At 37.4% G+C, this 288,358-nt stretch overlaps 1 pseudogene; it reads right to left on the bottom strand.

Moving 5' to 3' along the window:
- Nucleotides 1–80,012: 80,012 nt before the first annotated feature.
- LOC110561397 (glycine cleavage system H protein, mitochondrial-like) lies at nucleotides 80,013–80,528 on the bottom strand (annotated as a pseudogene).
- Nucleotides 80,529–288,358: the final 207,830 nt, after the last annotated feature.

The raw sequence follows: 288,358 nt of genomic DNA, 5'->3' as shown, positions 1-288,358 counted from the left end.
TAAAAGCTTATATCATTGATGTGAATTTGTTGTTTTATTTTGGATGTCATAAAAATGAGCAAAAATATTTTCATACATGAAGTGTAATAGAAAAAACATTTGCTAATATGTTAAACCAACATATAGGGGAAAACCTTTTCTAATGGCATGGCTTTATTTCCAGTTATTGAGTTTTACAGAAGAAAATAGCTTTCATTTTAAGCATTAGGGTGGGAAGCACCATAGATTTATTTATTCAAAAAGAGAGACAAAGTGAGCAAGGCAGAAGAGAGGGGAGCATAGATGAAGATGTCAGCAACACTTCCCATTCTGAGAGACTCATTTTTCTAATATGATAATTGCTATTTATTTTTATAGGCTTGAACATGACATATCACCACTGAAACGGCTTCTAATTCTGCTTTTATTATTAACCTCGCTTTTCAATTCTTTATCGACCTTGGGCAAGACTATTTTCCTCTCCATAGCATCAATAGAAAAGATGATTCAAGTTTGCTTTAAAAGAAATTAATCTCAAAGCTATTCCTACATTTTAAAAGGACCTTGTATGAGAATGTTAATAGCTGTTATTAGACATGCAGTCAGCCCTTCCCTAAGAGGGAAACAAAAGTGAAAGTTTAGTGTCTTTCTATCAGAGAAATGAATAGCATGACTCTGTAGTACTGCTGCAAACAGAATATCTTGGTACTGACAAAGCCCTCAAAGGACTGACATTCCAGCTCACAGTTTTCTTGCGCGGTGAACTTGAGTAAGTTCTATACCAGTCATGCTCGGTTTTTCTGTAAAATGTAAATGCAAAACCATATATCATGTCAGTTCTCTGTTGACAACAGTAGGGTGGTAATATACACTTATGCTTTAAATAAGATATCCCTTCAAAGGTGTGTTAAAACTGTCTTTGCCACACTCTAGTTTGGTGAAACGGGACATTATGATGCCTTTTCGAACTTCTCCCACATTTTAAAGACTCATGTACAGATAGAAAAATGGGAGGAGGCAGGGTAGGAGGAGTCAGGAAGAGAGAGGTGAAGGGATAGAACAGAAAATGAGAAAAAGAAGCATGAAGGAGACAGCCAGTCAGAAACAGAAATCAAAAGATAGCACCTATGGTCTACAAACAGAATGTTCTCAATCAGGATATCAGAGTCAGGGTTATTGTTTCAACACTAATCTTGTACTCATGTTTCCTCTTTTGAACTTCACAGAAAAAAAAAGTGTTTTAATATTTTCCAGAGACAGAGATGGACAGAGGACAAACGGGCATTGATTGAATTTTTGCAATGTCTACAGCAAGAAGTACAGTTACGTTTAATCACCCCAATCTCTTATCAGCTTAGCCTTCTGATTTTCGGTCGTGAACCTTGAAACTCACCATTTCCATAGTTGATATTAACTGCCTGGATTTTCAGTGTTTGTGGAAGTCAAATTTACGAATATAGATGTATTTGGCTTCATTCTCTGTTTAGTAAGTACTGTGAGATTCTGTGTCACAGCCCACAGACATGTAGACCATCTTCTAACTTGCTACAGTGTCCCACACTGTGTGTCTAACAAAGCTTTGCAACTTGTATAACTGCCTTATGAAAGAGAGGCACCTTATGCTCACACAGGTTTTTTTCAAATGGAACCATGTGCAGAAAGTGTAGAGATCGAGTGACACTCTAGGCAATTAAGATCTCAAGAGCCTAAGAAAGATGCAGAAATTTTCAAAAATAATTTTCACTGTGGCAGAAATGCATATTGATTGAAGTTACAATGTCACTCAGAAAGTTTGTAAGTCTTTTTAAGAATGGCATTAAGCAATGACAGATAATTGATGGGGACAGACACTTCAACAGAGGTTGACAGAAGGACTGGGATGCTTCAACAAGAGAAAAATAATCCAGTGAGAGAGGCATAGAGACTTCCTTTTCTGTTCTTCTCCTCTTTGTTTCCTTCAATACTGATATCAATATACTCATTCTTTTAAGTTAAAACACAAAGCACTCTTTAATATTTGTCTTCTAAAATCACAAATCTTAATTAATATGTTTTGTATTTAATCAAAAGCACCTTAACTAAATAAGGTTACATTTTAGAAAATAGCAAATATGGTGCCGCGTGCAGAATAGAGCTGGGGACATGGGGAAATGTGGGGGCGGCTCCCTGTTCTGCACCTACAGAATCCACAATAAGGAGAGCTTAGAGCTTTCTTTGGATGAAAAGCTCAGAAGTTGAAAAATGTCCAACCAATTTCTCATAAGTACAATGAGTGTGAATAGGATTATAAGCAGATACCATTAAAGTTATAGACCTGCAGCCTGTAAATAAAAGCACTGGGTCGGTAGCTCATCTGGAAAAAGGGGTTGGTTAACATCTTAGTAAGTGCCTTATTTAGGACTGAAGCATGGTCTTCATTGCTTCAGTTGTCCATGCTTCGAGCATGGAAATCCTTTGAAATGGAGAATCAAACCTTTTCTGACCAATATCTGAGTTCCATTGAGGAGTAAGAAAACCCCTTTATATATGAACTATGTAAATCTAAATGCTGTGATGTATGGAATCTGCTTCATTTCAATACAGCTGACTTTAGCGGAACACTTAGAATGTGCCTATAACGTTGCTGGGACCAAACATGAAGAAACAGTCTTACATTTAAATAACCTACAATAAAGAGTTGTTCTATGAATTGTGACATTATGGGATGTAAAGAAAGACACATTCCCTCTCTCCATCATTATGAAGAATTGAATTAAATGAGGGCCTTCAGGATGTGCAAAAATATTGATGATCCATCAAAAAATAGTTAAAGCAACATTTTTATAAATGTATAAAACCTATGGATCATATGGATTTTCTAAATACAAGGTCTGGATATTGACCAAGTTAAGAAAAAAAGATGTTGCATGAGAATATTTTCAGATTTTTCATACCTTTGGCATGTTGTTCCCTTATTAGTAAGGGACTGTAAAACGGAAAGTTATTAGTAGGTACTCTTGCATGTTTTTCATGGTTTAAATGTTCACTGCTATATCCAAGAACATTATGAGCCTTTTATAAACCAGAAAGAAGAAAAATATTGTGCAAACATGAGTTGGTTTGGGGCTGTATTTCACTATTACCTCTCATCTTTGTGAGAGACACTTAAAATAAAGTCAGCTTTTGGAATGAAGTATCTGGATTCCAAACCCCAATTTTGTAGTTGCCAGTTCTGTGACCTTGAAAAGGTTTTTCCTTTGGACTTTTATTTTTTAGTGGATTAATATTGTTTCCCAGGATGCCCTATTTTTGATTCCTATGAAATGCCATCTGAGAACAATATGAAATATGGAAATAAAGGCTATTTTATAAAAATCTAAAAATGATTGTACTATACAACATACTGCTATGCTATTTGAAAAAGAATAAATCATGCACTTGTCCATATATGAACCAAAATAGCAGTTATAGAGGAAAAGCATTTTAGCAGAAATTTGAGTGGCAGCTAAGGGCATAATGTCCGGAGTTAGAATGTAATTCTTTCCTCTGTATTTATAGACCACCATGTGGTCTCTTAAACATATAAAACAGATCTCATGTGCCATTTATATATAATTTACTACAGAAGATTTGAGTATCTATTTTATTAGTTACTTTTGCATTACTTTGACCACATTACTGAGCAGAATCAACTTAAGGGAGTAAAGTCCCTCTTTGCCTTCTGATTTGGGTGAGTCACATGCATTATTATGGGGAGGTGGTAGGAATATGCATACGGTGGCTGGAACATGAGGTTGATGCTTGCTCACCCAGTGGCAGACACAAAGAAGATCTCACTAGAGCCAGGGGTGTGTATGACCATCAAAGAACCATTGCGAGGGACCTTCTTCTCACAGCCTGACTACTTACGTCATGCTCAGCAAGCAGTCAGTGGTTACCAACTTTCATAGAACACTATCTTGTTGAAGAGTTGTTTTTGATCTTTGTCCCACCAAACTTAACAGTATTCCTAGCATATAGTAGAATCCACGTATCAATGAGTTCAGCATTCAACCAATTTTTGTCAAGGGGAACAATACTTAGCCCAGTTTTTCTCTGACTAGTAAATTTCCAATTAGCTTTCATTACTCAGCTAGAGTCATACCTGTATCCTCCCAGGAGCCTACCCAGTAGCAGGCCCCAGCCTGACCAAGAGTTGCCCCACTTCCTCAGTTTTCCTTCTTGTTCCTCAGTACTCTCATCTCATACTCCAGATCTCCCCACATCCGATCCCTACTTTTGTTTCTCTACCCATTCTATATTCTGCCCAGTTCCCTCTCTCCATTCACTTCTGCTGTCTATTCTATTTCCGGCATCCTTCCGTAGGCCCTCCTTGTTACTTAGCTTCTTTGGGTCCTTGGATTGTAGTATTGTTATACTGTACTATAGGTCTAACATACACTTACAAGTGAATACATACCGTGTGTGTGTCTTTCTGGGTCTGAGTTATCTCTCTTAGGACTATTTTTTCTAGTTCTATCTATTTGGCTACAAATTTCATGATTTCTTTGTTTTTAATAGTTGAGTAGTATTCCAGTGTGTAAATGCATCACAATTTCTGTATCTATTCTTCAGTTGAGGGACACCTAGGTTGTCTCTAGCTGAGACTCTAAATGAGGGGGGAAGGGAGAATGAAGACTGAAGTGACCACCTCCTTACCAGGCAGAACTAGTAGAAGTAGGGGAACAACAACACACAGACAAAAACTTTGATCTAAAAATTACCCTGCTATAAGAAGTTCAGGGATAAAAAGAAACAGGGATTGATGAAATGTCCAACCAATAATTGGCCCGACCTGAGACCCACCCCCTGGTAGAGAGCCAGCCCCTGACACTATTAATGATGCTCAGCTATCCTTGCAGCCAGAAGCCTAACTTGACTGTCTCCCAGAGGCTTCAGCCATCAGAAGATTGAGACAGATGCTGGGATTTGCACCAAACATCGGGAGGAGCTCCGGGGTCCTATGTAAATGTTTAGGGAAAGATGGAAGGACTTGAGTTTTTAAAGAAATCAAAACTTACTTTATGATGTATGGCATGTAGAGATATCTTTGGTTGACATGACTTTAGGAGATGGTTAGTTTCTAGTGACTTTATGCAGAAGAAGCCAAAGGTGCTTGGTAAATGCCCGACCTTTCATAGAATGCGATCCCTGACACAGTGTTATCTGGTCCTACATATCAGTGGAGCTATTCATAAGGACCTTTAATATGATTGTCTGTCACTTAATATTTGTGCTGTTTTGATCACATTTTTCCTATACATTTACTTTTACATTTAAATATTTGCAGTCCCCAGAAAGAAATATGCATGAATGTGAAAAGTTGCTATCACTTTGGCGTTAGAAAAATTGGAATCAGTTCACACTCAGTGAAGCATCAGTCCCTCCCAGTCCTCAAACTGTGTGTTATTAAATCAAGATCCATTCTCATCTCAGTATATCATTTTTGAAAATTGATATTATGAAAGTTTATAGTTATGATTTGATCCTTTGTACACCATTGCCTGCAACCTGAATACAGAATTCATCAATACTTTATCTTTTCGTTCAGACCCTAAATTAACAGTGACTGATGGAACTCTTTTTGAAATGATCAATTTGTTTTGGAATTTTGAGATGGGGACAGGTGGGTGAATGAGTACTAAGGTTTTTTTTCCTCACTTTTTTATTTTTTATTAATTTCACTTTATTCATTTTGTATCCCCCCATAAGCCCCTCCCTCCTCCCCTAAAGATCCTATCCTCCCTCCCCTTTCTGCATGCATGCTCCTCCCCAAGTCCACTGATAGGAGAGGTTCTCCTCTCCTTTCTGATCTTAGTCTATCAGTTCTCATCAAAAGTGGCTTCATTGTCCTCTTCTGTGGTCTGGTAAGGCTGCTCCCCCCTAAGGGGGAGGTGATCAAAGAGTAGGTCAATCAGATTATGTCAGAGGCAGTCCCTCTTCCCATTACTAGGTAACCCACTTGGACCCTGAACTGTGATGGGCTACATCTGTGAAGGGGTTCTAGGTTATTCATGGAGTACTAAGTTTTTAAGAAGACAAAAATTCTTAGTTTCATTGCATTGAGTAATGGCTAAGCATAATGAAAATGAACCACTATTTCACAAACGCTGGGATGCTTGAAAATTTCATCAGTATGATAGAGAAATTTTTGAGGAGCTATACATATGCACTCAAATTTAGACTTTACATAACATATACATGTATTGAAATATCTGATAAACACTTTGCACATACATGCATTTTTGTATGTGTGCATGATTGTGGAAGACGGTGGTTAATATTAAGTGTCCTCTTCTATTGAGTTCTACCTTGTTATTTGGAGGTACAGTCTCTCCCTGAAATTGTAGCTTAGGAATTTTGCTTGATTGGCTGGCCAGAAAGCCTCAAGATTCTGCCTGCCCCAGCATCCCCAATGCTGGTTGGGATTACAAGTTCCCACTCGTGGCCCACCTTTATTCATGGTTTCTGGGGTTCTGAACTTAAGCTTTCAAGATTACTCATCACAATTTAATTTAATTTAAAATCTATTTTCATTTCAATAAAATGAAAAGAGAGGGCTGGAAAGATGGCTGAGCAGTTGGGAGTACTAAAGTTCAGGTCCAAGTACCAGCATCGGGCAGTTCACAGCCACCTGCAACTCTAGCTTCAGAAGATTCCAGTCTGTACTGCTCTCAATGGCCAACTTTGTATATGTGGCACAAAAACATAAATAACAAAAAATAAAATGATAAGAATGTATTAATATATTGGAAAAACATGTAAACTGGATATTTGAAACTCAATATTCTTAATGTATTCTGATGTTAGTCTCTCCTTTGGCTCTGGATATAGGAAGAGTGTTCTGATCATAGTTTGCTTGGCACATAGACCTCAATTTTCCATCTCATAGCAATACTCTACCTACTCAAGTCTTTGTCTCTTATAAGCCATTGTATCCGGTACCATGATTCTTAGTTAATGAACAGGTACAATTTCTCTGAAGATTCAGTTTACATTTGAACCTTTCTAAAAAATTGGATCAGCTTCAGAGAAACCCAAAGAATTTTCTGAGAACACAGATGCAATGCTACTTCCTGCTTACTTTTCTCTTTGCAAACATTGCCACAATCACTTATCCCTGAATGTATTTCTCAGTAAACCTCTAGTGTGCAAACTCCCACCATAAATCTCCTACCATGGATCTTTTTTTTTTTTTAATTTTTCATCAATTATACTTTATTCATTCTGCATCCCCCCATAAGCCCCTTCCTCCTCCCCTCCCAATCCCACCCTCCCTCCTTCCTCTGCTTGCATGCCACTCCCCAAGTCCACTAATAGGGGAGGTTCTCCTCTCCTTTCTGATCTTAGTCTGTCAGTTCACATCAAAAGTGGCTGCATTGTCCTCTACTATGGCCTGGTAAGGCTGCTCCCCCCCAGAGGGAGGTGATCAAAGAGCAGGCCAATCAGATTATGTCAGAGGCAGTCCCTCTTCACATTACTATGTAACCCAATTGGACTCTGAACTGCCCTGGGCTACATCTGTGCAGGGGTTCTGGGTTATCTCCATGAATAGTCCTTGTTTGGAGTATGAGTCTCTGGGAAGTTTCCTGTGTTCAAATTTTCTTTTTCTGTTGCTCTCCTTGTGGAGACCCTGTCCTCTCCAGCTCTTACTATTTCCCAGTTCTTACATAAAATTCCATTCACTCTGCCCAACAGTTGCCCATCAGGCTCAGCATCTGCTTTGATAGTCTGAAGGGCAGAGGCTTTCAGAGGCCCTCTGTGGTAGGTTCCTAGGTGGTTTCCTGTTTTCTTCTTCTTCTGATGTCCATCCTCTTTGCCTTTCCGGATGGGGTTGGACATTTTAGTTAGGGTCCTCTCTCTTGCTTAGTTTCTTTAGATGCACAGGTTTTAGTGGGTTTGTCCTATGTTGTATGTCTATATGAGTGAGTATGTACCATGTGTGTCTTTTTGCTTCTGGGACAACTCACTCAGGATGATCCTTTCTTATACTCTGCTGCTCAAAGATCCATTTCCAACTCTGTAGATTTCACATTTTCTACCTTTTGGTTGAGTCTTAACATTGCTTAGTTTTGCCCCATTGTCCAGAGTGCTCTGTATAAATTCAATTTTTCTTTCAGGACACTATGAAAATAATAGAAAAACACCTGAAAGTATTATGTAAAACTGGGTTTATCTTTTCATGAAATCTTCTGAGTCAGTTTTTACTAAAGCTGACCATATAAGACATATACTAACAGAAAACACTAACAACTTAAAATATGCTCAAGGTTGCCTATATATGCCTCTTCTGTTAAAAATTCAGTTATGGTTATTTTCTAAGTTAAAAATAAGATTATAAATTCTATTTTACTATCAAAAATTTTGTGACATTATCTATGTTTGTTCACATGACTTATCATGTCTAATGTTCTTTAAGGTTTTTTTGTCCTTAAACGTTTTCACAATTTCTCCCTTTTCTACATGCTTCTACATTTTACCATGTTCACACACTCATCCAAACACCTACCATCCTGTCCCATGAATCATAAAGACCTTTCTCACTTTCAATCTTCTGATTTTTGGAGCACAAACCTGATTTCTGCCTGGCACTTAAGAACAGCTCTCTCATTCTATCAATCATCTCAAAGACATGATGACTAGGCAGGAGCTACTAACTTCTTAACTTTTTATCTTATTTTAAGGTGTCAAAGTGGAATTGATGGACCCCAGGAAGGTGTTGTTCATAAGAAAAAAAAATCCCTGGATATAGGAAATGAAGTATACAATCTAAAGTTGAGGCATTTGCTCTCCATGCAATGAGTAAGGTATATTGATTAAAATGACTTAAATGCAGTACGAAAAAGACTTCTGTGAAAGAAGTATTAGAAATTACACATAAATAGCAACTAATCCTAGAAATTCCATTTTAACACTCTGGTGGAGGCATGGACAAATCCTGTGTATATATAATCTGAATCATCCAAAGCTCTCTCTCTGAAGAGAGTCCTGAGAACATGAAACTACTCAGATTCATGTCCAAGGCATCTTTCTCTACCACTGGCTTATCATCTGTGTCTCCTCCAGAGCAAGGACCTTAGCTGGGAGAGGAGAGTGGGGCATTCTACTTGAAATTAAAAGAAGAAACTCCTTTCATTACCTTAATTTGAAAGAAGATAGTTTTAACATAATTGGGTGAGAATGTCCTAACTGGTTATCATTTCAGACTTTTATCTGGGGGATTTGCCTCACAAGAAAAATGACTGGAGTGCATAGTACATTCTTGTGGATCAATTTGCAGACTGAAGACAAACAGAAGAATGCCATTAAATAAGAACATTGCACATATGAGGATTTTTCAGACAGTGGGGCAATTAGGAAGGTAAAAAATAATTCTCCTTAAATGGGTGTGTACTTTCTTTAGAGTATGACTTTTCCAAGTGTCAATCTGCTTATGTAAGATTTTGATATTTGAATCATGATTTCTATAACCATGAGTCTAATTTATGTGAACTTCTCATTGTTAAACTAATAATGAAATATCTCACAAAAAATCCTCTTACACTATTAGTTGTAGTGTATTTTTGTTTAATTTTTGGTATTAAAGTAAACTCACATTGTAGAAGTTTTGCTGAAAACAGAAAGATGAGACAAGACGTAATCCTGATGCTAATACACAGTCTGTGATGTCCAACAACACAGGGAAAGATACAGCATGTCTTCTAATAAGTTAACTATCTCAACAAAAGCATACTGAGTTCATTAGCACTCTGGAAACATATTAGTGGCTGGAGGTTATAAACAACAACAACAAAAAATAATCTAGCCAATCTTGGCTGTTCTCTATGTTTTTATATGCACTATATTGAATGAGAAGATGAAGTTTACATGATGCATCATATATCATCAATTTTAAAAGTTTTGTAAGTATATTCATTTTATTTTACATTTGATCATAGACTAAATATATTTTTACTTTGTTTTAAAGATCATAGCAGTCACTGTGTGGATTATTGACTGGAAAATTGTTATCAGATTATAAAAATCAAGAGAATTAACAAACTAAAGAAGAAAAAGCCACATGATCATCTTGTTAGATGCTGAAAAAGCATCCGACAAAATCCAACACCCATTCATGTCTTAGCGAGATCAGGGATATAAGGCACATACCTAAGCATAGTGATATATAGTAAATATATAGCAAGCCTACATTAAACAAAATGGAGAGAAACTTAAATCAATCTCTCTGAAATCAGGGACAAGGCAAGGCTGCTCACTGACTCCTATCTCTTTAACATAGTACTTGAAGTCCTTGTTAAAGCAATAAGACAACTAAAGGAGATCAAGAGGCTACAAATCAGAAAGAAAGAAGTCAATGTTCACTATTTGCAGATGATATGATAGTATACCTGAGTGACCCCAAAAATTCTACCACAGGATTTCTGCAGTTGATAAATAACTTCAGCAAAGTAGCTGGAAACAAAATTAAATATATATATATATGTGTATATATATATATATATATATATATATATATATCAGTAGCCCTCCTGTATATGAAAGACAAAAGAGCCAAGAAAGAAATGAGGGAAACTACTTCTTTGATAATAGCCACTAAAAATATAAAGTACCTTGGGGTAAGTCTATTCAAGCAAGTGAAAGACCTGCTTGACAAAAACTTCATGTCTCTGAAGAAAGAAATTGAAGATGATATCAGAAGGTGGAAAGATCTACCATGCTCATTGATTGGTAGGATTAACACAGTGAAAATGGCCATTCTGCCAAAAGCAGTCTACAGATTCAATGCAATTCTAATCAAATTTCCAAAACAGTTCTTTACAGACCTTGAAAGGAAAATTCTCAATTTCATATGGAAAAATGAAATGATTGTTCTAAAACAATCATGTACAACAACAGATTGTCTGTAGGTATCTCCATTCCTGATCTCAAGCTGTACTACAGAGCAATAGTAATAAAAACTGCATAGAACTGGCATAGAAACAGAAGGGAGGATCAATGGAATTGAGTAGAGGACCCAGAAATAAACCCACACACTTATGGATACTTGATTTTTGCCAAAGAAGAAAAACAATGCAATGGGGGGGGGGGGGGAAGACAGCATCTTCAACAAATGGTGCTTGTCTAACTGGATGTCTACATGTAGAAATACGCAAATAGATCCATATTTACCAACCTGCACAAAACTAAAGTCCAAGTGGATCAAAGACCTCAACATAAAACCAGACACACTAAGCCTGTTAGAAGAAAAAGTGGGCAAGAGACTAGAACTCATTGGTACAGGAGACAACTTCCTGAACAGAACAACAACAGCACAGGCTCTGAGCAACAATCAATACATGGGATCTCATGAAACTAAAAAAAAAAAAAAAAAAAAAAACTTCTGTAAAGCAACGGACAGTCAAAACAAACTGACAGCCGACTGACTGGAAAGGATTTTCACCAACCCTTTATCTGACAGAGGGCTAATATCCAGAGTATATAAAGAACTGAAGAAGTTAAACAGCAACAAAACTAGTAACCCAATTAAAAATGGGGTAGAGAGCTAAACAGAATTTTCTGTAGAAGAATATCAAATGGCAGAGAAACACTGACAGAAAGTTTGACGTCTTTAATCATCAGAGAAATGCAAAACAAAACGACCCTGAGGTTTCACCTTACACCCGTCAGAATAGCCAATATAAAAAAATCAAGTGACAATACATGCTGGAGAGGATGTGGAGGAAGGGGAACTCTCCTCCATTGCTGGTAAGAATGTAAACTTGTACAACCACTCTGGAAAGCTATCTGGTGCTTTCTCAAATAATCAGGAATAGAGCTACCTCAAAATCCAGCTGTACCACTCCTAGGTATATATCCAAACTACATTCAAGTAAACAATAAGGATATTTGCTCAACTGTGTTTTTAGGAGCTTTATTCATAGTAGCTCTGGAAACAACCAGATGTCCCTCAACTGAGGAATGGATACAGAAATTGTGGCATATTTACGCAATGGAATACTACTCAGCAATTAAAAACAAGGAAACCATGAAATTTTCAGACAAATGTTGAGATCTAGGAAAGATCATCCTGAGTGAGGTATCCCAGAAGCAGAAAGACACACATGGTATAAACTCACTTATAAATCGATATTAGACATATAATATAGAATAACCATACTAAAATCTAAACACCTAAAGAAGCTAAACAAGAAGGAGGACCCTAGGTAAGATGATTACTCCCCACTCAGGAAGGCAAATGGGTTGGACATCGAAAGAGAGAGAAAACAGGCAACAGGACAGGAGTCCACCACAGATGGCCTCTGAAAGACTCTGCCCAATAGGGTATCCAAACAAATGCTGAGACTCATTGTCAAACATTGGGTGGAGTCCAGGGAATCTTATGCAAGAAGGGGGAAATAGAAAGACCTGGAGGGGACAGGTGCTCCACAAGGAGAGCAACTGAACCAAAAATTCTGGACCCATGGGTCTTTACTGAAACTGATATTCTAACCAAGGACCATGCATGGATATAACTTAGAATCCCTGCACAGATGTAGCCCATGGCAGCTCAGTCTCCAAGTGGGACCCTAGTAAGGGGAACAGGGACTGTCTCTGACATGAACTCAGTGGCTGGCTCTTTGATCACCTGATGGGGGAGCAGTGTTACCAGGCCACAGAGGAAGACAATACAACCAGTCCTGATGAAACCTGATAGGCTAGTTGCAGATGGAAGGGGAGGAGGTCCTTTCCTCTCAGTGGTCTTGGAGAGGGGCAGGGAGGAGATGAGAAAGGCAGAATGGGATTGGGAGGGTTTGAGGGAGGGGGCTACAGCTGGGATACAAAGTGAATAAACTGTAATTAATTTAAAAAAATTAAAAGTTAAAAAAAAAACAGAGAAAGGCATTATCCATGTCATTGATGATTATGACATGAAACAGTGTGCTAACTGGAATATTGGGCCTCATGAGATGACTAGAGTGTATTTTTAGAAGTTACAAGTTTTAAACTCTAAGGATTCATCAAATTCTGAAATACATGTATCTCTGCAGATTAAAAAAAAAAAGACAAGATTGGCAGCGAAGGAAGTGCGGATTTTCTAACGCCTCAGTCCTCTGCTCAACTCTGGGCAGGAGATGTCTGATTCCATCATTGTCACAGTTCTGTCAATTCTGAGCAGATACTGACAGTGATAAGCATCACCTGAGAGTGAGGTGGATGTCTGGTGCCGAAGAGCAAATTGCATAGCCAATGAATGTGAATAATCCTGAGAAAAACCTCTATCGCAATAGGCAATGCAGATATGAGGAGAAGCTCCGTGCCTGAAACTATACTTGTATACCTTATGCAGCGAAGAATAGTAAGCCTGCATCCTAAGTGGCTCATGCTCTGCCTTGTCTTTGAATTACAATACATATATTTGATATACTACTGGGAGTATTTAAGCACACTGTGTTATTACTGATGAGGCAGAGGGGAAGAACTATACTGTGACACAGACTGTTAATCAAAGTTTGTTAGAAGACAAACTTTCCTAGCCAGTTGAAGAAGTAATGAATGCGGAAAGCTCATCTTGACCTTTAGTACTAAGATGACATTATCATTAAAGATAGACTCTGTGCCCCTGGAAGTAAAGGATATTTTCCCACAAGCAGCTTTCCACAACCCATTTCTTGATCTTCAACTTTGTATTATAGTATATTTTATGAACAACTTCAATGTCTATGTTCAGCCTTCCTATGAAATTAGTTTTCCCCCCAAATGTCTGTTATTCCAGTTGTTAAATTATTTCACGTCATGCTTCAAGTCTTATACATTATACAACAATCCAATGGGAACAACATTCTGCATAGCATTAAGTGCCAAATATTCTCTGACACTCCAGTAGCTGAAAGACAGCCAAAAACATATGCACTTGCTAAGGTTCCTTGCTGTCCCGATTGCCAAGTGAGCGCATCTTGAGAAACTGGCTCTCCAGGTGTCAGGACTGTGTTCATGTTGTTATTATTCTCTGTGAGTAAAGTGCACAGTACTGCTACCTGTAAAGGTATCACTGATAGTGAGAATTGCCATTACAATCCGCATGATCACTGTAGCACCAATAACTGAGTCCCTGACATCAAATATTTATATAACTGTGCTAGCTCTTTCAGCAATGCTGATTTTCTAAGTATCTGATATACTGTTTCCTACGACCATTGCTGTCCTCTAAATATTGAAGTCAGATAAGGCATTTCTAAGAACTCAAGAGTAAAAGATCCAGGATACCCAGGAAGATTTTACTCACAGGTCACTGAGCATGCACCAGACAGTATCTTCCTGGATGAGAAAACATCCTGCTACTTTGTCTGTGAAAACCTACTGTTTCATTGTCAACTGAAATAATCTGTCTCCTGCTTTACAACTAATACACATTAGGTAATAAAGCCAGGACTCTGCAGCAGAATGAACAGTAAAGTAGGAGATAGCAAAACCAACAAAACTGCATGATAGCCCAGTTGTTTAAAACACCTATAGTTTTTATCCCATCAGATATCATATATAGCATAAAAATGTTTTCCAAATTTTAGAACTTAATTGCTCAGACACTGAACCCTAGGACTTGACTGTGGTTTCTGCTTTAATAGTTTAAGTAGTTTTGTTGCTCATATCTTCCACCCTCGAGCCCCACTGGGGACTGTAAGTAAAAAGTAAAGATTTCTGGGAAAAGACAGAGGAATACCATTAGTGTCTGAGGAGGGGAAAAATAGAAAAGACAAGAGTTCACCAAGAGAACAATGTCAGTTTTACCAGGTTCAGTAGAACCATATTATTGCTACAGCATAAAGTGATGTGAATTTCTCATTAGAAGGGTAATGCTCAAAGTCCTACAAGTATTTACTTAAAAAAGGGCAGTAGGGTTATGTGCATTCTTAGCATTAAATTAAAATGGTGTCTGGTAGGGTATTAAAAAGTCCCCTACCACTATTGTACCATGAAGGCAATGGGCCATTAGCCTTCATTAGTAAATCAGAGCCTTGGATAACCCTGCTTTCTCTCTGACTATAAAGACTAAGATACAGCCCATGCCACTTAATCTGGACCCAGGTAATAAGCTCATCTTAATTAAGAAGCCCTGCTGGGAACCAATTTAATGCAATATATATAATAGGATTTCAATTCTACTTTGGCATCTTTGCGCTAGATAATAGGGGTGGCTGCAGAAGCTTTATGTCACTAATTTCACGAACTAAATACAATCTCAGAATCTCAGCATGAGTATTTTGAAAGCTTGGAAGAGAAAAAAAATGAAATAACATCAACTATTTTAGAATGGTGTTAAGGGAGCATCTTTTAAACTCCTTTTCATCAGTGTCTCATTTTTAGAAGCTATGTTTAAGTGCACTGATAATAGCATCAATTGATCTCTTCTTTCTTTGTGTAGAGGCTTTGTAGGCAACTCAATATTTCTTGAATTAAAAAAAAATGTTGTTTTATCCTAAATTCCCTTTCTGATATGTGTTATAGAGGAAGATCTGCCTGGCATGCTGAATTTTGTGGAAATATTTAATAAAATTAACAAATTAAGTAGTTTCAGTGTTTTACTTTTTTTGTTGTTTATGACAACAGATTTGTTCAATTTGTCCAAAGCAAAGGAATCAACCTGTCCATCTGTGCAGCTATCCATCTGTCCTGTGTTTATCACCTGTTAATTCATTTATCTAGTTGCTCATTTACTTCACAAAATACATTGCACATTTATGTACTATTATGAGTGTACATTAAGAAGCTAGTAAGTCAGAACGTTGCACACATTACAAAAGACTAGCTCTTCAAATACAGACTAAACTAGCAGTAACTTCATGAATAATACCAGGTTTCTAGAAGAGTTAAAATGAGATTTCACTCAGAACTTAGATGATTCATTTCAATTAATTCTCAGAAAATAGAATGAGCTGCTGTGAGGAGGCAGAAAAATTATTGTATTTCAAAATTTTATTTTTAAAATATTTTTTCTTTTTCTTTATTCTTTTCTCATCCTATATATCTGGGCAGCACTTTCCCCTTCCTTCACTTCTCCCATTCCTCATCCTCCTCTCCTCACCCCTAGATCCTCTGCTCCTTCTTACTTAAGTTAGGTTTAATTCAGAACATCTTTTAATTCAGTATGTCTCCCAAATCGTAGCACTATATCAGCACAATAAAGCATTTCCAACAGATGTTACTGTTTGATTTTTGAGTGATACCATGACCTATATAAATATATATGTCACAGAGACACAGGTATGTATGCTAGTTTTTCCAAACAGATCAGTACGGTAACAATCTTGCAGATTTTTTTTTTCTTTTAAGTAGGAAAAGCTAGAGAGATGGTGGCACTGTATTTTACATTGACACACTCAAAAGTGTGATTACCTAAATGAAAGCATGGTGCATGCACTGAGAAAGCACACAATTCAGGAGTTCATATACTTATGAGTTTTAAGAACAAAAGGAGGCAGACTCTTTCACTATCACTCCATTTCATTTTGTTTTGATAGACATTGCTAAGGAGCTCTCAGCAGTGAACTGTAATAAATTAAAACCTTGATTTCAATCATGTCATGTTTTGGGGACACATGGGAGGTGAGTTAAATGGCTATGCATAATTCAATTAGCTATTTGACAATCATGTATATTTATCTACCTATCTAGTGACATTTAACACACTAATTTCCATTTTCTGATATCTTTAAAGTAAATTGCATACTGTAAAATGAGTAAGTACATTTCATTTTGATTCCTTATGTCAAACTCTTTAATTGTATGTTCCCCCCCCCCGAGGCCATTCAGCAAGCAGTTATTTTAGGAATATAACTTTTGCCTACTAATTTTTGCTAATTCAGATTACCTCTGATAAGTAATGGCTGAGACATTCTTTTCTTTTATTTACTATTTTTACTTTAAAAATATTAACTTTACATATGTAGCCCTCTCCCTTATCTCTTCCTCATCTCACTCTCCCTCTCTCTTCCTCCCTGTTCTTCTCAAGTCCTCAGAAAGAGAGAGCCCTCCCCCCTTACCTTTTACTTGATCACAGCGCTCTCCTTCCTCTCCTTCTAGTTCTAAACACTTGCCCCTTCCCCCAATCACTCTCTTTCATTGTCCACAAGGAAGAGAAGTTGTTAAGTTCCAATTCACCCTGGCACATCAAGTCTTACCAGGACTGAACACATCCTCTTTCACTGAGGCCAGACAAGGCAGCCCAGCTATGAGAAAGAGAGCCAAAAGTAGCCATCAGAGTCAGAGACAGCCCCAAATTCAATTGCTAGAAGACCCACATAAAAAAAAAAAAAACAAAAAAAAATAGGCTGCACATCTGCTACATATATGTAGAAGGCCTAGGTCCACACCATGGACTTCTTTGGTTGATGGATCAGTCTCTGTGAGCCCCCATGAGTCCAGATTAATTTACTCTGAAGGTCTTTTTGCAGTTTCCTTTCCCCTACTACTCCCTTAATCCTTCCTCCAACTCTTCTACAGGACTCCCCAAGCTCTACCCATAGTTTGGTTGAGAGTCTCTGCATCTGTTTTCATCTGCTGCTGTATGAAGCCTCTCAGAATACAGTTATGCTAGGTTCCTGTCTGCAAACATAGCAGAGTATTATAAATAGTGACAGGAGTTGGCTCTCTCCCATGAAGTTGGTGGTTGAGACATTTTCCACGCAACTGGAGAAGCACAATTTATTTTATAAAATTTATTTCAAACTTATGTCTATTTCATAAGGTGTAAAGAACTATGAATAATAGCCGTAGAAGTTTGAACAGTATTTAAAATTTTAGAAACCATTTTATTGTTCGTTTTAATCTGCTGAACTCAATGACTCCTCTTTGAGGATGCATACATCAAGACTTCTCAATTTCAGACTAAGAACTTGAAATTAAGAAAAAGTGACATCTGAGCACAGGGGTCTTTCCTGAAACTGATACTCCAACCCAGGACCATGCATGGAGATAATCTACGACCTCTGCACAGATGTAGGCCATGGCAGTTCAGTATCCAAGTGGGTTCCATTGTAATAAGAACAGGGACTGTTTCTGCTATGAACTGATTGGCCTGCTCATTCATTACCTCCCCCTGAGGGGGGAGCAGCATTACCAGGCCACAGAAGAAGACAATTCAGCCACTCCTGATAAGACCTAATTGACTAGGATCAGAAGGAAGGAAAAGAAAACCTCCCCTATGAGTGGACTTGGGGAGGGGCATGCATGCAGAGGTGGGAGGAATGGAAAGATTGGAATGGGAGGAGGGAGAGAACCACAGGAGGGATACAAAGTGAATAAAGGATAATTAATAAAGAATTAAAAAGAAAGAAAAAAATGACATCAAGTGGCTTGTTCATTTAAAAACAAACAAGTGAAATTTAAACATATTTCTTTGCAAGTTTATATGACTTCAAATGAGAAAAATTCTCCAAAGTCAACTCTATGAACATAGAGTTGTGAAAGTATGAAGCCTGACACTTTGCTATCTGTATCTATAGACCATCTCTAAGATAAATAAAACATGAAAATTGAGATACAAACATTGTTATATCCCAGACTTCCATTTTAAGTATGATGCTTATCATCAACTGTATGCTTTCCTGGAATCATATTTATGATTACTGACATAATCATGACCATTGAGATAATCTTAATTTAGAATATGGTGTATCAAATTGGTTTACTATTCGTTCTAAATGGCAAATTTTGAGATCTCAAATTTTGTATCTGTGCTTGTTCATAGCACAGATACACAACAAGTGATGTAGCTGTTGCCACCCAATACCAGATTTTATACAAGTGATTGTTTTACCCGTAGACTTATTAGTCAACAATTCTTAATCTAAACAACAACACAAAGAATAACTGCTAAAGTATCTGGACTTCTGGTAATGATATCATACCTTGACAGCCAGATTTCTTCATTGACTGTTAAGCATCATTGTTGAAACAAGTGTATATGTGATAAGTAGGCTTTCATTAAAAAATGCAGACTCATTCACGTTAGAAAAGTGTTCTATACAAGGGTCTTTTCGAACAATGCTAAGTTCCAAAAGCTAGTTTTGGAAACAGAAATAATATTTTTCATTAACAAATGTACACTAAATGCATGATTTTGCAGAAGCAAAAAACTCTAAGTGATCAGAGAATAAGAAAGATAGGGAGACTGAACTGCCATGGGCTACTCCTGATGAGACCTAATAGACTAGGATCAGAAGGAAGGAAAAAAAACCTCCCCTATCAGTGGACTTGGGGAGAGGCATGCATGGAGAAGGGGGACGAAGGGAGGGATTGGGAGGGAAGAAGGGAGGGTGCTACAGGGAGGATACAAAGTGAATAAAGTGTGATTAATAATAAAAAAAGAAAGGTAGAGAGGAAAGAAGATTGGAGGAGGCTGAGCATCAACAAATATCATAGTACAGGAAGAGAAACAATGCATTCTGCTCTACAATACAAAAGTGGGATGGCAGCTTAGAAAGTTTACTTACCTATTTTATAAAGAACAGAAGAGAGTAATTATTTTTTATTTTAATTTTATATTAATTATAGTTTATTCTCTTTGTATCCTAGCTGTAGGTCCCTCTCTCATTCCCTCCCAGCCCCACCCTCCCTCTCTCATCTCCTCCCATGCCCCTCCCCCCCAGTCCACTGATAGGGGAGGTGCTCCTCCCTTCCATCTGACTCTAGTCTATCAGGTGTCATCAGGACTGGCTGCATTGTCTTCCTCTGTGGCCTAGTATCATATGTGTTTAAGGTAGAAATATTCAATATTTTTATTTAATCTTTAGACATTTAATATGTACGTGTGTGTGCATGTGTATGTCACTTCATGTGTCAGATTCTCCTCTACAAAACTTATTTTTTATTAGGTGACAATGGGAATTTACGATAATCTAAATTTATATTCCAATTTAAAATATAATCATTCCTAGAATAAAGTAATAGTGTTATCCCTGAATTAGAAGGAGATAAGGGAACATACTGGAGTGTGAATGAGTACTGTCAACATATATGTGTATGCAAAGTTGGTTCAAGATATTTGGGTAGACTTCCTAAGCTCCAGAGGTAGAGGAGGAAAACAGTGATGCATGTCACTCCTATGTAGCAGAGAGACTAGCCAGTGGAAGATGCTAGAAATTGGGGTGAGGACAGTGAGTTGTGATCTTCCTGTATCTAAACACTTTCCTGGTATGGAAAATGCTAGAACAGCACTACATCATTTAAGATTTTGTTTTAGAGAGTTTACTGTGATGCCTCCGTGTCATGGATTGCATTGCAAATGACAGCTTCAATATTTGTCTAAATACATGGAGAGAAGGTGGCTTTCTGCTCTGCAATCATATATGACTACTTTGTGATGTTCTCTTTGTTATAGATGAAGAAAATTGTTCCTCACAGAGTTTAGGTATTTGTTCTAAATTCTCAGGATCAGTTTGAATGGTTCAAACATAAAGCTGAGCTCTATTGTTTTCTTCAGTGTTTTTCTATAAGTGCATGCCCAAAAATTAAAAAGGAAAATTCAAGTAAAAGGACATCAAATTGCCCATAGAAAAATATATACAATATGAGATTATAGACAATTACCTAAACATGTATGACAGTTCATTGAAAATTTAATCTATCAAGACTCAACACTGTTTACATATTTTTATTATATTTCCCACTGTGCCCATGTTCAGTTGCTTCAAAATTGAACAAGTAAAGACAAATTCTCCTTTTTGCTTATCTCTCTCTTTTTTTAATTCCCTCTGTAACACTAAGACAGTGATGTTTTCATGATTTTAATGGTTGGAATAGGCTGTATTGCTCCTTTTCTTACAGGCAGCATGGGACTTCAAATTTTACTATCACATAACTACTTTGGGTAAAGGGGAAATGAGCCTCTATGTTGGCTGATCCAGTCATCAAAACTTCAGTCAGAATGACAGGGAAAGGTAGGGGATAAGAGTGAGTGAAATTTCTAGACAGAATCCACAGGTATTATGTAAGTATATGAGGCTACTTCTTAAGATTGGTTTGAATAAAGGTAATTCCCCTCCCCTGGTTTTACCTCAGAGTCAACTCATATTGCTTTTTGATTCCAGAGATACCAGAGTTTTCATACACTGAAAAGTAATTCAAAGTTTGCTCCTTAAGAAACTTATAGATTATAGAGAATTAAATACAAAGGGAAGCAAGATTGTCCTTAGATATACAGAAATTCTTGTCTGGTCCCAAGCCGTCATTGTATTTTGATCTTCTGCAGGATACATCTTGATTTCTACTATTTCCATAGAAATCTTTGTTTCTCTTAAATGAAATTTTAGCAAGACACATATCAAAAATATTGCTTACTTCTCCTACTGTGAACTTTAGTTACATAGTCTTCTTACAAATGACAAACTGTACTCTAATTTACAGCCGGATAACACTCCTTTGTGGCTATATTTGCCCTATTTTCTCTATATACTCATCTCTTAAAGAGCATTTATATTGATTGCATAACTTAGATATTTTAACATATTGTAATAAATACAAGAATCTGTATGTATATATGTCATTTGATGACTTTAATTCTTTGCATATGTTGGAGTGGTATTCCAGGACCATAATGTAGTTCTGATTCTAGTTTTTTCCTCTAATGCTGCTTTCGATAGAGACTATGCCATATCCAAGTTCTTTATACTACATGCAACGCAGAATTGATGTGTAATATACATCTTATTCTCTCTTTGACACATAAAGGAATATATTGTGAATACTTTTAAATCATCTTTGCATCTCATCTGAAAATACCTGGACATTTGAGTCATGAAAATAAGCGATAGGAATACTCTCATTATGTTTTCCACAGCGAGAGAAAAATGAACCATTCAGATGATGCTAACAAAACAATTCAGAATACTGAATGTCCCAAAGTGACTGTGTCATTGGCAGTTCTTCAAGGATGAGGCCTGAGTGAGCTCCTGTGGTAACTGAGAGCAGGTAAGAGAATCTTAGAGGGAAAGACTTTTCAGCATTTTCCACTGGGACTTCACATAGGTAGAAATATTTTATTTCCTTATGAAACTGAATTACATGTTTGCCTGTTGTTGCATGTTGAGTAGGCATTTAACTTCTGTAAACATAAGCTTATTTGCCAAATGTAACTATAATAACTAATCTTAGTGTTTGTTCGGACTGGCCCAGACAGTTCACTGTAGTAATATGTGGCAGTAAGGTACTCTCTGTAATCCAAGCTTTATCTTCCTCTTTAAATTGAAACGACTTTCATATTTTCTACTTTGAAAACTTCTCAACCAAGTTTTTCTGGGTGGAAAAAAAAAGAAGTCAAATATATTTCAAGCTAATGTGTCAATCAAGAAACATAGTGCCTGTCAAAGAAGAAAGTAATACCTAATAAAATTAGAGAAAATGATTGTCTATGAGTTTTTTTGGTAGCAGGGAGAGTACCAACAGTTGACATAATAGTAGGAGCCAGGAATAGAACCGCATTAGTTAACAAGAATATTCTAGAGAATGCATGCTTGTCACCTCGGTGGGGAAGGTGCAGTAGAGAAGCAGGCCATTCACCAAAATGGACTAAGAAAAGCAGAAATGTGCTTGCAATATTCATTGTCACCTGTTTTTACTGAGCACTTCTTCTGTTACAGAACTTTACAGGCTTGGGGGTGCCTCCTCCATCTTCTAAGTAGAGGGCAGGAAGATAAACTATGACTTATCAGTAGTAGATCAAAAGTTAGTGGAGCATTCACTATAGTGGAGAAGCATCAATTTGTTTGTCATTTTGAAAATAACACAGGTGGAAACTCTTTGTTTTTAATGCCTGTTTCAGTGACTCCACAACTTGGTACAACTAAATATCAGAAATCAGAATGACGTCACCATTGTTCTACTTCTTTCTGTCCTTGGATTCACCTACCTTGAGCTGAAATCTTTCTCATTCCTGAGCCAGAAATGTGAAATGCCATCTCTCTACCTCAATTTTCATGACTCTTAAAGTCCCCTGCACTTTCCATTTTGTTCCCTCTGTCTTGATACATTAGTCTTTATAAGACATTCTCAATCGGCTTTTCTTACTCTCAGGTTTTGTCCTTCTGATGCCTCCATTTTTTTCTGAAGGAATAGCAAGCTTCCTGAATCCTAAATCAGCCAAGCGACTTATCACTGAACCTGTTACATGGCATCCAAAGACCATTTATAATGCAAAAGTGTCTGCCTTGCCAGTAATTGTCTTCCAAAAATTCCATCAGCTTCCTTTATACCTTTGTTTCCTACTCCCGAGTGTGCCATATTTTCTGATTGCTCTGTGACTTTTAGGGTGTCACTTTCTGAACATGTACTCTATCATCCTCTTGATACTCCCTCCCATTAAACAAGCTTGCTTGGAGTAGTACTACTGGCCTCCAATGAGTTTGTTTAATAGCCAATGTTGGTGTGAATTTTTATGTTTCATCCTTTCACACTATACTTTCCTCCCGCCCTCAATCCCAAACCAGGAGATAATCCAGTAACTACCAAGCCATACAGAAAAGCTAAAATATGCTTGGACTTCATCATTAGGTTTGGTCTCTGACTTTAATAATCTACTCTCAAAATTTCAGGGAGGTGAGTGAAGCTCCCTCACTCAGAAAATCCCCAGGCAAAGAAGAGTGGTTTTGTATACTAGCATTTCAAGTTGATGTCTTCTTTTTGTGAAAATTATATTTTGAAACATTCATTTCAACCTATGGCAACAATAATATTTCCATCTTTTATAAAGATATGATTCACTTCTGTAATAATGACCAACATAGATTGCTGTGATAAATATTGATCAGCACTGCAAGCTAATGCCCTATTTACAGGGTATTTCTGTTGTTAGAGAGCAAGTTCATTCTCTGAGGAATGAAACCTTGCTTTTATCTATTTCCATACTACTAATCTCAACACTAGTCTAGGACACCATGTTTTAAGAACACTCTATGAAATTCCTATTCAATACACAGTCTAATAATACTTACATCTCTTGTGAAAATTAATTTCATTTATCACTATTTGAGGAAAGTCCAACTGTGTTGTACTGAAAAAAAAGTCATTTTTTAAAGCTACAATTAAATGAAAACTCCCTGGGAAACAGTTTGAACACAGCAGCTTGTTGTGAAAATCACAGGAGTCCCTTGTTTGGAAGGCACAGACAAAGCCCACTTATGGCTTGCTACTCTCTGTAAAGTATACTGTCCTAATCATTGCCCCCAGTATGTCCACCCATAATAAAAGACAAAATTTCCTATTATAAAGCAAATGATGGGGTGGGTTGAAGAGAGGAAAGGGGGGAGGAAACACATACTATAATTATATTTAATTAAATTTAAATATATCTGATGCTCTGGGAAAAACACCTTAATACCCAGTGAATCATCACTCAACAGGGCTTTTATTATTATTATTATTATTATTTTATTATCATCATTATTATATTTTTACAATTTATTCATTTTAAATCCTGATTGTAGCCCCCTCCCTCAACTCCTCCCAGGCCCACCCTCTCGCCTTCTCCTCCTCTTCCCTCCTATCCCTTTCCCTTAGTCCACTGAAAGGGAAAGACCTCCTTCCCTGCCATCTGCCCCTAGCTTTATCAACTCTCATCAGGACTGTTTGGATCCTGTTCTTCTGTGGCCTGGCAAGGCTGCATTACCAGGGGCAGGTGATTAAAGAGCAGGCAACAGAGTCTGGTCAGAGGCAGCCCCTGCTCCCCTTACTCAGGAACTTACATGGAGACTGATATTAGCCATATAATATAGGATAACCATACTAAAATCTACAGACCTAAAGAAGTTAAACAACAACGAGGACCCCAGGGAGGATGCTTAATCTCATTCAAATATGAGCAGGGTTTTTAAAGTAACAAAATTTTGAAATGAAGAACACCAAATAAATTATTTTTGAAGTACTTCTTCTATACTTTACTTACAGAAGTTACTAAATTAAAATCAACATAGCAATAACTAGAAATGGACTTGGGTGTGAATCACCAGAACACCTGACATCTGGGCATGGTAGTGTGCACCTCTAATTCCGGAGCTTCTACTGGGAGGAGGGAGGCAGTGGAAAGACATTCCTTCCTGGGAGCTCAAGCCGAAATAACACTGAACCACAAGGAGATCCTGTTATAAAGGCTGAAGGCCAACGTGAACCCCGAGGTTATTCCCTGACTTCTATATTTGGACAGTGGCATGCAGGAGGCTGGATTCACTACACACACACACACACACACACACGTACATACACACACACACATATTTCCATACACAGATAAACACGTATGAATACATGCACTAAAAAAATAACATGCAAAGAAGTCAATCTTTGTCACAATGACATATAGAGTTTATCATAAAATGAAAAACAATCATTTGTTAAATATGAACATCTTATTATTTGTCTATACAAACATATACATAAGAACTAATACCTTTATTTTATATAGTGTGCCCTTTATATAATTTATATGTTCAATAATAATTATATCTAGCTTGACTAATTATATCTATATGGTTCTTGGGAATGTATTTTTGTATAACTTTATGCATACCTTGTCATTTATTTACATATAATCTGTTATGCAGGCACACAAATCACCAACATAGAAACATACAAAGGAATATAGGTTTGCTGTAATATTGTGGTAAATATATCTGTAAAGCTGGAAAATACTGTTCAATCCAAGTAGGTGGCACAGAGAGGCCATTGTGTTGGATGAGCAGGACAGCATTGACTGCACAGCGACCAACAGACAGAACTCTGGGCCCTAAGACATGTTTCCCAGTTGAGAGGAAATCCCATGGTGTAGGAAGTAATTAGTCTCTTCTCTGGTCACCCAGCGAAAGCCAGGAAGAGTTCCCAGGTCCGGATTAGGATCAGGCCCTCTTTCCTCAGCCCAGAGCCACAGGCCTACACGCTCTGATCACCATCCCAGACTGAAATGCAAGCCCCACAACAACAGAGCCTGGGTTTTCTAGTTGAGTGAAAACTCCACTGTGAAGGAAGAAATCGGAATTGACCAGCCTCAATCACCCAGACAATCTCTGGAAAAGGTCTCCTGCTTCCACAGGGGCTTACCCACCAGGCCAGAGATCTGCCTGTCCACCAGTCTCACCATCCCAGACAGAAATGTGGGCCCCAAAACACCAAGAACTGAGATTTCCTGTTGGGAGGAAACCACACCACGGTGAAGGAAACATCAGGTCCAACCTCAGGGCACCCAGCCAAAGTTCTTGGGAAAAGCTCCTGGGTACCTGTAGGTGCCCAGTAGCCAGAGCAGAGCCACGTGCTTGCCTGAGTGTTCTACTCACCCTCCCAGACTGAACTGTGTACCCCAAAATACTATATACTGGGTTTCACTGTCAGGAGGAAATTCCACAGTGGGAGAAACATCAGGTCCAACTTCAGGACACCCGCTAATCCCTGTAAAAGTTCCTGGGTTCCCACAGGTTCCAGGCTCTAGCCTCAAGCTGCGTGCCTGAGTGCTGTGCTCACCTGCCACTGATTACCACTTTGGTATTGGGGCAGAGAGCTCTAACCTCAGACCTAAGGAAGCCTGGGATCCACAGGATCAGCCCACAGACACTGCTCCAAAGTACAACCCATCTTCCTAGCTAAACTGACCAAACTGTGGAGCCTTCTGGTTCTTGAAGAGGGCTGCACCCAGCAAACACAGTGTAAGAGCAGCAGCAGCAGCTCACTAAATTCAGAGCAAGAAACCCAATGGCAGGCAACTGTCTCCAGGACTTCTCCTGGTGAGAGGAGAGCCCCCCTCACTACTAATGGCTACAGTTACCACACAGGTCCATACACCTGTGGTAAGTTGGGCAATTCCTGAGAAGCACGGGCCATTGGGTGACCATACCCAAAAGCTCAGGAGGCCTCCTTCAGGCCAGCAGATTCCCCCCACCCCAGGATTGCAGCAGGTACCAGAAACTAAGAGCTAACACCTGAGACAGCCAGAGGGTAGAAGCCAGTGTAAAAGCGCAACCAACAAAAGCCAAAGCAATACGGCATCTCCAGAACCCAGTTATCCAGGAGTAAGTAGTTCTGAACATCCTAACATAAGTGAAATTCAAGAAGATGACCTTATATCTATGCTTATGAGGACGATAGTGGAGAAATCAAATAAAATGCGAGAAAAAATAAAGATAACATCAAGGAGATTATGGCCATCCATACTGAAATACAGGAAGATGAGGCCAGTTCGTGGCCTTCAGAGAGGAAATAATTAACTCACTGAAAGAAATAAAAGAAGCCGAGGAATGTTCAAACAAACAGGTGAAGGAATTGAAGGAAGAGCAGGAAAATACAGTCAGACAGGTGAAGGAAGTCAACAAAACGATTCAAGATCTGAATATAGAATCGGAAAAATTAAAGAAAACACAAACAGGAAATCATAAAGAGGAAGTACTTAGGAAAGAAAACAAGAAATTCAGAGGTAAGTGTAGCAAACAGACTGTAAGAGATGGAAGACAGAATCTCAGATGTGGAAGATACAATAGAAGAAATTAATGTATAAATAAATGTTAGATCTAAAAAAAATTGTAACACAAACTATATGAGAAATCCAAGACAACATGAAAAGACAAAACCTAAGAATAATAGGAATAGAGGAAAAAGAATATTACTGTCTCCAAGGCCCAGAAAATATTTTCAACAAAATCATAGAAGAAAATTTCCCCAATTTAAAGGAGAGGCCTATAAGCATACAAGAAGCCTACAGAATACCTAATAAATTAGACCAGAAAAGAAAATCCTCCTGCCACATAATAATCAAAAGAGTAAGTATACAGAACAAAGAAAAACTATTAAAAGCTGCAAGGGAAAAAGTCTTAGTAACATATAACAGCAAACCCATCAGAATTACACCTGACTTCTCAACAAAGACAATGAAAGCCAAAATGGCCTGGGTGGATATCATGCAGCCCCTAAGAGAACACAGATGGCAGTCCAGGCTACTATACCCAGCAAAAACTCTCAATCATCATAGATGAAGAAAACAAGATATTCAACTACAAAAATCAAATTTAAACAATACCTACCCACAAATCCAGAGTTACAGATGTTACTACCCAATGGAAAGTTCTACTCAGGAAAGCTAACATTCAGGAAAACACAGGAAATAAATAACCTCACTACAACAAAACTAAAAGTAGCAAAGCACACAAATAAAAAACAACAACAACCAACATCAAAATAAAAGGATCTAACAGACACTGATCATTGGTGTCTCTCAATATCAATGGACATAACTTTCCAATAAAATGACACAGACTAGCAAAATGAATGGGTAAACAAGACCTAACAATCTGTTGCATACAAAAAACACACCTGAGTCACAAAGATAGACACTACCCTAGAGTAAAAGGATGGAAGAAGGTCTTCCAAGCAAATGGACCCAAGAAGCAAGCAGGAATGGCCATTCTAATATCTAATAAGATAGACTTTCAACCAAAATTAATCAAAAGAAGTGGAAAAGGTAATTTTATACTCATCAAAGGAAAATTCCACCAAGTAGATATCACAATTCTGAACATCTATGCTCCAAATACAAGAGCACCAACATTTGTAAAAGAAACATTAATAAATCTGAAACCACTCATAGATCCCCACACATTAATAATGGTAGACTTCAACATCCCACTTTCAAAGAAGGACAGGTCAACAAAACAAAAATTAAACAAAGAAACAATGACTCTAACAGATGTCATGAATCAAATGGACTTAACAGACATCTACAGAACCTTCCACCAGAACACAAAAGAATATACCTTCTTCTCAGCACCTCATGGACCCTTCTTCAAAATAGACGATATATGGGGCACAAAGCAAACCTCAACAGATACAAGAACATTGAAATAATCCTTTGTATCCTATCAAACCACTATGGACCTCAGAAATAACAGAAATAGTGAAAAGCCTACAAACTCATGGAAACTGAACAACTTGCTACTCAGCGACAGCTGGGTCAGGGAAGAAATACAAAAATAAATTACAGGCTTCCTATAATTCAATGAATATAAATACACAACATATCCAAACTTATGGGAATCAAGGAAATCAGTGCTAACAGGAAAGTTCATAGCACTAAGTGCCTCCAGAAAGAAGTTTGAGATGTCTCATCTTTCATACAAGCAACTTAACAGCTCACCTGAAAGTACTAGAAAAAAAAATAAGCAGATATACCCAAGAGGAGTAGATGGGTGGAAATAATCAAACTTGGGCCTGAAATCAATAAACTAGAAACAAAGGGAAAAATTCAAAGAATCAATGAAAACAAGAGCTGCTTCATTGAGAAAATCAACAAGATAGACAAACTCTTAGCCAAACTAACTAAAAGGCAGGCATTACCCAAATCAAATAAATCAGAAATGAAAATGGGAACATAATAACAGACACTGAGGAAATACAAACAACTATTAGGTCTTACTTCAAAAGCATATACATCACAAAATTTGAAAATCTAAGTGTAATAAACAATTTTCTGGATGGATTTCACTTACCAAAGCTGAATCAAGACCAGGTAAACAAGTTAAATAGTCCTATATCATCCAAGGAAATAGAAGCTGTCATCAAACATCTCCCATCCAAACGAAGCCCAAGGCCAGATGGTTTCAGTGCAGAATTCTACCATAACTTTAAACAGCTAACACCAATACTCCTCAAACTATTCCACAAAATAGAAACAGAAGAAACATTACCAAACTCATTCTATGAAGCCACAGTCATATTGAAACCAAAACCTCACAAAGACCAACAAAGAGAGATTTTTAGGCTAATCTCCTTTATGAATATTGATGCAAAACTATTCAACAAAGTACTTGAAAAACAAATCCAAGAATGCATCAAAGATACCATCCACTATGACCAAGTAGGCTTCATCCTGGGTATGCAGGAGTGGATCAATATACGGAAATCCATCAATGTTATCCACCATATAAACAAACTGAAAGAAAAAAAAATCACTTGATCATTTCCTTAGATATTGAAAAAAAAAAACATTTGGTAAAATTCAACACTCATTCATGTTTAAAGTTCTGGAGAGATTAGGGATACAAGGCACTTTCCTAAATATAATAATGGCAATATAAAGCAAGCCTATAGCCAACATCAAACTAAATGGAATGAAACTTAAATCAATCCCACTGAAGTCAGGGACAAGGCAAGGCTGTCCACTCTCCCCATATCTCCTCAACATGGTTCTTGAAGTCCTTGCTAGAGTAATAAGACAATTAAAGGATATCAAGGGGATTCAAATCAGAAAGGAAGAAGTCAAAATATTTGCAGATGATATGATAGTATACATGAGTGACCCCAAAAATTCTACCAGGGAACTTCTGCAGCTGATAAACACCTTCAGCAAAGTGGCTGGATAAAATAAATAAATAAACAAACAAACAAACAAACAAATAAACAAATAAATGATCAGTAGCCCTCCTATAGACAAAAACCAATGGGCTGAGAAAGAAATTTGTGTAACAACACCCTTCTCAATAGCCAGAAAGGGCATAAATTACCTTGGTGTAACTCTAACCAAGTAAGACAAAGAGTTCTATGAAAAAAAAAGAAAAAAACTTTAGGTCTCTGAAGAAAAAAATTGAAGAAGATATCAGAAGATGGAAAGATCTCCCCTACTCATGGCTTGGCAGGATTAACATAGTAAAAATGGCCATCTTACCAAAAGCAAGCTATAAATTCAATGCAATTCCCATCAAATTAACAACACAAATCTTTATATACCTTGAAAAAAAAGTTCTAAACTTTATATAGAATAATAAGAAACCAAAAATAGCTAAAACAATCCTCTACAATAAAAGATCTCCTGAAGGTATCTACATCCCTCATCTCAAGATGTGCTATTGATCAACAGTAATAAAAACTTCATGGTAGTGGCATAGAAACAGACTGGTGGATCAATGGAATCGAATTGAGGACCCAGAACAAAACACACACATTTATGGACACCTGATTTGTGACAAAAAGACCAAAAGTTATAATGGAAAAAAAGATAGCATCTTCAACAAATGGTGCTCGACTAACTGGATATATACACTTTGACAAATGCAAATAGATCCATACTTACCACCCTGCACAAAACTAAAATCCAAGTGGATCAAAGACCGCAACACAAAACCAGACACACTAAACCTGTTAGAAGAAAAGGTGGGGAAGAGCCTTGAACTCATTGGTACAGGAGACAACTTCCTGAACAGAATACCAACAGCACAGGCTCTAATATCAACAATCAATATAGAGGAACTCATGAAACTGAAAAGCTTCTGTAAAGCAGAGGACACTGTCATCAGAACAAAATAACAGTGTACAGACTGGCAAAATGACACTGTACTGTGTACAGTGTACAGATCTATACCCAACCTATATCCAGAATATATAAAGAACTAAGCAACTGAACAGTATCAAATCAAGTAGTCCAATTAAAAAATGGAGTACAGAGCTAAACAAAGAATTCTCGATAGAGTAATATCAAATGGCAGAGAAACACTTAAATTAATGTTCAATGTCCTTAGTCATCAGGGAAATGCAAATCTAAAATACCCTGAGATTTCACCTTACACCCTTCAGAATGGCTAAGATGAAAAACTTAAGTGACAACACATGCTGGAGAGGATGTGTAGAAAGGGGAAGCCTCCTCCATTGCTGGTGGGAAAGTTAACTTGTACTACCACTTTGGAAATCAATCTGGCACTTTCTCAGAACACTAGGAATAGTGCTACCTCAAGATCCAGCTATACCACTCCTAGGCATATATTCAAAATATGCTCAAGTACACAACAAGGAGAATTGCTCTACCATAGCAGCTTTATTTGTAATAGCCAGAGTCTGGAAACAACTAAGATGTCCCTCAACTGAGGAATGGATATGGAAATTGTGGTACATTTACACAATGGAATACTACTCAGCAATTAAAGACAAGGAAATCATGGAATTTTCAGGCAAATGGTAGGAACTGGAAAAGATCATCCTGAGTGAGGTATCCCAGAAACAGAAAGACACATATGGTATATATTCACTTATAAGTGAATATTAGACAAATAATATAGGATAAATATACTAACATCTTCACACCTAAAGAAGCTAAGGAAGAAGGAGGACCCTGGGTAAGATGACCAATTCTCATTTAGAAAGGCAGAAGGGATAGACATCGGAAGAAGGAAAAAAAAAAACAGTGAACAGGACAGAAGCCCACTACAGAGGGCCTCTGAAAGACTCTGCCCAAGAGGGTATCAAAACAGATGCTGAGACCCATAGCCAATCTTTTGAGAATTCAGAGAATCATTCTTATGATAGAAGGGTGAGATATAAAGAAATGGAAGGGACAGAAGTTCCACAAGGAGAGCAACAGAACCAAACCAGGGGTGTTTTCTGAGACTGATGCTCAAACCAAGGACTATTCTGGAGGTAACCTAGAACCTGTGCTCAGATGTAGACCATGGCATCTCAGTGTCCAAGTGGGTCCCCTAATAAGAGGAAAAGGGACTATCTCTGACATGAACTCAGACTCTTTGATCATCTCCCCTTGATTTTGGGGTGGGGGCACCCTTACTAGGCCACAGAGGAAGCCAGTGTAATGAGACCTGATAGGGTAGATTCAGATGGAAGTGGAGAAGGACCTCCCTATCAGTGGAGTGGGTGATGGGCTTGGGAGGCAAAGATGGAGGAAAGAGGGAGGGTTTTACACCTGGGATACAAAGTGAATAAATTGTAATAAATAAAATAATAAATTAAAAACCTGGAAAATATTTCAATAGTTATTAGAAGGTGATGATTTTTTTCAGTGTTCTGTTTCTAAGATTCAGCATCATAAAGGTTTTTTTTTTTTTTTTTGATGGAACTTTAGAGATTAGAAACTATCCCCATTTAACAAGCTCAGTCCTGACTTAGAATATTTTTTATTATCATTGTGAAATATCAAATTACACAGAATCCCAGCTAATCTTCCATGACCTGGCTCACAGCATTGTTAGTGAGCAGAGTACACAGATACGGAACATTCATTTTAAAACGTAGATAACATTAATGCATAGTGGCAACTTAGTCTATTCACAGGTTGCCTGAGAAAAGCTTAAGGGCGACTGGATTTTCGGCCACTGGAGGTGAATTCTCAGTAGTAATGACTTGGCATTTGGAGTGGGTTTAGTTAGTTTGCACGTTTCCAAGAAAAATATTTTTTCTATTATTTTTTCATGTTAACAATTAGAACACCAATATCATTTACTGGGTGTCCTGAGAGGTAAAACTATGTCAGAAATCAAGGTTGTGAGGGTGAGGTCGGTTGGTAGAGTGTATGGCTAGCACACGCATAGCTGTAGGCTTCCTTCTCTGAGTCACGCAAATGAGGCATGGTGGCGTGAACCCTCAGAACTCGGGAGGTGAAGGAGGACAATCAGAAGTTCAATGTCACCTCTAGCAGCATACAAAGTTTAAGGAGAGAAAACCCTTTTGAAATTTTGAGTTGAGAGAAGGATGGGAGACACAGGGACACAGAGACACAGAAAAAGAGGCCGACCTACAGTAATACACAGAGAGAGAGAGGCACACAGAGAGGCAGAGAGAGGAAGGACGTTGAAGGGCTTAAACATTCATCACTATTTTGAACAATAAAGTTGGGCAAGACACAGGAAGTAGCTAATGGACATTTTAATGTAATTTATCAATTTTCCTTGGAAGTGAAAATGATTCTTATTATTTATACAGAGAGAAGACAAACCCATACCTAACTGAGCAAAGAGTTATTATTTTATTTGTTATGATTCCAAAACTTGTCTATGATAGTAAGTAAAAACATATTTTCCAGACTTTATTATTTGGAAGCATCCTCTCTGTTTTTTATGTAGTGACAGTTATTAATAAGCACATTTCTTAGCTGAAAATATATGGATGGAGATGTGTATAATTAGAAAGGATTGCATGACCCGTAAATGTTGGAACCCAAGTTTGGTGCCCCTTTTTTACTAAGCAACCCTCCTACAACCCATATTTGATCTCTGAACTTAGTTGTGTAAAGCAGGAATAGTACTAAACTTAATATATTCAAATAAATTTAATATATTCAAGTAATACATTCTTGTTCTTCTCTATGTCCATGAACAGACAATCCAGTGAGATGGATTCACTTTAAGGTCCTGTTAACATTAACTGTTCTTGCAACTTCTTATGAACACATCAAAATGCCGAGGAAGTGTCACTGCCAATATAGGTTGAGAGTTGCTTGATTCTCGCCTCATCTCTTCTTTGTTTTTGTAAAACTTCTGGGTATTGGCTTCCCAAAAAACTAAAATTCAGAGTGAATGCACAATCATGTTTAGATACAACAGAAGGGGGCAGAGCCTTGGGAAGCTTGAAGTAGAATCATTCTCCATGGATGGAAGATAAGAACACTCCATATCCAGTATAAATGTGTATACTTCTGTCTCGCTGGTTGCTTTCTAGCTGACTCAGCCAGCCTGCACACAGGTGAAATAACAAATGTGTATTATGTTCCACAGGACACACTGTGGCTGTATGTTATGCTGCAGTAACTGACAGATGCAAATAATTTTCTCTCCTTTGTGTCATTGACCAAATAATCTTTATTTGCTTTGGTTACTTTAAGTCATTTTCTTTTTTGTTGAGAGCTTGCTTATATTTTCACAATCCCACTCTATGTTTTACTGAAATGTCTTGCCTGTGCATTTTTATCTTTCAGTAAATATGTTCTTGGACATAAGACAAGGCCGCGTCTGTATATATGAGAAGTTACTAGCTACCAAAAGAGTCACATGGAGCTTGTTAGTGACAGTTTCTAAATGACAAAAAGTCTGATGTATTTTCCTTCTTCTGAAGTGCGGTAAATCTGAGGATTCTGTTTACATCACTGCTCTTGCAAGAAACATCATCTGAAGTGAACTGACACAATCTATTCCATTTAAATTGAAACAATACCCTTCCCTTAACATCTTTAGGATGAGACATATCTGGATGAGAGCTAATCTGTCAAGTACTGACCTGACAGGGGATTAGATTCATAAATTAATTTTAAAAATCAAGAAATAAACAGAAAGATTAACCCAATAAAATACAGAAAAAATATTTGAATCTATATTTTTCAAAAGAAGTTTAAATTACCAATTAATATGTATTCAGATTCTTCTGTATCTATAGCCATAGCAATAATGCAAAGTGAAAGTAAACTGAATTTTCTTCTAGCTCTAAGTAGCTACTTTCAAACAAACAAACAAATAAACCATCACAAATGCTTCCAAGGCTGTGAAGGAAATGGAAGCCATACCTTCCTACCTGGCTGATAGGTAAGTTAGTAGAGCCTCTATGGAATTCTATGTAAAGCTTCCTCAGAAAATTGAAAATGGAACTACTTTTGATTGAGATACCTCTTCTCTAATTTATATGAAGAAAATAAAGTCACCATAAAAATATATATATCGGGATATCTATGTTTTGTGTTTCGTTACTTTACCCGTATTTACATCAATCAAGTAACAGAATTGGCCTAGGTACCTATCAACAGAACAACAGATAAAAGAATATTGTATTTATGCATATTGCTGTTTTATTCTTCCATAAATGGGAAAATTGTGTAATTTACAAGAAATTCTATGTACATTTTATTAAATAAATGTGATAGAGACAGCAATTAAAAATTTTATTTAATATGTGGAGACAAACGATGGGATTAGTGGGGAGAGAAGGAAGGAGAGAGTGGTGGAGAAGAAAGGAAAAAGAAAGAGAAAGAAGAGGAGGAGAGCAAAATGAAGAGGAAGAGGCAGAGGAGCAGAGAGGTCCAAAGAGTTCAGAGAGGAGAGGGGAAGAGAGTGTAAGGATGTTAAAATGCTCAAATTGATATATTTATGCATGAATGTCACAGTGGCAAAATATTGGTATACTTAATGAGTTCATAATAAAATAGAAAAAAAAATGTTCTCCTCACTCCTGAGTTTACACTCAAGACCAATCCATTTTCATCAATGTAATGTAAAAGGTAAAAGGTGAAAAGACTTTCAATTCAGAATAAGTGCATACAAAGCATTGAACTATGAGTGAAATACCCACAAAGAGATATTTGAGAATCAGGAAAATAAAAACAGTGGGCTATAAACATAAATTCAAAAACTAAAAGAATAATAATTTAAAAAGAAAAAATATGAATTGATGTACAAAAGAAATATAAAATGCCATTTAAAAATTGAGATTGATGACATGTTAACTAGGATGTTTTTAAAGTTCATTATCAGGATGCAAGCAACACGGTTGGTTTAAGTCTCAGTACCTTGGCAGTTTTTTGAGAGCTAACTTCTACTCATAGCTAAGTACAGCAAAAATATCAAACTACAGTTCTGTCATGTTCCAAAAGGATTTTAAGTTCATTCATGAGGGATTAATTGTCATGGTTTAATTACATTTCCCAGGCTCCACCTGGTTATTGCTATCACATTCAGAATTAAATTTATCATGTGTATTTCAGGTTGCATTGTCATTCATTCTATAACTCTAATTTGAATTGGCTGCCTATCTTTTTTTTTTTTTTAGTGAGAATTACACATAGAAAATTTTATATTGTTTAAATTTTGTTCTGTTTTATAAGTTTGAATTTTGCTTTGTTTGGCACTTCAGTGTCATGCGTGTCAGCATTCTGCTTCCTAGCTTGTTTTATACTTTTCATGTCGGTTGACAGTAATTATTATTCTAGAGATAGCTTTACCAGCTTCTTTGATAACCTGGATGTTCACTGAGCCATTCCACTATGGTTGGTCAACACTCAAAAGACTCTCAGCTTTGGAGGAGCTCTGAGAATTATTTTTAAGTGTCATGCTAGAATACCTTTGGCCAAATTCATAGAATTATTTCCTACACACTCTGTCCCCCTTGCATTCAGAACAGACTCAAAGGACCTCTTGTCTTCAGGCTTATGGGACCAACAGCTTCATCTTTCTCAGTAGTAAGTGTTGAGAATCTGCTGGAGCCTTTTTTTTTTTTTAACTCTGATAAGTCTAGCATGATTCCCAGCAGTTCTTAGATTTCTAGTCAGTGGCTGAGTTTTTGCACTTTTCTTCAGATGAAAAAACTGGGGAGATTTTAAAAGTCATTTCACTCATTTACTGTTTCTTGGGCACTGCAACAGTATGCTGACTATTGTACAATAGCTGACCAATCTTGGTTCTTATAGTTCACTTAGTTTATTTGAATGGTTACATTAAAGACCTGAACCAGTTATCTTGTCATAATAGAAGTGGGAAATTAGGCTGTATTAACTGAGTAACTGTAATTTAAGTGACAGTAATGTGATCGTCACTTCAAGAGCCACTGTTTTTATTTCATAAGAGGTAATAAGATCAAAGAGGTTGATGATTATTATGATAATTGAGAACGCGTAAGTAGATGAGAGCACTAAATCTGCAGTGTACTAAAACTTTCTATGAACTATGAAAGGTGAGTTAATAAGTATTTGTCTTTCAGGTTCTGCTTAGTGAAATCCAGTTCAGTCTCCTTCAAGGAAAAGGGAAAGACAAGCGGTGTATAGATGAAATGAGAATGGCTATTCCTAGGTATAGAACTTGGAAATCAAGGCGAATGTGAGTACCCAGATTATTTCTCCCACTTCCTGCTGCTGATAGCTCCTCCTCCTCCATACTATCTCTTGCACCTCTGATTCCAACATCATTTCTTTCTTTTTCTTCTTCTTCTTGTCTCTTAACCATTCTTTTACACACACACTCACTTAAACATACAGTCACACACACACCCCATGTGGTGTAACCATTTGACCACTTCTAGGAAAGCCTAGAACCAACTCGTGAAATAAAGGTAAGCCCTATGTTGAAAAGAACTCCAAAATGTTTGGCATAGGTGACCATTCAAGACACCAAGAAACATGTATTATTTTTTTCATGTGGCTTAGCGTATTTTCTGAAATCTTCATGTTACTTCACACTCAGTGTGATTTGCTGATAGCTGAAGTTACACTCAGGAAGCACTTGGAAACACAGTAGAGGTGACAGATGGAGTGGTAAAAAAGCTGCCTTTTCCTAAGGAAGAAACATTCCACAGGATAACACTTTTAGTGATTTCTTGGTCAGAATTGAAATACTTAGTAATCCCAGAATCAATCAGATCAATTTTCGGCCTGAGTGGATGATGTATCACTTCCAAGTCATTTTGGAGAGCTCTCATAACCCAATAAGCTCCTTTAGTGGACTGCACCTGTGTGGGCCAAGATAGGTCAGAAGGATCAGAGAATGTATTATGTAAAGTAGGAAGCCACAGGTATTTGACCCTAAAGTTCATGCTTTTCATCAATGTTTTTTTAAATCATTTAAAGGATAAAATCTTTACTTGCCTGTACTAATATCAATGATAATTTATCACAACTTGTTTTTCAGGTGCCTTTCATGAGCAATGATTTGCATTTTTTTCTAGTTGTTTCTGCAGAGATATGCTAATGATCTAGAATGGCACAGCCTGTGTCATGACCTGTTTTAGAGGCCCATTGGGTAATGTGAAGGGATCTGAAAAGGGTCATCTTGTCTGTTAAGTGAAAATTTCAGAAGAAAAGGCATTCTCCTTGAAGTGTAGAGGGGTAGCTCTCTCTTGTCCCCTCAGAGACAAGTTCTGGGGCAGAATTAAGTGACAGTGAAGAGAAAAAAAAATCACATTCATACCAAGGAGAGGAATCATAATGCCGAAGTCAGCTCTTCACTGTTTGGCCGTTCTTTGATGTTAGCCAGAGTTTTCCTGAGTGGGAAAAGCCTAGGGAATAAGCCAGCGGAATAAAGAAATGGCATCAGTTATCGGGTCTGAGGAAAGCAGTGATCAGCACATTCATGTAATTTTTAACATGGTTTCTTTTCCCAGGAGCCGGAGTTTCATCATTAGAGTGCACATAAGCAGCCGAGTTGCAGGTTCCAAAGTAAACAAGAAGGGATGCAAGGGCAGAGCTGACTCACCAAAAGGTTTGTAAACACTCACACAGAGCCAAGTTGTGGAAAGACCTCATGTAGTTTACCAGGCACTTTTTGGTGAAGTTATTTTCTTCGGCTGATGCGGTAAAGCGTGTTCCGGTCACTAACTGACAAAGCCAAAGCACTCCTTCCTCAGCTGCCGTGGGTCGGTGTGGAGGCTGCAGATAACTTAGAGCTGAGTTTTGGAGCAGAGATTAACCTCAGTTGTTCTCAAGTGTGTACAACATGTCTGATGAAAACAATCATCACGTCAGTGGTCTATATGAGAGTGTAGACACCCGTCTAGTATCCTTTAGATTGGCCTGATTGTTAATGTCCAGCCTAGTTACAGACACCCTTTGACCCCAGCTGTAGAATTTTGTGATTACCAACTTATTCACTCTCTCCTGGTGCAATTCTGTTGTCTTCACTGATGTTTCTGCCCAAACATCTTATTAACACTAATGCAGGCAAAGGTCTTTCCTAGAGTCCTTGTTCTTTGAAAAATGACTTTGGTAACTGACTTTTTAAAATCATCAGTCATTTGACCAGGACTGAGAATTTTCTGGATAGCTGAACAATATACAAGTAAATTTTTGCAGATACTGAGAGTTCTGTTAAGTAACTGGGAAGATATGTCAGTTGGTCAAGTGAAGTGTGTATCTGTACCTCCATTGCTTGAGTGTGTGTGTGTCTGTGTGTGTTCATCTATGTCCATGCTCTGTAGGAGGATGGCCAGGAAAGTCATTCTAACACCATGCAAACTGGTGATTCTCATGGATCTATAGTAACCACACTTATGACCTGTTTTTCTGCCTCTGATTACACATTATATTTCATCAACTATACACAGATATACACACAGATGTATAAATTTTGAATCAGTTACAGTTTTCTTTCATCTTATTTCAGGATCTATGACATAGAAGGTTTGAAAAACTTCTTATCAAGTAAATAATTTCTTAAGAGAAGAGCTTTCTTCCAGTAAAATTATTTGCCTAAAGTGAGGGCTAAGAAAAGAGAGCTCACAAATTATCACCAAGTCTGAAAGGTCTTTGAAGCAATGCTTACCTTGAGTCACGTATGATCCTGTATGTAACCCAAGTCAATTCAGTGGTTGATCAATCTGTACTTGGGTGAAATTATTTCTTGGTCTACCATCAGTGCCCCACTTAGAATGAACAGGTATTTGTTCCTGCCTGTCTCCACCTCCCTCCAAATACAACAAATACCTTGCTAATGCTCTAGATGAGAAGCAGCTCTAGATTTCCATCAAAGACCTTTCTTCCTCTTCTTCTTTTTTTTATTTTTCATCAATTACACTTTATTCATTCTGCATCCCCCCATAAGCCCCTCCCTCCTCCCCTCCCAATCCCACCCTCCCTCCTCCCTCTGCATGCATGCCACTCCCCAAGTCCACTGATAGGGGAGGTTCTCCTCTCCTTTCTGATCTTAGTCCATCAGTTCACATCAAAAGTGGCTGCGTTGTCCTCTACTATGGCCTGGTAAGGCTGCTCCCCCTCAGGAGGAGGTGACTAAAGAGCAGGCCAGTCAGTTCATGTCAGAGGTAGTCCCTCTTCACATTACTATGTAACCCAATTGGACTCTGAACTGCCCTGGGCTACATCTGTGCAGGGGTTCTGGGTTATCTCTATGAATAGTCCTTGGTTGGAGTATGAGTCTCTGGGAAGTTCCCTGTGTTCAAATTTTCTTGTTCTGTTGCTCTCCTTGTGGAGACCCTGTCCTCTCCAGCTCTTACTATTTCCCAGTTCTTACATAAAATTCCATTCACTCTGCCCAACAGTTGCCCATCAGGCTTAGCATCTGCTAAGAGAGTGCTATGCATAGGAAAGTTAGACACATAGGGCTGGATGCAGATGGGAGGCTTCAGTGAGCAATAATACTCAAGTATTGGTTATTATTTAACATAAAATGTGGAGGGAAGACGAAATAGGGAAGGGGCAGAAGGGAGGAAGGGAGAGAGGGAAGAACAGAGAAAGGAAGGGAAGAAAGAAAGGAGGAGGAGTGGAAGGGAGAGAGACAAAGACAGAGAGACTGAGGGACAGACAGAGATAGTGACAGAGTCAGGGGGACAGAAAGGCAAAGAGGCAGAGAAGCAGAAAGGCAGAGACAGAGATTGATTTTCAGTGCCTGTGTGTTTGTTCTGGTCTTTCCTTCTTAGAAAGCCACCAGGATTCAATCACAGAAGCTCCACCTTAATGACTTTATCTAATGTTAATTACCTCCCAAAGGCCCCATGTCTAAACACCATAATCAGATTAAGTTTCTATCCTCTTAATTCCCTACATTTGAGACTAAATTTCAACACAGGGAGTTTTAGAGAAGACAAACTACATCTAACCCATAGCCAAGGCCAATATGACCTTCTGCTCTTATACTTTCTAACCCCTTTGCAAGAAATCTAATTGAGGTGACAAATTCTAAATAATGAAAGGAATATAATTTATTTGGATCACGTTTGGAAAGAGCTTCCAATCAATCTTTGAACAAGTCTCCACTCCCTCACCCCAGGCAGTGGCCTCTGTAGAGGGACTAGATTCACAGATGGTATAACTATAACATGGCAGAGCCTGGTTCCCAGGTGACAGTTTTCAGCAGAGACCCATGCTGGCATGCACACATCATTTAGAAGTAGAGAGAAATAGAATCTCTTGTTCCATCCAAATATAGAATTTTCAGGTTGTTAGTAACACAAACTAGCCTCCCTGTTTTATTACAGTGGGGGTTATAAAATGGGTAGAAAAGATCACAGACAAGAAATACCAGGCTGTTCGAAACAAGCTTAAATTTTAGTTTTGTGGGAAGACCTGGTGAGCTTGAAACAGTCTTTCAGAAACTGTGAGAATGAGGCACACTTGCTGAAAAACCAAAAAGTCATGTGATACGGGAATATTTCTATAGAGCAGCTGTGCTACATATAAACGCCATAACATGTAAGAGATGATCAAATCCTGATCTCTACTTTATTGACCCATTGTCTATTCCCAGTCATTTCCACACAGAAGTAGCACTGCTTATATTGAACTTGTCCTTAGTCCCTGCTTTCATCATCCACCTGCCTGTCAAGTTCTCCCAGCCTGCTTCTTAAAGGGGATTTGGTATGCTCTCACACAATGTGATGGCGACAGAGGTCCAAATCCACCCTCCCAAATGCAGAGCAAGTGGTAACTGTCATGGCTTAAAGAAAATCACATTATGTAAAACACTTTACAGCTATTCCTGAATGAATCGTGCAGTTCCAAAACAAGGGTTGTATGCAGAGATCTTACGAGCGAGGAGAAGTGAAGAGTGCCATAAGGAATACCTAACGCAGACACCGTTGTTGATGCTGCAGAATTAAAGTTGTCAAGCTGGAGTCACCACCAGCAGCATAATTTTTCAAGGACTTTAAAAATCCTTTTAACTCCTGTCATGGTTCAAATCATTGGCAGGGTCAGAATTTGACTTTGAGCTTCAGATTTGGAAAATCAAGGAATTCAAAGTGAATGTCGGCCAGCATCCCTCAGCCTCCTGTGACTTTCCCTGAAGACTATAAATGGATCCTACTTTTGAAAGCAAGCCCAGATTTCCTTAAAACATGTTCCAGCCTCTTGAAATTCATCAAGGGTATATTTCAAATGAAGGCTGCGCTTTTCTCGGCTCTCTCCTGGAGCATCCTCTTTGTAAGCATTCCATTTCCCTTGTATGTATGGGTTAGAGCCACTCTTTCTGGGTTCATGTCATGCCCATCATTACACATTTCAACAGACTCCCCAGATGAATTACAGTTTGACATTCTATTGGCCATATGTCAAAAGCAAGCTATTCAGGGTCAATTTCCTTTAAAAGATCTGCCAACTGGTCTACTGGCCTCCTTAAAAAACTGAAATTGCAGGAATCTAAAGAGGGGAAGGAGGTCAGTGTCCTGGGCTGCATGCCTCTAGGGCACTGTTTTTTTATGTCATTTAGAAAATCGGTGAATCTTTCTGAAATTTCTTTCACACCTTCCTTTCTAAATGGACACTAACTAGAGGAACATTTTCTGTCTCATTATATTGGCTGCTTCATCCTTTAGATTCAAAGATATAACCATTAAGACAATTTCTAAATATCACACTTTTTTTTTTCCAGTACTGCAAGTTTCTTTGATTTTACTGAAGTGAGATAATTACTTCCTTATATTGGACACATAGCTCCTCTCTGAATGCTACTGAAGTATCATTGCATCAATATATTTGGCAAAGCAAACATTTTACATGGCATTCTTGTCTTATATTGGGCTTGCCTTCACCCGGGAATGTTCACTGATATTTCATAACAATGGCTCTTCCACCACAACTGGCTCATCACAACTAGATACATTTCTTTTACTAAATATATGTAAAGAATAATTACCACACACGTCAAGATCTGATCTCTGTTGCGTGGTATATTCAGTAGCTATTCCAGTTCTGCTAATAAAAAAAAAAAAATCAGTTCCCATTCAAGTCATTTATCAAAAGGTAGAGTGGAATGATTCTGAAAACAGAATGATTTGCTTCATAGCTAGGAAGGATTTGCCAGGGACACCACACTAGTCAGCATTATTTAGCAACTGTGCTATATACTTTTAAAATGCTGTTGATAACACTTCTTTTGTGCTAACCCCTATGATCATGTATCACATCCTCTTCCCTTCACAATAACCCTAAAGACTTGTTGTTGGTTTATTTTAGACAAGAGCATGGAGCTCCTGGAAGTAAAATCAGTTAGCAAGATCATGTCCAATAAAGAAGTTTGTAGTTTGTTTCCTCAGCTACTTTTCTCCCTGTTTTTAAAATTTATAATCAGACATGTAAATTGCTTTAGTCAGCTCCAGTCCAGGCTTGTGATGACTGAGATTTGTACATGCTGATCCCACCTTCTGCAGTTTTATTTTTTGTACTCTTGACCTTGATTGTTTTATTTTATGCCAATATCCCTTATACTGTCTTCAATGCTAAGTTTGAGTTTCTTTTTTCCATGTTAGTAGCAAGAATAAAGTCTATTGCTGCCAAAAAGCAAGATCTAGAAGGCATAACCTGTTCTGATTATAATGTCCTTAAATGATACTCATTATTAACACTAACATTTTTTTTGCTTATTTCTTACCATATTATTTGAGGCTTAGTTTTTATCTACTATACTTTTTTAACTTTTGAGACTATGCTTATAATATTTCCTTCTTCTCTTTTCTCCTTCCGTGTCCTGAAAACCTTCCATATACCTTCCTACCCTAATTAAAATTTATAGATTCTTAATTCACTAATTGCATGCCTATATATGTGTGTATGTATACATAAATACATACACACATATATTTCAAAATATAACCTGTTCAGTCTATAAAATGTTACTTGCAGGAGGTTCTTTAGAAAGAAGGAGAGAGGTATACAGGTATACAGAATAAGGTGTGAGGAGGATAAAGGAGAATATCAGGATACAAGTGATGTGATAGAGTAAATGAAAAGAGGTGCTCATTAGGGGAGAAGAAGGGGAGGAAATACATTAGAATGAGGAAGGTAGGTAAAACAGCAATAAGGATGTCCAAAAATACCACAAGAAATCATACTGTTGGCTGTTTACATTAAACAATCCTATGGTACATGCAATTTTGTGTAAAATATATAATTTTAATGAATTTTTCTTATTTGAGGTGATGGTGCTCCCATCAAAGTCCATCTAACAAAAAACTCAGCATCATAGATTTTTAAAAGAAAGATGTTGAATGCATGGTTGAAGTCGCCTAAATGCTGAGGGAGAAAAAGCCATAGTGAGAATGAAGATTATTCATTAAGTGACTCGTGAAGTCAACAAAACAAATCTAATCTCTTACTATGCTCTATGACAGACTCTATGGACTGTCCCATGGTCACCCTTTGCAGTTCTTCCATCCCTACTACTCTTTTCTATTTCAGTAATATAGGCACTGTTATTCTTCAAACAAGTTCAGCTGTTCCACTCTCTTCTGACTGATTCTTAGGTTTGGCTATTGCATCTTCTTCTGTTCATTTTTTAAGTTCTCAGTCTCTAGCTTCATGACCACTTTGGTTACATTTTTTTTTATTCCATGGTAGATGGCCTATCACACCATTCTATTAAAATTTATTCAGCACAACTCCATATGCCCCACTCATTAATACGTTTGTACTATATGATTCATTTTTTCTTTACATATAAAAGCTCTATAAGGGCAGGAACTTTGTCAGTTTGCTCTACTGCCTTAAGAATTATGAATTATGTATAGCAGATGTCTGCATTTACATTCAATGAATAAAGGGGACATTATTAAACAAGCATCAGTCAGGGATCCATGTAGGCCATGTAACGATTAAGAGACAATGTTCTGGAAGGTATGGATATATTAATTAAGTCAGTCTGTCATAATGAAATAACAAACTTTGAAGTTTAAGCAAGAGAACAATATCTTCTTATAGTTCCTAGAAGCTGAAAGTACGAGATCAGGTTGCTAGTATGGACAGACTTTCATAAGGACAAACTCTATGCCTTCCAGATGGCTGCTTTCAGAATGTGACCTCACATGGTAGGAAAATACATATAGTCTTCTGATAATACAAATTGATATGTTTAAACAGGTATGAATTCCAGGATAAGATTTCCAGTTATTTCTCTGCATAGCCCCTCTTCTACAACTTCCATCCTTCTCCTAATCCCACCTTTCCTCCTTCATCTCCTCCCTGCCCCTTTCTAAGTCCACTAATTGGGGAGGACCTCCTCCCCTTTCATCTGACCCTGTTTTATCAGGTATCTTCAGGATTGGCTGCAAAGGCCTAACGGGACTGCTCCTCCCTTGGGGGGTGGGGAGGTCAAAGAGCCTGCCATTGAGTTCCTGTCAGAAATAGTTCCTGTTCACCTTACTATAGGAAACCAATTGGTTACTGAGCCACCATGGGCTACATCCAAGCAGAGGTTCTAGGTTATATCCATACATGGTCCTTGGTGGAGTGTCAGTCTCAGAAAAGAGCCCTGTGCCCAGATATATTTGCTCCTTGTGGAGCTCCTATTCTTTCCATGTCATACTAACTTCCCCTTCTTTCATATGATTCCCTGCGCTCTGCCAAAGGTTTGGTTATGAGTCTTAGTATCAGCTTTGATACATTGCTAGGTAGAGTCTTTCAAAGGCCTTCTGCAGTAGGCTCCTGTCCTGTTACTTGTTTTCTCCTATGTCCAATGAACATCCCATTTGTCTTTCTAAGTGAGGATTGATCATCTTACCCAGGGTCCTCTTTCTTGTTTATCTTCTTTAGGTGTATAGATTTCATTATGTTTATCATATCTTATAGGTCTTTATGTGTGAGTATATACCATGTGTGCCTTTCTCCTTCTGGGATACCTTCTGATATCTAGAAAGATCAGAATGATCTTTTCTAGATCCCACCATTTGCCTGCAAATTTCATGATTGCCTCATTTTTGATTGCTGAGTAGTATTCCATTGTGTAAAAATACCACAATTTTTGTATCTATTCTTCCGTTAGTTAATGGACATCTGGGTTGTTTCCAGGTTCTAGTTATTACAAATAAAGCTGCCACAAACATGGTTGAGCAAATGTACTTGTTGTGTACTTGAGCAAATTTAGGAGTGGAATAGCTGGGTCTGGAGCAAGCACTATTTCTATTTGTCTGAGAAAGCACCAGATTGACTTCCAAAGTGGTTTTACCAGTTTTCATTCTCACCAGCAATGGAGGAGGGTTCCCCTTTCTCCACAACCTTGCCACCATGTGTTGTCATTTGAGTTTTTTATTTTAGCCATTTTGATGGGTGTAAGGTGAAATCTCAGGGTAATTTTGATTTGCATCTCCTTGATGGCTATGGCTGTTGAGCATCTCTTTGTTTCTCTGCCATTCTATATTCATCTACAGAAAATTCTCTGTTTAGCTCAGTATCCCATTTTTAATTGGATTACTTGATTTATTGATTTTTAACTTCTTTAGTTGTTTATATATTCTGGATATCAGTCCCCTGTCAGATATAGGGTTCGTGAAGATCCTTTCCCATTCTGTAGGCTGTCATTTTGTTCTGACAACAGTGTCTTTTGCTTTATAGAAGCTTTTCAGTTTCATGAGGTCCCATTTATTGTTTTTTTGTTCTTAGCCAGAATGGAAGAGGTCAAAGCGTCACTATTCGCAGATGATATGATAGTATACATGAACGACCCCTAAAATTCAACCAGAGAACTCCTTCAGCTGATAAACACCTTCAGCAAAGTGGCAGGATACAAAATCATCTCAAAAAAAAAAAAAAATCAGAAGCCCTCCTGTATACCAAAGACAAAAGGGCCAAGAAAGAAATCAGGGAAACAACACCTTTCACAATAGACTCTAATAACATAAAGTATCTTGGGGTCACTCTAACCAAGCAAGTGAAAGATGTGTTTGAAAAATACTTTAAGTCTCTGAAGAAAGAAATTGAAGAAGATATCAGAAAATGGAAAGATCTCCCATTCTCATGGATTGGTAGGATTAACATTGTGAAAATGGCCATCCTGCCAAAAGCAATCTACAGATTCAATGCGATTCCCATCAAAATAGCAACTCAGTTCTTTACAGACCTTGAAAAAAAAAAGATTCTCAGCTTCAAATGGAGAAACAAAAACCCCAGAATCTCCAAATTGTTCCTGTACAACAACAGATCATCTGGAGGTATCTCCATCCCCGATCTCAAGCTGTACTACAAAGCAATAGTAATAAAAACTGAATGGTACTGGCATAGAAACAGAACAGAGGATGAATGGAACCGAATAGAAGACCGAGAAATAAACTCACACACCTATGAATACTTGATTTTTGACAAAGAAACCAAAATCATTCAATGGGAAAATGACAGCATCTTCAACAAATGGTGCTGGTCCAATCAGATGTCTACATGCAGAAAAATGAAAAAAAGATCTATATTTATCACCCTGCACAAAACTAAAGTCCAAGTGGATCAAAGACCTCAACAAAAAACCAGACACACTAAACCTGTAAGAAGAAAAATTGGGGAAGAGCCTAGAACTCATTGGCACAGGAGACAACTTCCTGAACAGAATACCTGCTTTTACTCTTGATATGGTTTTATTCTTTTTTTTTTTAATTTTATTTTTCTTTTTAGTTACATTTTGTTAACTCTGTGTCCCAGCTGTATCCTGCTCCCTCATTCCCTCCCCAACCCCACACTCCCTCCCTGGTATCCTCCCTGCCCCTTTCCAAGTCCACTGATTGGGGAGGACCTCCTCTCCTTTCATTTGACCCTGTTAGATCAGGTATCTTCAGGGCTGGCTGTAGAGTCCTCCTCTGTGGCCTAATAGGACTGCTCCTCAGAAAATGTTACAGACATCTAGGAGGTACTGTTCACAAATGATGATAAATATTTTAATATTTTTATTGCTATCATCATTTTTGGAATGTGTTGCAGTCTTTGAAAAAACACATGTATATAAAGTATTTTAATATTATCCACCTCTGCTTCTTCATTTCAGTACCCCCTGGGACCTGACAAATCTGACTGTGACCCTCATGTAGTTTCTTTATAAGCACACCACCTTTGTCCCCCTCTGTAGAGATTTTGAAGTGCAGAGCTGGAAAGAGTTCAGGTCATACAAGGTATTATCAAGGGAGCAGGCAGAATGAGTGAGGCATAGAGAGTTCTAACTAAAGAATGTTAGACAGCTTCCACATCCAGTATTTAGGGCTAGGGAAGGGGAGACTGAGAAACACAGGCATTTTACTAAGGCAAGTCCATAGAGCATCCACTGTACTTCATCTGTCTGCTCATGTCCTCCCTGGTGAGTTCAACAACCCTGAAAAATTACAATTGGCTCAATTTGACCAACTCAGCAGTGCATGAGTACCAAGGGGATATTTTCCCCTTTTTATTTGACTTGCAGGAAACCAACTTCAATGAGATTTTATAGTCTCTTGAAGCCTGGGGACTTTTCTTCCATACCTTCACTTTATAAAACTCTGATAAAAGTCTGAAACAAAAAAAAAAAAAAAAAAAAAAAAAAAAAAGATAAATTCCAACAAAATTGAGCTTCCTCTTCTGCTGCAGCCAGGTGGAAGGTTCTGGACAGTTTTCCCATCAGATTATTTAATTCTGATTAGTATTTATAACTACAGTCTTATTTTGATAAAACAGCATTGGTCAAGTGCAGAAGTGCCTTGATTGATTCACTCATGAGCGGCACACCGAATCACAAGTCAGGCGAGGTTGTGAGGGATAGACACCTGTGCACACACACACATTTCCCATTTCCATGATCCTTTATGAGTATCACTGTGTTGCATACTGTGATGATTAGTCTTCCGAACTACAATCTGTTGCAAACTTTAGGTAAAATTGTTCACTTTTCCGTGTAATTTTAATTTTATTATCTGAACTCAGACCTACCAAAAGCTACAAGATGAGAGAAAGAAATTTTCCAAAGAAAACAGAATTCCAGACCCTTGGAAAGCACAAAGAACTGAAGGGCTTCGAGTATGCCAAGTGGCCGTTATAACACACTCCACTTTTCAAAAGGGGGGAAAAACAAATTAAGATTTGAGAAGTTTACCGAAGAATCTATTCTTTATGGAGAGTGTTTTTTTTAAATCATATGTTAGCACAATTATTAAGATTTCATGTTAAATGCAAATTCTTATCCCTCAATAAATGTATAATTCATAAGAAGAAAAAGGCATATGAACTTTGTTTTAAATGTTTGCTGGCTGAAGGAAGTACAGTACCATGAGCTGGTCACTCCGGTCTTGCTTGAGAAAAGTGTGTCCCAACCCTATTTCAAAGGGTTCCTGGCTGTACCACCTTTTACAAGGTCACATTAGAAGGATAAAGAAGTATGGGTAGTTCAAAAAGAAACTGTCAAAGTTCTGCAGAGCAATATCTTTGAGATTCTTCTAACTTCATACAAAATCTGGAGATGTCAAAATTAGAAGGATATTTAGAGAATCACATATTTATATTGCACACTATCCTGAATTAGAAAATGATATCTGGGATGACAGGAAACAGTAAGATGCCCCAGGAATGAATGTACTTTTCAGCATCTCAGAACTACTTAATTAGTATTATACTTTGAAATTAAGATAAAAGTACAAATAGCAAGCACAGGCAAAAATCTTCGAAGACCAACAATAAATTCTATTTATTTATAAATAAGGTGTACATCTTTTATCTAAAATTGTTTTATTTTTTTCTGACTACAGAGTACCTTCAACATAAAACGCTATGTTTTATTCTAGTTATAAAAGCACAATAATTTACATACATTCTTCTTATGGTACCATCAAGGAATAGTCCAATTCTAATTTGTTTTATATAATTCTCTTAGCAAAGAAGCATACTTTGACAGCTTATAAATACATTCCCATATCTTATAAAGATAGATAAATTATCTGCCATAAAAAGAAAGCAAAAAGGAAAATCAAAAAACTTTTTTAAAAATCACTACTTAATGCTGTGTACTGTCCCATTTTTTTGCTTTTTAAACTGCACTATGAATTTTAATATATGATTTCCAATGTGCATCAAGCCTGTATATGTCATATGTATATATTGCATTACTATTTCAATGTACTGATGTTACATATCAAAAGAATTCCTTTACATAAAAACAGACAGATCAATAAAAGGAATCATATTGAAGACCCAGAAATAAACCAGTATACCTAAAGACACTTAATTTTTTACAGTGAAGCCCAAACAATACAACAGAAAAAATGAACCATATTCAACAAGTGGTGCTGGTCTAGCTGGATGTCTCCATGCAGAAAAATGCAAAGAAATGCATATTTATCACCTTGCACAAAACTCAAATCCAAGTGGATCAAAGACCTCTACATAAAACTGGATACATTAAATCTAATAGATGAGGAAGTGGATGGAACTAAAAGATATCAAATGCCATCTTGAGGCAGGTAGCCGCGACCCAGTAAGACACATATAGTAAGTACTCACTCATAAGTACTTACTTACTTACATAAGTACTTACATAGTAAGTACTCACTCATATTAGCCATAAAGTAGAGGACAGCCAACTCCCAATCCACAGAGCCTAAGAAGCTAAGTAACAAGACGGGCCCAAGGGAGGATGCTTGAATCTCATTCAGAAAGGGTAATAAAATAGATATCTGAAGTAGATGAAGTGAGGGAACCACGTAGGAGAGGGGATGAGAAGGGATATGGGGGTGGGGATAAGGTATGGGGATGGGGAGGGGGTTGGGAGAGAGACAGGAGATCAGTGCGCCTCTGGGGGTGGCAGAAACTCCCAGGAGTTTAGGATGATGATGCTAGCTGAGATTCCTAGGAGCTGGAGATATGGATCGGGAAGTAGCCACTTCCTGTAGCCTGGCAGGACCTCCAGTGGAGGGAAGGGGACACCAGTCCCCAAAGAAAACATTCAACGCAGCCAGTCAATGACTGTCCCAACTTGAACAGCATGCCATAAGAGAGAACTCGCATTATTAAGATTCTGCTATACTTGCAGAGGGGAGGATAGCCTAACAGTCATATGAATGGCTTCAACTAACAGCTGGTAAAACCAGATACAGAGACCCACAGCCAAACATTAGGCGGAGCTCAGGGAATCTTACGAAAAAGGGAAAAGAGCGATGTAGAGAGCCAGAGAGGTCAAGGACACCACAAGAAAACCTACCATATCAACTAACCTGGACCAATAGGAGCTCACAAAGACTAAAAGACCAAACTGAGAGCATCCATGGAAAAGATATACCCCCCTCCCCACGTAACGAGATGTACAGCTTGGTCCTCATGTGGACCTCTAGCAGCAGAAGCAGGGGCTGTCTCTGACTCTGTTGCCTGTCTCTAAATCCCTTTCCCCTAACTGGACCCTTTTGCCTGGCATCAATAGAAGATGTGCCCAGTCCTACCTGACAGGCCAATGGGGGTTGATGTCCATGGGAGCTCTTCCCTTCTTTGAGGAAAAAGGGAGTGAGACATACGGGGAGAGAAGAGGAGGGGAGAAGAAGGGCCTGTGGGAAGATGAGAGAGGGAAAGTTTCAGTCAAAATGTAAAGTCAATTAATTATTTTAAAAATAATGCCTTTTAGTTTTTCAATGCATACCTTAATAATTACAGCGGAATGTCCACAACTTATAGGGGAAAAGAGAGTGATCAATTGACTCAGACCAAGGAACAGTGTTCCTGTACATCTCCATGTTCTTTTTGAAGTGGATTAGTAAAGTAAAACAAACAGCGCCAAAGTATATTTTATACTCCTGAAGTAATTGTCATCTCAGTGGCTCACACTTTGTAGCTCTTTCTGAATTCTGGCTGACTGGTTCAAGTTAGCTGTTTTGTCTCAAATGCCTCTCCAACGTGACTGATTCAAAGCAGTTTATCTCAGCTTCTGACTGAATTGCTCTGTTTGCCCTGAAACTAATTCTGTTCTAATCTTCGAGCCCCTTCTAATTCTCTGGCTTCAACAGCCTCTGCACAAACTCAGGAACAAGCACAACTTCACTGCACTGAACTGCACCAAACTGATCTGAACTGCCAAGTGCACTATCTCTCATCTGAGTCCTCACTGACTGCCAATAGACTGCCCTCAACTCCCTGAACTGCCTCTCCAAGGGCTCTCTTCAATTGCCTCTCTTCTCTGTGCCGTTCTTGGAAGAGTTGGGGGTATCCTATTCTGTCAAATATTTCTCTGATTTGTCACTTTGTCAGCTACTCAATTAAATAGCATTGCTTGGGATTAAAGGTGTGTATGAAGGGTGTGTTTATTCCGGCCAGAGGTATTAAAGGTGTGTGGTGTGTCTACATATTAGCAGGTTCACCCAGACCTAAAATGTCTTTAGATGTGATCAGAGAAACAAAGTTTTTGGATTAAAATCACTCTACAATACAGCACACAAGTTCAGAGTTTGGCTACACTGAGTTTGGTAAATGATACTAGAGTACCTATCCTTTCCCAGGAACACATCAAAGTTTATTCCAGCCTCAGGCCATTTGTACTATCAGTGACCAAGTTTGGAATGCTTCCTTAAGACCTGTGTAATCTACACTTATCATTCTGCAGAGTCCATACCTTAAATTTACCCTATCAGTTATTTTTTAAAATTTTAATTTTGTTTATATATTTATTTATTACAATTTATTCACTTTGTATCCAACTGAAGCCCGCTTCCTCCTTCCTCCCAGTTCTCCCCAACCTCCTGCTTCTCTCCTTGTGATGTTTCCCTTTTTCCTCTTCCCCTTCTATCTTACCCTAGCTTTTCAGGTCTCATCAAGGCTGGCTGCATCATCTTCTTCTGTGGCCTGGCAAAGCTGCACCCCCCAGGGGTAGGTGATCTGAGAGCCTTCTACCTAGTTCATGTCAGAGACAGCCCCTGTACACCTTACTAGCGAACTCACTTGAAAAATGAGCAGCCAATGGGCTTCCTTTGAACAGGGGATCTAGGTCCTCTCTATGCATGGTCCTTAGTTGGAGTATTAGTCTCTGCAGGCCCCCTAAGCCCAGGTTTTTTGGCTCTGTTGTTTTCCTTGTGGAGTTCTTGTCCCCTCCAGGTCTTTCAATCTCCCTCTTCTTCCTTAAGGATTCCAGCACTGGCCATACCACCCTGAACACCCCAATCCCGTCTTTACAGTTATTTTTAAAATTTATTAATTTATTATCTATTACAGATTATTCATTATGTATCCCAGCAGTAACTCCCTCCCTTGTGTCCTCTCCCAACCCCACCCTTCCTTCCTCTTCTCCTCCCATACTGCTCCCCAAGTTATTTTTACAAAAATATTTTTGTTTCTCATTCTCTAAACCCTGCTGTAACACAAACAATTAAGGATATATTGCATTATTTTAACAAGCTTCATGGCACAAGAACTAAGCAGTTATTATTTTATTCTTAACCTTCTAAGCTAATTTAATTTCCTCCCAATGCACATTTGCAGAGATACGCATTTTGTAGCTTTGTTGTTCTAGCTTCTTCTCCTGATAGCCCTTGGACCTCTCCCATAGCTGAATCTCCTACTTCCTTCTCCAACTCTTCTTCTCCTGCTGGGAGGAAGTCAAGCCCTATTCTTTACCATGCTCTTCATTTGGCTGTAAGCCACTTTATTGGCATATCAGGGGACAACTGAGGAGGAATGTTAACACAAAATTTAGAAGGGAGATTCTTAGAACAAGGGCTGCAATAAGATATGTGGAGGGGGGGAGTACAGAAAGCAGCATTTGAATTACAAAATATCATTATGCTTACAATACCCTCTTCTTGGAGATATTCCCTAAGAAACCATATTTTTTTGGCCAGTTCACCCTGGAAATTTTTCTTTGCTTTACAGAATTAAGCAGAGAAATATTCACAAATACTTTAGAAAACCATATGAGGGCTGGAGAGATAGCTCAGAGGTTAAGAACGCTGCTTGCTCTTCCCCAGTGCCTGCGTTCAATTCCCAGCAACCACATGGTGGCTGACAACCATCTATAATGAGATCTAGTGCCCCCTTTTGTCGTTCGGGTGTACATGCAGGCAGAACATTGTATGAATAATTAAATAAATAAATCTTTAAAAAGAAAAGAAAACCATATGAACTTTGAACGAATGTGTACGTTTCAACAGAAATTTGGCCATGATATAAACGAGTTGATACTGCTTCTGAATCACACCTAACTTACATTTACAAAGAAAACCAAGTACTTGAATATTCTGTTTTAATGTGTCTGAAAACACCTGAAAGTTGTTTTAATTTCACACAAAAATAATAAGATACCGGTTTGGTTTGCATGGCAACTGAACAGTAAAGTGGATCAATCAGACTGATGGATCCCACATGAATCCATGATAGTATAAAAGGAGGCAGAAGAGATGCATTTGCTGTTTATGCTTATAATCTATGTGAAAACAATTCACTGTAAGTGCAGGTGATAGATATATAACACATCAGTGATCAGGCTAGCTCCAGCTCAATTTTTGATTATTCCCTCCAGTTTAATTTAGGTTAGTGTTTTATTATTCTTTTGTTTTTCTCCTTTCTTCTGATGTTGTTTTCACCTGAGGTTGATAAATATATATTATGCATAGAAAAAAATGAGCAACATAAATACCTGGAACACTGCTTTCAAATATTATATTTCTGCTAGGGTAAGAAAAACATAAAAATAGCTTTCTTTCCCCAGTCCTGAAGAAAAAAATGTCATTGACTATTTAAAGCATGACATATCTCAAAACAAGGTAGAGTCGATAGATTAATGGCTGTGTTCAGTATAAATTTTTACTATGCCTGAAAAGTTATGCATAAAGAATTGCCAGATATACACAAGAATGAGAGTTAATTCAACATGATTTTGTAGAAAATAATCTAAAATGATGATATTTGGTTTAGGGAGGAAACATAAAATTTTAGCAAGTCAAATGTCATTGACAGCTGACAACACTATAGAATTAGACATGGATTTCATGGCATGTGTCTGTCACAAGAGAAAGGAATGACTTTCTTTGTCTGAATAATTAATAATTTGCATCTAAATATAAAATTTTTTTCTCAAAATCATGTCCTTTAAAGTCCAAACCTGGCTTTTTGTAACAGGAAAAAAATGATCCAAAGCAAGAAAGTTAAGAGTGGAAGAATTCAGCATAACATTAAGTGTGTTGCATGTGTCAACACATTTAGTGTAGCTATAATTAATAAACAGATTCAGACATTTTTAAAAAAGCATCTATGCAACTTAGAACCAGCTAAAGTCAGTCTTTCGCTGACCTTTCTGTATTCATATCAACTGCTCTAGTAGTATCCAGAAAAATATTAAGCTGATAGTCCAGGGCCTAGTAAAGTACTCTGGAAACAGAAAGAAAATTGATTAACTATATTAGAAAATAAAATCAACACTGTTATTCTACTTAATATATTATAGTCAGTGCCACATACAGCACAAATTTGTGGAATCCAGTTTTAAAAGCCTATGCATGGGAACTCTCGCAGGAATTTAACTTCAGTCTAACTGGTTATTACGCTTGATATGTGAGCTTATCTGCTGTGCAGGGCCTCAGGAATTAGCCATTACTTCTGGATTTGTAGTATAGAGATGCAGTATTTTATTCCTTCCGTGTTAACTCTGCTGTTACATCAAATTGTAAAAAATTCAATGTTTGAAACCACATTATTTTGTCTCTTAGGGATCCAATATTTTATTATTAAAATGAGTCAGTTTCTAATAAATTACAATGCTAAAGTATTATATAAGTTAAATAAACTTTAATAAGTGTATTTATTAATAAAGGATAATAGTTATGTTCTATGGGTTTTAAAAAATCTGATAAATGTTACATGTGACATTATATGTAAAGTTGATCTTAATCTAATAAATAATTATGATCATATAAAGTGAATACGTAGAATTGTGTACAGTGGTGAATCACTGAAATCTCAGCAAGAGTGAGGCTAAGGCAGGAAGGATATTTGAACTTTAAGCCATGCTTAACCGCAAACTGTGTTCTAAAACTAGCCTGAGCTATGAAGTGATACCCAGCAACAAAAAGTTTAAAATAGTCAGGGATGTTGACTCAGGAGGTAATGGTACTTGATGCTATACCTAAGGACCTGAGTTTGATCCTGGGATCAACATGATCATTAAAATTAACTTTGGCAAGTGGTCTTTAGACTTTCATTGTGCCCATAGATGTGTACATGTTTGCATATATACTCATGTGTACATACACATACATACAATAAATGGTTTTACTCCAACCAAGGACACATCATAGAGATAACGTAGAACCCCTGCACAGAGGTAACCCATGGCAGCTCAGTCTCCACATGGGCTCCTTAGTAAAGGGAACAGGGTCTGTCTCTGACAAGAACTCAGTGGCTGGCTCTTTGATCACCTCCCCCTAAGGGGGGGAGCAGCCTTACCAGGCCATAGAGGAATACTATGAAAGATAGTCCTGATGAGACCTGATAGACTAGGGTCAGATGGAAGGGGAGGAGGTCCTCCACTATGAGTAGACTGGAGAAGGGGCAAGGAGAAGATGAGGGAGCAAGGAAGGGTGAAATTGGTAAGGGATAAGGGTGGGGTACAACTGGGATACAAAGTGAATAAATTGTAATAAGTAAAAAATTATATTTAAAAAAGTTAAAAAATAAAATAAGAAATAATAGCCAAAGTGTTCTATAAAAACATTTAATAAGCTTATGTTTAAAAAGGAAGAACTGATGGAAAAGAGACAAAGATGGACTAAGAATGCCCTAAATATACAAAAAAAATTTATGTTCAATATTATGGGAAAATTATGAAATTATTTAACTAAAATCACTAAGGCTAATGTTATAATTGTTTAAAACTCATACATGACAAACACTAGATATATTCTCAGTAAAAAGTGAAGGCTGTTTTCATTAATTAGATAATCTCTACCTTGCAAACTGTTTAAAACAATGTTCATATTATCAAAATGTATTACAAATATTTTCACTAAAAGTGTCTTGATGAACATTTATTAATCATCTGATATGGAAAGATGACTCAGTGGATAAAGGTACTTGATGTCATACCTGAGGGAAAAAAAGTTTGGCCAGAGAAACATTCAGTTTTTGCAAATGTCACCTGTCTTAACTCCCTTTGCTGGTAAAAGAGTTCCCATCATAATTCCTCTTTTCTGTATGCAACCTTTAAAGACAGAAAGGCAAAGCAACTTGAACAAACTCATGGACACTAAGCCCTAACCCTTTACAGCAACACAGTCTGGCTCCATAATTTCTGTTTTAAACTTTACTCAGTTTCCAAATTTCTTTTACTCTATGTACTTTTCTGTATTATGGATATTCTAAATGTCTCATCACAGGGCTTCATCTGCCTTGACACTATTTCATGCTGAGCCACACCATTATATTTCATGGGATTTATTTTTAAGATAGAGTAATATTTAAAAATAAGAACAAACATGAAGAGAGGGAAAGATTTATCTCTCCACCACACTGAGAGATGTGGTTGTCCTCCATATTTTATTTTCTATGTTGCCTCTACAGTAAACCTAGGGTGCTGGAGTCTTTTGACTACTCTCATTTGTTTTGGAAATATATCAAGATTTAAGATAGCTTAAGCATATGAAGTCCTAATTTTAATATTCTGAAGAATCTTCACACTATTCTACATGGTGAATGTACCACTTCACATTCTTACAGTAAAAGATTCAAATACTCTGCCTTCTTTTGAATACTGCTGCAACCTTTCGTTTTGGTACATTTACTAGTAGTAGCCATCTTAAAAGGGATGAAAGAATGACTCGTTGTTTTGAAATTATGGAGGAGAATTTTTCTATTGAGCAACTTAATTATTTTAAGTATTTTAATTATTTAATTTATAGAACAGTCTTCTTATAAAGACATGAAGCCATTATAACCAGCATAAAATTTTAAATTAATGATAGTTAGCATGAATGTAACTTTTCAAGGGCCTCATTTGGGGTTCACTGAAGACCATCAAAAGTAATATTTGTCCACAAAAATATTACAGGCTGCAAATGGTAATGCATTTTTAACAGTTCACATTATAGTTTTATACCTTGTAGTTTTAATTTCTATTTTTTCTTATCAAAAGTATCTTGGTATAAAAATTTCTAGTACATACACAAATAGAAACAATAATTAGTGAATTTAGTCTCATGAATTATTTTCTAATTTTTCTCCTTCTGCCTGTTCCTTTGGCTTTTTTTATAATTTTATTTATTTATTGAATTCAGTTTATTCAATTTGTATCCCTGCTGTAGCCCCTTCCCTTATTTTCCCCATTCCTACTCACCCTCCCTCTTCTTCCCCTATGCACTTTCCCTAGTCCCCTGATAGGGGAGGACCTCCTCCTCTTCTATCTGACCCTAAGCTATCAGGACATCATCTTCCTCGGTAGTCTAGCAAGGTACATTTACTAGTAGTAGCCATCTTAAAAGGGATGAAAGAATGACTCATTGTTTTGAAATTATGGAGGAGAATTTGATCACCTCAAGGGGAGGTGATCAAAGAGCCGGCCACTGAGCTCATGTCGGAGACATCCCCTGTACCACTTACTAGAGAACCCACTTGGAAACTGAGCAGCCTACGGGCTTCCTCTGAACAGGGGCTCTAGATCATCTCCATGCATGGTCCTTGGTTGGAGTATCAGTGCCTGCCTAGATTTTCTGGCTCTATTGTTCTCATTATAGAGTTCCTGTCCCCTCCAGGTCTTTCTATTTCCCTCCTCTTCCATAAGGTTTCCAACACTCTGCCCAGAGTTTGGCTATGAGTCTCATTATCTCCTAAAATACCATGGTGGGTAGAGTCTTTCAGAGGACTCCTGTGGAAGGCTCCTGTCCTGTTCCTTGTCTTCTCCTACTTCCAATATTTGCCCTTCTGAATGAAGATTAAGCTTCTTCCCTAGGATCCTCCTTGTTGTTTAGCTTCTTTAGGACTATAGATATGTTTATCCTATATTATATGGCTAATATCCACTTATTTTTTTTTCAATGCAGTTTATTCAGGAACCTTGAACAATCCTCGGACCCCGGGGAAAGCCAGCCCACAGCTTAAATAGCCTCTGGGTAGCCAACCCAGGCGTGCCACGGGGGCAATGCAGATAGGTCCACATACATGGAAGCAAGCCAGATCCTCGGCCTTAGCCAAATGTGGAGTTGTTCGTGACAGAGAGCACTCACCATCGGGAAGGTGGAAGGCGGAAACCAGCTCCATCTTTAAGGCATAGCATTCCACAGCTCTCTACAGTTCCCCCTTTTTGTTTTAGACGCATCAGGCAAGAGTAGAGGTCTGATCTCTGATATTAGAAATAAATTGGGACTTTGTACAGATGTTCATTTAGGTGTCATCCACCCAAAGAGCATCAGACCCGTCCACTAATATCCACTTATAAGTGAGGATATACCATATGTGTCTTTCCGCTTACCTCACTCAGGATGATCTTTTCTAGTTCCCACTATTTGCCTGCAAATTTCATAATTTTATTGTTTTCAATTGCTGAGTAGCATTCCATTTTGTGAATGTACCACATTCTGTATCCATTCCTCCATTAAGGGACATCTAGACAGTTTCCAGATTCTGGCTATTACAAATAAAGCTGCTACGAACATAGTTGAACAAATGTCCTTGTTGAATGTTGGAGCATCTTTTGGGTATATGCCTAGGAGTGGTATAGCTGTATCTTAAGGTAGCATTATGCCTATTTTTCTGAGAAAGTGCCAGTTTGATTTTCAAAGTGTTTGTACAAAGTTACATTCCCACCAGCAATGCAGTATGGTTCCCCTTTCTCCACATCCTCTCCAACATGCATCATCCCTTGAGTTTTTTTATCTTGCCATACTGATGGGTGTGAGGTGAAATCTCAGGGTTGTTTTGATTTGCATTTCCCTGATGACTACGGACATTGATCATTTCTTTAAATGTTTACCATTTGATATTCCTTTGTTGAGAAGTCCCTGTTTATCTCTGTACCCCATTTTTAAATTGGCTTACTTGGTTTGTTGGTGTTTAACTTTTGGAATATCCAGTTCTGGATATTAGCCCACTGTCAGATGTATTGTTGGTGAAGATCTTTTCCCAGTCTGTAGGTTGTCGCTTTGTTCTGATGATAGTGTCCTTTGCTTTACAGAAGCCTTTCAGTTTCATGAGGTCCCATTTATTAATTGTTGATCTTAGGGCCTTGCTGTTGGTGTTCTATTTAGGAAGTTGTCTCCTGCGCCAATGAAGTCAAGGCTCTTTCCCAGTTTTTCTTCTAACAGATTTACTGTGTCTGGTTTTATGTTGAGGTATTTCCTCTTGCATTTTTAAACAATTGTTTTTAACTACTTAAGACTTTTAAATACAATTATTTTATTATTTATCAACCTTTACAAATTCAATTTCATTTCCTTAATGTTAGTAACCTATGTGTCAAAAAGTACAATTTACCAAAGGTATGTTCAAATTGACATTTTCCTCTTTTTCCTCGAGAGTGCAGGGTGTCTGTATATATATTTGTGTGGCATAAATGTATGTACAGGTGTGAGTACCCATGGTGAACATGCATTTGCAGGTCAGAGTTTGATATAGCTAGCCCTTTATCTTGGTCATTCTCCACTTTATCTCTTGATTCAGGATCTCTTGCACAAGCGGAACCTTCTGGATTAGCATCTTGCTTCAGCTATCCTCTGTCTCACCTCAGAAGCACTGAGGTTACAGGTGTGCTGTTAAGCTCAACTGTAGATTTTACAGACAGTGTAAAATCCGAACTTCAGTCTTTATGTTTGAGCAGCAAGTGTTTTATATGAGCACTGTCCCAAGTCTGTAGCATTTACTTTTCTCTGAAAACCTTAATTCAAATAAAGTTAGCAGTACATTTGACTGTTTTCTTTTTGAAATCATTTATTCTGTTTCCACCAATCCACACTTAATTTTTCTCAATTCATTGATTTGGTATAAAAATAGAAACTTGCCATAAAGAATGTTTCAAACTCTGGACTATCACCCTGCAAATGTTACTACCCATCTTGTTTCTCTGCTTCTTGTGTTTATTAGTAATTGATAGTAAAATATCTAGGGCTGTGTTGATCCATGTGAATGACAATAGATCGCTATATTCTCATAAGAAACCAAATTAATTGCCAATAATCTGAGTAGAAAATGGGTAAATTATGTGAACACTTCTCAATAGGGGAAAAACAAATGAAAAACAAACACAAGATAAAAATTCAAGACATTTAGTCATTGTGAAAACATATATTACCATTACATTGAGATGTGGTCAAAATGGATATCACAAAATAATCAAGTAACTGAATAAACAAAATCTAAAAAAAATGCTGGCAAAGAGAAGGTGATTAAAAAAAATAATGATGTGTAAATGGGTGCTGCCACTATGGAAATTAATGTTAGTTCTTTGAAAGCCTCAAAATAAAGCACCACATGCCTCTATATTAGTGATACTAGTGTAAGGGTTAGCTCCTCCACCTGCTACTACTGCTGCTGCTTATCCTCCTCTTTCTTTCCTTCCTTCCTTCCTTCCTTCCTTCCTTCCTTCCTTCCTTCCTTTCTTTCTTTCTTTCTTTCTTTCTTTCTTCTTTTTTGACAACCTGACACATGACAGAGTATTTAAGAAGAAAGAATCTAATTTAGAAGGAATCTTCTAAATTAAGAAGAAGAGGCTTCTATCAGATTGGCTTGTAGGCAAGTCTATGGATCATTTTTTTAAAAACAATATTTGTTGAGTCTTTGTGAGGTTTAGGTACCCAGGTGACTGTGGCTTCATAGAATGCGTTTGGTAATGTTCCTTCTGTTTCTATTTTGTGGAATAGTTCGAAGAGAATTGGTGTTAGCTCTTCTTTGAAGGTCTGGTAGAATTCTGCGCTGAAGCCATCTGGTCCTGGGCTGTTTTTGGATGGGAGACTTTTGATGACCGCTTCTATTTCTTTGGGGGATATAGGTCTATTTAGTTGATTTATCTGGTCCTGATTCAGCTTTGATAAGTAAAATCGATCAAGAAAATTGTCCATTTCATTTAGATTTTCAAATTTTGTGGCATATAGACTTTTGAAGTAAGTACTAATGATTGTTTGGATTTCCTCAGTGTCTGTAGTTATATCCCCCTTTTCATTTCTGATTTTGTTGATTTGGGTGGTGTCTCTCTGCCTTTTAGTTAGCTTGGCTAAGGGTTTGTTGATCTTGTTGATTTTCTCAAAGAACCAGCTCTTGGTTTCATTGATTCTTTGAATTGTTTTATTTGTTTCCAATTGATTGATTTCAGCCCTGAGTTTGATTATTTCTAGCCGTCTACTCCTTCTTGGTGTGTCTGCTTCTTGTTTTTCTAGGGTTTTTAAGTGAGCCATTAAGGTGCTTGAATGAGCTGTCTCGAATTTCTTCTTGAAGGCACTTAGTGCTATGAACTTTCCTCTTAGCACTGCTTTCATTGTGTCCCACAAGTTTGGGTATGTTGTGTCGTCATTTTCATTGATTTCTAGAAAGACTGAAGAGAGACTGCCTCTGACATAATCTGATTGGCCTGCTCTTTGATCACCTCCCCCTGGGGGGGAGCAGCCTTACCAGGCCATAGTAGAGGACAATGCAGCCACTTTTGATGTGAACTGATAGACTAAGATCAGAAAGGAGAGGAGAACCTCCCCTATCAGTGGACTTGGGGAGTGGCATGCATGCAGAGGGAGGAGGGAGGGTGGGATTGGGAGGGGAGGAGGGAGGGGCTTATGGGGGGATGCAGAATGAATAAAGTGTAATTGATGAAAAATTAAAAAACAAAAACAAAACAAAACAAAACAAAACAAAACAACAATATTTGATGTCAGCAACCCAGAGCAATGAAGGCAATGCCACAATAGTGCAGGTTTCAAGATACATTGGATTTGGTAAGTAAATGAGGAAAGGGGAAATCCTTAGAGGTAGGGGAGAAATGTGAATACAAAGGAAAAGAGAAGAGGGACAAACAAACAAACAAAACAATAAGGTTATCTGAAAAAGCCACAAGGAATCTTTATTAACTATTTATCTAAAAACAGAACCCTATAATGCATATAATTCTGTGTGCATTATGCATATAGACTTTTTTTTTTTTTTACATATAGACTTTTAAAGGAATTTTCTCATTGGGGCTGATGGTGCTTCCTCAACAATGAAAGACCTAACAAAAACCCTACTATCAGAAATGAGAAGTCCTGTTCTGAAATGTTGGGTAGTACTGTCCAAAACATTCTCAAGACATATAGCCTATTGCTGTTTCCCTTGGCTTTTCATTGCAAGAGGAAAGGCAAGTCCACTTTGATGAAGACAACTTGCACTTTTGAAAGCCCTGTGTTAGAACTGACCTGAATATACACTCCCTAAGCATGAGCTTCATGGACTCGAAGGTACCTTGCAATCTTCTAAATGATGGAGGCAACAAGCAGTTCTACCCAATACGATGCCTATGAGCTACAATGACCAATATAGTACAATAATCCTAAGGATACAGTAGTGGCTCTAATACCTTGGAAGTAACTAACAGAAAGGGAGCTGTACCTGGTACTGATCACTTAGCAACTACTCAGTGTAAGTGCAGTCACAGTTTTGGGGAGAAATTGTACAGCCACTGATTAGACCATCATATCCCCTAACAACAAAATATGAAAATTTGACCTGATACCCATAGATAAGCAAAGTCTGCACCTCTCCTCAAGGAAATTCCTGTTTGCACAGACCAGAGACAACTATAGATAGTCACAGCTAACCGAAACACAGAAATTTGGAGTTCAGTACCAATAGGCACATCTACAAAACACTCCTGCACTACAACTCAGAGAACAATGCAGAAAGGAGTGGGGGACAGAAATATTGAAGGAACCAGAGAATAGGAAGTTGAGATACTGTGTCTCCTAGTGTCCTAGTTAAATTTACTATTGCTGCAATGAAACACCATGACCAAGGAGGACAACTTGGAGAGAAAAGTATTTATTTTGTCATATGCTTCCACATCACTATTTCCCACTAAAGGAAGTCAGGGCAGGAACTCAAAACAAGGTAGGAACCTGGAGGCAGTTGCTGATACAGAAGCCATGAATTGGTGCTGCTTACAGGCTTGCTTCTTATAGCCAGCTAAGCCTGCTTTCTTGTAGAACCCAGGCCCATAAGTCCGAAGATGGTGCCACCCACAGTATCTAATAAGAAAATGCCTTACAACCAGATCTTATGGCAGCATTTTCACAGTCGAGGTTTCCTCCTGTCAGAAAACTCTAATTTTTGATTTTCGTTTTCAAGTTTACAGAAAAAAGCAAAACCACAGCCTAGCCAGCACACATAGTAATGTCAGAGGCTAAACACACGAAGTGTCATCAACATGGCTGCCTAAATGTGAGTTGATCTGAATAAACGTCACACCAAACGGACACATAAAAAGCAGGTGAAGAAAAGCCAATGGAGTCTCAGACCTATATAGAGAAAGCTAGATGCGGGAGAGGTGATCTTCCCCACAGAAGAGCACAACAATGGCTTATCCAATCCATAATGATCCACCATGAAAATATACATACGAGTAACACTGTACAGACTGAGCAGGTGATATTGAGGAATATATATGAATATGCATGTATGCATATAGATGAAGTAACAATGAATGAAAAAGAGGCCATTAATTTGAAAGTAGGTGGGAAGGGTAGGTGGGAAGGTTTGGAGTGGGGAAAAAGAAGGGAGAAATGTTGTAATTATGTAATAATAATAATTAAAAAAAAAACAGAAAACAAACAACAAAACCAAGCAAACTGGACTATCCAAAGAGCAAGCCAGAAAGCAGCACATTTTTTTTTTTTCTTCTAAGGTCTCTGTTTCAGTTCCTACCTCCAGATTCCTAATCTTCCTGACTCCATGCCTTGGATTCTCTCAATGATAGAGTGTGATCAGTTCATGTAGGGCAAATAAACACTTTCCTCCCCAAGCATAAAGGAAATAAAATATTTTTGGCAAAAATAAAAAGAAGTGAATGGAATTCAAGATCATCACATAAACAAATAATTAGTCTTTGAAAGATAAATATTCCTCCCTATATTATTAATTTTTATAGTAATGTTTTGGATTAATTCCTTGAGAATGTCATGTATACAGTACATTTTGGTCATCTCCTTTCAACGTTTACTTTTCTTAGACTTTCCAAAAAATAATTTTCTACCAAATTCATGTCCTCCTTTATTTCTCTCATTTTATTCTCCTGTTTTCATATCCCAGTTTGTCATGTAGTCCTCCCCATACACTCATGGTGAACTGGAGCACTGGCTATCCGCCAGGGCACACACCACTAAGGAAAAATTTCTCTCCTCTTCCCTTCAAAATTTAAATACGGGTAATCTACATCAGTTGAGAATGTTACTCTCAGAAAATACTGTTTATTAAACAAGAATCTTTTTATATTTTTAAAATTAAAAGTAGATTTTCCCAACTGCAAATAACTTCTCTGCTGTGATTGGGACCCTACTTTCCATTTCCTATCTATGCTGTTTGACCTGTTTGATTTTGTGCAGGTCTTATGATTTTGGATCCTCAACGCAATTGTCATATCATATCCAGAATATAGCCTCTCACAATGTTTCTTCTCATATTTTAGGTCTTTTATTCTTTCTACCCCTATTCCATAATGTTTCCTGAGATTTGGAGTGAGAAATTATTACATGTGGCCCAGAACACTCAGAGTCAGTTATTTTCAGTTTTAGAGTCTCTAAATTAACCACTGCACACTGCAAAATGAAGATTCTCTTACCAAGGTTGAGTGTATGTCTATGGAATATAAACACAAATATTTAGAAGGAAATCTGATTCCATGACCATATAGCAAACCATCAACTCATTAATAGTTCCCATAACCTCCCGAGCCATGAATGGTTGACCAGGTTTACAGTGCTGCTCATGAATTCTTGCCATAGAGAATGCCTGAAATCCAACCAGCAAGTGGTTGGTTACGTTAATGACAGTCATGTTTTAATGTATATTTAAATATAATTTTAAAGCATATACAGGGCATTGAGAGGTGAGATGCTGTTAAGAGTACTAACTGCTTTTCCTAAGGACCCAGGCTCTATTCCCAGCACCCACACTGTAGCTAAGAAGCATGTATAATTCTAGATTCAGGGGACCTGATGCCCTCCTCTGGACTCTGCGTGCAGTCACTGCAGGTTTACAGTTTACAGTGCACAGACATACAGACAAAACACCCACATAATAAATAAATGAGTGAATAAATAAACTAATAAATAAATATTTTAAAAATTTAAACAGAAGTACGCTACATCAGTGGATAATTTTCCACTCAAAAACCACGGTTTATTCGATGACAATCTTTTTGAATTTTTAAAATTATACTCTTTTCTCATACTCTTTTCTAATACAATCCTGATTACAGTTTCCTATCTTTTCTCCTCCCAATTCCTCTCCACCTTTTCTCTCATCCTGATCCACTCCCTTTTTGACTCTCACTCTAAAAGAACAGGCTTCTAAAATATAAAAACCAAACCAAACCAAAACAAAATAAAATACAATAAGATAAAACAACACCCTCAAAGTTAGACAATAAAATCCGCAAAATAGAAGAGCCCAAAGAGAAGAGATAAGGATCAGAGACCCACTCTTTCACACAGTTGTAAGTCCCATAAAAATACTAAACTGAAATCTATGTACACAGAGTGCCAAGTACAGGGCAGCGTCTGGTCCATTCTCTCTGTTTCAGTTTCTGTGAGTTCATGGGACCTTTGCTTAGTTAATTTAGAGGGCTTTGTTCTTCTGCTGCCCTCTATGTCTTTGGGTCTTAAACTTTTTCTGCCTCCTCTGTTGTGGTAGTCTCTGAATCCTGAGGAATGGGATTTTATAAAGACATCCACTTAGTGTTGTATGTTCCAAGGTCTTTCTTTCTCTCTCTCTTTCTCGTTGTGAGTCTCTGCACTCATTACCATCTGCTGCAGGAGGAAGGTTCTCCAATGATTGCGACTAAGACTTTGTTCTACCAGTACAGCAGAATATTATTAGGAGTCAATTTTAGACCAGTAGTATTTGGTTTTACTCTAGGTCTCTGGGCTGTCTAGTCTCTGGTTCTTGGTCATCTAAGCAACATCATGTGTGGGTTCTGTCCTATGGAATGCGTCTTAATTAGATAATGGGTGGTTGCACAACAAACTTTGTGCCACCATTGTCCTAGCATATTTTGCAGGCTGTGCAGTTTGTAGATTGAAGGTTCTGGGCCTGGGTTGATGTTATGTTTACTTTTGGTAGCGTTCAGAAAACCTTCATTTACCAAAGAAGGTTCTATGTAGGCAACAGTTAGACCTCTCTATGTTCAATGAGTTGTAGGTGTTGTCTTCAGCAATTTGACTTTGCTGTCACTTGTGGAGAACAACCTATTTTCTTGGCAAATGTAAAAATACCCTTTACTCTCCTGTCACCTTGGAGGCTTGTTGCCTCTGTGTGCTAACCTAGTCCTAGCCCTTGAAGCTTCTAGACTCCAGATAATCTTATCTAGGCCTAGAATGTTTCAGCCTGTGATACTTGATGCTGAATAGGTTCACCCTTTCTAGTTCTTTCTGAACTCTTGCTGGCAGGTTCAACTCAGCTGCACTGGCTCAAGCTCCTCTTCCAATGACTGATTCAAAACTGGCTCTTCTTGTCTTCTGAATGAATTATGCTGCTTGGCCTCAAACTAACTCCAGCAATCTGTCTTAATCTGGCTCCTTCTCATTCTTTGGCACATTCTGTCTTAACCTGTGTCTAGCTTATTCTCCAGTCTGTGTCTGTAAGTCTCTCCTGGTAAATTGTCTCTGAAGGCAACAAACTGACCTGCCAAGAACTCAACCCCCACTGTTCTGCCTCTCAATGCACTGACTCAATAGAACTGGCTCAACAGTACTGAGTCTGCATGCCTCTGTCTCCTTGGTACTGAGATTAAATGTGTGTACCACCATACCTGGACCTATGCTTTTCTTTACCTGAAACTTTCTCTGTATCAGTTTGGCCTTGAACTTCAGAGATATGCTTGCCTCTGCCCCCTGGGATTAGAGGTGTATTCCAGCCTGAGTAGTCAGGTTACTGGTTTAAAATCCCTCTGCAGGCAATAGTCTAGTTTGTTTGGCCATATCCATAGTACCTTTTTTGGGCAACAACTAAATTGGATATAACCCAGTTTTGGTACTGGAAGTTTCACTTGGTGAAAATTGTAACATGGAATCTCAAAGAAATTTTGATTCACATTTTTTTCTGATTGATTAGGATACTGAAATTTCTTTAAGTGTTTCTTGGTTATTAGTTATTCTGATTTGCCTACCTTTTTATGTTGCTTTCTCATTTTCTTTTATTTTTTCTGTCTTTCTTTTTTTATTGTTTATTATTATTAGTTACATTTTATTACCTCAGTATCCCAGCTGTATCCCACTCCCTTATTCCCTCACATTCCTACCTTCCCTCTCTCAGCTTCTCCCTGCCCCTTTCCTAGTCTACAGATTGGGGAGGACCTCCTCCCCTTTCGTCTGGCCCTGTCTTATCAGGTATCTTCAGGACTGGCTGAAAAGTCCTTCTCTGTGACCTACCAGGACTGCTCCTCCTTTGGGGGAGTCAAAGAGCCTGCCATTGAATTCCTGTCAGAGGTGGTCCCTGTTCCCTTTACTATGGGAAACATATCAGTTATTGAACTACCACGAGCTTTGTCTGAGTAAAGATTCTAGGTTATATCTATACATGGTCCTTGGTTGGAGAAAAAGTTTCAGAAAAAAACCCTGTGCCCAGATATATTTGGTCCTTGTGGGGCCCCTAACCCAGATGTCCATCAGCAGAGGAATGGATACAGAAATTGTGGTATTTTTTTTAATTTTCTTTTTCTTTTTAGTTACATTTTGTTAACTCTGTGTCCCAGCTGTATCCCGCTCCCTCATTCCCTCCCCAACCCCACACTCCCTCCCTGGTCTCCTCCCTGTCCCTTTCCAAGTCCACTGATAGGGGAGGACCTCCTCCCCTTTCATTTGACCCTGTTTTATCAGGGCTGGCTACAAAGTCCTCCTCTGTGGCCTAACAGTACTGCTCCTCCCATGGGGGGGGGGTGTCAAAGAGCCTGTCCTTGAGATCCTGTTAGAAATAGTCCTTATTCCCCTTACTTTGGAAAACTACTTGGTTACTGAGCTACCACGGGCCACATATGAGCAGAAGTTCTAGGTTATATCCATAGATGGTCCTTGGTTGAGTGTCAGTCTCAGAAAAGATCCTGTGCCTGGATATATTTGGTCCTTGTAGAGCTCCTATCCTTTCCATATCATATTAACTCCCCTTCTTTCATATGATTCCCTGCACTCTGCCGAGGTTTTGGTTATGAGTCTTAGTGTCTGCTTTGAAACACTGCTAGGTAGAGTCTTTCAGATGCCTTTTGTGGTAGACTCCTGTCATATGTTCAATGCACATCCCATTTGTCTTTCTAAATGAGGATTGATCATCTTCGCCCGTGTCTGCTTTCTTTAGATGTGTAGATTTCATTATGTTTATCATATCTTGTAGGTCTGTATAAGCGAGTATATACCATGTTTGTCTTTCTCCTTCTGGGATACTTCACTCAGAATGATCTTTTCTAGATCCCACCACATGCCTGAAAATTTCATGATTTCCTCCTTTTTGATTGCTGAGTAGTATTCCATTGTGTAAAAATACCACAATTTCTGTATCCATTACTCCGTTGATGGACATCTGGGTTGTTTCCAAGTTCTGGCTATTACAAATAAAGCTGCTACAAACATGGTTGAACAAATGTCCTTGTTGTGTACTTGAGCAAATTTTGGGTATATACCTAGGAGTGGTATAGCTGGGTCTTGTGGTAGCACTACTCCTAGTTTTCTGAGAAAGTGCCAGATTGGCTTCCAAATTGGTTGTACCAGTTTACATTCCCACCAGCAATGGAGGAGGGTTCCCCTTTCTCCAAAACCTCTCCAGCATGTGTTATCACTTGAGTTTTTCATCTTGGCCATTCTGATGGGTGTAAGGTGAAATCTCAGGGTTGTTTTGATTTGCATTTCCCTAATGTCTAATGAGGTTGAGCATTTCTTTAAGTGTTTCTCTGCCATTCGATGTTCCTCTTTCGAGAATTCTCTGTTTAGCTCTGTTCCCCATTTTTTACTGGGATTACTTGGTTTGTTGCTTTTCTTCTTCTATAGTTCTTTATATATACTAGATATTAGCCTCTGTCGGATAAAGGGTTGGTGAAGATTCTTTCCCAATCTGTAGGCTGTCGTTTTGTTTTGATGACAGTGTCTTTTGCTTTACAGAAGCTTTTCCGTTTCATGAGGTCCCATTTATTGATTGTTGCTCTTAGAGCCTGTGCTGTTGGTGTTCTGTTCAGGAAGTTGTCCTCTGTGCCAATGAGTTCTAGGCTGTTCCCCACTATTTTTTCCAACTGATTTAGAGTATCTGGTTTTCTGTTGAGGTCCTTGATCGACTTTGACTTTAGTTTTGTGAAGGGTGATAAATATGGATCTATTTTCATTTTTCTGCTTGTAGACATCCAGTTGGTCCACCACCATTTGTTGAAGATGCTGTCTTTTTTCCATTGAATGGATTTGGCTTCTTTGTCAAATATCGAGTATTCATAGGTGTGTGGGTTTATTTTTGGGTCTTCTATGTGGTTCCATTGATCCTCCTTTCTGTTTCTATGCCAATACCATGCATTTTTTATTACAGTTGCCATGTAGTACAGCTTGAGATCGGGGATGGAGATACCTCCAGATGATCTGTTGTTGTACAGGATCATTTTGGAGATTCTGGGTTTTTTGTTTCTCCATACGAAGCTGAGAATCTTTTTTTCAAGGTCTGTAAAGAATTGAGTTGGTATTTTGATGGGAATTGCTTTGAATCTGTAGATTGCTTTTGGCAGGATGGCCATTTTCACAATGTTAATCCTACCAATCCATGAGAATGGGAGATCTTTCCATCTTCTGATATCTTCTTCGATTTCTTTCTTCAGAGACTTAAAGTTTTTCTCAAACAGGTCTTTCATTTGCTTGGTTAGAGTCACACCAAGGTACTTTATGTTATTAGTGGCTGTTGTGAAGGGTGTTGTTTCCCTAATTTCTTTCTCAGCCTTTTTGTCTTTGGTATACAGGAGGTCTTCTGATTTTTTTGAGTTGATTTTGTATCCTGCCAATTTGCTGAAGGTTTTTATCAGCTGAAGGAGTTCTTGGTTGAATTTTTGGGGTCGCTCATGTATACTATCATATCATCTGCAAATAGTGACACTTTGACCTCTTCCTTTCCGATTTGTATCCCCTTGATCTCCTTTAGTTGTCTTATTGCTCTGGCTAAGACTTCAAGTACTATGTTGAAGAGATATGGAGACAATGGGCAGCCTTGTCTTGTCCCTGATTTCAGTGGGATTGATTTAAGTTTCTCTCCATTGAGTTTGATGTTGGCTATAGGCTTGCTGTATATTGCCTTTACTATGTTTAGATATGTGCCTTGTATCCCTGATCTCTCCAAGACTTTAAACATGAATGGGTGTTAGACTTTGTCAAATGCTTTTTCAGCATCTAAGGAGATGATCATGTGGTTTTTCTCCTTCAGTTTGTTTATGTGGTAGATTACATTGATGGATTTTCGTATGTTGAACCACCATTGCATGCCTGGGATGAAGCCTACTTGGTCATGGAGGATTATATCTTTGATGTGTTCTTGGACTCTGTTTGTAAGTATTTTATTGAGTATTTTTGCATCAATGTTCATAAGAGAGATAGGTCTGAAGTTCTCTTTTTTTGTTGGGTCTTTATAAGGCTTAGGTATCAAGGTGACTGTGGCTTCATAGAATGAGTTTGGTAGTGTTCCTTCTGTTTCTATTTTGTGGAATAGTTTGAGGAGAATTAGTGTTAGCACTTCTTTGAAGGTCTTGTAGAATTCTGCGCTGAAGCCATCTGGTCCAGGGCTTTTTTTTGGAGGGGAAATTGTTAATGACTGCTTCAATTTCCTTGGGAGATATAGGGCTATTCAGTCTTTCTACCTGATCTTGACTTAATTTTGGTAGATGGAATCTGTCAAGAAAGTTATCCATTTTAAATTTTGTGGCATATAGGCTTTTGTAGTATGACCTAATAATCGTTTGGATTTCCTCAGTGTCTGTAGTTATGGCCCCATTTTCATTTCTGATTTTACTGATTTGGATAGTTTCTCTCTGCTTTTTAGTTAGTTTGGCTAAGGGTTTGTCTATCTTGTTGATTTTCTCAAAGAACCAGCTTTTTGTTTTATTGATTCTTTGGATAGTTTTATTTGTTTCTAATTGATTGATTTCAGCCCTGAGTTTGATTATTTCCAGCCGTCTGCTCCTCTTGGGTTATCTGCTTCTTTTTTTTCTAGGTTTTTCAGTTGGGCCATTAAGTTGTTTGTATGTGATGTTACGGATTTCTTCTTGCAAGCACTTAGTGGTATAAATTTTCTTCTGAGCAATGCTTTCAATGTGTCCCATAAATTTAGGTATGTTGTGCCTTCATTTCCATTGAATTCTGCAAAGTGTTTAATTTCTTTCTTTATTTCTTCCTTAAACCAGCTGTCGTTGAGTAACAAGTTGTTCAGTTTCCATGTGCCTGTTGGCTTTTTGTTGTTTCTGTTGTTGTTGATGTCCACCTTTAGTCCATGGTGGTCAGATAGTATACAAGGGATTATTTAAATCCTTTTGTATCTGTTGAGGCTTGCTTTGTGACCCACTATATAGTGTATTTTGGAGAAGGTTCCATGCAGTGCTGAAAAGAAGGTGTACTCTTTTGAGTTTGGGTGAAATGATCTGTAGACATCTATTAGGTCCATTTGATTTAGGGATTCTGTGAGTGCTTTTATTTCCCTATTTGATGTCTATCTAGTTGATCTGTCTCTTGGTGAGAGTGGAGTGTTGAAGTCTCCCACTATTAAGGTATTAAGATCAATGTATGATTTAAGCTTTAATAATGTTTCATTTACGAATGTAGGTGCTCTTGTATTTGGGGCATAGATATTCAAGATTGTGATATCCTCTTGGTGGATTTTTCCTTTGATGAGAATATAGTGGCCTTCCTTATCTTTTTTGATTAACTTTGCATGAAAGTCTATTTTATTAGATATTAGAATGGCTACTCCAGCTTGTTTTCTGGAATCATTTGCTTGAAAAACATTTTTTCCAGCCCTTTACTCTGAGGTAGTGTTTGTCTTTGTTGCAAAGGTCTGTTTCTTGGATGCAACAGAATGTTGGATCCTGTTTCCGTAACCATCTGTTAGCCTGTGTCTTTTATTAGTGAGTTGAGTTCATTGATATTGATAGATAATAGTGACCAATGCATATTAGTTCCTTTTGTAATGGAGTCGGTTATCTTACCCTGTTTCATTGTTCATTTTCTTTTCATTTTTGTTGGGATATTATCTATATGCCTGGTTTTCTTGGGTGAATTCATTTTCGTTGGATTGGAGTTTTCCTTCTAGTATCTTCTGTAGGGTTGGTTTGCTGTATAAACATTGACTAAATTTAGTTTTTTCATGGAATATTTTGTTTTCTCCATCTATGTTGATTGAAAGCTTTGCAGGGTATAGTAGTCTGGGTTAACATTTGTGATCTCTTAGAGTCTCCATGATACTTGCCCAGGCCCTTCTGGCTTTCATAGTTTCTGATGAGAAGCCCAGTGTGATTCTGATAGGTCTACCTTCATATGTTACTTGGCCTTTTTCCCTTGCTGCTTTTAATATCTTTTCTTTGTTCTGTAGATTTAGTGTTTTGACTATGATGTGACGTGATGTGTTTCTTTTCTGGTCTAGTCTATTTGGAGTTCTGTAGGCCTCTTGTATATTTATGGACATCTCTTTCTTTTTTTTTTTCAATGCAGTTTATTCAGGAACATTGAACAATCCTCGGACCCCGGGGAAAGCCAGCCCACAGCTTAAATAGCCTCTGGGTAGCCAACCCAGGTGTGCCACGGGGGCAATGCCGATAGGTCCACATACATGGAAGCAAGCCAGATCCTCGGCCTTAGTCAAATGTGGAGTTGTTCGTGACAGAGAGCACTCACCATCGGGAAGGTGGAAGGCGGAAACCAGCTCCATCTTTAAGGCATAGCATTCCGCAGCTCTCTACAGTTCCCCCTTTTTGTTTTAGACGCATCAGGCAAGAGTAGAGGTCTGATCTCTGATATTAGAAATAAATTGGGACTTTGTACAGATGTTCATTTAGGTGTCATCCACCCAAAGAGCATCAGACCCGTCCGATACCTTTTTCTCAGAGGCGGGACCTGGGGCATCAACCCGCATGCAATCAGACATGCTCTTCTCTAGGTCCAAAGCAGCTGACCCTGAGTGCAGTGCTTAGCCTCGCATCCTGAGCATATCATTTTAGCTTTTTATGGTATCCAACCATGCTTGGGGAGAATGTCCTGCTTCAATGGCTGTAAAGGCCTGAATGATCATGGCTGCATCACACTGTTGTGAGACTCTAATCTTGCATATATACCACAGGCAAACCAAGGAGACCAACACCAGAAGGCCTGCTAACACTCCCATGCCCGCCCATTCCTTCAGATGATTCATGGCTGCAGCAATCCATGTTGATAATCCTGTGGCTGGTCCTGCGTCCACTCCGGTAGAATTTACTGTGACAATGGCCACTCTCAGCTGCTCCATCGTAGTATCGAATTCTCCAGTCCAATTACCTAAAATATAGCTCGACAATTGTTTAGACAGATTTGCAGCACAGGAAAAATTCTCATGTTGTATGCTATTGACACAAAGTCCAGCATACTTTCTTTAAGTTGGGAAAATTTTCTTCTATGATTTTCTTTTTTTTTGAATTTTTTTATTTTTATTTTTATTTTTTTTAATTTTTCATCAATTACACTTTATTCATTCTGCATCCCCCCCATAAGCCCCTCCCTCCTCCCCTCCCAATGCCACCCTCCCTCCTCCCTCTGCATGCATGCCACTCTCCAAGTCCACTGATAGGGGAGGTTCTCCTCTCCTTTCTGATCTTAGTCTATCAGTTCACATCAAAAGTGGTTGCATTGTCCTCTACTATGGCCTGGTAAGGCTGCTCCCCCCCAGGGGGAGGTGATCAAAGAGCAGGCCAATCAGATTATGTCAGAGGCAGTCCCTCTTCACATTACTATGTAACCCAATTGGACTCTGAACTGCCCTGGGCTACATCTGTGCAGGGGTTCTGGGTTATCTCTATGAATAGTCCTTGGTTGAAGTTTGAGTCTCTGGGAAGTTCCCTGTGTTCAAATTTTCTTTTTCTGTTGCTCTCCTTGTGGAGACCCTGTCCTCTCCAGCTCTTACTATTTCCCAGTTCTTACATAAAATTCCATTCACTCTGTCCAACAGTTGCCCATCAGGCTCAGCATCTGCTTTGATAGTCTGAAGGGCAGAGGCTTTCAGAGGCCCTCTGCGGTAGGTTCCTAGGTTGTTTCCTGTTTTCTTCTTCTTCTGATGTCCATCCTCTTTACCTTTCCGGATGGGGTTTGGACATTTTAGTTAGGGTCCTCTCTCTTGCTTAGTTTCTTTAGATGCACAGGATTTAGTGGGTTTGTCCTATGTTGTATGTCTATATGAGTGAGTATATACCATGTGTGTCTTTTTGCTTCTGGGACAACTCACTCTGGATGATCCTTTCCAGATCCCACCCTTTACCTGCAAATTTCATGATTTCCTTATTTTTCATTGCTGAGTAATATTCCATTGTGTAGATGTACCACAATTTCTGCATCCATTCTTCAGTTGAGGGGCATCTGGGTTGTTTCCAGCTTCTGGCTATTACAAATAAAGCAGCTACAAACATGGTTGAGCAAATGTCCTTTTTGTGTACTTGAGCCTCTTTTGGATATATGCCCAGGAGTGGTATGGCTGGATCTTGAGGAAGCGCTATTCCTAGTTGTCTGAGAAAGCCGCAGATTGATTTCCAGAGTGGTTGTACAAGTTTACATTCCCACCAGCAGTGGAGAAGGGTTCCCCTTTCTCCACAACCTCTCCAGCATGTGTTGTCACTTGAGTTTTTGATCTTGGCCATTCTCATGGGCGTAAGGTGAAATTTCAGGGTTGTTTTGATTTGCATTTTCCTAATGGCTAGTGAGGTTGAGCATTTCTTTAAGTGCTTCTCTGCCATTCGGTATTCCTCAACCGAGAATTCTCTGTTTAGCTCTGTTCCCCATTTTTTAAGTGGATTACTTGGTTTGCTGCTTTTCAGCTTCTTTAGTTCTTTATATATACCGGATATTAGCCCTCTGTCAGATAAAGGGTTGGTGAAGATTCTTTTCCCAATCTGTATTTGTTTTGATAACGGTGTCCTTTGCTTTGCAGAAGCTTTTCAGTTTACTGAGGTCCCATTTATTGATTGTTGCTCTTAGAGCCTGTGCTGTTGGTGTTCTGTTCAGGAAGTTTTCTCCTGTACCAATGAGTTCTAGGGTATTTCCCACTTTTTTTTTCAAGCCGATTTAATGTGTCTGGTTTTATGTTGAGGTCTTTGATCCACTTGGACTTCAGTTTTGTGCAGGGTGATAAGTAGGGATCTATTTTCATTTTTCTACATGTAGACATCCAGTTGGACCAGCACCATTTGTTGGAGATGCTATCTTTTTTCCATTGAATGGTTTTGGTGTCTTTGTCAAAGATCAGGTGTCCATAAGTGTGTGGGTTTATTTCTGGGTCCTCTGTTCGGTTCCATTGATCCACCATTCTGTTTCTATGCCAGTACCATGCAGTTTTTAAAACTGTTGCTCTATAGTACAACTTAAGATCAGGGATGGAGATACCTCCAGAAGATCTTTTATTGTAGAGGATTGTTTTAGCAATTCTGGGTTTCTTGTTATTCCATATGAAGTTTTCTTGAAAATATTTTCTGGACCTTGGAGCCTGGGGTCTTCTTTTTCATCAATTCCTATTATTCTTAGATTTTGTCTTTTCATAGCATCCTTGATTTCTTGGATATTTTGTGATTGGAACTTTTCTGATTTTACTTTTTCTTTGAGAGAAGTATCAATTTCTGCAAGTGTATCTTCAGCTCCAGAGATTCTCTCTTCCATCTCTTGTATTCTGTTGGTGATGCTTACTTTTGTGGTTCCTGCTCCTTTCTCCAAGTTCTCCAGCTCAAGGGGTTCCTCAGTTTGTGTTTTCTTTATTGATTCTAATTCTGTTTTCATGCCTTGCACCATTTCTTTCATGTGTTTGAATTTTGATTCCTGTCTCTCTACGATGGACTCTATTTCTTTGTTCATTTCCTTTTTATATGCCACTAATTTTTTCTCTACTTGTGCCTCTATTCTTTTGGCTATGTTTGCCTGTGTTTCTTTAAGGATTTTGTCTATTTCTTCTTTCTTTACCTCCAATTGACTGGCCAACTCTTTGAAAGATTTGTTCATTTCCTCCTTATGAGCCTCAAATAATTGAGCATACATGGTTTTAAAGTCATTTTCCTGTGCTTCTTATGAATTGGAGTATCCATTGATTTTGGGGTTTGCTGGTGAAGTCATGATGTCCTGATTTATGTTGGAAGTGTTCTTTTGCCTACCCCTGGCCATTGGCTTATCTGAGACCTTCCCTGTGTGTTTTTGGATTCTGCAGATCAGACTGGTACTGTCTCTCTCTGGAGTCTGGAGAGTTCTTCAGGAAGCTGAGAGAGGTCCCGTGTCCTTAGCATGTCCTGAGGACTAGTTGTACAGGCAGGTCACTTGGCAGAGATCGGGTATCTGGGCTCTCTGCTCTCTGATTTGTCCCTGCTTCTTTGATGTGCTCTGCCAGTTCCGTGCTGCTGTCACTGCCAGGTTATGAGGTCTTGCTGCAGCTTCCCCAAACAAGTCCCCGGGTGACAGGAGACCAAAGTTTTCACCTCCTGAGATGTTCCCTGTTGTTTAGAAAGCCTCTCCATCATTTCCCTGGCTTCAGAAGTCCTTCCACTCACCTACTCAGAAGTTTATCTCTTCCACAGATCAGAAACTGTGTTTGCTAGTCCCCATCTTCAAATTGTGGTATTTTTACACAATGGAATACTACTCAGTAATAAAAAATGAGGAAATCATGGAATTTGCAGGCAAATGGTGGGATCTAGAAAAGATCATTCTGAGTGAAGTATCCCAGAAGGAGAAAGACAAACATGGTATATACTCGCTTATATAGACCTACAAGATATGATAAAAATAATAAAGTCTAGACACCTAAAGAAGATAAACATGAAAGCAGACACGAGGTAAGCTGATCAATCCTCACTTAGAAAGACAAATGAGATGTGCATTGGATGTATGACAGGAGTCTACCACAGAAGACATCTGAAAGATCCTACCAAGCAGCGTTTCAAAACAGATACTAAGACTCATAACCAAACCTTTGGCAGAAGGGGATTTAGTATGTCACTTTCTTTTTTCACCTTTCTTTGTTCTTTAATTTAGTATTTGATGACTCTATGATTGAGGAATTTCATTTCTGCTTAATCTATTTGGTGTTTTTTTTTTTTTGTTGTTGTTATGCCTGTTGTACCTTGATAGGTATCTAAGAGGTATGAATATTTTCTTCTATGAAATTTTTTTCTGTGCCTTTGATCTGAGTTTCTTCTTCTATAGTTATGAGTCAGAAGTTGCTTCTTATTGTAGGGTCTCAGAATTCTTGATTTATTTATTTCTACTTTTTTGTGTTGTTTTACATTAACTTTTTTATTTTAGTAAGTTATCCAAAATCTCTATATCTTCTCAGGATCTCATACTCTCTTTTATGAGAGCCAATCTATTAGTGAAGTTTTCTCTGTTCTTTTTCCTTGACTTCCTGAATTTATTTGGCCTTTTCTTCAGAGATTATATTCTTTATTAAATTTTATTTTCTTATTGGTTTTTATTATTTCATTCAACACCTAGCATTTTTATACTCTTCATTCTGTCTCCAAATACCTTGAGTATAGTTATTTATAATTGTTATTTTCAAAGTATTGTCTTTTTCTTTTTTAACAAAGAGGAGGAATGTTGTATTGGTTTTTCACTGTGTTGCAGAGCCAGCGCTTCACAGTGGGAAAACAGCAGCCAGCATTTCATGAAATTTAGACAGTACAGTCCTTCATCTGACACCTTACAACAGTTTCTTGTGTTCCCAGGCATTTCCAACGAGAAGACACACTAAGTCTTTTGACCAAAATCCAGTGGTGGATATTGGCAAGATACAATATTATGTGAGATTTACCACACTGTCATCCTGACTTATGGAATTCTTACAATCACTAGGTAGGATTTCACCATGTATGTAATTGTTGCTGGCCTGGAACTTGTTATGTGGGCCAGGCTGACCTCGAACTAACACCTGCCTGTTGGATCCTGGGATTAAAGGGTGGTTTGTCCCCAAACCCAGCTTCATAGCCACTTTCACAATATATGATCTCAAGAATTCAAAACACCAGAGCCAAGCCCCTAGTCTAAATAGCTAACATGAGCTTATGAAAAATATGGACTTTTCGTTTTTCTGCAACCATTAGGGAGTGAGGCAGAGTTTTTAGGTAGCACTGTTGAGAACAGTTTCTTTCCATCAGTATTGCTGAAAGGTATTTTAAGTATTCTATCATCTACTAATTTAGGGCAAGCATGCTGGAGCAGATTACTTCCCAGTTATTTTTCTTTCTGGGGGAGGAGTGCCATGTTCACTCCTCAATGAATTTCACATATTTCTCATAGGCTTCCTCATTCATTAATTAATCCAGCTCAGAAGGGTCACTCAACATCATCTTGATCAGCCAACCATCCTCCTAACAGGATTTGTGGATGAGCCCTGGGTTTTCTGCAAGTGCTTCATTGACTTCAGTTACCTTTCCTGCGATAGGAGAGTAGGGGTCACTGGCAGCCTTCACACTCTCCAGAGTGCCAAACTCAGCTTGTTTTTCCAATTTTGTCCCAACTTCAGGCAGACTACAGTAAATTACATCTCCCAAAGTTTCCTGTGCAAAATTTCTGATTCCCACTGTTCCAATACCATTCTCTGTCGTTATCCGTTCATGTTTCTCTGTGAATTACGCACCGACAGCAGGGCAGAACCGGTGAGCAGTGCGCAGACGAATGGCGGTGGTGCTAGGCGTCCAGGGCCTTGGCACGCAGGAGGCCAGGGAGGTGCGCAAACTGCAGGCCATGGCCCCCGTGCTTCTCGACACTAGCAGCGACATGACCAAGGGGATTGCAAGGGTAACAGAACTGTGCCTCCACCCCCAGGCCGAAAGTATTGTCTTATGGGTTATCTAAGTTGTTTTTCTCAGAGAACACTGTCATAATAGTAATATCAATCTTGGCTATTTATGTTTCTGTTTTTGCTTTGGTACTTAGGCATCTTGATTTTTGTAACAAGTAATGATTCTTTAAAAAAAAATCAACTGTTGCTCTCTGCTTTCCGTGGTTGTATCCATCTGTGCTTGTTATTTCCTAACATGTCAGTTCATGCAGCAATGGAACTGTACTTAGAGTTAAGTCTTGGAAAAACTCTGCACTGTTGTGCAGTTGGGGTCTGAGAGGTAGGATCAGGCATAAATTCTGAACCCAAGAGAAAATCAGTAGGGTAACATTTTCAGTGCTGATTTATTTCTGCTCATGGTTTCTGAGGTGTTGTTTAGAGGCTATTTGGATGAATTGCTTAGGGCACTCAGTGAGACATGGTATATCATGTCATGAGCAGGTGGCAGAAGGCTGCAGAACACACATTTAGCTTGAGCCTATAGCCTTCCTTCTCCTCCTTTGCTTCCATTTATTCCCACGCTCACTGAATGGTACATTTAAATTTCTCACTTAGTTAATCATTCAGCAAACAACGTCACAAAAATACCCAGTAATGTGTGTTACAAATTTTCTAGGTGTTCTTAAATCTAATGAAGTTGACAATAAAGATTAAAATCACAGTAATGTTCTGTATGTGATTGTTAGAACCACATAATAATTGGCCACTTGGTATTTATTTACTGAAATTTTGTTGAGTTTTTCTACAGTGTTCATAAATGAAAGTGGCTTATTGATAACTTTTACTGTTAGCATACTACTGTCAATGACTCCATGCCATTTCTTTAATATTTGTTTTATTTATTTCAGTGTAAGGATGTTGAATGCACATAGTTAGTCATCTTTACTTGCAGGCAGAGCAAATAATATTTCTACTATTCACCTGGGCCTACAATTCCATAGCTCTCCTTCTAGAACATGTGACCGCCTAATGAAGAATTATTCATGCTCCTCTAGCAAATATCAACTATCAATCCATTCTCAGAATGGAGAAGAGTCTTGAAATCATCTGCCTTATTTATGTCAGAATTTCATGTAGCTCTTATGTAGGTAACTCCATGCTATGAGTTCAAGGCAGTTATATCCATGGCATATCTAGAAGACATTGTAAAGCATTGCTCCCAAGCCTTCATGCTACTGAAGAAGTCAAATGAGGCAGCCAATTGGAAAACTCTTGGCTGATTCTTCAAAAGTTAAACAAGAATTTGTCATGTGACTATATACTCCGACATTTTAGATAAAACAAAATTATATAGAACCATATGGCCACATAAAGAAACGAGTTTCATAAATGCCTATGTCCTAGATTCATAGCAGCATTATTTCTAAGAGCCGGAAATAGACACAGTGAACAAAACCACCTGCTGTAAGTCCATAGGCAACATGAGGGATACTCACATAGCAAAACACTGGTGAGCAATAGATACAGGGTATATTCCAAAGCATATATTCCAGTAACAAAATTCACCTATTTCACAAAGAATTTAGAAGACATTTCTAGGAATCGGGTTGTCTGAGACTGGTACAGAGAATGAAAAAAGATTACACGGGGAAACTGGATTAATTCAGACAAGTCTAAAATGGACTTACTAAGGTTATACAGATTTATAAATAGACTGTTTTAATAAGTTGCACGCTTACAAACAAATTTCATGGTATGGCATATAACTAAAATGGGTAAACAGCCATCTGAAGTGGAGAAAATTAAAGAGTATGGATGAAACAATTTTAATACTATGTTAGTGCTAAATACCAGGGATTCGTTATACCAGTCTGTCCACTTTTTATTTATTTCAAAGTCTAATAAAATATGACAAAATTTAAATGAGGTCAGTGGCCTTTGCCTCAGAATTATTCAGAAGAAAAAAGAAACCAAAACAAAAACAAAAGAGAGTCAGGGTCTGTGGAGTTTCTTTAAAAGATACAAGGACAGATTTTTTTTTCTGAGTTATTATTTAATTTTTCAAAGTGTCATTTTATAAAAAATAATCAGTTAGCTATTTAGATTGACTGAGGAAGCACGTAACAATTGGCACCACAGTATAACATAAGACAGCTGCATTTGGAATCCCTGAAAAAAATTATATAGGGAATTCAAGCAAATTTTAAAGAAAAAAATTTAATTAAATCTGTATCTCCTGGGGCCCAATAAATATTTACTGTTCAATGTTCATCTGTTCATCTATCTTTTAAAATCACCAAAATGTATCTCATTTCCCTCCTGTCCTCTTCCTTGTCAGTTATTTTACATATTATAAAAAAAAACATGTACAAATAAAAACAATACACAATTCTCATAAATGATATTATTGAAATAGTTATTACAAAAGATGTAGAAACTATCATAGAGGACTTGGGTCTTTGTTCTCCATCTTTCTGTTTGCTTTATTTTTCTGTCTTTAATCTGCTCTTGAGTTATCACACCTTGTTATATCTGCCTACCTTCAGTGATGTGAATAGGCACACTGAGAGGTGTTACTTTCCTTAATAAAGAAGCAGCAGACAATGTGGATGGGTGTGTGCACTTTCTCATCAGGGCACATCATCATGGCTTTCCTGTTGGAAAGCGCTTTCACACTAATGTGCTAAACGGGATGATTAGAAAAGACATGTCTGTCAAGTTGCCACTATGTATAATTCTCATATATATTTGTAGCGGGGACGTTTTAGGTAGTCTGATATAATAGATCCAGACCCCAGTCTCACCACAGTTATTAAGTTCATTTTGGTCAAGGTGTTCAAACTTTCTGAGACTGATTCAACCTATCTGTCAATGCAGATGATAAAGCTGTCTCTGAAGATCGTGGCAGAATTTTAGATAAATTAATATATATCCAATGCCCATAATAATGTAGATATCCAACGAGTGCTTGTATGTAGCCATTTTCTGGGGACCATTTACACCATCTTTAATTGTGTAAAATCTCGACTCTCGTTCTCACAAGTAGCAATAAATAAGCAGCACTGAAAAAGAATGCAGCAGTTGTGGAATTGTATATTAAAGTCAGTGGAAGGCATGGATAACATTCACAGAACCCTCATGCTCTTAGGCTTTCTAATATAAGCAGCATTACAATCTTGAGATGACTGCCAGAATGACCTATATTTGACACAATTCAAAAGGAGGGCACAAGTGTTTAAGTACCTTTTCCAGCATTGTTTTAATGACAAGAATAATATCTCAGAGTAATCACAGGCAGTTTATAATGGTTAAATTATCAAGTTCCTGTGTCAATTTCCTTATTCAAGGCACTTCAGAGTATTGAATGACTTGGTCCAGGTAATGTCATATGACATTTATTATTATCTCCTAAGTTCAGGCTAAGAATAGTGTTTGAATAGCCTAATTTTTTGTTCATACTACTTATGAACAAAGTTTTGTTTTTCACTGGAGTAACCCATTCAACTAGTGATGGGTTTCATAAAGATATTTTCATATAAATATATTATATACTTAGACCAGATTTATCTTTCATGTCCTTTCTTTCTAACCTTGTCTTTTCATTATACAGTTTCACTTATTCATGACACACACATGAGTGACTTATATGCCTGTATAAAAATAGAACCCACAATAAGAGGAAAATACACAGTATTTGTCTGGCTCTAATTTATATTGTGTAACATGATCATCTCTAGTAGCACCCATTTCTAAACAAATAATGCTTTTCATACTTCTTTACAGCTGAATGAAACTGTATGGAGTGTATACACTGTGCTTCTATTAATTTATTGATAGAAACAGAGGCTGATCCATACATTAGTTGTTCTGAGCAGAGCTGCAATAAATAAAGACATACACGTATCTCTGTTTTACATTGCTTCAGTTGTTATTCCTATTTCACAGATAAGGACACTAGAACTCAATGGTATAAAAGTTGCCCAATGAGCCTACAAGCATGGAAAGTTATTTAGAAAAAACAAAAATACAATAGACAAGTTCCTAAAAATAGTAATTTAAAAGCACTAGATCAAAAATACTACATGCAAATAGAGACCCTATAGTGGATTCTTTTTTTTTTTTTTTTTTTTTTTTCATTGTAGAACATTCTTCATACTGTTGAAGAACACACTAATTTCTCCAAGGATTCTTAAAATACTAGAATAAAGAATTTTAACTATCACTATTTAAAAGATTTCCAATAGCAAGATGGCTATAAAACAAACCTGATATTTTTATTTTGTTACTATTGATGCTACTCTTATTGTGTGATGTGGACTGAGATTTCTTTCTTCTTTTTTTTTTTTTTTTTTTTTTTTCCAAATGGTGCTTCTCCGTGTAGCCTTGGCTATTCTGGACTCACTTAGTAGACCAGTCAGGAATCAAACTCATAGTGATCTGTCTGACTTTGGGATTATAGGCAGACACCGCTGCACGTGACTGTGGGCTGAGCATTTGTGTAACGTGCTTTGTAGTGTAATGGCTCAGTTTCAGACAGTGTCTTTAATGACAGACTGACAATCTGTAGTGTGATATTTAGGCTATGGACACACTGAATGGTGAAGAGAATCTCCAAGTACACAAAGATGATATAAGAATCAAAAATTCAGATTTATTTTTTTTTACATTTCACAGTGAATTTTTTAACAAATCAAAATTTTTTCATACTCTAGTTAATTGAAACTGTGATTATTTAGTTTTTGTATATGTCATAGGATTCGCTGGTTTATGTTGCTAAGGGAAGTCTTAGCTTTAAATATCTTGGATAATTGAGCAATTTCTCACAGACAGACATTGGTAGTTTTAACCTCTGAGTTACTGATTATTGTGCTTTGTTTTGATATGATTCCATATTTAATTTTATTTGAATGATTGTTATTGATGTTCTAATTTCCAACTCCTCAGAAATAGAAATATATGATTGTATTCATATGTATTTAATTATATCACGTACATTTTTGACAATTTTATTAGTGGAGAATGACCTTGTTACATCTTTATTACTATTGTCACTCACTCCTGGCAGCATTATGTTTTAATTATTTTAGCTCTAAGGTACTCAAAAACTAAAACTATTTAATAATATAGAGAAACTGTATTCATAAATCAACTGCAAAACCTTGACAAAATTATATAGGTGAAAAATTAAAATTATTAAAGAAGTTAAATATATAATTACTCAAGAAGAATGTAATCAACATGAACTAATTGTTAAAGGAGTTTGTTTTTCTCAATTTATTTATTTATCTTCTTAGTTATCCTATTAGTAATTTTTTGCTGCATTAATGAAAGACAACACTATTTAAGATATCCAAGTTGAGTATAACTACAGACATTTATTTTTCTATTAATGCTAATTTTTTTCAATGGATATAGGTCAATGAAACAATCTCTTTTGTTGACATGTCATTACCATGGAAGAGAGAGAATTACAAAAGATGTACAGTAAGCACATACTGAGTTTTTAAGTTCTATTTAATTGTGATGTAAATATTATCTGCTTATTTTTGTTTTTATAGTTTATGGACAAGCCGGTCTTATCCTTTAGTAGGAGCTACTGCAAGCCCATCACAGTGGGAGAAAATATACAATGCTGCTTCAGAAAAAAATAAATAAATAAATGACAGAGTGGAAGAGCTTGAAACGATACTACATTTTCTCTTACTTATATGACTGCATTTTTATAAACACTTTCTTGCTCTTCTAATGTGTTTGGTTCTGTTCTAAGCACCACAGAATATATAGTTGCTTGACCTTCATGACAGTAATTATTGTTATCCACTCTATGGATAAGAAAACTCTGATATAGTGGGGTTAAATAAAGTTTCACGGGGTTAATAAGTTTTCAAATGTCTAAACTTCAACTCTGAGTCAGGTATATTGATTTTTACTTTACATCTCTACTCAGCAATAACTATAGATGCAACACACTACAACAGGGTGATTTTTGCTTTTAAATTTTTACATTTTCTTTTTTTTTTTCATTCCTTTGGTGTTCTGAATTAAATGAAACAGCAAAGACCAAAAGAACCTACAATCTGTTAAATCTCTTAAACCTCTGAAACATTTTCAAAGGCATTTGATTTAATTTTCTGATTGCATCTCCCAATCTCTCCTTTTCTATGAAACCCTCATATATAACATTTTTTTGGCTACTCTACTCTGCTTACCATCATAAGAATTTTCTTATTCTCTTTGCCATGAATAAGTCACTTATTCCGTGTACTTAACTTTATGATGTTATTATATCTAAAGCTACATTGATAAAGAATATATGTTGACAAAAAGACAAGAATAATTGAAACAAATGTGGCTATTTCTTTATCTGGAAAAATGCAAGTCTAAACCAATAATGTCAGCTTTTGTTGATATGTAACAAGACATATTGCGCTTTCTACTCTATTTTATTCTTATTATTGTCGTGGAAACATTTGGTATTACAAATGGAGCATACCTAATTTAAAAACTTCAAGTCCAAAATGCTCTACATTTTTAAATTTTTGAGCACTGTTATAAATCCCACTAGTGGAAACACTCACCCTTGATTTCATGTGCTACATTACAGTCCAATGCATAAAGGAAAAAAAAAATGAACTATTGTCTTCAAAAGAAAATCGCCACTTACTACTTCCCTGTACTGTGATATAGTTTTTCCATCCATGAACATATTATCCAGTGAAAACACGTGAGGCTTACACCTTCATGTATTGTGTTTATTTTGTTGCTTTCAGTTCTAATGTGTGCTGAAGTTTTTGAAAAAAAAAAAAAAAAGATTTTTAAAAAGGCCTATATATCCATGCATGATGCTTAATTGGGGTATGAGTCTCTGGAAAGACCCCTGTATTCAAATGTTTTGGTTCTGTTGCTCTCTTTAAGGAGCTCCTGTCCTCTCCAGATCTTATTATTTCCCAGTTCTTTCATAAGATTCCCTGTACTGTGCACAACAGTTGGCTATAAGTCTCAGCGTCTGCTTTGATAGTCTGCAGGGCAGAGCCTTTCAGAGGCCCTCTGTGGCAGGTTCCTAACTTGTTTCCTGTTTTCTTCTTCTTCTGATGTCCATCCTCTTTGCCTTTCTGGATGGGATTGAGCATTTTAGCCAGAGTTCTCCCTCTTGATTAGTTTCTTTAGGTGTACAGATTTTAGTAGGTTTATCCTATATTATATGTCTATATGAGGGAGTATATACCGTGTGTGTCTTTTATGCTTCTGGGATAGCTCACTCAGGATGATCCTTTCCAGTTCCCACCATTTACCTGAAAATTTCATGATTTCCTTGTTTTTCATTGCTGTGGACTTGGGGAGGGGCATGTGTGGAGAAGGGGAAAGGAAGGTGGAATTAGGAGGGAAGTAAGGAGGAGTTTATGGGGGGATACAAAGTGAATAAAGTATAATTAATGAAAGTAAAAAAAAAATATTGGGCACCAAAAAAAAGGCCTATATATGCCTCTAGTGATAGAATCAAGAAGAAAACAAGGTATCAGTTTATCAATGGCACAGAGACTCAGTCTATTCAAGAAAATAGGCAGTGTTTAGTGTGCAACATTTTACAAAATTTTGTGATGTTAAAAAACAGCCATGTGTGACCTGAAGAAATAGACACATACACTGTTAGAGTTTTGTGCTAAAACTGAGAGACAGAAATTAATGAAAAGAAAAAAATCATTACATAAAGCTAAAAATGAAGGTCTCAGTCATGGATCTACTACCACTACAGGATTGCGGGCCACTTAATGGAACACATTTCATAAAACAAACAAAGATCTTTGACAATGAGCTGAAAATCAAAGGAAACTCAGAATGTTTGACAGATTGGTTTCAGAAATTTAAGAAAAGCCATTGCATTAGACTCTTACTTTTTTTTTTGTAATGAAGCGTATGCTGATTATGAAATACCAGAAAAATTTCTTTCAAGAAATGTGTATCAGAGATCCTGATGGCACAGACTTGTTATCTCAGCTCCTGGCAAGAATGGGACAGAAAAATAGCAAATTCAAGGCTTGCCTGGCCTGCAGAAAAAGCACAGAGATATTTTCTTTGGACAATTTGGTGAAACATTGCCAATAAAAAAGCAGGAGACAATTTCCTGAACAGAACACCAATAGCACAGGCTCTAAGAACAACAGTCAATTAATGGGATCTCATGAAACTGAAAAGCTCTGTAAAGCAAAGGACACTGTTAACAGAACAAAAAGACAGCCTACAGATTGGGAAAGAATCTTCACCAACCCTATATCTGACAGAGGGCTGATATCCAGAATATATAAATTACTCAAGAAGTTAAAAAGCAACAAATCAAGTAATCCAATTAAAAGTGGAGTACAATATCCAAGTGGGTATCCTAGTAAGGGGAACAGGGACTGTCTCTGACATAAACTCAGTAGCAGGCTCTTTGACATCCTCTCCCCCGAGGGGAGAGCAACCTTGCTAGGCCACAGAGAAGGACAGTGCAGACCTGCTAATTAGACTTGCTAATCTAGGGTTAGATGGAAGGGGAGGAGGTCCTCCCCTATCAGTGGACTTGGAGAGGGGAATGGGAGGAGATGAGGGTGGGAGGGTGGAATGGGAGGGAATGAGGGAGGAGGCTACAGCTGGGATTTAAAATGAACAAACTGTAATTAATATAAAATAAAAAAAAAAATTAAAAAATGGGGTACAGAGCTAAACAGAGAATTCTCAATAGAGGAATATCGAATGGTAGAGAAACACTTAAAGAAATGCTCAACTTCCTTAGTCATCAGGAAATGGTCAGTTTTTGACCCCTATCTTCAATTCCACAAGAAGGTATTTGCAGGAGGGTTCCCCAGCATGTATTGTCACTAGTCATTCTGATGTAAGGTAAAATCTCAGAGTCATTTTGATATATGATCCTAAATGAGAAACTTCTTCTAAATGAGAAACTTCAGAACATAAAATCTTTTGGGGAAATTTTACTTTATTTATTTATTTAGGTGGAAACACAACACCTACTGTGGCTTGCTGTTCTTGTTCTGCAACAGATAATGCTATTTTGGTGATGCTCCTGTGCGGTGGAGTGACCTAGAACACACAGTTCCCTAAACATGATAATGGGCATATACATTAGCTCTCTGTTTGTAGCAAATCACAGAGAGATTTAACTTGTAAATACAAAAAGTACCTGTTTATTTTGTCTCACTGTTTCAGAGGTCCATGATGCATTGGGTCCACTGCTTTGGACTTGTGCTAATGGACTACATCATGGCCGAAGAATGTGACCAGACAAAAAATATCAATCAGTCCATTGCTGTGAAGCTAAAGGAAGCAAGAAGAAGGAATTGTGTTTTCTTCAAGGAAAGTGCTTAGTTACAGAAATATCTCTCACTGAGTCCCACCATTTAAATGTTCTATAACCTTCCACTAGCACCAGTCTCAACTAAGACTTTATTCGTTGAGTCTTTGGCAACTCTCCAGGTCCAGCATATATCAATATGCTATCATAATCATCACCATCATTGTCATCACCATCATTGTCATCAGCATCATCACCATCATCATCGCCATCAGCAACACCATCATTTTCATCACCATCATCACCATCATTATCATCACCATCACCATCATCTTTACCATCATCATCATCATTATTACAATTATTTTTATTATTTTATTTTATTAATTAATAGTGAAATCTAGGCAAAGTACTTTTTGGTAGCATGTAAATTCAGACAGGAGAGATGATGATGGCAACTACAAGAGTGACTGACCATGTATATTCTGTGACAGATACATATTTGCTTTCCATGGGTTTGTTGTAAACAAATTTTATTTTATGAATGCATAATTTAAAATATCATAAAATATCACAGAGCAGTGAAGAGTATGCTACATGTTTAGATTTCTCTCCCATTTACAAGATCACTCATTATGCATATTCAAATATTCTAGAGCATATAAAGTTAATGTCAAACCCAGGACCCCTTTCATTCACTCAATGATATGTTGACTTTATTTATAGTCATGTCTTGAAGTCAAGTGTATTATTCGCCTAGTAGTTTCTCAGTCAAAGCAGAGTAATTTAGAAATTTAGAAATTGCCTCCTGTCTGAGGAATGCTTCCCTAGTGGAATAATCCCTTTTAGAAATATGTTAACACCATGGTGGACCTCTGTGTTCTTGTCTTTGAAGAAACAAAACAAAACAAAAACTAAAAACAAACAAACAAATGAACAAACAAAATAGGCTTACTTAGGTTATCTACAAGAGTTTGGGGAATCTATCCACATACCTACTTACCTATCTACCTATACATTCAACATTACATGGTGATACCCACAATGAAATAATAAGTACTGTTCAATATTCATTGATCTCTTTATAGGTTAGTAATAAATTTCCCAATCAGCTTCCTGACACAGGAAAATACTAGTTGCATACAACATTCCTATTAACAGCCATAAGCTTCTAAAACTAAAATCCCTTAGTAACTACTTTGTCCTTATTCTTATGAAGAGACTGTGGTAGAACTAGTTCCATATCATACAAGCTAATTTCAGTTGTACATCATGTATTGTAATTGTATTGCCAATTTCAGGTTTGCTTGGACGATGAATTAAAATTCATCATGATGGATAAATCAGCCATTCCTCACTATACCAACCAATTTTCTCAGAATTTGATTATGCTTGAAATAAATGTGTTGAAATAGTAGTCAAGAATCATCTTATTGAGGCTGTATATAAAAGGCATTTATATTATAATGAAGGTTCATTTCCTTCTAGAGACTGTAGCATATTAAAATTCTGGTGACACTAAAAGATTGTTATTAACCATAACTTAGATTTGGATTCACTCTTACTTTAAATATGAAGAATCAGAAAAGAATTGCAGGACAAATGTCACAGCTAAGCTTATTCAGCCATGAGTGGAGTATTGAACTTGACATGTGAGCAGTGGCACAGAGGGGGCAGGTGTTAATCTTTGAAGTTATCAAACTTTGGTATTTTTTTCCATTTATTGTCAATTTCAGTAAAGTATTTCAAAAAACTTAGTCAACTGAAGTTTGTATGAACTCTGCTTTTCCTTTTATGATAACCATTTAACTTCCTTTTATAAAAAGAGCAGTTTTTGATCCCTGTCTTCAATTCTACACTTCCTTTTTAGTTTTCATTTTGAATGTATGGTCAGGTAAGGATCCATCAGTTCACAAATTGAGTGAAGACCTAATTAATCAGAATATCCAACCATTATGACTCTAGTAAATGAAAATATGCAACCCTTGGTACTTTTAAATGTTGCAACCTTTCGTTAGACATTCCTTGAAAACTTTCATTTCATTTTCTATAAGCTAATCCTATGGATACCTAACTTAGAAAGTTATATAAATTTTCTAGGGTCGCAGATTTAGTAGAAATGAGAGAACTGCGATTGATCTCACAGGTTTTATCCATCATGATCACCTGGTAAAATTAGCATTTCTCAATGTCCACACTTAATGTTCATTTGCAAGAATATAACATGCAATATATTATTGGACTTTTATACCTTTAAAATTGGCTTCCATAATATATTTATAACAAGAGGATTGAACTACACTTTCTTTTAGCTAAAAGTAACAGTGTAGAAACAGGTGACTTAAACTGACTGAATTCAGATATGTGAACTCAAGACACTCATTGTAAATTTCCCTTCTCAAAAATTTAATGGAACAAGAAAAATTTGTATAATGTAAAATGCAAAACATATTCTCTATTGCAACTATACTATATACTATATTGCAACTATACTATATGATACTATTAATTGTCACAATAAATAATTAGAAGTCAGTTCTGGGTCTATGAGGATCAGAGGTACAAGACAAAGATGTTCATGAAAAGAAAAAGACATGTAAAATAGGATAACGTTAAATGTTCATTTGTTTTATTAAATTTGCATTTTAAGTTACAATACAATTACATCATTTTCCCCCTTCCATGTCCTTCCTCCAGTGCTTCCATATCCCTTCCCTCTGGATCCACAAATTTTCCTTCAGTGTCTCTCAAATTGGTTTCCTATTTTTATTATTATTGCTGCATATATGCACATAAATATATAAATACAATCGAATGGGAAAATCTGTGGAGGCAAACATGAGTTAAATACCAAGAAAAATTACTGATGCACAAAATCTAAAAATGAAGGTGATGTCTACACAGAGTTATTCCTATTGCAGCTGGGAAGCCTTTGGACTGTGCTGTACACATGGCCATTCAGGGTGTGAGAGTAATCACAATCTAAGAGGGCAAATAAATCCTTCAGATGGCAAAGGGATATGAGCTGGTGTGGAGCAATTCAGCTGTTTGATATTAGTTATCCTAGCAATCACTGGGAGGTTACAATTTATATCAGTTTTGTTCGCATAGTCCAGAAAACAATGTTGTGTATTTTAGAAAAGTACTTCAAATCATATACAATTATTTTGAATATGCCAAGCACCTCATCTAAAGGGCTTTTAAGCTGTTAAAAATTTACCCTACCTCTTTGGTTACAAAATAATCTAATGGAGATTTCTAAAGGTTGATTAGACTATGCATTAAGAAGAACTCAGAATGGATGGAGTGCATCTTTAATTTTATTTCATTCTGTCTACTAGGTTGAATGTGCTGTTGGGTGGACAATTCACACAGCTGTTCTAGGTGTGCCCCTGGGGATACTTCTGAAGAAAATTCACCTTTAAATGTTGGAGCTCTGAAAAGGTACTGGCCTCCCAGCACGGCTGGCGGTCATCGAATACTGCAGGGTTAGAATTCACTCCTTTACGCATCCTGAATCCTTGTTTGAACTGGGGTAACAGTATTTCCCTCTCTTTAGTTCAGAATTTATACCACTGACTCCTTTGGTTCTCAGTCGTCCGTAAAGACCTTGGAATTGTGCCACTAGTTTTCCTTAACCTCCAGTTTAAAGATGGAAGATCATGGAACTTCTCAGCTTTTGAAATCATCTCAGGCAATTTGCCTTAGTACCCTCAATCTCTCCTCCCTCCCCCATGTGTGTGTGTGTGTGTGTGTGTGTCCATCAGTCTGTTTTCTATGTCTCTGTCTTTTTGTCTTTGAATTTATTTCTTTCTACTTCAGTTTCAGAGACTTGTAAATAATACAATCCACAAATTTACATTATATTAAGCATACTCAACTCCTTCTCTCACTGATTTCCATTTGTTTGGGGTATATACTAAACATGAGGTGATAAAAGCCTTCAAATTAGCATGGCGTTTAAATTGTGATAAAATCTGTTACTCTTACCATGAGACTCAAAGATCTAGAAGGTCTATAGGACAGTGCTAGATTGACCCCTGCTTGGATAGTTTCACTATCATGCATATATCTTCTGTATATAGGTTAGCGCCTAACAGATTCTTTGGTCCTTCACACGGTATAAAATTGTTTCGTTTTGTAAGTGAAATTAATTTTATTCCCTTGGATATGCACAGGCTATTATTCATATTCATATAGGTCAGAAACTTTAGGTTATGTGACACACTTACTGATACTGATTGTCATATGAACCATGCTCTTAATGACAGATACATTGACCCTTATGTTTTAGAAAGATCTTTTTTCTCTTTATGATTATTAATTAACTCAATTTACATCTTGGTCATAGGACCCCCTCTTCTCCTCCCTGGCCCATACATCTCCTCTCCTCTATTCCTCAGAAAAGGGGATCCCCCCTACCTAGACACCTCAGCTAGTCTATTTACATGAGGACTGAGTTCATCTTCTTACTCTGTGGCCTGAGAGGGAAGTCCCATCAGGAGGAAATGATCAAGAAGCAGGCAACATAGTCCATGTCATATACCCCACTTCATTAACTAATGGACCCACATGAAGCCTAAGACACCATCAGAATTATCTTCTTGGGGTATGTGCATTGTAGTATGTCTATCTTCATTATATGACTAAAATCTGCTTTTAAGTGAGTATATACCATGTGTATATTTCTGGTTTTGTGTCACCTCACTCAGGATAATCTTTTCTAGTTCCATCCATTTGCCCGCAAAATTTCTTTCCTTGTTTTTAATTCCTGGGTAGTATTCCATTGTGCAAATAAACCACAGTTTCTTTATCCATTCTTTGGTTGAGGGACATCTAGTTTGTTTCTGGCTAGTACGAATAAAGCTGCTATGAAGATGGCTGAGCAAATGTCCTTGTTGTATGGTGGAGCATCTTCCAGGAGTATGCCCAGGAGTGTTATAGCTGAGTCTTGAGGTATGGCTATTCTGTTTTCTGAGAAAGTACTAGATTGATTTCCAAAGTGGTTGTACAAGTTTACACTTCCACCAGCAATGGAGTGTTACCCTTTCTCTATATCCTCACCATCATGTGATGCCACTTGAGTTTTTCATCTTAGCCATTGTAACAGGTGCAGGTGTCTTGAAGGGTAGAGCATGGGCACCTCAGCTGGCACCTGCAGGTTATCCTGTGCCTCAGAAGGCAGCTGAGCTGTAGCTTACAGACCTACCCAACTGCACTCCTAGAACTCAGTTTCATCTGGGTTCCACCATCTTAGCTCTAGTATTTCATGTGATTTTTTTTTTCAATTATCTACCTGGTCTTCACAGGGGAACCAATAGAACAGTGTTTGGAAGTTGGAATGCTGTCCCAGGAATCCAGAGGCCACCCTGAGTAGGGATGGTGGATCTGATAGCTGGCTGGTGGAACAAAGGGTTCCTAGAAATGGAGTCCTGTACTCACTCAAGTATGCTGAAAGCACAGGGGCTAACATGACTCTGGGACCTCAGAGATGGCCCCAGAAGAGAGGGAGGGACCTGGATCTTACCATCCGCAAAGTCAGTGTTTTGGGTCCAACCACTGATTTATTCACAGGTTCCACAGTATCTGGTCCTCTTCCCTTAGATACAGTACACACTGGTCACCACCAATTTTGGCTCCCTTCCAACACACACACACACACACACACACACACACACACACACACACACACACAGGGAAACCCAGAATTATGCTTCAGTAATCTCCCTTACATTTTTGAATCTTATTCCCATTGACCAGATCAAAATGAACCATTACACATGTTCTCTACGACAGAGCCCATTTCTCTTCTGTGGTTGCTATTTGCTGGCCTATATCTCTCATTTGTTGAGCTTATTGAAAGCACCCTATCTCATTAATGTTCTGCTTCCTGCCCTTGAGAATACAGCCTAAGAGATATATACTAATTGCAGGCTCATCTGTTATGCAAATTACATTATTTCATAAATAAAGAAATTAAGACCTAAGAGAAATGAAGGACTTGTTGAAGGCCACACAGTAGGTTATTATAACAAGAACCAATAGAATAGAAAAAAAAAGCAATGTACCAGATGTATATTAAAATATCATATTTGTCAAGGTCCAACTCTAAAAAGACAGCCAGAAAAAGACTTTTAATTCACACCAGCCACCATGTCTCCATAACACTTCAAATATGCAAAATGCCTACATCACTGTGTCCTATGCAGGACAAGGAAGAAGGAAAGTTCATCCTTAGTCCAAACCACAGCTACATTTGGGCAGGAATGGATTAAGTAAAACTTGTGAGGGAAAATTATATTTGAAGATCTTGGGGAACTCTGGGTTAAGTTCTGCTCTTTTGTTTTTTTTTTTTTTCTTTTTTATTAATTATAGTTAATTCACTTTGAATCTCCCCTGTACCTCCCTCTATCCTCCCCTCCCAATCCCACCTTCCCTTTTCCCCAAACATGTCCCTCTCCCAGTCCACTGATAAAAGGAGGTCCTCCTCCCCTTCCCTCTGATCCTAGTCTATCAGGTCTCATCAGGAGTGTCTACATTGTCTTCTTCTGTGGACTGGTAAAGCTGCTCCCCCCTCAGGGAGAGGTGATCAAAGAGCAGGCCAATCAGTTCATGTCAGAGACAGTCCCTGTCCCCATGACTATGGAACCCACTTGGACACTGAAATGCCATGGGCTACCTCTGTGTAGGGGTTCCAGGCTATCTCCATGAGAGGTCCTTGGCTGGTGTATCAGTTTCAGAAAAGACCTCTGTGCCCAGATTTTTAGGATCTCGAGAGTGAAAAAGGATGGTGGAAAGGACAAATGACCTTATTTGGTAATCATTACGCTTTCAAAGAAAGCACAGCCCAGCAATTAAAGGGTTATAAGAGCCAGGTGACTAGAGGACTGACTGAAACAGCATCTTCTGACCTGACAGGATGTCTACACTCATGAGCTTACAGCGGCTGTGGTTGCCTGCGCAAGATCGATTCAAGGTCAAGCCAGTCACCATGGAGAGGGAGGGGATGCTTAAGAGCCCCACCACTAACTGAGGAACCAGTGATAACTGTTGGCTTCTAGGGGAGGGACAGTCAGTTTGCTGGAACAGTGTGGCCCCTGGTAGATCAACCACAATCCACCCATGCGTGGATGAGCAGCACATGATAGACTGGGTAAGTTGTTTAAAAAAATAGAAGAGGACATGACATCCAGAGGAAGTAGGGAAGTAAGGAGTAGATCTGGGAATGAGCTAGGGATATGCATTTGGGTTTATATAATCGGAAGACACTGTAAGAAATTCTCAAAGAATTAATAAAATATGATATTTTTAAAAAGTTATAAAGCTATCATATTTGCATAGATGCAATAAGAAATTCCTAATGGTGTAGTCTGTTTGGAAATAAAGTACAATCCATTTACATAACAGGCAACAAAATTGGCACAGAACATGTAGCTTCATCGAAGTATCATGACATCATGGGTAAAGCCTCTCCCCACTATTTTTTTAAACAATGTAAGCATGAGTATGAGCATGAATATGAGCATGAATATAAGCATTGCTCCATGAGTATGTTGACACAGACCACACAAAGGGCATCTTACTGCTACAAAGGTAATATTTTATTTTTTTACTTTCTTTTTACTTTGAAATTGACCCTGAGATGACTCAGTCCTGTCCCATTTTTTTCTCCCTGTGGGGTACATATGTTTTTAATGTCTAGTAGAGTTGCCTCTGATCTGTTGGGTTCCACCTTAAAGAAACTGGAAAACTGAAGGGCCTTCTGATGTTTGTGTTTTCCTATGGGCTTTTATCACTGAATGTGTTTGCTATTATAATAGAGATACAGTGAAAATTAGACAGTCCTTGTTTATCCTCCTTTAACATAAATATTTTGGGAAGGGAACACATCTTGCTTGTAATTACAGGATAACTATCTAAAACAGCACAGATTAGGGCTAGAGAGATAGGTCTGCTGATAAGGGAGTTTGCTGGTGAGATTGATGACATGATTTTGAATCCTAGGGTCCACATGGGAAAAGGAGATGTGGTGGTTTCAATGAGAATGGCCTCAATAGGCTCACATGTTTGAATGTCTGGTCACCAGTTTGTGGAACTGTTTGGAAGGATCATGAGATATGACTTTGTTAGAGTATGTGTGGTCCTGATGGAAATGGAATGTCTCTTGGAATGGGCTTTGAAGTTTAAAATGGCCAGGCCAGGCCCAGTTTCTTTCTCATTTGCTCTCTCTGTTACCTATGGATCGAAATCTCTCAGCTACTGGTCCAGTGCAATGCCTGCCTGCTTCCAGCCATGGTGTTCATGGATTAACCCTATAAAATTTTGGGCAAGACCCCATTAAATGCTTTATTTTAAAATGTCCTTAGTCATCGCATCTCTTCACAGCAGTAGAAGAGGTAGGAGCGAACCAAGTCAGTCAAACAACCCTTTGACCTCCAATAATGCACTATAGCATGTTCATGCAGGTGTATGGGCACACAGACACAGTTAGGAAATAAATAAGTGTGTAAAATTTTAAGAAAAACACAGATTAGCCATTTCTTTCATGGCATTTTCTCAAATATCTCTGACTCAGAACATATTAATAGACTATGCCAAGAAGGATGATAGAAGACAAAACACTATTTGTTCACATGAAAGCAACTCAGACCGGATCCATTTAGCAGTCTCCCCACTTTGTAAGCTTATTTGTTTTTCACTGATCGATTGATTGATTTCATTGATTTAATGGATAAATGGGTGTACTTTGAGCCTGTGTAGTGTATGTGTCCATGTGCACCCAGGAGGATAGATTGTGCAGGTGTGTGGAGGACAGAGGAAGAACCAGATATACTGCCTTATCATTCTTTTCTCTTTTCACCTGAGATAAGAGATTTCTCTGACTCTGAAGTGGGCAGCACGTACCTGCTACCATCCTGTCTGTGATCTTTACAATGTTGAAGTTTCACCAATCCTATTTTTGTTGTTTTGCAGGCACGTTTTCAGACATACTAGATTTATCACTGAACAATTGTCTCCCAAAGAGTTTGGAGTTTTTCTCTGAATGGCTTCAATAAGGTTACCAGGTGATATTTACTGTGTAAAACTCCAAAAATATTTCATTTTCATTTGGATATGGAGATTCAAGTTCCTCACTTTCATTCATTATTTGTTCACTCATTCCAACATCAAAGTAAATGTAATTTGATAGACAAGTACCAGCCAGCCTAAAAAAGAGTTTATACCTGACCACAGAGATTTCTTTATTTTAAGTTAGTTTGAAACATGTAAAATGGATTTCAAGATAGGAGAAGCAATGGTTTAACCACTTGCCAGCTGTGAGCTCACAAACATGTCTCTCCATTCTCTTAATTCTCAGTTACTTCTATGAAAATACAGGCAACATCTCACCAAATTACAATAAGGACTGTGAGAAACATGACCTCCTAAACATGTTATAAATAGCAAAAATTCTTATTAAATGTAAATTTTCATTTTATTCCAGCCACACCCTAGCTAGGAATCCTCCTTTGTTATCCTCAACAAAACTGGGAACCACAGTATCACATGGACAAGCTTGCACAGACTTTGAAACTACTTATCAGTGAGACACTTGACAATCTGAGACTTTCATTTCTCAACTGTTAATAACTTCATGCTTTAAAAGTTCAAAATACTCATGCTAGGATACTCAGCATCTATTTTCTTTCAAAGGAAAATAAGCTGTGTAATTCTAACAGTCAACATCTCTTCAAATGCTGAAACATTTTCAAAGTGTGGACACATCCAGATCTATCCAATGGAATTGATTCTTGAAAGAGAATTTCATTGTAAATATTCATCAGAAAATATGAAGATTTTAAAAACATATAGTTATATACATTTTCATATTGGCTAATTCAAAATGTCATCAGAGTAAATTTAAAGAAGCAGGTAAATTAATTCACCTTTGGGATGGAGCTAACTTCCAATCTTGTTTTCTGTAGATATTTCCCTCTCAATATCCTCTGAGATTTCCAGCTGAAGAAAGTCTATTAATTCTCCATGTACTTGTTGATGCAAAAAGCTATCAGGATTATGGGTTGAACATTTCTAGTGTAGGAAAAGCAAGGGATGCAATTAATCTTTGTGAACTAAAATATACCTCTTTTCATTAATCTTTTATTGTAAATGAGCAAAGTAATTGAACCAGTACCATACTGTCAGCCTGAATGCAATGCCGGTGGGATGTGCTTGAGAGAGCACATACTGATTGAGTATTAAATATCTAACGGCAATAATTTATGGTTCATTACCTCTTTTGGAGTTTCTTAGTTGCATAGGGCTTGAATTCTAAGTAGTCAGACTTTTCGGTGAAAAAGCTTTCAAATGCTAAAAGCTGCGAGTGCCAGTAACCTACAATCTCTTTAATTTGGGATATTTAATATGTAATTGAAACAAATTCCAAGAATATTTGCCAACAAGAGTGACTATTTTAAACATAGAAAGATGTCATCTCACTCCATAGCTTCCTCTTTTATAGGCTGTCAGGGTGCATTTATGAAAGCACCCAGTGACATGGGCACAGCACTGTGGCTAGGAACATCATCAAATCAGAGAGCCTATGATGCCCTTGCCTATTATGCAAATCCCTATCCAGCTATTTGGTGATTCAGACATTTCAGCTTTTGGTTTCATATGACACTAACTCCCTAATTGTATTCTGCTGTCCCCCGTGGCACAGTTTCATTGCACATAGAAATGGAAGCTTTTCTCCTGCTGGTAACAAAATATGATCAACCTGGAGCAATGTTTACAGAAATATGTAGTTTGAATTTGAAGACTGGGTCTATTCAGACCTCATGGCACTTAGAAACAAACACTGTTAAAAGAAATCAATATGGACTCTATATCTATGACTAAGAGTTACTGGAGCAATTTACTAACTTGGTGGATTTTAAATAAATTTCTTTATCCCAGAGTTACCCTGATGTCCTAAGGAGCAGTTAATATTTGTGTTGAAGTGTATTTTTCTTTTATAGAACAAATATGTGTCTTCTTTGATTCACTGTGTCTCTTAACCTACAATATGTTTCTGAAATACAATTTCAAATAAAATTAGATTGTTGATATATTTTGAACTTAAATACATAATCAATATTAATATGTGAAAATGTCTACAGATATTTTGGCATACATACCCATGAATTACATGTGCAAATCCAATTATAAATATAACCAAAACACACACACATACATACATACATACATACATACATACATACATACATACAGAGAGAGAGAATTTTCCATGGAAGGAAATTCTTCTCATATATACCCTTCCATTTTCATGGGGTTCACATATGTAAATCAACTACAGGTTGAAACAGAAAAATATGTTCATAACAAAAATGCTGAAAATTGTTCACCTAACAATTCAGTTACATTAACTCTCGGTATACTAGTTATTAGATGTAATGAAGAGGTGATGTTGTAAAAACAGGATTATGCTCACATGCTCACATGTTTGGTGACAACACCAAATTAGTAAATATAAAGTAATTCAGCATCAACATATTTTGCTTTTTGAGTTGAATCCCAGAATACATTCCTTGATAATACTAAGAAATTCCTTCTTTTGTATGAATATGTGCATGTTGCAAGCAGAATTAAGGACCCTGAAACTGTCCATCTCTAAAACCTGTCAATACTTTAGATAATAAAGCGAAAATTTTCAGATGGGATTAGAATTCAAAAACTGAAAGTGTCCTGGACTATATCTACTATGACTATTTAAACATTTATTTGGTGCTTCAATCAAGAATATCCAGAATCCTAGGCAAGTACTGTTTCACTGAGACATACCTTCAGTGCCCTTATTCAGTGTTTATTTTGAAATATACTCATACTAAGATGTTCAGGTTAATCTTGAACTTTCTTTATATCCAAGACCAGACTTAAACATGACCATTTCCTTCCTCAGTGTCCAAGCCGCTAGGATATAGAACTGCACTACCAGAACTCACTTCAGTAAAACTGTATAAAAGTTGAAAGAACAGGTTTTTATTGTTGTTGTTGTTCTTAAAGTTGTGCTCAAAGAACTAAACTGATAGCAGTAGTTCAGAGATTAGATAATTCATTACAGGTTATAAAGGTAGAGAGAGGACAGACTCATAGAGGTATATGTAGGCCCTTAGAGATTAAAACACTGTAGTGGAGTCTGCCTTCTACCTAAAGAAGACTACAACCCTGGGAAGAATATGTATTTTAGCATAATGGAGACTATATTGCACAAATCTGCCAGAGAATGTATGACATTTTAATTCTTTGGTTATTTGTTATAATAACAATAGGAAATGAACACATATACACATGTGTACATACACAGATATGTGTGTATATCAATCTTTATATATCTTTGAGAGCATTTCTTTTTTTTCTGGTAATATTTTTTTTAATTTTTCATCAATTACACTTTATTCATTCTGCATCCCCCCATAAGCCCCTTCCTTCTCCCTTCCCAATCCCACCCTCCCTCCTCCCTCTGCTTGCATGCCACTCCCCAAGTCCACTAATAGGGGAGGTTCTCCTCTCCTTTCTGATCTTAGTCTGTCAGTTCACATCAAAAGTGGCTGTATTGTCCTCTACTATGGCCTGGTAAGGCTGCTCCCCCCCAGAGGGAGGTGATCAAAGAGCAGGCCAATCAGATTATGTCAGAGGCAGTCCCTCTTCACATTACTATGTAACCCAATTGGACTCTGAACTGCCCTGGGCTACATCTGTGCAGGGGTTCTGGGTTATCTCCATGAATAGTCCTTGGTTGAACTTCTCTTGGAAGTTCCCTGTGTTCAAATTTTCTTGTTCTGTTGCTCTCCTTGTGGAGACCCTGTCCTCTCCAGCTCTTACTATTTCCCAGTTCTTACCTAAAATTCCGTTCACCTGCCCAACAGTTGCCCATCCGGCTCAGCATCTGCTTTGATAGTCTGAAGGGCAGAGGCTTTCAGAGGCCCTCTGTGGTAGGTTCCTAGGTTGTTTCCTGTTTTCTTCTTCTTCTGATGTCCATCCTCTTTACCTTTCCGGATGGGGATTGGACATTTTAGTGAGGGTCCTCTCTCTTGCTTAGTTTCTTTAGATGCACAGGTTTTAGTGGGTTTGTCCTATGTTGTATGTCTATATGAGTGAGTATATACCATGTGTGTCTTTTTGCTTCTGGGACAACTCACTCAGGATGATCCTTTCCAGATTCCACCATTTACCTGCAAATTTCATGATTTCCTTATTTTTCATTGCTGAGTAATATTCCATTGTGTAGCTGTACCACAATTTCTGCATCCATTCTTCAGTTGAGGGGCATCTGGGTTGTTTCCAGCTTCTGGCTATTACAAATAAAGCTGCTACAAACATGGTTGAGCAAATGTCCTCTTTGTGTACTTGAGCCTTGAGAGCATTTCTTAATTAATTAATTAATTAATTAACTTTATCTCCTGATCATACATTCCCTCCCTTCTCTCTACCTGCTCCAATGCTCTCTCCCTCTTCCTCTGCCCCCTTCCCTTATTCTTTAGAATAGAGGAACCCCCCTCCCCAACCAACCCAAGCCTGCTCATCAAGTAGCTTCAGGACTGAGCTTGAGTCCTCTTCCCCTATGGCCTGGCAAGGTAGCCTCTCCAGGGGGAATTGATCAAAGAGCAGGTAACAGAATCCATGTCAGAGAGAGCCACTGCTCCCCTTACTAGGGACACCACATGAAGCCAAAGATGCTCCTTGGCTAAATATGTGTAGGAGTCCTTTCTTTAGTTCATGATTGGTCCTTGGGTGCTTCAGTCTTCACAAGCTGATCTGGGGTCTGGTTCATAGGCTCTTTTGGTCTTCTAGTGGAGCTCCTGTCACTGCCAGGTCCTTGTGTCCTTCCCCCAACTCTTCCACAACCCCCCCCCCGTGAAAAGCATTTATTTTTATGAATAAGTATTGTGTGGTAATAAAAGTGGGAAAGTGACTGACCTTATACACGTTTCTGTGCCCTCTTAATAATGAAACATATAAATTTATATATTCCAAACATAAACATAAGAAAATCAAAATAAATGCATCGCATTCTTTGGTTGTCCTTGGTATATTTCAAAATATGATGCCTATCAAATATGTGAAATAAGGTTATATTCTTACATAGCTTTACAAAATATGGTAGGACATATGATTGGCCAAGGTCAGAAGCCAAGACTTTTTGTTGTTATGCATTATAAAATATCAAAATTTACTTAGTTTTTAATTTACATATTGTTTGAGTCATTTATATCTTCAGCAATAACTTCTAGGGTATGTAATATTTGTCTCCAGTAAATTCCAAAGTAAGTCTTCTCACCATCGTTTATGAAATTATTCAGCATTTAGCTGTGTCCATCAATACTAGGAACTGTAAGTTTTGAGATGAATCTAATGTAGTTTTCAGTTCCAAGAATCTCCAGATATAATAGTTTTAACAATGCATAAAAAAATAAGGGACTGCAGAAAATAAACCCAAACAGTATATTTGACAGGAAAATGATGAGTTAGAATACTTTTCCTGGTGAAATATATCCTGTATGCAAATTAGTAAGAAATAAACAAAAACGCTTAAAGAGGACTTAGACTTTTCTGTTATAAAAACTGTAAAACTACAAGTTTCAAAAGACTTTAAAAGTATCTTGAGCTATAAGTTTTGAAAGATCCTTCCTGAGTTGTACAAAGCAGTAACACTAGCCTTCTGAAATCAATTTAATTTAAGGGCCAATAGGATGCTTCTCTTTTTATCAATGCTTGTATTTACTCTTAAAAATGCTCCTAGATAAACTAGGCTATTTTTCTTTTGTCTCTTTATAAATAAAATAATAAGGAAAGCTGTTAAAATGTGTGTTCAATATCTCAAATTGTAAATGTAGTGTAATATGTTTTTTTATACTTTTCTCTTCTATAATTAAATAGCAGTTGGCAACAAATGAAATAAAAAAGGACAGAGTTTATCGTGTACACAGCTTGGAAGAACAATCAACAAAGGCTAATAGTGAATTGCCCATAAAAAAGCATTGATTATTCTGCCTAAACTTTAAAAAAGTTTAGCATTTCGTCCAGCTCTAGGACGTTTGCTGACTTCAATAGTATATCAGTACAAAAATGCAACATGGCTTCTCATGCCAAGATCATACTACAGACTTGCTATTAACACTATGAGTTAAAAATTAAAACACCGGTTTTGATTTTTTTTAAAGTAACTCCTTTTGGATCTTAGTTTTGGAAAGTTTGAACATGTATTTATAGGATTAGTAAAATCAGAACTTTTTCCATTTGAATCTGAGCTATACAGACAAGATTTTCTCTACATTGCCCCTCCCCCCAGTGCAATATCCTAACCTGTTGTATCAATTAAAGTCGTTTGTTCTATCACAAGGGAATCTTCTTTTTACATTCTAGTCCTTTTTTCTCCTTTTACTTCTTCAACAGTTATCTCTGAAGCCAATAATGAACAAACAATTAATCTGAGAAAAAGTGTTTTCTACGTGCTCACGGATAAAAGTATTTATAGTCCTTACGATGTGTGCCCAGGACTTTACATTGAAGGATGCTGAAATGTTTACTATAGGACCTCCCAAATTAGTATGGCTTTAGATCATCTCTGACAATCTCTCTTCTTTATTAAAATGGAGTAAAGAATACCAGCAATTAGCAAGCTCTCGTGGGCAGGTGCAACACATTGCACAGTACATCAAATGAAGTAGCCCTCAAATTGTGTTCATTCAATACTTCCTAATAGGTGGTATGAGGTTGCAAATTGAGAAGATGTGATCTGACTGTCTGTAAAGTCAAGGCATTGAGTCTTCTCGGTGTCTGCTTTACCTCCAAAGCACGGGACAAAGAGAGGCTTTCGTGACAGAGAAAAATTTACATTTGTAATCTAGTAGCTAAGAAAGTAACTTTGTGATATTTTAAAAATAATTTTTAAATATCCGTGCATGCTTGTTTTTTGATGTAGCACATGAATGGACTTTTGACTTTATTTGAAGCAGAGTTGCCTATTTATTTAATGAGAAAATCATTCTCCTTTCCTGCTTGAGAAAAAAAAAATGTTTTGCCTGAAGTTTAATCAAAGTACCACACTGAAATACAAACCAGGTGCTCTGGAGCTGCATTGTAGAAGAAATGCAGCAGCTATCTATCAGGTGACTTGCAGTGTCAAAGGAAGCTACAGAAAGGCACGAGAACAAGATGTAACAGGGGTTAACCACAGGACATCAAGCATTTATCCAGTTAGATAATGGTTCTGCTTCTCCAAGGCTTTCTTCAGTTCCACACATAAAAATCCCTGGGACAGTATTTTGGAGTACCCTTAGCTAAAAATTAAGAAAATCGAAAAGTAAGTAAGTGCTAACAATGAGAGGTACCTTGGTTTGGTCTGTAGTGTCTGGTGGCTATCCAAATGACTTCCCCATCAGCTGTCTAATAAGTACTGAAAAAATAAATAAAGTCACAAGAACTTTGTATCATTATGACAGAAATTCTCTAACTCAAGTTACACCAACCTTATTTTTGTTAGCTTTGGGATTCCAAGTAGTTCCAAAGGTGTAGTCTGCTAGGTAGTGAAAGAAATCATCGCCTTTCTAATTCTTTGTGGGCTTTTTTGAAGCAGACAAAGATTTTCTTGGGAAGATTTTTAGAAGCGAAGAAATAAAAAATGTTATCTTGTTTCATATTTAATAAACTTTACACCGATTTGCATACCTTTATGGGTTCAGGTGGATTTACACTCTTGTATATAAGTCTATAGAAGTAAAAATGGAGTCAGCCCGCAAAGCCATTTCCCTGTTGAACAATGTGACAGTACAAAATCATTTACTGTTTTCTTGTCTATCTAAACAGAAGTCTGTTTTTTAAGGAAGTACCTTACAGCTACAATGGACTTTAGAATTGAGCTAACCAATACATTTGATTTATATATAAGAAGAGGACTAAGAAAAAGAGGTAAATGGCTTTACAAAACCAGAAGTGAGTTTGTTTCATTACCCGGAGTTCTTTTTTTTTTTTTTTTTTTCCTTTTGAAGAACTAATCATCTACTTTTTACTTTTGGCAGTAACATCTTTTCTTTTTCGAGACCTAATTTACATATCATCAAATCCACCTTTTTAAAGAATATGTTTCACCAGAATCTTGTAGTACAAAATTCAGTAATTTTAACTCTCCCTGCAGTTTCTAAGACTTTGACACCCACTTATCAGTAATCTACTTTCCCAAAGGTCACAGTTAAGATTTATGAACAAAGGCTTCCAGCAGCAGTACTGAGGGCCATAAGATGATGGTCTGTGTTCTTCATTTTGTTATCCGTTATTTAATTAAGTTTTTGAGAAAAAAATATCATCAACTCTAATATTGAATATCATTTATTAGAAGGAAGAAAGAAAGAAAAAAGCATAAATAACACAGAGCCCTGTGTCTGTGGAACAGCTACAATTTTTGGTAAAAATGCCCTATTCTCTCTTTGAAATGAGTTCACTTCATCTCTGCTACCTTAGAATTTCCCACCCCTACATTGCTTCCATTTTTCGTAGCTTCTTTTCCTGAAGTTAAGCCTCAGTGAGCTGTTCTCGAATTTTCATGTGGTTAATGTCACATTTTTATTTGCATTTATTAAATGGGTTTCATCTAGAATTTTTATACAGTCATCCAACATACTTTGATCAAAGACCTTAATGTAAGAACAGAAAATTTGAAAGCACTAAAAGGAAATACAAGAGAAACACTTCAAATACAGGTATATACACTGATGTAAGTTTTTCTGGAGGAGGAAATGACACATTCTGGGGTGTTTTTTAAAGAGTGACTTGGCTGGTGAAGTACATCCAATCCTATGTAGCACATCACTGCCCTCTTGCCTCTCTGGTGCCTCTCCAGAACGGTCCAGGAAGTGATACCTTCTCCCAATCTTCCCACTTGTGATGACAGGCCTTCCTGTGGGCTTAACAGCTCAGTATCAAAGGCACATCTTTAGGAGGATGATATCTCAGTGTCCTGTGATGTTTAAGCACCAGATTACAACATGCTCGTTCCTTTCAACTGATTGGATGTTATAATCAAGAACCTCCTCCGTTTACCCTCTAGTCCCAGAGTTAGCAGCTAAGAGCATTCTCTTGCATCTGCCCTTCTGCAGCACTTGACATATTTGCACTATCTGCCAATTTCTCTAATGTGGACAGGATTTGACTGCATGAAGCTTCCTTTTTATGGCTTTTCAGCTTTGAAGTTGCCCCATTTTAACTTTGCTATTGGCATCAGAACTTTGGATTTCAGAGGTCCCTTTCGTACTGCCTAGCTTTTTATTTTTCACCTGCCATCTCACCAGATGAGAAAACCATGAGAGGTATGTGCCAGCAGCAATGTTGAGTTACTGTTTGTGTTTATTCAAAGTAATTGTTCTGTACCAGGTGCCTATGAACTGACGCCACAAAGAAAGTGCTCTGAAGATGGATGTGGTGACATATCACTCTAGTACTACCACAGAGCAGGTAGAGACAGAAGGGTTAGGAAGAAGACCATCTTTGATTACACATTCAGTTCGAGGCCAGCCCAAACTTTACAAGAAACCTTGTCTTAAATAAAATGAGAATACCAGAGAAGCCTTGCACATTTTAAAAATATACATTTTATAAATATGAGAGACAAAATTCTTCATCTGTTAGTGATTTCATATTTTCAAATTTGCTAAGTGTTACATAAAACAACAAAAATTAGGACACAGTAAATTAAATAGGGCTTGAAGATATGGGTGAGATGAAAAGGGAAGATTCAAATTTTGAATGTCAATATAAATTCTTTGAATAGAAGTTCTTATGTATTCAAAGGCTCAGAATAATTTTAATGGTGCATTTAAGCCTGTCTTATTAACCTCACTTAAAAAATTAATATTAACTCTTTAACATTTTTTTTCTTTTTTTTTTTTCAATGCAGTTTATTCAGGAACCTTGAACAATCCTCGGACCCTGGGGAAAGCCAGCCCACAGCTTAAATAGCCTCTGGGTAGCCAACCCAGGCGTGCCACGTGGGCAATGCAGATAGGTCCACATACATGGAAGCAAGCCGGATCCTCAGCCTTAGCCAAATGTGGAATTGTTCGTGACAGAGAGCACTCACCATCAGGAAGGTGGAAGGCGGAAACCAGCTCCATCTTTAAGGCATAGCATTCCGCAGCTCTCTACAGTTCCCCCTTTTTGTTTTAGACGCATCAGGCAAGAGTAGAGGTCTGATCTCTGATATTAGAAATAAATTGGGACTTTGTACCGATGTTCATTTAGGTGTCATCCACCCAAAGAGCATCAGACCTGTCCGATACCTTTTTCTCAGAGGCAGGACCTGGGGCATCAACCCGCATGCAACCAGACATGCTCTTCTCTGGGTCCAAAGCGGCTGACCCTGAGTGCAGTGCTTAGCCTGGCATCCTGAGCGTAACATTTTAGCTTTTTATGGTATCCAACCATGCTTGGGGAGAATGTCCTGCTTCAATGGCTGTAAAGGCCTGAATGATCGTGACTGCATCACACTGTTGTGAGACTCTAATCTTGCATATATACCACAGGCAAACCAAGGAGACCAACACCAGAAGGCCTGCTAACGCTCCCATGCCCGCCCATTCCTTCAGATGATTCATGGCTGCAGCAAACCATGATGATAATCCTGTGGCTAGTCCTGCGTCCACTCTGGTAGAATTTACTGTGACAATGGCCACTCTCAGCTGCTCCATCGTAGTATCGAATTCTCCAGTCCAATTACCTAAAATATAGCTCGACAATTGTTTAGACAGATTTGCAGCACAGGAAAAATTCTCATGTTATATGCTAGTGACTCAAACAAAGTCCAGCATATTTTCATTGACAGCCAAGTTGTATAGCTCAATACATTAACACATTGTGCAAAACAGTTTTGAAAGTTTCTTTAGAATATGGAAGCAATGCAACAAGAGGGTAGATAATGAGCTTAAAATCACTCTACCTACACCAATAGACAGCCATCAGATGTGAGCTCCTGTGTCATGAGAATGTTATTACTTTCCTTCCCTTTGGGTTCAGCACAGATGCAGTGGAAGACCCCAGACTCTGCAAAATTAGACAGGAACACAGCTGCAGAGAATGAATGCAGAGAAGCTGGATTCTTGGACTAAACAAACGTTTCAGGTGTGTGAAAACGAAATCCAGAATTAACTTGCAGTGGACAACCTTGTCTGTAGAAATACAGGTGTTGCTATGTCAAAGAGCTACCACACAGTGGCAGTGTTTTAGAGCATAACTAAAGTTAACAATTACATTCAAAAGTCCCCAATTCAGCTGTTGTTTTTTTTTAAGTAATAAAAAAATTAATTAAAAAATATAGGACAGGTCATTCATCAAAGCATTGATCATAATCATAATCTTAGACATAGACCAACACACTTGTATGAAATTTGCTTTCCTATGAGAAAACCCCAAACTCAAACAAGTAGGCAGTAGAACAAGTAAGTACACCTTAAAAAAAAAATACAGAATCCCAAAACATCTGTAATGAACACTGCATCATGGGCTTCTTTTGTTGGCTGTCAGGGCACATGTTGTACATTAATAATTTAATCTGTTATATATAGATCATATTTAACCATAATGACTAAAAATATCTTTACATATTGAACACACTAGGATTTGAGAGGGGGAAGTCTGAGAGAGGTGAAAGGCACAGAGTAAGCATCACAACCATGCCCTTCACAATTATTTTAATAATATGGACCCAGGTTTCACTTGGAAGCTCTGCCAGTCAGAAAACTAAGCTGTGACTCCCTGGAACTTCAGAAGAGCTTGTAGTGGCCTTAGTGTACTGGAAAGACAATGATTGGGGTTTAGTATCTGTCGATGAAGAGAAGCCCAGACAAATACTCGAGAAGATGGAGCAAAGCAGCGGTTAACAGACATGTTTTCATTTCAAGTCTGAAATGCTGCCTCCAGTCAGCACAGTCCCTCATTAGACTGTATTGATTTGCCCCCGCTTGCCAGAGGATAGTCAGAGGATAATCGAATCCTCTCTGAGAAAGACAACATCATTCAAAGCCCCTGCAATATTTTAAACGTTATGTCTGGCACTCCATCAAAACTTACAAGGCTTAACAAAAATAAGAGCAAGATGAGAAAAGGGGAAAATATGGGCACGGATACAATGTAGATAATGAACTTGTCAGATGAACTTTAAATTAATTAGAATACTCAAAAAATGGAAACTATAGAGTGGAGATGAGTTTAGCAAGAAACAAGAATCTTTAAATAACAAGGAATACAATTGCAAGTACAAGAATAAAATAACATAGTATTAAAATTAAACTCTACCATCACTACATTACCACCACAACAGAAATCAATGAAGTAGCATAGGGAAGCCAAATAAAGAGAGAGCTTGGAATAGAAGGGAAAAATCACAGAATTTAAATAGATGAAGTTTCGGAAAAAGTAAAAAGATAGAAAAAGAAAAGACTGCATCAAATTTCAAGAGTTTACGGCACAGCTGTCATACATGGTAAAAAGTCTAATTAGGCAAAATTGGAAACAAGTAGGGGAACAATACATAGAGATGGCTAGTTTAAAGAAGTAACAACCACAACATTTTCAAAGACTAATTAAAGACTTATTCAAGAGAATTGGATAATCGAAATGGAGCAACCATTAAAGCTGCTTCCCACCACTCAGATAAGCACCAAAGACAAAAAGAAAATCCTAAACCTTGACAAATGCAAAGGGAACAGAGAAAATGTAGAGCCACTGTCCCATCAGCCTTAAATATTCAGCACAAATGATAGAAAACCAGAAACAATGGGATGACAGCATTTCAATTTAGAAGGAGAGTAACTGGAAGATTATAATTTTATAGACAGAAAACGTCCTCCCAGAAATGATAAAATATAAGAATATTTCCCAATTTCCCTAAATGTACCATTTTTTTCCAGAAAAAAAAGATAAAAATAATTATTAAGGGTAGTTCTTCAGTCAGCTCAGATGTGTGTATGTAGAAATACAGGCGAAAGAGAAGGAAGCACAAAAGGGCAAACAGCAAAATCTTGACTATCAACTATTAAATGATGGTTTTATGTAATTTAAAATTTAATTGTATAGTAGTGAGAACATAAAGCAAGGGAGAGTCTCTATGTGGAGAAAGGATGAGGAGGTCCTCGAATTACATTGTCAATGATGAAAGTTGTATTTCTAATCACTTTCAGTAAACAAGAAGCAAGGAATGGAACCCATATGAATATTACACAATTCTGTAACTATAACGTTTATGAAAGGATCATAAAATAATTTTAAAATGAGTGACTATTCAGATACATGACAACCAACAAGAAAGAGGAAGAATACATTAAATGTAAGGTAACTGCAGAATGAAAGGAGATTTTAAAGTGACAGAAAATATTTTGAAATTGCCCAATAATATAAAATGACATACCAAAAGAAAGATGAATCATGCATTGGGGTTAAAGAAAAATGTGTGTATCAAATGTTCATCTTTAAAAAAGAAAAACAGAACTGGCTCTCCATGATTTAAGATTCCACTTAAAACAAAATTTTAAAAAATGAAGTCATAATTTAAATAGAATGTACAGAGGTCAATCAAATGAGAAATGCTTGTACAATAGAACACATCAATAAAGCCAAGATGAGGAATAAAATAAAAGATATCACTAAAAATATCATAGGCACCAAAAAGATAGGAATATTAAACTCATGTTTGTGTTATCTTGTGTTTTATAATATATTAGGTGAAATTGGTAAGTTTCTTGAAATGCATAATGTACAAATTTGTTTAAAAAGATAAATAGTAATCTTTTATATTTAGTTACTTTTTTATGGCAGCATTATGAGTTGTGGGGGAGTTCACATGCCGCAATACATATGTGCAAGCCACAGGATGACTTTTAGGAAAGTTGAATCCCACTTCGATGTGTGGCTTCCAGGGGTTGAACTCGGGGTCCTAAGGTTGGTGGTGCACCCTTTATATTATGAGATCTGTCACTGACTCTTACATTTATAAATGATATACTATATAATAGAATATTTTTAAATGAATTGTATAGTAGGTAAATATATAATAGTCTCAAAAAAAAACCTTGAATTCAAATGCCTTTTATGTATTCATCCATATATCTGGGAAAATTAATGACAAATTTAAATAATATTTTCTAGAAAATTAGAAATTAAAATAGTTAATGCTTTCCATCTTTGCCTATGAGTTTAATGTGATTTTATTTTGAAACCAATAATTCAAGATATAGGGCACAATGCAAACAGAGATTGTGTCATTTTAACTTGTTAACAATAATGTTAGAAAACCTACCCAATGACTAGGACACTAGAATAACCACACACATGCACACATACACACACCAGAAAATAAATGCATAATCTCCCCTCCTTCCCCACAAACATAACCCACCTTGCATCTACTAACTATATGTATTTTAGTTACGTGCAATTCATTTCTTTAATCATCAAAATTTTCAGTAGGTAATTTCTCAAAAAGAATGTCCAAGCAACCGAAAGTCTTTTGAAAAAGTTTTCATTAACATCGATGTCATAACTCTTCAAAAAGAATTATGGTAAAAATATTTGCACAAATTTCTATAAATTATAAAAGTTAAAGAAACAAAGGGTAGAAGACACCAGGTTGAACTTGAGTTTTATGATTCACTTGTCCTCCTTTTTTGAATATTCCAAACAGAAACTTATATAATACATGCCAGGGGCCTTTGCTGTACCATTCAAATGAAACCAAACTAATAAAAACATCAATAAAAAAGCAACACGATGAGGTGAAAACCATAAGAGTATTCATTTTCAGATATGAGAGAGTTATAGTGAAAAAGAGTGCTCATCAGCAATGCAATGGCTATACAAACTGGAAGCTACTTAAATACCCACTTATTTTACACAGAAGACCTCCATTCTGCAGAATAATGTGGATAAACTGAATAAGTAAAATTGTAATACAAATTAGAAATATTATAAACAGTGTTGATTGGTGGACCCCAGATTCAACCTCCAAAACCATCCATGGAAGGAACTTGGAAATTTATCACATTTAAGGAAAGATAGAGCCACCGAGAGGTGAATCTGTGAAGCATGCTGAGTAATAATAGAGTCTTGATTATTTTATTTTTACAAATGTTATTAATTGACATTATATTTTTACATGATTATGGTGTTACCTCCTCTAACTCCTCCTGTATCTTCCCACCTCCTCCAACCAACTAAATCTACCCACCTCGCTCTCTCCCTCTCTCTCACTACAATATAAACAGGTATCTGAAAATATTAATAAAATAAAAGTAAATGAAAACAAGCAGACCAGAATAGCATAAAACAAACAGTCAGAATAAAAAGAACCAAAGAAAAAGCTCAAGAAACACATAGAGACACAGAGACCTGATTTTCATTTCAGAGACAGTTAAGTATTTTTCCATTGTAAAAATTCCTTAAAGTGCACATTTCCCTTTGAACTTCCAGTATTTGTACTTGGTTTTGTGAACTGTTTTATCTTGTAAGTCATACTGGACTCCCATTAGTCACTACTTCATTACTCTTCCTTCTGTCACATTGTAGTCATTGGTAAATAGGAGAATGTGCCCAAGATTAAGCTCACAGGCTGATATTTATGCAAAGTGGGCCTTGAAAACAGGTTGCCTGATTTTGGGTACTTAGTTCTGTGGTTATTATATCTGTGACACAGGCGACCTTCTTTAGTCTCAGTTGTTATAAAAAAGAAATGTAGTATTAACAAACCCTCATCACAGGAGAGTCAGGGGAAATGAAGTGAACTCCCCAGGGGTTTCATGCTATATAAGCACTCCATAAACTTTGGTTGTGATTAAATACTAAGAAACAAAGCCTCTGTTTCCAGTTTAGTTCCTGTATGGGTTGAATGACCTTCATCAAGTCTCACTGTGAGCTCTTGTGAACTTCCATTTTCAAAATGATTAATTACATTTACGGAATTTCTGAGGATTCAATATGACGCTTCTTGAGAAAATACATAGAAAAACTACAAATAAGAAAGACACATATATGTAAGGGAATGACTATTGCAAACATAACACTAGATATAGCAAATTCATTATCTGATACTTTGGTAAATATTGTATATACTGTCCATGTTTTCTGATAATTTCTGTGCTATTGGCACCGATTAAATATTATATTATAAAATATTAGGAAAACCTACATACATTGGAAATTACACAAAAGCTCATAATAAATGGCAAAAAAAAAAACCCCAAAATATGTGGCTTGTATTTAAAAATCACTTGAAATGCCATCCTTGTTGAAAACAACTGGAGATTTCATAAAGTTTTTGTAATTTAGAGCTTTATCTTTCATTGTCTAGTTTGATGATCTTTATTCAGGTCTTAAAGCACAGTTGGATTCAGGAATAAAATGGATGCAGAGATACTCATGCTGACTGAAGAAGTGTTAGTACTTTCCATGATTTTCAATTGTCAGTGACAGCAGAGGACTCCATAATTGAGGGAAATTGAGTTTTCACCGGCCATGTACAAAGCTAGTTGTGCTGTGGTTATTTTAACGGATGGTTGTTTGCAAAAAGCCAATCTCTTGTGGAGGCTTATGAAATAAAACTTAAAATAGTTTAGATTACCTGCTACAGCTTTTCTCTTAAAAAAATAAAAAATAAAAGAAGAAGAAAAGAAAAGAAAGAACTGCGAAAGTATGGCAATATGCCCAAAATACCTTAGAAATTGCCCTTCCCCAGAATGTGTTATATTACTATTTTTTTTTATTCAAAACTCAAATGCCCCTTTCAAAATGACTGAGGTTCATTATAAAGTGCTACCTGCAGCTCAGAGATAATATGATAGAATGTAGAAAACACGCATCTCTTTTTCATAGGCAGCATATCAATTCAGCGCAAAAATCTGAAACACAATTGATATGCAAACACTGGTGATTCATAGACAATTAAGAAAGACACAGTCTCTGGGGTGTTCTAGAAATGTAGAATACAGCATGTCAACACAGACAAAACAGTGAAAGAGCAGATGTCCTGTACTGTGAAAACCAGAACCACCAGTAGATATGGGCTTCCTAGTCCCAAGTGTTTTAAGGCAGTCTGTAAAATCCATGTGTTTTAAATATCAGTTATTTATGTATAAACTAACACAGAGGTTGAGTATTTTTAAAAACCTAATGTGCTTTAAATATTCTGTGACAAAAGGTAACTTTCCTCCAAAATTAGGGAGTTTTTTTCTAGAATATAATGTAATATGCTTGAAAACTCATTTTTTGTAATAAATTAAAATTGTTTTAATATCATTTTATTTTTTATTTTTATTTTTATGTTAATTACAGTTTATTTACTTTGTATCCCAGCTGTAGCCCCCTTCCTTATTTCCTCTCAATCCCATCCTCCCTCCCTCATCTCTTCCCATGCCCCTCTCCAAGTCTACTGACAACAGAGCAGAAAGACACACATGGTATATACTCACTTATAAGTGAATACTAGACATATAATAAAAGATAAACCTACTCAAATCTGTACATCTAAAGAAACCAAACAAGAAGGAAGACCGTGGGTAAGATGATCAATCCTTACTCGGAAAGATAAACAGGATGGACATTGGAAGAATGGAGAAAACAGGAAACAGGACAAGAGCCTACCACAGAGGGCCTCTCAAAGGCTCTACCCAGCAGTGGATCAAAGCAAATGCTGAGACTCATAACCAAACTTTGGGCAGAGTACATAGGTTCTCATAGTTCTTTCTTATGAAAGAAGGGAGGATAGCAAGACCCAGAGAGGACAGGAGCTCCACAAGGAGAGCAACAGAGCCAAAATATCTGGGCACAGGAGTCTTTTCCGAGACTGCTACTCCAACCAAGACCATTCATGGATATAACTTAGAACCCCTGTTCAGATGTAGCCCATGGCAGCTCAGTATCCAAGTGAAATTCCTAGTAATGGGAACAGGGACTGTCTCTGACATGAACTCAGTGGCTGGATCTTTGAACACCTCTCCCTGAGGCTGGAAGGAGTCTTGCCAGGCCACAGAGGAAGGCAATGCAGCCAGTCCTGATGAGACCTGATAAGTTAGGATCAGATAAATTAAAATCTTAACTAAACATGGTACTGTAAGCACTCTGACAGCTGAAGCAGGAGGATTTTGATATAAGGTCAGATAGGGATACATAACAATACTCTGTCATACGTTCAATGCACATCCCATCTGTCTTTCTAAATGAGGATTGATCATCTTACCCCATGTCCGCTCAATTGATTATCTTTTTTAGGTGTATAGATTTCATTATGTTTATCATATCTTATAGGTCTACATAAGTGAGTATATCCCATGTTTGTCTTTCTCCTTCTGGGATACTTCACTCAGAATGATCTTTTCTAGATCCCACCATTTGCCTGCAAATTTCATGATTTCCTCCTTTTTGATTGCTGAGTAGTATTCCATTGTATAAAAATACCACAATTTCTGTATCCATTCCACCGTTGATGGACATCTGGGTTGTTTCCAGGTTCTGGCTATTACAAATAGAGCTGCTATAAACATGGTTGAGCAAGTGTCCTTTTTGTGTACTTGAACAAACTTTGGGTATATACCTAGCAGTGGTATAGCTGGGTCTGGAGGAAGCACTATTCCTATTTGTCTTAGAAAGCGCCAGATAGCTTTCCAGAGGTCCTCGTTTAGAAAGACAGATGGGATGTGCATTGAACGTATGACAGGAGTCTACTGAGCGCATCTGAAAGACTCTAACTAGCAGTGTTTTCAAAGCAAAGACTCATGACCAAACCTTTGGCAGAGTACAGGGAATCATAAGAAAGAAGGGGAGTTAGTCTGATGGGGAAAGGATAGGAGCTCCACAAGGACCAAATATATCTGGGCACAGGGTCTTTTCTGAGACTGACATTCAACCAAGGACCATGTATGGATATAACCTAGAACCTCCGCTCAGATGTAGCCTGTGGTAGCTCAGTAACCAATTGGTTTCCCAAAATGAGGGGAACAAGGACTGTTTCTAACAGGAGCTCAATGACTGGCTCTTTGGTCTCCCCACCCCCCAAGGGAGGAGCAGTCCTGTTAGGCCACAGAGGAGGGCTTTGCAGCCAGTCCTGAAGATACCTGATAAAACAGGATCAGATGAATGGGGAGGAGGTCCCCCTATCAGTGGACTTGGAAAGGGGCACGGTGGAGATGAGGGAGGGAGGGAGGGACTGGGAGGGAATGATGGATCGGGACATGGCTGGGATACAGAGTTAATAAAATGTAACTGATAAAAAAAAAATTAAATCCAGCTATAACAAATTTCAATACCAAAAAAAGTTACTAAGAATTCACATCAAGAAGTAAGAAATGTTGTGACCATAGAGTAGTACCACAGTAGAACTGTGATAGGTGATAACCCTGAGCTTTGTAGTAGACAATTCACATCACAGGAAGTAGCTTGAGATGAAACTTCAACCATTTGAGAAGCTCATTTCTTTCTTGGTAACTTACCTATGCTGTCACTGCAGCTAGCAAGTTTGAGGGCCAGGGTTGGAATTTGAGTGAAAATACCATTGTGTATGAAATTGTTTGGCATTGCGATGCAGTAATTAGAAGTTTAACAGAACACTGAAACTAGCAGAGAGAGGCAGTCAAAGCAAATATCTTTTAGCCTTAAAGGGTAAGGGCTTTAGACAAACACCAAGGGATGTAAACATTTATTTACTTGGTTCACAACCATGCAAAAAAATGGCCATGGAACAACTGTAGAAGTTATGTCTGTAGAGAGAAGCCAGGCTTCTGTCAAGTCAGGAAGGTCATAGAGGATGTTTTGATTATATTGTTGCATTTATATTGTTCAGAATGGAGTACTTGAGAGGAATAAGAACAATACTCAGTTCTTCAGCCTGAAAGAGATGTGAGGATCAAGATGGTCTTTTGGTATGTGTGGGTTATTGGTAAAGGGTGAGCAGTGGGGTTAGTGAAGAAGGCTCTGGGAACCTGGGATTTGACCATTCTTCTTTTGGTTTGTGTAGCTGTACCTCTTGAAGTGAAAGCATGCAGCTAATTAGCCTTGGGGTTAAAGGTTCAGTTTCTTTATTCAATAGATCTACTTGGTGAATGCATTAAGCAGGTGACAATGTGCACCAGATTCTTAGATAGAAGTTATAAGAAGTTTGTCTTTGATTTAACTAATGCATATCTAATAAATGCCTGCAACTCTATCCACACTAGATTTCTTTTTCACTGAATAAATTCAAGCTTGTTCTCATTTTACAATAAAAAAAAAATTAAAAAAAAAACCAAAAAATAAAAAAAAACAATACTCTGTTAAGAAAAACAAAATAAAGATTAAATAAATCCTATGTGTAATTTTATGTGTTTTTATTAGGATGGTACTATAAAAGGATAATTGGTAGAAATCTTGTAATTTACATGTGTAGGTATACGTAAGGTTCCTATGACTTCTCATAAACAAATAAAATTAAAACTATTTTTACTCTACAGGTGTTGCACAGTGAAGTTTAAATTATAAGGATATTGATAATTACTATGCTATTCATGTATGTGACATTCTATCTATCTGTAAGAGTTTGAGCCTGCAAATGATAATCATCTACATATCCGTAATGCATATTTCAGGCTTACTTGGCTATAGTAATTCTGACAGTCATTGTTCTGTCTGGTACAACAATTAGTAATTAATCATTGGTAAAGTTTAATGTGTTTAGTTTCTGTTTTGGGAGACAGAGGAGATATCTTTTATTTTAGATATTAGACTTATTTTGTTTAATGGTCATATGTTGAAATTGGAAGTTTTAATTCAAGGCCTTATGCACAGAATGATCTATGAATTTTAAAATCATATTATCCTTCTTTGTGTGTGGTGGAGCATGACTGTGTTTATGTACATAAAGGCCAGAGGTAAACCTTGATTGACATTACTCAGAAAACATTCACCTTGTTTTATGAGACTAGTTTGTCCTTGGGACCTAGAATCCCATGGTTTGGCTAAGGTGCCTGTCCAATGAATTCCACTGATCCACCTGCATCCATTTTCCTAGTTCTAGGTATATAAGTACATATCACCATGTCTGGCATTTTTATGTGAAGGGTGAGATTGAATGCACATCCTAAAGCTTATGTGAAAGGTACTTTAAAAATAATATCATAATATCATCACACCATTTCCCCTTTCTTCTGTCCAAACACTTCTGTGAACTGAACTCCATTTGTTCTCTTTCAAGTTCACGGCCTCTATTTTATTATTTTTAATAGAAAATTTATACTGTACTTTCTGGTTGGGGCTTTCCTCACCTGTATGTTCTCTACTTACCCACCCATCCCAACTCTATGTCTTCTTTTTTATTTCTTTAGACAACAAACTGTAAATAAAACAAAACAATTTACAAAAATAAAATTATAACAATAAGAAAAACAATGAAAAAACAAGGAAAATGCACAACACATACACACACAAACATAAAAACAAAACAAATAACGACCATACAAAGCAATGGAAGGAGACAAAAATCTACAGAAACACCATTTAGTTTGTTTTGTGTTGACCATCTACTGCTGGACATGGATCTGTGGACTTTTTCACAGATCCATTAACAATTTAAATAATTGTTAATTATTTTTAAGACATCAATTTTATTGAGACTTCATGGGTATAGCTTCTCTGATATTTCTGAGAGGCATAATTTCAGAGTTAACTTACTGTTTCTGTGATTATACAGTCTTTCTACTCTGTCTTCTGCAATGACCCCTGAGCCTTAGGTGTAGGCATTGTGTTATGATTTATCACTTGGGACAGGGCTCAACAACTCTGCATTTTCCTTTGTTTCATGTAATGTTCTCACTCTGTTGAAACAGAAGTTTCCTTCATGGGAGGTGAAAACTGAACTTAACTGTGGGCATAAGAATTAATATTTAGAATATAGTTAGGTGTTACGCTGTTTCAGAAAAGTGGTGGTTGTAGGCTCTTCAAGAGCCATCACTGCAACAGGCCTAGGTAGTTAGCTTCCCAATATCAGATAAGATCTCTCTCTCTCTCTCTTTCTCTCTCTCTCTCTCTCTCTTGAGTGGCTTTTGAGTCCAATGAGAGAGCTATTGATTATTAGCAAAGCATAAATACAGCTACTGTTTCATTAGGGTTATTATGTCATGCTGGTTGTTGTCTTTCATAAGTGTCATAGTTCAGTAATACTGATGTTTGCTTCTGTCCTTTAAAAGCGTGTCTGGTCATAGAAGGTATCATAATTTTTACAGGCATTGACAGAACAATTTCCAATTTCATATGGGAAAACAAAAAACCCAGAACAGCTAAAACTCGCCTGTACCATTAAAGACCTTTCTATCTCCTCCTTCCTGCATAAGATTCCCAGCATTCTGCCTAAAGTTTGGCTATCAGTTCTAGCATCTGCTTCAATACACTTCTGGGTAGAGTTTTTCAAAGGCCCACTGTGGTAGGCTTCTGTCCTGTTCCCTGTTTTCTCCCTTTCCTGATGTTTACCCATTAAAAAAAAAAAAAAAAAAAAAACTAAACTCTTACTATTAAAAAAATAATCTTCTAGAGGTAACAGACTGAAACTATTCACGTATCTCTGTAAACACATACTAGAGACAAACATACAGGGAAACAATTGAATTATTTCTCCAAGGAATTAGAAACATATACTGTGCTTTTGTTTTGTTATAATTCTTATGGGTTTTTAGCCTTAGTATAAATAGCTTAGTTGGGCAGTATAACATAAATGAAATAATTTGTATCAAGTGTCACCACACAACCACAGGAAAGTAAAGACTGTAGGTGAGTATGGGTATAACATTCCTTTGATTTGAATTTTCATTAACCAATGCAGACATTTTGAGTCTTAGGTGACCATAATAAATGGGGACTTGGCACCAAGTGCTCACATGTGAGCAGAGGCTGCCTCAAAAAATAAGCCCATGAAATACTGGGCTGACAGCTGTCACTGAAAACTAAAAGCCATCAATGACAAGAGATATTGCCAAGGGATTTCTCAGAAACACATTGTTAACACTGATGCTTCTTTTGAATCATTTGTGTTAGGCCTTAGCAGTAATGGAACTCCTTTTAGGTGTAACAACTTGAAACATCTATTATAGTCTGCATTTGAAAAGTCCCCACAAACACATGTCTTCATGTCTTCTTGGTTTACATCTGGTAGGTGTTATTTGGAGACGTGGTAGAATTAGGGTCTGTCATTCCCTTTATGTCCGTCTGCGAGGTGAACAGCTTTGTACCAGAACACCCTGGTACCAGGGTGGTCTTCTTCAACATATGTTCAGAAGCAGCTGAACCAACCAGAATGAACAGAAACCCGCAAAGCCACGAGCCATCTTCCCTTCATTTTATATATAACATTTTTCACAGAAACAAAAAAAATGATTCATAAAATTAACTAAAAAATATATTAAATTCCACTGTTGTAAAAACAGCATCTGAAAGGCAGAATTAGAAAAATTATCTTGGCCTCCTCAGCTCCGATGACTAACAAAAACAACTCACAAAGAGAGAACTAACAAAATAAAGAGAAATTTATTTGTTTGATGGACAATGAACATAGCCCTTTCTGCCTTCTGTTATGCACCAACTAGTAATGATGACCTTGATGAACAGATTGATAAACAACAAACAAATTAAACTTTGCTTTGTTTCCTAACATTAGCATCATTCTCTTTGCTTATTGGCTGTATGCTGGTTAATAATAAGGTCTGCATTCTGAGAACAGCAGAAATAAATTAGAAAAATAGATTATACATATATATTATATGAATGTATATTATTATTTATTGGAATATATATGAAACTGTAAAAGTATGTAACTGTTCTAAATTCTAAAAAAAAAATGATGCATATAAGGAAGGAGAAATATCCATAAAAATGTGGACTTGCCTATTTTGAAAATTCTATGGTAGTTCCACAGTACCGGAAAAGAAATATAGAAAACATGTTTGATACCATGCCAGAATGACCCCAAAAAGTGTTACCAAAGAGCTCCTATACTGATAAACACCTTCAACAAAGTGGTTGGATACAAAATTAACTCAAAAATATTAGTAGCCCTCCTCTATACAAAAGACAAGTAAGATGAGAAAAAAAAATAGGGAAATAACATCCTTCACAAAGAGACACAAATAACTGGTGTAACTCTAACCAAGCAAGTGAAAGAATTGTATGAAAAAGCTTCAAGTGTCTGAAGAAGAAATTAGAAGATGAAAAGATCTTCCATGCCCAGGAGTGGTAGAATTAACATAGTAAAAATGGCTATCCTACCAGAAGCAATCTACAGATTCAATGCAATTGTCATCAAAATACCAACACAATACTTTAGAGAACATTAAAGAACAATTCTCAACTTCTTACTGAAAAACAAAAGCTCAGAATAGCTAAAACAATCCTGTACAATAAAAGAACATCTGGAGGTATCTCCGTTCCTGACCTCCAGCTGTGCTATAGAGCAACAGTAATACAAAACGCATGGCACTGGTATAGAAACAGATTGGTGTAGCAACTTAATAGAACGGAAGGGTCTGAAATAAACCCTCACATCTACAGACACCTGATTTTTGACAAAGAAGCCAAAACCATACAAACAAACCAAAACAAAAACAAAAACAAACAACCCCCCCCAGCATCTTCAACAAATGGTGATGGTCAAACTGGATGTCTACATGCAGAAAAATGCAAATGTATCCATATTTATTAACCTGCACAAAAATAAAGTCCAAGTGGATCAAAGATTTTAACATAAAACCAGACACACTAAATCTGTTAGTAGAAAAAAGTGAGGAAGAGCCATGTCCTCATTGGCACAGGAGACAACTTCCTGAATAGAACACCAACAGCTCAGGCTCTAAGAACAACAATCAATAAATGGGACCTGATGAAACTGAAAAGCTTCTCTGTAAAGCAAAGGACATGGTCAACAGAACAAAAGGACTGCCTACAGACTGGGAAAGGATCTTCAACAACCCTATGTCTGAATGAGGGCTAATATCCAGAATATAAAGAACTCAAGGAATTAAACACCAGCAAGCCAAATACTCCAACTAAAAAATGGGGTACAGATCTAAACAGAATTCTCAGCAGAGGAATATGGAATTGCAGAGAAACAAAGAAATGCTCAATGTCCTTAGTCATTGAGGAAATGCAACTCAAAACGACTCCAAGATTTCATCTCACACCTGTCAGAATGGCTAAGATTGAAAAATCAAGTGACAACACATGCTGGAGAGGATGTGGAGGAAGGGGAACCCTCCTCCATTGCAGATGGGAGTGTAAACTTGTACAACCACTTTGGAAATCAATGTGGTGCTATCTCAGACAACTGGGAGTAGTGCTACCTCAAGACCCAGCTTTAACATTCCTGGGCATAAACCTGAGATGTATATACTATCATTCATCAAGTATAATGCCCATAATTCAACAAGGACAATTAAACTATTAAACAATTAAACAATTGAAATATCATAAATTTATTTATCTTATTCACAAATTGCATTTACACTGAATTCTGTTTTTTAGCTACAGAATAGCTGGCATCTACAAATTAGAAGTTCATTCATGATTTCTAGGACAACTAAGAAAATAGACCATTACATATTTACAGCCTGATAAGAATATAGATAAGATCCAAGATGGAAATTATGTATCTTGCTTCAATATTTTCATCTGTACTACTAGAGATCACAATATAATGGCATAATCTTCCAATTATTCTCATACAAAAATTTGATTCCCCAATTCACTTTACAGCCCAAAGTTGTACTATGTATTATGGTGGTAAGAATAGAATGTGCCTGAACTCTATAATTCCTTAAAAATAAAAAACAGTTACATTTTATTAACTCTGTATCCCAGCCATGTCCCGATCCCTCATTCCCTCCCAGTCCCTCCCTCCCTCCCTCCCTCATCTCCACCGTGTCCCTTTCCAAGTCCACTGATAGGGGGGACCTCCTCCCCATTCATCTGATCCTGTTTTATCAGGTATCTTCAGGACTGGCTGCAAAGCCCTCCTCTGTGGCCTAACAGGACTGCTCCTCCCTTGGGGGGTGGGGAGACCAAAGAGCCAGTCATTGAGTTCCTGTTAGAAATAAAAAATAAAAAAATAAAAAAAATAAAAATAAAAATATAAAAATAAAAAATAAAATAATAGGCGGAGCCAAGATGGCGACTAGCACACACAGTTTCTGAGCAGTGGGATACCTGATCTTCTAAGTTGGAGAATGGAAGGACCCCCAACCCAGGAAAACCACAGCGAGGCTTTCTGAACACCAGAGAACATCGCAGGAGGTGAAAACTTTGGCCTCCGGTCACCCGGAGACTTGCTTGGGGAGGGAGAGAAAAGATCCTTTGTTCTTGCTGCACTCCCTTCCCCCAGACCTCCTTCCTCCTCGGCACAGCAGCACAGCGGACTCATCTTTCTCAGCGCAGACCTAACTGCCTGCGGTATACAACCGCTGAGACGGAGCCCCAACCACTTTAGCGGCAGACAAAAGCCAGCAGTACGTACCCCGGAGTCCCAGATTCGCGCAGCGGCTGCACCATCCTCCCAGGGCGCGAATCTGCTAGACACCATACTAGCTCCGCAGGATCGCCATCACTGACGGTACGGCCCGCCCAATCCCACAGTGACAGAGAATACGCTATATACTCACCAAAACCAGGCAGAAACGTCATACAACCTGGACACACCAGGCGCTGGGCCTCCCAAGCTTGGAGAGCACAACGAAGAGATCCCAGGACTTCCCAGAAAGCATTGGGACTAGCAAGCCAGTCTCCAGTTACAGCAGGACGTGGCAGCGGAGCAGTACTGAACTGGCGGGGCACCACAGCCCTCCAGTTTAAGACTAACCAGGGCCAAACCAGAGAACAGAGAGCCTGATTACCCCATCCCTGCTGAAGTGACCACCCTGAAATCTCCAGCTGCAGCAAGACCTCAGAACCTGGCAGTGACAGCAGCACAGAACTGGCGGAACACATCAAAGAAGCAGGGCCAAACCAGAGAGCAGAGAGCCCCGGATACCACGATCTCGGCCAAGAGACCTGCCTGTAAGTGAGTGCACCCTTGAGAATCTGCAGTTCCCCAGATCCTGGGTCCTTCTAAATCAGAAGCCAGGCATCGAACCCCCCTCCCACCCACATACCCACTTTGGGAAACAGAGGGGCACTAGGGACATTGAAGTTCCTGCCCTGTGGGCCTGATTGAGGAGCTAAGACAGTTAATACCAGAAATTGCGCTGCGATCATCATTAGTGCCTGCGACATATACAGTACAGAGCCCCTCCCACACACTCAAGGGTTCAACATTAGCCATCACTCTGTCCCTCGAGAAACTCATCCACGCACACTTACACACACAGACACACACGCGCGCGCGCACACACACGCTTGCATTTGCCCCGTTTGCGCCTGCGTACTTTCCTCCCACAGGTACAGCTAGTCCTCAGCACACGCTGAGAGTGCTCAGCTTCCTGAAGAACTCTCCAGACACCAGAGAGAGACAGCACCAGTCTGATCTGCAGAATCCAAAAACAAGCAGGGAAGGTTTCAGATAAGCCAATGGCCAGAGGTAGGCGAAAGAACACTTCCAACATAAATCAGGACATCATGACTTCACCAGCAAACCCCAAAATCGATGGATACACCAATTCAGCAGAAGCACAGGAAAATGATTTTAAAGCCATGCTTGCCCAATTATTTGAGGCTCATAAGGAGGAAATGAACAAGTCTTTCAAAGAGATGGCCAGTCAATTGGAGGCAAAGAAAGAAGAAATAGACAATATCCTTAAAGAAACACAGGCAAACATAGCCAAACAAATAGATACACAAGTAGAGGAAAAATTAGTGGCATATAAGAAGGAAATGAAAAAAGAAATAGAGGCCATCGTAGAGAGACAGGAATCCAAATTCAAACACATGAAAGAAATGGTGCAAGGCATGAAAACAGAATTAGAATCAATAAAGAAAACACAAAATGAGAAAACCCTTGAGCTGGAGAACTTGGAGAAAAGATCAGGAACCACAAAAGTAAGCATCACCAACAGAATACAAGAGATGGAAGAGAGAATCTCTGGAGCTGAAGACACACTTGCAGAAATGGATACTTCTCTCAAAGAAAAAGTAAAATCAGAAAAGTTCCAATCACAAAATATCCAAGAAATCAAGGATGCTATGAAAAGACAAAATCTAAGAATAATAGGAATTCACGAAAAAGAAGACTCCAGACTCCAAGGTCCAGAAAATATTTTCAAGAAAATCATAGAAGAAAATTTTCCCAACTTAAAGAAAGAGATGTCCATAAATATACAAGAGGCCTACAGAACTCCAAATAGACTAGACCAGAAAAGAAACACATCACGTCACATCATAGTCAAAACACTAAATCTACAGAACAAAGAAAAGATATTAAAAGCAGCAAGGGAAAAAGGCCAAGTAACATATGAAGGTAGACCTATCAGAATCACGCCGGATTTCTCATCAGAAACTATGAAAGCCAGAAGGGCCTGGGCAAGTATCATGGAGACTCTAAGAGATCACAAATGTCAACCCAGACTACTATACCCTGCAAAGCTTTCAATCAACATAGATGGAGAAAACAAAATATTCCATGACAAAACTAAATTTATACAATTTCTACACAGCAAACCATCCCTACAGAAGATACTAGAAGGAAAACTCCAATCCAATGAAAACAAATTCACCCAAGAAAACAGGGCATACAGATAATGTCCCAACAAAAATGAAAAGAAAACAAGCAATGAATCAGGGTTAGATCATCGACTCCATTACAAAAGGAACTAACATGCATTGGTCACTATTATCAATCAATATCAATGGACTCAACTCACCAATAAAAAGACACAGGCTAACAGAATGGTTAAGGAAACAGGATCCAACATTCTGTTGCATCCAAGAAACACACCTATGCAACAAAGACAAACACTACCTCAGAGTAAAGGGCTGGAAAAATGTTTTTCAAGCAAACGGTTCCAGAAAACAAGCTGGAGTAGCCATCCTAATATCTAATAAAATAGACTTTCAACCCAAGTTAATCAAAAAAGATAAGGAGGGCCACTATATTCTCATCAAAGGAAAAATCCACCAAGAGGACATCACAATCTTGAATATCTATGCCCCAAATACAAGAGCACCGACATTCGTAAATGAAACATTATTAAAGCTTAAATCATACATTGATCCTAATACCTTAATAGTGGGAGACTTCAACACTCCACTCTCACCAAGGGACAGATCAACTAGACAGACACCAAATAGGGAAATAAAAGCACTCACAGAATCCCTAAATCAAATGGACCTAATAGACGTCTACAGATCATTTCACCCAAACTCAAAAGAGTACACCTTCTTTTCAGCACCCCATGGAACCTTTTCCAAAATAGACCATATAGTGGGCCACAAAGCAAGCCTCAACAGATACAAAAGGATTGAAATAATCCCTTGTATACTATCTGACCACCATGGACTAAAGCTCGACCTCAACAACAACAGAAACAACAAAAAGCCGACACACACATGGAAACTAAACAACTTACTACTCAATGACTGCTGGGTTAAGGAAGAAATAAAGAAAGAAATTAAAGACTTCCTAGAATTCAATGAAAAGGAAGGCACAACATACCCAAATTTATGGGACACACTGAAAGCAGTGCTCAGAGGAAAATTTATAGCACTAAGTGCCTGCAAGAAGAAATTCGTAACATCACATACAAACAACTTAATGGCCCAACTGAAAACCCTAGAACAAAAAGAAGCAGATACACCCAAAAGGAGCAGACGGCTGGAAATAATCAAACTAAGGGCTGAAATCAATCAACTAGAAACAAATAAAACTATCCAAAGAATCAATGAAACAAAAAGCTGGTTCTTTGAGAAAATCAACAAGATAGACAAACCCTTAGCCAAACTAACTAAAAAGCAGAGAGAAACTATCCAGATCAGCAAAATCAGAAATGAAAATGGGGACATAACCACAGACATTGAGGAAATCCAAACAATTATTAGGTCATACTACAAAAGCCTATATGCCACAAAATTTGAGAATCTAAATGAAATGGATAATTTTCTGGAAAGATTCCATCTACCAAAACTAAGTCAAGATCAGGTAGAAAGACTGAATAGCCCTATATCTCCCAAGGAAATCGAAGCAGTCATTAACAGTCTCCCCTCCAAAAAAAGCCCTGGACCAGATGGCTTCAGCGCAGAATTCTACAAGACCTTCAAAGAAGTGCTAACTCCAATTCTCCTCAAGCTATTCCACAAAATAGAAACAGAAGGAACACTACCAAACTCATTCTATGAAGCCACAGTCACCTTAATACCTAAACCACACAAAGACCCAACAAAAAAAGAGAACTTTAGGCCTATCTCTCTTATGAACATTGACGCAAAAATACTCAATAAAATACTTGCAAACCGAATCCAAGAACACATCAAAGATATGATCCACCATGACCAAGTAGGCTTCATCCCTGGCATGCAAGGGTGGTTCAACATACGGAAATCCATCAATGTAATCCACTACATAAACAAACTGAAGGAGAAAAACCACATGATCATCTCCTTAGACGCCGAAAAAGCATTTGACAAAGTCCAACACCCATTCATGTTTAAAGTCTTGGAGAGATCAGGGATACAAGGCACATACCTAAACATAGTAAAGGCAATATATAGCAAGCCTATAGCTAACATCAAACTCAATGGAGAGAAACTTAAATCAATCCCACTGAAATCAGGGACAAGACAAGGCTGTCCATTGTCCCCATATCTCTTCAACATAGTACTTGAAGTCCTAGCCAGAGCAATAAGACAACTAAAGGAGATCAAGGGGATACAAATCGGAAAGGAAGAGGTCAAAGTGTCACTATTTGCAGATGATATGATAGTATACATGAGCGACCCCAAAAATTCAACCAGAGAACTCCTTCAGCTGATAAACACCTTCAGCAAAGTGGCAGGATACAAAATCAACTCAAAAAAATCAGAAGCCCTCCTATATACCAAAGACGAAAAGGCTGAGAAAGAAATTAGGGAAACAACACCCTTCACAATAGCCACTAATAACATAAAGTACCTTGGTGTGACCCTAACCAAGCAAGTGAAAGACCTGTTTGAGAAAAACTTCAAGTCTCTGAAGAAAGAAATAGAAGAAGATATCAGAAGATGGAAAGATCTCCCGTGCTCATGGATTGGTAGGATTAACATTGTGAAAATGGCCATACTGCCAAAAGCAATCTACAGATTCAATGCAATTCCCATCAAAATACCATCTCAATTCTTTACAGACCTTGAAAAAAAGATTCTCAGCTTCATATGGAGAAACAAAAAACCCAGAATCTCCAAAACGATCCTGTACAACAACAGATCATCTGGAGGTATCTCCATCCCTGATCTCAAGCTGTACTACAGGGCAACAGTAATAAAAACTGCATGGTACTGGCATAGAAACAGAAAGGAGGATCAATGGAACCGCATAGAAGACCCAGAAATAAATCCACACACCTATGAATACTCGATATTCGACAAAGAAGCCAATTCCATTCAATGGAAAAAAGACAGCATCTTCAACAAATGGTGCTGGACCAACTGGATGTCTACATGCAGAAAAATGAAAATAGATCCATATTTATCACCCTGCACAAAACTAAAGTCAAAGTGGATCAAGGACCTCAACATAAAACCAGATACGCTAAATCAATTGGAAAAAAAAGTGGGGAACAGCCTAGAACTCATTGGCACAGGAGACAACTTCCTGAACAGAACACCAACAGCACAGGCTCTAAGAGCAACAATCAATAAATGGGACCTCATGAAACTGAAAAGTTTCTGTAAAGCAAAGGATACCGTCATCAAAACAAACGACTGCCTACAGATTGGGAAAGAATCTTCACTAACCCTTTATCTGACAGAGGACTAATATCCAGTATATACAAAGAACTAAAGAAGCTGAAAAGCAGCAAACCAAGTAATCCTATTAAAAAATGGGGAACAGAGCTAAACAGAGAATTCTCGACAGAGGAATATCGAATGACAGAAAAACACTTAAAGAAATGCTCATCCTCATTAGCCATCAGGGAAATGCAAATCAAAACGACCCTGAGATATCACCTTACACCCATCAGAATGGCCAAGATGAAAAACTCAAGCGATAACACATGCTGGAGAGGTTGTGGAGAAAGGGGAACCCTGCTCCACTGCTGGTGGGAATGTAAACTGGTACAACCACTCTGGAAAGCTATCTGGCGCTTTCTAAGACAAATAGGAATAGTGCTTCCTACAGACCCAGCTATACCACTGCTAGGTATATACCCAAAGTTTGTTCAAGTACACAAAAAGGACACTTGCTCAACCATGTTTATAGCAGCTCTATTTGTAATAGCCAGAACCTGGAAACAACCCAGATGTCCATCAACGGTGGAATGGGTACAGAAATTGTGGTATTTTTATACAATGGAATACTACTCAGCAATCAAAAAGGAGGAAATCATGAAATTTGCAGGCAAATGGTGGGATCTAGAAAAGATCATTCTGAGTGAAATATCCCAGAAGGAGAAAGACAAACATGGGATATACTCACTTATATAGACCTATAAGATATGATAAACATAATGAAATCTATACACCTAAAAAAGATAATCAATTGAGCGGACATGGGGTAAGATGATCAATCCTCATTTAGAAAGACAGATGGGATGTGCATCGAACGTATGACAGGAGTCTACTGAGCGCATCTGAAAGACTCTAACTAGCAGTGTTTTCAAAGCAAAGACTCATGACCAAACCTTTGGCAGAGTACAGGGAATCATAAGAAAGAAGGGGAGTTAGTCTGATGGGGAAAGGATAGGAGCTCCACAAGGACCAAATACATCTGGGCACAGGGTCTTTTCTGAGACTGACATTCAACCAAGGACCATGTATGGACATAACCTAGAACCTCCACTCAGATGTAGCCTGTGGTAGCTCAGTAACCAATTGGTTTCCCAAAGTGAGGGGAACAGGGACTATTTCTAACAGGAACTCGATGACTGGCTCTTTGGTCTCCCCACCCCCGAAGGGAGGAGCAGTCCTGTTAGGCCACAGAGGAGGGCTTTGCAGCCAGTCCTGAAGATACCTGATAAAACAGGATCAGATGAATGGGGAGGAGGTCCCCCCCATCAGTGGACTTGGAAAGGGGCACGGAGGAGATGAGGGAGGGAGGGAGGGAGGGACTGGGAGGGAATGAGGGATCGGGACATGGCTGGGATACAGAGTTAATAAAATGTAACTGATAAAAAAAAATAAAAAAAAATAACATAAAAAAAAAAAACAAATAGAGCTGCTACAAACATGGTTGAGCAAATGCCTTTGTTGTGTACTTCCCCAGAAAAAATATATTTATCATATGCAAGTTCAAACATTTTACATCTAGTATACATAAATTTATATGTGTTTTTAAAATATTTAACAGTACATTTCAATTGTTCTAATTCTGAGATATTGTTTTGATGAACATGGTTGGTGCAGATAGTTTTCGGGGCCTCTGCAATGTATATCATTTTTTCATTTTGCCCAGCTTCCTAGTCTTCCATGTTATTTTACTGTATCACTTTCTCTTTTGAAATGCTATGAAATAATATTTCTGCCTTTCTTCACAAATATATTATGTCAAGTATATATGTATGTAATATATATATATATCACCTTTGCCATTCTTCCTGTATTTATTTGTCTATTGGCCTGTAAGCCTTCAATGATGTAACTTGCAGGCAAAGACAAAGGCAAAGGCAACAGCTCAGACCTCTGACCTCAATGGCATACTTATATAGTACCTACATGAACATGGCATTCTGTAATTAGTTATAAGATATTATATCATCCTTTAATTTTGTTTTCCCTTAGACATCTGGTGTCAGTCATTTGCATGAACTCACAGCATCCTAGATGTCTAGCATTAGTCAACTCATAATAGGCCAGTTAACTATATCAATATCATGTTGATAATTTATGTCTACATTTATGTCTAGAACTTCCCTGTGTGGAGCTCACGTGTGCCAGCATGTGCCTGGGTATCTATAGGCAGCGGCCCATCTAGAATTCTGTATGGAAGCTTTTTCCCATGGTAAATAAAGTATCTCTTGTTGAAAAAAAAAATAAATAAAATAAAATAAAATAATAATAAAATAAAATAAAAATAAAAAATAAAAAAATAAAAATGAAAAAAAAAGAAATCAACATATATCATGAACAGTAAAAATATTCACATTCTTTGAGCTTACTGAAGAATTAACGAAAACAAAACAAAAAGCTACATATAGGATGATTTCATTGTACTATTGTGCATGATATTGATAAGTTCAAGTAACTATATATTTAATTGTTGGTAATTTGGCAAAATATAATAAATCTACTTGTGAAAAAAAAATAAAAAAATAAAAAAATAAAAAACAGACCAGCATCTAGAAAATTGAAAGAAAAGAAAAGATAAACAAACAAAAAACTAACAAACTAACAAACAAATGAATAGAAGTATGGAATTCAACTGTTCAATTGTCAATTTGTCTAATACAGGATAGGAAATTTGGTGGATAGTAAAGATTTGAATGAAATTGTTAATAGTAATGCTAGGTATTTAATCACACCCTTGAATAATGTTTAAGTAATAAAATACCTTACTAAAATTTGAAACGATATATGCTGCTGTGGGTTAGATGTGAAGTATCCCTACAGGGCCACATATTTTTCATACTTGGTGCCAACTCTGTGGCACTTAATTTGAGAGTGACCCTTAGAGAGTAGAGCCTAGTTGGAGGAAGTAGAAACTGAAGGTGTGACTTAAATGTATTATCCATTCCTGGTTCTGGACTGAGCCTGTTACCAAGAAATGAGCCACCATGAGAAAGCTTCTGGAACCATCATCTGAAGTAAATCTTCCCTCTCTTAAGCTGTTTCTATTGATAACGCACATTGTCACAGAAATATTGATAGTAATACACAGGTTAGCACAATAAGAATAATAGGTCTCACCTATTTCTTGTTTCCTTTTTCTCAGACTAAAAATACACATTGACAAGACTGTGAGGACAAAAGAGGTAAACTGAAAGCATTTACAGTGAATCTTTCAGGAGCTTTCATTCTTCTTAGTTACATAATGTCAACTTGGTGACCCTAACAACATTTCAAGGAAGTTGGGCTATTTGACATTAAGGTGTTATTCTAGAGCCAAAAATAAGAAAAACAAACAACAACAAAAAGAAACCCATATATCTGATTGTAGTTCCTTATCAGAGTATCTCTATAGCTCAAACCAGAAAAAACAAAGGAGGTCTTAAAAACCCTTGGAATGTATAAACTAAGTCAAATGCCAGGACTTTCCAGCAGTTCTTTCTGAACTATATACTCCGTGTTTATAAGACAGAAAAAGTCTTTTTTTCTATTTTTCTACCTAGTGATATATCTCCACTCCATTTACTAAAAATGAGCTAGAGTAGAAAGAAAAGAAGTAAATAAAGTAAAAAATAATTGTAGGTTAAATCTTTATTGTTATTTTAATGAGACATTATAATTAGGCTATATAAAAATTACAGTTTGCTCTAAATACTCGGAATATTGTGTTAGTCTGCATTAGGCTTGTGTCTTGGTACCAGAGGCATCACTGAAAGAAATTATAGAAAGAGTATAATGCCCTGATGAGAAAATTAACTTCACCTAAAACTTGGATTTGGTAAATAGAAATTAAAAGGGGGGACGAGAGAAAGCAGGTAAAAGCATGAATAATTTGGCTGGAATTAAGACGTGTTCTCAGAAATGAAGGATGGATTTGGAAACGTACATGTTACTTGAGGTTTTGTTTTGTTTGCTTTGCATTGTTTTATTGTTTTGTTTTATTTTGATTTTGGTTTCTGATTTGTTTTGTGCTTGAGTTTTGAGGGCTTTTACCTACAAGCCTCTTGCTACTTTAGTACAGTTTTAAACATCTTCATGCTTCAGCCTTGACAATACAAATATCTGTACCTTCAGCAAACATGAGCATGTGTTGTTAAAATCAGGTAACAAGAGCTATCCTTAAATCAGTGACCATTTATTGTTTGTTTTCTAAAAGAGTAATTTTTGTTTATCCAAATCATTTAAATTAATTAAATGATAATGAAGTTCAGGATTGGTTGTGCCGTAAGCATAAAATTATTGAACATACTTCCTTTTTCGAAAATCACCTTTTTCATGAAAAAAATCCAGAATCTGTGATTTGTGGTAGATTATGTAAGTAGACGCCTACATGGTTGCAACTTTTCCATTGTTTGTGTTTACAAATATAAGCAGAAGCTTTGCCGTGAGAACATTATGCTATATTTTTTGTGTGTTTACATGAGTCCTTATTGTTTATTTTGGAATAGTTTGGTTTACATGTTTCTTTCCAGAGTTGTTGATAATACTGATTCCACTCTATCAGGTGATATAATTTCAAAAGGTCTGAGATTCTAAATTATATATATATATATATATATATATATATATATATATACATATATATATGCTTCAGCAGCTGTTCAGAATATTTAAAAATTATAATTATTATTTTATTAACAAATTAACACTATCTACAATACTTCAAAATTAGATTTTTTTTTTGCAAAATCAGAGTGTTCTGTCAGAATGTCTATTGGGGATTATTATGATTATATGAATTGAGCTGTGAATACCCATCCACAGTGGAAGCACCATCCCTATGCAGATTATCACGAAATCTGTAAGTGGAGAAGGTGCTGAGTACTACTCTATGTGATCTCTCTGTCTGACACTTTCTCCTGTCACTCTCTGTCTCTCTCTTGACTACAGATGTAATGTCCTTATTGATTCAGATTGCTGCTGCCTTGGCTTCTCTGCTATAAGAGTCTATAACCTGAAATCATGAGCTAACATGAACTCTTTCTCCTTTAAGTTAGTTTTGTCAGGGTCTTTTATCATAAGAACAGGAAAGAATATTTTGTCCTATATAGAATAAAATGGGATGTAAAATTTCTATGTGTATTAGAATATAGTTTAATGTTAAATCTAAGAGCACCAAATACATGAAGGCATATATACAAACCTATTTCAGAAGGAATCGTAAATTTGAAGTTATTTTCCTTTATTGACTTTGTCTGGAATGATCACTGCTAAATTGTTTGACATGTATTTCAACTTGCATAACATTCTCATATGTACTACAAGCTACGTTTCCTCATATTGGTATATTTTGTGTTACAATTTAACACGTTTTAGTCTAGAGCTGAATATGTTGTGCAAGAAACAGCATGAGAAGACAGAAGAATTGGAGTCAGATACTGACTTAATACCCTCTGTGTCTTGGGTACATGAAAGTCTAAGCCAAGAGAACGAGCACTGTAAGGGGGCTCAGACAGTCACAGACTTACTTTCATATTTTTTATTTTAGATTTTAAAATTGGGTGTGTGTGTCATGCTGGAGAAGATGTGGAGAAAAGGGTACCTGCCTCCATTGCTGGTGGAAATGTAAACTTGTACAACTACTTTGGAAATCAATCTGGCACTTTCTCAGACAATTAGGAATAGTGCCACCTCAAGATATCGCTATACCACTCCTAGGCATATGTCCAAAAGATGCTCAAGTACACAGCAAGGACATTTGCTCAACCATTTTCATAGCAATTTTATTTGTAATAGCCAGAAGCTGGAAACAACCCAGATGTCCCTCAGTTGAGAAATGGATACAGAAATTGTGATATATTTACACAATGGAATACTACTCAGCAATTAAAAACAAGGAAATCATGAAATTTGCAGGTAAATGGTGGGAACTAGAAAATATCATCTTGAGTAAGGTATTCCCAGAAGCAGAAAAACACACATGCTATATACTCACTTATAAGTGGATATTAGATAGATAATATAGGATAATCATATGAAAATATGTACACCTAAACAAGCTAAGCATGAAGAAGGACCCTGGGTAAGGTAATCAATCCTCACTCAGAAAGGCAAATGGCATTGGAAGAGGGAGAAAAAAGGGAACAGGACAGGAGCCCACCACAGAGGGCCTCTGAAAGACTCTACCCAATAGGGTATCAAAGCATATGCTGAGACTCATAGAAAAACTTTGGGCAGAGTGCAGGGAATCTTATGAAAGAAGGGGGAGATAGTAAGAACTGAAGAGGACAGGAGCTCCAGAAGGAGAGCAACAGTACCAAAATATCTGGGCACAGAGGTCTTTTCTGAGATTGCTACTCCAACCAAGGACCATTCATGGATATAACCTAAAATCCCTGCACAGATGTAGCCCAGGACAGCTCAGTATCCAAGTGGGTACCTTAGTAAGAGGAACAAGCACTGTCTCTGACATGAACTCAGTGGCTGGCTCTTTAATCACCTCCATCTGAGGAGGAAACAGCCTTACCAGGCCACAGAGGAAGACAATGCAGCCATTCCTGATGAGACCTGATAGGCTATGGTCAGATTGAAGGGCAGGAGGAACACCCCCATCAGTGGACCGACCGGGGAAGGGACATTCGAGAAGAAGAGGGAGAGAGGGTACAATTGGGAGGGGACAAGAGAGGGGGCTACAACTGGGATATAAAGTGAATAAACTGCTATTAATAAATAATTAAATTAATTTTAATAATTGTGTGTGTGTGTGTGTATGTGTTCAGGAGTACAGCTTAAGTTTGAAGCCTGAAAAGAGTAATATTTCCAGACTCCACTTAAACCCAGGTTTATTCTTTCTGTCTCTCTCTCTCTCTCTCTCTCTCTCTCTCTCTCTCTGCCTCTTTTTCTTTTTTATTGGATATCTCTAGTCAGTTCTGTGGAGATTTTTCTGTGGAAATTTTTATGACAATACCCATGAGAAATGATACATTTACATCCTCTTGTTTCAGAGGCATTGCTATGCTTACAATATAATGGAATGTTTGTAAAACTTTTCCGAAGGAGCTTCTGCATGTGTGGGTGCAAAGTACATTACAAAGTGCAATTTTACTATATCATCAGTATTCATGATAATAACACCCTGTGGTTAGCAACTGTCCATAGTTTTTTTTTACAGATATCTGGAGCTTTGCTTGGTCAAATATAAACCACAGTAAATATTTACAAAAAAAAAAAAAATGGAAAGGTGTGTAAAAGAAGAGGGGCAAAAAGGAGGAGAGGAGAGACACACACAGAGAAAGGAGTCTGGTGAATTATAGATAAAACTAGTTTCAAATAGAATTATTGAATAAGTTCATAACAAATCATTAAAACTCATACTCATGGACAGTGAACTTATGGAAATGTAATAATAACATAAATATATTTGCCACTGCACAGTTAATATGAAAAAATAAATTTACATTTTCCACATACATATAGCTATCTCTAAATGATGAAATTGTGCCCTGTATTTACTTTTTGTTACTGTTTAAAAACTTGCAATATGCCTGTAATGAACATTAGCTTCATATCCAGAAATTTAATATATCATTTACAACAGGGATTTTTTATAATAAAATTCTACAAAGAAGTGACATTTTATTTTTACAGATATTTATTGTAAACCAATCTGCCATTTACAACTTAAATGCAGGGAAAATATTCCATCCTGTTGAGTCCAGAGTGATTGAGTTCACCTGTATGATATAAATTGCATTTTCTATTAGTCTGTGTGGCTATAAAGTCAATAAAAGAAACAGCAGTCTTCCCCATAGAATGCTCACGTACTGTAGTTTTCAGCTTATTATGTAGCAAAAATGGAACAAAATACTCATAGTAACAATGTATTTTTAATAGGTTCTCAAGCTGTCCCTTTCACAAAGAGTTGTGGCTGAATACAGATGTGGCTGCTGTGCGGCTTTATATGGGTGGACAGCTGAACAAAAACCAGGTAGGGAGACGTTTATCTAACACAAACGCATGGGCTCCTGAGGCATAAAGCCTACTGATTTCCACTGAGTTACCAGTTCTGTTTTCCCCAAATGGGGTTTGAATTTCATGGGCAAAATGCTTTGAAGGAAGGAAAGCAACGATGATTAAACGTGAGTGCCCTGAATAAAGGAGAGTACATAGGGGCACTGAGTAATCCATGTTATTATGGAAAGAAATGAAAAATAATATCATAGGCTCACTTGAAGCAAGTTCTTTGGAATTTAAGCTTAGCATTAAATTTTAAAGTTGAGTGTAACATTTGCTAAGATAAAGCACAATTACACCTAGACATTTGGAAAACACATCTCTCTTCTCCCTGTGATTGGCTTTGAGACTAAAGATTCACTTTACCCATTTAAATCATATGATTTAAATCTCATTTCAAAATTATTTTACCTGAAATAGGTACAGATTTCATCAATCCAATCAAACAACAGCAGAATGAGTGAAGCCAAGTTCAAATATGTGGCTTTTCCATATACTACTGAGTTTTTTGTTTTGTTTTGTTTTGTTTTTTTATCACAAGAGAAAAATAAAGTCACTCAGTTTTGCTTTCAAAATATTTTGAGGTGAAACAATATCAGAACAATTCTTCTCTGTTTAAAATAACACAAAGAGAACAACTGTTCAGCAAAGAATAGTATGTTAATAATAAAAGGCGATACATAAATATTTTGTATGAGAATGTTTGGGCATGTGCAGGTATGCCAGCTAAGAGAGACTTGTATGTGCTTGCTATAGAAAGAATGAAGAGGGGAGGGAGTAGAGAGTGTATAGTAGTGAGGGAAAGTGGGGAGGAGAGGGACAGAAGGAAAACCTGAGAGAGATATTGTGTATTTTCTCTGGCCTCAAATCGAAAAAAAATAAACATGAACTATGTAACACACATTTTTATTTTATGTGTGTGTTGGTATTAATACTTTACACTATTAAACATGACATCATAGTTCTGTGTACTAGTTGGAGTAATATCCGAAAATAAAATAAATAGATTATGCATAATATCTATTAAATATTAATACCTAATAAACCAATGAATTGTGAATAGGTACACAAGCAGACAGATAGAAAATAAATATTAGTCTATGTAGATTATATGCAGAGATTGATATGGCTAAAAATAGACACAAGCTGTAAGGAATTGTCTCAGGTGATTAGGAACAAAGTTAAAAGATAGGTTGTAGACCCAGAAGAGGTGATACCATGTCTCCTGGTAGTGAAAATGCTTAAGGATCAGGAAAGCCAAAGTCACTGTTTAAATACAGAGGTTGTTGTCTAGAGACACAAGAAGGGCTAATACTTCAGTGTCTAAATGCAAAATAAAACCACTCTCTAAGGTCCCAGACCAGATCACCATTCAGTGGAAAATGCGGGATAGGAGAGGTCACATTTTTGTCCTATTTATGCTTTCAAATGACTCACAATAAAGAGATAATCGGTCCCCTGCTATAAATGTTGAATCGCATGCTGAAGTACCATCACAAACATACCAGAATAATGATTAGCAGAGTAGATGAGGCTCAATGGCCTGGGCAACTGACACACAATAAATTTCACTTCATAGTAATATTTGCTGTAATAACAGTTTGACAACATATGCCAAAAAGGTACGTATGACCGATAATACTTACCAAATAGCTCTTCTTGTCACAATCTTTTCTTTCCTTCCTATCTCCCTTTCATTTCAAATCACATACAAAGAATTTAATATATGGACTTATCTGACAAATGAATGGTCCACATTATGAGAATAATAATAACACAGGATTTTGCAAAGCATATTTCAGAAAGTATACTAATAGATATTTTCTAAATGAAGCAAAAATGGTTCTACAATGTATTTCTGCAAGTTTCCCCCTTGATTACTAATAGCAGTGATGCTGTTAATAAAGTCATAGTATTCTTTTTACAATTTTCTGCAGTTCTGGTTTATCTAAAAGATCAAAACAAATTGCAAAATGCAATTTCTCTTCAGTTCATAAATGCAAAGTAACTCTTATTATTACCACAAATAAAGTAGATAGTTTTACACTCCATAAAATCCCATGTCAAGAAAACGCCTCAGAAAACAAAATAAAACAAAACAAAACAAGTCAAGTAGTATCTATTCCCTATGAAAGGGTTATTTTCATAGGTAGAAAAAGAAGTTTTGAAACCTATCAACTTTCCACTAAAATCTTGGTCTATTTTAATTAGATTACTCTACCAAAGACTTGCATTATACATTAAAACATAAGGGAACAACAGTTCCTTATCTACAGAGTGTGGAGTCAATTATGTAAAAATATTTTATCTTGGCTTAAGATAAATACGTAATAATATAACATTATATTAAAGCAGAGTGTCATTCTTTCACTTCTATGTATTTAACATGATGAGAAACCTATAATAATTTTTTCATACTGATCATAAGAGCCAGTCTTTGTTCTAATTATTATTTGACAAACGAAGGATGAAATATGATGTGGCCACTATTTTAAATTCAAACACTAATGAGTATACAGCCACATATCTTTCCTATTTTCACTTTATCCAGAGGAATCTACTGTGGGTATTTTACATGCTACTTTTCATTGGGCTCTTACATACACCATGAGACCTCAGTCCCTTCCAGCTCTCCAACATCAGGTAGAAGAGACAGGAGGTTAGTGGTGAGAGAGGGCATCGAGATCTTTTCAGACTACTTCTTGCTGATTAAGGGCATTTAAGTTCCTTGGGAAAAGTCCAATCTTAATCTTGTCAGGATATCAACAATAACTCCTCTCGTTGCTCAGGAACACTTTACAAAACAGCAACAGCAAATAGCTGGAGCAAGAACCAACAGGAGGAACAGCCATGACTCCTGCCTTTGGGCTGTGGTCTTTTTATACCTTTCCTAGAGTCCCCAGAATTAAACTACCTTCAGCTGTCAGAAACACACCACTGCCATTACACACATGAGGCAAGCAGTCTGCTGTTGTAGAAAATCTGAACCAGCCTCATATCCCATACCTCGGATAAAACAAAACAAAATAAAACAAAAATATGTTACATAACTGGGTTTTTAAGACACCAAATTTCTCACTACAACCCACTGGAAAGCACCACCAATACCCTCACCTTCAGGGATTTATCTCAAATCACTGATTTTGCTAAGGCATCCTATGAAAAAATTCCCACTATCTGCCATATAAAAACTGGTGTCCCAGGAAAACAGCAGTAGAATTCACTGTGAAGTTGCAAGCTGTGGGGCCAGGAAGCCATAGAACTGAGGGAAGTCTAGTCTCTACCCTTCATGTTGTCACCAAGCCAATATGCGTTAACTGTGCTCCCTTCTCTGGTGCAATAAGATCATCTATCCCTGGACTAACTCCTCCCTCCAAGGATTTTGCACCTCATAATTATTGCCCCACACATCTACTTGTATGAGTCTGAAGTAATAACGTGGTGGCTTGGAGAAGACCAGAGAAAAAGAGAGATCTTAACCTCTTGCTTGTTGGACTTGGCCTAGCCATATCAGCAGAAGCAACAGCAGCTGCAGAGGCAGTCCTGGCACAGACACAACACCTGGCTGATGACTTTCAGAATAAGCTTGACCAGGTTGTGATCTCCAGCTTGGACAGTGTCATGTCTCTCCAGCAATAGACAACCTCTGTCTCAGGGGTAGCCTTACAAAATAGGAAAGCTCTTGACCTGCTCAGAGCTGAGCAGGGAGGGAATTGTGTTGTACTGGGTCAGGAATGTTGTTCCTATGTTAATGAATCTGAGCTAGGAGAACAATACATACAGGTACTCAAGAATCTCTGTTGGGATATCCAAGTACAACATGCCATGGACACCTCCACACCATGGTACTCAACCCTTTGGTAGCTTAACTTTTCCCCCTCCTTGACCTAGTACTAACCATTGGGACATTTCTCCTCCTGGCCCCAGGTTTCACCCAGTTTCTAAAATAGCAAGTAAACAAATATTGTTAAAGTTATATTCACTACTAACCATGTTCTGATGCAATACAAAACCATTCCCAAACTAGATACTGACGACTTTGAAGATACCTTCCATTTACGAAATAAAAAGGGGCACTGTGGGCTGGGGGAGTCATGGAACTGAGGGAAATGAGTTTGGAGCAAGATGAAACCCCAACCAAGGATAATGCATGGAGAGGACCTAAAACCCTGGCTCAGATGTAGCCCATAGACTCAGTCTCCAAGTGGGGTCCCTAGTAAGGGAAGCAGGTACTCTCTCTGCATGAACTCAGTAGTAGGCTCTCTGATCACCTTTCACTGTGGGGTACAGCCTTGCTAGTCCACAGAGAAAGACAATGCAACCAGTCCTGATGAGACCTGATAGGCTAGGGTCAAATAGAATGGGAGGAGGACCTCCCCTGTCAGTGGACTAGGGGAGGAGCATAGGTAGAGAAGAAGGAGGGAGAGTGGAATTGGAAGGAGAGAAGGGAGGGGGACACAGCTGGGATAAAAATTGAATAAATTGTAGTAAATGATAATAATAAAAAGGGGGAACCAAAATAAACACTTTCCTATACACACACACACACACACACACACACACACACACACATGCACACACATAAAGTACAAATTAGTCACCCCCAGCAATCTGGCCAAGGCCAATGAGGTACACTCACCTCAAAAGCTCCCACAATTTGCTCCTGCACGAGGTCAACCCTATGGCAAATCGCTCAACTTGGCTGTCAATGAAAATATGCTGGACTTTGAGTCACTAGCACATAACATGAGAATTTTTCCTGTGCTGCAAATCTGTCTAAACAATTGTCTAGCTATATTTTAGGTAATTGGACTGGAGAATTCGATACTACGATGGAGCAGCTGAGAGTGGCCATTGTCACAGTAAATTCTACCAGAGTGGACGCAGGACTAGCCACAGGATTATCATCATGGATTGCTGCAGCCATGAATCATCTGAAGGAATGGGCGGGCATGGGAGCATTAGCAGGCCTTCTGGTGTTGGTCTCCTTGGTTTGCCTGTGGTATATATGCAAGATTAGAGTCTCACAACAGTGTGATGCAGCCACGATCATTCAGGCCTTTACAGCCATTGAAGCAGGACATTCTCCCCAAGCATGGTTGGCTACCATAAAAAGCTAAAATGTTACACTCAGGATGCGAGGCTAAGCACTGCACTCAGGGTCAGCCGCTTTGGACCCAGAGAAGAGCATGTCTGGTTGCATGCGGGTTGATTCCCCAGGTCCTGCCTCTGAGAAAAAGGTATCAGACGGGTCTGATGCTATTTGGGTGGATGACACCTAAACGAACGTCAGTACAAAGTCCCAATTTATTTCTAATATCAGAGATCAGACCTCTACTCTTGCCTGATGCGTCTAAAACAAAAAGGGGGAACTGCAGAGAGCTGTGTAATGCCGCGCCTTAAAGATGGAGCTGGTTTCTAGCTTCCACCTTCCCGATGGTGAGTACTCTCTGTCATGAACAATTCCACATTTGGCTAAGGCTGAGGATCTGGCTTGCTTCCATGTATGTGGACCTATCTGCATTGCCCACGTGGCACGCCTGGGTTGGCTACCCAGAGGCTATTTAAGCTGTGGGCTGGCTTTCCCCAGGGTCAGATGATTGTTCAAGGTTCCTGAATAAACTGCATTGAAAAAAAAAAGATGAAAAGACTAAGACTATAAGGGAGAGTGTGATAAGTGAACATATTGATACGAAGTGAGTATAATCAAGGTATATCATATTCATGTATGGAAATGTCATGACAAAGCCCATTATTTATTCAATTCACATATCTTAAGAGAACAAAATTAAAACTTTTCTTTTTTTTTTTTTTTTTTTAAAAAAAGCTCCCACAAAACCTCCAAAGATTTAAGCAGCCTTTTTTCTCTCTAGTAAGTGATCTGTCTCACGGAAGCTGCCTCAAGAGTCTGTTTGCTTTCTGCTCACAGCTGCCTCAAGTCTCTCCTGCTCCTGGCCATTAGTTCCTGCCAACTTTCCCCTCTCAAGATCATCTAGCATAGGTCTTGGGCTGTGATAGGCATGAAAATAGAGCCTCATTGACAATTAGCCTGAGGACCAAGCCTAAGATGGTGGGAGAAGTCTTCTTCACAAACAGCAGAACACAAAAATGGTCAGCAATATAAGATGAGGCCCTGTTTCCTGTGCTGACTTTTTTGTTCTGTATTGTTCTTTCTCTTCAGGAAGGGACTCCACTGATTCTAGTCTCCTTTGAGATAGCATGTCAGTAAGTCCACTATTTAAAATTTTAAGTTTTATCTAAAACTTCTTCACGGATTTTCCTAGGATAACATATAGTTGGATAACCATGAATGCCTGATCCCATCAAACTGTATAAGAACCTCAAAACATGTTAAAGTGAAAGCTGCTGGCCTTTACCCCAGGATCGTTTTAGATGAGTGGCTTGAAGAATGATGACCTTCCCAACATGAATGTCATGTTGATGCTGACATTGCTTGCCACACTAATGACATTCTTCAAAAGAAACTACTTAGCAGTTAACTTTTCTTTCCCAGCAGTTAACTTTCTTTCCTGCTGTGTATGGAGATATGTCTGTGTATTTTTTCTTCTTTATCATCATCACCTGATTCATGTGAATATAAGATGCTGAGTTTTTCTGTAGGTTAGTCTATTGTACATACAATAGATCTTGGAACAACAAGCAAACAGCCTGTATGAGAATTCCAAATATCCCATTCTCTGTAAGATAGTGAAAATAACTAATTGACGGGCATGTATTGTGAAAATTAAAATAAATGATAATAGCCAAGTTAAGTATATAACTCCCAGAGATGAAGAGAGCTGTAAGAGAGCCAATGAAGAAAGCTGTAAGATGCTAGCAAATAATACTTATGTGAGGCCATAGAAAATTCCATCATGAAAATTTTAGTCAAATTCAGAGTAAAGCCTCTTTTTCTCCTTACTACCTCATATTTTTCCTACTCACTATTTTACTTTTGTGACCCAATTGAGTGGGAAATCAACATGATCAAGTGTGTAACTGTTCCTCCGGTGTGGTGTGAGAGACAAGATAAGCAGGTTTGGTGTGTCTTTTTTCAAAAGCTGCCTATGACAATTTTAAATGGCTGTTACATTCTAATATTTTTAAGAAGAGGAAGGTTTAAAATGCAAACATCTCTATTCATTTATTTTTGAATCAGGCAGGACAATTCCAAAATAGTAGAAATCAGAACTTAATGTCATTTCTTCACATCTGGATGCTGAGCTTCTATTCATTTTAGGTAATGTGCCATCCATTTTGAAGAAAAATGGATAACATGATAATAAATCAATATATAACTAAGCGATCTTTGTCACCTTTCTTTCTCTTAAGTATGAGGGGCAGGTTATTTACTCTTCCCATTTCATAACAGTAATAAATACAGACTGACATTAATTAATAGATCATTGCTTTATCCCTTTTAGAAAGCATGTTTCCATTCATAGAATAGACACTATTTTCCTTCCCTTTTTCCTCTAAGTTCAGTGACTTTAACAAGCTCACTTATCTTCTTGGAACATCAGTTTCCATTATCTAAAAAGTTGGGCTTATGATCCTGTCCTTTCCCAAGAGTCATTGAATGGATCAAAAAAGTGATGATGAAAGAGGCATTGAGTATAGAGTCATCTCCTAGACCTCAAATGCAGCACATTGGTACAATATTTAATTTCAAATTCTCTTAATCTTGGTGTACCCGAGAAGCCATATTCTCAATAATTTGGCACTAAGATTTTCTTTTCATTTGGTAAGGGCTTTATAGATACCATCTGTAATCAGGTTAAAATAATGTTAACATTAGAAATGTTAAGAATATGTAGCACACTATTCTGGTGCCATAAATACCATTCTAAGGTGAAGTCCACAGATAATGTTCTAAGAGATACTAAAAGAACAGCTGTCCCAGGTTTCTCTAATACCAGGCAGTTACACGCAACTCCTCACTTACTTTTCTATCCTCTTAAAGCTGTAACCATTCCCTTATAGTCTCCATCTTACTTACATGTTTTCATTTTTGTGTGTGACCCATTGGTGTTTCTTACTGGAAAATGGTGGTTATTGTACTCATGAAGTCAGCGCTTAGCTTTTTAAGTAGGTCATGGGATCTGAACTCAGGTCCTCATGCTTCTTAGGAGGAAGTTTATTCACTGGACCATCTTCTTGGACCCAGCCCTTCAGTGAACTTCTGCTAGCCATATGTATCACACAGGAAAGCCCTCAGAAATGATGACACTGCACTAGACTTCCCAACTCTCCTCTACTCTAAAGGACACTATTCTATTCATAAAACATATTGTACATGAAAAGAGATGGTTCAGAATTAAATACTATCTTTAGCTATAAATTCTGCTTTGTGTGAGCAATTATCTACATCCATAATGGAAGCTTCTACTCTGTAGGTAGATTACAAGATCAAATTAAACAATGCCTGACACATATAACTCATTGAATGGAAAATAATAACAGGGGATTAAGTTACCTTTATGAAATATCAGGCATAGATAAGGTGTTTATTGTCAGGTTTTGGATACTGCAGAACATCATGTTCACTCTGCATGTGTTCCTGTGCCAGTGTGAATAGGTGCCTATGTGCCATAGGTGCACATGACAAGTCAGAAAAAAGCTTTGGGTGTCAGTTCTCATTTTTCCTTGCTATGTCGTCCATGAGCTTCTGGAGTTTCTCCTGTCTCTACTTCCCATTCCCCATTATAGATGCTGCAATACTTTGTCTAGCTTGTGTGGGAATTTTATGGATCAGAATTCAGTTTCTTATGTTTCTATAACAAGCTACCATACCTACTGAGTCACCTCCCCACCCTCAGAATACAGATGTAAAGAAACCTCTCAAATTTCATATTCTTTTTTTTTATTTAGTTGTTTTGTTTGACACAGGGTCTTTTCATATACTTCTAGTTGTATAACATCATAAGAGACAAAACTTGGATATGGAAAATAATGACAATGGTAATATCAGCTACATCTGCTAACAAATTAGTCAAACTTCCTAAGTCGCAGTTCTCTCACTAAATTACTTACATATAATCATCTGATTGTCTAATTACTCTGCCATAAGGACAAAATAATATTTAAAGCAGTGGTTCGTAACACCAGATACATATTGGAAATAGCACACGGCAGTGACAAAGTACTGGCAATCTGCACAAATCTCAACATTTACGTTTAACTAGCGACTGTAAAACCCAGGGCTGCTAACAATTTTCAGTCTCCCAGGTGATTCTAACTTGTACCACCTCTGCCTTAGAGACTTTTTAAAAATCTGCTGAAAGTGTCTCCCATTCACAGAACTGCAATCCCTCTCAAAACACATACAACACTTCTTACTCCTAACTGCTCTATAAAATTCTAACTCCATTTCCCTTTCACTGTGTCACTTGCTGCCCCTTCTTTGTGGAGCACATATTGTCTTGGCTTTCCTACAGGCTTTGGCTTCACACTGAATTCTTTTAACACCTGTTTCACTCTCTCTTCTCCCCTCTGGGCATAGAGAGAAGGGAATAATTTGGAGTTTCAGCAGAGTTATTAGCACCTCCTTGTCAGGCCATCTCACACTTCCTTGCCTGTAATATGTCTCTGCTCCTGGCCACAGGGTGCTAGTCTAATATGGTAGCTGGCTGAGAACAAGCCAGGGAACATAAGCATGCTAAGTGTTTAAGGCAATAGTTATTATTAAGCTGGCTTCTTCTGTATGCCCCCTATCCACAGTATCAGATGAAGCATCTATAGCTTAAGGTTCTCTTGGTAAAATAAAAATATGATGACTCTTCTCCTCACCAACACATCAGAATTAGAAGCATGGCAATTGTTGAAGATGTAGAATGAACTCATGTCTTCCAAATCAGAATACTTAATACTAGTTTGAGACAATTCTGATAAACATAAATAATTTTTTTAGTTTTTCACTTATTTTAAATAGCTAGATTACATAGTATTTTTTCTCATTAATTAATTTATTCACTTTACATCCCTACTGCAGTCCCCTCCCTCCTCTCTTGGTCCTACACTCACACCCTGTTCTCCTTTCTCCCCTCCCCTTTTCCTCAGAAAAGGAAAGCCCATCCCTCCATAATAAAACACTCAGGCACATCAAGTTGTATGAGAAGTAAGAGCATCCTCTTCCACTGAGGCCAGACCAGGCAGTCCAACAAGAAGCAAGTGATCAATACCAAGCAACAGGGTCCATGTCAAAAAGAGCTTCCTCTGTAATTGTTAGGGGACCCCATGAATATCAAGCTGCCAGTCAGCTACATGTGTATTATGCCTTGGTCTGGTTCATGCATGCTATTTGGTTGGTGCTTAAGTCTCTGTGAGTCCCCATGAGCCCCAGTTAGTTGACTTCATTGCTCTTGGGGAGTTCTTTCCCTTTCAGGTCCCTCTATCCCTCTCCCACAACTCTTCCACTAGACACTTCAAGCTCTGCCTAATAGTTGGCTGTGGGTCTCTGCATCCATTTCAATCCATTGCTGGATGAAGTCTCCTAGAAGACAGTTATGTTAGACTCCTATATGCAAACATAGCAGAATATAATTAATAGTGTCAGGTGTTGGCTCTTTCTCATCGGATGGGTCTCAAGTTCTAGACCCAGAAAGACAACACATGACATTTATTCAGTTATAAGTGGATCATAGTCATAGAGTACAGTATAACCATACTGCCATCCACATACTCAAAGAAGCTAAGTAACAAAAGCAGGACCCAAGGGAGAATGCTTGAATCTCGCTCAGAAGGGGAAAAAAAGTAGACATTGGATTGGATGAAGAGAGAGAACTGGGTGGGAGATGGGGTGAGAAGCGGAATGAGGGTGTGGTTCTGGTGTGGGGAGAACATGGGCAGGAGGTGAGAGGGCTGGGAGAGAGAAGGGAAACCAATGTTGGGAGGTATCTCTGGGACAAGCTGGAGAAGTACAATGGGAGGCTTTGTGGTGATTCTAGCTGAGAATCCTGGCAGTGGAGGATGTGGGGACTGAAGAGGCTATCTCCTATAGCCAGTCAAGAATTCCCCTGGAGAAAGGGTGACACCAACCCACCCAAAAAACCTTTTATGCAAAATTCACCCTACAAGATGTGCAGGGATATTTGGTAGAGAGACTACTTTCTTAACCCAAACCAAAACTCAGCTGTCTGAATTGCCCACTGACCAATGTCTGTGGGCAATTCATTATCTTAGGGACATTCATTATCTTAGGGGTTTGAGGGCCTTTGGTGGGCCCAACACTCTAGGTCTGCCATCTGCAACACAGACAGCTTATTTCCTATGTTCTTTCTTGCTTCATACATACTTCTGACCTTGACTATCCCTCCACAGTCTAGGCATTTCCTATATGCTGGGGTCTCTATGGCAACAGAGGCTTCAGTTTACCAATGGCCTTCTGATCACTCTTCAGGAACTTTTACCTTGTCAAATGGTGCTAAGTCCCAGCTTCCTTTCTTCAATATTGGGCTTCCACTGCCACTGAGACTGGACCTTCAACAATGGTCTCCTCTGAGCTCCCCATAGTGCCTAATCTGAGCTGTTCTCCATGACCCCCTCAATCTTACAGCTTTCCTGCCTTGAAAACCTGTAGCATGTGGCTAATATTTATACATTAGCAAGTTCATATGTCATATTAGATGTAGCCCTGGCCCCTCGAAACTACAACTTTTGTGTACTGACCCTGAATAAATACTTCCCAGAAGATGTCACCAAATTGGTCTAGTTTTTTCTTAATCATTGCTGTTTTCAGCCACAGTTAACCAGTACCTATTGTTTCAGTAGAGCAAAACACAGATTATAAATTCAAAATATTACACACATGGCCCAATGGAGTCTTTACTTCCTCTGAAACATCAGTTAGTCATCAGTATCTCTCTCTACATTCCCAATTTCCAAACTACCACAATAGCTTATTGTGCACTTAGCCCTCAGTGGATTTTCTAGTCAAGCATTGCAAGTACTTTTACAGCACTCCTACAAAACAACATGGTGATCACTATCTCACTCTCTGGCTCAGGTTTATGTCCTAGTTTGCTGCTGTTGGCTGTGATAAACACTGAACCCAAAACACTTGAGAAGGAATGGGGTAAACATATATATTCTGATCATTGAGAGTAGTTGGGCTGGAAACTTAAGCAGAAACAGAGGGAAGACCCATGATAGAAGTCTGTTTTGCTCTCCCAAGCTTATTCAGCCTACTTCTTTTATATAGACTAGGTTCCACCTGTTCAGGTGTGGCCCAACCCGCTCTAGGCTTTGCCCTTCCACAATAATCAATTAATATCAAGAAAATGCCCCACAGCGTATCCAGAGGCCAATTTGATGAAGGCAGCTCCTATTAACTCTGCCTGAAGTTGACAGACAAAACCAAGGAGGAGCTGTGAATATATGTTCAATAACTTGCTCCACACCAGTTTGAATTAAAATATAGGACCTATTCAAATGACATCACCATTCATGATGTTAGTTTAAATTGCAAAATTTTAATGCCTTTTTAAAATGTTCTTTGTAATTATTCTGTCTAATCCTCAAGCCTTTACTTGTCTTTTGATGTAGCAGCCTCTTAGTCCAAAGCAGGCTAACAATGCTGTTTGTATTTAAACCCATAAAGAAATTCAGTAGTCAGCAAATTATCATCTAATGCACTAAACTCTAGTGGAAGCTGTCATTATTAGAATGAAATAAGTTACTCATTTGAGGCAACAATATGGAACATTGCTGGAAAAAATGGTTTTTAATCCCACTTTGTATATTAACAATCAAAAGTTCAGGGACTTGGAAACATTATGTCCTATTTCCCTATCCTTCTCTGTTGATAATTTATACCTTATTTGCCCCAGAAGTTTGGTTCTGTTGAAGGCACACTGCTTATAATGTATGCTCAGAAAATCTCTCTAGAAAGCATTAACAAAGAATGGGTGAAAAACCCTCTCTGCTTTTCACATGAGAAATTCAGAAGATGACAAGTATTTTCTTTTCATTGTAGACCCATTCTAGCCATTATCTAGATCACAATATTCCAATTCTGAGGAAAGTTTTCTTTTGTTTAAAACAACATACTCTGAAACACTTTATTTTGCACTGTTCATGTGGGCTTATTGTGCATCAGAGGAGAAAAAGTACTTATTGCAAAATTAATCTGGTGACTTTAAGGTTTGGAATTTATTGTTTTACCTCCTGGGGAAATACAGCAAACAAGGACACACATTATTCTGTCTGCATAATTTGTTTGCCCGGTGAAATCCCCAGCCAGCAATTAATATTTCAGGTTCTCTGAGAGTTTAATGTATTTATAGATAATTTGTAAGTACTGAATTTGTAAGTGGTTTTAAATATCCAAGTAAGCAATGTGAGCCTAGAATAATCTGCATGTTCATTTTCTAAACAATTTGTGATAGAAAACATTGCTACTTTCTGATCTCATGTTTTGATTTTATCATTTAGAGTTTGAAATTGCTGTTCAACATAATAGAGAAATTCCATCCTATTAATTTCAGTAAATCTCTATGGAATTATAATAATAGTTATCAATTACAAGGAGGAATAAGTTCCTGATTATCCAATGTTTCATGAAAAGGACCATTAACTTTTTTAGCATTAGTGAGACTCCTCATCACTGCTGCTTTACTGCCTGTGTGTGCTTATTGATTAATTGACTGGGAGGAGGGTTGTTGCGTATATCAACCAGTGTTGTTGGAGAGAAGTTCTATGCAGTTAGAACCATTATTGCTATCTTAAGGGCATGATGGCAGGAGAACATATGGGGATAAGAGAGTAGACAAGGTTAATATGACTAAATATCAAAAAATATCTTAATTCTAAAAACAATTTAACAAATCTAAAGCATTGATTTATTCAGCCCCTTAATGAAAAAACACGTTATTTATTTATTTATTTTTATCAGTTACATTTTATTAACTCTGTATCCCAGCCGTGTCCAGATCCCTCATTCCCTCCCATTCCCTCCCTCCCTCCCTCTCTCCCTCGTCTCCACCGTGCCCCTTTCCAAGTCCACTGATAAGGGGGACCTCCTCCCCATTCATCTGATCCTGGAAAAAACACGTTTTATTTCAATCACAAACTCCATAAATTTGGTTTACAAGATGACCCTGGAGATATAGTGTCTCGTTGAGACTAATTCTAAGTGATGATAAAAAAAGTACATATTTTACTTCTTTAGGTGTACAGATTTTAGTATCTTTATCCTATTTTATAGGTCTAATACTTATAAGTGAGTATATACCGTGTGTGTCTTTCTGCTTCTGGGATACCTCACTCAGTATGATCTTCTCCAGATCCCACCATTTGCCACCATTTCATGATTTCCTTGTTTTTAATTGCTGAATAGTATTCCATTGTGTAAATGAACCACAATTTCTGTATCCATTCTTCTGTTGAGGGACATCTAGTTGTTTCCAGGTTCTGGCTATTACAAAAAAAAAAAAAAAAAAAGCTGCTACAAACATGGTTGAGCAAATGTCTTTGTTATGTACTTGAGCATATTTTGGATATATGCCTAGAAGTGGTATAGCTGGATCTTGAGGAAACACTATTCCTAAATGTCTGATAAAGTGCCAGATTGATTTCCAAAGTGGTTGTACAAGTTTGTATTCCCATCAGCAATGGGGGAGAGTTCCCTTTTCTCCACAACCTCTCCAGCATGTGTTGTCACTTGAGTTTTTGGTCTTAGCCATTCTGATGTGTGTAAGATGAAATCTCAGGGTCATTTTGATTTGAATCTCTAAGGCCAAGGATGTTGAGCATCTCTTTAAGTATCTTTAAGCATCTCTGCCATTCTATATTCCTAATAAATCAGTGGACTTGGAAAGGGGCAGGGAGGAGATAAGGGAAGGAGGGTGGGATTGGGAGGGAATGAGGGAGCAGGGGTACCAATATTTAAAAAAAAACTAATATTAAACTAATATTAAAAAATAATATTTAAAAAATAAAAAAGGAAATATTTACCTTCAAATATTATATTACAGGTAGGGGTAACTTCCTACAACAGTCCATGTAATACTAATTCTCATTACAGAAAAGAATGTATCTGCTGGAAGGGTTTTATTCTCAATGGAAAGAACATGGATTAGTATGGTTATCTCTAGAGTTTGTCTGCTGTCTATGATATTTTCCAGTGGTGCATATTTGGTGAGATATTCATTCAGTTATTCACAGGTTATAAAATTTACACACACTGTAAAATTTAATTTTCCTTGGCATTCAGCTCTAAGTACTTTAGTAAGTGCATATTCAACTTTAACTATTACTACAGTCCTATCAGGATTCTTAATGGTTCTATGGCCCAAGATTATTCCCATTTCTGCATCTTTGTACTCAATTCCTTTCTCATATCCTGGCAATCATGGATTTGTTTTCGTTCAATTGCATCTACATTTCAAAATGTCATTTAAGTTATATCTTATGTAGCTTTTAAAGTTTGAGTTCTTCCAGATTTTATGAGTATTCACTTAAGAAATAAAATTTATATCCATATAAAAATCTTAATTTCAATTTTAAGAAGAGTTTTTCATATTTATCCCAAATGGGAAACAACTCAATGTCAAACGCTGAATGGATGTATATAGTAACTCTGATATAAATGATGGCTTAATACTATGTGAACAATACAGTGGTACCGCAAGTGGATGGATTAGGGAGACTATGATCTTTCTAGTTTGTATGAGCAAACAGAGATGAAAAAGGTGAAAAAAAAAGTGCAATTTTAGTCTAGATATATAACATCAGATCTCCGGCAAAATATTATCTGCTACTGATCTTAAATAGGCTTGCTAATTAATTATACACATTTTTATTTTTTCCAACTAGAGGACCTTCAAAATTGGAAGGAATGATACTTTACTTTCTACTATTGTGCCTCACATCTAGTATGAAAGTCTTAGTTACATAGATAACTGATCTTTGAGTTTTCAGGGTTAGAGTCTTACATAATCTAAGGATTCTGAAGTGACTCAGTCATCCCTGTTTCTTCAGCTACTTTATACTCTTTGTCTGAGACGAAGTTCTTAGTAACGTGTCATTTCTTAATACATGTTGTAATTACTAAGGCTAGGTGCTTGCTTTAGTTTATTATTTTTTCCTAGTTATGAACTGAGAAAAGTAGATTAAAAATAATGTGAGTTGTAATTACTTATATTCACCATAAAAAGCTAAAATGTTATGCTCAGGATGCGAGGCTAAGCACTGCACTCAGGGTCAGCCGCTTTGGACCCAGAGAAGAGCATGTCTGATTGCGGGTTGATGCCCCAGGTCCCGCCTCTGAGAAAAAGGTATCGGACAGGTCTGTTGCTCTTTGGGTGGATGACACCTAAATGAACATCGGTACAAAGTCCCAATTTATTTCTAATATCAGAGATCAGACCTCTACTCTTGCCTGATGCGTCTAAAACAAAAAGGGGGAACTGCAGAGAGCTGTGTAATGCCGCGCCTTAAAGATGGAGCTGGTTTCCAGCTTCCACCTTCCCGATGGTGAGTGCTCTCTGTCACTAACAACTCCACATTTGGCTAAGGCCGAGGATCTGGCTTGCTTCCATGTATGTGGACCTATCTGCATTGCCCACGTGGCACGCCTGGGTTGACTACCCAGAGGCTATTTAAGCTGTGGGCTGGCTTTCCCCAGGGTCCGAGGATTGTTCAAGGTTCCTGAATAAACTGCATTGAAAAAAAATTACTTATATTCACCTACTAATAGTTAAAAATTTACTCATTTGTTCTGCAGTGCTTTTACCCGTCTGCCCAGGTACAACTTTTCTTGAACATGATAAAAGGTGGCTTCCAACAAGTTGTCCCTCACCCCCTGCTTTTAAATGCACTTTTTTCTGTGCTCAATTTTGAGAAGACTTAAGAAGCTGATATTTAGAAGTGTTTTTTTGTTGCTGTTGTTTTGTTTTGTTTTTATGTTTTTCTCTCTAACCTGTAGGGATACAACCCACCATGAAGTTTTGTAGTTTACCTAACAAGCTTTATTCCTACTTAGACTTAGTGACCAGGAAAGAATAGAGATACAAAAGATTCAAGTAAATTAGATGTTATTTTTAAAGCGAAGAAGTGTATATAATTCAAGACACTATTGTTTTCTAGTCTTAACTGCTCTTGTTCAATCACACAATACCTTCTGTTCATACTGTATTATTGGAAAAGAAGGCAAATTCTTTATGTATACATATAATCAAAGCAATAGAAGAAAAATACTCAATGATATTGTATGCAGTGGGAATGAAACCTTTTAAAAGTCTAGAAATGTGAACCTGGCCTAGAAGGAATGAATTGTATGCAATTGAGAGTCAGGCTGTTAGAAAAAGACATTACATTCAAAACAGAAAAGAAGGCCTGGAGAATAATTCCAGTCTTTATGGAACATAAGTCAATTTCAAAGGAAGTCATTTACAATGCTTGCTAAGACTAAGCATATGCTTGCTCTGTGACACAGAAAGTTTTGACCTTGTACATCCAATGCAAATGAGCAGATATTTTCATTTAAAAGGTAACTTTTACCATAAAATTTTACATCAGCTGGAAGTTGGAAATTACTGAACTCCCCATCAACTATAGACTGGATAAATTGGCATGTGTATATATAATATATATGTTATATAAAAACACACATACAGTTCAATGTGTATTTGATTGTATATGTGTCTACACTTGTGTATACGTGTACCCCCCTCTAGCTGAATGTTATAAAAATCAATATATCATATTATATTAATTATATTAGATATAGCATAGATATTATTATTATTCAGCTAAACAAAAATATACCTGATTCTTGGAAATCATATTCTCTTTGACTTTGATTATCAGAACCATGAAAACTCATGTAACTAGAATATAGTGCTGTGAGCCATATAATTGTTGCTCTGAGGATGGAAAAATGCTGGGGAGGAGCATAAAGAAATCTCACTCAGTGCAACCATTGTTTTGTGTCTTGATTTGGATAGTAGATGAACGTTTTAAGTTTTTGAAGATTTATCAGTGTGACAGGTGCCTTTTAAGAGAAAAATTAAACTTCAACACAGTAGGGAAAGACAAGTCTGAGAGTAGTTGTAAAAGTAAGTATCACATATCTGTGTCACATCCTATTGAAAGAAAAAAATGGCAATACAAAATACAGTGGAGTTCCCACACTACGTCTCTCTGCTTAACTGATTCATTCAGCATTCTCAGAGTGAGAGAGAAGGGGAATCACAGACAGTGTTGCTCCTCAGAGATGGACTGCAATCTGCCCTCTGCCGCTATGTAGTTAGGGAAGTGGGGAGAGACTTTGAATGGCGCTCAGTGCCTAAGAGACAGCAGAGGCCGGGAGGCTTACTTCAGAGCAGTCACAGACACTTTGATTGAGGAACAACAATACACTGCAGCTTGTCTTCACAAGGGGTTCATGCTTGATCATATACCTGGAGAGTCCTGTGAATGCTCCCCAGAGCAAGACATACAACCTAATTAACTTACATAGAGCAATGAGTTAGTAATGACTAAGGAGACCTTTTGTTACTTGTTTCAGAAACAGAGGGAGTAAAAATTATGAAAGACAGTTTGCTGGAAATCAAAACACAAAGTGCTCTTAAATATTTACAAGGGTAAGTTTTTAACAAATTATATAAATTATATATAATTTAAAAAATTTATGTCTATTAATTTCTAATAATTAGCTCAGTGCCTGGAGTATAGGAGACTTTCCAATATTAACAAGGAACAAACAAATAAACACATGCATTTATAATTCTGTGACTTAAATATTCTAAACATGGCTTTCAGTTTATAAAATAAAGTCACATGCAAGCTGCCTCTTTGTTATAGTACTGAGGAGCTTAAAGTTTATTTCTAATCCATCCCCTGATCCATTGGCATACTTTTTAGAAATTACAGGTTTGTTTAGTACTCCATAAAGGCATTCATAGTTGCCTTTGTTGTCAGATAATATCTGACCACCATTATTCACCTTTATACATATATTTTTAAATTATATTTATTTATTTATTTATTTATTTATTTAAATTTATTCACTTTGTATCCTGGCTGCAGCCCCCGCCCTCTTCTCCCCTTATGCCCTTTCCCTAGCCCACTGATAAGGGAGGACCTCCTCCACTTCTATCTGACCCTAGCCTATCAGATCTTATGAAGGCTGGTTGCATCATCTTCCTCTATAGCCTGGCAAGGCTGCACCCCTCAGGGTTGGTCATCAAATACCTGGCCACTGAGTTCATGTCAGACACAGCCCCTTTACACCTTACTAGGAAATCCACTTTGAAACTGAGCAGTCTGTGGGCTCCCTCTGAGCAGGGCTTCTAAGTGTTCTTCATGCATGGTCCTTGGTTGACATATCAATCTCTGCAGGCATCCCTGGGCCCAGGTTTCTGGCTCTATTGTTTTCTTTGTGGAGATCTTGTCCTCTCCAGGTCTCTCTATCTTTCCTTTTTCCATAAGGTTTCTGGCACTCTGCATTCTCTTCCTCTGTGGCATGTCAAGGCTGCACTCCCCCACCCCAGGAGAAGATGACCAAAGAGCAAGCTACTGTGTTCATGTGAGACACAGCCCTTGTGTCCCTTACTAGGGACCCACTTTGAAACTGAGCAGTCTATGGGCTTCATCTGAGTATAGGTTCTAGGTCCTCTCCATGCAAGGTCCTTGGTTGGATTATCAGTCTCTGCAGGGTCCCCTGGGCCTAGAGTTTTGACTCTGTTGTTCTCCTGTTTCACTTTCTTTCTCTCTTTTATAAATTTAAAACATACAATTGTTAGTGTATCAGAAAATTCTTTGTTTTGATTTCTTGTCTTTAGACAATTGCAGTCATTGTAAGTCAATGATTCAGGAAGAGATTGCACTAAAAGCTTTATGTAGAACGGCTGCTCATTTCCTCATTAAACAACAATAACTAAAAATGTTTAGAAATAATAGGCACCTGTTCATTATCAAAGACCCCCATCACTTGTTCTCTGGCTTTTAAAAGTCCCTTATTTTGTGGTTTTAGAGGCTGATTGCAATGAAGGTATTCCCTATTGTGTCTTTTTCTCTGGTCACAGTAAACTTTCTTCACTGTGTAAACACTCTGTTGTGATTAGATACGATTCTAACAAGTAACAGATCAAGAACAGGTGGGCATTGCTATAAAGTTAAAGCTTACTTTTGGGGGTCTAATGGTTCACATTATTTACACTAGAAAAATGAGAAGTAATCTACATAGAAACATGTAAAAATGGTCGATTTATTCATAATTGCCAAATCAGGAAGCAATTTAAATGTTATTTGGGTTAATAGACAAATTACATTGTATCCATACAATAGTTTAGTTCTTAGTAAAATTCACTGAAGTATAAAAACAAACATATTTTTATCACAGAGAAATTTTAATGAATAAAATAATCTACTCTTAATATGTTTCAGTCTTTGTGATCTTATATATTTTATATTTTTGAAAATCAAAACTATTATAATAGGAAATGTATACGTGATTTCCAAGGTTTAAGGATGAGAGAGTGCATTTGTGAGAGCAGGAAGAGAGAGTTACTTAGAAAATACCTGACATTTTTATATCTTTTCCTGTATTCAGATTTTGACCATTTCATGAATTTGTACATTGCAACAGGATCCCAAAAATAAGCACCAAATATATATACTAGTAAAAGTTCTGAGATATTAAAACTTGTCATGTTTCAATATTCACTCATTGATTTTAGCCAGATGCCCCATTATCAGTATCTCACATCAGACACGGGATGTTATAAATATTCTAATACAAAGCCTGATTGAAAAAAAAATACAATCTATAGGAAAGACCCTGAGGCTACTGATACTATATACATTGTTGCAAATGTTTTCAGCTGTCTATTGTGACTAGATGGTAATATGCCATTGCTGAAGATACTACAAGTATCTTGCCAGCCTAGTTGTTAATTATAACTCACCAGGTTAACAGTTGGCAGTAAGATTGTTGATCATTTCACTCCCAATGGTACATATTGCGTCTCCCAGGACTGTTAAAACCATCCAGTAGTGATTAAGGTTCCAAGTCAATATCAGCTTGATTTCTCCATATTCTATGATTCAAGAATGTGGTTTCTTCAAAAATAGGGTCTTGAAGCCAAGTTTTGAAGGGAAAACAAGAACCGTGAAAGAGCCTGTAATGTTTGTAGATGTCAGCGTGATCGCAGGGGCCAAGAACTTGAAAAAGGTACCTCAACACAGATACTGCTAGAGGCATCAGCATCTTGTATTTCAAGTTATACTGCAAAGCCATACTAATGGAGAGAATACGAATGGAAATGCAACATATTGTTTGTTGGAAAGGAATTGAGAACCCAGACACAAGCTCATGCTCCTACAGCCAAATGATTTCAGAGAATGAGGCACAAAATATACTTTGTAGGCAAAACATCATGTTCAATAAATGGTCATGGTCAGAGTGGATAGATACATACAGAGAAATTAAACTATGTATGTATAACTCACCCTGCACAGAAGTCAACTCCAAGTGGATCAATGTCTCTCAGCACAGGACCTCAAACATGTAAACTGTTAGAAAGGAAAGGAGGTAATATGTTTTATCATGTAGCCATGGTAAAAGTTTTTGTGAATAAGACTTGAGAAAAAACATGAATGTAGGCCAAAAATTGGCACATAAAATCTCATGGAACTTAAATGTTTTTATCTAACAAAGGGCACCATCAGTCAAGTGTAGTAGTTGTTTACAGAATGAGACAAAATCTTTATCAGCTATGCATGTGACTGTCAGTGTCTAGATCACAAAAAGAACAAGAACAACAATAAAAATTCCTAAAATGTCAGCAAGCAATCAGACTTCAAATAATAAATAAATAAAGCATGTAACTAAGAAGCAATTTATTTTAATTGAAAAGAAAAGGTTTATTTAAAACAACTTGATGGCAACAGTTTTCTTTGCCAATTTGAGAACTGCTGCAAAAAGAGAGGACAGGGGCTGGAGATTTTTGTTTGTTTGTTTTTAATTTTTTTTCTTTACAATTTATTCTCTTTGTATACTGGTTGTAGTTCCCTCCTTCATCTCCTCCTGGTCCCATCCTACCTCTCTCTTCCTCCCCTATACTCTTCCCCTAGTCCTCCTCACCTACTATCTGACCCTAGCCTATCAGGTCTTCCTGGATCTTCTTTATCTGTGGCCTAGGAAAGTGGCAACACCAGGGGAAGATTCCACCCAGCAGAGGATCCAAGAAGATGCAGAGACTCATAGCCAAACTTTCAGCAGAGCATAGGGAGTCTTATGGAAGAAAGGAGAGATAGAAACACCTGGAGGGACAGGATCTCCACAGGGAGAACATTAGAGCCAAAAATTCTAGCCCACGTGGGCTAGCAGAGACTGATGAATCAACCAAGGAACATGCATGGAGAGGACCCAGACCCCCTGCTCAGATAAAGCCTATCAGCAACTCAGTCTGAATGGCATTCTTTTGTAAGGGGAGCAGAGACCGTCTCTGACATGAACTCAGTTGCCTTTTCTAAGAAGTAATTAAGAAGAAGGTTGTCCAGGGTGATAAATATGGATCTATTTTCATTTTTCTGCATCCAGTTGGTCCAGCACCATTTGTTGAAGATGCTGTCTTTTTTCCATTGAATGGATTTGGCTTCTTTGTCAAAGATTGAGTATTCATAGGTGTGTGGGTTTATTTCTAGGTCTTCTATGCGGTTCCATTGATCCTCCTTTTTATTACTGTTGCCCTGTAGCACAGCTTGAGATCGGGGATGGAGATACCTCCAGATGATCTGTTGTTGTAGAGGATTGTTTTGGAGATTCTGGGTTTTTTGTTTCTCCATATGAAGCTGAGAATCTTTTTTTCAAGGTCTGTAAAGAATTGAGTGATGGGAATTGCATTGAATCTGTAGATTGCTTTTGGCAGGATGGCCATTTTCACAATGTTAATCCTACCAATCCATGAGCACGGGAGATCTTTCCATCTTCTGATATCTTCTAACAGGATCTCAAGGGCAGGCTCTTTGACCCCCCCACCCAGGGGAGGAGCAGTCCTGTTAGGCCACAGAGGAGGACTTTGCAGCCAGCCCTGAAGATACCTGATAAAACAGGGTCAAATGAAAGGGGAGGAGGTCCTCCCCTATCAGTGGACTTGGAAAGGGGCAGGGAAGAGACGAGGGAGGGAGTGTGGGGTTGGGGAGGGAATGAGGGAGCAGGATACAGCTGGGACACAGAGTTAACAAAATGTAACTAAAAAGAAAAATAAAATTTAAAAAAAAGAAGGTTGTTAAAAAAAGCAATACAAGTTTGTGAAAAACTACAAATAAATAAATAAACAAATAAATAAATATTCTTAAGCATTAGGAAATATAGCTTAAAACTACTTTGAGGTTTTATCTTATCCTAGTGAAAATGGATAAGATAAAAAAGAATAACAAATGCAGTGTGGAAAATGGGAAAGTGAGGTCACTGAGTCATTATTGGTGAGAATACAACCTGAAAGTAAAGGCTGTGGAATTAGTGTGAAGAGCTAAATTTACCATATGATCAGCTATACTAATTCTAGACCCATATTCAAAAGCCATAAACACTACTACAGAGATACTTCACCACCAATGTTCAACACTGATGTATTTACAATAGCCAGGAAATGGAAACATCCTGGGCATCCATCCACTGATTAATGGATAATGAGATGTAGCCTGTAAAAACAATGGGATTCTATTCAGCTTTAAAGGAAAAGAAAGTTTTCTAGGAAAAAGATCAAGCTGGTAATAATCTTTCTGAATGAGCTAATTCAGACCCAGAAGGAAAGATGCTACATGTCCCCTCTTATATAGAGACAGTAGCTTTCAATTTTAGATATGTGAACTTAAATTGGAATTCTCATATGTGTCAAGAGCTGTGTTGGAGGGATTTCAAAGACGGGGAAATAAAATGCAGGTATTAAAAAGAAGGAACATGAAACAATGGTACAGAAAGATTTAAATTAATGAGGAATGGGAAGTTTAGAAAACAGGAGCAGAACGAGAATTAGCTAACACAAAAGAGCTATATAAACTCCTACTATTGTAGAAGCTTACTGAATACACACACACACACACACACACACAAATATAAAATGTTTCAATGGATTTGCTCTAAACAAGGGGGATAGGATGATATTTTCATCAGACACAGTAGGCTACCAAATATACTTAACCTTAAAGGAAAGGATACTAATAAATCATTGTTCCTTACTGGAACTCCTCCTGCTAGACAGGAATCTACATTTTGGAAGCTTAGAATGTCACATCTCATTCAGCACATTGGTAAAGATTCATATCCCATTGTTTGTCCAGTGGACACTGGCTCGAAACTGCAGTTCTTGTGCTATAAGAAACTGCAGTTCTTGTTGCTCCATGTAAAGAAGGGATTCATCCTTAATGATTTTCAAGCCTGCTAATATCTAACCACCTACCTAATATTATAATTATATTTATAGTTGTGAAAGAAACCTCTTTCTTTCACTTTCTTAGTATTAAAAGCTTTTTCATATCTCAGATTCATTAATCAGTACGATCTTACACCGGGTCAAAAAGATAGAAATGATACTTTGCAAGTTCCCACAGTGTACCAGGTGAGTACTCTCACACTGTGCAAGACAACATATTATCAGGAAGATAAAAATTGTTCTCTTTGAGCCCTGAATCGACAAGTGGGGTACTTGCGTTTGCAATTACCATAGAAGACAGGCATTCTTATGCAACAGAATCATTTCAGTACCTCTAAATTTGTTGTAGACAAAGTTTTAGTCAGTGGAGGCTAAATATTGCAGAATTCTCAGAGTTGGGCTTAACTGAGGTCCTGAAGCACAGGGCACTGGCATAAAAATGAGGCACACAAAAGCCAAAAAGGTAACCAAAGTCCCCGGCATGTAGAAGCGTTTCAGTTCAGGTTCATTTCTTTGGTTGATAGTTTCTCCCATCACCATTATAATACAATTAGCTCCCCAGTTGGAGGTTAACATCCCATTCACTAGTTAATTTTTTTTTAAACATGATCTGTATTTTGTCTCTGTCCGTGGAGTTTTGCCTATAGCTACCCTCTCTTTTATGAACTAATTCCATACTCTCTAAATGAGCCATAGGATCTTTGTTAATATTCTGTTCAACTGCAGCAACTTAATCAATGTTGTCTCTCTTTGCCAAACTTATAGACACTTCAGCTCTTTTCTGTAGGCACGCCCACCCAGTCTTCTTCTGTGATAAGAAGACCTGGTAAACCTCAAATGCCTTTGCATTTCAGGTCTGTTAACAGCTTCAAAACCAAAACAGAAAATTACTTAGTGAATGTTAGATATTTGAGAGTAGGTCAATGGATAATATTGGGGGGAGGGGGAAAGCAGTAGTCTGATTCATGTCCAACTTCGAGGTTCACTATGACAACAGAAGTATTTACTTAAATGAAATCATTTCATATTGAAGTGTGTTTGGTTTTCCTGCTGAGAAATCTAGATTAAACCTTCTCAGGTTGTTGGTTTTCTCCTCTCCACTGCCCTAGCTTCAGCTGTTCCACTTTGGAAAAACAGCAGATTTTACTATACAACGCTCTCATGCCATAAATCCTGCTTTGAATTCTCCTACCATCATTCTTCCTTCAGAATAAAGAAAAGTTTTGAAAGCATACAATGTTTCTTCTCCTTCCTATATTCACTCCCCTCTGTGACCTCCACCTTTTTTCTTAGTTGGCTGACACAATTGCTGCCATCTCATAGTATTAATAGCCTGTCAAATCTGCTGGTGCTTTCCGTTACCCTTTAAGCCTTGTGCAAGCCTTCATATACAACTTTCCATTTCTAGAGCCTCTGCCCCTGATTTTTATTCAGATTAGTGAGTTTCTGTCACATTGCTAGGTATACCGTAGACACACACAGAGTGAGAGAGAGAAAGAGAAAGAAAGAGAGAGAGAGGGAGACTCAATATCCTTAAGGCTGAGAAACTCTACTCTCAGATTTCTATCAGCTGCAGTGAAAAAAGAAACCAGAGATTTTATTCTAGTCTCTGTCTGAAGGTCTGGGATACCAACGGTATAAATCTCACTCTGAAGACAAGACTAGAACAAAGCTCCTGTTAAGAGGTATAAAGGAGGTGAGTGACCTTACTCTGCCTTGTTGTTCATGACTTATAATATGTTCAATGGCACCCATTATCATGAAGGAGGCTGTCCTGCTTGCTTTCCTGACTACTCAGATTCAAATGCTAATAGTATTCAGAAACACTTTGGTAGATATATCCAGATATAGTCCTTTACGTACAAAGCCCTAACCCAGTCAACCCAGAACAAACATTCTACCCACCAGAGCTTGTAGTACAGCAACCAAATAACTCCATAGCTTTTATGAAATCAGTTCAGACAGGCGATCCAAGGAGGAAAGTAGTCTTTCTCTTCATTGCCAGGATTGTGCCACTGCGAGATTGTTCAAAGCCTTCTCACTATCATGCCCACGTAGGGCAGTTCTTAGAAGACTCTAGCTCATATAATTCAGGTTTGTCAACCATATTAAAATTAGCATTGGCTAGGTAATTTTTCAGTGCTTTGATCTTGTCTGTTTATTGGGCAATATTTCACAGCATGCCTCTCTTGTGCTCACTGGTCTTCTTGCATCTACATTGTGACACCCCAAAGGCTGTCTCTCAGACATTGTCAAATGTCATTAGAGCTAGGATTTCCACCTAGAAACCACTATGCTCATTTAAAGAACTTTTTGAGAGTAAAATATACGAGGTAAAATATTTGAAAGTGTTGCTCACAATGATTTTTTTTGAAACTTGGAGGATTAACTGTGATTGAATATCTGAAACAGCAAATAAGCTATTAATCCGGTTTACGAAATAAAAAAAAATATATAGCTGGGGATATTTTTGTTCCGATTAAATGTGTCACTGGGATAAATGGTCTCTACATTGATGTCTGAGAATATATTTCGGAATCTTGGATGGTAGATAACTTGCACAAGGTTGTGGTCTTTCTAGTTGAGATATAAACTATTACCACAGGTTACAGGGATTTCAATGTTTGTATTTAAAACCCTGCACTATACCCTCCTGTCTGACAGCCTATGAAAACCCTACCTTTTCATAAAGTCAGCCTCTTTAAAACTTACAGGTCAACAACTTTCCATAGTTGTTGACCTGACCTTTCCATAGTTCCATACACTAAAATATCTTGATCACTTTTATGTAAGTATTGTTATGGTATACTCAATTAATCCTGGTTACTCTTCATATTTTCATTTTCTGATGAAAAATCTTAAGTACTGAGGATGGAATACAGGTTTCACATCATGCATATAGTATCCAGAATTCAAACTTGTATCTCTTCAATAGCAAAACCTCTATTATTAAATACCACTCATATTAATTTTTTATAGGAAGTCAGCTAGTAAATATCAGATAAAGACCTCTAGGGAAATTTCAAGTGTAAAGCAGTCATGTAAAGCTACATTTCAAAATGCAAAGTAGTAAACAGAAGCAATATCTTTATCTTTACAGAGGCTTATAATAAATATAACATCACTGCAAACATCTCCATGCTGCTCTCCTGCCTGATATTTTCATTTATTTGTTACATAGATATCTTTCTAGAGTCAAAACTTATCAAGTATTTCTTGCTGTAAGCATGTCTGATAAGCATCCCTACTGGATTAAGAAAAACAATAACCACAGCAATAAAACAAGACAGACAGAAAGAGGCTCTGGAGAAAATTCTCATTAAACCCAATTACTACTATGAACCAGAAGAGAAGTAGGTAAGAAGAAAAGAGGTAGATTAAAACATATAAGATATGTGTGTGTGTGTGTGTGAGAGAGAGAGAGAGAGAGAGAGAGAGAGAGAGACAGACAGAGACAGAGACAGAGGGACAGAGAGAGACAAAGACAGAGAGAGAAAGAGAGGGGGGAATTAAAAAAACTATTGAAAAAGTAAAAATATGACTGGGAATATGGGAATATAGCTTAGTTACTAGAGCTCTTGTATTACACACATAATACAGTAGGGTTTGGCTCCTATATCTGCATACACTGGGTACTGTTGGTTTATTACTTTAATTCTGGAGCTGAAATTCCATTTCAGGAAGTAGGAGAAGGAGGATCAGAAATTCAAGGTATTCTATGACCACATAGTAGTTGGAAGGTAGCTTGGCATGTCTGAGACTCTGTCTCAAAATAAATGACCAATAAATTACTAGCATTCATACACCTTCATAAATATTACAATCACCCCTCCTGATTCATTTAATCAGCTTGACTAAGCATCTACTGTGTTTCCCTAAAACTTGATCTATATCACAATGCTATTCGTGAAATATTATAATCATGGAGGGTCTTAAATTTTACCCTCAAGTATTGATTGCATGGACCACCACAGGACCATAGGCATGTCTGTTGATGTTATCATACATGTTAGGGATAAATACATAAAACATTTTGGAAAATATTTTCAATGCAATAGAGAGTAGATGTTCACTGAGCATAGACAGAGTTAAGTCATCCTTCATAAAAGATGATATGCACACTACCTAAGGTATAAAGAAGAGTACTTTTCCCCTTTTTAGAATTTCCAAGCAAGTAATCCAATCAAAAATGGAGTACAGAGCTAGACAGAGAATTATCAACAGATGAATATCCAATGGTGAAGAAACACTTAAAGAAATGCTCAACATCCTTTGTCATCAGGATGACCCTGAGATTGCACCTTAACCGGTCAGAATAGCTAAGAACAAAAACTCAAGTGACAACACATGCAGGAGAGGATGTGGAGAAAGGGGAACAAACCCTTCTGTATGCTGGTAGGAATGTAAACGTTTACAATCACTTCAGAAATTAATCTTAAGCTTTCTCAGAAAACAAGGAATAGAGCTATACCACTCCTGGGCGTATATTTGAAAGATGCTCAACCATACAAAGACATTTTCTCAACTACATTCACAGCAGCCTAATTTCTAATATACAGAATCTGGAAACAATGTAGATGTCCCTCAACTGAGGAATGGATACAGAAATTGTGGCACGTTTACACAATGGAATACTACTCAGCAACTACAAACAAAGAAATCATGAAATTTGCAGGCAAATGGATGAAACTAGAGAATATCATCCTGAGTGAGGTAACCCAGAAGCAGAAAGAGACACATGGTATACACTCACTTATAAGTGGATATTAGCCATATAATATAGGGTAAACATACTAGACTCTATAGTCCAAAAGAAGGTAAACAACAAGGAGAACCCTAGAAAAGATACTTAATCCTCATTCAGCATGGCAAACAGGATAGAAATTGGAAGTGGGAGAAGACAGGGAACAGGACAGGAACCTACACTATGGAAAGCCTCTGAAAGACTCTACCCATCATGGTATCAAAGGAGATGCTGAGACTCATAGCCAAACTTTGGGCAGAATACAGGGAATCTTATGGAAGAAAGAGGAGATAGAAATACCTGAAGGTTACAGGAGATACACAAGGAGACCAACAGAGCCAAAAAAAATCTGTGCCCAGGGAGGAAAGCAGAGACTAATGAATCAACCAAAGACTGAATGGAGAGGACTTAGACTCCCTGTTCAGATGTAGCCCATGGCCAGTTCAGTCTCAAAGTGGGTACCCTAGTAAGGGGAACAGGGGCTGTCTCTGGCATGAACTTGGTTGTCTGCTCTTTGATCACCTCCCGGCGAGGTGGCCTTATTAAGGCCACAGAGAAATACCAGACAGTCCTGATTAGACCTGGTAGGCTAGGGTCAGATAGTAAGTAAAGAGAAGTCCTCTATCAATGAACTAGGGGAGGGACATAGGCGGGGGGAGAGGAAGGGAGGATTGGACTGGGAGGAGATGAGAGAAAGGGCTGTAGCCAAATACAAAGTGAATAAATTGTAATGAATAAAATAAAAGTTTCCCACAAGGAAAAGTTGATTAGAAACCCTCTCTCATTTGGTCAACATTTTGTTTTATTTTATACACATTTTCATTGTGGGATTAGTTATTTTTTTCTTAAGATATATCAACACATTATACATTTGATGAAGAAATTTTAATAAAGATGTGTTTTCCTTACTCAGAAAGGCTTTTTGGCTTCAACTCTGCTTCCACAGTTGAAAACGTTTGCCAACTTGGTGTCACAAATTAGACATTTGAGAAGCAGGCAGCAAGTTTGTTAATTATTGGGATTAATTTAATGAACTTATTCTCATTAGGTTCTATGAGCCATGCTGTACACAGCACTGTGTGAAAGTCCACAACACAAGACAGCAATGTCAGTGCATAATTAAGGGCACTGAGAAGGAATTTTGCAGAAATACAAGGTGTGAGTAATGCTTTGTGTGAAACAGCATCATTAGATAGAATGAAGAGTTGATGAGTATGGAGAATTAAGTAGAAACCATTTTAGTCACAACGAATTAAGATAGGAGCTAGCTTGGCTCCCCAAACAAATGTTGAATATACACATAAATCATAATGTTTCACCGCCGACATTTCATCCCGGGTGTGATGAGCTATGTAATAGTGTTTTCCCGCCACATGATCTGAAAGTGGGCACAGTTTGTCATCAGATGGATTTTTAAAGTGTTGATTGTTCAGAAAAAGAACCTCAGACTTCAAATGGCCCGATGATAGAAAACACATGAAACAGATGTTCTTTTTATTCCTCTGAGTCTATTGACACTGCTCCTGATCTAAAGGAAAGGGAAATAGATTGACTAGGAATAGAACATAAAACTAAGTACAGTCCATTGAATTGGCAATTTTCCAAAATGAAGTAAGTGTGCAGGGTCAAAATGGGTCAGACTGAGTCAATAAACACAAGCATAATTTTAAATACAGACGTGGGGGCCTAGTGAGGTGTCTCAACAGGCAAGAGTGATTGCTTTAGAAGCAAAAGGACTTAAGTTTAGATCTCAGAACTCACACACCAAGCTGGTTGTGGGTATATGCCTCTGTAACTTCAATGCTGTGGGAATGGAGACTGGAGGGTCTCTGGGATTTGGTGGTGACCAAAATAGATCCAAGTTGAGTGAAACATCCTTTCTCTCAAAAAGAAAGAAAGAAAGAGCAAAATATCAATGTCCTCCTCTGGAGTTCATAGGGTTATACCCTCCCTATATACATGTGTTCATTCTTCAACCTCATGAACCATCGAACATGAATTGAAATTCTGTTAGAATGATTGTCAGCTATCATATTTAATGTTTATCTCACATATTATAATCTTTTAGAGCTATGTGAGTAAATACATTTCCCTTTTAAAATTGACAATAGATTCTTTTTTTTATGTTTTATTTATTTTTTTCCATAATTTTATTTTTCTCATTAGTTACATTTTGTTAATTCTGTATCCCAGCTGTATCCCTCATTCCCTCCCCAATCCCACCCTCCCTCCCTCATCTCCTCCCTGCCCTTTTCCAAGTCCACTAATAGGGGAGGACCTCCTCCCCTTTCATATGACTCGCTTTTGTCAGGTATTTTACGGACTGGCTGCAAAGTCCTCCTCTGTGGCCTAACAGTACTGCTCCTCCCTTGGGAGGTGGGGAGGTCATAGAGCCAGTCATTGAGTTCATGTTAGAAATAGTCCTTGTTCCCCTTACTATGGGAAACCAATTGATTACTGAGCTATCATGGGTCACATCCGAGCAGAGGTTCTAGGTTTTATCCTCTCATGGACTTTGGTTGAGTGTCCATCTCAGAAAAGACCCTGTGCCCAGATATGTTAGGTCCTTGTGGAGCTCCTATCCTTTCCACCTCAAACTCCCCTTCTTTCATATGATTCCCTGCACTCTGCCGAAGGTTTGGTTGTGAGTCGTAGTATCTATTTTGGAGCACTGCTAGGTAGAGTCTTTCAGATGCTTTCTGCGGTAGACTCACAGGCTTTAAGAGCAACAATCAATAAATGGGACCTCATGAAACTGAAAAGCTTCTGTAAAGCAAAGGACACCGTCATCAAAACAAAACGACTGCCTACACATTGGGAAAGAATCTTCACCAACCCTCTATCTGACAGAGGGCTAATATCCAGTATATATAAAGAACTAAAGAAGCTGAAAAGCAGCAAAACAAGTAATCCACTTAAAAAATGGGGAACGGAGCTAAACAGAGAATTCTCTGTAGATGAAATAGAATGGCAGAGAGACACTTAAAGAAATGCTCAACCTCATTAGCCATTAGGGAAATGCAAATCAAAACGACCCTAAGATTTCACCTTACACCCATCAGAATGGCCAAGATGAAAAACTCGAGTGAGAACACATGATGGAGAGGTTGTGGAGAAAGAGGAACCCTCCTCCATTGCTGGTGGGAATGTAATCTGGTACAACCACTTTGGAAGTCAATCTGGCGCTTTCTCAGACAATTAGGAATAGTGCTTCCTCAAGACCCAGCTATACCACTGCTAGGCATATACCCAAAATTTGCTCAAGTACACAATAAAGACATTTGCTCAACCATGTTTGTAGCAGCTTTATTTGTAATAGCCAGAACCTGGAAACAACCCAGATGTCCATCAACGGAGGAATGGATACAGAAATTGTGGTATTTCTACACAATGGAATACTACTCAGCAATCAAAAAGGAGATTCTTTCCTTGTACAATACATTCCAACCACAGTTTTATTTCTCCCACCGTAACTACTCCCAGCTCTGCCACTCACTTTCCCTCTTCCCCAGATCCTCTTCAGAAAAAAGGCAGGCATCCAAGAGACAGCACCAAGCAGGACAAAACAAGATACAGCGAGACAAAGCAAAAGCCCTCATAGAAAGGCTTCACAAGACAACCAAAAGAACCCCTAGAAATGGAAGAGTCCCAAGAGCAGGCAAAAGAGTCCTATTGCCTGTGCTCCAATGTAGAGTTATAAGGATTATTTGATAGCTAGCAGAGATAAATCTAAACAAAACACACTGAAATATGATACCTTTCTCTGACTTCCTGATGAGACAGTAGATATTCACTTTCTTTTCAACTCCACATGCAGCATTAACCAATGGAGTCTATAACAAAAATGGTCTCAGCATTGTAGATGTGATTATTATTGTAATTTTCAACAAAACCCAATATTGAACTTGTGGAGAAGATAACCTTCATAAAAAATCTCCGTGACCTGTACAGTAATCCATAAATAATATTAATTTAATTTTGTTTAATACATACTTACATACATACATAAAATAAGTGTTGGTTCTCCTCAACTCATACTCCTTTCCAGTATTTGAACAGGCATTTGCTTATACCAGAGGTGAAACAAATGTCACAGCCAATTGAATTATGATTTTTTTGTCACTGTGAAAACTCTAGGACAACCAGGAGAAAACTACATAGACCTAGTCTCAATCCTTTAATTAACAGTCTCCTGTAATGTGTCTTTGCTAGTTCTTCTGAGTTTATTAACTGGGTTGTGACTGGATCACATAAGTGTGCCCATGTCTGCACTTGTGTAGTTTTTTATTCTTCACTTCCATGTTTATTTGCGCTTGATAATACTCAGTTGGGGTTTCTTAATTATACTTAAGATAACCATACCCAGAGGCCATAGCAAAGCAAAAACATCCAGCTAATAAATTATATATATATTAAAGAAGTATGGCATTTAAATAGCAGGTACATGGATTTCATAGGAAATAGCTCCATGCACAACTGACAGCTTCCATAGTATTAAGACAATTTAATTAGTAGTAGTCGGAGATGGAATTTCCAGACTCCTGTGACTTTCCTTAATGAAATCTTCTCATCAAATACCTACTTGAGACACAGGTGAAGTGATGAGAAGAAGACAAGAGAGATTTTGAAGAGTTTTTTTTTTTTTTTTTTTTTTTTTTTTTTTCCTATTTAAAGATTGAAAATCTCTGGAAATCAATTCCAATTAGCTCAACTCTACTGCAGAATGTTTTTGAATGTTGAATTAGTAAAGGAGTATCCTTGTTATAACATGGACCAATTGAAGATAGAGGAAGGAAACCATTTGGCAAGTGTGTAATACTCTATTAGTTTATTAAAGTGGACACAACATTCAGGACTAGGAATTGAACAGTGAAAAGTCTGATCCTCATTAAGCATTTAGGGGAGTATTTTAATTTTAAGAATTCTTTGGATATGGATACTGTAAAGTTTATTTTGTATAATGGTGTTCTACAAGTAGGTAAGTACAGAAAATCAAACCATGCTTCTCCAATGGTGCCCATATAAGTGGCACATGAGAAGAAAAGGAGTGAAGTTTGAGTCAAAATTGCCACCTGAAACGATTTCTTTTAAATTGTATTAGCATGTATTAAATGTTCAGAGTGATTGGCTTCATGTTGATAGTTTGGTACCCCTGAGGTGTTTGAAATACTTCTAATATACTCTGATTCTATTCTGTCCCACCTCTTTCACCATCCTCCTCCTCCGTTGCTCCTTCTTCGTTCCTTATGGTGCCCTCTTACTTTGGCAATGGTTACTCGCATACATTACACATATGAGAGAAAAATATATGACAGTTGTCATTCTGGGACTCATTCCTTTCAATTGTTTGTCAACAATATCTTTGGTTCCATTCCTGTCCTGAAATGATATCTTTGACCTTCATTAAGGGATAATACTTAATTGTGTGTGTGTCTCTGTGAGTGTGTGTATATTTTTCATTCATCCAGTGATCAACACATTGACCGATCCTGTAATTTGACTATTATCAATAGTGCCATGATAAACATGGATGTTGCAGAGGGTTGAGAAGGCCTTTGATGATTTTATTTTTGATAGAAAATAAAGATGATATTGGTTGTACCATTCTGGATAAGCTCTGCAGTTGATTGGCACAGTACTTAAATTTTCTTATTTCTATTTACCTGATTAACAAAACAGGAATAATCAATAGTTTTGAAAATGATTGTATTTTGGCAACTAGGAAATGTACAATATATGTCTGTATTATTAATATTTCTTCTACCAGAATAGGGTTTTGTAGCAGTAGTTTATTTTTGTTTTGTTTATGTGACATTTGAAAGACATCCTCCTTATTGGGTGGGTTGAGAATGAGGAGAAAAATAGGGTAGACTTAATATGGTCTCCTAAAAATAAAGAACAGTCATTGATTAGTCTTTCCCCAATTTCTGTGCCACCTTTACCCCAGCACATCATGCTGGCACCACAAACTGTAGGCCTAAGTTTTTGTGGTGGGCTTAGTGTCATAATTCCTCTACTGGAACTGGAGGTCTTGCTTGGTTGCAGGAGATGGCTTATTTGGGCTCCATGTTCTCCATTACTAGGAATCTTAGCCAGGGTCACCCTAATAGATTGTTAGGCTCTCTATTGCACAAGGTTTCTTTCTTGCCCTCAAACATCCCAGCCCCTGCCATTCTAGTTGTCTCTCCCAGTATTCTCACCCTTCATCTTCCCCAGGCCCAATTCCTTCTGTTCCAGTCCCCACCTACTCCCAAAATCTATTCTATTTCTCCTTCCCAAGGAGATCCATGCATTTCAGCACTTCTGGGTCTGTGGACTGTAGCATGAATATCGTGCACTTTACAGTTAATATCCAACTTGTAAGTGAATATACACCATGTTTGTCTTTCTGGGTCTAGATCACCTCACACAAGAGGATTTTCTCTAATTCCATCCATTTGCCTGCAAATTTCATGATGTGCTTGTTTTTTTTTTAATTATTGTATTTTATTTTATTAATTACACTTTATTCACTTTTAATCCAAGCTATAGCCCCATCCCCCACTCCCTTCGAATACCACCCTCCCTCCCTCTTCTTCTCCTTTGCCCCTCCCCCAGTCCAATGATAGGGGAGGTCTTCCTCCCCTTCCATCTGACCATAGTTGATCAGGTCTCATCAGGACTGGCTTCTTTGACTTCCTCTGTGGACATATAAGGCTACTCCCTGCTCAGGTGGAGATGATCCAAGAGCCAGCCCATGAGTTCATGTCAGAGATAGTCCCTGTTCCTATTATTGGGTAATCCTCTTGGACACTGAGCTGCCATGGGCTACTTCTCTGCAGTGGTTCTAAGTTATCTCCATGCATGGTCCTTGTTTGGGGTATCAGTCTCAGACCCCTATGTACAATTTTTTTGGTTCTGTTGCTCTTATTGGGGAGCTCCTATTCCCTCCATGTCTTTCTATCTCCCCCTTCTTTCATAAAATTCTCTGCACTCTGCCCAAAGTTTTGCTATCCACCTCAGCATATGTTTTGATACCCTGCCCAGTGGATTCTTTCAGAGGTCTTTTGTGATAGGCTCCTGACCTGTTCCCTGATTTCTCCCTCTTCCGATGTCAGTCTCATTTGCTTTTCTGAATGAAGATTGAGCATCTTTCTCAGAGTCCTCCTTGCTTAGCTTATTTAGGTGTACAGATTTTAGTATGATTATCCCATACTATAAGTCTAATATCCACTCATAAGTGAGTATATACGATGTGTGTCTTTCTGCTTCCGGGATACTTTACTCAGGATGATCATTTCTAGATCCCACCATTTGCCTGCAAATTTCATGATTTCTTTGTTTTTAATTGCTGAGTAGTATATGGATACAGAAATTGTGGTACATTTACATGATGTGCTTGTTTTTGACTCCATTGTGTAAATATACACTTACTTTATCCATTCTTCATTTGAGGAACACCTAGGTTGTTTTCAGTTTCTGGCTACTATGAAATAAAGCCGCTATGAGCATAGTTGAGCAAGTGCTTTGTGCTAGGATGGAATGTAGGATATATGCCCAGGAGTGATACAGCTGGTTCTAGAAGCAAATTGATTGCCAATTTTCTGAGAAGCCTCCATATTGATTTCCAAACTGGCTGTACACATTTGACTCCTACCAGCAATTGAGAAGTGTGACACTTGTCCTACTGGATTTGCTCATCCAACCTTAATATGAGACGATGGGGTGCCTTGTTTCATTGTAACTTGATATGCCATATTTGGTTGATTTCACCTGGATTCCTGGCTTTTCTGAAAGAAAACAGAGGAGGAGTGGATGGAGAAGGATGAGGACAGGAGGGACTAAGAAGAGAGGAAAGAGGAATATATGAGAAAATAATTTAAAAAAAAAGGAAATTTCACTTTGGTTCAGCATACGTTATCACTATTTTAAGGAGTTTATAAATAGTTTCAAAAATGATATCCAAATTATGCTTTTGTTGTTGTTTATATTTGGTTAATTTAGCTTAAATATTATACTTATTAGGAAAATAGTTACATTTTGATCATTAACCTTTACGTTAATATTCCCAATATAAAACATGAACATTATATTGAATTTTCACTTAATTTATGTGACTTTTCAACTATAAAATAAAAGCAACAATAAAAAAAAACAAAGAATAAAATTACTGGAACACCAGAATGAGACCTAAATGTGATTATTTTCAAAAATAGCAAGACAAGAAGTAAATATAGCAGTATTCATGAGTGTAGTACAATGATAGCTGGAGGTTTTCTCCATGAAGCATAGACTAAGTTCACACTTATAAGGAGAATGCAATGGTTTACAAAATGGCTCAGTATAAACACAAACAATCCACTTGACGTGTCCAAGGTTTTCACCTACTTTTGACAATCTAGTCAACATCTTTGAAGACAGAAAGAAGCAAGGTTGAAAGGCCAGAGGGCTTTTGGTTCTGCGCTGGAGTTCACACCATCTACAGAGTTACTGAAGACTGAATCAAAATCAATAATCAAATGATTTCAATTTTCCACAGAAATGGGATGATTTCCATTAGATTTTTTTTATAGAGAAGAAAAATATTGTTTCATTAAAAACAACAATAACAATGGCTGTTATTGTTAACATGGAATAATTAGGCTGGTCTTTGACTGTGTAACTAATAAATACCCCAAACTCTCTCTAATCTAGGCAGCTGTAAGCAAAACGACTTCCTTGTGTCTTCATTTCCATATTGCTGCTAACACAGGCTAGCTACCCAGTACTGCTTTTTTTTTTCGTCCTTAGCTCAGAAAGAAAAAAAAAAAATCAAACAATCTGTTAATGAGCATTTGGTGAAGTGTAATGAATACAGTCTAATTCACTAATTGAGGCTCATTCCACAACTCTCCACTAATAAGCATCTTAATGTGCTTAACTGCAAGTGTCCAAAATAGTTATTGAGATGTGTGGAAATTTCTCATTCTGTATGTGAAAATTTTGGTAATGTTGCAGTTCGATTAATTGAGAGAAAATGTTTCACTAACAATGAATAAAATGTAAAAAGCTGGAAAATCATGCCTTTTTCTCTTAAAAAAATATATTAATTGGCAAATTAAATACTTTCTAAAAATAAATTTCATGTCATAATTGTACTCTAAATTTCTAAGGAAAGCCAGAAAAGCTGATACTTAGAAGTTTTCTGATTAATTTGCTTTAAAAATGTGACAAGTACTCTAATCAATATTTCATTAGTCTTATAAGCCAAAATTATACACTTGGTTTTAATAACTTTTTTCTTTTAGTTTATAATTATTTTAGTTCATTCAGGTTAGAAATGAGGTTAGGTCATTTATTATATCAAAAACTCTATTTCCTTGTCATTTTTAATACTCTTATGTCACTGTCCTTTTCATATGGCCTTCATTCCCTTAGGAGAAAAAATTTTTCAAAAAGATTCTTCATCTACTACATCTTTGAAAACAACAGCAAGCCTTTCAACTTTAGTATTGAAAAGTAGTCTGATGTTTCTTATGGGGTCTTTTAAAGTATTCTATCTATCTATCTATCTATCTATCTATCTATCTATCTATCTATCTATCTATCTATCTGTCTATCTATCTATCCATCTATCTATCTGTTTGCACCCATGGAGGTCGAAGCACAACTTCTTTCAGTAGTTGTTTTCCTCTGTGATGTGGGTTCCAAGAATTGAACTCTGGTCTTGAAACTTGGGGCCAAATCCCTCGCTCACTGAACTGTCTCACAACCCCAGGATGTATCTATTTCTCTGAAAAGATAATTTGGAGTAGCTGGTGTTTTTCACAGGAAAGAAGGACTTAAATCTAGGGTAAGAGGGTGTTTAAAAATAACCAACAGGGTGTAAAGATACGTATTTTAAAAATCCGAAGAACAACTTTGAAATGTGTAACCGTTTCATGCCTTTTATTAATTCGTTGTAATTGCATTGCAAAATAAGGAAAAGGTCTCCATAACTTTTGTAGAAAAGACTCTGCGTGAGGGATCCAGATAATGAGTTTACAAGCTTCTCATATCAGGAGACTGTTGGGAAGAAAGGTTTAAGACACAAAAGGAACTATTCCTGCCCTATAGCTAACTTAAAACTTTCTTGCGTGTCTTCCTATATGGACCAAGCAAGCAATTGATCTTGGTATAGTGGGACTATCAGAGAAGGCAAAGACTCCTTGTGTTAGACACTTAATGGTGTGTGTGAATATGGTGCTGACAGGGTATGTGCTAGAATTTGTTCTGTATGTTTACCGAAATTAGGTTCGAAAACAAAAGGTCCGAGCTTCAAGTAAGGTGTAAAATGAAGTGTCTAAGCCTTGATGATGAGTGAGGTTATTAATAGGAACTTCTGACCAGAGACAATGGGATGGTGGTATGTGATGGCATCACTTTCCTATGTGTGGAAAAGTAAGAGAAACTAAGCGTTCCCAGAAGAGGTCAGAGCACTGGTCAGTAAGTCTGTAATTCTTTACATAGAACATTATGATTGTCATCATGTGTACTATTTTTATTCCCTTCAGCAGATGAAGAAGATTCACCTTGAAATCTTAAATAAACTGTATTTGAATTCCTTGGTTGAAGAAAGAACATCAAGGGTCATGTTGCTTTCGAGGCCACATTTTAAACCAAACATTATTTAAAGAACCTTTCTTAGAGGAATGGCTGAGATCAACAGCATGAGCATTTTCTTTGAATTTTCTAGAAATGTAAAATTCTGTTCACCAGCAGAGTTGGGAGAGCCTCACTTTCTGGTTGAATACCTTCCAGGTGAAGATGAAATGTCCACTCACATCTGAAAAGGACTCTTCTAACAGAATCAATTCACTGTCCCAACCCATGACTCTTTGGCTTTAGGATTAGATACTGAAACTCCTGGAAGCCCAGACTCAAGGCTAACCAGTATCCTGAAGGAGACTTCTCTCTCTCTTTCTCAGTTAGAGACTGATTGAAGAAATCCCATTTTACCAATAAAATATAATAATCTCCAACTTACATAATGACTCCTATAAATCACGGTAAAAACCTCAGTAAAAGGTTATCTTGGTAATTTATCTATATCATTTGCACTTCACCATGACCCAGACATTTAGAGATTCTGTCGAAAATGTGACTATACAACAATTTCGAGGAGAATGATTAACAAGGGAAAGCAGCTGTCCTTCAAACTGAAGATAAGGCAACAAGTGTGGATAGGGAAATTTGTTGTGGTATATGCCCCAGAATTATGCATAGCAGAGAATATATTCAAACAATGTAAGGCATTTTATTCACATAAAAGGGCAGGGTCTGCAAATACACACATCTCAAGGTCAAGAGCCTTACAGTGAATTTATAATGGTGGTAGTTAATGTTACTTTCTTTTCTTATTTTTATTTTAATTTTAATTTTTTTAATATTAATCACAGGTTATTTACTTTGTATCCCGCCTTAGCCCCCTCCTTCATTCCCTCTCAATCCCACCCTCCCTCCCTCATTTCCTTCCTGTCCCTTTCCAAGTCCACTGCTAGGGGAGGTCCTCCTCCCCTCCCATCTGACCCTAGCTTATCAGGTATCTTCTGTACTGGCTGCAATGTCCTTTCTTAAAGCCAGTATCCAGTGCCAAGTTCACATGTCTGCCTTTGATATGGTAAAGTAAAACAAAACAAAACCAAAATAGAAAAAGAAAAAGAAGACAAGTGATGATGTCAGAAAATGAACTTAAATTTTCCAGTTGCTTTTTTGAATTATTAAGAATGAATTACTCTATTGGAAGTTTATGGTTTCTGGAGGAATGTGTTGGTGTGAATAAGGCCACCACAGGGAGGGAATTGCACTATTAAGTTATTTCCTTGTTGACATAGGAGTGGCCTTGTTGGAGTAAGTGTGTCACTGGGGTGGACTTTGAGGTTTCAGAAGCTCAAGTGAGGCCCAGTGACTTATTTGCTCTTCTTGCTGCCTGCTGATTCAGTTACAGACTCTCAACTACTTTTCCATCACTATGTCTGCCAGTTCGCAACCATATTTCCCACCATGATGAAAACTGCCAGTTTTGAATGGCAAGCCATCCCTAACTAAATGTTTTCCATCATAAAAGTTGCTGTAGTTTTGGTACCGCATCACAGCAATACAACCCTAAGTAAAACAAGAAGGGGGAATCATGATTTTTAGCTGTGTGGCCACTGGTGGGTACCCCATGCTTATGTGGGTGATGCAAATGATATATAAAGGAATATATGGAAGAGGAGTAGATACTACAGGCATTCCTGTGGTGATCTGGGAGAGAGGTAAGAGGTAGATATGAATAAGAGTATAGTGTATACGTGCTTAAAAATTTCAAAGAAGAAATAAAAATAAAGAGTTGAATTACAAAACATTTTACAGTCACTGTATGTCTATCTAGGACATTAGAGTTAACAAGGTTTATCTAGTTGCGGTGCTATCATTATGTCAAACATGGGTTCCACAGTTATATTCTTACTACTTACATTATATTTTGGCTACTAGAGTTAGATTCTTAGTCTGTATTGCTTACCATTAAGATTTATAGCTAGAATAAAAATTCTTATGATGATATACACATCATACATCAGTTTCCTTTTGAATTACAATACTGAAAATGATGTTGAAATTATTTGAAAACTGAAAAAATAGGAACAAATTTGGTGATAGAGAGCAGTAGGTGGTTTGTTTAAGATACCTCTATTTGGAAATTTTTTTTTTATTAATAATCCCATCCCCACTATGATCTAATAGATACATTGACTTAAAATCCACTTAGTATTGTCAAAGTGTTTATAAAATCTGCACTGCTCTCCTGGAACTTAGGACCAATCTATCCCATAGGATAGATTTTAGGTTAGGAAATCTGCTAGGTGCAGTTATTTTTTGAACAATGATTTCCTGTTAATTTTGCCTGAATGGAAGTTTATGTTACTCAGGCTAATTAGGAAAAAGATTTCCCAAGTTTTCTAATTATGTGAATTATGGTCCCTGAGAGACCATTTGAGCATCAATAATCAACTCATCTACTAGAAGAAGCCATGACAAATTCATGAAATCATCTGACCTAGGCAAACTCTGGTTGGAACAAAAGGGAAGCTGATGTTTATGTCCCAGAGCTCTCTCAATTGAGACTTTTTTTTTTATGTCTAAACATTGTTGAGCTTCAGTGTTGGTAAATTGTGTTGTATATAGCAGAACTCAAAAATGTGACAACTACAATCATCATTCTTAATTTACATTGTGATATCAAGCTTTCCAATCAGGGGTTTTACAAAGTAATGTCATAATTTGATCATATTTTCCCCCCCACAGGTTCTATCAAGGCTTTCTATTTTTAGAAGTTTGCATAACCAGATTTTGTGTGAGGCTAGAATTGAGAATGTGATTCCATATAGACAGAATTCCTTTAAGGTTTTTATATATATCCAGATGACTTTTCATTTTTAGAGCCTTACTGTTTTCAACAACCGATTTTAACATGATTATGTGTAAGTAGCTTTATTATTATTGAAGTCATGTTGTTCAAGATTTAGGCAAAGGTAGGGCAAGCTCTTCAAGTTGCCCTATGTTCTTTGAACAGACATATTTTCTTTTGACTTTTTTAAAAATTAATTTCTTTTATTAATTATAAGTCATTCACTTTGCATACCATCTGTAGTCCCCTCTCTTGCCCCCTCTCTTGCCCCCTCCCAACCCAACCCTTCCTTCCTTTTCACCTCCCATGCCCCTCCCCCAGTCCACAGAGAGGGGAGGCCCTCCTTCCCTTACATCTGACCCTAGCCTAACAGGTCTCATCAGGAGTGGCTGCATTGTCTTCTTCTCTGGCCTGGCAAGGCTGCTCTCTCCTCAGGGGGAGGTGATCAAAGAACCAGCCACTGAGTTCATGTTAGAGACAGCCCCTAATCCCCTTACTAGGGAACCCACTTGGATACTGAGCTGCCATGGACTACATCTGTGCAGGATTCTAGATTATCTCCATGAATGGTCCTTGATTGGAGGATCAGTCTCAGAAAAGACCCCTGTGCCCAGATATTTTGGTTTTGCTCTTCTTCTTGTGGAGCTCCTATACCCTCCAGGTCTTTTACCTCCCCCTTCTTTCATAAGATTCCCTGCACTCTGCCCAAAGTTTGGCTCTGAGTCTCATCATGTGCTTCAATATCCTGTTGGATAGAGTCTTTCAGAGGCCCTTTGTGGTAGGCTCCTGTCCTGTTCCACCAGATTCTCAAGGAAGAAGCCACATTTCCTTGTCCTTAGGCCTTTTATCCTGCCTAATTTCCTTGCCTATTTTCTACTTCTCCTTTTTTTTCTTTCTTTTTATTTTTTTCATTTTTTTATTTTTATTTTTTATTTTATTTATTTATTTTTGAGACAGGAGACAGGGTTTTTCTGAACTCACTTTGTAGACCAAACTCACAGAGACTGGCTGGCCTCTGCTTCATGAGTGCTTGGATTACAATTGTGTGCCAATATGCCAGGAATTCTTCCCTCCTCCTCTTCCTCTTCCTCCTCCACCACCACCACCACCACCTCCTTCTCCTCCTTCTTCTTTTAATGATATATTACAACTCAAGAACTTGTTTCTTAGTCATTGTTGCCTTTATTATTCAGAACACCTAAGTTTAGTACATCTCTATAGTAGAGACTGTCAAAGTTCATAATGTCAAAGTTCATTTTCCTCATTGTAAAAGTAATATTTTAAAATATGGATTCTTTGATATTTTTAATGGGTCATATACTTTCCTGACTTGTGTATCACTTTTCAAGTATGATTATTTTTAAGTTGGGGGAAAGAAAATCCTTGGCTCCTTGGCTCTTCGCCATCTTTGGGACTGTCTTATTGCCTTTGACAGTTTTACTTCTCTTTAAATCTTTCTCTCAAATTTTCTCTGAGCACAGACATAAATTTTTATTTAATTGTATTTTTTCATTTGTCATTGATTTGTTATCAAGTTTGCATAATCTTTACTTTGCATTTTTATTATTTTGGCCTTTGACTTCTGTACTGTTCAATCTCTAAAACATTTTATTTCATTAGCTTAAAAGCATATTAATAAATATCTAGTAATTGAGAAATTCAGATTTTGCTTAGTACCATGGAGACACTGAGTATTTTTAAGATAAGGGGGAACATTTTTTTTTATTAATTACAGTTTATTCACTTTGTATCCCCCCATAAGCCCCTTCCTCTTTCCCTCCCAAACCTACCCTCCCTCCCCCTTCTTCTCGATTGCCCCTCCCAAGTCCACTGATAGGGGAGGTCCTCCTCTCCTTCCTTCTGATCTTAGTCTATCAGATCCCATCAGGAATGGCTGCATGTAGGGCTGCCCTCCCCTCAGGGGGAGGTGATCAAAGAACAGGCCTACCAGATTATATCAGAGGCAGTCCCTCTTTCCATTACTATGGAACCCACTTGGATACTATGCTGTCATGGACTACATCTGTGCAGGGGTTCTAGGTTATCCCCATGCATGTTCCTTGATTGGAATATGAGTCTCTGGGAAGAACCCTGTGTTCAAATTTTCTGGTTCTATTGCTCTCCTTGTGGGGCTCTTCCCTACAGACTATCAAAGCAGACACTAAGACTTAAGGTCAACTGATGGGCAAAGTGCATGGAATGGTAAGTAAGAAGTGGGAAATAGTAAGATCAGGAGAGTGGAACATATTTTTAAATTTTTATTTTTTTAATATTAATCACAGGTTATTTACTTTGTATTTTAGCCATAGCCCCCTCCTTCATTCCCTCCAAATCCCACCTTCAATCCTTCATCTCCTCCCATTCCCCTCTCCAAGTTTATTGATAGGAGAGGTCCTCCTCCCCTTCCATCTGACCCTAGCTTATCAGTATCTACAGTACTGGCTGCAATGTCCTCCTCTGTGGTCTAGCAAGGCTGTTCCTCCCTCAGGGGTGGGGAGAGGTAAAGGAGCCAGTTCTTGAGTTCTTGTCAGAAATAGTTCCTGTTCCCATTACTAGGGATACCCACTTGGATACTGAGCTACCATGGGCTACATCTGAGCAGGGATTCTAGGTTATATCCATACATGGTCTTTGGCTGGAGGAACAGTCTCATAGAGGACTCATGCACCCTGATATATTTTGTCCTTGTGGAGCTTCTGTCCTCTCCCGGTCATATTAACTCCAAGGGGGAACTTCTAAAAAAATAAATTAAAATAGTGTTTTGTTGTTTGATTCTTTTTTTTTTTGAGAGAGAGAGAGAGAGAGAGAGAGAGAGAGAGAGAGAGAGAGAGAGAGAACCTTTGTAGCCCTGGCTGTCCCGGACTCACTTCATAGATCAGGCCGACCTTAAACTCCACCTGTGTTTGCCTTGCTGAGTGCTGTTGATTTCACTTTCATAAAGTGTTATAATATGTTTGAATGTATTACAGGAAGTTTCATGCTTTAAGCCCTGGGAAGGGGGGCTGACCACTTGTTCATATTAAGAGAAAAATTGTGTGTGTGTATGTATATGTGTGGGTGGGTGGGTATATGAATTCCTGTGTTTATTGCCTGAAGAGACTAGATGAATCACCCACTACTCAAAAACTGGAGTTACAAGCATTTGTGAGCCCCCAATGTGGGTACTAGCAACTGAACTCAGTCATTTCCAATAGCACTACTCAAACTTTTACACATGCCATGCTTTCCCAGCTCCAGAATGTCTTTGTCTACTTTGGCTGCAATATCCATTTTAACAACACTTTGTTTTGTTTGTAATATTTTAGGGCTTAAAATGTGTGGTAGTTTTGACTGGGAAGCATGATGACAGTTATAACTAAGATAATCATATAGATCCTGGACCTATAGGCAGCCAATTAGGCAGATGTACACACACACAGAAGTAGGGACCAAAAGAGCTATAGTAGAAGGCAGAAAGGAAGCAAGGCAGATGTGTGCTAGAGATAGAAAAGTATATCTGGGAGGAACAAGCTATCTTATGTCTCCCTAGACAGGCAATGTATATAGATACATATATGCATATACATACAGAAACTCTTTACATTTTTAGGTAAAGAGAAAAAAATAACAAAAAGCATCAATCTGACAGAAGCTAGAATTAATAACAAAAATAAGTAGATCCATGCAATCAAAATGATTCATCTCCAGCATTGAGATTTCTAGTTGAGGCTCTTATTCACTGGGCACAGATAAGATACTTTCTCTGAATGTTGCCAAGAGTCCTGTCCTTCAAAATATCCAGGGATCTTAAATGGTTTCTCTTTGTACTAAATTTTATGGAAGTTAGAAATGTAATAATGAAGAGTGACATTCTGAATATATCCCCAGATAGGATACACATGTCTAAACAACTAAAGACAGTATTATTTCTGATACACAGAAATAAATGTCATCAATTCATAATCAATAATCTAAGCTATGTTGGTAAATGAAACTGCCCAGGAAGCAAAAGTCAGAGTTTTGTGAAAGGAGTGGAAGGAAGAGAACAAGGAGAGAAGGAGGAAAAGGAGAAAAGGAAGAAGGAGGAGAGAAGAAATAAAAGAGAAGAAGTACCACATGAGCCAAACAATTAAACTGCTATAATAACATACATACATGTCCATATATTTTTCTTGAAACATTAATAAACATTTCAACTCTAAGAAGAGGCAATTTATTGTCTTGAAAACCATAGATAATTATAAAGAGAAATAATGCTTAAATGTTGAGTGTGGGTTTGCCAAATGACATGGCCTAAAGCAAGCAGCAGGGTATCAGGAATGATGTACAAAGGATGCTTGGTGTTCTAGCAGTTTCTTTTCTCAATTCTTTGGAACTAACAGCAGGACAAGGTTACTCAGTTAGGAGCCATGGCTCTCAAACGTGGTTTGTGAGTTAGCATCCATAGAACTGAAACTTAAGTGATATATGTCACTTTTGGGCCAAGCTTTTCTTTATTGGCTCTGTTCTCCATTTTGCTTGAAATCAAAATCAGAGAGCCTCCACATTTTGATCAGCCTATTGTCTGTATTACCATGTGATGATTACTCAAAAAAAAATGAGCTAAGTGAGAGCATCCTCATAGTTTAATAACTCCTATTTGATTAAGTAATGAAAATGCTGAAGTTTCTTAAAGGCATCCAGTGTTATCCTCTAGTGCTCCCGTAGTAAATGGTTTTCAGCTAGGACATCAAAGGTATGTGGTGGGAAGCCTTGAGAGCTTCAGTGTAGGCTCCTCTGCGTTTCTGATCAAAGATAACAGCTTTTCTTAAAAGTGCTAGTGTCTTGGCATGGCCAATAATCTCCTTTGAGATACATGCAGGGAACGTTACTGGATCTTATTCAATACCAGTATGCCTCTCCCATTAGAACACAATTATAATTTCATAATTTTGCATACATTTGCAATTCATGACTGTCTTCTCTGTCTCCTATTATCTCCTTGCAGGGATCAGATGCATGAAAGTGAAAAGGCAAGAAATGACAATTTTAAAATTCAGAAGAAAAATACCATCAACTTCTAGTACCTCACCTCAAATTCACCAGCTTATAATATAGTGCAGTTTGCTTCGCTGAATGGTAAAATAACACATTTTTCTTCTCTTCACCAAACTTATTAGTGTGTTTCTTACCCTGTGAAGAAAAAGAGTGAAATGTAGCCGCCTGGTATCTCTATTTTTGCCGGTGTGTTGGTTTATATAAAGAAGGAGAGGGGAAGACCTCTGCCTCTTAGCTGCATTTCCTGAGCTGGGGCACATTACACAACTGCTCCTTGTTGAACTGTAATTATGACAGAGCCACCTCCATAAACATGAATACAGGGGAAACTAATTAGGCACTGACAATAAGCAAATATTATTCTCTTAATTAGATCTTCTTCTGTTGGAAATCCTGCTTTGTTCTTGCTACTCTAGTGTGAATGACATTTGAATCATAACAGTGTCTCACAGAGCAGTCTTCCAGGGATGAAATAGACAGGCGCAGTGACACAGCCAGTGAATACCTTTTCGCATCTTTGCTAATCTCAAGGCAATGAAATTCAGCCCCCAAACAGCTGCTTTTGCTGATTGGTATACTTGCATAATCACATCAGAACCAACACATACTGCAGCATTTTAGTATTCATATATTTTGATAGTTCCTTTGTCATATACTATTTTTATACTGCTGCCTATCTAGTAGTCAGGGAGCGAAATACTGGGTTGTGATGGGGAATCTATGGAATAAAAACATTTTGGCAGTTTATCAATTCTACATCTACAGTCTCCTTGTCCTCAAAATGTGGTGTCTTTCTTTCTCTACCTCTTTCCATTCAGTCTTGATCTTTCTTCAGCCATCATATGTATTTTAAAAGATTTGAGAAAAGGAACAGTATCCTGCACTCGTGCATACGTTGCGTGACAGTAGGTGATGGGGAGGGAGACAAGAATATTCTTCAGGGACATATCGTGTTTGATCAAGATAAATCTCTTACCTATGAATCAGACATCTGAGATGCATGCTGAGACAGTGGGGGTGCAAGGGTCATGCCCATGCCCCCTGCTTAATGAGCACACATTTCACCCTGACACCTGAAGGCAGAATTACACTATTTGAACAATAACTTGTTCAGAAAGGAACATGTTAAGACGCAGGTGATGATCTTCCTACAAAAAAAAATTAAGATAATGTTTTATTTCAAAAGTAAAAAACTATATCTATTATATCCTGGGATTTGTAAATTAGAAATATATTTCAATTTATTTATTTATTTATTTATTTTTGCCTAATATCTCAGACTTAAAAAAAAAAGACACTGTAGAAAATATTCCAAAATCCACAGAAGTTAATGGCAGATGCCACAGAACAGCTAAATTGCTTATCAGACCATGACAGTGAGGTTTTAGAAACAGTAAAACCTGCAATTTCTAGAGTGTTCTTTCCAAAACATGGGTTAAGAAAAATACAAGGAAACCTGTTTTCAAACTTTAAGGCCTTATGGAAGATGATGGATTAAAATCTGTGTTTGAACGCAGTGAAAGATGAACTTACCAAAGTCTGTACCAGCACTTGGGATATGTACTAGTGAACTCCCATGAATCTGAAATGAATTCACCTCTTAGTGACTCAGTCACTGCCACCGCTGTGGCTGACCCCAGCCTGGCCAACAACTCACTGAGCACAGGATCTGCTGGGGAAACTGCTTCTGGGATCAGCATTGGGAGTTTCACAGAGAGGATTACACAGCTGAAAATAAAACAGAGGGTTCTGAGCTAAGCATGGAGAATGCAGAAATGTTGACCTGGGATCTGAATATAAGACAGACTGACTGAGAAAGAAACAAAACAAAACAAAACAAAAACTCCACTCTCCTAGTGTGCTGCTAAAACCCAGCACACAAAGGGAGTCTTGGGCACTGGCCTCCCACATTTCTTCAGAAACTGAGCCACAAAAACAAAAAAAACAAAAAAAAAGAAAAGAAGAAGAAGAAGAAGAAGAAGAAGAAGAAGAAGAAGAAGAAGAAGAAGAAGAAGAAAAAGAAGAAACCTTGTGTAGTGAGAGTTTAGATCCTCAATGAATTGAAGAAAAACTGAAGTTTCCACAGATAAGGGCACCGGAGGCAGAGCTGTGCTGTAGTCCAGGACTTGTAGCAGGTGATAATCCGCAGTCAGGAAATTTTTCCTCAGGCACTTAGATATCGTTTCTTTTTCCTCCTCCCTGTGGAGACTGACAGACTTTGAGAGAAAACACAGCACCTCAGTGAGGAAGGAAATCTCCAGCTGAGTAACATCCACTTCAGGTTCTTGACTATTTATGTTTTTAACCTATATTTTTATTTTAAATATTATCTATAGGTTTTACTTTAACTTTGTATGCTTAGTATATTTTAACTCCTTTCTCCCTGGAAAAGACTCTCGTGCCTGCCCCTTTTATTTGCGCACCGACAAAATCTTTGGTGCAGTTTCACATCTGCAATGATCCCTCTGCCACCACTTACAACTCCAGCCTATGTCCTTTCCTTCTCACTTGTACTTTGCCCCTTTTACCACTCTTTCATTGTTTTCATTTACATTTTGTTTGTACAAATCTGGGTTTAGAGTACTTATCATAAATTCTCTGCTATTGAGTGGGCCTTAAGTCCAATTAGACAGCTCATGGTTAATATTTAAGATTGAAATACCTTTATTGCACTTTTATGGATATCTTACCTACCCTTCCGGTCATTGTTGTCATTCCTAAGCTTCCCAGCTGGCTAGGACTGTTGAATGCTTTTTATCTTTGGCAGTTGCTTAGCACCATCCAATGCGACCAGAGCTGGTTCTGGAGAAAGGGAATTGTGGGTAAGCTTCAGCTCAGTTCCTTCGATTCCTGTTTCTGACGTGTGTGGCATGATCAGCAAAGGGTTTTGTTTTTAAGTTCTGGAAAGAAACCTAGGGCCAAGGCAATAACCTATACTGTTGCGGAGTCTTACTTCCCAAAAAAAGAAACTTGAAGGGAGGTGGTCCATGCCTGACACCAGCATTTCTTCTGGGATGGAAGTAATGGAATTCTCAGCAGAGAATGCCAATTTAAATGACTGTATGTGTGCTTCATATTTAGTGGTGACTATTGAAACCTTTACTGCAGAAGTTATGTATAAAGGAAACAGAAAAATAAATAAACACATGAAAAATAAACCACTTGAGTTACCCATCTAAATATATAAATGATTTGGGGTCCATGTATCATGGGACAGTGTAAAGAAATCATCGGGCTTATATAACATTCATTCATTCATTTATTCATTCACTCATTCATTCACTGACTAGTAAAGCCACTCACTTTCCGATAGTTTATATGTAAATAAACTCATATCATTCACTTTTACCCTCACATCTGTTTAGGTAGAAATAATGCCTGTAAACATACATATCAAAACAGATGTCAAAACAGAATGGAACACAAAATGGAATGATTCATATGAGTGTGTGAGCTGATTTTTAAGGTGGGTCTTGAGGACAGTATGAACATTCAAGTGACAAGGACATTCCAGACAGAGGAAACACCAGCATGGAAAGGAAGAATACAGAGCCAAATCTGGCCCGGGAGACATAAGGTTGGGATATAAATGCTGCTTGTCTCTGCTCTCAGCAGGCCTTCCCACCGCCTCCTGCTGCTTTCATCTATTTTCTTGCTTTGCAGTTTCCCTACTCTCCCCAGTCTACTATTACATTCTCATTCCCCCTCCTCCACCTCCTCACCTCATGTCCAAAACACATGGGTATGTGAGCTAAGCCATGAGCAAGTTAGAAGCTGGGGGGGGGGGGGGGTTCAGTGCAGGAGCTTTAGGGAGGTTGAAGGTCACAGGAGTGAAGAGCACCCAGGCTTACAACCCGAGATTGCCTTCCTTCACCTTGAAACCTTTCTTGCTGTTCCATGGCCAACATCATGCTTTGCCAAATGCTTTTGACTGATACACCACTAAGTGCTGATTCGAAGGAAAACATAAAGCAGATTGTCAGGTTCTATAAATGAGAAAAAAAGTGCCAAAAAAATCACAAAGGAAATTTACAAAGGAAAAAGAGAATGTTTGAAAAAAAAGAGTTAGAAAGAAAGAAAGAAAGAAAGAAAGAAAGAAAGAAAGAAAGAAAGAAAGAAAGAAAGAAAAAAGCACTGATTCTGAACAGCCATCTAATCAAGAATTTAATTCATGGGCTCTCCTTAAGCAATCACCACCAGGTGACACTAATTAGCCTGAAGAGTTCACAGGTGTTACCCTGCAAGGGAAATGACTAAAAGAAGAAGAAATAAGTAAACTGCAGCTTGAACATGTCTGCCGGTGTCTCACCTAGCAGTCTCCAAATATGTCACTTCGCATTATTATTAAAATCTAGTATGTTAGTTATGAAAACTGCTGTGTTTCTCTTGTAAATATTTCTTCCTCCACGAATCAAAATATCTGAACATTCGTCCATGTGTGTTTCTACAAGCATATTCACTTTTATGAACTAAATAGTCATTATCCCCTTACACTTTATACTGACTATGATTCTAGATACTGTACAAATGCTTTTGCTTTGAGGCCTGTTAGTTTTTAGGAGAACAATAGAACAATTAAATGGCATAATTCAATGATTTGTGTTTTAATGTTTTCAGAGGAGACAGTGTGAAATAACATGAAAGGGCATAGTCAGACACTTGGTGTGTTCTTACAGTATCAGATACAGCCTTTGCATGTCAGTGAGGACTGCAATAGAGTTCAGACAATTAATGGAAATTGTAAATTTCCCACAAAAGAGAAAAGTTGTGCAGCAAAGAAAAGCAAAACCAGGAAGTCCTTTTCAGTTTGTTCACAATTCAGAGAAAACAGTCGTGAGGTGCTGGAGCTGAGAAGCTCCTGTTATGACAAGGAACGGATATTTGAACAATTTCTAAACGGCTCAGGGAATTTGGCGTAGAACTGCATCACCTGAGAGAAGTCTTGCAACAGGCGAGTTTCCCTATATGTAATTTAAAAGTGTAAACTATAAAGTGTTTACCAAAATCAGATTGAGTCTAAGAGAGTTAGAGGATTTTATTTTTCTTTCAGTGTGTGAGTTCATTCTGTAGTTAATAGATACATTTGATTTCATCCCCTTCAGTGGTATAAACCTAAATTCATGTTATAACATCGTGAAATCTTTGTTTTTATGAAATGTTAATTGGAGCACAGGAGAGAGGAAGTGCAGATCGACGCAAACCTGAATAAAGAGCAGTTGAGAGTTAGCAAGCTGGAGGACACCTACACAATTAAATTGAACAGTCCCCAGTGTGTACAAGAAAATTCTCACTCATAATTAGCCAAACAAATTTATTCTCTTAGAAGCCCAGAGGGCTTTACACCAAAGCACATATTTTAGAGCCATTTAAATTCCTTTTCTTACTTTTCTAACTATCGTGCACCCAGAAACACCAGGAATACACATCAGCAAGTCTGCTTGCTAGCAGTAGTTTGGATTGCTCCTATTCAATTCAGCTCTGCTCAACTCCTTCCTGCCAGCATTTGGGTGGCTTTTGTATGTCACACACTACATGAGATTGTGAAGAGACAAGGTAGCCAAAGCTATAAGTTTGTTATTCCAGTGTCTTTTATTACGTTATATTCTTAGCATTCTATGATAAAATGAGTATAGTATAATGATCAAGGGTAATTTTTTTCATTAGTTCATTAGGTGGATAATTAGTGAATAATTCTGAATTTAACACTCATTAGGTACATACTATGGAGCAGACAGATAGATGATGAATTAAGAAGATAAAGGAATTGCATTCTGGGAACATACCTGGTTGCTTATTTGTAGAAGTATAGCTAAAGTATATGAAAACAAATTTGAATGAAGGATTTATTCTACCTTGGCAGCACACAGCATTATGAAATGGTCAGTATATGAACTTCAAAAGCTGATATAATCTGACAAAAGGGAAGTGTGAGAGAGAGAGAGAGAGAGAGAGAGAGAGAGAGAGAGAGAGAGAGAGAGAGAGAGAGAGTTTCCCCCAGAGGGTCTAAATTAAGAGTTGGCATTTTGAAGTTGCAAATACTGTAAAACTGATGACTCAGAAAGCTACTTATATACAGAGGATGGGTTTCTTCTTACTATTACTCTTTCTCTTTGAATCACTTCTAGGAGTAAGCAACTGAATTACATCATGTGTAAGAAATTTGTTCACACAACTCATTAGCAACAACAAGCTAATATATTTCAAAAAGCTCACATTAAATGCAGGGAGGCATGTTTCCAGATCCGGTCAAGCCCTCAGAATTATGCAGTATGTCTACTCCTGAAATTAGAGATGGATAATTTTAGGGCATTCCAAATGGTTTTATATAAACTGGCACTCAGTTCACCTGGATATCACTCAAAGCCCCAGGAATCCAACTGAGACCCTGCTCCTGTCTGGCTGTGCTCCTAGCTTTACATTCCAATCATGATTCACTTCCCTTAACTACAGCTGTTGCTATTGCTGCTGAAGTTTCCGATTTCTCAGTAGTTACAACTTCCATTTCCAGTCTAGACTCCTGTGATCCGTTCCTATGGAAATGCTTTTTTTAATTTAGTTATCTTATTTTATGATTTTCCTACATGTGTGTCTGTGCATGATGTGCACATGTGCACACCTGGTGCCCGTGCAGGTCAGAAGAATGCATCAGATCCCCTGAAACTAGAGTCACAAATCATCGTGAGGCACCATGTTCTGGGAACTGAGGATATGCCTTATGCAAGAACAACAAATGCATTTAACCTTCTCAATCATCTCTGTAATTTACCATCTCATGGAGATCTTTTTTTATTAAATTTTTATTTTTTATATTAATTACAGTTTATTTACTTTGTATCCTAGCTGTAGCCCCCTCCTTTATTCCCTCCCATTGCCACCCTCCCTCCCTCATCTACTCCATTCCCTTCTGTAAGTACACTGATAGGGGAGGTCCTCCTCTCCTTCCATATGATCCTAGCCTATCAGGTCTCATCAGACTGGCTGCACTGTCCTCCTCTGTGGCCTAACAAGTCTGCTTCTCCCTCAGGGGTGGGGAGGCCAAAAAGGCAGCCACTGAGTTCATGTCAGAGACAGTCCCTGTTCCCCTTACTAGAGAACCCACTTGGATACTGAGCTGCCATGAGCTCCATCTGACTAGGTTATCTCCATGTATGGTCCTTGGTTGGAGAATCAGTCACAGAAAAGACCCCTGTGCACAGATCTTAATTACCTGTGTGTGTGGCACCTTAATGCCTACTTAGACTGTGTTCTAGTTATTCTTCTTTTGCATTTTTTATTTCAAATAAATATCTGAGAAAGCTAAAAGATCCCAGTAAGTACATAAAAATATTCAAGACCTTTGAAAATAAAAAAAGATGACAGTAAGACTGATGAAAAAACAAAAACAAAAACAAAAACAAAACAAAACAAAAAAAACCTCCTTTCATTCATCAATGACCTTAGTTTATTGTGGCAAGTGCTTCATGACCCAACTCTTTGTTCCTTCATTGAGTCTCATCCTGGAGATTATATTATATAGAACATTATTATTCATTGTCATGTTTTACTGGAAGTATTCTGCCACTGATGTCTGATAATGAACACAGCACAAACGTAAAAATCTGGACCGCCCCCCCCCCACTATATTTTCAATTGACACATATTATCATTTTTACAACTTAAGTCATAAAAGTCCCTTCAAGGATTTTTTTGGCTTTTAATTATTGTTTTAGGTATTACAATTTATTCAGTTTTTATCCCAGCTGTAGCATCCTCCCTCATCCCCTGGCAATCCCACCCATCCTGCTTCTTCATCTCCCATGCCCCTTTCCCAGTCCACTGATAGGGAAGGTCTTCCTCCCTTTCCATCTGATCCTAGCCTATCAGGTCTCATCAGGACTGTCTGCATTGTCTTCCTCTGTGGCCTGGGAAGGCTGTTCCCCCCTCAGGGGGAGGTGATCACAGAGCCAGCCACTGACTTCATGCCCCTGTTCCCCTTACCAGGGAACCCACATGGATACTGAGCAGTCATGGGCTATATGGGTTCTAGGTTATCTCCATGGATGCTTGGTTGGAATATCAGTCTCAGAAAAGACCCCTGTGTCAATATTTTTGGTTCTGTTGCTCTCCTTGTAGAACTCCTGTCCTCTCCAGGTCTTTCTATCTTCCTCCTTCTTTTATAAGATATCCTGCACTCTGCCCAAAGTTTGACTATGAGTCACAGCCTCTGCTTTAATACTCTGCTAGGTAGAGTCTTTCAGAGACCCTCTGTTGTAGGCTCCTGTCCTGTTCTCTGTTTTCACCCTCTTCTATCCTGTTCACCTTTCTGAATGAGGATTGAGTGTTTTCTTGCTTAGCTTCTTTATGTATGCAGATTTTAGTATGTCTATCCCTTCTGCCTTTCTAATTGAGGATTGGTCATCTTCCCCAGGGTCCTCCTTCTTGCTTAGCTTCTTTAGGTGTGCAGATGTTAGTATATTTATCCTATATTGTATGTCTAATATCCACTTATAAGTGAGTATATGCCATGTGTGACTTTCTGTTTCTGGGATACCTCACTCAGAATGATCTTTTCTAGTTACCACCATTTGCCTGCAAATTTCATGATTTCCTTGTTTTTAATTGCTGAGTAGCATTCCATATTGTAAATTTACAATTTCTGTATCCATTCCTCAATTGAGAGACATTTGGATGGTTTACTTAAAGAATTTAAATCCAATATAACACATGGAAAGTTACTATGAAGTAAAAATTTTAGTTATTTCTGGGTATGCGGGAGAAATGAGGAACGACTCACTCTTTTTCCCCGCTTGTGAATGCTGAGCCCACAATTTCAGTTTCAAACTCATTCGATATCATAAATGTTTTATAAACGGGACATAGTTAAGCAGGATGTACATGTCCTCAATCCCTGTTTTTCCGAAAATGAAAGCAGAATGGTCAACATTTCAATGTTAGCCTGAAGTACATAGCACCATGATACTTCCGTTTTTTAAATCAGACACTGGAATAATCATGATATTTTATCATAATGTGACCAGGCAAGTACCTCTAGCATCACACAAGGTAGGCCTCAGCCTTCAGTTCATAACAATGATAATTTCACAGTCTCTAGACTAAGAACAGAGTTGGGGAAAAGGATCATTATATGTATCATTTGTAGTAAGAATATGTTGCCAAAATGCCATTTCCATTGACAAATAACAGAGATATTTTACTTTCTAGACTCACTAATTTTGTTTTAAAAGCTGATATCACACTGCCTTCTCATATAAATTTCCCACATCCTTAGAATTAATTTGTCTAGAACACTGGATCTCAATCCTCCTAATACTTTAGCACATTAATATAATTTCTCAACTTCGGGTGCTACCAGACATAAAATAATTCCATTGCTAATTCATAACTGTAATTTTGCTACTGTTATGAATCATAACATAAATATCTGATATGTAGAATATCTGATATTCTACCTCTGCGGGTTTTGCGACCCACATGGTAAGAAACACTAGTCTAGAATAACTGATTCCAAGTTAGTAAATTAAAAGTTTATCCCATTGGTTTAATACTGTGAACTATTTGAATAAAGTAAAATGTTTACACTTACATGTCCATTATTTCCTTATATTCTTTATCCAGCTTCATTAAGTTCAAATTCTTAATTCATATGGCATGGATTCTTATGACAATCTCTTAACTGGTGTTGTCTTATTGCTATATAATTCTACATTACCAATACTTCTTTCTAATGCTCACTTTTTCCTTGATCATTGTTTCCCTATAAAACTGTCAATATATCCTTGTTCTCAGTGGAAACAAGAAATTTGTATTCTAACAGCATTGAAAAGCTCTTTAAAATACATAAATTTATTTTACTGTATAGATCGCATATTAAAATATTTTAAAATATTTACCATTTTTTCTTTCTGTATGCAAATTTAGAAAGATAATTTCTATATTAATTGTTTTGTTATACTATTTATCAAAATAGTGAAAAAATAGTGAGAGTGTGACTACAAGCATCAATTAAATATTTCAATATATGTACTATAGTCAGTCAAAACTAAATATTTCTAACAGCTGAATATATGTTAACCCACTTAAGATGTTCAAATAGATGCAGAGACAATAGAATTCAGAATTGTCAGAAGGACAATTTGTATTTGCAAATTACTTTTCCAAATTTGCTTTTCTTCTGCCTAGTTAGTCATATAATTCCCAGTACATATAGGACAGTTGCAAAGCACTTAAAACAGATAAGTATGTAAATTCATACTAAATAATGCAAAAATGTTTATAGGAGTCTGTTTCCCAACTTGATGCAGCTATCATCACATACAAGAAAAAGAAGGACAAACTAAAGTGAAAGAGCAATAATATGCCTTTTAAAAACTAAGAAAGAATAATGAGCATTTTTAATGCTGGAGTCTTATTTTCTATAGCTACAGTCTATATTCATTTCTTTAACTCAATTTATATCTACATGGATGGCAACCTTAAATTTTAAAGGTGTAATCAGCATAATAGATTCTTGGTTAATTTTCCTTTTATGCATATATGAGGTAGAACCACAATATTTATTGATAAATGATGTCCAGCTCTTCAGTTTGATTATGTCTTATAGACAGTACTTCCATGCTGTTCAAAGTCAATTCTTGACTGTGGTCTGGAGCTCTTTCTCAAAAATTATCATTGTTTATAGTTTGCTTCTTCAAAGAAAGAATGAAGATTTGTTGAGTATATCTAATATCCTGGACCTTGTATAAGAAATTTTGAATTCATAGCATGCAAATTGTCACTAATATGATGGATTAAGGGTCATGGCTATGGATGGTGTGATGTAATGGGATCTTATAGACAGTCACAGGATCCCTGAAATGTGTTATGATTCTTGAAAAGGGTGGAGGTGCTAATACTATTTTCCATCTAGTTATGGGGAGGTGTTCCTGGCTTACGAGCGTGTATCCTATGTACATCAAAAAGGGGATGTTTTACAAGAACAAGAAATATAATCAATGTCAGAGAAGGCAATCTGATGTGAAAGAAATAAAAGTGGGATGGTAATGAAGCAGAAATAGAGATGGCAACACATGAATGAGAACATACTGATGAGATTAAAGACGGGAGTGGGCCAAAAGCCAAGAAAAGTAGGCAGTCTCTAGAAACTGAGAAAGGACAAATGTTCTTCCTCAGAGATTCTGAAGAAATGAAGCCCTGACAATATGTTTCTTTTTGTGTGCATTTAAGAACTTCAGAAATAAACATTAATTAATTTCTCTTCTTTTACACAACAAATTTCTAGTAATTTGTTATAGTAACAATAATAAGTTAATTAGCACAAGTTTTCAAAGGCAGAGGAATATTTAGGTAAAGAAAATTTTGATGAGATAAGACTTAGCATATATAACATAGGACATTGTTGGAGTATAGTAATATAGCATTGATATAAGAAGTGGAAACTATAAAACCATAAAAGAAAGGAAACTTAAAACTACTATAAAAACATTCTATTTTAAAACACTGTTTTATGAATGAAGATAAAAGATGAGTTTCTAAAGCCAGGTCTATTACAATTCTCATTGATGATACAAAATACCCAGTGGAGATCATTTGATGAATCAATGATGTACTTCGGCTCATGGTTTGACCACCTGCATTATTTCTGGGAAGGTGGTGAGGAAGATCGTGATGGTAGTGGGAACATGCCAACTGACACTGCCTAGCCTTGTGGTAGATGAGAAATAGTGATACAGACATATCTGAGGTAGGACAAGATACAGTCTATAAGTACAAGCACACCAGTGACTCAGTTCCTTCAGTTAGATCCCACCTTTCAAGGCCTCCAGAATTTCTGTTAATAATTCTACTCGCTGGAGAGTAAGAATGAACTTGTGGGGTCATTTCAGATTCAAACTATAACAAACATGCATTCCATTAATAACAAATGTTTAAAGTACCCAAGATGCAAAACATACAAATTGATCAGAATACAATGCATTTATCTATTCAGTCAGGTATAAAATATCTGTCATATGTACTTCAAGAAATGATGAGGGCACAGGAAGAAGAGATGGAGCTGAAAATTCATAGAAGAAAGTTGGGAAATGTTATAGTTGCTAACTAACATTATTATTTATTTATTTATCTATCTTTATTTTATTTATGTGCTTGTGTTTGTGACTTCCTGAATGTATGGTACATTTATGCAGTGGCTAATCAAGGGCATAAGCGGCCGTTATATCCCCTAGAACTGGAGTCATATGTAAAAATGTAGTAATATGTAACAGCCTGTAGGTGCTGAGAACTGAACTAGTGTAATTATGACAGAGCAGTTAGCACTCTTAAGAGTTGAGCGATTCTCCCATCCTTGTAATTTCTGTGCCAGCGTATCTAATTTCATCCACAGCTAGATGTTGGCAAAGTATTCAAATAAATGCCTGACTATTTAAGTAGAACATATGATATCTCTTTTAGCTTAAGCATAGTATGATTATATAAGGCCACTAATTCAATACAGGGAATAGGGCTTTGTATGAATAAGGGAGAAAAGCCCACATAACTATTTTATATGAGTAATAAGATGGTAACAATTTAAATGGGCATTTTTTTTTAATTTACAAAGATCTACCCACCTGAGGCTTAAATCTAAAAATGCCTACATTTTCATGACTTCATCCTGCATCCTCACCAAAAGCTTCATGAAGTGGAATGAGAATTCCGAGCACATTGAAGAACTATTCTCCAAACTAAAATAATAAATTTATAGATACTTCCAGAAAAAAAGTAAAGATTATAAAAATGGTATATATGCTAAATATATATAAACACACTGTATGGCAGAAGTAGGCATTCAGCAATTGTCTATTAAGTGAATAAAATAATGAATAAATTTGTATTTGAAGTATCTATGTTTGGGGAAGGAAAGGGTATAGATGATTGGTTTTGAAGATGTGAGTTTTTGTTATTTCAGGAATATAGGAGATGGATATTCAAGATCTATACACAATAATTAGAATTCCAGTTTGGGTTTGTATTAAGTCATCCTGCACTCTGTGAGCCTTACATTTCTATCTATGAAATAAAGCCATCAACCTGTATTCTGGCTTCCTGATTTTACCATTAAGTGATTGTAAATTTTCTCATTTTTATACTGATAGTCTTTTAATGAAAGGAACAGAATTGCTATGGTCAACAGACGCAAGTGTTGCTGTTAGTCTCACAACACATCAGTCAGATAGAGAGACAAGGTGTGGCAGAAAAGAAGAAGACTTTATTAGAAAATCTTGTCAAGGTAGAAGATAGAGAACTCTGGTCCCACACATTATGCTGGGAAGATGAATTGGGAGTGGTTTATGAAGACAGTTTGGGGGCATTCCTTGCCTAGATCACAGTGGATGATAGGTAATCACAGACTGGGAATTCCTTCTCTTGGCAGCTGGGTAGTTGGTGTACATCTGACCCTAAGCCCTTCAGTACAAGTTGATTTTCAATTCAGTGAATCGCAAAGATCACATTCATTTTTCTCATTATAGTTTGTTGCTGATTAAGTTTTTCATCTTCACTTCATGATTGGTGGCTAGGTTAGAGGTGAGACATTGCCCAGAGGCCTTCTAGATAATCTCCAAAGGCATTGTAATCAAAAAGACACAAGACATAGCAGCAAAATCCCCTCACTTTTTCTAATAGGCTACCACAATGTCTTATAGAGACATCTAAAATTTAACTCTTAAACACTCTCAACATCTTATACAAGGGGTCATTTTCAAGAAAAGTAGTTCATGCTATGAAATTTACTATTCAGCAAGGTATCAAGACCATGACTGTGCACTGAGATACAGCCCACAAACCATTGGCCCATGAGATAAAATCAAAGATGTAACACCAACTCAGCTGCTGTAAAGGCACTCGTTTTCACCATCCTCTCTGTGAACCAGCCCACTTTTTTCTTTAGAGTTTAAGTCAATACATTCCTTCTTTGACTGTTTGCACCTTTGGTAATTTGTTTATTAACATTATCACCAGCCTTCCATATACCATTTTACTAGAAAGCACAGAGAAAAAGAAACTAAAAAAAAAAAATCTTCACCTAATTTTGGGGAAAACAAGGGTCAGGTAAGACTCAAAAAGCAGGCATGCTATGGGCTGCCTTCCTTATGAACAGCAGATAGCAAAATTTTTATTCTTAACCAGCGGTTCCTGACCGGATTGTTTCTCTAAAAGGTTTAGCACTGTACTTCCGACGACATTTGAACTTTTTTCATAAACACGCTTAAGATTTTCCATGCCGTCCATGAACAATGACCCTACCCAAAAGACACTGAAAATGCCTCTGCTTCTCCCAGGAATGTTGAGTCACAGGCTTTGAGGTTTTAGATGGTGCATATGTTATTTTCAAACTCTTGACTGCCAGTTTCTTTTACTTATGTTTGAAAGCATACCCATAGACACGGCCTTAAGATTGACAGAGAAATCTCTGTGTCTTCCAAGAAAAAACATCTCTCGCCTCCCATTTCCCCTTTGTTGTCTGTTGGGAACTTCAAGTGTTGACATCTGAGAGCTGAAACATGCACTTAGGGAGGATGTGCCTGTGCCTTTCAATCCTGCTCAGGAGACTGCAGAGGCAGATGGCATAACTCTCTAGTGTCTAAATAGTGTTTCATAGCAATCCACATTTTGTCAATTGCAAACAAGATGAAGTGAGGGAAAACTGTACCACTTCAAATTAAAAAAAAATGTGAAAGTATTGGTTACAGGGACCTAAACCTATGTAGTTTTGGACATGTAGAAGATAAAGAGTCTTTCACAGCTCTCAATATGCTCATTTGCCCTATTTAGTATCAGAAAAACCCACAAAGATGCCTAGTTTTATATCCCAATCCCCTGAGCCTAGGGGAGTGATAGCTGTTTTCAGTGGGACGTGCATTCAGTATGAGCTTAGTATCTGTTATGTTAAAGTGCCGATCTCAAATTGGCCTCTCACTAGTTTCAAAACTTACTATCTGTTGTCACAAATTTAAGAATAAAAAATCAAATCTATAAATGGGGACATGTTATCCATCTCACAAGACTTTTAAGAATATCAAACATAAAATAATATGTCAAACGAACAGCACAGGAATCTGGCACAATGGCAGAATAAGTTAACCTAAATCCCTCCAGAAATACATCATCAGACATGTCGGATTTGTAGCAACAACAACAAAAAAAAATTTTTAAATGTGAATGCCTAGTAGGGTTGAATAAGAAATTATGTCCTTACAAGGCAAATGTAAAAATACAGTTTGACGTGAAAGCATGAAGCATATGCATTAGCATTATGACCAAACTAAGAACAGTTTATTAATATAAGAAATGAAATAAAAGGTGGTTATGGTGGGAGAAGATGTGAAAGAGTAAGAGGAAAAGAAAAGCAAGTCTTATGAAAAAGACTAAAGCAGTTATATTTGTCTATATAGTTAATGTTGAAAACTTTAAATTGCTTTGCTTATAGAAAAGAGATTTTGTACCCAACATAAAGGAGAATGGCAAAGCAAATCTGTCAGTTTCTTCTTAAGTAACAAAGTTCACGCGCGCACACACACACACACACACACACACACACACACACATTCTGTTATGCATATACATAAAAATCATTTGAGAAACTGAGTGGGTTTATCCTTCATACAGGCCAAATGTATGCTCCCCATATGGGCCAGGATGCAGAAGTGAAGAAATTAGCATAAAACCTAGTCCTGGAAAGATGACAATTTTAGGATTCCTAACAAAGAAAATGTAACCCCTTTGGAGTTCTTAAAAACCAAGTTAGGTGGCATTCACAGAGCAAGAGCTACATGTATGTGCACATAATTTCCCATTACAAAACAATCATGGTAACCACTTGCGACAAGTGATCATAAACAGGAGTAACATGTTAGAGGATTAAAATCTCAAGAATACTGCATAATAGAACTATGTTTCATAAAAGACAGAAAAATATATATTACATGACTTAGACTTCAAAACATGGGGATATACATCATTAAAATTGTCCTATGAAAAAGATGCTAAATGCACTTCACAAGACAAATTAAATGCACAAAATAAACTAGAGAATAAATATAGAAAGCTAATGAAATCAAGTATATATTTGTAAAGCCATATTCAGCATAAAACACTGAAGTAGAGAATAGGAGAAATGGAAAGCATTATTAAAAGAATTGAAGGAGAAAGGATTGAGCATAGTTGGAGAATGGAATCTCAGAAGAGAGATTCTCAGTAGAGAATATTCTAAAAAGTAATCAAAATTTAATGTTCATAGTGATCTCACAACAACGAAAATATTTTAAATATGGTGGCTGTTATTTTACAGCCCTAATAAGTACATGAATAGTCAGGCATTGATACAACATAGACCCCAATCTGTTCATCTGTTGTTTAAAAAGAACAAAAGGCATCATATTAAAATTGAAAGGTGAGGAAAATAGAGCTTCTTTCTCTTTCATTAGTGTTAAAATCACTTAATATAAAGTGTAAGGCAGTGGAGATAAAAGCTACTTTACCATTAGACAAACACTTCCTTTTTTAGTTGTTTATACTGTTTTATAATCCCACTTAGACACTCAGAAGCCAACCCATGAAAATGGAATTTTACTTTTTTTTTTACACTTTGAAAGCACAGCTTTTTCAGAGTGACATGTATGGTGGTCACACTGATACCAGTCAGTCATGGTCCCAGCATCCCAACCATGTTTAGTTTTTTGTTTGTTTGTTTGTTTTCCCATCAGGCATTGTCATTACCTTGAAGTCATTTTGCAAATTTTCCACTACAGATATCCAGTGAACGAGGGTTCACAGTAAAGCAGACAATTGGATAATTGGACAATTACCTTATGTCTTAACATTCTACAGTTATGATGAGACACAATGACTAAGGCAAGACTTATAAAAGGAAAACATTTAATTGGGGGCTTGCATTTCATTCAGAGGCTTAGTCCATTATCATCATGGCAGGAAGCATAGAAGCACACACTCAGTCATGGTGCTGGGGAAGTAGCTGAAAAATGTATTCCCTGATTCTCAGGCAGTAGGTAAAGGGAGAGAGAGGGATTGAGAGGGGGAGGGAGGGAGATACATGGCCTAGGATCAGCTTTTGAAACCTTAAAGCCCACACTGGTGGTGAACCTCCAAAAGTTACACAGGAATTTGAACGAGACCTCAGTTTCTATTTCTTCCCTGACTGCAAATCAAATGAGGACCAATCATGCAATTACATGACCTACTAGGGCTATTCTAATTCAAACTACCACACCTTAACTGCATAGGTTATGAGAAAATGTATAGAAAAGATGGACCCAAAGTCAACTTTTCATGTGAACTTGGAGCTGATATACTATTTTTGTTGGAAGCCCACACATCAATGTTATAAAATAGTAACAACCTGAAGTAACTTTAAAAAAAAAAAAAAGTTTGTCCAAGGTGTTGCCAAGATGATAGCTTGCTCTCCACAAACTTATAGCAACAGCCATTGCTGGAGACAACGCCTACACCACTCGGTGTATTCAGTGAAGATTTCAAGCTACTGCCTGCATGAAGCCTCCATTGTTACATTACAGTGTCTTTAGTGCATTAAGGTACTCTTCAAGTGATAAAAAAAAAAAAATGTAAACACAAGCTGGGTATAAACCCTTTCTCTGCAATGGTGTACTACCTTCAAGATATGCCAGGGCAATAGTTCTCAGGCTCCTTAACCCTGTGACCTATTAACACCCTCAAGTTGTGGTGACTCCCAGCCATCAAATTGTTTTTATTGCTATTCATAACCGTAAACGTGATACTGTTATGAATCGTAAAAAAATCTCTGTGCTTTACAGGGCTCTTAGGTGACCCCCTGTGAAAGGGTTGTTCAACACGCCCAAAGCAGTTGTGACCCACAGTTTGAGAACCATTTTTCTAGGGCAATGGAGGCTCAAAGCTTGTGGGAGTAATCAACCAATAACTGATTTGACTTAAGGCCCACCCTATGAAATAAAATCCATACCAAACACTGCTTGGATGAGCAAGAACATGAGACTAGATAGCCCAGAGACCTAGGGGAAAACCAAATAATACTGGTCTAAAAAAGAAATAGAATAAAGATACTACAACTTCTGATGATATTTTGCTGTACTCAGAATAGGAATATATTGTTCAGCCATCATTAAAGAAGCTTCCTACTGCAACAGATGGATCCAACAACATAGTGATCCACTGCCAGACATCACACAGAGAGTGAGAGAATGGAATGTCTGTATCAAATCCTTCTCCTCAGAGCTCAGGGAAGCCTGCAGAAGATAAAGCATAAGAGTGTAAGAGCCAGAGGGGATGGAGGACACCAAGAAAACAAGGCCCTCTAAATAAGATGAAGAAATCTTATATGAACTCACAAAGACTGAACCAGCATGCACTGGGGCTGTACCAGTCTACACCAGGTTCTCTGTGCCTATTTTACAGCTTCCAGTTTAGCATTTTTTTATGGGAGTTCTGGATGTGTAAATGAGTAGGTCTCTAAATCTTGTGCCTATTATTAGAATTTTTTTTCCTTCTGTTTGCCTGTCTTGTCTAAACTCGATGTAATAATTTTTGTTATTGTATTAGTTTTGTTTGTTATATTTTAAAATAAAAAGAGAAGGAAAGAAAGAATGAATGAATAAACAAATGAATGAAAACCTAACCACAGGGTAAAAATAAAACCTTCGCTGTCATTTGTGCCTTCTGGGAGAGGGAAAATCAGTTTTCTCCAATAAAGTGACATTGGGTAATTAAATGACTTCAGGTCAGGCCCTATGTTCAGGAGTGGTTGATAAACATAAATTTCATTTCACACTGTTTTTTTTTTTTTTGTATGTACTTTTTTGGTTACTATTTGGTAGATCATTTTTTAGGGGGGTGTTTTATTTTGTTTTCTTGGTTTGGAGTATTTGTTGTTTTATTGGGGTTTTAATTGTTTCTTAAAAAAAACTTAAATTTGGGTAGGTAGGGAGGAGGTGAGGATCTGGGAGGACTTGGGGAGGGGAAGAATATGATAAAATATATTTAGCTTTTACAAATGGTTTAAGCAATAAAAATTATAATAAAGAGAACATTTGCATAGTCTTCATAAACATACTCAGAATAGACAGTATAACTTTGCTACAATAGAATTTTAAAATTGTGTTGGAAGGAGTAGAAAGAATTATATCATACCTTGATTGTGATTTCTTATGTTTCACTATACACATTTATTTCTACATGATAATATTCTACTGTAAATAACCCTGGCACTACACTGTGTCTACAGCTCTGACAATTTTTGCCAATGTCTTCAATATCTTATGCACTTACAAGTTCCACAATCGAAACAATCTTCAATATGTAGAGAAGCATGGATAACAGTTATTGACTATTCATTTGGTATAAGGGCCACACCAATTACTCCTTTCCCTCAGTTTAAGATCAAATTTCCATTAAATTTGAAAATTATGTGAGAAAATATTACACAATTTGAGTTGCTTAAGCACAGAGAAATATTCTGTAATACTTCAAGAGAGCAAAATTGAAATCTCAAAATTGTTCTTATTTTCAGTGTCTCAGGACTTTCTCATGCCTATCACTTACCTTTGCCAATTGGAGGCAATCAGTAGATCATAACTGCTTCACTCTATTTCCCCCTTCACAAAAACTTTTGTGCAGGACCTAAGTATTTTTTCTCTTCCTATAAGAACAAGAATCATAGTGGGTTAAGGATCATGTTTTATGTGAGTACGAACTCAAATAAAACAATTACATCTGCAGTTTTGTTTTGGGAAATGAATCAACATTGTTGTTCTCAATTTTAAATGTGTGAATTTTGAGTGCAGTGGCAGTACATGATCAATTCCAAAATGCAATCACGCTTATTAAATGATTACATGTACATATATAAAACCAAATACAATTATCCTTGGAATTCATAGAACTCATAATGTGTAAGTAGCTCAACAACACAAGGTAATATGATAAAATACAAGCATACCACAGTCTTTTGTCCTCCAGACCTTTGTCCGTTATTTCCACCATAGTTGAGAAATTTTAGGTCTCTGAGATTCTTCAGGAATGATAACAGATCAAGTTCTAGTCATAATCTTTCTGTTCTACCAAAAAAGCCATGAAGATCTTCTCATCTGCTTGTGTCCATCAGCACTAAAATCTCCAGAGAAATATATGTTCTGTTTCTGTATCATACTTTGGAAAGAATGAAGCTTATGACTTTTATAAAAAAGATGAGACTTTTCTTCCTTGTTCAATGGCAATTGAATTCTCTTAAGTGCCTAATTAAATAGAAAACTATAGTGTCTGTATTTTTCTTTCATGTTCCACAAATACCAATCATCATATATCAACTATTTACTACCATGCCACTTTCTTTCCAAAAATATCCACAGTCCACATTCTTCAATTTATTCATGCTTGTCATCAATTAAGTCCACTATCCAGGCCAACGTGTATTTACTTTAAATTATATTTTTACTATTTTATGTTTAAAATATGGAACATTATATTACTATATATATGCATAACTTATATAGTATTACTTAGTTCCACAAGAATGCAACTATTTAAATCAGATAAGGTACACATGAATAATTCTAGAACTTGGGAAACTAAGGAAAGAAGATGATTATTTGAACACCACCCTGGGCCATGTGAAACTCCATCACATCAAACCAAACCAAACCAAACCAAACCAATCCAATCCAATCCAATCCAATCCAATCAATCTAATCCAGTCCAATCCAAACCAAACCAAACCAAAATGTATGAAAATAGTTAAACATACATACATATAAACTAACAGTGCATGAAGATGAAGATACATCTTTTCAAAGTCATGGTAGAAACTTTCATTAATCCAAAATAAGAGGTTGTAGACTGGTTATACATCTATAACAAACACATACTCTTAACAAGAGGGATTTGTTAACAAATCCCATTTTACCTTTCTTATAGTAATTATTTGCCATACCTAATTAACTGATCATTCTGATACAATTAATGGTCAGAGAAATGTGAAAAACAAAACAACCTTGTATTGGAAGAAGCATGATAAACCAAAATAGCAAGACAAACCAAAAACAAGATTAGGCTGTGAGAGAAAATGTGTGCTTGGATTATAAATGTTTGGACTTACTTATTCCCAGAAACTAAACTTCGAAGACATCATAATACAGGTGTATGAATTAAAAAAAATCCTTCAGCCTCCTACCCACCTGTGACTGCCTACTGGGCTTGTAGGAAGACAGTAAAGAGCTCAGCAAGCAGCCAAGGCAAGTGGAGACAGCTGGGCTGGAAAATGGAGTATCTCTAGGTGACACTGTGAAAGTAATCAGGCCAACCTGTGACACTACAACATAAGGACTATTAATAGCTGAGGGCATGCAGAAAGATGGGGAAATGCGGTGTGTGTGTTAGGCATACCCCTGGATGCTAGCTGTGAGGAGTCTGCTCACCTGAAGATGCATTTCCCAGGATGGAATGAATGGGGTGATTCAGAACTCTCTTACATCTCTTGGACCTTCTCTGGCTCTGCTCACCTGATCTAAAACATGGCATTTAACTTCAGATTGCATAGAACATTGGACTATTTTGCTTGTATAACTCTGAAAGGATGTTAAATTTGGTTTCATAAAAGCTCGTAGGGGTGGTTCAATGTACAGAAATCCATCAATGTGATCCACCATATTAACAAACTGAAAGAAAAAAAAAAACACATGATAATCTCCTTAGATGCTGAAAAAGCACTTGACAAAATCCAACATCCATTCATGTTTAAAATATTGGAGAGATCAAGGATACAAGGCACATATCTAAACATAGTAAAGACAATATACAGCAAGCCTATAGTCAACATCAAACTAAACAGAGAGAAACTTAAAGAAATCTCTTTGATATCAGGGACAAGGCAAGGCTGCCCACTCTCTCCATATCTCTTCAACATAGTGTTGGAAGTCCTTGCTAAAGCAATAAGACAGTTGAAGGAGTTCAAGGGGATAAATTTTGGAAAGGAAGAAGTCAAATTATCACTATTTGCAGATGATATGGTAGTATACCTGAATGCCCCTAACAATTCTACCAGGACACACCTATAGCTGATAAAAACCTTCAGCAAAGTGGCCGGATACAAAATTAACTCAAAATAATCAGTAGCCCTCCTGTATACAAAAGACAAAGGGGCTGAGAAAGAAATTAGGGAAACAATACCCTTCACAATAGCCACAAATGACATAAGGTACCTTGGTGTAACCCTAACCAAGGAAGTCAAAGACTCGTATGAAAAAAATTTCAAGTCTCTGAAGAAAGAATTAGAAGAAGATATCAGAAGATGGAAAGATCTCCCATGCTCATGGCTTGGCAGGATTAACATAGTAAAAATGGCCATCTTACCAAAAGCAATCTACAGATTCAATGCAGTTCCTATCAAATTACCAACACAATTTTTACAGTTCTGGAAAGAAAAATTCTCAACTTCATATGGAATAACAAGAAACCCAGAATTCCTAAAACAATCCTCTACAATAAAAGACCTTCTGGAGGTATCGCCATCCCTGATCTTTTTTTTTTTTTTTTTTTACTTCTTTATTAATTATACTTTATTCACTTTGTATCCCCCCTGGGGTCCCCTCCCTCCTCCCTTTCTCCACCCTCTGCATGCATGCCCCTCCCCAAGTCCACTGATAAGGGAGGTCTTCCTTTCCTTCCTTCTGATCCTAGTCAATTAGGTCTCATCAGGAGTGGGTGCATTGTCTTCTTCTGTAGCCTGGTGATGCTGCTTCCCCCTCAGGAGGAGGTAATTAAAGAGAAGGCCAATCAGTTCATGTCAGAGACAGTCCCAGTTCCTATTACAATGGAACCCACTTGGATACTGAACTGCCATGGGCTACATCTGTGCAGGGGTCTTAGGTTATCTCCATGTATAGGCCTTGGTTGGAGTATCAGTCTCAGGAAAGACCCCTGTGCTCAGATTTTTGGTTCTGTTGCTCTCCTTGTGGAGTTCCTGTCCTCTTCAGATCTTACTGTTTCCCACTTCTTTCCTAAGTTTTGCTGCACTCTGCCCAAATATTGCCTATAAGTCTCAGCATCTGCATCTGCCGGTCAGAGCCTTTCACAGGTGCTCTGTGTCAGGCTCCTGACTTGTTCCCTCTATTCTCCTTCTTCTGATGTCCATCCTCTTTGCCTTTCTGGATAGGAATTGAGCATTTTAGCAAGAGTCCTCCCTCTTGATTAGTTTCTTTAGGTGTACAAATTTTAGTAGGTTTATGCTATATTATATGTCTATAGAAGTAAATATATATCGTGTGCATCTTTCTGCTTCTGGGATAGTTCACTCAGGATGATCTTTTCCAGATCCCACCATTTACCTGCAAATTTCATGATTTCCTTGTTTTTCATTGTTGAGTAATATTCCATTGTGTAGAAGTTAAACAGCAACTAATCAAGTAATCCAATTAAAAAAATGGAATACAGAGCTAAACAGAGAATTCTCAATAGAGGAATATCGAATGGCACAGAAACACTTAAAGAAATGCTCAGCCTCATTAGCCATCAGGGAAATGTAAATCAAAATGACTCTAAGATTTCACCTTACACCTGTCAGAATGGCTAATCAAAAACTCAAGAGACAACACATGCTAGAGAGGTTGTGGAGAAAGAGAAACACTCCTCCACTGCTGGTGGGAATGTAAACTTGTACAACCACCCTGGAAAGCAATCTGGTGCTTTCTCTGACAACTAGGAATAGCGCTTCCTCAAGATCCAGCTATACCATTCCTAGGCATATACCCAAAAGAGTCTCAAGTACACAATAAGGACATTTGCTCAACCATGTTTGTAGCAGCCTTATTTGTAATAGCCAAAAGCTGGAAACAGCCCAGATGTCCCTCAGTGGAGGAATGGATACAGAAATTGTGGTCCATCCCTGATCTTAAGCTGTACTATAGAGCAACAGTAATAAAAACTGCATGGTACTGGCATAGAAACAGAATGGTGGATCAACGGAACCAAACAGAAGACCCACAAATAAACCCATACACTTTTAAACACCTGATCTTTGACAAAGATGCCAAAACCATACAATGGAAAAAAGATAGCATCTTCAACAAATGGTGCTGGTCTAACTGGATATCTACAGGTAGAAAAATGCAAATAGATCCATACTTATCACACTGCAAGAAACTAAAGCCAAGTGGATCAAAGACCTCAACATAAAACTAGACACATTAAATCGGTTAGAAGAAAAAGTGGGGAAGACCCTAGAACTCATTGGTAGAGACAACATCCTGAGCAGAACCTTTTAACAAGTGTAAAGATCCATTGGAATCCTTACATGATTTTGTGAGTTTAACATCTTAGTCCCACTTTGGAGTTAAATATAGACTGGATTCGAAAGCAAGGTTTTTGTAAACATGAGTCAACATATGTGCACATGAATTCTATTATTCCATGCAGTCACTAATATCTTGGCTATTGTGGTAGTTTGAATAAAAATTGCTCCCATAGAAGAAAAAGTGGGGAAAAGCCTTGACCTCTTTGGCACAGGAGACAACTTCCTAAACAGAACACCAATAGCACAGGCTCTCAACAGCACAGGCTCTAAGAACAACAATCAATAAATGGGACCTCATGAAACTGAAAATCTTCTGTAAAGCAAAGGACACCATCATCAAAACAAAATGACTGCCTACAGATTGGGAAAGAATCTTCACCAGCCCTTTATCTGACAGAGGGCTAATATCTAGGATATATAAATAACTAAAGAAGCTGAAAAGCAAATGAATAAAGTGCAATTAATAAAAATTAAAAAAAAAGAAGCTGAAAAGCAACAAAGTAAGTAATCTAATTACAAAATGGGGAACAGAGCTAAACAGAGAATTCTCATTAGAGGAATATCGAATGGCAGAGAAACACTTAAAGAAATGCTCAACTTCATTAGCCATCAGGGAAATGCAAATCAAAACGACCCTGAGATTTCACCTTACACCCATCAGAATGGCCAAGATGAAAAACTCGAGTGAGAACACATGCTGGAGAGGTTGTGGAGAAAGGGGAACCCTCCTCCACTGCTGGTGGGAATGTAAACTTGTATAACCACTCTGGAAAGCAATCTGGCGTTTTCTCAGACAACTAGGAATAGCGCTTCCTCAAAATCCAGTGATACCACTCCTAGGCATATATCCAAAAGAGGCTCAAGTACACAATAAGGACATTTGCTCAACCATGTTTGTAGCAGCTTTATTTGTAATAGCCAGAAGCTGGAAACAACCTCAACTGAAGAATGCCCCTCAACTGAGGAATGGATACAAAAATTAAGGTACACCTAAACAATAGAATATTATTCAGCAATAAAAAATGAGGAAATCATGTAATTTGCAGGTAAATGGTGGGATCTGGATAAGATCTTGAAAGGAAAAGAGGATGGATATCAGAAGAAGAACAAAACAGGAAACAAGTTAGGAACCTGCCACAGAGGGCCTCTGAAAGGCCCTGCAGACTAATCAAAGCAGATGCTGAGACTTATGGGCAACCTTTGGGCAGAGTGCAGGGAATCTTATGAAAGAAGAGAGAAATAGTAAGATCTGGAGAGGACAGGAACTCCACAAGGAGAGCAACAGAACCAGAAAATTTGAACACAGGGAACTTCCCAGAGACTCATACTCCAACGAAGTACCATGCATGGAGATAACCTAGAACCCCTGCACAGATGTAGCCCATGGCAGTTCAGTGTCCAAGTGGGTTCCATAGTATTGGGATGAGGGACTGCCTCTGACATGAACTGATTGGCCTGCTCTTTGATCACCTGAGCAGCCTTACCAAGCCACAGAAGATGACAAGCAGCCACTCCTGATATGATCTGATAGACTAAGATCAGAAGGAAGGAGAGGGGGACCTCCCCTATCAGTGGACTTGGGGAGGAGCATGCGTGAAGAAGGGGAAGGGAAGGTGGGACTAAGAGGGGAGGTGGGAGAGGTTTATGGGGGATACAAAGTGAATAAAGTGTAATTAATTAAAAAAAAGAAAGAAAAAATATCTCCTGAATCTTAAAGTGAGGGCTTTCTTGGTGAGTCTGACAATGAGGACCAGGAAATACAGATGTTTCCTTTTAGTGCCAAGCAAACACTAAAAATTATATTTCCTAATGACCCATGCCAGTGATTTTTAATTCAGAGTTGCCATGGGATTCACCAAAAGACACTTTCCCCATATGTGTGCCTGGATCCTTCCTTTTGCTTCCTATGCTTTGTAGCAAACACTAAATATGATATTTTTGAAAATCTCCACGGGGTGAAGGTAGTGCCGAGACTGAGGCTAAGCATAAACAAAATTAAGCATACAAAACAAAACAATGCTGTAGAGACAGGATCCTCTATACTATCAACACCCCAGGCCTTCCAGGACAGGAAGTTTGGATTTTATGGTTGGAAACACATTCAGGTGTGGCTCTGGGCTACTTGCTAAAGCCATTGCTGTGTCATTTCCTCTGAGTAAAGGAACTGTTTGAAGGATGAGTCACAGCGTGTTCATCTATGATATTTTTATACTTAGTTTTATATATATATAAATATATATATATATAAATGATCATATATATATAATGTACATGTTTAATGAAGTTGACAGCATTTGTAAACAATTCTAGTTGGTCATGAAATAGAAATGATTTATTCTGAGAAGCTTGTTGAGAAAGAAAACAATTTGCATTTTGTTAAAATATTCCACTCTGGTAAGTGAAGGAATTTTACATTGGCCATGCCCATAATTATTAACACCTGTTGCTAAGACTAATTGTATTAACTTTTAGAAGATTTACATAATTTTGAGAAAATTTACAAAGCATCATCTGGTTTTTACTTAGAAATGAATCATGAACTATTTCCATTCAAATGTTTTCAATAGTAGTATATGCTTTATAGTTTCAGAACCAAGGATTGTTATTTTTCAGGCAAAGAAACCAAAATTGGGAGGAAAAAGTTCATGGTTAATGCGCTTGTGTATATTTATATCATATGAGTAATTTATCTAACATATGGAGAGTGTTATTTCTAGAAAAACTAATAGTCAATTTCACAGCTTAGAATCAGATAGATGTGTATTTTAAAACTAGTCTTATCACATACTACCTCTGCCATTGCTTGTATTCTCAAACCTCTCCGAAGCTTACTTAATCTTTGCACCATCCCCAAAGTCAGTTTCATGTTTTAGGAGAATGAATTATGATAATTACTTTCAAATTGCTATAGCACATTGAAGAAAATTTTAAAAAATTGAGTACTATGTGGTTAATTTATTTATGTTCATACATGTAATTTGAAATGGAGTTTATAAAGATGAGAAACACAGTTTCTATCCTATACTAATTAATAGACTAGTAGGGAAAGGTAGCATAAGCAATTTACCATGTAGCAAACAAGAAGTAAAATGGGCATGAATAAAGAACAAAGTGCATTTATATACACGCATTCAAATGCCATAATGGAGCTTATTATTCTGTACACTAGCAGTAGCAGTGGCAATAATAATAATAATAATATAAATAATAATGATAAAGTTAGCAAAACACAGAATCATCCTCAGACAGGCCAGGAAATCTGGAAGGCTCATGCTGGAGGTCATATCTAGCCAGATCTAGCTGAAAGTGCAGAGCTGGCTATAAAGGATGCTCTCTTCGGCGTTATCTTATTTCTGTAAATCTCTAGCATAAAAATAAAATTTAAATCGGAGGTTTCAAAAAAAAAAAAAGGCATTTGGGAAATAGCCGAGGAATGAACCAAGGGGTGGCTTTTTATATGATTAATGCATGGCATGGTGCAAAACGCACGAGAGGAGAGCTGCAAGGCACCCTACACCCTTAACAAGAAGCCATGGGCAAGCTTTCTGCTCAAATCCTCTAATCCTATTGATCCTGCCTGGAAAGCAGCGATGCCGGTCCGCAACACAGAAGGGTGGCAATCGGCAGCAAGTGCACACGGCAGGCGCTCCACGCTTCGGGAAACTTAATCATATAACCCTCTTCATTACTCACGAAATCACTGGCTGTCAATACCCTAGCCACGGCCTCCCTGACTACTGCTGTTTAAGATCCTGTCAATCTTCTCCTGCGATTTTGCCAACCAAATTCACTCAGAGCTATTTACAGGCAGTATTATCTTGGCTGATAGCGTTGCACCAGTCCTGTGGCACAAGGCTAGGAAAATAAAACTCCTTCCGGCCCTTTTATGCTGGCACTCTTTGCAAGCGGCAAAGGGCCCTCCTTCTGCGGAGCAAAATTTGGGGTACAAATTCAGTCTTGCATGTATGTTAAAATCCAGAAGGGCTGATATTTATTACACAAAGGACAAATTGGCTTTAGCAGTGTTCGTAGACATACCATTAACCATGTATCATTCCTGGCTTATTCATCTTTAGCCATATGTACAGCACATTATCATGGATTCTCATAGCAACTTTATGCATTCATTATTATCCTTCTTATGCTAAGATGAAGAAAATATGCTCAGTTAGAATTTTGCCTGAGTAGACATCTCTTCTAAGAGAGAAGCCCAGAACAGGCTGAGCGCTGCTTCCTACTGGAGAACTGGAGTTTCCACACGTCAGTGGAAGCTCATCAATTTTCTGCATGGCAGACGCAGCCATGAAAACTTCACTTTAGCATGCTGATCTGGGACACAGGTCACAAATATAACTCTCCAGAAACAGTGATTTGTTTATCTTTGAGAATCTTTAGGAAACGCAAATATTCTCCATGCCGTTCTACTTAATGTTTAGTAAGAAACCCAAAGCACCGGTAGAAACTTGATTCGAGACAGGTAAACTAAATTAGCATATCCATGCTGCTTTCTTTCCTTCCTTCTTCTCTTACTTTCCCCCCTATTCCCCTCTTCCCTGTTTCCCTTCTGTTATAATGAATCTACTTTTCTAAGCAAATGCTCCATGTCCGTCTGGTGTCCACCACTACCTATGCTAATTTTTTGAACTTCATAGCCAATAAGTACCTCTTTTCTAGAGTGTCTGGTCATCTCAATACCATAAACACACTGCAAAAGGAAGTTCCTAGAGAATTATTCCCTTCTCAACTGAACTATGCCTACTTTTATTCTACAAAGATGCTCAGTTAGAACCCTGGCCATCACTATTCTCACTAACTTGAACAGTCAGTTAGGTACCATGTGTCATTTTCCAACATTCTGATAGACTTCTATATGCTGGCTTTCTGGTAGCAAGTATTTCAGAATCTAATTTCTTCAGAATTGCTCTCTTGGCTGTTTAAGCTACTTTAAGAGAGCGGGGATTGAGGTTGGTAGTAGGGTGCTTTCTTAACTTCATGCCAACAGTGTGATCCCAAGTTTAACAAAAAAAAAAAAAAAAAAAAAAAAAAGAAACTATTGAATATAAAATGGAGGCTTAAATTCAACTTCACAGCTTTCATATTTCAGTATACTGTCAAAATTTGTAAAGCCAAGTTTTATGATGTTTTCTCATTTAAAAATGATTTGTTCTCACTATGTCTGTCAGAACAAAACCCTCACTGATTGGTGAAGTCATAGTTTACCCATAGCCCGTAGCTCCTCCACCCTTGTCTTCCTTCACAAAAATGGCTGAAGAGATCCAACCAAGCTTGGAGCCACTTGAAGCTTCTGCAAGACATACTATGTAAGGTATATAGCATTAAACAGCGTATTTCCTCACCCTAGATATGCCTCTTCTTTGTCTAAATTCTGCTTTAGCATACATTTGCATAGTATATTATTCAGTTCTATGGCAGAGGGCTTCCTATTCTTTGTAGATGGGTAGAAAATAAATTTATGTGACCCATTTGTTCATTCATTTAATTGGCAAACTTTTACGGAAATCAATTGATAATAAAAAATAAAGTATCCACACTCAGGTTAGTAAAAATACATAAACATATTTGTATGATAGTTTTAATATCAAGTGATTGTAAAGCTGGAGTATTTGTGAAAAGAGGGAGGAGTCTACTATATAGCAGAGGGTTCAGTAAATTCCTTTCTAGGTGCACAAGATCAGCAATATATGAGAGGTTAAAACCTGAGAAATAGTTCCAAGATATAGAGATAAGCAGCTTTAAAGACCCTGAGAATAAAGTGAGCATCATGAACCAAAAGCAAGAATGGATGCGAGGTGATGTTCATTATAAAGATATGCAAATCTTAAAATTTTATGAGACTTCATCACACTTTGAGCCCTAATGTTTAAAATATTCATTATACCACCCACTTACCAGTTTGGGGGATCATAAGAATAATGGCTGGATAAAAATTAAGCACATGCTTTCTTTTCTATAACCCTTATGTTATATGAGCTCTCTGATATCAAGAGCCAAAGTTCTGTATGCATACTGGCTGACTGCTACCTAACTTAACACAACACCTGATAAACATTTATAAATTGATAGAAAGATTAAAAAATAAAATAAAATTCTTTAATATTATGTCTTAATGGAAATTATGGTATAATTTTTAATGCAAGCTAACTCTAAAAGATTCTCTAAAATCCTAACCTGGTTTCACATTAGGGAGATAAAATGGAAAGGGGCAAGATATTGTGCTCATCATACTTTCTCCTGTTTTCACCTCATTGACCAAGGCCACGCTCTTCTCCCCAGGGTTTGGGCTGTTTGTGATTATTTGTACTCCATGTTGGCATCACCAAGCACTGTGAGCAGACTGTACTATTTGCTAGCGAATGGCTAATCCTTGGTTTCTTTTGCTGCCACCAAGATGAACAGTGCAAGCTGTGTGCAGGATCAGAAATGAAGCAAGTTCTCAGCAGGAGACCAGAGAAAACATGCTTTGCATGGGCTTTACCAAATCCCCGGATTCTACATGTGGATTTATTTTAAGAATAAAAACTGAACAGGAAGTTATTTAGGTGTTCACAACTTCAACTGACAATTCATATAGCATAAATATGCATTTGTAATGTATTACATCATGTATTTCTTTCTCTCCTTTATGTCTATGCCTATAGCCTTCATCCTATGCATATTCTCATTTACAGTGACATCAGAATAAATTCTGTGAGAGATAGGAGCTTTGTTTTTCCATTTATGTACAAAAATGACGAAGCTTATAAGAGTTTAATATACTCTTAGCTGTGTTAGTCACTGTTCTATTGCTGGAAAGAGACACACCATTATCAATAAACTCTTATTAGAGAAAGCACTTAAATGTGGGATTGCTTACAGTTTCTAAGGTTTATTCCAATACTATGGTAGGAAGCATGGTGGCATGCAACTAGGTCTGGTCCTGGAGATATAGTTGATAACTACATCTTAATTTGCAGAGAGAGAGAGAGAGAGAGAGAGAGAGAGAGAGAGAGAGAGAGAGAGGGAGACTTGGTTCTGGCATGGACTTTTGAAAATGGAAAGTCCCCTCTTCTCCCCAGCTACAGACTTCCTCCAAGAAGGCTATAGCTCCTAAACAGTCTAATATAATAAAAACTTCCATTCCTTGGTAATTAAGGATTAAAATCTATGAGGCTGTGGAGTACAATCTTACTCAAACTAATAAATTCCACTCCCTGGCCACCATAGGCTTGTAGCCATATCATAATGCAAAAATGGATTCAGTCCAACTTCAAAAGACCTCACAGTCTATCACAGTCTAAACATTGTTTAAAAGTCCAAGGTGTTCTGAGACTCAAAGAAATCCCTTAAACTTATCCCTCTGTAAAATAAAAATTAAAAAGCAGATCATATACTTCCAACATAAAATTGCACAAAATACATAACACCAACCAAAAGGGAGGAAAGGGAATATAGTAAGGAAATAATAGACCAAAGCAAGACCAAAACCACCAGGGCACACTCCAAATTCTGCATCTTCATGTGTGATGTAAAAAGACTCTTCAGATTTCCAGCTCCTTTTCAGCTTTGATGACTGCAACACATTTCTCCCTTGTGTCTGGTTCCATACCTGGTTGACCTTTTTCCTTGGCATGAATCTCATGATTCTGGGATCTCCAACATCTTGGGGTCTCTAAATCAATCCAGGGTTTACCTTTCCATGGCCTCTCTAGGCCTTCATTCAAAGACACTATTACCACATACCTTGCTTCAACATTTTCCCTTAGACATGGAGAAAGATTCCTCAATTTCTTTCTTTTTTATTACAATTTATTCACTTTGTATCCCCAATGTAGCCCCCTCCCCATCTCCTCTCAGTCCCACCCACCCTTGCTCTTCTCCCCCTATGCCCTTTACCTACTCCCTTAATAGGGGAGGACCTCCTTCTCTTCTATCTGACCCTAGCTTATCAGGTCTCATCAGGGCTGGCTGTGTTTTTCTCTGTAGCCTGGCAAGGCTGAACCCCCAGGGAGCGATGAACAAAGAGTTGGCCACTGATATCCTGTCAGAGAAAGCTCCTGATCTTCTTACTAGGAAACATAATTGGAAACTGAACAGCCCATGGGCTTCCTCTGAGCAAGGGGTCTAGGTTTTCTCCATGCATGGTCCTTGGTTGGCTCATCAGTCTCTGCAGGAACCCCTGGTCCCAGGTATTTTGGCTCTGCTGTTCTCCTTGTGGAGTTCCTGTCCCCTCCAGGTCTTTTTATCTCCCTCTTCTTCTGCACACTGCCCAAAGTTTGGCTATGAGTCTCAGTACTCCCTTAATACTCTGGTTTCTCTTCATATCATATAAATCTTTCGCCTATTACTCAGTCTCTTACTTGTATCTTTGATTCAAGCCAGAGCCACTTGGCTGAAGCTTCTAAGTTCTTCTGTTTTCTGGGGCTGAAACTTGCCCTGTTTGTTCTATTAAATTTGTATCATCTTTCTGTTATTTATGGATTTTCTTCACTATTTAAGATATTCTTTAATTTTTTTTATGTTAGAAGACTAGCAGAGACAAGGGAGGGAGCTACAGTGAGGATACAAAATGAATAAATTGTGAGTAATCAATTAATTCATTCATTAAAAAAGTTTAACTGGTGGGGTCTTGCCTTGCAGTTAGCACTCCCTTTATTCCATTTTTTCATCAGGCTTTTCTTTAAACACTTTTATCTCCTTCAGCTTTGAATTTAAGCTCCATTATACTTCCCAATATTCTCCTCCAACTGTTTATTCTGTATTTCTCTTTGACCAGTTTGCTCCTTTCCATTATAGATCTTCATAAGAGACTTTCCTCATAATTACATATACAGTTAATACAGGCTGTCTTGAAATCTCACCTGCCAATGCCATTATCCGAAAATTCTTCAATTTAGCCCAAGGAAGACTTTTAGGACAAGGGCAAAAATAAACAATATTCTTTCCTAAAATATCACAAGAATGTTCTCTGCAACACTTCCTAATTTTCTTTCTTTTACTCAAGCCAGAACCACTTGGCTAAAACTTCTAAAATTTGGATCCCTGTGGCTCACGTAACCGTCAACAATGTCTTCCATGTTGTAACAAGGTGTCCAACAGTCTTTCTAGTTCAATGTCCCAAAGTCCTTCACATTCCTCTTCAAGTCAGTATGGTCAGACCTTTTACCTCAATACTCCACTCCTGGTATTAACTTCCACTTTTGCCACTGTTCCATTTCAGTAAAGAGACAAAGCAACTCTTACAAGAGAAAGCATTTAATTGGTGTTTGCTTTTGGTTTCACAGGTTTAGTTAAATATCATCATGCTGGCAGAAATAGTACTGAAGAAGTAATTGAGGACTACATCCTAATTAGTAGGAAGAGAGGGATGGGGTGTACCCTGGCCCTGGAATGGGCTTTAGAATCCTCAAAGTCCAACAGGAATGACACACTTCCTTCAACAAGGCCACAGCTCCTATTCTTTCTAATCCTATCCAGGAGGTCCCCTCTCTATTAAATAAGCATTTAAATATATGAGCCTATGGGTGCAATTTAAAAAAATATTTAATTTTATTTACATTTTTTTTTTTTTACAATTTATTCACTTTGAATCCCTACTGCAGCCCTCTCCCTTGTTTCCACCCAGCCCCACCCATCCTCGCTCTTCTCCCCCTATGCCCTTTCCTTAGTCCCCTGATAGGGGAAGATCTCCTCCCCTTCTATCTGACCCTAGCTTATTGGGTCTCATCAAGGTTGGTGTATCATCTTCCTCTGTGGCCTGGTAAGGCTACACCCTCCAGGGGGAGATAATCAAAAAGCCAGCCACTAAGTTCATGTCAGAGACAGCTTCTGCTCCCCTTACTAGAAACCTACTTGTTGACTAAAAAGCCAATTGGCTTCCTTTGATCAGGGGGTCTAGTTCCTCTACATGCATGGTCCTTGGCTGGAGTATAAGTCTCTGTAGGACCCTATGGGCCCAGGTATTCTGGCCCTGTTGTTCTGCTTGTGGAGATCCTGCCCCTCTTGGTCTTTATGTCTCCCTCTTCTCCCATAAAGATTCTTGCACTCTGCCTGAAGTTTGGCTATGAGTCTCAGTATCTCCTTCGATACCCTAGTGGTTAGAGTCTTTCAGAGTCCTCGGTGGAAGGCCCCTGATCTGTTCTGTGTCTGCTCCTACTTCCAATGTCTATCCTGTTTGCCCTTCTGAATGAGGATTAAGCATCTTTCCTAGAGTCCTCCTTGTTTTTTAGCTTCTTTAGGACTATATATTTTAGTGTGTATCCTATATTATATGGCTAATATCCACTTATAAGTGAGTATATACCATTTGTGTCTTTCTGCTTCTGGGTTACATCACTTAGGATATTTCCCAGTTCCCACCATTTGCCTGCAAATTTCATGATTTCCTTGTTTTTAATTGCTGAGTAGTATTCCATTGTGTAAATGTACCACACTTTCTGTATCCATTCCTTGTTGAGGGATATCTAGATTTTTTTCCCAGATTCTGGTTATTAGGAATAGAGCTGATACAAACATGGTTGAGCAAATGTCTTTTTTAGATACTTGAGCATATTTTGGATATATGCCTAGGAGTGATATAGCTGGATCTTGAGGTAGCACTATTACTAATTTTCTGAGAAAGCACCAGAATGATTTCTAAAGTGATTGTACAAGGTTACATTCCCACCAGCAATGGAGGTTGGTTTCCCTTTTTCCACATCCTCACCAGCATGCATCATTCCTTGAATTTTTGATCTTAGCCATTCTGATGGGTATAAGGTGAAATCTCAGGGTCATTTTCATTTGCATTTCCCAAATGACTAAGGATGTTGAGCATTTCTTTAAGTGTTTCTCTGCCATTCTATATTCCTCTGTTGAGAATTCTCTGTTTAAGTCTATACTCCATTTTTTAATTGGATTACTTGGTTTGTTGGCGTTCAACTTTTTCAGTTCTTTATATATTCTGGATATTAACCCTCTGTCAGATGTAGGGTTGGTGAAGATTCTTTCCCAGTCTATAGGCTGCCTTTTTGTTCTGATGACAGTGTCATTTGCTTTACAGAAGCTTTTCAATTTCATGAGGTCCCATTTATTAATTGTTGATCTTAGAACCTGTGCTGTTGGTGTTCTGGTTAGGAAGTTGTCTCCTGTGCCAAAGAGGTCAAGGCTTTTCCCCATTTTTTCTTCTATGGGAGCAATTTTTATTCAAACTACCATGATAGCCAAGACATTAGAGACTGCATGAAATAATAGAATTCATGTGTACATATGTTGACTCATGTTTACAAAAACCTTGCTTTCTAATCCAGTCTATTTAACTATAAAGTGGAACTAAGATGTTAAACTCACAAAATCATTGTAAGGATTCCAATGGATCTTTACTCTTGTTAAAGAGACTACTGAGCAGCTTTACCAGGCCACAGAATATGACAATGCAGCCATTCCTGATGTGATCTGATAGACTAAGATCAGAAGGAAGGAGAAAAGGACCTCCCCTATCAGTGGACTTGGGGAGGGGCATGGGTGAAGAAGGGAGAGGGAGCATGGGACTGGGAGGGGAAGAGGGAGGGCCTTATGGGAGGATACAAAGTGAATAAAGTGTAATTAATAAAAATAAATAAATTTAAAAAAATTTAAAAAGACTACAGAGAAATGAACAGACTATGTTTATGAAAGAAAAGAAGTTTACTCAGCTCCAACATTCTTCCACTGTGCTTCCTAAGCGGTAACCCAATGTTCTATTTCTTGCTTCTAGGATTTGAATCACTGTGCATTGATGACTTAGTTGATTTAGTATTTGTTACCAAATGATTCTATTCCCCTCTCTTTCCCTGTCCTTCCCCTTTTTTTGCCTTCATTTTTCTATTTTGACAGTGTCTTACTATGTGGACAAATATTGCCTTAGATCTGGATATTTCTGCCTCTATACCACTCCTCAGTACTGAGATTACAGAACTGAGCCACCATCATCAGATACATAGTTGCTGATTTTAATTTTCTATCCTGTTTCCCAATTCTAATAGATGTAAGCTTCATGTAAATCTGTTTTATTTATTCCTCATCTCAGACTCTATAGCACAAATACTTCCCTTAAGGGAACCTGAAAAGGCAATTTTTAGATAGACAGACAGACAGACAGACAGACAGACAGACAGATAGATAGATAGATAGATAGATAATATTCAGAGTCACAATTCTGACCTTTACAGTTCATGGAAGTATACTGAAATTTTTATATACTTTATAATATCAAATCATTGATGCCTTCTACACTCTTGACTAGCTAAGAAAAGATGGGTAGGAAAGAAATGATACTTAAACTTTGGCTGTCTTCCTGTCTCTAAACAGGGTGATTTATTTTTAGGTCAGTGTATGTTTTAAAGAAAATATTGTCAGCCCCAGTTACAAGTAAAAGACATAAGGGACTAGAAAATCTACCTTTCTCAAAATTTTTGTCATTGTCAAAGACACTACAGAAAGCTGCCTCTTAATACATTGCTAAGTGCACTTACTGGTCTTTGAGACTTTCAAAATACCTTGTAAAAATAACTGAGGAAGATAGACAATAATGCTAATCTAATGTATCTTATTTTTAACATGTTTGGCATATTTGCAACAGTTGGCATTTACTGTTGAGCAATAAGATACAATTCTGGAATTACTTGATAATATATTTTATATGCTTTAATAAGTACTTATCATTAATCTTTTATAATTTCTCAGTTCTTTTCAATTTTAATCTTAAAATGCTTTTTGACTGATTATATACTTTCTTTGGTTTGTCCTGATAGTTAAACTTTTTTTTTGTACCATTGGAAGAAAAATAACTTTTTGGATGCCTTACATAAAAATCTGAAGAGTAAAATATTCTTCATGGAAACTAAATGCTGAAAATTTTGAAAAGGTCAAGTCTTGGCAGTTTGCATAAGGGAGAAGATCTGGGAGAAATTGAAGGTTATAGCAGTGAAATTAATTCTGCTATTCATTGATTTCTCAGTTTTCATTCATGCTGATATTCTTATTAAACGTGTGTTGAGTGTTTACCACCTTCCAAGTTTGAAATATAGAAATACTCTTTTTTTTTTTAAGGAATTAATCTTGTAATGTAAATTCAACTAAAGCATGCAAACTTGCTTATTATCATTGTAAATGGATTAAGAAAACTGTTTTTTTGCGTGTTTGTGGCCATTGGTTACTTCTGATATACTCTCTTGTTCTAATCTACCTAATATTTTATATGTCTGGTCAGATTTCTTTACACAGGCTACTGGTTTGTTACTGCAAGCTTCGGTCTTACTTCTGAGTGGGTTGTTTGCCTGTAGTTCTCAGCTCTATCAAATGACCTGTCTTGACAGCCAGCTGATTAGTTTGGCAAATCATAGTTTTGCTAAGAGCTGATTTTGGGATTTCACTTGGCTCCAGGCTCTTTTCCTGAGATTCTGGCAACCAAAGAACATTTGAGTTTATTCCAAATACAGAGACAGAAGGGGGAGTCGATTGGGTTTTTGACATCTGAATGTTATTATTATTTTGAGCTTATGTTATCATCAATACTTCTACTTTGTATTGTCCAATTTGACTGAAGGGGTGAAGGCCATGTGAAGGAAGAAGGAAGGGAGACAAAACTGTATCAGTGGCTCAGAATTTTGGAGATATTACTTCATCTTTCCAACCTTCAAATCTTAGATTCTAGAAAATTTATGATCATCACAGACCTGTGATGCTTCTGTAACTGTTTTACAATAGTAAAGTTCTTATCGTTCATTTTCTAATTTAAAGTAATCACCAGTTACCCATTGCTAGTCATTCTGTTGCTTATTTACTATAACTTGACTAATAATATAAAGCTTAATTTTCTGAATGTGTTTATAATTTATTATGATTAAACATACATGTATTTCTTAACTGAAAAGGAGACAGAAATATCTAAAACCTATGTTATAGAGGCAGCAGTAATCCAACAATTTTCGTTGGTTATTAGATTAAATGCAGAATTTCAGTTGATTTATGAACTTATATATTACTTGCCCTACCTGTGTTCTTTCTCAGAAAAATTTTACATTTTACAAAAGTTTTATATTTTTAGTTGTTAAGACTTTAAGACTAGAATTTTCTGGGAGGTAGTTACATGGGAACATGGGATAAACACTCAAAGTATACTGTGATTTTCATCTTTTAATTTTCTGTCTTACTTTTATGGAGTCATTTCTTCTGTATAATCTATTGTATAAAATATGGATCTATTTATACCTTTTTAATTTTAGAAATGTATTTATTTATTTTATTTTTCTGATCCTCAACTTTTGTTAAAGACTTCCAGTTTACCATCAAAAATAAATTTTTTATGAGGCTGTTCCCATGAACAGGGTGCCTGGTGATGCTCCAAACTGATAATCCCTTTAGTCATAGGCACATTAAATTTGTGTTCCCTATAATGCAGTGATTTGTGATCATCTGTCTCGAACACTCTTGAGTCTCCTTCCTATAACACAGGGATTTTCCCATGAGGAGATACTCTCCTCATAAAGCACACAGAGTCGGGGCATTGAATATCCTTTATAATTTTCAGAATACACTCTCTTAAACCTGAATAATCTTTTTATCAATGATTTTCTCTCCTTAAATCCTATTTACTATATTGTTTTCTTTCTTTATTCAATTTCTTCCCATATTGTACCTCATGTCACATAACCCAAGTCCTAAAGGAGGAAACTCAGCCCTGTACACATGCTTGGTTAATCTTCTTTCTTTACAGCTTGTCTCCTTGTGTCCTTGTACAATGAGAATTTAGTTAGCATTTAAGTAAGGATTTAAAATAACCTTCCCCTGGTGGGACTGCCTTGCCAGGCCACAGGGAAAGAGGACGGGCTCATTCCTGATGCAATTTAATGAACTGGGCTGGATTAGAAAGGGAGCTTCCCTTTACTGAGGAAAAGGGGAGAAGTAGGAGGGAGGGAGAAAGGGTAGTTCTGGGAAAGGAGAAAGGATAGAACAATGGCGAGGATGTAAAGTGAATTAAATATATATGTATACATATGTATATATATGTGTGCGTGTGTGTGTGTGTGTGTGTGTTTTCTCTGAGAAGCACAGAAAGGGGAAGATGTTGAAACGATACAAGTACAAGCACATGCACATTCATAGAGAGACTCAAAGAAATATACATACATACATACATACACACATACCTGTGTGTGTGCGCACATGTGTGTGATTGCGTATGTGGACCTGTGCATTAGGAATGCAGTATACTATTTTATTTAATAATCACGATTAGAAATTAAAAGTAGCTTGGGATTTTTCAAGGTGGATGATTCTAAAGGTTTATAAATATTTTATTTTAAAAGACAACTGTGGCTATTTAGCATGACAATAAATGAACCTATTCAATAGCTACAGTTTCTAGGAAAAAAAATGAAGGGAACATAACACTATTTTTTTTTTTTTTTTTTTTTTTTTGCTTGAATTTTTGGTCCTGATCTTTTTTTTTTTTTTTTTTTTTTTTTGTTTTCAATGCTGTTTATTCAGGAACATTGAACAATCCTCGGACCCCGGGGAAAGCCAGCCCACAGCTTAAATAGCCTCTGGGTAGACAACCCAGGCGTGCCACGGGGGCAATGTAGATAGGTCCACATACATGGAAGCAAGCCAGATCCTCGGCCTTAGCCAAATGTGGAGTTGTTCGTGACAGAGAGCACTCACCATCGGGAAGGTGGAAGGCGGAAACCAGCTCCATCTTTAAGGCACGGCATTCCGCAGCTCTCTACAGTTCCCCCTTTTTGTTTTAGACGCATCAGGCAAGAGTAGAGGTCTGATCTCTGATATTAGAAATAAATTGGGACTTTGTACAGATGTTCATTTAGGTGTCATCCACCCAAAGAGCATCAGACCCGTCTGATACCTTTTTCTCAGAGGCGGGACCTGGGGCATCAACCCGCATGCAATCAGACATGCTCTTCTCTGGGTCCAAAGCGGCTGACCCTGAGTGCAGTGCTTAGCCTCGCATCCTGAGCGTATCATTTTAGCTTTTTATGGTATCCAACCATGCTTGGGGAGAATGTCCTGCTTCAATGGCTGTAAAGGCCTGAATGATCATGGCTGCATCACACTGTTGTGAGACTCTAATCTTGCATATATACCACAGGCAAACCAAGGAGACCAACACCAGAAGGCCTGCTAACGCTCCCATGCCCGCCCATTCCTTCAGATGATTCATGGCTGCAGCAATCCATGTTGATAATCCTGTGGCTAGTCCTGCGTCCACTCTGGTAGAATTTACTGTGACAATGGCCACTCTCAGCTGCTCCATCGTAGTATCGAATTCTCCAGTCCAATTACCTAAAATATAGCTCGACAATTGGTCCTGATCTTAAAAGAACACTACTTTTTTTTTTCTTGAATTCTTGACCCTGATCTTTTAAAATATTTTTTGAAATACAAATGATACGTTTGCGTTTATTCTGGTTCCTGGGAATTGTTGCAATAAGGATTTGAATGTAGGGTGTTCAAATAAAAATTATCCTAGGAATCAAGAATAAAAAGCTGAAAAAGGATAATGGAATAATAAATACTCAGTGAACAGGCATATTCAGAGCTGAGGTTGTTTCTGTGGTTACTGGTCTTTGGTAGAATCAGAACCTCCAGAGAAATATACAGAAGAATCTTTGGAAGTGTTCATTTGAAGTATGGGATGCAAAAGTACTTATCCAGTAGGCTGTTTCTTCCTATCCTCATTCCTTCTCAATAAGAGTCAAGAAATGCCCTATTGGGAAATTCTCTACCTTTTCAAAGCCCTGCTGCGTTTACAAGAACAGACGCAACCACATCTCTAGTCCTTGAAGTGGAAGATGGTTAGTAGGTGAAGGAAAGCCAGCTTCAGTAGCTGAAGTTGGGGGTGACATCAGAATTGAAAGAAACAAAACAAAACAAAACAAAAAAACAGCTGTATATTCATTACTGTCTGCCTATATTCTTACAACAATGAGATACATGTTTAAAAAATCTCATCACTACATGTGATCTAACTAGGCTACAATGAAATGTTCCAAACTTGTGGCCACACAAATAGCTCAGATTAAACTCAGTAGGTCTCAAAACAAAACAGAAACATATAAATATGGAAATCAAGACTTGTAAGGAGAGGAGTGAATTAAAGGAGAAGGTTGGAGACAATGGAGAATAAGAAGCAAGAGTAATCAAAACTGATTTTAGACATGTATGAAATTGTCAATAAAAAGAAACCCATAAATTTAAATAAAAAAACACAAAAAATCACACCATCAATTATTTTCTTATACAAATATAACTGAACATTAAATTAAAACATTCCTTTATTTTGATAAAAACATGGTTTAAATCAATGAACTTTAAAATCAAATATTCTCAGGGGCAAATATTAAATAGTAAATATTCTCAGACACTTATATTGATTCTTCTGTCAATCAAGGTGATGGGCATCTGAAAGAAATTTGATAAAATTAGCTGAAAGTAAATAATGTATTTTAATCTTTAAAACATCCTGCAGTCAGGCATACCTTCAACCTATAAAAGGGACATTTGAGATGGATGAACACAGAAGCTCAGTTACAGTCCCAAGCTATATACTTACTTCAATATAGTGTCAGTATGTGACAAATCGTACTGACTATGTCTGCTACTTGTAGAAGAATAGGACGTGGGGAGGTCGGTTTGAATACTGGCCCCTTCTTAATTCGTATTCTCTTACTTAAAAGCATTAAAGAATCATGTTTGTATGAGTTCACATAAGTATTAAAGGCATGGATTAGCAATGAAGCTATTTTTGTTTCTTTTACAATTTATTTTTAAAGCTAAAGAATATAGTCGAGAATAAAATAAAGTAGATGAAAGGGCATTTGGAGATAAAGAGAAAGTTCAGGGTTTAAGAACAATTGTTGCCCTTGCAGAGGATCCAGGATCAGTTCTTAGCACCTACATGATACATAAAAGCCATCTGTAACTCCAGAACCAGGGAGTCTGATATACCCTTACCTCCACAGGATCCAAGGACACACATAATATGCATGCATATATTCATATGCAAATTAAATAAATAAACCCTCTTTTAAAAAGAGTATTCATCAGGCTAATGCTAACTTATGGTGTAACAAATGTACAAAAGATGCAAAGCTGGCACTCAATGGCATCCCTTACCAGAAAGGAAGGATAAGAATTGGGTTTCAAGGATCTTCTACACCAAGAATATATGGCCAGTGGGAAGGAAAATGAGTGGATAGAATTGTATTAAATTTTTTTAGTTGATCAATTAAAACAGCAACAAAATGTATATATTTCCAGAATATTAGCTATGATAAGCTGGAAATACCATTTGATCTTGTCTAGAAAGAGAAAAGGAACTTTAGTTAAGACTCATATAAAACAGGACAACTGAGGAAACTTGGAGAAAAGACAAAAATGAAGAAAACAAAAACTACCTGTTACTGTTCCAAAGTTTGCTTGAGGGTATTGTACTACCCTCAGGGCTAAGCCTAGTTACAAAGAGTGTAGTCACTGCCAGATTGCACATATAGTTTGAAAGAATATATACCACGTGGTCTTTGAGAATGTATTGAAAGCAAGCATTCTGTGACTGAAAATCTGCAGTCAAACTCAACAATGTCTATTGCGAAGGGGGAAATAGTCTAGCTGAACTAAGAACTAAACTGAGCACAAAGAAAGAAAATAAGTGCTTTGGTACAGATGAAACTAAGTGAGGCCTGGCAACAAATAATCTGAAGATATCAATGTCTGCACTATGTCAATAAAATGATTAAAATACTGTATCTTTCTTTCTTGCATGTTCCACATTATTCATCCAGAAGACTGATTTTATCCATCGTACATGACTTATAATATCTGCAGTCACAAGGATAAATCGACCATAGTAAGTTGGAAAAATCTATTATGAATTGATGCTATATTTCTAAAGCAACGGATGTCATAGAGTGAAAGTATTTCTGTGCACCGGGACTACATGTAAATGGAAGATAATAAAAACCTTGCTGAGCTCTTTTTAAAGTTTATGTGCCTTCTGGAGACAGGAAAGACAAAATTCACATATTAAAAGTTAGAAAAGTTCTCCTAGCAACAACATGCTATACTTTATCTCCAAACTTTATCGACTTTATCGAACTTTAGGAAAGTCACCAATGGAAAAGACAGCAAGAAGTTCCTTCTGTTTTTTTTTTTTTCTTGTAAAATGGGTTCAATATTAATTTTTTTCTGATATGGGACATTTACAGAAACATATGTGATCATGGCAAGACATATAATTGGTGGGCTATTTAATAGAAATGGAAAAGCTAATTCCTTATAGGGTGATATTTAAAGCTTTCAATGTCTATATGTCTATGCATCATTTCAATGTCTATGCATCTATGTATCTCTTTATTTGTATGCATACTTGTTACATAACAGAATTTTAAATGTTCTAGTAATAATCTGTAGCTGTTGTCAAATGTGCATGGGTGTTTCACCTGCATTTATATCTTCATATCTTCGCATGATATGCTTTTTGCCCTTGGAGGCCAAAAGAGGCTTCCTTGGAAACTAGAGTTACAGAGAGTTGTTAGCTATCCTGTGGGTACTAGGATTTGAACCTAGGTCCTCTGCAAGAGCAGTCAGTTCTCTTAATCACTGCAGTATCTCCCTGAAGACTTTTCTCCTTATTTTCTGAAGACATTTTTTACACAATATAACCACATTAAAATGTTCCTAACATGTGCTCAGGAAAATATATATATATAAATGAAGATACTAACTGTTGCTTATTTGCCCAAGAATAAGCTAAGACTTGAATTTCTGGCTTCAGGACAACTCTGTCAGCATCTGTTTTTAAAATGTTCATTAGAATTTATTCTTGAAAGTTATAGGAAAGGCTAGAGCTTGCTTCAATTATACTGTGGGAAACACGTACCAGATTTTTCCATTTAAATTTCTTTTCTACTGATCTAATCGAATAAATTTTTATGCCGTTGAGTGACACGTAAGGATCAGGACTTGCTACTCTGAGAAATCAAGGCAAACATTCATGAATTTGCGATATGGTTCCTCACATAGAAGGATGTTTATGGAAAGCAGTGTTTCAGTGTTCTTATACCATTTCTGAGCCACTGTATATGAACGAGATTTGAATCAAACTGTTTTCATTTTGCCTTTTGTAGTTCTTTGGGAGCACCACTGCCATCCCGTTGTGAAATGCTGAAGATCACACTAGTTATCATTGCATTGCTTAACTTGTTGAGAGGATACCTTGCAGGCAACCAGGTATCATAACTGCACAACTTTAGGGATGGGTCTGGATTTAGACATGCAGCCTAAGGACCATCAATAAAATTCACCAAAACTTTTTCTCTGTACATAATAATTACTGTCTTTATAATTCATATCCAGTTACATGACAGCTTTTAGGCTGCGAACGCTATAATGTTTTGATGCACTAAGGACATGTACAGGAGAGGAACCAGGTTCTGAGGATTTTTTTTTCACATTGTCTCATGAAAAATTTCATGAATGAGGAAAATAATGGAGGTGTTTTATGATACTCACCTATAACTATATTAAAATTAACATACAATAAGTGCTTTTTCAAAGACTGTTACTTATCTCTCTTCAAGTACTTCTCTGTGTTTAACTTTTGATGCATGTAAAATAATGCAGCCATGACCATTCAGGCCTTTACAGCCATTGAAGCAGGCCAGTCTCCCCAAGCATGGTTGGCTACCATAAAAAGCCAAAATGTTACGCTCAGGATGCGAGGCTAAGCACTGCACTCAGGGTCAGCTGCTTTGGACCCAGAGAAGAGCATGTCTGATTGCATGCGGGTTGATGCCCCAGGTCCTGCCTCTTAGAAAAAGGTATCAGACGGGTCTGATGCTCTTTGGGTGGATGACACCTAAATGAACATCAGTACAAAGTCCCAATTTATTTCTAATATCAGAGATCAGACCTCTACTCTTGCCTGATGCGTCTAAAACAAAAAGGGGGAACTGCAGAGAGCTGTGTAATGCCGCGCCTTAAAGATGGAGCTGGTTTCCAGCTTCCACCTTCCCGATGGTGAGTGCTCTCTGTCACGAACAACTCCACATTTGGCTAAGGCCAAGGATCTGGCTTGCTTCCATGTATGTGGACCTATCTGCATTGCCCACATGGCACGCTGGGGTTGTCTACCCAGAGGCTATTTAAGCTGTGGGCTGGCTTTCCCCAGGGTCAGATGATTGTTCAAGGTTCCTGAATAAGCTGCATTGAAAAAAAAAATAATGGTATAACTTGGATTCCTGTTATAGATGATGCAAAATGTAATCAATGAAAGAATTTTAGTTATATTACTCAATAAATTGCCATTTTTATTAAACTAGCATAATGCAAATGAAACATGGCGGTTTTTCAGATTTTATCTATTTATTTATTCATTTATTTATTTTTATTTATTACAATTTATTCACTTTGTATCCCAGGTGTAACCTTCTCCCTCATTTCCTCCTAGATCCACCCACCCTCCTTTTCTCCCCTTATGCCCTTTCCCTACTTTCCTGACAGGTGAGGTCCTCCTCCCCTTCTCTCTGACAATAGCCTATCAGTTCTCATCAAGACTGGCTGCATCATCTTCCTCTGTGGCCTGGCAAGGCTGCACCCACCCCAGGGGGGTGGTGAACAAAGAGCCAGCCACTGAGTTTATGTCAGAGACAGTCCATGATCAACTTACTAGGGATCCCACTTGGAAACTGGGCAACCTATGGGCTTCCTCTGAGCAAGGATTCTAGGTCCTCTCCATGCTTGTGCCTTGTTGGCGTATCTGTGTTCGCAGGACTCCCTGGGGCCAAGTGTTTTTGTTTGTTTGTTTGTTTGTTTTTCTTGTGGAGTTGTGGATTTCCTGTCTGCTCCAGGTCTTTCTATCTCCCTCTTCTTCCGGAAGGTTTCCTGTACTCTTCCCAAAGTTGGGCTATAAGTTTTAAATCAAACTTTGAAATTTGAACTTTTTTTGTTATTGAATAGTTGTGATTCTTTCTTTACCGACTCACAAAGCAAATAGAAATTACATAAAAAAAATAGCTCAGCATTATATGGTTCATTGCAAATAGCCCCAAAATACATTGTTCTGAGCCACTCCTGAAATGTATGAATTCACTTTCAAGAACCTCTCTACTTGGTTGAATTTGTTTTCATGTGCCAATATTTCATCAAAGCATAATGAGAATATTGTTGTAAATGCTTTCCATGAGTGTTATTGCAGAACATTTTCCAAATCAGTGAAATCATGTTTTGGAACTGAAGCAGTTATAGCATCTGCTAATGAGGGTGGAGCTAAGGCTCTGAAACTTTCAAAGGCTACGAATCATAACAGGATCATGAAGAGTTTACAAAATGTCAAATATTAGTTCAAGTGATTTCTAACAGGAAAACAATTGCCTGGGGATTTTCTCAGTATGGAATGTTGCAATGTATTGCTACAGAACACCAACAAATACATTTTAATGTTCTATGCCAACATTTTAATATTTCTAGTACTTGTATATTTCTTAATGAATATTTTATGAGTTTTCACTGCTGAAGCTATTTAAGCATGTGATAAACTTGCATCATAATTAATGAAAGATGGAAAGGTTATTTTTAAAAGTGCAGATGTTGTTTGAGCCAGTAAACTAACACCAGAATGAAAACATAGATCTTCACATCTTCCTTAGGGCTGCTGAATATGAATGGATAAAGGACAGAGGTCCATTGTCCAGACTTTGCTATTTAAGTCTTTAGCTTTAATGTCATTCAAGCTACTAAAAAAATGAATCCTTTATACACACTTATAAATTTGCTAGTGTAAATAAGTACCAATATTTTTGGAGGTGTGTTAATCCATAAACTGTTTCTCTGTGTATAACAGATAGATTGTTCTATATTGTCTTAGTAAAGCTAGTATATTTTTTTAAAAATATATTATCTATTGATTGCTTAATTGATGTGAATAAAATTATAAGCATATGTTACACATAATTTTTATACATAATTTTTTCTCTTCATTTTTTTCCAATCTGCTAAATACATTTTACAGATGAGGAAATAGATGTCGATATAATTTTGTAAAGGCCACATAAATAAAAGTGGTGACCTATTTGACTCCCAAAACAATGCTCTTTACAAAGTTTTTCAGATGGGACCATATGAAGACCAGAAAGAATCCCATAAACACCCCATATGTCAAAGCCACTCAGTGGAAATGATAACGTTCCTTGATGTTAAAGTCAGACATGCTCTGGCTATGATCACATCAGACTCCTGCAGGTTCTAATGTGAGTGGCAGAAGGTGGTCATAATGTGGCCATCCACGGGATCCTGATAGTTCTTAATGTAAAACTAATGCCTTGCAATAGAAGTCTGTGCGCATAGAGAAGTGGGGACGTTTTTAAATATAGACGCGGACACTTGGGAATGTGCAGACGACGGTTTGAAGATATTTCAGAAAGGACCGTTGTGAAGATTAGAATAAAAACCTAAAGGGTCCTGCACATCATAAGTCCTCAGTAAATGGCTGACACTCGTTTTCATGGTTTTAATAATAGAAGCCAACAAGCAGGATCTTTTTCCCCTAGGGGTGATCAGGGTCAGATATAGTTGGACAGTTCTTCTTTTTGTTCTTTTGAACCAGGCATTTGACAGGCTCGTATGATTACAATGTCTTTCTCTTTACCTTTGTAAACTTATCTGCTGTGTGCCAGCTTTGTGACCCTGAGCTGTGGGGAGAGCACTAAAGTGAACAGAATCAGGTGATAGAAATCACGCCCTGTGAAGATGTCAGTGATAAACAAACAAATCTCACTTGTCAGCTCTTTAGAAAACACAATGGACAAGAAAAACAGATACTGCATCAAAGAAAATCAGTACATCATTAGATTAATTTTACTTTCCCCTCAATTGTTTTAGCTGTAACCTAACTCATGTGAACATTCCAGATCCACCAGTTTTATTAAATACGTTTTAATGTTTGAGGGTGTGTGTTGCTGCTGCTGCTATTGGTTATCTTAAATGTGTTTGGATTTAAAATGTACTCTGACTCTTGCCCCTGTCTAATGTGCCAATGTGAAATAGAATATAGCACATGATTTTCTTGGAAACTGTGTAGAGTAATTCAGAGTTCTCATATTTTCCTTATTGGATACCTAGTAAGTGCTAAGAATTTGCCACTGTCTCTGGCTAAAATGTTGTACTAAAGAAGGCACATTTCTTGCTTATTTAGAATTCATATTCCATGGTAATGTATGATATAGAAACGTTTTATTTTCTTCGACTAAGATTTCTCTCTAAATTGATAGCAAAATTTTTATTCATAAATAAGTAAGGGTTAATTATGGACTTTGAGAATATTAAATCTAAGAACTACATTCTGAAGCTCAAACATTTATAAGTTAAGATGTCATTACTCTATTTATGATCATGACGTACATCATTAGTTGACCAGAATAATCTTTGCCACTGAGTCTTTGTGATCATGGACTTAAACAGTTACGACATGCTTTCTAGAAAGACAGATACCCCTGCTAGAAAATAAATATGTAATTTGCTAACTAGTATTCCTGATATATGAATAGTCTAAATGTGTGACCCAAAGTTAAAGCTTGTGTCCCAGGTTCAAAGCTCAAACCTGGGTCCTGTTTTCCTAAATATATTGGTAATCTCCTTATCCTTATCACACTGGCATAAACCAATTTAAGTTGGACATTTTAGGGTTTTATTCGGATGATGGTGTCTAGATTATTCTGGTGTTTTTGTTTTTTCCTTTTCTTTCTTTTTTTAAAAACTGTTTTGTGGTGTTGATTGTTTCTGCTTCCACACCTAATGAAGAACTCCACTGTGTCCACACCGGGGTGTCAAGTGTTGAAATTACAAATAACCACACTAAATTCTTGAGCTTGGAGCTGAGACGACAGTGGAGGAGGCTGGTATATCTGTCACCTGTGGGCACAGGAAAGTCATCATAGCCAAATTGATTCCCATTTTACTTAGATCCTGACTAGAATTTTAAATTCTAAGTAGGAGTGAAATAAGCCAGTATTCTCATTGTTGTTGTGAAACTAGATATTTTAATACAAGGATTTTACTTCCTAAAAACTTTTCTGAAGTAAACTGATAAACTGTTGCCATCTTCCAGCTTTATTTAAAAGCCCGTTAGAGAGCTAAAACAATTGTCTTGTAGGAAAGAGGAAAATGCTGTCAAAATTGCCAAAAAGCCTTGTTGATTTACTTCATCTGCAATGGCAGGCTTGCTTCCCATCCCCATTTCCAGTGAAATCAAATAATTGCAAAATTGATTGGTAGCGAATTCTCATATTCAAATTCCTGAATATTAATACCTGATTTCTACAGGACAAAAATCTATTTTTTCACCATTTTTAATCTCATTTGAAGCTTTCCTCACATGTTTGTATAATAGACATACATAGCATAAGGCCATCCAAAATAAAAAAGGCTAGAAATAAAATTCATTCCCAGGTATGAATCATTCCAAAATTTAGATTATTCCAACCTTTTATTTTTGTGTCCAGGAAGAAAGGGGAAGTTCATAAGTTTTCCAGTGTTCAAGACATACAGGAAAGAGGAACACAATAGAATCCTGCCAACTCTAAACCAAATTAAACATTAAGTAAACAGCAAGCCCATAATTATATAAATCATGGATGAATATGCAAATAGTGAAACATACTTTCTTTGTTAGAGGATGCCACCCAATAGAGTTAGAAAAAAAGAGAGCAATTTGGAATACCTGGACCTAACATCTACTAGGAATGATTGGCACAGGCTAATACCATCAAGAGTTATAAATAGGAAAATACTTGATACAGATTTTCACATTTATAAGATTTTAAATGATCTCATTGCCACTGTATTGTCAGCAACAATATTGGATATTAGTGAAAAAAAACTGTATTGGGAAATGTCAGAGGTTATCTAATTCAAGTGATCAGGGATGGCATAGCCAATAATTACATAATAAGTTATGTTCAACACTAGAGGACCAGCAGAAAAAAACAACATGATGGTTCTCTTGTGATAAGAACTTAAGAAACAAACCTTGAATTGAACCAGAAAGACTTATTAAAAAGACTCCAACTGAGGTTTATTTGAGAAGAACTTTTATGTACAATAATGGCCAGACATAGAAAAACCAAGAGAATGGTTTTATAGCTGTTTTCTTGCTGACTAGTAAAATGTGTGCTTCTCTACTGCATGCTCACACCATGAAGAGTACAGCAGGACAGACGGTGAAACTTGAAGGAAATGTGAGCTGGGAGGGAGCAGCTCACCTAAGAACATCGCCTTGTGGACTGTTGCCTATGCTGTGGTTGGGTAGGATTGAAACAACACAGTTTGTGAGAGACTGAAACAGGTCAATATCCAACTGTTCAGAGTAGTACAGTAGCAAGTTGGTGCTTGTATCTAAATTGGTCAAATTTACTTGTATTTTCACAGAAATAATTCTTTGAAATTATATAAAATTATATATAATTTCACAAAATATTATTAATTATATAAATTATATAAAATTATATAAAAATACATGCTCATTTGATGGTTTTCAGTTCATCCGGCTGCTTCAATTCTGCTCGCCTCCTTGCACATTATATCTGTACTAATTTAATATCCGTAATTACTTCCTTTCACACTTTTTTTAGTGTATGGGAATTTTGCTTGCTGTGTGTCTTGCACCACCCATGGAAACCGGAAGAGAGTGTGAGAACCTATGAGAGTAGAGTTACACATAGCTGTGAGTTGCTGTGTGGGTAATGGGAATCAAACTTTGGCACTCTGGGAGAGAAGCTAGGGCACTTAACCACTGATCAGTTTCTTTGGCCCTACAATAACTTTCTTCAGCAGGCACTGTTGCCAGCTCCACATAATGACTTAGGAAACTGAGGCAGAAGGGGACTATGGGTGGCAGCTATGGTTTTAAAAAATGGGAAATATCAGAAGGCAGATATTTACCTCTGCCTAGTGTTTCTAGACAATGTGTTTGATAGTAAACCAAAGTGAGGCTGTTAGTTCTGTGAGGGCAATAAGAGTAATCCAGCTTCTATGGTCTGGATAGGTGTCACCCTAACATGTATGTTAAAAATGGATCATCGTTGAATCACATGTAATAGATTCATGTGTGTAGGCATTGGATGACAACTAAGATCTGATTACCTCATGAGTGTTGAATCCTAAATTTAGAAAGTGACCCTTTAAGAGGAGAAATAAAGATGCATCTAAACGTGTACCTTTTAACTATGTAGGTGTGGTGCACTGCCTTGGGACTCTGAAAATATTCCCTATGAGCAAGAAAGATTCATCAGATTCAATCCATCAAAAGCAACCCACATGGCTTTAAGAATAATAAGATGAACAAACCTTCATTTTTTTGTAAACATTCAATGATAAGAGCAGAAAGGGAACTGAGAGGGTAACTATAGCTTAAGGCTTTGAAGTCTCACACATGAATAAGATTCCTTTTCCATTGGTCAGTTAATGCAGAGCTACAGTTGGTTCTCAATGCTTACTGGAATTCTAGGAACCTTAAAATATTTAAAAATAGCACACAAGTACCAAAAGAGCAAAAGAAAGGGCATGAAATAATCAGAGTCTAGGAAAAATAAGAGTGGATAGAAAATACAGGTAGTTAATGAAACCGTGAGACATGTGAAGATGATAACCCTGTGTATTCACTTATGACTTAAGGTTTGGTGGTCTCTGGTTCTACAGTAAATAATACAATTCTGTACCATAGTCACTGAAGGGGTATAAAAATCCTTCTTTGCCCAAATCCTTCTTTGGAAAATGATATTATCATGCATATTGAGAAGATTTTCCCTAAACATCAAATATTAATTTACCAAGCAACAACCCTGATACATACTATATTCTCACCAAATACTAATTTTGCTTAATTCTCCTCTATGTTTGGTGACAGTTCTTTCCCTGTGTAGGAGAAAAAAAACAAAAAACAAACAAACAAACAAAAAAACCAAACAACAACAACAACAAAAAACTAAGCATTGCAATTTTCAGCAATTACTTTCTTGTTATTTCCATAAGGTACATTTATGCCTCTCTATCTATGACTTCCACTCATAGATTATTTGTGTCTGCTATGACAGCTACCATTTGCAAAGGTCAAAGTGGACAAAAGACCAGCTGTTCACAAATGAGAAACAGCACATCCAGGAGCAGGTGCTAATCGGGGCACACAGGAAGATGGGCAGCCCAACTTTCTGCTTATTTTCCTTCTGTTAACATCCATGTTCAGAGCTAGAGAGATAGCCTAGAGGTAAAGAACACTACCTGTTCTTCCAAAGGTCCCGGATTTAATTCCCAGCAACCACATGGTGGCTCATAACTATCTATAGTGAGATCTGGTGCCCCCTTCTGATATTCAGGCAGATTCTGTATAAATAGTAAATAAATATCCATGTTCAGTTAAACTGTTTAGTTGCTGGCATTTGACTATTGTAGTAAGCCATTCTGAAAGAATTAAGTAGCCCATGAGAGAATTATTCCATAAATCCCATCTTTTTTTTCTTTTTCTGTCTTAAAGAGTCTAAGGATTTTGAGTTTATTGTGTTCAAAAATTATAAAACACCTTCCTGTCCTAGGCTCCTTCCATTTCTGTGCCTCAGAGTCATCCCTAGATCTGGATATTTAACTGGAATTTTGCACTCAGTGGCAAAACTCCGTATTTGTTGGAGCAATTTTGGCATTGCAAATGAATCAGGCTCCTTCCATTACTGTGAACAAGGGCATCCAGAAACCCTATGAATTTCCTTCTTCCATATGTGCCAGATTTTTACATTCTGAACTGTTTCTTATGAGAACATAAAGAAAACAATTATAATTAAACGTAAGTAGTGGCACTATTTTTAACATTATTTGGAATTTATTTGGAGAAGGACTCTTAAAGGAAAACCCAACATTAACTCCTTTGGATTTCAAAAGCCATCACCTTGCTCCCTTCCCTGATCAACTTAACCTTACATCTTTAGTAAACAGAATCAAAAACTGATTATTTGGGTGTACAGGCATGCAATCTTGGGCTCATTTTTCCCATATCCACATTTCACTTTAACAGAATGCAAATATTTTTTTTCCTGGCTGAAAGAAAAGCAGATTTGCATTAATTTTTATAAAATATCATCTTACTCAGGAACTAAAGTGAAGAATTTGCCAAAGAATTCCCTGAACTGCCTCGAGGAAGAACGTAAAACAGAGACCAGATTGAGAGAATGAAGACTTCTTTCTCCTTTCAGGCTTCTTTTTAACTGGATTCCAGACAAAAAGAACTCGATAATTATTTACACACAGTTTTTGAATGGGGTTACTATTCTTGCTGTAGCAATGGACAAATCATTAAAAAAAGAAAAAGCAAAAAGAAGACTTCTACAGTATTTAGAAATTCATGACCTGCCTAAGTTATAATTAAGGTAGAACTGAGATGTGTTTGTTGTCTGACCTTATGGGGAAAAAAAATATATATATATATATTTCTTTTTTGCTTTCAAAAATTGCCAAAACATTATCAAAATGTATTCAGTTTTGTTCTCCTCTTTACATCCCTCTTAATGTAAAACTCCACCTTAACTCCACTGGATCCACTAGAACATTCCAAAGTGTATTTCCCATGTCACAGTTGGCTACCAAGCTGCTTTAATTTCCTATGCCATGGAACACAGCATCTTCATAAACTTGGGGACTTCACTGGTTGCTATTCTTTATATTTTTCTTTCAAAGAAAGATCTTTCTTTTTTTTTTAACTTATGTGAGAAAGATGTTTCTTTTTTCTTTCTTTCTTATTTAATTTTTTAATTAAATTTTATTATTTTTATTATTAGTTACATTTTATTAACTCTGTATCCCAGCTGTATCCCCCTCCCTCATTCCCTCCCACAACCTCCCTCCCTCATCTCCTCCCTGCTCCTTTCCAAGTCCACTGACTGAGGAGGACCTCCTCCCCTTTCTTCTGGCCCTGTTTTATCAGGTATCTTAAGGCCTGACTGCAAAGTCCTCCTCTGTGGCCTAGCAGGACTGCTCCTACCTTGGGGGGTGGGGAGTTGGGGAGCCTGCTATTAAGTTCCTGCCAGAAATAGTCCCTGTTCCCCTTAGGATGGGAAGCCAATTGGTTACTGAGTGTGCTTGTATTTGGAAATATGTGTGAGAGTGTAAGTGCACAGTCAGGCCAGTAGAGGGAAATAGGTTCCCGCAGAGCTGGATTTAAAGCAACTGTTGGTTGCCCAACAGAGATGCTGGGAGCCAGCACCTTGGTTATGTTGCAAATGAAAAAGCCACAAATTATCTTCCTTACTGAAAAACCTCTCTACTCAACCCCCACAACTGTCATATTTTGGTGGACATATTGCATTTCAATTTAGTCACTAAAAGTGACTCCTGGATTTGTGCCTATCACTATGGGAGAATGTTGAGAATGAAAGAGGAGAGGGAAATGTGTTCTTCTTTAGTCAATTCAGTTTAAATCTATTAAATTTGATCTCATATTATGAAATTTTTATATGAAACATGAAAACAGGAGAAGTTGAATGTGCAGTGAGGAAATGACGTGGGTTTTACCTTATTTTCACCATTAACTGAATGGATGTCTTTGCATGAACAGCTTACATTTCCAGTGAGTCTGCTCAAACACTTGAAAATGGAGTAAAACATGTTTTGATTGTGGAAGCATTTTATGATCTATAACTTTTGCTCTCCCTAACAATTCTGCAAGAAAAGTAGAGAAAATAGCATCCAAGTATGAAACTACTTAGCAGAAAATATCCTGAAATGTGGGAATCCTGGACTAAGTTAACTGTGCAGTCTAGGCACAATTTAGATGCTTTAACTCAGTAAAAGCACAATAATCACGAAAATTAGTTTAGCCTTTAGTTTGTGCATTTTATAATGTTTGAGAAATGAATAACTTTGTCCCATATTTTATTCTAAGAATTGAATATAATTTACTCATGACTGTATAGAATATCATAATATAAATGATATCAATAAGCATCAAGAGCGTACAACCACACAGAAATATGATTCCACACACTCAATTTTTACGCTGTCCAGACACATACAATTACAGCTCAAATAAAGATATGCATTATATGATTTCTCTTTAACAGAAAATAAGGGAGTAATAGATGCTTGAAGAAACCATACAGAGGAAAATGTTGTGGCTCTGGTTGCTTTTTTTTGGATGCACATGCAGGAGGGAATTTGCACATTGTGCATGTGTAATAGGAACACTTTCTTTTATCTGGGTTATATTCCACACTGAAAGAAATAAATTTATGGACTGGCAAGATGACCTGCATTCAGGACCTGAGAAATATCGGATGGAAAGAGACAACTAATTTCTCTAGGTTGTCTTTTGGATTCCACCTGCAAACCATGGCACTGATGTGCACAAAAGACACACACACAAAAAAAAGTAAAGAGAGAAAGAAATGAAGAAAGGAAGGGAGGGAGGAAGGAAGAAGGAATACAGGGAAGAAACAAAGACGAAAGAAAGAAACTTTAAAAATTAGATTTATCAGGAGAAGAAAAATTGTAAATTCACCACTGACTTTACCACTGTGTAGAACTGCAAATATGTACAACTTTATGTTGATAGCAATATAATAACACCAAGAATTTTTCATTTATAATCACTTTTTAAAAATATAAAATTACAATGGATAGGTTAAAGACTTAAAGCATATCAAAGTGTGATAAATATGCAAGAAGCTTTTCAAAAACTCCTTTACTAATGTTTGTAAAATGGTAAAAAAAATAAAAATAAAAAGGGCAGAAATCCCACCCTGTTTTGTTATTAAAGCTTTTAATTATATTTTCTATTCTCATGTCATTTCTTTTCTAAATTCATTTCCTAAGTTGTGGTATCAGTAAAAAAGAAAGTTAAAATTTACTCTGGAAACCAATGTTCAGAGAAACCACTGATTTCTTAAAACCTATATATACCCAAAGACAACTTTTGCCATGATTCCCTTAGAATGTTTGGCAGGCGCTGCAACACCACTGAGCACCCATTGACTTATTAGTGTATCATACAGTGGAGACTTCTTTGCAGCACAACAATCTACACAGATGGCTCCATAAACCTCAATTTCCTTTTCACTTGTATATAGCATGTGTATTTTAATAAGGGCCTCTGCTTAAGACAAATAGTCTAGTGATTATTTTGTGCACTAATACAGATAAGTGATCCCTTACAAGGATCATAGGCTATTTTCAAGCAGGCGGAAATACTGCTGTAGCAGGCTTGTACTTACCATGTGGGGAAGTCTAGAAAAAAAATAAGAAGAAAAAGAATTGTACACGATCTGAGACTCAGTAGTTTCTAATTATGGGTCTAAAACTAGGTTATAACAGAACCTAAGTAAAATTGTTTGAAGGCCTGACAAGTGAGTTTGCACACTACCTCTTCGAACCACAACAAAAAAAAAAAAAAAAGGGAAAAACAAAACATCCTCTCATAACCCAACCTTTTCAAGGTATTAAGACAAGTGAGACCAACTGAAACTAAAAGCAATATAGCTAAGGAGATGATTAAAGTGACGAAGACAGGCCTAGATTTGGAATCTTTGTCAGCTACACATCTGAGAAAGGATTATTATTTAGAATATATAATGCATTAGAAAAGAGAGGATGACAACAGGTCCAGTTAAAAATTGGAGCCAAGGATCTGAGCTAGGGTATGAGTAAAGAACTCCCTCCGTTCCCCCAAAAAATTACTCAGAAAAAAAAATCAAAAAGTGTTCATCATCCTTGATAATTTTGAAACTGCAATTAAAGCAATTTGGATATTTTGTCTCACCACAATCAAAATGGTACAATACATAAACAAAAACAAAAAACAAACAAACAAAACTAATACCAAGAAGAACTGACAATAAGTTTTGGTGAAGATGTGAGGAAAACTGAAACGTCATTTACTATTAACAGAAATCAACACTGTTGCGGTGACTCTGGAAGTCAGAATGAAGAATAACAAATAGCTAAAATATCTATCATATGACCCAGCTATACTACTTTTTGACATATGCTCAAAGGGCTTGAAATTCTCCTCCACAGATAATAGCTCAGCTATGTACATTGCTGTTGTATTCACAATAGCTAGAAAATGGAAACAACCAAATGTCCTACAACTGGTGAATGACTAAAAAAAAAAAAATATGTGACACACATAAAATGTTTATCAGTGAAGAGGACTGGACTCATGAAATTTGCAAGTAAATGGATGAAACTAGTAAATTGACAGAGGTGACCCAGGCCCAGAGAAATGTCATATAGTCTCTTTCATCTTTAGTGTGTCATTCCAAATCTTCAGATTTACATGTGAATCTCATCCTTCATCAAAGAAATTTCACTATTCAACAGAAGGGGCCCATTACAGAAAGCCAGAACTAGCCAAAATGCAAACAATGGAACACAAGATGCTCAGATCCAATTGATACGTCTATAACACAAGTTTTTCACCCAAGGCTCAGAGGCTCAGAGCTCTCTCTAGGAGTGATGTGAAGCATAGCAAAGTGATGCAAAATGATGTGATGCAAAACAATTCTTCTCCCTCTCCTTCTTGTTCTCGTTCTCATTCTCGTTCTTGTTCTTCCTCTCCCCTATCCCTTCTCCCTTCTCTGTTCTCTGAGCTTCTACTTATAACTTCCCCAGAATCAATACTAGGATGCTTTCAGCTGTCAGAAACCACTCCCCCTGCACAAGGCTGTTTCTTGTTGACAAAGATCATGCATCCACTCAGGAGGCTGTTTATTAGCTGACAAAAATCACCTGCTTCTTACAAGGCTGGTATCAGCTACAGACAAAGCATTCCCACATCCCATAGTTGGGACTATAGCAAAACATATCCATACAACACAACCAAAACTTCCATTACAAAAAGGACCAGTAAGTCTACAGTAAGATTGCATCTTCTGTCCATAACATGGAACTTATTCCCACAAAATCTTAACAATATGCCTGTCCAAACAAAATGAGAATACCAACAATGCTGAAATCTAAAATCATGAATGGAAACAAAACTTCGTGGGGCTTTACACACAGATGAAGAACTGCAAACAATCAAAAACTGCTCATACAAAGAGAATAGTCTTTCCCAAGGATAATCACTTTGATTGGTTATTCAATAGTGAGCGGTCAGTCCTAGAAATACATACACACAGGCAACTTAAATGTATTCAGGCATTAGTAATATATTTACTAATTTATATGTATATGTAACAACAATGATTTTTTTTTTAATGAGGCCTTTGAATTTGGAAGAGCTGTGAACCTGGGAAGGGATAGAATGGAGGAAAGGGGTGATATAAATTATGTAATTATATTTTTAAAGCCTACATTTTCAAAAACAGATATTGAGAAATTTTTTTTCCAACAATTTTACTTGTATCTCTAGGAATTTAGCATATAGCAAGTACTCAGATATTTAATTTATGTTTTAAATTAACTAGTAAAAGTTGAATGCATGGATGGAATTTGGTTGAAAGAAAGATGCCTAATCTGATAACTCTTTTGTTGTCCTCTGTGAAAACTCTGGGCTGGTGACAGCTTAATCTAAATCAGTGGAGTGTGAAATATTTTAAACATAAAACTTATAGCTGATAGAGTGATTCTCTGGAGAATTCAGCTGTCTTGACTAATCAGAGTCTGAACCTGAAAAGTAGTGGGTGTCTAAATGCTTGCTTCCCTTGATGTGTGCCCATAAGCACATATTTTTATATGGACATCTTTATTACCACCAAAAAAGGATAGATTATCATTTGGATCACACAAAGATTGTAGTTATTAATAAACAGGAATGAGAATCCTACATGTGTGTAAAATGTCATTGTAACTAAAATATCACATCACCCAGAGGTGCTCCATAGGGCAGGTATAAAGAATCTACATGAACTCACAGCACAAAGCATTTGTTGACAATTCACTATGTAATAAAGGTAGTATTAGTTCTTTAGCAATAAGATGAAGAAGGATGGATCATTTATTCTTTGAACTCATGATCAGTATTCTCTTTAGAGTAACTAGTCAGTCAAAGTCACCTGCTATAGAAAACATTGAGTGAGTCAGATATTTTAATAGATATGAAGATTCAAATATAAATATATCATTACCCTTGTATTGGGAATATTGCATTCATCTACCATCTGTCTAATAATCACATGATGTGGACGGCAAACATCCATCAAACCCTGCTGTTGTCTGTAGATTCCCAACAAAAACATCTCCATTTGGCCTTGAAAACTAGCCATCACTATTCTCAGCTTAAATGTGAACTCTACCTTCTGGTGGTCTGGCAGCACATTTAGCAAATGTAGTACAATTCAAGGACAGCCCTTGTGTCTTTGGAAAAGTTCCAGTGGCTTACCAGAAAGAATTCTTTCCTGAAACAAGTGCTTGGCAGGCTTGGGTGCTCACCACTCTAACATTGTAATTTTCTGTCTCTCCCTCAGGTTGGAGAGAAGCTTTAGCGTTAGAAAGAGTGCATACAATTGGGACCAACTGGGCTGTCAAAATTCTTGTTCAAGCAGTCAGCCAAAACTAACTGAACCTGAACAGTGGTTCTGGGTATGGCTCTGAAGTCCATCATAAGTATCAGAATCTAGAGGATGCTCATGAGCAGAATATTATTAGTGATCAAGGTCAAATGATTCTTGAAAAAAGGTCAACATAATCGTGGGTTTGGCCATGTACAAATTTCCATGGATAATGGCACTGGCAGTCCGTCCTGAAGCTGGAACTTTACCTAAAAACAAGATACAAAATTGCTTCTTCATGAAGACAACCAGCATTTGCTTTAATGTTGAAAAGCATCAGAAGCTTAGTCCACATTTTTCAGCAGTAGTAAAGCTTTCACATTAGCCTGATAGTAACAGTTTATCCTATTTTGCCATTTTTGACAGAAAACCACAACACATAAGTTAAACTCTCCGTGTTTCCTCATCTATAAAATTGAGGGTCAAATTTTATATTCCAATTACAATTGCTATGATTTTAATTTACAATATTATAATGGCCCATATGTGAAAAACACTTTATCCCTATACTATTATGTGACTAATACATGTGCTTGGAACTGAGAGGCATCTTGAGTTAGGTGTGAAGGCTTACATAGCATCTAGCAAGCTAATATCCAGTACTCAATTTCTATCTCTCTAATTGGAGAAAATAAGACCTATTTTCTGAAATATGTAAGGAAACTATTCAGATAATCCACACATACCCTTACATTGGGTTTGGTAGTACATACCTTTATTTAGAGGACTAAGGAGGCAGAGTTTGAAGCCAGCCTGAGATACAGAACAACTTCCAGAACAGCCAGAGCTGCATAGAAAAACCCAGTGTTCAAAACACAGTTCTACCCATCTTATAAGAGAAAATATCTCCTCTTTTATTTTCATTTTTGTTTATGTTATGTGGTTTTGTTTATGATTCAGTAGCTTAAACTATGATGTGACTGCATCATGTTCACTTTGAGAGACTCACTCTCTGAGAGATAGTTCCTGTAAAATGGATTAAATGACTGCTTTTAAGCTGTCTTTCAAGTACCAGAAGAAAGTTGAAAACAGCCACAACAGGCCAATACATTGTTCCACTCACAAATGCCAAAAGGAAATGGCCTACTTTTGTAGGTAAGTCTGACAAATTCAAGCACCAAACAAAGGCCTAAAACTAGAGGAATTTCAAGACACTGTATTAAGAGATCACTCTGCATGCGGGTTGATGCCCCAGGTCCCGCCTCTGAGAAAAAGGTATCGGACGGGTCTGATGCTCTTTGGGTGGATGACACCTAAATGAACATCTGTACAAAGTCCCAATTTATTTCTAATATCAGAGATCAGACCTCTACTCTTGCGTGATGCGTCTAAAACAAAAAGGGGGAACTGCAGAGAGCTGCGGAATGCTATGCCTTAAAGATGGAGCTGGTTTCCGCCTTCCACCTTCCGATGGTGAGTGCTCTCTGTCATGAACAACTCCACATTTGGCTAAGGCCGAGGATCTGGCTTGCTTCCATGTATGTGGACCTATCTGCATTGCCCCCGTGGCATGCCTGGGTTGGCTACCCAGAGGCTATTTAAGCTGTGGGCTGGCTTTCCCCGGGGTCCGAGGATTGTTCAATGTTCCTGAATAAACTGCATTGAAAAAAAAAAAAAAAGAGAGATCACTCTGTAGGCTTAGATTTTCCACCAATCTTACTTTATTTAGGGTTCTTAAACACCTTTACCTCCCTTCCAAACCTCCACAACCTTAGGTAGGAGATTAGTAGGAAAAAGAGCTGTAGCCCTCACTTACCTACTTCCTGCTGGTTAGGGTCAATGGATCATTAGGTGACTTCCAGACTCAGTCCTAAGAATACTAGCAGTCAAATCCAAAGGCCAACATAGAGTTGCAACATGAAGTCAGTAAAAGCCAAAAGACTTCGTTAGATTGCCTGGAGAAGCCCTTTGGAACATTTCTCTCTGAGAAGTTCACTGTCAAAGCATGAAAATCAGCTAAGCTATGTTGATCCAAAAAGTGATGTATTACTCAGCCTGAGCCATATGTATGTCCTTTCCTCAAAGTCCACCCATGGGTGTTCTCAGCTGGTCAAAATCACATGCCCTGCAAATGAGGGGTCACAGCAAAAAATCACATGCCCTCTCACAAAGCTAACCTGGGCCAAATATCATAAGCCCAGCTTGCAGCAAATTATCACATGACAAATTCAATCTTCAAAGAAACCAGAAATTTTAATTTCATCACTCCTTAAAATTCTTATGTCATTCACTAGTTCACAAATGGAGATATAATCTGAAAAACTTTTTCACTTTTTTCACTTTCTTTTCTTCCTTCCTTCCTTCCTTCTTTCTCTCTTTTTCTTCCTTCCTTCCTTCCTTCCTTCCTTCCTTCCTTCCTTTCTTTCTTTCTTTCTTTTTCTTTCTTTCTTTTCCTCCCTTCCTTCCCTCCTTCCTTCCTTCCTTCCTTCCTTTCTTTCTTTTTCTTTCTTTCTTTTCCTTCCTTCCTTCCTTCCTTCCTTCCTTCCTTCCTTCCTTCCTTCCTTTCTTTCTTTCTTTCTTTCTTTCTTTCTTTCTTTCTTTCTTTCTTCCTTTCTTTCTCAAGACATGGCATGGGATAGCTAGCATAGAATTCCAAAATATTACATATTTAAGAGTCACAATGACCTTGATTTGAAACACAATTATAACATGAAGGTACAACAGTCTTGTGATCCAGGAACAATACTTATTCATATCTATCCAAAGAAAATAATATCATATTCAGAAGAGATCTACAATTACATATTTCCTTCAATATTATTTTCTTTTTATAATTTTAGTTGGAATGTAATCACATCACTTCAGTATTATTTATGTCTACATTATACTAGTGATATATTTAACATTGGTCATTTTGATTTTCCATTTAAAACGAGGTATATATTCTATACATTATATCATATATATTTATATCTTATATATATTCAATTACATATAATTTCAAATGTTATTTTATTTTTATTTTGATTCTTGGGTTGAACCTAGGACCTCATACTTGGCAGTCAATGGTTCTATTACTAAGCTTTATCTGTTATACTCTTGTGATTTATTTGCCCTACAGTTCCTTCCTCGGAGCTTATATTTTAGGCTAAAGATAAAAGTAAGGAGGGGCCAGTTTCTGACTCTACTATCTGTTCCTAGCACAGTTACAATCAAACTGTGAGACAAAGTACTTATATACATATGCTAAAGCACAGTAAATTCCACCCCCTGGTCTGCTTTTGAGTGGATCTCTCTGAAGCAATAGTAAGAAATGAATAAAGTGTAATTAATAAAAGTTAAATAAAAAATTTAAAAAAAAGAAGTAGTCCTTAAATAGTGCTTGCTCTGCTTTAGGCATCCTTCTAACTGGACTCTCTCATTTAGGGTTCACAATGTTTCTATGAATTTATTTGTAGCCTAGCAGGGCTCTCTTTGTTGGCATTATGTGTTTCTTTACTCACTGACACTAGGGTATTAGGTGAAAAGGCTTTTGTTAGGCTTCTAACTTTGACTGAACATGCGCAACCAAGGATAAACTTACATGAGGAGCAGGATAGTAGGGGAGTGTCAATATTAATTTGTCTTACTTGTAAGTAACATGATATTAAAATAGATCTATCTATCATACATAGAAGTACAGAAGCATACAAACTGAGGCAAGCTGTAGCTTTAGCACCCCAAATAATCCTCACACTACTTACACCTCCCATTTAGACCTGAATTTCAATGAGCACATTTTTGCAGCTAGAAAGTTGTTATGGTATTGAAAACACATTAGATTATCTTTCAAAAACCAAACTACTAGAGTTAACTTGAATAACCTATGAAAAAGTTATAAACATCAAACTGATTTTCAGTATTAATTAGTAAATGTGAGAATATCTAAGTGTTTCTGGTGAATACAGTTTTCTAGGAAAGGGGAGCTTATTAGTTATTGGAAGGAAACATGTTTTGTCATTTCTCATAGACTTCTTTTCTATAAAAACCTTTCCCAGAAGATATGACTTGTGTTAATTTTAATGTTAGTAATATTTAGAGCCAAGGAGATAAAGAGTCTAGCCGTATGACAATAACATTTTTGAAATAAAATGTATCTGATTTCCTTGTGTTCAATGGCTATGTCTACAAGACAATGTTTCCTCATCATGTTCTTTTAATCTCAGTCTTGTTTTCTCCCTTGTCTTTCACTGCGCTCTTATCACTAAGAAGAGGACAAAGAAAAAAAGGGTAAGAAAAAAGCCACTCACAGCATAGGTGTTATGTGTGTCATTCCTCACTCCATTGATGCTGATGAGACAGGACAACCAATTATCCCAGACACAGTAAAAATGCATGGGGGAGAAAAAGGATTGCATGCTCCTTCCACAGCATGTCAATCAGCAGCATTAACCCCTGCATCTTCAGCCCATCACTGTAGTACTATCCTCAAATAAAACAATTCTTTTTCATCAAAGTCCCCAGCAAAACCTATAACACTTAACAGTTCAATTTTGAAATACTAAAATACTACTACTAGTAATAATAATAATAAAATGATAAATCAACTAGAACGTTAGATTAATATGAAATTTTATAATTTTTATATATTTTAAATATTAGGAAAGAATAAGATACATATAAATCAGAACCCAGATAATATTTCTAGAGTATATATCAAAGTCAATTAGCTTCACAGTAATTTAATGTACTCTGAGCAACTACAGATTCTCACTGTCACTACAAAACACTCTGCCTCAAGAGATAAAAGGATATGTTTGAAATATATATATATTTAGAGAAAGAGCAAATAATCAAAAAACTAGACAATGAAATAAATATATATTAAAAAGTTATTTTATTATAATTATGATTATGAGTATATTCAATGAACATGTCTGAGAACAGTGTATGCATTTCACAATACATTTATTGAAATCATAGAATAACATTTGAGCGACATTTCTCTCCATCTACTGTGAGACCCAGATATCACATTCAGTTCATAAGACTTGTTCAGCATGTTCTTTTATAAAATAAGCAATCTCACGAGCCTTGAACACAAACATTTTAAATGAAAATGTAAAATGATGATAAACTTTAACCATCAGAAACAGAAATATATATATAATCAACATCAATAAATTCTCCCCTAAGGCCCATGACTTCCCCAGCCAAGGTTTTTTGATGATGATGATAGTAAAAAATTCCTCTTTGAGGACTGAACCTGAAATCCCATCAAGAGAGTGGATAGTTATGTCCAGAAGTGGTCTTTTCATCATCATACTTTATTCATGGCAGGTCATTACTGCCTAATGAAGAGTCTAGTACCTTCTAAGTCCACTAACATACCTGCACAGCAATTTTTAAAGCTACGAAAAGAGGGAGTTTCCTAGTCATTTCAAGAAAGATTTTTCTGCACTCTGCCCAAAATTTGGCTAAGAGTCTCAGCATCTGCTTTGATGCCCTGCTGGGCAGAGTCTTTCAGAGGCCCTCTGTGGAAAGCATCTGTCCTTTTCTGTCTTCTACTTCCAATATCTATTCTGTTTACTCTTCTGAATGAGGATTAACCCTCTTCTCCTTGTTGTTTAGCTTCTTTAGATGTACCGACTTCAGTATGTTTATCCTATATAATAGCGCTAATATCCATTTATAAATGAGTATATACCATGTGTGTCTTTTTGCTTCTAGGTTTTCTCACTCAGGATGATCTTTTCTAGTTCCATCCATTTGCCTGCAAATTTCATAATTTCCTTGTTTTTAATTGCTGAAGGGAAACAAAGACCTGGAGGGAGGAGGAGCCCCACTAGGAGACCAACAAAGCCAAAAATTCTGGGCCCAAAGGGGCCTGCAGAGATTGATGAATCAACCAAGGACCATGCAGGGAGAGGATATAGAACACCTGCCCAGATGTAGCCCACGGGCAGTTCAGTCTTCATGGGAGGTCCCTAGTAAGGGGAGCAGGAGCAGTCACTGGCATGAACTTGGTTGCCTGCTCTTTGCTCAACTCCCCCTGGTGAGGGGTCTTTACAAGGCCACAGAAAAAGAGGATCTAGACAGTCCTGATGAGACCTGATAGGCTAGAGCTAGATAGTAGGGAAGAAGGACCTCTGCTATCAGGGGAGTAGGGGAGGGACATGGGGAGGAGGGAGGAGATACAAAGCCAGGACTAGCAGGAGATGGGGGGGGCTGGGATATAAAGTGAATAAATTGTAATAAATAATAATAATGAAAATTTCAAACAAAAGAAAGGATTTCTCTATGTCTTTTGACCAGTTCATGAGGTTTCTTCAGCAGTATGATCTTACCATCAGTCATAATGAGCAAAAGTGAATTATAGCAACATCTGGTCTATTTTTGGATTCTTCTGGGATTTCTCTGACCAGTAATGCATAAAAATGCAACTTTTCACTTAACAACTCCATGTGATCTATTTTTAATAGGAATTTTAAATTTAAAAAAATTAAATTCATTTACATCCTGACAGTAGACTCCTCCCTCATCTCAACCAGGTCCCACCCACCTTCCATCATCCAACTTATTTTCTTCCCCTAGTCCTCAGACACGAGCAGACCTCCTCCCCTATCACCTGATTTTAATTGGGTTATTTTTGCTTCCATTGCTGTCTTATTTCTTGAGTTCTTTATATATTTTGGATATTAGTCCACTCTCAGAATTAGGATTGGTGATGATCTTCTCCTGGTTTGTAAGTTGTCATTATGTTCTATTGACAGTGTTCTTTGCTTTACAGATGCCTTTCCATTTTATATCTTAGAGTCTGTGCTGTTGGTGTTGTGTTCAGGAAGTGATCTCCTTTGCCAATGAGTTCAAGGCTCTTCCTAACTGTTTCTTCTAATAGATTTAGTGTGCCTGGTTTTATGTTGAGGTCTTTGATCCACTTAAACTTTAAGTGCAGGGGTATAAATATGGATCTATTTGCATTTTTCTACATGGAGACATCCAGTTAGAACAGCACATGTGTTGAAGTTTTGTTTTTTATTTTGTTTTGTTTTGTTTTGTTCCATTGTAAGTTTTTGGCTTCTTTGTCAAAAGTCGAGGGTCAGCAGGTGTGGGGTTTATTTCTGGGTCTTTGATTCAATTCCATTAAACTGTTTCTATGCCAATAGCATGCAGTTTTTCTTACTATTGCTTGATAGTACAGCTTGAGATCAGGAATGGACATACCTCCAGAAGATATTTTATTGTACAGGATTGTTTTAGCTATTTTTTTCCATATGAAGTTGAAAATTGTTCTTTCAAGGTCAATAAATAATTGTGTTGGTATTTTGATGAGAATTGCATTGAATCTGTAGATTGCTTTTGGTAAGATGGTCATTTTTACTGTTAATCCTACTGCTCCATCAGCATGAGAGGTTTTTCCATCTTGTGATACCCTCTTCAATTTCTTTCTTTAGAGACTTGAAGTTCTTGTCATTCACACTAGTCTTTCACTTGCTTGGTTAGAGTTATACCAAGATCTTTTATGTTTTTAATTTGTTTTTGTGTGTGCCTATTATTAAGGATGTTATTTCCCTAATTTCCTTGTCAGCCCTTTTGCCATTTATATACAGGAGGGCAACTGACTATTTTTGGTTAATTTTGTATTCAGCTACTTTACTGAAGGCATTTATCATTTGTAAGAGTACCCTGGTATGATTTTGGGGGGTTACTTATGTATACTATTATATCATCTGTCAATAGTGATATTTTGACTTCTGCCCCCAACTTGAACTCATGTGATCCTAAAACAACATTGTTCCAATATATGTGATACCTCTGTTCAGACTCATTTTTATTTATACATTCTTCATACATCCTTAATGTTGGTTAATCCACCCTCTACCCCAGCTCTTATTTACCCAACCTCCTGCCCACATCCTTAATTAAATCTGAGCTCCAAATATTCCCCAGGTATTCTTTCGTATTATATGTGTTCTATTATCCTTTTTTTAAAAAAACTATACTTTTTACTTAACAATTTATTTTGGTTAATATTTTACTTCCTCCTTTTTTGCCCATCTGCACCACTCAACTTATTTTTAGAACTACTCAACTTGTTTTTAGAACCTTTCTGCCTTTACAGATTTCCTCACCCCTTTTGTATTTTCATCTCACCTATATTTTCTTGTGGTCTTTTTTCTTAAATGAGACCCCCCACCCACCCACTGGGCCATTACTTGTTTCCTGGATTATACAAATATATTCCAAGCTACATACAGGGAACATAAGATTTAAAACTAACCCCCATGTGTAAAAGAGAATGTTCAGTATTTGTCTTTTTTAGGAATTCATGACTTTACTAAGAGTTTTTCCCCACAGATCCATCTATTTATTGCACATTTCATATTTTCATTTTCTCTAATATTTAGCCAATAATTGGTTGTGTATTTGTACCATGTTATCAATATTTATTTGTCAGTTGACATCTAGGTTGTTTCAATTCTCTAGATTTTATGGATAGAGCAACAACTTCTCCCATAGCCCAAGGCTCATGATATATCTTAGAAGAGAATTTGAAAATATATAAAAGCAGAATAATTAGAGAAAGTACTAAGAAAGACCTCAATAAAATCATGGATGTTATGAATTACAGCACTGACTAGGAAGAGCTCCCAATGTCTCCATGTCTATTTGAGGAGCTAATTGCAGCTGATGACTGCTAGAAAAGAGAAAGTTACTTTTCTTTGGTAGGGAGGGAAGCAATTAATTAGCAGCTTATGTCCAAGTGGATATGCTTATAGCCATCACCAATTAGGCTTACTGAGTTACATATGAAAAAAGTAACAGTAAACTATCCAAAACATAAACAACAGCAACAATAAAATGAATGCCGAGGTGAGATGTGAGACATACGCATCTTATTCAGAACTAAGAACATAAACTAGTGAAGTCACTGTTTTTCACTGTGTGCTTCCCTTAAAAAATTAAAAGTGAAACTTCAGCGTGACCTACCCACACCTGTTCTGACATATACACATAGGAGGCAAAGCCTGCTTAACCTACTGATGCCTACAAATTCACTACCCTATTCAGAAACCATGGACTCTACCTAGCTGACCACGAAAACATGAACAGGCAGTAAATCATGACATAGTTGAAAGACTGAAATCAAGAAGTTCCATTTAATATGAAACTGCAGAAATATCTATAGCTGAAATTTATAACCAAGCTGGATATCATTATGTTAAGTAATATCAAAGTTTAAGACCAAATCTTGTCTCTTTCTTCTCATCTGGGTGAAGGGGAGGAGAAATGAAGGGAAAAGATGGGAGGGGTGAGATAGATAGCAAAGGGAATGAATATGATCAAAGTACATTAGCTAAATGCAAGAAAATGTCATAAGAAAGCAATTTTGTGTAATTAATATGCACTAATAAAGCCATATCTTTTGAGAATATAGATTTTCAAGTTTCTCAGACTATTACTAATTAAATGAAAGTATAAAAAAAATCTCAGTAAGAGAAAATATCATATTTGGATATGAAAACTAAAGCATCATCTCTCACAAAGTGGGGACTGGATTTTATTGTTCATTTGTGTTCTGTTTCATTTGATTATATTTCCTAGGTATAGTTTGTCTTCCTGTGCAGCTGCCCAGAATGATGTGAATCCCAGTTGTTATTTGACCATGCTACAGGCCACAGCTGGGCACAGTCCATCTGAGTAATGATCCAGTCAAACCCAACGCAAAGCATTTGAGAAAATTTTATTAAAGCAGAACTGAAATTAGTGCCTTCTCTGCACATACAGACTCAGAAGTGAGATTATTCTAGCTTTTGGCTAAATTCTAAAGGTCAAAAACCACTTCTCTGTTTAAATGAATGCAGGTCTCTTCAGCTGCTCTCCATCTTCGTCCATAAGATGCTTTCTCTTCATCGTATTTTCTTTCGTTCAGAAACCATCTTCTTAAACATGTTTGGAAACCGCATCCCTGATATGGTGTACTGCTTACAGCTTTTATTGCCCTCCTATGAGTAATTTTGCTGCTCCTTTTCACATTTCTTGACACAAATGTTGATGTCCAGCATAATGTACTTTTCTCTTTAATGTGTATGGAAACAAGAGAAAGCCAAGCTTTCTTTTCACTCCAGAGAAAGCCCAGAACAGAATAATACATACATTGTTTAACAAAGGGGAAGTGATGGTGTCTTAGGAATAGAGAGTGCTAGCATGAAAATGATGCTGAGAAGGAAATGGAATGAGAAATAGGTTTGTTTGGGTTACACAGAAGCAAAACCTATCATAAGAATTCACAGAAACATACTTAAAACTCAGTAGCCATTTCATATCTATTCTTGACTCCAAATGAAATAAAGATGGAACTTCAGGGAACAAGACAAAGAGAATGAGTAGAAATGAAGCTGCCAAGAAAAACAAAAGTGATTTTATGAAGGTCAGTGCTGTGCAGGTTGTGTTCTGACTAACCCATACTGCAGTGTAATTTGCAATATATTTCAACAGTTCAGAACAAGTCTTTCTAGCTACTTTTAATACCAGCTCTGAGCCATGACTATCTAAATAGACAGTGGGCATTAAAGTTCACAGGGCTTGATATTGCCTATAAAAATGGAGCCCAGAAGAATTTGATTTTATTACCCACCTTTTATTAGGCCCATAGCCAATGGCGATTAAAGTGTTGTGCCGTATCTACAGGCATGCATGGATGCCTAGGGATTATTTGTAACAGAATTTAAGTCCAGGAGCCAAATTCCTCAGCCATAAGTCCCGAATACTAATTCTTCTTTTTCATCTCGTCTATCATACCTATGACACTCAGTTGATCATCGAAGGAGCTGGTACCAGAATTCAGACTTTTTATGTAGAACTGGGATTCATGAACAACAAAGGATCATAACAGAAACAAGGACCCGGGGTGGTTTAGACAATTGTTGCTCTGTTGTTTTACAGTGATACAAATTCCAATAACATCTCATTTTCCCTTTGGAGAAAGGCTATATTGAATCTAATCTTCACAGGAGGCATTTCCAATGTCCGATTTAAAAATCCTGTTTGCATGTTCTGCCTGAAAACCTACATGTGCACCTAGAGTGGGAGAACATATTTAGGTCAGTTAAGGTCTTAGGACTTTGAATCTTGAGGAATAAATATGAAAAATATTGAAATTTGACCTATTTTAATTCATACTGAGACGTGAGAAACATTGATCTCTTAATGATGGGTAATTTTACATTTGCACGTTTCTGGTGGACCTTTGTGTGTCCTTGCACATTCATGTACATGAATGCATGTTCACATGCGTGTATGTAACACGTTTGATGATTTATATGAATGTGTGTGAGTGTGAATTAGGAGATCCTCGGCTGATGTCATGAGTCTTGCTTGGTTGATCTCCGCATTATTCATTGAGAGCCTCTCAGTTGAACTCAGGCCATGTTGATCTGGCTGACTGAGTGAGCCGGTTTGTGGTGGGGAGTCTATCTCCACTTTCTCACTTCTGAAATGATAAGTGGGCTGTCATTTCCTTCTGAAGTTTCAGTAAGATCTGAGGATCTGAACTCCAGTCTTCATACTTATACAACAACTGCTTGATACACTTACTTGTCTCACAAGAATTGCTAATATTTTCAAAGCTATGACATGTTGCCTAAAGTTGCTTTTCTTCCAGTTCTATTTTGTTGATCTGGTTCTATTGTTTTGTTTCATTATCATTTATCTCTTGAAAGCTGATATTTGTCCCATGAATCACTGTTCTGATATTTGTCTTTTTTTATAAAAATTATTTTTGCTAAAATACTGCCTGCACCAATGCGTTATTGAAATAGGCATGGGAGGCACAGGCAGAAGTTACTGAAAATTGATGTGAGAACATTTACTCCTTTGGCTACCAACTCTAACTGTGGCTTTCTAAATATCTTCTTTGATCCCAACCTTTAGTCTTTACTGATTAGAATTAGCTTCATGTTGGATTCAGTCTAGAAGCACATTGGAAACAAACCCTCCCATTATAGCTTAAAAAGAAGAGGGATTGATTTCCAGAGTGGTTGTACAAGTTCACATTCCCACCAGCAGTGGAGAAGGGTTCCCCTTTCTCCACAACCTCTCCAGCATGTGTTGTCACTTGAGTTTTTGATCTTGGCCATTCTGATGGGTGTAAGGTGAAATCTCAGGGTTGTTTTGATTTGCAATTCCCCAATGGCTAATGAGGTTGAGCGTTTCTTTATGCTTCTCTGCCACTCGATATTCCTCTACAGAGAGTTCTCTGTTTAGCTCTGTTCCTCATTTTTTAAGTGGATTACTTGGTTTGCTGCTTTCAGCTTCTTTAGTTCTTTATATATACTGGATATGAGTCCTCTGTTAGATAAAGGGTTGGTGAAGATTCTTTCCCAATCTGTAGGCAGTCACTTTCTTTTGATGACAGTGTCCTTTGCTTTGCAGAAGCTTTTCAGTTTCATGAGGTCCCATTTATTGATTGTTGCTCTTAGAGCCTGTGCTGTTGCTGTTCTGTTCAGGAAGTTTTCTCCTGTACCAATGAGTTCTAGGGTATTCCCCACTTTTTTTTTCTAGCCGATTTAATGTGTCTGGTTTTATGTTGAGGTCTTTGATCCACTTGGACTTGTGTTTTGTGCAGGGTGATAAGTATGGATCTATTTTCATTTTTCTACATGTAGACATCCAGTTGGACCAGCACCATTTGTTGAAGATGCTATCTTTTTTCCATTGTATGGTTTTGGCATCTTTGTCAAATCAGGTGTCCGTAAGTATGTGGGTTTATTTCTGGGTCTTCTGTTCAGTTCCATTGATCCACCATTCTGTTTCCATGCCAGTACCATGCAGTTTTTATAACTGTTGATCTATAATACAGCTTGACATCAGGAATGGCGATACCTCCAGAAGATCTTTTATTGTAGAGGATTGTTTTAGCATTTTTGGGTTTCTTGTTATTCCATATGAAGTTGAGAATTTTTCTTTCCAGGTCTGTAAAGAATTGTGTTGGCAATTTGATGGGAATTGTATTAAATCTGTAGATTGCTTTTGGTAAGATGGCCATTTTTACTATGTTAATCCTGCCAAGCCATGAGCATGGGAGATCTTTCCATCTTCTCATATCTTCTAATTCTTTCTTCAGAGACTTGAAATTTTTTTTATACAAGTCTTTGACTTGCTTGGTTAGGGTTACACCAAGGTACTTTATGTCATTTGTGGCTATTATGAGGGTGTTGTTTCCCTAATTTCTTTCTCAGCCCTTTTGTCTTTTGTATATAGGAGTGCTACTGATTTTTTGAGTTAATTTTCTATCCAGCCACTTTGCTGAAGGTGTTTATCAGCTGTAGGAGATCCCTGGTAGACAACTAGGAATAGCACTTCCTCAAGATCCAGCCATACCACTCCTACGCATATACCCAAAAGAGGCTCAAGTACGCAAAAAGGACATTTGCTCAACCATGTTTGTAACAGCTTTATTTGTAAAAGCCAGAAGCTGGAAACAGCCCAGATGCCCCTCAACTGAAGAATAGATGCAGAAATTGTAGTACATGTATACAATAGAGTATTACTCAGCAATGAAAAATAAGGAAATCATGAAATTTGCAGGTAAATGTTGTGACCTGGAAAGGATCATCCTGAGTGAGTTGTCCCAGAAGCAAAAAGACACACACGGTATATACTCACTCATATAAACATACAACATAGGATAAATCCACTAAAATCTGTACATCTAAACAAACTAAGCAAAAGAGAGGACCCTAACTAAAATGCTCAATCCCCATCCTGAAAGGCAAAGAGGATGGACATCAGAAGAAGAAGAAAAGAGGAAACAACCTAGGAACCTGCCACAGAGGGCCTCTGAAAGCCTTTGCCCTGCAGACTATCAAAGCAGATGCTGAGCCTGATGGCCAACTGTCGGGCAGAGTGAATGGAATTTTATGTAAGAAGTGGGAAATAGCAAGATCTGGAGACGACAGGAACTCTACAAGGAGAGCAACAGAACAAGAAAATTTGAACACAGGGAACTTCCCAGAGACTCATACTCCAACCAAGTACTATGCATGGAGATAACCTAGAACCCCTGCAGAGATGTAACCCATGGCAATTCAGTGTCCAAGTGGGTTACTTAGTAATGGGAAGAGAGACTGGCTCTGACATAATCTGATTGGCCTCCTCTTTGATCACCCCCCGTTGAGGGGGAAGCAGCCTTACCAGGCCACAGAAGATGACAATGAAGCCACTTCTGATGAGAACTCATAGACTAAGATCAAAAAGAAGGAGAGGAAGACCTCTCCTATCAGTGGACTTGGGAAGGGGCATGCATGCAGAAAGGGGAGAAAAGGTGGGCTTGGGAGGGGAGGAGGGAGGGGCTTATGGGGGGATACAGAATGAATAAAGTGTAATTAATAATAATAATAATTAATAAATAAATAAAAAGAAGAGGGATAAGCTGACAGCCAAATAAAAAGTTAAGTTTGTCCTGAATCTTTCCTTAAAGTCACACTTCCTGTCAGACTTTTGAGCCTGGGTAGTAAATTCAGTCACTAAAAGGCTTAGCACTCTGGCATGAGGATCTGTGTTCAGATACCTAGGTCCCACAAAAAGCTGGGCAGAGCAGGGCATGCCAGTAATCTACTCTCCAATTTAAGAATATGTGTAGCCTAGAACCTCCACTCAGATGTAGCCTGTGGTAGCTCAGTAACCAATTGGTTTCCCAAAGTGAGGGGAACAAGGACTATTTCTAACAGAAACTCAATGACTGGCTCTTTGGTCTCCCCACCCCCAAAGGGAGGAGCAGTCCTGTTAGGCCACAGAGGAGGGCTTTGCAGCCAGTCCTGAAGATACCTGATAAAACAGGATCAGATGAATGGGGAGGAGGTCCCCCCCCATCAGTGGACTTGGAAAGGGGCACGGTGGAGATGAGGGAGGGAGGGAGGGACTGGGAGGGAATGAGGGATCGGGACAAGGCTGGGATACAGAGTTAATAAAATGTAACTGATAAAAAAATAAAAAAAGAGAATATGTGTAGCAATATAGGAAGAGACTCCCAGAGTTGGCTCTTGGTCTCCACACATGCTCATGTACATAAACATATTGCTGCTTATGCCTCCACTTCTGCCCACCCCCATGATACACCATGACAGAGAACTTCTGATTTGTATTCTTTTAGTGGCTATGTGGTCATCATATATCAGACATTATGTTGACAATAGGCTAAATAGCCTTTAGGTTTTTTTTGGTGGCAAAATACTTCACTATTCAATTGTCCTATTCCTGTGTGGTATATGCAACTCACTGCAATGTAAAGTGTACAGGCTTCAGTGTTCAACCGATCAGAATATGAGTTGTAAGAGCTTCACATAATGTGTACATTTTCCAGTCTGTTCTTCATTTCCTCATCCATGCAATTGGCCAAATGTTCTTAAAAATCAAAAGACACCTGGCAAGCTGCTCCCCCCTCAGGGGGAGATGATCAAAGAGCCGGCCACTGAGTTCATGTGAGAGACAGTCCCTGTTCCCCTTAATAGGGGACCCACTTGGACACTGAGCTGCCATAGGCTACATCTGAGCAGGGGTTCTAGGTTATCTCCATGAATGAGGAAGACAATGCAGCCAGTCCTGAAGATACCTGGTAAACCAGGATCAGATGGAAGGGGAGGAGGACCTCCCCTATCAGTGGACTTGGAGAGGGGCATGGGAGGAGATGAGTGAGGGAGGGTGGGGTTGGGAGGGAATGAGAGAGGGGGTACAGCTGGGATACAGAGTTAATAAACTGTAATTAATAAAAATTCAAAATTTAAAAGAATCAAGACACTGTTCATTGTAAGCGCACTTTGGCATCTGAAATACACAGCATCTTTTATCATTTAATGTCTAGATATGACAAACCGTCGTATTAATACACCCTGAATACAGACAATGTTTAATATATGTTTAAGTATTTTTAAATGAAAAGAAGTAGACAACTCTCTTAGAGTCATCCTACACACATTCACAAGGGGTCCCATCTCTTCAACTCGGCTTCTATTGCCTAAATATTCTACTAACATGTAAAGATTTAAATATCTGTTTGTACTCCACGGAAGGCGTCTCTGGGCTTCCTGTGGTTTTATATTTTTGCCCTTGTGAATGAATCTCTGTATTTCTATCTCCAAACAAGCCTTTGAGCCTTGTTGAGATCATTATTAATCCACAGTGTTGAACATGTCTGTTTTATGACTGTTTGAATGTAAACACTGTACCCACAACTCTGTTCCTTGTAAAAATATGTTAAACTTCAATTTATTTTCTTACAAGAAAATAAGGTGAGAAAAAGGATTTGCCACATTATAGTGTGGATAAATAAAAAAAGCCCTCAAGTAGTATTCAAAACTATCATATCTTGAACTCTGTAACTGTTTTTTTTTTTTTTTTTTTGCTTTAATTTTCATGCCAATATTCCAGTCTTCTTAAATTTCAAAATAAGCACAAATTTTGGACCATAATTTCACTAACCATGAAAAGTTTCAGCATGAATGGCATGGGTACTCTTAGAACTCTCAGAAAAGATCACAAATACTTAAATCTGCCTTTTACAGAATCCTATAAAATTCTCCTTCTAATAGCCTGGATGCTGATATGACCATTTTTTCTTTTAAAAGTTCAAACTGGGGGGAAAAAAAGCTTATAAGAGGGATAACTCCACCCTATTCTAATTATGTTGTAATTTTAGAAAACGTTTATCTACTTATTTAGTGTATATTCATGATATGCCACGTATGCACGTTAGAGGACAGCTCACTTAAGTTAGTTCTCTCCTTCCACTGCATAGATCTGGGGAGTTAAACTCAGGTTGCCAGGATTGGCATCATGCACCTCACCCTACTGAGCCAGATTGCCAGCATGGCTAGTTCTAATTTAAAGAATTTTTAAAATTAAACACCAAAATTCAGGTAGACAAATGTCTGTACAATTTAGGGACTTCTGTGAGTCACCTCTACCAAAATCTCAGGATAAGCAAAAAATTTGGTACTTAATCATTTCATGGGTTTCTTTCCAAATATAACCAATTTATTTTAGTTAAGATTAATTTAAGTTTCTCTGTTAACAAACAGGCCACTGAAGCCAGAGAATGAGCTTTCTCTGTGAGACTACCATATTTTTTTTATTTTATTTTATTTTATCAGTTACATTTTATTAACTCTGTATCCCAGCCATGTCCCGATCCCTCATTCCCTCCCAGTACCTCCCTCCCTCCCTCATCTCCACCGTGCCCCTTTCCAAGTCCACTGATAGGGGGGACCTCCTCCCCATTCATCTGATCCTCTTTTATCAGGTATCTTCAGGACTGGCTGCAAAGCCCTCCTCTGTGGCCTAATAGGACTGCTCCTCCCTTTGGGGGTGGGGAGACCAAAGAGCCAGTCATTGAGTTCCTGTTAGAAATAGTCCTTGTTCCCCTCACTTTGGTTACTGAGCTACCACAGGTTACATCTGAGTGGAGGTTCTAGGTTATATCCATACATGGTCCTTGGTTGAATGTCAGTCTCAGAAAAGACCCTGTGCCCAGATATATTTGGTCCTTGTGGAGCTCCTATCCTTTCCCCATCAGACTAACTCCCCTTCTTTCTTATGATTCCCTGACTACCATTTTATTCAAGAACACAAACAAAGCTTTAAGCTACTGATGAGCTATTTACTCTTCATCATGGTATCATATCACCATCATCAATTCATGTAAATAAAACTACAAAGGTAATAAAAAAAGATTAATTTAGTAGATCTCTTTTATCCTTCAAACAGCTTGATTCTCTTGCTTATAATTAAACAAAATGCACTATGCCACATCTATTATGCAAATTATGAATAATTCCAAGCATGGAATGTTTATGTCCTTTCATACAATTCCATGTGTAAAAGTTCTTCCTGAAACATATATCAGATTTATCTATACAGTTCTGTGCATGGAAATTCAGTCCTCCCTGTGTCTTCTATACAAATATATAAACATTTGGGAAAATATTATTTATAACTAATAACATATACACATTTATCATTCATATTTAAATCATCATACGCACATTTTTACTTATGATTGGTTGGAAATACCATGGAAAAGGTTCTGGAAAATATTAAGGCAAAAATTTTATATTATTTCAATTCTACAATACACACCATCTCAATTTTGTCCAAAAGGACACTTTCCATACAAATACACTGCAATCATTTAGCCACTAGGACTACGGTTGATATTAATTTTACATGATTTTTTTTGTATTTTTTTATTCCCATGCCTCTACCTTACTATTACAAATGAAAAGTGAACATTCTTAAAAAGAGTGGTGGTTTGAGCTCACAATGAACATAACAGAATTAGTCCTCTTTGTCCACCAAAGCACTTTAGAGAGTATAAAATGCTAATAGTGGAGAGATGGTTCTCTGTCAAGACTGATGAAGTTTCTATGGAAGGAAGGTCAAATCATCTTTATATTGAATATGATTCAGACAAAAGAAAAAAGAAAAAAAAAACTTCATGTTTTTGGCAACTCTTTTTTAAAACAACCATAAAAAAAAAAAACCCTGTCTTCCTATCCTTCTATCATCACATACAGAACACCCAATATTTCATCTTAGCTGTCATTATAATCCTGATCATTATTTATTCCTGTTTAAAGATTCTAAACTTACCAGACCCAGACCTGGATGTTTGTTTGTGAAAATGAAAGGCTATTTCTATACCAACACTGAGGCACTTCCTAACCTACAGACGTCTTTAATTTCACTTGAGCTTTTTACTGCCCTTCTCTCATACAAGGTCTGGAATTCATTTTCATGCTGGAGATTTTGTGCAATCCCAGATGGTCTTTTGCCATGGCCATTACTTACTTCTTTTGCTCATCTCTCTATTTCTGATTTTATTTCTTCTGGACTTGATTTCTTGCTGCTCCTGACACCTGCTCCAGCCTGATAAACTGACAGCTCCAATTGTAAATCTTACCCCGATGCTTTCCTTACCCCCTAAATAGAAAGTAGTGTGCTCCAATGGGTCATATCACTTTAGTGAACACCAGGAATCCTGCCCCTACAGCTTTTGAGCTATACTGTTTAGAGATGACATTCTGCTCCCATGCCTGCTGGGCTTTGTCCTGGATGCCTCTTCTCTTTTTCAGCTAGCTGACATTTTCACTCTCAAACAAGTTCAATTCAGTTGACCTTCCCAGGAATCTATGTTGACACTCTGCTAGTAATATTCCTAGAAGTGCACAAAGGCTAGATTATGGGGTCTGCTCATTTTTCCCCAGCTCTCTCTGTTTCATCCTCTCAGAATACCATCTTTGTTGTAATTACTGGTCATTAGTGGTCTGTCTGTTGTGCTGGCAACATCTTTTCTTTCCTTCTCTTCATACAAAGCACCCGGTCAGTGAGTACTGAGGAAATAGTCAATAAATGAATTGGCATGATACACAAAGGAAAGGGGAAAATGACCCTAAATGATTCAAGCTGAGGGGGTGGTGGGAAAGACTAGCATTTGATATATCAAACTCGGATTCTGAATGCTAAAAAAGCAGCCATGCAAATGGAATGTCTAAAAGAGTGTCTGTGTGTATGCAGATTTCAGTATACTTCCTGCACACAGCGAATCCTGCTTGGCAGAAGCACCTGCGTTGGATTATGACATCGCCCATGAATATTCCGATTATACAACCCCAGCTTTTAGGAACCACATGTCCTTAGCAGATTTTATTCAATTTAAGTTTTTGATTTACTTCTCCTTTGCAAGTTTCAGCACTGAATTATCACAGATATTTCTAGCTGGGGGTATTCAAGGTTTATAATACAGTTGGCAATGAAGGACGACACCCTTTGGTAATAGATTCCTGATTCTGATTCTTTTATAAAGCATGGCTACTTTTTTTTGTGACCCATTTTCTTTCCTTACAAGCTAGACAAATGTACACATGATTCTAACATTTTTCCTGTTTCTTCTTCACATAAAATTAATCTTCTCCAGACAACTGACTTGTTTCTTTTTAACTATGTGCATGTATTCAAACCATACTTTGTTTGTTTTTTAATGATAAACAGCTCCAGCATGGCTGGAACTCTGTTGGCTACAATATATTGCAAGGGAGATATATATTTTGCATATATCACTTCAAATTTTGTATATATTTTATTCTATTAAAATTAGCAAGCTTTTAAAAATATAGCTAGAAATATTTATAAAACTAGGCACAAAATATTCACAGATATCAACATAATGCAAATTCCAACTATCATTAATAACCTGAAGTTTTATATCCATTTTCTCTGTACTATGAAGTTGTTGGTTCTTAGGATCATATTACACACAAAAGGAAAAAAAAATTCTCCTTCATACTACTTTGATTCAAATGTAGTTTGGCTTGCTAACCAGAGGACTTACTACAGTACTTAATTTCATTACCTACCTTTGTCTCTAGTTTATAATATGTGTTTTAATAGAACACATATAAATTAGTCAAATAGTTCGAGTAGACTCTATAGTGAGAATTGCATCAATGGTGATAATAGTAGCAATTTTGAAATATTAATGCTTTTTACTTTTTTTTTTTTACTGTTTTTCTATTTAGCCAAATACGTCAACTCCTAAACACAAAAGTGCCTATTAATTATAGCCTGAGCCGACAGTGCTAAAAGAAATAGTGGCATGATATTTCCCATGTAGATTCGTTGGGTAAATAGGCATACTATTAAACAAAATGATTGTTTTTTAATTACATTTTTATTTTTTAATATTACAGTTTATTAACTTTGTATCCCAGCTATATCCTGCTCCCTCATTCCCTCCCAATCCTACCTTTCCTCACTCATCTCCTCCCTGCCCCTTTCCAAGTCCTCTGATAGGAACAGTTCTCCCCTTCCATCTGACCCTAGCTTACCAGTTTTTTTCAGGACTGGCTGCAATGTCCTCCTCTGAGGCCTGGCAAGGCTGCTCCTCCCTCGACCATTGAGTTCATGTCAAAAATAGTCCTTGTTCCCCTTCCTAGTGTACCCACTTGGATACTGAGCTACCATGAGCTACATCCAAGCAGGGGTTCTAGGTTATATCTATACATGGTCCTTGGTTGGAGATACAGTCTCACAAAAGACCCCTGTGCCCAGATATGTTTGGTCCTTGTGGAGGTCCTGTCCTCTCTAGGTCATACTAACTCCCCCTTCTTTCTTATGATCCCCTGTATCCCAGAAGCAGAAAGACACATGGCATATACTCACTTATAACTGGGTACTAGATTTATAAGGGAGGATAAACATACTAAAATCTGTACACCTAAAGAAGATAAACAAGAAAGAGGACCTGGCGTAAGATGATCAATCCTCACTTAGAAAGACAAATGGGATGGACATTGGATGTAGGAGAAAACAAGTAACAGGAAAGGAGCCTACCACAGAGGGCCTCTGAAAGACTCTGCCTAGCAGTATATCAAAGCAGAATGCTGAGACTCATAACCAAACAAAATGATTATAATGTAGCCTGCTTTACAATAAGTTGTCATTAGGATTTAACACATTATTTAGAACTATTTACTTGGAGTATTTGCCTACTAAATGCTTCTACTTTTGCGTGGTGGGTTATTTCCCATTTCATTATTAAGCAGATACTTTTTGTTTTCTTTACAAGACTCTGTTACATAAAAAAAAAAACAAAAAAGGCTTCCAATATAATAAGTTACCAGGAACAGAGAAAACGAGATTAAGTTTTTTTGAGAGCATCAAAGAAAAGAAAGAAAAAGAGGACACAAAAGAAGGAGAGAAATAAGTGAAGCTATCTATGATCACCAAAACCACAAGGGCCCCAACGTTGCAGAATGAAATTCTGCTCGCGGTACTCAGTCTTTAACCAGAATAGTGAAGCAAGTGTTCAAACACCATTCCGTCACACAGCATGTAAGACCATTGCAATGAAACAAATGAATACGTGAGACACTGCTCCCTGGAGCAGGAACAGCGCATTCTAACATTCTTCTTCAAAAATGGAAATTTTGGAGGCTTTATAGAAAATGCTGTGGCAGGCAGGAGATATGCTCACAAGGAAAGTCTTTTGCATTATTGCAAGACTAATCTGTGTCTACTTAACTTCAAGTCATCTCTTGACTCTTAGCTCTCTATGTACCATCATTAATCTTAGGCACAGGGCTTAAAATCGCTTTACTCAGAGCTGGGGTAAAGGAGCCTCATCAGTGGCTATCTATCTATCTATCTATCTATCTATCTATCTATCTATGTGTGTATGTGTATGTGTGGTATGCATATATGTATATATATATATATAATATTAGGTAATCAAATAGACTACAGTTCATTAGAATTATTGTATAAGTTTTACAAAACTGTTAAATAATGTTTAGCAGAAACAAGATACTTAGAGAATTCTCAAAAACAATGTATTGCCTTGTTGCATCCTTAGTACTATGTGCTGATTAATGTAAATGTAATCAATATATATTTCTAAGGAATATATGGTGACTCAGGGCTAATGATACATGGGAAATTGAAAGCCATCTCCTAGATATTTTTAAATGAAGATGCTCTATAGTAGACAAACTATTGAATTTGAAAAAAGTATAATTGTTTTGTCTTTATTTGGATAATCAGGTAGTTTGTTGGATGTTTGGCATTCTGTAAAATTTGACTTTTTAATAATAAATTGATTATTGCTGTCCTGTGATAGTCACTAAAAGTCTCTAAAGACTCAACCAACTTCAAAGTGCTCATAAGTAAGGATAGTCTTGGAAGGTGTGCTTAGATGTCATTAAATAGCTTGGTTCTGTAAAGTGTATATGCAAAGCTAATGTACATCATTGCCAGAGAAATTGCATTGGAGCAGTCAGACAAATGAGCAAACAAGAACAATTGGCAAAACTGTTTACAGTCAATTATCAAGTTCAAGTATAACTATATTTAGGAAAGGAGTTCTGAAATACTGTTTGTTTTGCCATAAAGAACATAATGTCTCTGTATTTTCATCCAATTATTGTTTACAAGTACATGAATTAACTAATCCTGTCTAAGCACTCTGTTCTTAAACTTCAGCATTGGCATCTCAGATATGCTATCTTGATAATTCCTATAATGAAAAATAGTACCTATGCACGAAATCAAACCAAAAAAAAAAACCCATAAACAAACAAACAAAAAAATGAGAAGCTTGAAATTATAGTATAACAGGTCAATATGTAGTTAATTAAAACCTGTATAGGGATGATGGTATTGAATTTTATAAATATTACAGATTTGTGTTTAATAATTTACCGTTCTCAAGGAAACACAAATTCAATAAGCAAATGTTTATCAAGAAAATAAATAATATATTGGCAACCACCCTCACATCTCATGTTTATTAAAAACAAAAAAAATATATGTTCTTCTTTTTATTTCATTTTCTCTGACATAGGGTTCTTTAATTATAACCAGTCACTCCTGTTCTGTTGCTATGAATTTACCTCCAAATTTTGCTACTGAAGTCCTCAGGCAGGGATTTCAGTTTTACAACCGTATTTATGTAGGTGGCATGGGATGGGTCAATGGTACTCTATGGATGATATCTCTTCTGCCACAGTGGAAAAGGTAAATGAGTCTCCTCCAAGCAACTGTCAGAGAGAATTGCAGAGCATGCTTTATTGTTTTTATTTTCTATTTTTCCAACATATTCTGAAAATAAATTTTTAAAAAATCCAATTTTTGTTCATTTAAATGTATCTCAAATGATTACTTATCCCATAAGAACGTAAAGATTATGTTAAAAAGTTGGAAGAGACAAAAAAAAAAAAAAACACATCCAGAAAGTCATATGAATAATATAACTACATCTGTGTTTTGTCAATAAAACTTGATGAGGCAGAAATTGTATTTTCTCCCAGAGGCACTGGAACGGGTGTACTCATAATGCTGTGATTGTATTCCTGGTGTCACGAATGAGGTTAAAAAATGGTGTCTACAACATCATGCTCAGCATTCTGGATAATAATGTATCCAGAGGGGGTTATCTCTCTGTGCCATAAAGATTGAGTTTGAGAGAATGAGAAGAATGATGGGATAATTAATCTAATTCAGATCCCTAAAATATTAAAAATAAATACCACCTAAGAAAACTTTTCTTTGGTCTTGGAGAGTCATCTCCAGAAGTTTCTGCTTTTGAGGATGGTAATGCAGGCATGGTTCAATCTGCAATGCCTCAAAGGTGGCCTATTTAATAGTCAGCCCACAACTGGTAAAAACACTTAACGAGTTTAATGAAGTAAAGACTGTTGCTTCTTCTGTGAAATTTCTTCTTTGTCATATTTAGAGGAGAATCTGGAAATTGACATATATAAGAAATTAACCATTGAGCATCAAAGGCAGATATTACAAACTAAAAAACAACAGTCTAGATATATCTCTTCACAACTATTTTCAACTCACATGTGTTTAAGTATTCACATAGTGATTTTGTTACAACAAAAGTTTTCGGACCCTGCTGGGTTTGACTAATAGCTCTGGGATGTGCTTTGGCAACTCCTTTCTCTAGCAAGTAGTCACATTCAGTTCCCAGCTGCTGTTCTTGGGACTGAAAGTGGAGGGCTGCTGATCTAAATGATTGTGAATCCCGCCTTAATTGTACTCTACAATTGCAATAGTTACATCTACCCTGTTTTATCTACATGTTTCTACTTCATCAAATAATATTTAAAAAGAAAGAAAGAAAAAAAAACTAATAGGAAAGAGCTTTTAAAACTCAAAACATTCTATTAGCAACAGATTGTTATAAACAAATTGTTTTAGCAGACAGTGCTTGAACCTTGTTTCATTGTCTTTCTGTCTCTCTCATCATACATCCACAACAAAACTAGCCTCTTTTTACTTGTCTTCCATATCCAATTACCAGTCATCAAATCTCATTCTAATTTGAGATTTCTGCAATCTATTGGTTAGAACTGACTCCAATGCCATCTAACTCAATGCCTATCAGTTTAGGTATTATCACATATTACGCTTTGTATTATGGGAGGCTGAAAAGCAGAAAGCACATTGTGGGTTGGGATTTTTTTTTCAAACATTTTTATAATTGTGTGTATGAATGAATGTGTAGGTGGGGGGTCATATGTGTGTGTGTGAGTGTGTATGTGCATGTGTATGTCTGTATGTGTGCATGTGAGAACAGAGGAGAGAAGGAGTTGGGTTCCTGGAACTGGAGTTACAGGTGGTTGTGAATTGCCTTACGTGATTGCTAGGAACTAAACCCTGGTCCTCTAAATGAATAGCAAGTAATCTTAATTGCACAGCTAACTCTCTAGCTTCAAGGGTTGGAAAATTTAACACATAAAAGGAATAAATTAAAATATATCCAAATAATAAATTTTACTAATGAAAAAATAAATTTCTGAAAGGAATTATATAATTTTGGTATGGCAAATTGTCTCAGAGACTAACGCCATGTGCTACACAAGCCTGATGACCTGAGTTTAATAACAGGACTTAATTATGCGTTATAATACCATGCATAATGTGGCATAATAATAAAAAAATAAAAGTAAAGAATTGCATCATTTAAGTAAACAAACAAAGCAATACTTCATTTTATTTGAGCAAGAATAACTGTTGTGGCCACAGAGGAAGACACATCAGACAGTCCTGATGAGACCTGATAGGCTAGGGTCAAATAGAAGGGGAGGAGGACTTCCCCTATCAGTGGACTGGGGAAGGGGCATGGGAGTAGAAGAGAGAGGGAGGGTGAGATTGGGAGGGGATGAGGGGTAACTACAGCTGGGATACAATGTGAATAAATTGTAATAATAAAAAAGTAAAAAAAAAAAAAACTGTGCATGGCAATTAAAATAACAACTATGAAAACCTTAATGAGAAATGATAACTAATTAAGAAATATTTTTTAGAAAAAAATTCCACAAAATAAGAGTTTTATTAATTTTATCACAAAATGACACTGAATATGTTTTCTCAAATATTTCTTTTTCAAATATGAAAGCTATTTCATGATGCAAAATGATAAACATGCAGTATAGAAATGAAGAATATGTTCCCTCTGTAGTTTCAGCAAACAAGAGTCCTTAAATAATAAAAGAGAGTGTAAGTGTCCCTGGAAACGACAAGTGGAGGTGTGAAAGAGAATGGCCTCTAAAGACTCATGTATTTGAATTCTTCTTTCTCTGTTGGTAGAACTCTTTGGAAAGGATTAGGAGGTGGGACATGGTGGGGGGGAGGAGAGATTTGTCATTGTGGTGGGCTTAAGGTTTTAAATTCACGATTTAGCCAACATTTAGATCACTTGATAGTATATGCCAATTATGACTGATGCTTGAAACATGTTATTTAACTTCACTTTCAGAACATTAACCTAAAAAAAGGTTCTCTGGGATTGTAAAATAACCCTATTTCTCAAAAGTTTGAGGAACATTTATTTTGAAGTGTTTGAAATACTAATGAGCCCTGTCTCTGAAAACTGATTAATTTTGTGTTTATCATATACGAGGAGCTTAACGTGTATTATGTTAGTGATATATGAAGCTAAGTATGATAGCTACGCCTGTAATCTTACCACTTAGGAAACAGGAGCAGAAAGATGAGCACAAGTTCAAGCCAGCTTAACCTGAAGAATGAGTTCTATGACAACCAAGGAGATATTTAATTCTATCTGAAATAAAAGTCATTCTTGTAACACTCTTGATTCTGATCTGATGTTTTTAGATAGACAGACAGAAAAACAGTACATAGATAGATAGACAGACAGACAGATAGATAGGCAGATGACTTGTGTACTTATATGCACTGGTTCTATTTAAAATATAATGCAGAAAAGGTAGATTTATGTTCTTTTTATAAAAGAAGTTTAATATAGACACCAAAAGTTTAAGGTAAACATTTTTAAGGTAAACAAATTCTTTGCACTGTTTCTTCTAAAATGGTTTAAGTATGTTCAGAAAATAAAGTGTTGCGTGTATGCCAGAAATCATCTTCTATCCATACGCAGAGGTAAACTGTCATCAGCCAGACAAACATGCATCTACAGGTCAGTGAGGCAGGCTTTAAACTATTTCACACCTGACATACAGTATTATTGTGTAACAATATAGTAGTATTCTGACAAATATATTTACTGCTACACAATACACTATTTCTAATGGCATTGATTATATGAATCCAAATAAAAACAGGTCTGTAAAACATTAGAATAGTTTAGTGTTGTTACAAATTTTGTACATCAACACGAAGTAGTATCGTTTCTTCAAGGAATTGTGAAATTTATTAATATTGTTCCAAAATGTGTCATGTATTTTCTAAGAATTAACACCATTTTAAAAAAGGAGAGGGGAGGCAATTATGAAACCTGGTGACCAAAGATCTGTTTTCAAATGTCAATAATCTGAGATAATATTTGAAGAAATTATGATAATATTGATCAGTTGCTTCAAGATAATGCTCTCTTATATCAATAGCAATAAAATATGAGTGAGGAATGAAGACATACTTCATGACAAGAGGCTGCCTTGGGAAAGATGAACATAGATCCATTTTTTTTTTTTTTTTTTTTTTTTTAGATTCTGTGATACACTTGCATTCCTGCTCCCCTGAGCTGATGGTGGACTGCACACAAATGCTGTTGGATTTACTTGTCTATGCTATCTTTTGCAGTGACTAAACAGATCTACTTATTGTATTTGTGGTGATGTCATTTGTCATGTTTTCTTATGTCTGTGATTAAAATTTTAAGGAATCTGTTGCATGAAAAGTGACAGGACAAATGATGAAAATTATTTCCAAGATCAATTCATTTTTATTCGGGTAAAGGGTTCAATTAGATTTGCTTGAAAAGTTATTTTTTTTTCAACAGGGTAAATTCTTTTTAAACAAGTGAGTATTAAATAAGCTTCTTATCAGTAGAAACCTAGAAGGTGTAGCCTGTTTCCATAATGCAAGACTTGACAGAATGCATGGTCAATTTTATTAGTATCAGGAGAAGGAGTGTAGGCAGGTATGGCTATATCTAATGGACTAAAGTACAATTCAATGATATTAGGTTGGGAAACTCTATTGGCCTCCAGTCATACACTTACAGCTATGTGTTATAGAAGCCCATGTACAAATAGAAACTGTGTATGTGGCTGTGTACTTGTGCCAGTGGAGAGACCAGATGTCAACTTTGGGTGACTTTCTCCATCTCCCCTGTCCTTCATTTTTAGAGACAGTCTATCTTACTGAACATGAAGCTAACTAGACTAGGTGATCTGCAAATACTAGGATTCCTTTTATATCCTCCCATGGGCACTGGGGCTACAAAGACACTATCATGCATGACTTTTTAAGGTGCAGTTAGTAGTAAAACACTGGTCTTTATGCTTACATGGCAAGCCTGCCTCCTGAACCGAAATTTGTCTATTTTACCCTTCACTATCACAGTGAAAGAACGAAAAGCAGTGCCATTCTACCAATAGCAAACCTATCCCTTCTTTGTAAATAAATGCCAGAAGGGAGTCTGAATGTGATCATGTTCTGCTACTAACGCCAGAGACTGTGTCAGTTTCTACTGCTTGGTGATTCAGTCTCCCAGGCTGCCTCGTTCTTCCTTCAGATGTGAGCTGCAAATCCCAAGTCACTTTTCTGAGATTCTAAATTTCCCTCATGTTAAAATTTCTGCAGTTCCCTTGTTAACTTCAATTAATTTCATTGAGTGAAATCTTTCCCGGTGCATTGTAAAATGTATTACACAGGGGACTAGTAATAGGTGGGCAGGGGCAGGGTACAGAGACTTTGTTGCCCTCCCTGATCATACCGCACAAAGAAGCCCTACATGTTCAGCTACATAGACGTTCTCTGTAGCCTGTTTTAGGTCGGCTTGGTTGGCTGACCTTTCAATTGTTTGTACTTATCTTTCATGAAGACTTTATTGCGTATTTGTGATTATCAAAACACTGGGGTAAAAAAAAAAAAAAAAAAGAAAAGCTCTCAATGGCTTGGTTTCTTTTTGGACTTTCTTTTGAGAGTAGGATAATAGCACTGATAGAAACCAGTCTCCCTAGATAGTATGTTCATTTCTTTAGAGCTTATGTTTGTTCTGTTTACTTATTTTCGGGGTGGGTATGTGCATGCAAGTGCAGATCTGCCCTGAGAGCCCAGAGGCATTGAGTCCCCTAGAGCTGGAGTTAGTTTCTTGTGAGGCTCTAAACTTTGGGAGTTAAAACTGGACTTGGTCTTCTGAAACAAAACAAAACAAAACAAAAAACAATCCAAGCTCTTAACTATAAGGAAGCCATTTCTCGAGGCCCAATAGTGTATTTGTTTGTTTATTTGTTTACTGTATGTGTGACTCTCCAAGTTTTTTTTTTCTTAATTTAATTGATTATCTAGGAATCTCATGTCACACTAGAATTGTGTGAACTTCCCAGTCTTCCCATGTCCACACCCCTTCCTCCCATGGCCTCCTCACAAAAAATAAAAATAAAATAAAATGTTCATTTTCTATTGTCTATATTCTCTATGGAGCATGATCAAACTCCTAGTGGCCAGCTCCCCCCCAAGAAAATGTGACTCTTTTCCACCTGCACCCTTGTGTAGAAACCATCATCTGTGGAGAGCCAAGAGGCACCTGGTAAGGAGGAGGGCCACTCAGCATGGCCCACAGACATCAACACAGATTCAGGCAACAAGCCAGAACACAGACATCCCCATGACCTTTAAAAGTAACATGGGCCAAAGACATCAACATGGCCCCTGACTCTATAAGGACCACCAACTCCCTCATGGCTCTCAACAGCTGCAAAGACCACAGGCCTCCACATTGTCTCAGGTGACTACTTATGCCACTCACATCCAGATGCTCCCTTCCACCTCCCAACAGTCCAAAGCCTAAGGACAACACCAAGGCCTAAGTGGCACAGAACACATGCATCCACACGGATCTCAAGCTTCTTTGTGGCATGGGGTAGCAATATGGACCACAGATACCAAATGGCCTCGAGTGTTTTCACAAACCACGATGGTCCTTCCAGAAAGTACAAACCAGAAAATGAACCTTCCTTCTTCTCCAGCTTCTGTGTTTACCCAGAACCAGTAGATTACATGAAAGGGCAGGGAATTCAGGGGCTGAATCTGCATCTGCATAAAATCCAGGCTGCTGCATGCTACCCTACTGTCCCTGCTGGGCAATGCAACATGTTGACCTCACATCTTCAGGTCCAACTCTCTCCATAGCACATCCATAACTATACTTTCTATCTTTATACCTCTCCATCACATAATTGTTCATTATCGTAGCACCCACTGCCTGGACATCTCTTCTGCCTTCCTACTCTTGGTAGTGGTCTTGGCCTTGGTTTGGTACATTTATTTGCAAGAGAAAAAACTAGTTTGAAATGGAAGGTGTGTCACCTCCTACCTTCTAATCCTGAGCAAATGGTTTAAATTCTTTGTGTTGTTTCAAATTAACAACCTCTGGAAGAAGAATAATCTTCTCATAAGACACATAGAGGAAAAGGTGTGATGTCAGTGGGTATGACCAATCCTTCCCCTGGTAAACAGAATGCTTTACTCTTAAAATGTAAGAAATAAGGACCAATTAGAATTAGTTTGCAGTTTTCTGGTTTGGCTCAGTGGTAGAAGGCTCATCTGCTCTGGCACTCATGAAGCTCTTTGGTTTTGCCAAGAACTGAAGAGAAAATGATTTTGCTCTATCTCAAAAAATAAATCATCCTCTTTCTTAACCCAGTTATCTACAGGTATTTCCCAATCTCAGGGATGTCAAATCTTTGCTCAAATATCTATAGTATTTTCTCTCTTGTATGAGAAAAAGTGGTCCATTGTTATTTAAGAGCTAGTGTTTATGGTAGAGGAAGTATTAAAGCTTAATGATATTTGCAATGGTGGTGATGCAAATATTTCTGGCATAGCCAACCCCATGCTATCTATCATTGGCTTAACAAACAGTTTAGCAGATTGCCTCTCATACTCTTCTTCCAGATCCAATCTTCCTCTCTCATCCCCAGCTCTGCAGAAGAATAACTCTGGCAGATTTCTGTGCTCCCCTTCTCCCATCTCCTGTGGAAGCCAAAGATCTTTCTGTTTTGCCTCCCTTGTCTAACCTGTGGCTCTGCCCCAGCCCTCAGATGAAGCAGGCACCGCATGCTAACCCAAGTGCCAATTTTCCCAGGACACCAGGTAGGCTGAAGGCAGGTCCACAACTCTCCTTCTGCTTCTCCAGATGCAGCCACCCCAGTCTCATCCCCAGGCCTGCAGCCAAAAACCTGATGCTCTCTCCCTTTCTTCTCTGATCACAGAGATCTTCTCCAACCTCTCTTCCCCCAATGCATCCCATTAGCCCATCCTTTAATAGCAGCAGAGATTCTCTGGGTGTAGAGCAGGGAGTCTCGGTCTGTTTGGGTGATGAAGAAAATAATTTTAAGAAAATAAACTTAAACAAAACTACTCATATACTATTTTAAAAAAGAAAAGAAAACATAAATGAGAGACATTATGTATGTGTTAGGTTTAAATTGTTTTTTAATTGAGCAGGACAACAGAGTAGTCTAATAGAAGAAAATAAGTTATATAAATACTAAAGAGAAGATAAAGTTTTAGAAGCAAGTTTGTAAACTGAAGATCCAGCAAAAGCTTGCAAACAACACTGGTGGTAAATAGATACTCCTTGACAGGTCTCAGTAGATACCTCCTCTTAGGAAATATTATAGTCAAATATTACATGCAATTTCCATGGCTTGGGTTTTCTTGTTTACATTAACTACTGGGAGTCTTTATAGTGTTTAAATGCTACAAGGAGACCAGAGTCTTGCTGACTATGCTAACATAATGTATGCACAGCAACTTTTTTCAGAAGCATAATAGTTTTAGCAAAGGTGCCTTGGGCATATTATCAGGATGCTATTAGAAGCCATGCTGCGTTCATGGTTATTGATTTTCATATGTATCTAGCCAGGGATGAACACTCTTATGTATTTGTTTATTTGCATTATATCATAAAAGTTTTGAATTGCACAGGAACCAAAATAAGAAATGTGAAAGAGAGTGATTTTCCTCTTCCAAATCTCCTTGTATCTATAGAAATGACTAAAAATAGCAAGATTAAATATTAAGTAAATATTTTAAAATGTACCTTTATCTTCAGATTTGTCCCTACTAAAAATTGTAAACTCATATCAATAATAATGTAATACAATGAATATTTTGGAAATAATGTTAAAAACTTTCAACATGATATAATGATGACAAATTAATTAATGCAATACTTTAAACTTATTTTCCTGTTTACTGTACTAGGCGTTGGGGGCTGCCTCTCAACTGACATAATGGCTTGTTTTAAGTCTTATTTTTAACAATGATCATATAAAGGAAAAAGTGCATTTGACATCAGTCAATATGTCAAAGTTAGGCATTGACAAAATATACAGACGGAAAAAATCATGGGAGGTTTTAACTGTCTATTTTGCTTGAGAAAGCAACACAGTGAGAAAGAAGGTGTATCTAGCGGCTCCTCAGAGTAACTGATACCAAGTTTGCTGGAATGATATAATATCTATGAGGAAAAACAGCAGATACAATTTCTTCCATAACCATCCTAAAGAGTTAATGAAATTTAGTGAAATGAATACCTGAGAACACATTAAAAGATTAAAATAATGCACACCCAGAAAGCATGAGGAAGTAAGGACCCATAGAACTCACCTTACTAAGATTTCTGGACAGATAAAATTGCATGCTGCTTTTGGTAAAGCAAATACTACTGCTACCACCACTACCACCACCACTGCTGCATCTTCAATTTAAAATATTAACTGACATTTCCAAACATCTTCCTCATGGAAGATCTGCAAAGTCTTCTGGTCAAAAACGTATCATGTATCAGCATGAACTTCTCATTGGCTTCACTGTAGTCCAGTGGCCTAGGATCAGGACTCCATTTTCACTGATATGCTCATCTTCACCTGTTTTTAGATTTCCTTTCTGTTATTTTTGACTCACCAATTCAGATTATAGAGATCTGAGCTTTCAACATAAAGGTTTTCAAAATGAATCACTAAATTTATTAAAAACCCATGTGAACATTTGTTGGGATTTGTCACAAGCTACCTATTCAAAGAGAATCAGTGGGGGGTTGGAGACATTTGAGGGAAATGGAACAGATGGTTTAAAAACCAAAAACCAAAAACCAGAAAGAAAAAAAAAAGTCAATTTGACATTCCTGAACAGTTGCAGTGTTTATGTGAATAAAAAGAAATGGTGCTTTAAATCCCTCTCAAGAGAATATTACATTGATCAACCAATTTCTTCATGTTTCTCAATTAGTTTCAGCTCAACCTTGTCTTAAAAAAAAGGCAATCCAAAGTCATTTCTAGTAGTTAATTTTTTTTAACAAAATAAAAAGTAAAGTGAGTAAGCTTAAAAATAGCATAATCTGATTGGCCTGTTTTTTAATCACCTACCTCCCCCTGAGGGGGGAGCAGCCTTACCAGGCCACAGAAGATGACAATGCAGCCACTCCTGATGAGATCTGATAGACTAAGATCAGAAGGAAGGAGAGGAGGACCTCCCCTATCAGTGGACTTGGGGAGGGAGGGGCATGCATAAAGAAGGGGGAAGGAGGGTGGGATTGGGAGGTGCTTATGGGAGGGATACAAAGTGAATAAAGCGTAATTAATAAAAGTTTAAAAAATAGCTTGTTTAAATTAATACCAATATCACATCTTTTGTTTCCTTATAGCATTAATCAAATATAAGCTCAGGAAAGACAAATTTTCTTATTTACTCTACATGAGTACCTCCTGTAACTACATAATAAGAAGCTCATACTGAGTCATAAAAACCGAGTAGTGTGTGTGTATATGTGTGTAATGTGTAATCACACACTATTAGATAAAACTATATCTGTGCATCTTTAAAACCATTTTATTTCATAATAATGTTTTTTTTCTGTAATTTTATTGTTCTTAAACAGAAACTTCAAACCTCATCATGAATTTTAGTTCCCTTTATAAAAAAATTAAAAATTGCATCAATCTATGTGTTAATGGCTGATATCACCATTCAGTCCCTAATTAGAAAGGCTACACTGAAACCCTGATTACAGTCTGCCTTCTCTCAGGCTGTACAACTAATAACAGTATGCTTAGGTGTGAGTGGAAATAAGTAGCAAGCAAAAAGAACAATAGGAAAAGGGCCAGACTCAACCTAGAAAAATCCTAAGATCAAATACTCAAGCCTTTTTATTATTAGAGATAATTGCTGGTCTAACCTGAGACTCACACCAAAGGAAAGCCAACCCCTGACACTATTAACAACACTCTGTTATGCTCACAGATGGGAACTTAGCATAGCTGTACTTTGAGATGCTCCACAGAGCATTGGATTGCAACAGATTCTGAAACTCAGAGTCACACATTGGGTGGAGCGTAAGGAGTCTTTTGGAAAAGTGTGTGTGTTGGGGGGGGTAGGGTAGAAGGACCTAGGACTGTTGGGAGGTTAGTAGTCTATAAGAAGACCAACATAGCCAACTAATCTGAGCCCAGGATGGCTTTCGGAGACTGAAACACAAACCAAGAATCATGCCTAGGTGCCCTACACATATGTACTCAATCATCGGAAGCTTGATGTTCACGTGGATTATCTAGTAAAGGGAGTGGGGTCTGTCTCTGACAAGGACTATCTTGCATGCTTTTTGATCACTTCCCTCTGGCAGGGCTTTCCAGACAGGTCACTAGGAAAGAGGATCCTCTCAGTCTTGATGTGACTTGATGTGCTGGAGTAGGTTGGTGACTATGGGGCTTTCTTCGGAGTGGTAGGGGAGGAGGGATAGGGGAAAGAGGAAGGGCAGGTGGGATCTAGAGGATAGATAGAAAGGACTACAATTGGGATGTACAGTAAATAAATATATTTGTACAGTAAATAAATATATTTGTAAATACAGTAAATAAATATTTAAATAAAGTTAAAATATGAAACAATCATTTAAAACTAGTAAAAATAAAGTACATAAACCTTTACAAAACATGACTTCACTAATATGTCACTTTATGTGTGTAAAATTCAAATAAAAATTGTAAAGAAAAAGGACTACCCAAATACATACATTTGAATCAATGACGAAGGCAGTTCTTGAAATGAATTGTCCAAATTCTCCATTTGTTTCACCTCACATGCTTTTGTATTTAAGGCACATCTTTTTCAATGTTTATAATTTATAACATTTCATTAATGTCATCTCATATAGAGTGATTCCCACCCATCACTCTTTCCCATATCTGCTGTCATTAAGAGAAGACTTAAAATACAGAGCAGGCCAATAATTACAACTTAATAAGAAAAATTATAGACAAATGTCCTTGTAGCTCTTCTGTGTGATTCCAGTATCTTTAGGATATGATAAGAAATTCATAATGAATAAAGCAACAGACAAAAACAAAATACCACAACTAAAACAACAAATGACAAGTCTTTGTCCTACATCCGGCACTTAGTTGTTTCTACCCACTGGCCTACGGCGAAACATATAAAACTACCTAAAGAAAGAGGCACAACCACTACTGAACAGTGTAAAGGAAGCGGACACACCATACAAAATATCAGTATCTCCATTGTTGGAGAGTTTATGTTAATAATCCTATTGGGTTGAAAGAAATACTTTTAGTGTAGATTTAAAAATAGAAAAATGGAAAATAAAATGGGGAAAACAAAAACAATACAGCTTTAGATTTTTGTTTAGAAAGCTTCAACTGAAAATGTGGACAGAATGATTTGATGGTACACAAACACAAACAAGAAGGAATGAGTTCTCCAGTCTTCTCTCCCTTTGACTGCATTGTGGAAACTTGGCTTATCTGTTCAATAGTAAAAGTAAACAGAACTCATAAAAAATCACACTTGAACACACAAACACACACACAAAATAAAACAATCTTCATTCCTGCCTCCAAATAGCCCCTAGGTAGCAATAAGATCTAAAAAGAGGGAAACTTAATTGGTTAGTCTGGTCTAACTGGAGCATGGTTACCCAGATGATGATCTTTATGTGTGAATAGGGCATGAAACTACCTTAGTATTGTAGTGCCTCCAAGTGGGAAATTCCTATACTGAAGAAAGCATTCAGCACAAACGGTGATAAAGATGTTAGAGTATTTAGATGATATCTACGTGCACAGATAAGAATAAGAGCCATTTGTTTCAAAACCTGATATGATCTGAGCACTGCTGAGCCTGGGACTCAGCTATCAAACACAACTGCTAAAAGAGAAGTCAAAAGCACCAAATAATTTCTATTTAATTTTTGGTTCCATGGTAGGCTAAGTAACCTGGTAAAGACAATAAACAAGATTAAATTCACGCACAATAAAATCTATGACTGTGAACTAGGACCCAAATTTGTCAGAGGTGTCATAATTTCCTCAACCTCCAAATGACATTTTTCTTTCTGGGTAAGGACAGGAGCTCCGCAAGAAGAGCAACAGAACCATAATACAAGGGCACAGGGGTCTTTTCTGAGACTAATACTTCAATCAAGATCCATTCATGGATATAACCTAAAACCCCTACTCAGATGTAGTTCATTATCCAAGTGGGTGCCCTAGTAAGGGAAACAGGGACTATCCGTGACATGAACTCAGTGGCTGGCTCTTTGACCTCAACCCCACAAGGAAGGAGCAGCCTGGCCAGGTCACAGAGATGGACATTGCAGCCAGTCCTGATGAGACCTGATATGCTAGGGTCAGATGGAAGGGGAGGAGGACCTCCCCTATCAGTGGACTTAGAGAGGGGCATGGGAGGAGATGAGGAAGGGAGGGTAAGATTGGGAGGGAATGAGGGAGAGGGCTACAGCTGGGACAGAAAGCAAAAAAAAAAGTAAAAATTTAATAAAAATTATGATTTAATAAAAAATAACATAAAGAAAAAAGACTAACAAAAAGTTATCAATAATGCTCATGTACATGGTCTTTGTTTTATAAGTAGACTGTTTTTTAAATTAATTTATTTTTATGGAATTTGGTTTTTTATTTTTTATTTTATTTTTATTAATTACACTTTATTCACTTTGTATCCCCCCCATAAGCCCCTCCCAATCCTACCCTCCTTCTCCCTTCTTCACGCATGCTCCTCCCCAAGTCCACTGATAAGGGAGGTCCTCCTCTCCTTCCCTCTGATCCTAGTCTATCAAGTCTCATAAGGGGTGGCTACATTGTCTTCCTCTGTGGCATGGCAAGGCTACTTCCCCCTCAGGGGGAGGTGATCAATGAACAGGCCAATCAGTTCCTATCAGAGACAGTCCCTGGCCCCATTACTATGGAGCCCATTTGGACACTGAACTACCATAGGCTATCTCTGTGCAGGGGTTTCAGCACAGAGAGTGTTCCTTGGTTGGAGTATCAGTTGCAGAAAGGACCCCTGTGCCCAGACTTTTTGGATATGTTGCTTTCCTTGTTGAGCTCCTGTCCTCTCCAGGTCTAACTATCTCCCACTTCTTCCATAGATTCCCTATACTCTGCCTAAAGTTTGGCTATGAGTCTCAGCATCTGCCTTGATACCCTGCAGGGTAGAGCCTTTCAGAGGCCCTATGAGGTAAGCTCCTGTCCTGTTCCCTTTTTGCTCCCTTCTCTGATGTCCATCCACTCTGCCTCTCTGAATGGGGATTGAGCATCTTAGCCAGAGTCCTCCTTCCTGATTAGCTTACTTAGGTATAGATTTTAGTCTGTTTATCCTATATTATATGTCTAATATCCACTTATGAGTGAGTATATACCCTGTGTATCCTTCTGTTTCTGGGATACCTTACTCAGGATAATATTTTCCAATTCCCACCATTTGCATGCAGATTTCATGATTTCCTTGTTTTTCATCGCTTAGTAATATTCCGTTGTGTAGATGCACCACAATTTCTGTATCCATTCCTCAACTGAGGGGTATCTGGGCTGTTTCCAGATTCAGACTATTACAAATAAAGCTGCTACAAACATGGTTGAACAGAAGTTCTTGTTGTATACTTGAGCGTCTTTTGGATATATGCCTAGGAGAGGTATAGCTGGATCGTTTTTTTTTATTTTATTTTTTTCTTATCAGTTACATTTTATTAACTCTGTATCCCAGCTGTATCCTGCTCCCTCATTCCCTCCTAATCCCACCCTCCCTCCCTCATCTCCACTGTGCCCCTTTCCAAGTCCACTGATAGAGGGGGGACCTCCTCCCCATTCATTTGATCCTGTTTTATCAGGTATCTTCAGGACTGGCTGCAAAGCCCTCCTCTGTGGCCTAACAGGACTGTTCCTCCCTTCGGGGGTGGGGAGGTCAAAGAGCCAGTCATTGAGTTCCTGTTAAAATAGTCCTTGTTCTCACTATGGGAAACCAATTGGTTACTGAGCTACCACAGGCTACATCTGAGCAGAGGTTCTAGGTTATATCCATACATGGTCCTTGGTTGAATGTCAGTCTCAGAAAAGACTCTGTGCCCAGATATATTTGGTCCTTGTGGAGCTCCTATCCTTTCCCCATCATACTAACTCCCCTTCTTTCCTATGGTTCCCTGTACTAAGCGCTATTCCTAATTGTCTGAGAAAGAGCCAGATTGATTTCCAAAGTGGTTGTATAAGTTTACATTCCCACTAGCAGTGGAGGAGGGTTCCCCTTTCTCCACATTCTCTCCAGCATGTGTTGTCACTTGAGTTATTCATCTTAACCATTTAATGGTTGTAAGATGAAATCTCAGGGTCATTTTGATTTGCATTTCCCTGATGACTAAGGACTTTGAACATTTCTTTAAGTATTTCTCTGCCATTCTACATTCCTCTATTAAGAATTCTCTGTTTATCTCTGTACCCAATTTTTCAATTGGATTAACTAATTTGTTGGTGTTTAACTTCTTGAGGTCTTTATATATTCTGGATATTAGCCCTCTGTCAGATTTAGGGTTGGTGAAGATTCTTTCCCAATCTGTAGGCTGTCATTTTGTTTTGATGACAGTGTCCTATGCTTTACAGAAGCTTTTCAGTTTCCTTTTTTTGTTATGTTTTATTTTGTTCTTTTATTTTTTAATTTTTATTTAATTTTATTAATTATACTTTATTCACTTTGTATCCCCCCATAAGCCCTCCCCATTCTTGACGCATGTCCCTCCCCAAGTGCACTGATAGGGGAGGTCCTCCTCTCCTTCCTCTGATCTTAGTCTATCATATCACATCAGGAATGGCTGCATTGTCATCTTCTGTGGCCTGGTAAGTCTGCTAACCCCCTCAGGGGGAGGTGATCAAAGATCAGGCCAATCTGATTATGTCAGAGTTAGTCCCTCTTTCCATTACTATGTAACCCACTTGGAGACTAAACTGCCATGGGCTACATCTGTGCAGGGGTACTAGGTTATCTCCATGAATAGTCCTTGCTTGGAGTATGAGTCTCTGGGAAGTTCCCTCTGTTCAAATTTTCTTTCTCTGTTGCTCTCATTGTGGAGTTCCTGTCCTCTCCAGCTCTTACTATTTCCCAGTTCTTACATAAGATTCCATTCATTCTGCCCAACTGTTGCCCATCAGGCTCAGCATCTGCTTTGACAGTCTGCAGGGCAGAGGCTTTCAGAGGCCCTCTGTGGCAGGTTCCTAGATTGTTTCCTGTTTTCTTCTTCTGGCTTTCTAGAGAGGAGAACCACAAGTTCAAAGCAAGCCCTGGTTCCACAGATTAATAAACAACCCTGAGGTATTAATCAAAGAATATACTCTGGAGAATTCATGATTGTACCTATACCTCTACGTTACAGCCCTTGTGCTCAACACATCATAAATAATACATATAACTTTTAAATCCATTTTGAAATTTGTAGTTTTATTTATCCTACTTCATAATAGAGTCATCAGTCCTTGTTATTGTTTATCAAAATATCAGTTGAAGATTTTAATACTGTGAGTAGAATTGCACAGCATCAGATACGTTATAGCAGAAAAGAAGTAAGACTATTTATTACAGTGAAGGTGGATAGATATAATCCTATCACACCTTTCAACTGTGATAGCCTCTGTTCGTCCATCCACATCTTAATTCAGTTGTACATTATCCCTTGCACTTGTTATAATTTCTTAAGGAATAAAATATGGATGAGGCAAGCAATATCACTGTGTTAGTCACAAAGCATAATCCAGAAGCATAAACACCCAGTGGGTGAAATAGCAGCCAGGGTCCTCTATCATACACATTTTTAAAAAAGTTCTTTTTTGTGTGTGTGTGTTGTACTTTTTACACACTTGTAAAAGTACTAAGAAAAAGTAATATTTTTAATGGCTGAAATTATATTGGGAGGATCACAGAGAAGTTGAGGAGGGGAAACAATGATCAGAATATATTGTGTGAAAAATCTATCTTGTTTAAAAAAATGAAATTATATTATGCATTTATGACTACCATGGAATAAAAGGAGAAATTAATAAGATTAACTTTGGAAAGTTTGTATATGCATGGCCATTAAACAATGTTTTTGAAGGGTAAAGGCCACAAAAGAAATTAAAAAGTACAATAAAGAAAGAAAAGAACATACTATACTCCCAAATTTTGGAGTAACATTAGTGTCGAGAGAAAACTTATAGTAATAAACATTCATACCAAAAACAGAAAGAGAGGCTGGAGAGAGGTGTCAGGGAATAGTGGCACCCGGGGCACTCATTGCCAGCACTCACATTGGGTAGCTCAAAACTGCCTGAAGGGGATCTAACACCATCTTTTGACATCTGTGGTCTCCAGGCACCCATGCGGTGCACAGGCAGGCACTCACACGTGCATATAACATTTTAATGAAAAATAAAAATAGATGGGGAAGGAGAGATGACTCAGTTGTTAAGAGTACTGAATCTGCTTCCAGAGAACTCAGCATTCAATTTTGGGCACCCATATGGCAGCTCACCACTGTCGGTATGTCCATGATCTGACACTCTGACACAGACAAACATGCATGCAAAACATCAGTGAACATAAAATAAATAAATTTAAAAAAATAAAAAATAATAATAGAGCTTAAGTAAGTTAACTCAGGATTTTATTCAATATGACAAGAAAAAAGTAAGACTAAGAAAAGCTCAAAATTAGATGAAAAAGTATCAGCTCTTAGGAGAAAAAGAAAGTAGAAGATATAAATGCTCAATGAAATGATTTTCTTTTGAAAAGATAAAATTGAAAATCCTTTAGCTGGAACAGCCAAAGAAAAGAAAGGTCAAGATATATAAACTCAAGGTTTAAAACACAGCCATGAGAAGACAGAATCTTTAAGGACTGTTAAAAACAATTAGAGGGCAATAAACATGACTACTGTGCAGATGCAGCCCAATTTCACCTGAGCAGGCCAAGAGTAAGAAACAATCAAATCGGAAATAAAGCCTCCCAGCAAAGTCAAGCCAGAGACCAGATAGTTTTAATGTTGATTATAAAATAATTAAAGAAAATCCCTTTCAAATTCTTGAAATGAAATGTCTGGAACATTTCTAGGCTTGTCCCATACAGCAGAATTAAAGCGATATGAGCACTCAACAATAAAAACTGTGATATTCTTTAATGGTCCTCTATGAAAGCATCATGAAAGCTCCCAGTCTCCATGTGGACTGTATTTATCATTTAAAGTTTTATTTTATTGTTAAATATTGCTCAATTAAATCTTCAATTCAAAATTTTAAGGCTCAAACTCAACAACAATAACTCTACCTCATGATCCAGCTCTACCACTCTTGAGCACATATCCAAAGGACACTGCAGGCTACCACAAGGACATTGATTGCTCCTCTATTCTTAAGAGTCAGAAACTGTAAACAAACCTAGATGTTCTCTAACTGATGAGTGGATAAAGAAAATGGAGTACATTTCCAAAATATTACTCAGCTATTAAAAAATGATATCATCATGTTTGCACACAAACGGATGGGACTAGAAATAAAATCACACAGAATGAGGAAACACAGAACTAGAAAGACAAATGTGGTATCTACTCACTTATAAGTGAATATTAGCTATTGAGTAAATGGTAACCAAGCCACAATTTGTACACCCAGCGGGGATATATAAAAAAGAGGAGTTGATTTTTTTTTAGGAGGAAATTGTGTATGTCACTGGGAAGGGGATATAGAACAAATTTTATAAGTGGACTGGGCATGGGTAAGGACAGAAGCAGGAGGAATCAAGTGTGAAGAGGAGATGGGGTAGAGGGGGACAGGAAAGGGAGAGACTACTGGAATTGTGGGGCATATGTTTGTGCATTGGTGTGGAAACCTATAGCACTGGAAACTTCCTGGAATGTAGGAAAGTGATCCTAATGAGGACTCATAGTAATACAGGATATACAGTCTCA

The sequence above is a fragment of the Meriones unguiculatus genome, chromosome 10 (assembly GCF_030254825.1).
Source record: "Meriones unguiculatus strain TT.TT164.6M chromosome 10, Bangor_MerUng_6.1, whole genome shotgun sequence".
NCBI classification, from domain to species: domain Eukaryota; kingdom Metazoa; phylum Chordata; class Mammalia; order Rodentia; family Muridae; genus Meriones; species Meriones unguiculatus.
The sequence above is the reverse complement of the archived record's forward strand: the minus strand, read 5'-3'. Positions and strand labels throughout refer to the sequence as shown.